At 45.6% G+C, this 288358-nt stretch overlaps 1 protein-coding gene across 1 annotated transcript; it reads right to left on the bottom strand.

Annotated features, from left to right (window-relative positions):
• Nucleotides 1-115247: 115247 nt before the first annotated feature.
• On the bottom strand, nt 115248-217410 carry LOC138246244 (uncharacterized). The gene is made up of 8 exons (XM_069200656.1): nt 217305-217410; nt 215078-215433; nt 191964-192173; nt 190454-190681; nt 188344-188553; nt 167219-168166; nt 164044-164961; nt 115248-117600 (listed from the first exon to the last, which is right to left on the bottom strand). Exons 2-8 carry the CDS (start codon nt 215415-215417, stop codon nt 116789-116791), a joined length of 3666 nt encoding a protein of 1221 aa, XP_069056757.1. The 5' UTR covers nt 215418-215433; nt 217305-217410; the 3' UTR covers nt 115248-116788.
• Between the last annotated feature and the right edge of the window lie 70948 nt (nt 217411-288358).

Here is a 288358-nt window from a genome sequence, read left to right as displayed (position 1 = left end):
TCAGGAACAATAAACATCTCCTAAATAATTCACTACCACATGAATGTGTTGGTGGAATGTAGGCATTGTCTGTAGCTAATACATTTTACATTGTCACACACATATCACACAAGTGTGTTGTCTTGCAATAGGCCTGCAGCAATCCAGGAAATATATGTGAAGACTGCTGTACAGATGTATGGGCTAGGTAGGAAAATGCTAGCAGGCACCTACAATGGCATGTTTGTGTCTGCTAGGTAACCTAGATAAGTCTGAATGACAATATCACACGTGAGTACTGGGAACATACTTCTCAGTGCCACTCACATGTATTAGCAAGAGCGTGACATACAGGGACCAATACAAACAAATGTCTAGATGTATCACACCCAATCAACTCGGAATGTGCATGTAAGTCAAGCAATGTACTAACATGTCACTGACCCTTTCCAATTTTTTTTTGTGAAGAATGACATCGAAAGCTTGATTGTGTCATTTCCTCTACTCATAGCTGACATGATTAATCACAGTACCAAAATACACTCATTGGGAATGTGACCTAGGTTGTGGAATGCAAATGTGAGCATGTGGCCATGTATGAAAAATGATGTGAAGCCACAATTGAACAGTTGTGATAGAAGTTGGAAGACTTGGAGGGCTGGTCCTGCTTAAATGATGTATGGATACTGGTGGTACCTTTAAATACCAAGGGTTCTTCCATAGACCTGTTTGTGGATGATGTCATCCTTAAGCAGCTGCAAACACGTGGACTCCCACAAATCTTTTAGGTGGGTGGAGCCCACTGCATCCCAGGTGCACCATAAAAAGCCTGGAGCACACCCTTTTCCCATCATAGCAAGATTCATAAATGTACGATACCGGGACGTGAGTCACCAAGCAGCTCACAGTGCTCCTCCATTGCATATAGGTAATGTTGGGGTTACCTTCACCCTCAATTTCTATCTTTGGGTCCAGAAGCTGCGCTACAGTTTCCTCTAGGTGTGGAAGGCTCTGAAGCAATGGGACAACAAGTAAGCAAAGGCTTCACGGCACTACTTTGATTAGTTGCAGCATGCAAAACTCACGTTTTATAAACCCCAGAAGCCATTTGTGATTGGCTGGATTGAGTGTCAGGTGGCAGGAGGATCAAGACTAGGCCTAGGCAGAGTTCACTGAGCCCTACTACATAAAATTCTGCAGAGTTGCCACTTTCCTTGCACCCTTTAGCATTCCCCTACCTCCACCTTGTCTGTGCAGTATCTTAGATACAGTGCACCATGGCACAGGTTAGGGCCATTGCCACCTACCCTGTGCCATGGTGCACCTTATCTTTGATACAGCGCACACATGGTGGCGGTAGGTGGGAGCTAAGGGATGCAAGGAAAGTGGCGCTGTACTGGGTGCAGCAACACATCCCTGTGATCTGCCCTAAGCTTTACACAATTAATAGTGTCCTGTTCCCCAGTAAGTGTGACATATGAGTCAGAGACATGTATGCATGGGTGATTCACATTGCTATATATGTTTTTGGGTGCTACCTATGTCTGTCTGACTCACATGTTGCAGATGGCAGTGGGTCATTCCTAACACTAAGATGACTAAGTCACTCAACTAAACAAATGCAATGTGTAACAGTACATGCTAATCTTTGTTCACAAATCATAAAGCTATGTTTTCCTGTCATGTCTTGTAGGTGGATCTCCACTATAGGTGAGGTTTCCACGTTTGAAGAGCCCGATGCAACTAGTAAGTATCACCTTGTATGTCACATGTGTACATACAGTGTTGTGTCTGTGAGGGTCTGATGTGTATTAAGTCATGTACAAATGGCATGTGTGTCAATGTAGTCACCATCATCTATCCTTGGGTATTGACATCATGACTGATTGTATGCTGAGGATGTGGAATAAACTGAATGTTGCACAGGTACCAACGTGTGCTGCAATTGGATTAGTGGGTCTCAGGAAATGTTTTGTATGGCCACAAACACACTGATGTCAGTCACGATATGTGTCAGAGGTGCTGACTTTCTGCAATGCATGGATGTTGCAAACATAAGCTTTCACAGCACCTGTTCCTGCGCTGTGTGCCACACGTTGCAAAAATTTAGTCAGGACATGGTACAATTTATGTACCTGGTTAGAGCTCTCCAAGGGCCTTTCGCAAGGAGACACTTGCACCATCGGTGCTTCACTGCTCTTTAATAATGAAGTGAGGCACCGGATTTGCAAGGAGCTCCTTTAAGGACAACAGTCAGTTGAGTACACATTGAGATTTGCGCTCTTCTCCAGATGGATGTGGGACAAGTCCATGGATTGTAGCAAGTAAGATATGCACAGATAAAACAACAGGTTTTAGCCATCATGATAGTTGTGAGCAAGCATGATCACGTCATGTGTGTATAAAAGTGCGTAGTGAGTGTGTACCTGGTAGTTAGTCGGTGTATCAAGTTTGTGCACACCCAGTGCTGTGCCACTTGTGGTCCTTAGGTCCCCCCTATCCATCACCATGTGTGTACCGAATATGATAAATGGCACACCATGGCGCTGGTTATGTGTCTATTGTGGTTAACATCTTGGTGGCAATGATGTACTATTCACGGTTAGTGCAAGACAATCTAATTTCTTACCCTGGACTGTACATAGGGGCCCATTGTATCCACTGGTGTGCCCCTTTTTAATGCCAGCTCTGAGCTGGCATTAAAAGTAGGAAACAAAATGAGGCAGAGGAATCTCTTAGATGGCAGTGCGCCATTTTGGCAGTCACCCACTCGGGGTAACGCCACCCTTGCATACATCATGCCTGGAACAGGCCTAATGTGGGACAAGGGGTGACAAAGTGGCACAATACAGGTATTGCACCACTTTGTTGATATTTTGCTGACCATTTGGCCTTGTTGTGCCTTATTAGCATCATATTGCTTTTGATGCTAATGTGATGCAAGGAAGCCCTAGACCCTCTCACATCTTGCCCCTAGTGTGCAACTTTGGAGAGTCATTGTCCCTGTGACATGTACAAAATACTGTAGATGTATGCTAGCCAGATTTGTTTGGACTTGGGTCTTGCCCTTGTTGTTGGCTTACTGGTTGACAACATGCGTCATCAGAAAATGCTCTTTACAATGCATGCTTGTTCTTCCTCTACCCAACGCAGTTATTGATTACATGTTTTAGTTGCCACAATGACTCCAGCCCAGAAACAGAAATTCACAAAATGTGTTGAACGTTTCCAGCACATTTGCAAGGTCCAGGCTTGTTACAGGAAGATGGCAACACGGAAAAGTCATTGGGGTCTTGAAGACCTTCCCTAATGGTGGACCAGCTCAACAGCCTGAAACCACCTCATATAAAGGAGTGTCCACAGCACCCAGAGTCCATGGTGCTCCATCAGGTCGGGCACCCTCAACATCTGCACCACATCTGATAGCACCAGCACCACAACAGCCACTGCCATCTGCCACTGGGTCCAGCTTTGAGGCGGAAATGCGTAAAGACCTGGCCGAGGTCAAGTCTAGGTTGGCCAGACTTGAGGCAGACAACACCAGAAATTATAAACTACTAAAATATATCAAGAGGAAGCTGGAGAAGCTGTAGGTGGGGCCACTCACCACTTTCCTGGGTCTTCCCCAGTCTGCATTTTTTAAGTTTTATTGGGTTTTAGTTGGTTAGACATGGATTAGGTAGGATAGAGTAGGTTGGTTGTAGGTTATAGTTAGTGTAGTTTGGGGGTGGGATTTAGGGATTGTTTTTGTTTGGGGTAGTTGGGTGGGGGTTATGTTTATGGGTATATGTACAAAAAAATAAAGAAAATACCCCCCCAAAATAAAATACAAAAAAAAAATATTTGTTTAGAACATAGAATTAGTTAGTAGATGTGTAGCTTTAGTACATGTTGTCCTACACGTCTATTGTCTCATAAGGGATGTGGGGGGGATAACATTTATTGAGTGGTGTTATGTGTGTAAGTTAAGTTTAGAATAGGATAGCTGTACGGTTAAATTAAGTTAGTATAGGTTAGCTTAGCGTAGGTTAGTGAGTAGGGTAGTTTTTTATTAGGGTGTGTTTTTAGGTACCAATAAATCCTGTTGTTTTTTGACAGTTGGGTGTCCATGATGATTGACTGTCTGGATGTTCTCATGTCTGCACTGGCCAAGTTGGGGAAATGCCTTAGAGTGTGCATTCAGTATTGATTTACATGTATGACTATGTGTATCCCCAATGACCAAGGAGCTGTCTGATTGGCAGCACTATGACATCAGCTACTCAAGACAGTTTTCAGCTCAGTTCCTGACACTCAGATTGTGTATGGAGACAATATCCTTGACAGGTAATGATGCAACATCAATTGTCATTGCTAAGGTCTGTCACAATCATTTTAGAAAAGTTTTACCCATTAAACTCCACCTTATTTGGGGTATGGATACTGGCACACTGACAGAGTCTTGAATATGCTCTTCAGTTCCTCACATATTTGTTGTATTGATACATTTGTCAGGGAAATTTCCTGACACTTGAGTTCTGAACCATTCATGCCATATGCCAACTTGCATGGATATATGTTCAATACTTGCTTGGGAAGCTCAATAAGTTGTTTGAAGTCCACATTACTATTGGTCACCTTTATCATGTTTGAGTCCTAGTGTGTGGCTTTGTGTTTAACAGTAAGCCACACATGTCTCTTGGTTCTGTTCTCATTGACATTGCTTCACACAATGCAGACATTTATATGAGTTGATTAAACACTGAAAAAAGTGCATGATACATGCCATTATGGCGATTTATTTACAAGTGCAAGTTTAGTTTCCAATGCATTACGATGTCCAGTTCTCTGACCCCATGAGAGATCCTGAGCCATTTGAGTCCAAGGGTGAGGGACATGTCATGAGACATGTGTAGGAGAAGTGTGCTTTAGTGAGGAGGTGTCCAAATTGACAATATGTAGGAATAGAGACGATGGCAGCCCATAAGAGATATGTCACCAGGGGTTATGTGAAGAGGGCACATTGCCAGCTGTCAAAACACTGGCATGATCTTAAGCACAGAACTAAGGAGATACTGTCCATTTGGCACAGACTGGTGCTACCAGGTGGTTTTATGTGTGAATGTTGTTCCTTCCACATCTTCATCCTCTGATGTGTGTGGTGCCTCCTGTGCAATGTTGTTGTTGAAGTTGAGGGTCCACACACACATCAAGAGATAGAGCTGTGGAATCAAGGGTCCTGGCAGCTGTCATTTGAGGGAACACATAAATCATCACTTCCGCAAGGAGGAAGTGCTTATTTCTCACGACTGTAGGCAGCCATGTTTTCCATGAAAGAGGCCTCTTCCCACTGTATGGACTCCAGAGCATTTTGTATAGCCCCAGCCTGTTATATACAATGCTGCTGTCACTTTTGTAGGGCAATTGTTCAAGCCTCCGGCTCATGACAGCAGCTATGTCAGCCAGGGACTGCTGGAGTCTACATAGCGGGGCATGAGTGCCTCAGATGGCAGCTGAGTTGTCTTTCTTCAGACTGAGGCACCTCCTAACTCCCTCTAGACTGCCTGACATGGTCTCCATTCCCACCCGGTCCCTCTGTGTCCGCCCCCACTGGACTTCTACCACTGTCCACTGAAAGGTGATGTTGAGGTCCTCAGAGTCCAGGCTGTGGCAGAACTGGTTGGTGCTGTGTGTTGGTAGGTGGGTAGCTCATGTGGATACCCTGCAATTCTGTGTAACCGCCCTGCGACTGGAGGTGGTGACTGGAAGGACCCTAGGACATCCTGGAGAGTCTCTTCATTGATGGTCGGCAGCTGGTCATCCATGTCATCTGTAAAATTCAGGACAGGCAGGTCCGCAGGAGGTATGACATCATCCTCTGCAATGGGATAGTGAAAGGTCAATCTTTGACTGTATTGGCTGTTGACATGGCTCATCATTTACTTGCTAGTGGTGACTCAGTGACATGTAACAGTCCCCAGGTTGCAGTTGTTTATTATATGTTGCATTGTGCATCACACATAGGGCAACCTTCCAAGGTATTTGGTGCATTGATCCCACACCACCATATTCCTAGCAGGCCCCTTGCCCCAGCCACTGACACCATGGTAGCACATCATTTACATCCCTGTTCATCATGGTGGACATTCCCACAGTAGTCGTATGAGTTTTGTCACTATTTTGGTGCTTTACTGCATTGACACCATGAATGATGGAACTAGTACAGAAAACCACAGGGAGGTCAATTGCTTACCATGCTTGTGTCACTTTGTCATCTGCCTTCAGCAGGCCTCACACATGTGGTAATTATATGGCACAGTGCAACCTTTATGGATTGATAGCCCCATTAGTTCTTCCCTACCTGCATAAGGGACATTTCATTGTATACAGCATATCCACCACAGGCACATGTTGGTGCAAGGATGTACAATGTGGATCAATGCATGTATTTTGTGATTTTGTCAATGTGGCATGTGGGAAATGGGCAGCTTGAATCCACACTGGCAACTATTTGTATGATGGTACTGTTGTATTACGGGATAGTGACATTGGGCCCCTAGTGCGACATTGATGCCACTTGTACCACACCAACCATTCCCACAACTCAGTAACCTTGTTACATGGTGAAATGGGTGCTACTTGTACAGCAGCACAAATAATTATCACAGACATGGCCCATATGTTGTATATGTTCACTTTTGTGCCCATTACCAAATGGTGCATAGAGGTCTGAGAGAGTTTTTGTTGGACCACCCTTTGCAAATAGCATAGGACATGTTGCACACTGAGGGTCAGATTTAAAAGGCCGTAGCACCACCGGAGCGTCACTTTCTGTGATGCTCTAGTGGTGCTTTTAACTACTCCATATTTACAAGAAGGAGTTCCGCCACTTTGTGTGATGTTATGCCTCTGACGCAGTTTTCTGAGTCAGAGGGGCTTGCAATGGCTGTTGCAGTGGGCGTTCCATCGCAACACCCATTGTTTTTGATGCTGCCCCAGATTTATGAATAATCGTGAGTCTGTGGCTGCGCCAAAAACTAACGCCACCCCAGAGGTGGCGCTAGCATGGCAAAACAAGGAGGAATGCTTTTATTCCTTCTCATTCTTTTGGTTTTTCTATGTGTGCTGCATTCTGCAGCACACCCAGAAGAAGCAAAATGCCATGGATGATTGTTGATGTGCAGGAAGGTGCCCCTTCCTGCACATCAACAATCATTCAAAAATGACGCTTTGGTACTTCCATGTCTGCTGCCTTCTACAGCACACATATAAATGCCAAATCACCATTGTAGATTGTTTATGTGCAGGAAGGGGTACCTTCCTGCACATTAACAATCACTCCACTCAACACAGAGACCCTTGCACTGTGGTGCAAGGACGCCTGCGCTGGCACAGGCAGCTTAATTTAGCACCCGCGCAAGGCGAAATGCAGAGCTGGGCCGTACTCTTGTGAATATGGCGCAGCCATGTGTTTCAAAACCGGCACAGCGCTGTTGATTTTGGTGCAGCACTGCTCTGCACCAGTTTCTTTTACATCTGACCCAGAGTGTTACACATTGGCAGGTGGATCAGTGGCAACAGTGAAGCAAATGCTGGGATGAGTGTAAACTGTTTGGTACATATGTTGGCCCATTATTGCCCAGGTTTCATGGAAAATGACGGAGTGCAACGTAGCATCACATTTGGCAGTGACACTCTCCCTCACTTTCCATACGGTTGGATGCACCATTTTAAAGCGTATATGGTGCAGCCCTGTGTTGGCCTCTGCATCAGCGCAATTTTTGCAGCCGAGTGCTAATGCACACAACCTTGTGCCATGGTGCACGGATGGCTGTGCTGTACCATTTGTATTTTCTATGTGTGCTGCAAGATGCAGCACACATAAGAAGGGAAATAACACAAGGGGGAATGAAAGCATTTCACCTTGTTGCGCCATCCTAACACCACCCCTGGGGTGGTGTTTGATTTAGTTGCAGCCTCAGGCTTACATGCAGTCTTAAATCTGGGACAACAACAATATTCAATGGGTGTTGTTGTGGCACAGCCAGGTAAAGTGCTGCATGTGTAGGGGCCATATTTACAAGGTGGTGTTAAGCCACAGGAAGTGGCTTAACACCACGATGTGTATATGGCGGAGTGTATAGCGCCACTGGAGCGTCACTAAAAGTGAGGTTCTGTGTTGATGGGGCCTTTTGTTTCTGGCACTATGGGGGTCATTCTGACCCTGGCGGTCTTTGACCGCCAGGGCGGAGGACCGCGGGAGCACCGCCGACAGGCCGGCGGTGCTCCAATGGGGATTCCGACCGCGGCGGTAAAGCCGCGGTCGGACCGGCACCACTGGCGGGGTCCCGCCAGTGTACCGCGGCCCCATTGAATCCTCCGCGGCGGCGCAGCTTGCTGCACCGCCGCGGGGATTCCGACCCCCCCTACCGCCATCCAGATCCCGGCGGTCGGACCGCCGAGATCCGGATGGCGGTAGGGGGGGTCGCGGGGCCCCTGGGGGCCCCTGCAGTGCCCATGCCACTGGCATGGGCATTGCAGGGGCCCCCGTAAGAGGGCCCCTACATGTATTTCACTGTCTGCTGCGCAGACAGTGAAATACGCGACGGGTGCAACTGCACCCGTCGCACAGCTTCCACTCCGCCGGCTCGATTCCGAGCCGGCTTCATCGTGGAAGCCTCTTTCCCGCTGGGCTGGCGGGCGGTCTGAAGGCGACCGCCCGCCAGCCCAGCGGGAAAGTCAGAATTACCGCCGCGGTCTTTCGACCGCGGAACGGTAATCTGACGGCGGGACTTTGGCGGGCGGCCTCCGCCGCCCGCCAAGGTCAGAATGAGGGCCTATGTGTCCCGATGCAACCCTTTTGCATGCATTCAGTGTGTCTTGTGTGCCTACCCCTTCTGCCATTTGTAAAATTCCAGATAGTCGCCCCCTGCAGCCTACTGGGCATTTGTGTTAGGTCTTGGTAGTCTGCACTGCACTGTCCTGTCCTGCAATTCCAGTGACCAGCTCCCCTGGGATGACTGCTGCCATCATCTCCTCTAGCTCATCAAGGTCCACCTGGGGTGCAGGACTTCCACCTACAGTCTGCAGTGCTACCTATCGCTTCCTGGACAGTTTCTGTTTAGTCTGTGCTGGCAATCATGCCAGTGCTTCTTACAATCGGTGACAGTCATCTTCACCTCTGTCACGGTGTTGACTTTATCTACTATTGCCTGCCATCTGGCTTCTCTCCTACTTATTGGCAATTTGGAGGTGACAAAAAAATGGTATTGGTTCTCTGTCACTTCTCTGATCAAGATGTCATTCACTTCTCACTAAAGCGACACCTCTGCTTCCTCTTCTCCTTCTCCTGGGACTTTGAGGGTACCTCCTGGCTCGTACTGGGCTCATTGGGATCTCTGGCCAGCATTCTCCATCTCGTCTCCCAATTTGTTTTCTTTCTTGCGCCTTTTTTTACGCTAATGCTGTTAAATATGGCGCTAAAACGTTTAGCTTTAAAAAACATGCCGCTAAATGTTCTAATACCACTTTATAGCATTAGTGTCTTTTTTTCCTTAGCGCCATGGTGTGTCGTTTTTTAAATGTGGCACACGGATGGTGCTAAGGAATGGTGTTAGCTGGCAGTAATTGTTTTCCCGCACAACTGCGCTAGCGCAGTTGTGTGTTATTTTTCTTTAATCAGGGCCTATATTTAGAGTTCTACATTCCCTCAACTAACTCCCTTACAGCCCAGACGTTGGAACATCCCCTACAGCTAGAAGAGGTCCGTCAGATGACCCGTAACAAGGTTCCAAGCATGGATGGATTCCCATTGGAATTTTAGGCCTAATACAGACCAACTCTGACACCTAGGTTGCTGTAGGTCTATCAGGAGGCCCACGAACCAGAGACAAATATTGCCAGAACCCCTGCGGGGTGCCTTATTGTATTATTACCTAACCTAGGCAGAGACCCACTCGCGGTGAGCTCCTATCGCTCTTAACATTTATTACAAAATCTTGAGCAAGGTCCTCGCTAATCAGCTGTCCCCCCAGGTCCTGACACTAGTCCATGCCGACTAATTTGGATTCATCCATCGTAGAGCAACTTTTTACAGCACCCGACGCTTATGTCACATTATGAGTGCAGTTAAAAAGACTGAAGGCCTAGATGTGGCAGTCTCCTTGGACTTTGAAAAAGCCTTCGACACCTAGGGGTGCCCGTTTCTTTCCAGGATTCTCAAGGCTTTTGGGATGGGACTGACTTTCTTATGGTGGATCAAGCTACTCTATCCCATGCCTAGGGACAGAGTCAGGACAGGACGCCAAATATTTCACCTGATAAGCACCCACCTTTATCTCTTTGGTGAGATGTCTGGTGAATCACATGTTGCATGTGATTTGGAATAAATCCTGCTTCTTACCCCAGCGCAGGCTGCAACAGGTGGAGAGTGAAGTCCTGGGAGGCTGCCGCCTCCTGTGGCATCGTCAGACATTCCGGTATTTGGGCATTAATGTGTACCATAGCGACTAGGATCTCCTTGATTTGAATCATACGAGGTTCCTGATGCCTCAATAGCCAAGATGATTCTACTCCCACACATTTTATACATTTTATACATTTTCACAGCAATACCAGTGGTCCCGCCCAAAGTGTTCTTCCATGACCTCCACAGGTTACTATCTGACCTGGTATGGGATGGGGCTCACAAAAGGGTTTCCATTCAGCTGCTCAGCCTCTGATACTGGAAGGGGGTCTAACTGTCTCTGACCTTGACCTTTGCTTCGTGGCTGCACAACTACAATGACCCATGCAAATGCTGGTGGGTGACCCAATGGGGGAGCATAAGGATATCTGAACCATATCTGGGGATATCTGGGATATCTGGGCATAGCTGAATGGAGTGACTATCATAGACTGGCTGCTCTCCCAAGACAAGCCATATGAGGGCTTGGGCACCTGGGCACGAACTGCCAAGATATTTTGGAAAAGGTATATACAGCCAAGACAGGGAACATCCCCTTACGCGCAACAGCTACCAATATGGAATATGCCCGGGACGAAAGCTCTGGAGAGAACACATAACCCAACTTCTTGGCACGATGTGGCTATATTTACAATAGGTTTCTTCTACGAGGTTGGAGCCCTACGTTCCTTTCCAAATTTCCCAGATACTTATGGGTTAAGGTTCATTTATGGCTTATAATGCACTTCTCTTAGCTCTTAGACACACCTGGAAGGTGGCACAAGAGGAGCCACCCATGCAACATGGTTTGAGGTGTATCTTGACACACGGCCTGGGACGCAAGGCAATTACTCTGCTATATGTGGCCCTTCAGGGGGCTGATCCTGGGCATGCTGTGCCTCACAGACACAGATGGGAAGACTGCCTAGGGATAGTACTCACATCTAAACAATGGGAAATGGCTGTGGAACAGATACAACGGATATCCTGCAATGCTCGCCTTAAGTTTACACAGTTCAATTATTTACACCATACATACCTCACAGCCCATACACTGCACAAGATGGTGACTTCGGTTTGTCCATGTGTGGCCATCCCAAAGCTACCTTCTTACATATGGTGTGGGACTGCACAGCACTATCGCCAGAGTGAGAGTGAGTTATGGGGCACATTTCAGATGTGATTGATGTGCAGATGCAACCAGACCCCTGCTGTGCTTACTGGGAGTTACTAAGAGATCAAAACGATCCAAAGGCTATCTCAAATTTGCTGACCTTGCTATGGATCTCTATAAGTGTCTCATTGCAATGTCTTGGAAGGCTGCACAACCCCACTCGATTGCCTGCTGGTTACAAGTGACACGTAAATGGGCCATTGAAGAAGTGGATGCGATGGCCCATGATGCCCAATACACAGTGAAAACAGGGATGGCCACACTATGGGATGTATATATTCTCAGGTTACAGGAGAAATGGGAAGTCCATCCTTAATACATAAAGACTTGGTCCTCCTGTCCTCGTCACTAAGCACTTTCCAAGCATTATGTCCTGTCTCACTGTGCCGATATAGCCAGGACCGTGGTCCCCTCCCAGACGACCCCTGAGGTTTGGATAATAAAGGGATGTGTCTCCTGGTGTGCCTCCCATTGCGACCTCACACTCCCACACCCATATACACTTTTCACTGTCCATGAGTAACATGCATATTCTCCTGTGTTTGGTTTCGCTTCAGCCCTAAAGTTTATGTTTTAGTTCCTATAATGGTGATCTTTCTATCCCGTAATGATTGAGCAAAAGATGCAGGCAATGATCCTTACCTTCAGACTTGTTTATATACCTGCTTATTATCTGGCTATTGTCACGTGTGATTGGACGCAGACATGGGACATGTATTTGCGTGCCACTTGCATTATGGATACCTCCTGTTACTCTGTGCTGTGAAACAATATTGATGTAATTTCTAAGGGAGATGTACCAAAACGCATATATATGTACATGCCTTACTGTTTCTCACCATTTAATGCCAATAAGGAAAGATTTTAAAACAAATAAACGTTAGAGAGCTAAAAAAAAAAAGGATTCCAGATGCACGTCAATAAATACAGACAAACAGGAACTGACACCAACATGCCAGCTAATACTTTGGAAGGGGCATTGTCACCACTTCCTGGCTTGGAGGGGCCGTAGGTAGGGTCACGTTGCACGACTTGGCAGCAGTGCTCGGGAGCTATTGCTGAGGGAAAAGTTTGATGATCCAGTCTGGCATCTGGTGAGTATTCATAAGGTGAGAATTTTGCAGGAATATGCATCCATCAAAAACCAGTGTCTAGGCATGGGCTGCCTAAGTTGAAGAGCATCTGGAGGAAATAACAAGTTGAAATCCTTGAAAATGTTTTCATGAGTTCCTCTTTACAGAATATCTAATGATGAAAAAAAGCAGATTCCATTGCACTCAATTTGGTGGCCAAATAGGAACTTGCAAGGATGTGCACTTGCACTTCCAGTACTTAATCTATATTAGAGTGACCCTTGAGGAACCCTGAAGAGCTGTCTGATACTTTGTATTTCTTCTTCATACAGAGCACAATGGCAGATAAAGAAAATGATGTAATTTGATAGAGGTCCTTTTCTCCATAAGTGATCAAACACCTGCATGGTCTTAAAATACTTAGCAGCTTGTCATGGAAAACTCATAAGAATTAACCTTTCTCCTTTGACTTAGTGAAGGCATCAAATATCTCAGGTGTCTTTTCCATCAGGGTATGAAATGTACCAACATCATCTAGTTTAGAGACCCTTATCTGTAATCAAGAATGATCAACAGTCATTTCCTTCCCTTCTTGCTTCTCTGTTCCCTGATTTTCATTGCTTCTTCTTCCTGTTTGCAGGATCCAGGTCTACAACACCAAGGATGCGGCACTGGAAACGTCTACTGTAACTGGCTGAGATAAGGTCCGCTCAAGTATTAGGAACCGGCTGATGTACTGGGACCAACGGGTCAGTCTCCCAGGACGATGTTAGAGCTGGGGGCAAGAGAGAGGTTCCAAGTAAGTGTTTGGAAGCCTTTTATTAAAATGAACTATAAGTCTTTAAAAACCTTAACTATCAGGCTCTGAAGAGCCTCCTTATGGCAAGCTCTCCTCTGATAGATGATAGATCGCTCCATATCGGGACTTTCCTAGGTCTTTTTTAAATATCCCGTCAGGCAAGATAGGGCTGTCTTGTAAGGGAGGCTCTTGCTTCTGACTAGTCACTGAGCCAGTGCCTGGAGAAAAGGTCCATCAAAAATAAAATCTGCCATGAATGAGGGAGCTCTTAATAGTGACTGCCATGGACAGCCTTCTACCTGGCATTATCAAAACTAATGCTCTGGACAGAGGAACTGGGAAAATAAAGCCAGCACTGATGAGGTCACTGAGCGTATTCCCATTCAGTGATGAGGGAGATGCTAGTATTTATCGGTGAGCAGGGAGTGTCGTTTGTTGACAAAGGAGAAGATTTAGATGGGATGGCAATAGATGCAGCTTTTTAACCTATTTATCTGCTGAAGAGGTGGCAGTTAATGACATTTTTCCATGGCGATGAGAGCATTACAAAACTATCCTTACTGCCCAATAAGCAATTTTTCATAGTAGAGTAAATAAAAAGAGATTATTTTACAAAATAAACACAGGTAAATGAATGCGGTTAATGTACGGAAATACGCACATTTTTTAATTCTAACATTTAAAATGAAATGTTGCACATTCTAAGTAAAAACAAACGGCCTTAAAATTTCAGTTCAATTCCAGTAGTGAAGATCTTTGGGGGTGAAGACATGGATCAGAGAAAAAAGAAAAAATGTTGGATTGATTATGAACCCAGGTCCTTCCAGGAAACATTTTTACAAATTAGCTCTATAAGAGCCAAATTGCATAAGACCATTTAAATATCCAGGCTAATATTAGTGAGGTCAGATGCAAACAATATTGGAGCCATAACATGTGGACAGGATGTGAGTATCAAAAGCAAAAGATTCACAAAATAAAATGTAAATAGTAGCAGAGCGATTTGATGTGCAAACCATAGTTATAGACGATTCCCTGCTTTGATTTGAATATTTTAGATAAGGCTCAGGGATAGGATGCGGCCTAACAGCTAACTCGAGCTGTCGACCCTAGAGGTGGGAAACCAGGCTCGAGTCTCTCACTAAGGGCCACATGTAGGCGATACCAACCCACGCGAACTACAATTTGGTACGTATGTAGGCAGCGACCACCTATTTTGCGATTCAGTACCCAATCGGATCGCAATTTGCATAATCGCTAAATGAGATTACCTCAAATGTGAATGGGCTGGTTACAGGATCGCAAAATGCGACCCTGACTCGCAAATAGCGAGCAGGAGCAAAAAACTACTGGGAAACTACTCTTCCTGGTGCTGGGGAATGAACCCTGAACCAGAAAGTTCCTCCGTGATTGTGGGGGAGTCTAACCAGCACACACAGCAGAGGCTCACCAGGCTGAGAGGAGCAACTGCATCCATGGCCAGCCAAACAAAGGACACAATCCCAGCAGGGAGGAAGACGAAGCTCAAGTTTTTGCAAAAGGAGTCTAAAGTCCTCACAGAGGAGTGCTGTCTGCGCCATGATGTGTTGTTTGAGAGGGCATGAATGACTGTACCTAACTTGCAGATAAAGAAGATATGGCAGGAAATACAGGCAAAAATAAATGCCATCAGAGTCAGCCACTGCTAAATCGACGAAGTATGCAAGAGGTGGTATGACATCAGGTCAAGGACCAAAGAAAAGGCTGAGGAGCAACTGAAGGAGTCATGTGGAACAGGTGGCAGACAATCCACAGTACCACCAATGACAGAAATTGAAAGCTTGGTAGAGACCACACTGGAACCAGAGGCTGTCATGGGAATTGGAGACCTTGACAGTTTAGCATCAGAAACCTCCAAAAGTAAGTGGCATATATTATCTATTCACACATCTCAGGGCACAACACCATGCACACCACCACAGTTTCAAAAAGCATGCATCAGTCAGAAATTCCAAGCCTACAATTCCAGCACAAGTATAGTGCATTATGGGTAATGTAGTCCAGTAGTCAGTTTAGGAATGGCATGTGACTTTATTGAGTAATACATCATATAGGTATTCACAATGTATCTCCTATGTCCCACAGATATCCCTCAGGTACCCATTGAGGACCCCAGTGCGGAGGGAGTGGATGATACCAACTTGGCGGCAGAGGAGCCAGTCCCCATTGATACAGAGGAGTGCAACAGACCACCCCACATTTGCACTGACCCAGAACCCACAGAGTACAGACAAATGGACCACAAGGATGTACCTCTGCCTCCTAGTCCACAAACACAGACAAGTGTGAGTCAACCACAGCAACTTGTAGGGCATGGGTACAGAAGGCATTGTCAGGGACATGATGCTGGTGAAGAGGATGGCAGCACACTACTGTTCATAGGTCTTGAGGCATCCCTTCTGAAGAATCAATGCCTGCAAAACAAACAGTTGCTCATGATGAACAGAAACCTACATCACATGTAGCAGACCCTAGCACAGGGCTTTGACTGTATGGGGAAACATAGGGCCACCATGAATGGCAACTTAGTCAGCCTCACCACTGCCATCTATGACCTATGTAGGGAAATGATGGCGGACCCTGCCCATGTAAGGCACCATGAGCACTGAGCTGCTGCACGGATGGACTGCTTGAGTCAGTCCTTGGGCCGTTAGGCCACAGCAGCAACATGCCTATTGCGATGCATGGTCACACTCCAGGTGGAGTTGGGACATTTTGTGGCCAGGGTACTAGTCTACATTAAACCACCTGTTGGGCTGCTACAGACCTCCCAGGCAGCAGGAGGCAATGTAGACACCCCTCAAGAAAGTGAGGAGGTGCCAAGTGTGAGCAGCATTTCAGCCTCTGATGCCCACGTCCTGTGGCATACCAGTTCCCGCCATACATCTGTAGACCAACCAGGCACAAGCTCTGGTGGTCATAGCTGTAGGAGGGTGTGATGGACTAACATTATGGCTTTTGTTATGCACATGGCTGAAATGTTTTGGGTGATGTACCCCCATATCCTAGATCATTATTTAAACTTGCCACTTGATTCACATTCACAGAAGGATTACCTGAGATTAAAGGATGTTTGATTTGGACAACTTGGCTATGCATGCTTAATATTTGTGAGGGCAGTGTCATTCTTCACTTACCTAGGAAAGTAATGGGTTGCAATGTGATCTTGTCACTGTGTACCCTCCACTGCTATGCTACCATCCCCAGGCTGTCATAGTGTTGCCTTTTTCTCCTCATCCTCTGAAGCAGTGTCATCTCTGTTGTGATGTAGCCCATGCCTGGTTGCTATGTTATGTAAGATGGCACAGATAGCCACAGTTTTGCTTGCAATCTCAGGGACACACTGGAGTGCACATCCACTTTTGAGCATGCCAAAAGTCCTTTTGATGATGGCTGTGGTGTGCCAATGTACTAGGTTGCAGTGCCTCTCATTCTGATCTGTGGGGATAGGAATGGGGTCAGTATCCATGGCCTCACATTGTGTACCAAAAATGTAATTGTGAGCATGGCATTACCTGTTCATGCACTGACACATATATGCAATTTAGGGTTAAAACTACACATCACCTAGTGAATATCTATCATCAAACTCCCCACGTTCCAGGCATTAGTATATTCCACTGTGCCTGAATATTTATGCATCATGTGTGCTCCCTGGGTATTTTGCCACTATATGTGTAATGACATTTTGGGCATCGCATACCACCAGGATGTTCAGTGAATGAGTACTTTTCCAATTGCTGAACACATATTCTAGATGTGCCGGAGGACAGATGGGTTCATGTGTCCTATCCACACACCCTAATAAACAGGGCAAGTTGGTTATAAAAATTTCAGTTTGGTGTTGTGTATTTCCTCAGCATTCCTGGGAAGGTAAATGTAGTTGGTCATATGTGAGAGCATGGCATCTGAGAACTGTGTGATAAAATATGATTAGGCACTTTGGGACAACCCACCAGTGAAAGCAATCATCCCCTAGTAGCTACCCAAAGCCAAAAGGTATATTGAGCACAGCACTTGCACATGTGAGGGGATGGTGCAGGTGCTCACGGTACGACTTTCTAGCTGAGTTTTCAGCATTTCTATCAGCTCTAAGAACACTGTGCTACTCAGCTGGTATTTTTCATATATTCCCCCCCTTGTCTGTTAAAATATGGACTGCCTGGTTCTGAATATCCTCTCCTGTCTCTGCCTTCTCCTCCTCTGCTGGGCAGCCTGGAATCACCTCCTCAATGTAATCACGTAGAGTGCAGCCATTGTGGACAATCCAGAAGCATTCTGAGTCTGCATTTATAGTTTGAATCTGCTTACCACCTGTATGGAATTACTGATAATCTGGATGTGCAAACTGGCCTTTTTGAGTTTAGGCACTAATTGCGACTGCTCTGACTGTATGGTTTGCGAGTGGCAAATTGTGACTTCCTATTTTCAACTCTCAAAACCCAGTTGCAAAAGTTTGCGATTTGGTAATTGGTTGCATTGCTATTTGGGATTAGGGAATGGTGTTTGTACATACCACTGTGCCATTTCCACATTTGCAAATAGATTTGTGACCAAATGCTGAATCGCTAAACGAATGTACATGTGGTTCTATGTCTCCCCATGCCTGCCAAAAAAAAAAAAAAAGAATGTGTAATTGTGTAACATTACTAGTGCTCATGTAAAGCACTCCAGTACCTTTGGGTCAAGTTTGCACAATATAAAACTGCAAAAAAAAAAAAACTTTATACGTTTTGTAACGAACTGTAAACTGTGCAAGAATTGCAGGTTCGTAGGCCATCTCTGAGTGTTTTAGCAGTTGACAGAATGCATTTCTAATTGAGGGGCATATTCACAGGAAAATGGTGCATCACTGCTGATGCACCAGTTTTCTTGCGTCACCCTTGCCCCTCCTAACGACACCATGGGTGCGCTGTAATTACAATGCGGCTAATAGCATTAGCATTTTCATGCTATTATGGCGCTTTGTTGCACCAGCGTCAAAAATGTTGGCGCTAGTGCAGCAAAGTGCAAGGAGGCCCATTGATTTAAATGGGTGCATCACTTTAACGCCTGCTTTGAGGAGGCGATAAAGATGACATTCTTGAGGGCATTCTTGAGGGCATTCTAGTGCCGGAACACCCCCCTTGCATACATTATGCCCGATGCAGGCATAATGTGGCGCAAGGAGTCACACAGTGGTGCAGTGCATGGCACTTTGTAAATATGGCATAGCAAAAATTGCCTCCTTGAGCCACATTAGTGTAAAAACAATTATGCTAATGTGGCACAAGGAGGCACTAAAGCCTTGTAGACCTGGCCTTGAGTGTTTTGTCATGTCCAAGCACTGTCTTAGTCTTTAACCCCTTCGCTGCTAGGCCTTCCCTCCTACCCCCCTGCCCCTGTGCTGAGCCCTTTTTTTGGCTACTTGGGGTAGTTCGCAGTTAGGTCTCCATAAAGTTTTGTCCACATAAGCTATTGTCACCAATTTGTCTTCCTTTGTTTCCACCATCCTGGGAATTCTACCCAGATTTTGTGTATTCTCCTTGAGGGGACCGAGAAATTTGCCAAAATACAGCTAAATTTGGCGTTTTTGGGGGGAAAAGTGTTGCAGAAGAAAGCATCTGATTTTTCCCTGCAAATGGCATCAATCAGAAGTTCACTTTCAGGAACAGGCAGACTTGAATCAGAAAAACACATTTTTCAAATACAGTTATGGCATTTTACTGTGACAGCACATTTTTTCTATTTTTTGTGCTTTCATCCTCCTTCCTGTTAAAGGTAGAAAAAGGTATAAAACCAATGGTGGATCCTAGAAAGCTATACATTTTTGTAAAGTAGATAAAATCCTGAATTCAGCAAGGGGTCATTTGTGTAGATCCTTCAAGGTTTTTCCTTTAGAAATTAACAGTTGAAATGAACAAATATTGAAATTGAGTTGAAAAAACAGCTATTTGTGTCTATGTTTTCATTTGTAACTTCTGCTAACTATGGCAGGCGTTCAAAATCTATACACCGTTGTGTCCACTGGACCCTTCTAGTTGTGGGGATATATAGGGCCTGTAGGTTCACCAAGAACTCTATGTTCTCAGAGCCAATAACTTAGCTGCACCTTGAAATTGTTTTTATTTGTGTAGATGGCATACAGTAATTCACTTGGTAAAATAGCAAGAGTGAAAAATAGGTATCAATGAAACCTATGTATTTCCAAAATGGGTACAAAAGATGGAGTTTATAAGCAATGGTTATTTGCAAATGAATTTGAGGATACCCACACTAGCATGTGGATTACAGGGCATTTCCCAAAATGACTTCTTTCTTCCACACTGTCTTGCATTTGGAAGGCATAAATGTAGACAAAGACAATTGGTAATAACGCTTGTTCTGCTATCCAGTGTTTCCCCGAGTCTCCTAATAAAAATGGTACCTCACTTGTGTGGGTAAGCCTAGTGTCCACAACAGGAAACGCCCCAAAATGCAACATGGGCACATCAAATTTTTCCATTGAAAACTGACTTGTTTTTTGCAAAGTGCCTAGCTGTGGATTTTGGGCTCTAGCTCAGCCAGCACCTAGGGAAATCTAGCAAACCTGTACATTTTTTTTACAAACTAGTTACCTAGGGGAATCTAGGATGGGGTGACTCTTGGCTCTCTCACCAGGTTCTGTCACCCAGAATACGTTGCATACCTCAACATTTGTCTAAAAAACATATTTGCCTCACATTTCTGTGATGTAAAGTTCTGGAATCTTAGGAGAGCCACAAACTTTCTTCCACCCAGCATTCCCGCAAGTATCTCTATAAAATGGTACTTCACTTGTGTGGGTAGGGCTAGTGCCCAGGACAGGAAACACCCCAAAAGTCCACATGGACACATCACATTTATTCACTGAAAGTTGACTCATTTTTTTGCAATGTGCCTAGCTGTGGATTTTGGGCTCCAGCATAGTTGGCACATACTTTAACCTAACCAACCTGTACATTTGTGAAAACTAGACATGTAGGGGGATCCAAGGTGGGTTGACGTTTGTGGCTCTCCCCATGTTTTGTTACTCAGAATCCCTTCCAAATCTCAAACAGTGAGAAAAAAAACAAATTTTCCTCACATTTCTGTAATGGAGAGTTCTGTAGGCTGTGGGGAGTCACAAAATTCCTTCTATCCAGCATTCTCCCAAGTGCCTCACTTGTGTGGGATGACCGAGTGCCTGTGGCAGAAAACGGCCCAAAATGAACATGTAGGCTGCCCATTTTCCCACGGCAAATGGACCCTCTTTTTCCAATGTGGGTGGCTCTGAATTCTGGTCCTTACCTCAGCTGACACCACGAGAAACCTAGCAAACCTGTACATTTTTTAAACCTAGACACCGAGGACAACCCCGGACAGTGTGACTTGTGTGGATCCCATTAGGTTTTCTTCCCACAATGCCCTGCAAACCTCACACTTTTCCTGAAATCACTAATTTGTCTCACATTTCTGTGGTGGAAACTTCCAGAATCTGCAGGAATCTAGAAAATTCCTACCACTCAGCATTGCCCCACCTATGCCAATAAAAAAGCTTCCCCAGCTGTGTGGCAGGTCCTACTTCCGCAACAGGAATGGATCAAACCAAAAACAATGGCAGCGCTTGTGGGGAGACACCTGTTAACCTCTGTTGGATCAGTTTCTTTCTCTGGCTCTAGGCCCAGCCACACAAGTGGGGCAGAGCTTTTTATCGGCACAAGTGGGGAATTGCTGGGTGGTAGGAATTTTGTAGATTCCTTCAGGTTCTGTAAGTTTCCATCACAGAAATGTAAGGAAAGTGCGTGACTTCAGGCAAAGTTGGAGCTTTGCGGGGCATTGTGGGTAAGAAATGGTGTGGGGTGCATTTGAAGCACACCACCCTGTTCTTCCCCAGACGTCTACTTTTCAGAAGTGACTGAGTCTGGTAGGTTTATCCAGGTAGCAGCTTACCCAAGCCCAAAAAGTGCAGTCGCTCATCATTGCAAGTGGGACGATATTGGGAGTTAGACAAGCTCTGCTGGCCCATTTGTGAAATCAAAACCTCAAAAAGTCAAACTCTTTTTCCTTGCCATTGGGATGAGAAGTTTTAGTCAGCAGGGTGGATAGAAAGACTGTATCCCTTTTGGGGGCTGGTGGCATTGCCATGCCCATTCTGGGCAGTCCCCACCCTTAATAGTCCCTGCTGCCTAGTAGGTTTTCTGCTCCCCAGGGGGCAGAACAGGAGCTATTGACCCAATGGGCCTCTTGAGAGGGCAGAAAGACTCTGCCCATCTTTTTCGGGGTGAGGGCATTGACAGGGTCATCATGGTCCACCCCACCCCTACACTAATTAAATTAAAAAAATCCCTGGTGGGCTTTCTATCCCCCCAGGAGGGCAGATCGGGAGCTATTGCCCCCATCTTCCCCCTGGGGGGGAGAAAGACTATGGCCATTTTATTTTGAGGTGGGAGTATTGAAAGGGCCATCGTGGCCAGCCTCCACTCCTACACTAATAATAAAAAAGAATCCCTGGTGTGCTAGTGGGCTATCTGTCCCCCCAGGGGGGGCAGATCAGGGACTGATGCCCCCATCTGCCACCGGGGGACAGAAAGCCTACACTAATAATAAAAAAACACTACCTGGTGTCCTAGTGGGCTTAAGACTGTACTCAGTTTTTTTAGGGTGGGGGCATTGATATGGCCATCACTGGGTCGGGCGGCCGGGGACTCTGCCCCTACCAGGCGAGATCTCCCGCACCTCCATTACACCCATCAATGCCTCATGAACTTAGCCAGTAGGCATACCTGCAGGGGCTGTGTGTCTGCCTGTCCTGATCAGACGGAGGGTTGGAGGTGCGGTGATTGCACCTGGGAGTTTAGACAAACAGTTCCCTACAGGTCAGACTGTACTACCCAGCAGGACCTGCCTCTTTTGCCCAAGGGAGGGGGGACGCTGATTCGAGCCTCCTACAATGCGGCTTAATCAACGCATGCTCATTGGTGAGACATTGTGTTGCAATTGAAGACATTATCAAATCCTTGGACCTAGACTGCCTGTTCATCACAGTCCAGCCCTGATTTTATGGCAGCCTCTCCACCTGGTTATGTGTTCTCCAGGCTCGATAGAACCTGTAAAAGGGGAGGGGGGTTGGCAGTGATCTTCAGGAATAAACTCCATTGTGCATTAGAATCCATCAATGGTAGCCCAGAAATTTGCAAAGGCGCCTTCTTTAAAGTTCACCTGAAGAATATGGTGTTCTTCGAGGGCCTTCTGACTTATTGTCCTCCTGGCCCTAAGATCTCTTTTCTCCTTCACTGGCCATCCATCATTGAACCACTTATTGCTACCTCCAAGTGCATTGTGTTGGGAGACTTGAACATTCACCTTGAGGATAAGCAGGACGGTGCAACATGTGCTTTCCTTGATCTAATGACGAACTTTGATTGGGACCTTAAGGTTACATCTGCTGCGCATCGAGCTGGACACACCCTGGACGGCATATTCTCTCGCCATGATAGTTGCACCTTTCTGGAGAATGCGGTCCTTGACTGGTCCAATCATCATCTGCTTACATTTAGGGCCTCATTACAACCCTGGCGGTCGATGTTAAAGCGGCGGTAAGACTGCCAACAGTCCGGCGGTAAAAAAAATGGAATTACGACCATGGCGGAAACCGCCAACATAGACAGTCACTTTAACACTCCGACCGCCACGGCGGTAGAAACAAACACTGCGGCGGTCACCACCAATAGACAGGCGGAAGACAATGTACCACCCACCCTATCACAACCCAGCAATCCGCCACCTCTTCTGGGCGGAACCAAGCAAACAAAAACACGGCGGAAACAGGACTTGGAAGGGAAAACACTCACCTCTCCACACCCCACAAGGAACCAGGACGCCATGGAGCCAGAACTCCAGGTACTCCCTGCAATGGTCTTCCTGCTCCTCTATCAGGAGCACCAAAGACAGCGGCAACAACCACGGTGAATACTGCACCTACAACACAGGGGAGGGTAAAGAGAGTGACACACACACGCAACACCCCCACCCCCACCCTCACCCACAACGACATACACACAAATACATTGCGCAACATTACAAATACACCCCGCCACCCCCCCGGAAGAACGCAAGGACAAAAGGAAACGAGTTAAATGATTGTAATCATGAAAAATCCAGTAGTCAAAACTCGAAATACAGTATATACAATTATGTATACCAACTACACAAGTCCGGATAGTGCACCAATTATTGTCTGTGGACCACTGGGCTCAAAATTCATGGGGGCCCACACATGATACCAGACATCAAACGGAGAGAACACTGCAGGGGCATCAGATCGAAATGAAACAGGCACCTCAGGGGGAGGGGGGGCACCTCAGGCTGATGAATGCACGACGTCACTGCTCCACGATGGGGCTCCATGCCCACTGCTCTATCCTGGGGAGTGCAAAGCCACAGTCTCTCAAGTCTCTCCAGTGGGTGGGTTGCCCACTGCTTTATCCTGGGGAGTGCAAAGCCACAGTCTCTCAAGTGGATAACAGTCTCCACTGGTTCTGGAGGGGGCTTTGTGCCCAGAGTGCTTCATCCTGCCAAGGCCTGAGGTAGTGGATGCCTTTTGCACTGGTTCTGGAAGGGGCTTTGTGCCCAGAGTGCTTCATCCTGCCAAGGACTCAGGTAGTGGATGTGATACTCCACTGGTTCAAGAGGGGGCTTTGTGCCCAGAGTGTTTCATCCTGCCAAGGACTGAGGTAGTGGATGCCTTTCTCCACTGGTTCTGGAGGGGGCTTTGTGCCCAGAGTGCTTTATCCTGCCAAGGACTGAGGTTGTGAATGTATCTCTCCACTGGTTCTGGAGGGGGCTTTGTGCCCAGAGTGCTTCATCCTGCCAAGGACTGAGGTAGTGAATGTATCTCTCCACTGGTTCTGGAGGGGGCTTTGTGCCCAGAGTGCTTCATCCTGCCAAGGACTGAGGTAGTGAATGTATCTCTCCACTGGTTCTGGAGGGGGCTTTGTGCCCAGAGTGCTTAATCCTGACAAGGACTGAGGTTGAGAATGTATCTCTCCACTGGTTCTGGAGGGGGCTTTGTGCCCAGAGTGCTTCATCCTGCCAAGGACTGAGGTAGTGAATGTATCTCTCCACTGATTCTGGAGGGGGCTTTGTGCCCAGAGTGCTTCATCCTGCTAAGGACTGAAGTAGTGGATGTGATACTCCACTGGTTCTGGAGGGGGCTTTGTGCCCAGAGTGCTTCACCCTGCCAAGGACTGATATAGTGGATGTATCTCTCCACTGGTTATGGAGGGGGCTTTGTGCCCAGAGTGCTTCATCCTGCCAAGGACTGAGGTAGTGGATGCCTTTCCTTTCTCCACTGAAAGTGGTGCATCATGGAAGCTGCCCAGGCTCCTGGAACTGACCACCACCCTCGGACGACTGACCACTGTGGATGGCAGCCATGTCTGCGGTGGTGCCACTGGCTCAGGATGTCACGGGGCCGCTGGCGGTGCTTGCGGTGGGGTCAGTCGTGGCGGTGCTGGTGGCGGCCTCTGTGGCAGCAGTGCTGGCGGCGGCCTCTGTGGCAGTGGTGCTGGCGGCAGCCTCTGTGGCAGCAGTGCTTGCGGCGGGGTCTGTGGCATCGGTGCTGGCGGCGGGCTCTGTTGCGGCGGTGCTGGTGGTGGGCTCTGTGGTGGCGGTGCTGGTGGCGGGCTCTGTGGCGGCGGTGCTGGTGGTGGGCTCAGTGACTGCGGTGCTGGTGGCGGGCTCTGTGGCGGCGGTGCTGGTGGCGGGCTCAGTGACTGCAGTGCTGGTGGCGGGCTCTGTGACGGCAGTGCTTGTGGCGGGCTCAGTGACTGCGGTGCTGGTGGCGGCCTCAATGACAGCGGTGCTGGTGGCAGTGCAGGTGGCAGTGCAGGTGGTGGTCTTCTCCGCCGTACAGATTGGCGTCGACGTGGACAGAAGGTGTGACACTGGTCCCATTGTCGGTGCCACTATGCCCTCTCCTGACCTGCCCTTTATTTTCTGGCCCTTCCCCACCTTAGATGGTGGCGCAGCTGTCTTGCCACTATCCCCTTTCGTTTTCAATGAGCCCTTGGTGGCAGGTGTTTTCTGCTTCTCACTCCGGGATATGGGCAACTTTTTAACTTTTGCAGGTGGCAGAATGTCCTTGCCCTCGCTCCCTGGCACACTGACAGCCCTGATGGTTGACGCACTCCAATAGCCCGCAGTTGCTGGCACCACTGGGCCTGGTGATGTGGTGGCTGAGGTGCTGGGTTGGGACCTGGAAAGCCTGGCCCTAGGGGACGGACGGAGGGGGGGAGGTGTAGGGAAGAGGTCAATATTAGCCAGGAAATGTTTTTTAGACACACTGGGACAGGTAGATGGAGTGGGTTTGGGAGTGGAGGAAGAGGTAGTGGTTGTAGGAGGTGTACGTTTGCTGAATTTGGGTGAAGGTGCATGGGTTGGAGGCTATTGTGAGGTGGATGGCTGTTGGGTGGGTGTGTGCCTGCGTTTGTGTACTTTGGGAGGAGGGCTCACAGACACACTGGGAGAGGACACAGGGGATGTGTGAATGGTAATGGGGTGGTGAGTGCACGTGAGTGGTGTGTGGTGATGGGCGTGCTGGTGATGGAGGTAGTGGCTGAAGATGTAGTGCATGCAGGTGTGAGTGGAGATGAGACAAGAAGGGAGGAGGAGGACGTGGAGGAGGGGACACAGTGGAGGCAGTGGATGTTGGTATGTCTGCATGGGTATGATGCTTGTGTGAGTGCCTGGGGGATGTGTGCATGCTGGTCTGATGGTGTGCTTGGGATAGGCTGAGGTACAGGGGATTGGGTCTGGGTGGAGGAAGTTGGAGAGGGGAGGCTGGACACAGGGACAATGGCTGCCATCAGTGCTGAGGCCAGAGCCTGAAATGCTCTCTGTTGGGCTTCCTGGCCAGAATGAATGCCCTCCAGGTATGCATTTGTTTGTTGCAAATGTCTCTCGACACCCTGGGTGACATTCACAATGGTAGATTGCCCAACAGTGAGGGATCTCAGGAGTTCAATAACCTCCTCACTGAGGGCTGCAAGGCTGACTGTGGCAGGGCCTGAGGTGCCTGGGGCGAAGGAGACGCCCACCCTCCTGGGTGAGCAGCCACGGGACACACTCTGAGGGGCTGCTGGGAGGGCAGTGCTGGTGGGCGCAATGGAGCTCCAATCAGAGGAGGAGTCGCTGTTGCTGCTGTCACCTCCTGTCCCCGCCATGGAGCTCCCCTCGCCCTCCGTCCCACTGGTGGCTTCAGACTCCGGTGTCTCTCCCTCCAGGGCCAAGTGGGATGCAGCTCCCTCCTGCTCCAGTGCCACTGCTCCTCCGCCTGATGATGCTATTGCACACAAGAACAGGGAGACCACAAAAATGGGGAGGTAAATACAGAAGAAATACATGTTCAGTGCAATCAATACCACTACCGTTGGCGGACACTACAGACACAGCAGCCCTCTGCACTATGCCATGCACTTATAGTTCCTAGATTATTCACAGGGCCATAGAGTACAAGGCCTATGTCCGATTGCTGCACACATGGAAGTCACAGGAGCCTGACTAGGTGTAGATGGCTCTTACCACTGGTGGGGTTGGGGTGCCACATAGCCTGCCTCACAAAGGGACCTTGCCTACAAAGCTCGCCCTGGCCTAGGGTAACCCACTGCCCACCTCCCCCACCCCGACACCTCATAATGCCCGCAGAGTCAGATGGATATGACTGTACTCCTCCCCTTGTGGCTGCTGTGATGCCCTCAAGCGCCCACCCAACTCCGGATACGCCACTGCCAGGGTCCGGAACATCAGGGGGGTCATGGTGCGATGGGCACCCCTCCCACGTTGGGAGGCCATCCCCAGCTGGGCCTCCGCCGTCTTCTTGTTTCAGCAGCGAATGTCCTGCCATCTTTTCTGGCTGTGGGTGCTCCGTCTGTGGTGGACCCCCAGGGTCCGGACATCCTTGGCGATGGCACGCCAAAGATCCTTCTTCTGATGGGTGCTGACCTACAGGAATATTGCAGGGGAAAAGGAAAAACTTTAACCGTCTGGACCGTCACAGTCATTGGCCCACGTTCCAACCCTTGCCCTGACGCACATACACTCACCGTCCGCTCACGCAGGGCTCAGTCCCCCCTATGTATCTTCCATCCACACCACTCCAAACAGGCATTGCCCATGCAGCATGCTCACAGTGTACTCACCTGTTTGTCTGGAGGACCATAGAGTAGCGTTTACTGGGGGAGGACCCCATCCACTAACTTCTCCAACTCCTCCGAAGTGAAGGCAGGGGCCCTCTACCCAGACACATGAGCCATTGTCGCTTCCAGACTGAGGTCACAGCAGCACTTGCAGTGTAGGCCCTCTCCTGTTGAAGATCAGGTATCAAGTGAGTGTACAGATAGAAAATGGCGGTCATGTCTGCGGCGGTGCGTACCGTCACCACCGGCTTACATTGTCATTGGCTCCTGGGACTCAGAGGGTCCAATGTTAACCAATGCAGGATTGCGCCGCGGTCTTTGACTGCCTAAAGCGACGGTGTACAACGCCAGTGCAGTTATCTCATATCCCCTTGTCCCACCTTACAGGTCAGGCAGCCACCATTTCAGGGGACCACATGGCATTAGTAATAACTGCGTCACACCTATCTAGGCCTTGCATACCCACAGTACCAGGCACATTGCGGATTAACAAATGAGTGCAAATGACATTTTGTAATACCTCAGTGTTGGCTGCCTCTCTGATTGCTGTTCTTGTCCATAGGGCACGTCCGCTGGGGCAGGTGATGAGATGGCGGCATCCTCCGATGTACAGACCGCTGGTGGACCTGTCGACAATGGAAGAGAGACAAGTAATAGTCACCTACAGACTTGATCGTGCAACAGTCCATGAACTGTGTGCCCAGTTGGAGCCAGATCTGATGTCAGCAATCCGCCATCCCACAGGGATACCCCCTCTAGTGCAGGTCCTGTCAGTACTCCATTTCCTGGCCAGTGGGTCTTTTCAAACAACAGTGGCCATTGCATCAGGAATGTCCCAGCCAATGTTCTCAAACGTGTTGTCCAGAGTGTTGTCTGCCCTGCTGAAACACATGCGCAGCTACATCGTTTTCCCTCAGGTGGAGGATTTGCCTTCAGTGAAAGGTGACTTCTATGCCCTGGGAATTATCCCCAACATCATAGGTGCCATTGATGGGACACATGTGGCCTTGGTACCCCCCCCCGCAGGAGTGAACAGGTGTACAGGAACCGGAAGAGCTACCATTCTATGAATGTGCAGATGGTGTGTTTGGCCGACCAGTACATCTCCCATGTGAATGCCAAGTTTCCTGGCTCAGTGCATGACGCTTACATTCTGAGGAATAACAGCATCCCTTATGTGATGGGGCAACTCCAGAGGCACCGTGTGTGGCTACTAGGTGAGGACAAGGACCCTATACCCTGTGAATAGTTGTCTGGGTCTGGGGTTTTCCCTACAGGTTAGTGTGTGTCTAACAGTTGTCCCTCAACATTTGCAGGTGACTCTGGGTACACCCAACCTGTCATGGCTACTGACCCCAGTGAGAAATCCCAGGACAAGGGCAGAGGAATGCTACAATGAGGCACATGGACGAACTAGGAGGGTGATCGAACGGACCTACTGCCTCCTGAAGGCCAGGTTCTGGTGCCTCCATATGGTAGGTAGTTCTCTCTACTACTCACCAAAGAAGGTGTGCCAGATCATCCTGGCCTGCTGTATGCTTTGCAACAACAAGTGCCTTTTCGGCAGGAGGATGGTCCAGCTGGAGGTCTTGTGGCAGCTGTGGAGCCTGTGGACAGTGAAGAAGAGGAGGCAGAAGAAGAGGATATCGACAACAGAAACAAGGTTATCCAGCAATACTTCCATTGAGACACAGGTAAGAAGATATCACTGCCTCACACATTTCATACAATTGTTTGACCTATCATAAGTCTGTCACTTTCACCCGGTGTATTGAACCCTGACTTGTCACTTTGCCTTTCCATTTAACAGATGTGGGTCCCACTGTGTGACCTCTGCTATATTACCACATGGACTAGAGCTGTCTTAAATTGGTATGTTGACAATAACATTGACATTGCTATATTCCATAGTTATTGCAAATACACATTTGTGAAAGCACTGACTGACTCCAGATTGTTTTGTGATTCAAGGGTGTTTATTTCTGTGCAAATAAGTGGAGGGGGTTGTAAAATGGGCAGGGGTGATGGTGGAGGAATGTCCATGGCAGAGTCCAGTCTATTTGTTTCACATGTGCATTGTCCAAAGGGGCATAGGAAGTGGAGCTAGGGCAGTTTAAGGATGGACAGGGTGACAAAGAGGGACAGAAGGATGACATTCAGGGGGATCTCATTTCCTGGCGGGGATCTTGGCATTGTTTTCTGTCTTGTTCCTGGATCTCAGGGACCGTTTTGCTGGGTGGTTCTCCATCTACAGGGGGTGAGGTGCTGGTGTCGTGGTCCTGTGGCGGTGCCTCCTGTCCACTAGCGCCAGCAGAGGTGGTGGGCTGTTCATCATCCAGGCTAGTGTCAGGGGCCCCTTGTTGTGCAACAGTGTCCCTCCTGGTGTTGACAAGGTCCTTCAGCACCCCTACAATGGTGACCAGGGTGGTGTTGATGGACTTGAGTTCCTCCCTGATCCCCAGATCGTGTTCCTCCTGCAGCAGCTGGGTCTCCTGAAACTTGGCCAGTACCGTTGCCATTGTCTCCTGGGAATGATGGTACGCTCCCATGATGTTGGAGAGTGCCTCATGGAGAGTGGGTTCCCTGGGCCTGTCCTCCCCCTGTCGCACAGCTGTCCTCCCAGTTCATCTGTTTTCCTGTGCCTCTGTCCCCTGAACCGTGCGCCCACTGCCACTGCCCCCAGGTCCCTGATTTTCTTGGGGTGGTGGGTTTGCCTGTGTTGCCTGTAGTGGTGGACACACTGCTGCTTGACGTGTCCTGGGGACAGAGGGATAGGCCAGCTGGGTGGTTGCTGTGCTGGTGTTTTCTGAGGGGGGAGGCTCTGTGGTGGCATGTGCCAGTGTCAGGGGAACCGACTGTCCCGAGGTCCCAGATGGGCCGGGCTGGTCATCTTGATCCAGTTGGATAGAGCTGCTGTCATCACTTATGGGCCTCTTCTGTGAGGGGGGTGGACATGTCTGGAACCTCCTGTCCGGTGACGTTGGGTAGGGGTCCTGCAGGGGTGTAAAGGCATGATTATTGCACCTGTGTGTGCCATCGTGTGCAATGGGTGAGTGACCCTGTACTCCAGTGCTTGCATTCTTGTCTAGGACCTTGTGTGATAATTGGTTTGGGGTCTGTGTGGGTATCTGTGGTGGACATGCTTTGGTGATGGGTGTCCATGCTTTGGTGTTGCATGCTGGGCTTGCTGTTGGGATGGGTGGGTTGTGATAGTGGGACATTTGTGAGGTGTTGGAGTGATGGGGGTGAGGGTGGGGGTATGTGATAGCATGCAGGTAGGGTGGGCGATGTAATAGTCAAGATTTGCCTTACCATTACTCCTGCTACTCTTGCGAGGCCCTCAGGATGCATTATAGCCAAGACTTGCTCCTCCCATGTTGTTAGTTGTGGGGGAGGAGGTGTGGGTCTGCCGCCAGTCCTCTGTACTGCAATCTGGTGTCTGCAGACCACGGAACGCACCTTCGCCCGTAGGTCGTTCCACCTCTTCCTGATGTCATCCCTTGTTCTTGGATGCTGTCCCATAGCGTTGACCCTGTCAACAATTCTGCGCCATAGCTCCCTCTTCCTAGCAATGGAGGTGTGCTGCACCTGTGATCCGAATAGCTGTGGCTCTACCCGGACGATTTCCTCCACCATGACCCTGAGCTCCTCCTCAGAGAACCTGGAGTGTCGTTGAGGTGTCATGATGTGGTGTGGGTGATGTGTGTTGTGGTGTCGGTTGTGATGTGTGAGGGGATGTGTTTGTGTGTGTTGTCTGAGGTGCGTGGATGGTGTGTGAGTGATGGTGTTGTGTGCCTGTGGATGCTAGTGTTGTTTCTGGTGATGTCTCTCTCTGGCCTTCTTTCTCAATTTTGGTAGTAAGGGTTTGTGGGTGATGTGGGTGTTTGTTTTATATTGGATTGTGTGTGTGGGAGTGGTTTGTGTATGTGTATCAGGTGTGTGTATTTTGATTTGTCCAATATGGTTCTGTTTTGTAAATGTGTGTGTATTTTGAGCGCGGCGGTGTGTACCGCCAATGGAATACCGCGGTTGAAAGACTGCTGCGTGGATTCGTGGGTCGTGATAGTGTGGGCGGATTCCTGTTGTCTTGAAGGTGTCGGTTTTGTTATCACCAGTTTATCACTGACCTTTGGTGTGGCAGACTTGTGTGGGTGTCTGGATTTTGGCGGATTCCGAGCTGTGGGTCATAATAGCTGTAGTGGAATTCTGCTGCCGCAGAGGTGTGTTAGCAGTCTTCTGCACGGCGGTACGCGGGATTTACCACCAATGTTGTAACGAGGGCCTTAGTGTGGTGGGCAGGAAGGCCCCCACCCAAATCCCTCCACCCCCAAGTTAATATACAATGGAGCAAAACTGAGGAGCAGAACTTTGCACTGCCCTTGAAGGCAGGCTGGGAGCAGGCCAGGGAATGGTTCAGTTCTGCAGCAGAAAGGTACAATCAGGGGATAAGGACAGCTATCGATTTACTTGCCCCCCCTTAAGAAATCTAGGGCCAGATGTATTATTTTATCCAATAGCGATGACCTAATTGCGATTTTTTGCGAATCACAATTAAGTAATCGCTATTGGAATGTATGAAACTTCAGGAGTTTCATACTCCGATTCGCAAGGGCTCGCAAATGGACCTACCTCACTAATATTCATGAGGTAGGTCGCAATTTGCGAGCTATTGCAAATGGCTACAGTCACAGGGATGGTGGCCTGCTGGGCTCAGCAGACCACCATGTCTATGATTGCTTTTCAATAAAGCAATCTTTTGCTTTTTTAAATGCAGCCTGTTTTCCTTAAACGGGATGCGTTTAAAAAAGAAAAATGAAAAAGTGGGACCACTGCCTGCTCTTAAAAAATGTTGTTGCATGCATTCACAAAGGGACCCCTTCCCCTTTGCAAATGGGTTACCACCAATTTGAAATTGGGGGTAACCGCAATTGTTTTGCGAGCGCATTCACAGTCATAAAACAATCATACATACCTCTGTGATTCGGTATTAGGAAGGGACGCCCTTGACATGCCCCTTCCTAATACCGAATCAGTATGTAGTTGCAATTCCAATTTGCGATTTGGTAACAAGTTACTGAATCGCAAATTGGATTTATTACATACCAAAATGCAGTTTTTGCGATCTCAAACCGCCCTTTGGGCGGTTTGCGATCGCAAAACACTTTCATACACCTGGCCCCTAGACCCTTGGCCTGTAAGAAAGAATCCTCTCCTTGATATACCAAGAAACTCAAGTTTCTGCAAAGACTTTATAGGCGGCAGGAAAGTAGATGGAAACTTAATCAGAACTCAGTGGAAGGAGACAAGCTCAGGTCTCTGCATGAGGACTATAAACTGGCAATTAAAAAAGCCAAAGACTATTTCACTTTTACAATAAAAGAAGGGGATAATGCACCTAGGGAACTCTTTAGAGTGGTCCGCTCCCTTACTTCCCCATCTTCCACCCCGGAATTAGAGAAGTCCCAAGCTTTTTGTAATAAGGTCTCTGACTTCTTTAGAAACAAAGTCCCCGGATCCATTCTTATTATGCTTAACACCATGTGGATCTGGACCCTAACGTCCCTAATGGGACTTGGCAACTAACAATTGTCCGACACTTACCAAATTCCAACCATTGCTGGCGAATAGGATTAAAGAATTGTTGTCTGGAGTTAAGTCCAGGTCCCCTAATGATCCCTGCCCCCCTAACATAATGAAGCTTGCCCCGGATTTGGTGGCCGCTGCATTACAATCAGTCTCCCAGGAGATATTGAACGCCAGGGTCTTTCCCCCCTCCTGGAAAGAGGCAATTGTTATCCCACTTAAAAAGAAACCAGGAGGCGCCCCAAATGATCTTAAGAATCTTCACCCTATGGCCTTCTTACCTGCCCTGGGCAAAATTCTTGAAAAACACCTCAATATTGAATTTGCCCAATTTTTACAGGACAGTGGCTGCTTAGACCCCTCTCAGCACGAATTTCATAAAGCACAAAGCACAGAATCGGTACTCATTGCCACCTCGGATTTGATCCGTTGACTGGTAGATCAAAGGGAGGGTGCTATACTAGTATTGTTATATATCTCTCGGCTGCATTCAACACCCTTTCCCCACAATTGATGGTGCAGTGCCTTTACCAAGCTGGAATAAGGGATAGTGCCCTGGATATCTTGAAGTCCTTAATGTTTGAAAGATCAACCATTGTGAGCTGTAGTGACTTCAGAGTTGCCCAGTTCCAACTCTCTTGCCCAGGGGTCCTCTCTTAGCCCCACCTTCTTCAACCTGTTGGTGGCCCCGCTGGCCAAGCTGGTCTGTTCCTTTGGCTTCCAGGTTGCCTCCTATGCTGACAACACCCAGCTCATTATCCCAGTCAATAGGAACTGGGAGGAGGTAGCCAAGAGGTTTTACAACTGCATGAACGAGATTAATAAATAAATGAGGCAGTATTGGCTCAAAATGATCAGAGCAAAAACTGAAATTCAATTTTTTAGCTCCAACAGCTCCTAATGGAATCTTGTGGTGACCTGCCAGCACCCATTTCTAGGGCAAGAAACCTATTTGACAACGCATTATCTTTTGATCAACAGGTGAACCAGACCATTAAAACATGCTACTTGATGATCAAAACCCTCCAGAAAATTCTCCCCTACCTACAGAAGGATCTCAGAATTTTGGTGATCCTGGCTCTAGTTATCTCCAAACTGGACTATTGTAATGCCTTGATGTTGAACATCAACAAAAGATCTCTTCACAAACTGCAACTGATCCAGAACACCACATCCCGATTGGTACTGGATCTTCCGCACTGGCTTCCGCCAGCGGCAGGCTGAGGCAGCTGCACTGGTTACCGGTAGAGAAGCGCATTATTTTCAAAGCTCCCTGTCTAACACACAAGGCGCTACGTTCCGAAGGGTCCAAATACCTCTGTACCTCTCTGCAATGGCATGTACCTAGCCGCCTGCTTAGATCATCCTGTCGCCACCTGGTTTCAGCCCCCCGTAGCTGGAAGTCCAAATGGGGGACAGAGCCTTTCTCGGAGGCAGCAGCCAAACTTTGGAACAATATGCCCCTTCATATCAGGAAAGAGGACACTTTTATGCCTTTTGGGAAGCTGCTAAACACCTGGCTCTTTTCCATCAATTTATAACTGTCTTCCCTGTATTTCTCTTTTTTTCTCCTGTCTTCTCGCACTCACTTGCACTACTCTCCACTTAGCGCTTCGATGCCACGGCCGGAATTCACTTTACAAATACAAATACAAAAAAACATGGCCTGCCCCCACACCTACACTAACTAAACAAAAGAATTCCTGGCATCCTAGTGGGCTTTCTGTCCCCCTGGGGAGGCAGATCGAGGGCTATTGCCCCATCTTCCCCCCCAGGTAGGGCAGAAAGACTGACTATGCCTAAAATTATCCGGGGGAGCAAAATGGACCTCTCCCTCCTCCCTGGTCCCTAGTGGGTGGACTCCTACTTGGGGCTTGCCCTCATTGGGTGATCCCCAAGTAGGGATCCACTTGGGAAAGGTAACGTCGGAAAGAAGAGATTTTCCCCTTTCCAACGATAACATTCCCACCTACCTCAGTGCTCCGGGGGCTGAAATAGCCAAGTAAAGTACAGAGGCAGGGAAAGTGAAATGATCTGATTGTCTCATTTCACTTTTGTTTCAGGGAAATTACATCAGCGCGCTGTGCGTGCTGATGTCATTTCCCTGAAAACAGAGAAACAGCATCGGAAGGACCACCTACTGAGGCTGCTTCTTTTTTAAGGAAATCTCTCTGGTGCCCACACAAGAGGGATTTCCAGTGCTGTGAACGTTGACAGCCAGGAGCCGTCTGATGCACACGAGCACCGCTGCATCGGACGGCTCCCGGCCATCCAACACATTGAAGGGGTTAAGGCACAGAATTAAAACTGTACAGGATGACAACAGTAAACAAGCATTGACAAAGCTAATAGGTCTTGCCTTTTCAAAAGCTATTGGCTTTGCCAATGTGTTTTAGCCATGCTATACACCAGTGTGCATTTTGTTCAGCATGGCTAAAATTTAGTGGCACAAAGAAGAGTGGAGCAGAGTAAAGGGGGGCGTCATGGAGTGGCGCAGAGTGTTGTAGAGTGGCACAGAGTGGATCGTCATGCAGTTGCCTGTAGAGAAGTGGAGTGTCATGAGGTGGCGAAGAGTGTTGTTGAGAGAATAGAGTGTTGTAGAGTGGAAGGGCATAGAATGGAGTAGAGTGGTGTAGAGTACACTGGGTTTGAGTAACATGGTGCAGAGTGCATTGACAGAGTGCAGTGATGTACAGTGCAGTGGGATGGAGCAGAGTGGTGCAGAGCAGAGTAGAGTGGTTGGAGTGAAGTGGTGCAGCATAGATTGCAGAGGTGTAGCGTGCAGTGGTATAGTGAGGAGTGGCATAGTAGAGCAGAATGGCATACAGTGGCACGCACATGGAGTGGCGTAGATGGAGTTGCATAGAGTAGATGTAAGAAATTGGGTTGTTGGTTGACTGGGTTGTGAGCCCAGGTCAAACAGCAACCATAATCCTTGTCAGAATAAGAAGCAAGCAAACCCTGAATTACCTGTGCAGCCCCCAGGCAGTTTGGCACAGAGCAGTCAGGCTTAATTTAGAGGAAATGTGTAAAGTATTTGTGCAACAGTTCAAAAATAGTAACACAGCGACAACACACCACTAAAGGAGCCCACAACAGAGTTAGAAAAATAGAGTAGATTTTAATAAATAAAATAAGACCAGAATGACAAAAATCCAATTAGTAGAACCAGAGACATTGAATCTTAAAGGTTTGAGTGAGAATAGTGCCAAAAGCATAAAGAGCCAACCAGGGGTATCTGGTCGTGCTGGGCCAAGACAAAGTCTCAAGTACAGGCTGACCACAATAAGGCAGGACCTAGTTAGTCCCACTGAACAAAGTACCTTAAATCCTGATTGCGGAGCATTGCATGGATCTGAGTCGAAGATGCATCATGCAGCCGAGGCAATGCGTCAGTTCCAAGATGCGGTGAAGCTGCAATGTGGGGGTCCTGTTGCATCAATATTGAGGATCCCCTGGAAGAGGACTTTCGATGTGAAGGATGGTGTTGAGGGTGTGTTGGGCAGTCAAGGCGATGTGCTGGTTCCATTGAGATATGAAGCTGTGATGCCGGGCATAGACGTCAAGGCTGCCGTATACAAGAGATGCAAGTAACTACTCTGGGAAAGCATCATGAAGCAGCAGCTGCAAAGGCGATGCGTCAAACCCAAGCTGCGCCAGCGATGCAATTCTTTTGCAGTGGGTCCAATCCATGCATTTTCTTCAGTTCCCCTCTAGGATGCACTGCTCAGCCATGGGGATGCGTCATTTCTGCTCGGGGATGCATTGCTCAGCAGAGAGGCTGCATCAGTTCTGCTGGCAAGCACCTTAGGCCCACTTCCAAAGGTCTAGGACTGGGCTAGCACCACTTGGCGGGTGGACTTACAGATAGCAGAATCCAGTGTTGTAGGACTCCCGTTATTGGAACAAGACTGCTGGATTAGGGGCTGCAGCACCACCTACTGTGGGCGACTAAGTCAATCCTACACTGTCTTGGTAGCTAACCCTTTTAACTAGCTAGCAGCACCTCAGCAAACCCTGAAAAAAACAGTGATTTGAGGCAGCCTGAAACATGACACTCTGTGGCTTCTCAGTGGAAGGCCTGGTATACAAATCTCACCCCTTTCTCTTGTTAGAAAAAGGCCTCATATACACACAAAGGCCAAAGAAAAAGATGCAGGAAGGTTTTCAATGCATTTATTGAAACAACTGAAATCAACAATAAAATATATGAGCTGCAATTATTAGGGCAATGAGACATAACAAGATTAGAATGGTGGTGACGAGCGAGAAGAAAATAAACAGTCCCAACATATTGGAATAACATACATAGATGAATCCGACTTAACCCCTAACTCCTAAGCTCCTAAGTGAGAGCATAGTAGTGATAGCTGAATCTGTCCGTACTTAGTCCATGAGAGGAGCATCCATCCCCATTACCTGGAAGATAGGGGTCTGTCCGCCGTCTCGTGGCTGGTTGTAGAGACAGAGCTGAGGTCAGCAACAAAATGGCATGCACCGTGGAAGGAATCCTGGCCAGAATGACCTCCCTACTGTCACTTGGCCTGTACAATGTATTTATAAAAAACATATTTCTGTTCCATAAAAAGGCCTGACATGGACAGGTGCCTAAGTGTTGGGCTGTTTACATACTCTTGTGGCGAGAATTGCCAGCTGGATTATCAAGTACTATTCCTGTCAGCCTTGGACAGAGGTACATGGTGAAATTTTGTGTGCAGAATAATAATAAGAATTATTTAGCAGAATCACTAATTTACAGCCGATTGAAAAATAGAACATCCACACTGAAAGCAGGCCAACTAAAAATGAATAAAACTGAATAAATGAAATCAGAGTACATGTACAGGTGAAAGGGCAGAAACGCAGGTCTAAACTAAGCTAAAATATGTGTCCCAAAGCAGAGTGGAAAATGAACCCACAACACCCTCCCCATTGTTGGGACAAGAATGCATTTCTAAAACTAAAATGCTCTTAAAACTTAAAACACTAAAAGTGTGTAAAAATCTACATAAAAAAAGATAAAAATGTTGGAGATGACAAGCATGGCCTTCCAATAGGCAGGCCAATTTTAAAGGGCAGTTTAGGAATTTGAACCAAAATGTCAATCAACAAATTCAACAATAATTATGGTCTTGCAGAAAGTCTCTGATGTCTTCAATGGTGATGGAAGGCAAGAAGGATTCCACCACTGCAGTCGAAAGGTTGACCAGCGCGTTAACTGAAGGATCCGCAGAACACACATGTGCAGAAGCCTGAACCAAGGGACCGACTGAAGGGGCCACATGCCTCGCAGCGGAAGATGTTGAAGAAGCCAGAAAATCCACAAGTGGTGGCTCATAGGATGCCTCGCGCATCTACCGCAGTCTAAGTGGATATGTCTGTGAATGAGCCCTCAATGAGAACAATAACAGATCGGTGTCCACAGAAGGTACAGACTGTACTGCAAGACACACCTCTGGTGCACACTTGAAAAATCACTACAAGAAGTGGAAATTCAGCTGCCCAAATGCCAATATTGGTTGGAATGTCAATGACAAGTTCAGCTCAAGCTCCTCCAGCAGTGAAACTACGAAGTACTGCATCATGCGATCACAACACAGGTGGGCTGGTGAGAGCTCCATTACTTCACTTTGCTGGGATGGGACAACCAGTGAATATCAAAATTAGCAACAGCAGAATGCTGCTAATTAATGCCAAAGTCATTGAAAATTCACCAAAGACACTTGAAAAGAGTGAATGGATGGCTGAAGGTATCACTCCATATACAATCTGGAAGGTGCTCAACGTACCCGACAGCCTTAAAAAAGTGCACAATTCCTGCAGTATTGGATGTGTTGAAAAGTCTGCTCACCAACTCTCCAAAAAGATTAGGGTAGTTTGTGTTTAATAAGGACTGTATCTCTACTGAAGACCTTGCTAGTTTGAGGTCATAGGTCTCTCTGGCTATTGTTAGAGCCACAAGCCAATTTTGAAACAATAGTGCGTTTTGTCTACTCAGCTTGTCAAAATGTACATTTGAAGTAGCAATGTGTAGCCACATTTGTGCTATTTTTATCTTTTGTGTGGAGGATATAACACATGGCTGCAGCAAGTTACGATTTGATAAACCGAAATCACATAGGCAATTCCAAGTTTCATTCCACAACAGCCTTCACTATTCAGCATCACATAACTTCCATTTGAAAGTATCTGAAATAGTTGGTGAATCAAAGAGAAGGAGTACCCTTTGGATAACATTCTAAATTTGCTATGGCAGCATTAAAAGTTCCGTGCAAGGACACCTGTTTGTAAATCATAAAATGACTAGCAGTCATCTCACATTCGCTTCTGCTAAGAAAGACCTCTGTTTCGCTATTTAGACATTTGTAAGTGAAAGGCAACTGCCACACCTCTTGGATGTAACTGCCCCCTAACTACTCTAATCTGTCAAATGCGAAATTCTGCTACAGTAAAAGACAACTTTTCAACTCTTTCAATGTTAATCATGATGTAACTTGCTTCTTTTTTTAGTAATTATCTGTTGTTGTCTGGTTAAATTGAAGGCGGCAAATAACTCAGTAGAGTGAACATGCTGCCAGGGCACGCAGCCACTTTTAAGAGCCTGCAATGTTCAACCCACCTGCATAATGGACCTAAGTTGACTTTGTCCATGATGTAAAAATGACATATCATTCTGAATTATGTCTATCACAGATAAATGTTATTTAGCGTGTAAATGTGGTTGGACAATGTGTTCATACTGTTATCGACATTGGCTAGAGCCGTTGCCATGTTTTCTTTATGAATCTATAGTGGGACCCAGCAAGAAATCTTGTAAGTCAACCTCTTCTGAAAGGAGACTAAGGTGTTCTTTGACACCTGCTATTGTGGAATAACGTAACCACTGGCAAAGTTTACCCACACTATGGGGGTCATTATGACCCCAGCGGTTGGTGTAAATGTAGCAGTAGTACCGCCAACAGGCTTGCGGTACAAACCACCACATTATGACATTGGCGGGTTGGCTGAAGACAACCCAGTGGCCGCTACTGTCTCGCTGGTGGCAGTATGACCCTGCCTACCGCCACGAAAACCATGGCGGGAGGCCCTACTAGTGACAGGGAATTCTTTCCCTGTCACTGGCAGGAGTCCCAGTCACCCCTTAACACTCCCCAGACAGCCCCCCCTTCCATCCACACTCTACCCCTTCACAACGTCACCAATACATGCACACTCGCAGGCAGACACCACACACTCACTCACACTAGCATACACACATTCAGACATGCATGCATCCATTAGTTCACGCATACATCTGTACACACATTCAAACCGACACGCAGACACGCATTCACATTTCCATTCATTCACTCATTCTCGCATATGCACACACACACACGCAAACAACACTACACACTCATTTGCATTCACGCACACACTCACACATTCATGCACACACCCCAACACACACACACAACACCCCCTTGCCCTGTCGGAAACCCGACTTACCTGCATCCAGGGGGTCTTCCGGCAGGGGACCGGATGGGGCGCTGCTACTGCTAGCAGCCTCGACAGCAGAACACAGCCAGGCTGTATTATTTTTCATAATATGGCTGGCGTCGGTCTACTAGCGTGGCGCTGCTGGTGGTAGCAGCGCCACCTTAATAGCATCAAGGTCTCATACACACACAGAGGCCAAGGAAAAAAAAAGCAGGATGGGTTTCAATACATTTATTGAAAAGACTTCACTCTATGATGAAATATATCAGCTGCAATTATTAGGTAAATGAGACATAACAAGATTAGAATGGTAGTGACCAGCGAGAAGAAAATAAACTGTCCCAATATACTGAAATAACATGCTTAGATTAATTCTACCTAACCCCTAAGTCCTAAGTGAGAGCATAACAGTGATAGCCCACTCTGTCCGTACTTATACTTAACATAACATACTAAAATATCTGACAGTTCATTAAAAGGCATTTAAATGTTGTTGTGTACTAGAAAAACTAACTTTGTACAGCCTTCCTCCAGCACATCTCCACTACCCAGCATGATTGTCACATACTTGAACTCACTTTGAATTCAGAGAAAGAAAAACTAAACACCATGCTTCCTCAGAGACAGAGCCTGACATTTGACCTTTGCCTCTGAATGCACAGGAAATGAGACAAGAACAAGATTTAAAGGCATGTTTACAGAAAGGAGCACTGGTGGAAGAATACAAGGGGCCGTTGCAAACAGCCTATGCTCCTCAGTAGGGACAAACTCAAGCTTGAAAGCCTAAAGCAAATACAACCAGCAAATAGAAAGCAAGCAAATGTGAGTTATGATCCACAAAGCCAATTGGGCGGAATGTATTCCCAAGGAAGCTTTCCGAATGTCGCCAAGATGTCTTTAACAACCCAGACAGCTGCACTGTCTGGTAGGCTTCAATCTAAAGAGATCACACAAGAGACATGTAAGAGAAAGAATGTATAAGATATGCACTAGACTACCCACAGCAAAATCTCGTGAATGTACACATAGTTCAAAACTAGGCAATAAAATTGACACTATACCAAACAAAATATCCTTTCAATTCCTTATAAGTCTTGAACAAGTAGTCACCAAGCACACAGAACTGACCTCTCCCAGATACTGTTCTCCATCTGCACAAATAGGAAGCTGATGGCCATGGTGTTCAGTTTCTTTGGTTCAACTAATTTTCTGAAGTGGTTAACAATATTATAAACTTTGTTTGTCAGAGAAAAATAAAACAATTCAACAATCACATTATTTACCTGCTATTTCTAGATATGATCAAGCAAGTTTTATAAACATGTGTTTGCATATTGGATGGACATTTCTACTCTCTATTTAAGAAACCTAATTAGGAGGTTGGGCTAAAAGAAATTACAATATTAGAATCTCACTGCAGTTTGTTTTTGATGAAAAGCCTTTTAATTTGATGTATTCAAGAGGACATACTCCGGATTCAATGGCATCCAGATTGGGGACAAAAAAGGAGGTAGTGGGCATCTTAAAGTCACACCTGCACATAAACTAGACACATTATTATTGTGATTCAATTGAAGAAAATCTTCAGAAGAAGAGTCCTCACATGTGGATGCTTCGTAGTCTAATACAGGATCTACAACTGATTTATAAATCAGGTTATCTTTCTGGCAACAACGGGTGTTGGACCCGACCCACTCTGTAAGTCGCCTAAAATATTTTGCCTTCACTTCCTTCCTTTGCTGAACCTATTTTTCTGGCTTTTAGTACAGTATGCACATTACTACTGCTACCAAGTGCTGAAGTGCCTGTGCTCTCTCCTTAAAACTTGATTGGCACATTTAATTTGCATGGAAGTCCGTAATAAAGTACGAATACATGTGCCCATGGCCTGTAAATTAAAGTCTACTAGTGGGCCTGCAGCATTCATTGTGCCACCCACTAAAGTAGCAGTTTAAAACATGGCTTAGGCCTCCCATTGCAGCCTTTAGTTCAGTTTCAAAACTTCAGCCTGGCAAAATTAACCTTTTGCCAGGCCTAACCCTTCCTTTTTTTAAAATATACATCTTCCCCATGCAAGGCCCTGGGCATCCCATATGGCAGGTTGGTTGTATTAAATAGATAGAGCATGTCTGTTTAGGTCTTACATGTCCTGGCAGTGAAAAACAACTAAATTCTCTTTTCATCCATGTAAGACCTACTCCTCCCATAGGATGGCATTGGGTTGCCTTATTACATTTAACAAGTGCTAACGTTTCATTGGGAACAGATAGAAATTTGATTTTAGACTCAAATGAATTGTAATTTAAAACCCTCTTTACTAGTAAAGTTGGATTTCAGTCACAATTCGGAAAATGTCACTTTTTGAAAGTTAAAAATGTCCTACCCTAACCATTTGGTGCCTACTGTGGTACCTACGTCACATCAATGTGAATAGCTTGGAAGTTGGCCTTTGTGTATTCCTCCCAGACAGTCAGCCAAAGGGGATTAGATGTTGGCAGGATTGGCCATCCTGCCATGATGTCTGGGGCAGAGCTGTTCCTTGCCCCATTTACACTTCAAAGAGCTGCCTCCAGCATGCACACAAAGACATGTGACACTATTTGTTTGCCACTCCAGACGTCTTGGAGTTTTGACACAGGAAGGAAGGAACTTTCGAGAACTAGACTTGGGGGGTAGCCTAGAGGATTCCCCTACTTCAAAGGCTGGCACCAGGTATAAATATTTGACCTACTGAGTCTCCTCTTCAGTACTCCCCTGGACCTACAGACATTACAGAGGAAGGACTGCTTTGTTCCCTTCATCCCAGGCTGACCTGAGTGACACCAAGGGTCAGTTGGCTGAACACCTTTTCTGAGCTTCGGGACACAACAAGCTCTAGAGGTCTCCCTGCAACTGCCCAGCTCACCTGCTGCAACTGGACCTGCAACTGGACCTGCCTGAGCCCTGCTGGTCTCTGCTAGAGTGAATGCCTGACCCCAAAGTGGTGCAGCCTCAGGTCCTGGACCCTAGGCTGGCATCAGTGTGACCTCCTCTGTGAAAAAAGGGGAAAACTTGAGGTTTTGGGATCTTCATAACAGGAAACGGGCACATTTTCACTGAGAATCTGCCGGCCGCAACTGCCAATGCGCTGCTCCAGTAAACCCGACTCTTCACGATACAGTGACCACCAACGATGACCGGCAATGCAAAATCGCCTCTCAGCACAACAGTACAACAGCCTACAGTGACCACCAACGTGAAGCTTCAGCAACAACAATCCGTGACGTCCAACTGGATCTTCAAACTACAGGAATGACCATCCACCAAGCATGTTTTTCACACTATGTCCATGGTCATCCACAACATTTTCCCTGCTCCTCCAGGCCTCCTTTACCGCAAACTGAACTCTTTGCACCAGACTTTGAGAAAGTAACTTTTTCAGATAGTCTAATGTCATCCCCATATCCAGCTCTCACTCCATCACCGTCGGCCTGAACTTGTAACTTTCCCCTGGTCTTGCACAACTAGATTACCTCAAGTGGGGCTTTGTGCATTTAGGTGTTATACTTACCACAAACTTTGAAATTGCATATCTTCAGTTCAACTGATTGGATTTTTGTTGTTTTGGTGTCAGGTGTGGGATTTTCTTGTGTTATGTTTTCTTTGAATTATTGTTTATGTGCTACATAAATACCTTCCACATTGCTTCTAAGTTAAGCTTGAGTGCTTTTGTGCCAAGCTACCAGAGGGCTAAGCACAGTTTAACCGATTCTGTGCCGTGGACGTAATGGTTATGTCCGCCGGCAGTGTTCCTGTGCCAAGGACGTAAACATTACGTCCTGGCACATGAGATCGGCGGGAGAGTGGGCTTCCCTCCCACCCCCCCAGGGCAGGGATGGAAGGGAAGCCCTTCCCCTTCCATCCCTGACCCCCCAATCCCCTAGTAATGCCTGATGACGTCAGCCCGCCATGACCTCATCAGAGGCCCCCTGCCATCGCGCTGGAAGATGAGAAATGCTTTTGCATTTCTCTTGCGATCATGTGATGGGGACCTGAGAGGCTTTAAAGGGAAAGAAAGTAATTTCCTTCCCTTTGAAGTCTCTCAGAGCATTTCAGCGCCCAGATCGTGAAGCCAGGGAATATTTCCAATAAGGAAATTGGCATAGGGGGAGCGACCCCTTGGGCAAGGGTCGCTCCTCAAGGGGGCAATTCTTTCCAGGCCTATTCTGCACCCCCTGGGGGCAGAAACCTCAAGGCACCAGGGATCTTTTTTTTTGTTTTTTTTGTTGTTTTTTATAGGTGGGGTGTGACCCCTTAGTCAAGGGTTGCTCCCCTGGGGGGCAAATTGTATTTAGACCATTTCTGCCCTCCTTGGGGGCAGATCAGCCAATTTTTGTTAGGCCAACCTGCCCCCAAGGGGGGCAGAAATCACTAGACATCAGGGATCTTTATTTTTTTGCATCAATTTCATGCAAGGGGAGCGACCCCTTAGGTAAGGGTCGTCTCCCGGGGGGGGACATTTATTTTATGCCATATCTGCCCCCCCCCCCCTTGGGGGCAGATCGGCCTATTTTGATTAGGCTGATCTGCCCCGGGGGTGCAGAAACCACTTAGGCACCAGAGATTGCTGTGTGTGTATGTGTGTGTTTTGTTTGGGGGGGCAGCCCCTTGGGCAAGGGTCGCTCTCCATGGGGGCACATTACTGCTGGCCATATCTGCCCCCCCCCCTCTGGGGCAGATTGGCCTATTTGTGGAAGGCCCATCTTCCCCAAGGGGGGCAGAAAGCCCACCAGAGAGAAAGGAAGATTTCGTTTTCAAAATGAGAGGGTGGAGGTATGGCCATACCCCCACCCCAAATAAATGGGGCCCTAAGTTGTTCTGCCCACCAGTGGGCAGATGGGGCAATTACCACTGATCCCCACAGGGGGCAGAAAGTCTACTAGAAGCCAGGGAATTAAAAAAAATATATATATATAGTGGGGAGGTGGCTACCAACCAGTATGGGCCTGGTTATGCCCCCACCCCAACCGAAGGGGGTAACAGTCTTTCAGCTCTCCCCCGCACACTAAAACATCTTATCCCACGGCAAGCAAGAGGACATTTGATTATTTGGGGGTTTTGTTTTACATTTGGACCATGAGAGCTTGGCTAACTCTCAAAATCGTCCCACTTGGAATGGTGAGGGCTGCACTTTATGGACTTTGGGACGCTGCCATGTAGATAAATCCACAAGACCTAGGCACATCTGTAAACTAACATCTGGGTGATTCCAGGGTGGTGTACTTCACATGCACCTGCACCATTTTCTTACCCACAATGCCCTGCAAACCTCCAACTTTGCTGGAAATCACACATTTTCCCACATTTTTGTGATGGAACCTTCTGGAATCTGCAGGAATCCACAAAATTCCTATCACCCAGCATTGTCTCATCTATACCGATAAAACTTCTGCTGCACTTGCCACCCTAAAAATGTTTTTTTTTTCAAACTGTCCTTTTGAACCCTCTTTGGTTCCCCCTCAATTTTGACATGTTTTTGGCTCTTCCGTGTCACAAGCACCTGGCTCACTTACACAAGTGAGGTATAATTTTTACCAGGAGACTCAGGGGAACTTTGGGTGGTAGGAAATTTGTCCTGGTGCGGTGATCCCAAACAGAAATGTGGGAAAAATTTCATTTTTTAACTAAATTTGAGGTTTGCTGTGGATTCTGGGTAAGAAAACATTGGGGATCCACGCAAGTCATACGTCCCTGGACTCCCTCGGGTGTCTAGTTTTCAGAAATGTCTGGGTTTGGTAGGTTTCCCGAGATGGATGCTGAGCCCAGGACGAAAAACGCAGGTGCCCCGGCAAAAACAGGTAGTTTTGTATTTGATAATTTTGATGAGTCCAGATAGTGTTTTGGGGCATTTTCTTTTGCGGGCAATAGGCCTACCCACACAAGTGAGGTACCATTTTTATTGAGAGCCTTGGGGGAACGCTGGGTGGAAGGAAATTTGTGGCTCCTCTCAGATTCCAGAACTTTCTGTCAGCGAAATGTGAGGAAAAAGTGTTTCTTTACTCAAATTTGAGGTTTGCAAAGGATTCTGGGTAACAGAACCTGGTGAGAGCCCCACAAGTCACCCCATCTTGGATTCGCCTAGGTGTATAGTTTTTAAAAATAGACAGGTTTGGTAGGTTCCCCTAGGTGCCGGCTGAGCTAGAGGCCGAAATCTACAGCTAGGCACTTTGCAAGAAACACGTCAGATTTCAATGTAAAAATGTGATGTGTCCATGTTTCCTGTCGCAAGCATTAGGCCTACCCACACAAGTTAGGTACCATTTTTATCAGGAGACTTGGGGGAACACAGAATAGTAAAAAAGACATCTATTTGAGAAATGCCCTGTAATTCACATGCTAGTATTGGCACCCCGGAATTCAGAGATGTGCAAATAACCACTGCTTCTCAATACTTTATCGTGTGCCCATTTTGGAAATACAAAGGTTTTCTTGATACCTATTTCTCACTTTTTATATTTCACCAAATTAATTGCTGTGTGCCCGGAATACAATGAAAACCAGTTGCAAGGTGCAGCTCATTTATTGGCTCTGGGTACCTGGAGTTCTTAATGAACCTACAAGCCCTATATATCCCCACAACCAGAAGAGTCTAGTAGACGTAATGGTATATTGCTTTTGAAAATATGACATTCCAGGAAAAAGTTACAGAGTAAAACGTGGAGAAAAATGGCTGTTTTTTTCACCTCAATTTCAATATTTTTTATTTCAGCTGTTATTTTCTGTTGGAAACCTTTGTAGGATCTACACAAATTACCCCTTGCTGAATTCAGAATTTTGTCTACGTTTCAGAACCGTTTAGCTTTCTGGGATCCAGCATTGGTTTCACACCCATTTCTGTCACTAACTGGAAGGAGGCTGAAAGCACAAAAAATAGTAAAAATGGGGTATGTCCCAGTAAAATGCCAAAATTGTGTTAAAAAATGTGGTTTTCTGATTCAAGTCTGCCTGTCCCCAAAAGTTGGGAAGATGGCGATTTTAGCACAGCAAACCCTTTGTTGATGCAATTTTCAGGGAAAAAAACACAAGCCTTCATCTGCAGCCCTTTTTCCCCATTGTTTTGAAAAAAACGATTTTTTTGCTGTATTTTGGCTCATTTCTTGGTCTCCTTCAGATGAACCCACAAACTCTGGGTACCCATAAAAGCCCTAGGATGTTGGAAAAAAAGGACGTAAATATGGTGTGGATAGCTTATGTGGACAAAAAGTTATGAGGGCCTAAGCACAAACTGCCCCAAATAGCCAAAAAAGGCTTGGCACAGGAGGGAAAAAGGCCTGGCAGCAAAGGGGTTAATTTTATGACTTCTGTGGTTCACCATGACAAGAATTGTGGCTTGTTGCTTGACAGAGGATCGTACCCTGCTCAACCAACACCCAACTTTTCACGGGGAACTCTTACAGCCCTACACAGATAAAATAAAGGATAGCATAATGGAGCACATAGGGAGTATGGAGGTAAAGCAAAGTGAAAGTTATCTTCTGCACATAAATGTCCATCCTGATTATGAGTAGGCAGAGAAGAAAGGACGGGAGATCTGTATGTTGATGGTAAACATTGAGTTGGAAATGCAGTGGTGCCAAATGCACTTGTATTCTTGAATTAAAAAGGAATGCTTTACATTATGTGAGTGGACAGAAATCCATTGGGAATGAAACAACCCAACAAGCACAATTTAAGTGAGATGTGTGTCAGGTAACAACCGCACTAGACGTTACATGGATAATTAGTGGACCCCAAAACCCTCTTTCATTCAGGAGCAACATACTCAAGAACATTCTAAAAAGTAGGCTACATTTTAAAGATTTATTTTCAAAATCAGAACAGCATCCTACTGCATACTATATGAAATGCAACCACGATAGAATGACAGCAGCAAAGCATGTTACAAGCCTAAATAAACCTCCAAACTATTTTAACATATTTGCTGTGCACTTTTTATAGCGATCATTACCTTATTACCTAATTGCGCTTAGCACAAAGTAATCTCATCTGCTACTATACTGAAAACTTGTGTACAGTATACCAGCAAAGCCTGGTATTCTTTTTGTGCGAGGTAAGCGGTGCTGATAACCTCAGAAAGCGAAGGCTGAATACCTCCATCCACAGTAGACTTCAGCTAGAATGGGTGCATGGGCTGTCTCGCTGTCGCATGGCATAGACGCTCCTCTGTAGCCCTTCACATCCTGTGATCAGCTTTTCTAACCTTATTTCATCATCGTTGAAATTCTCAGAATAAACAATTAACAGAGAATTGGCCTGATGCCCTTTTACTCACTTCAATTTTGTAACCATATGTTCTTTTGAATAATAAAAATAAACAAGATAAGTAGTAATCAATCTTTTAGAAACTCTTCGAAAAAGTGAGCTTTTTCGTAACATACTACAAATAAAAAAACGAAATGTGCATTGGATTCATTAGAAAGAAAAAGTCTAAATAATAACGAAAGGCTCACCCCTGCCCTGAAGGTTTTCAGCACATCCGTAGCCAGTACACCATCATACTAGAGCCAAAAAAGTGAAAATAAGGGAACAGTCCATATCTATTTATGCACCCAGGATCTGGTGTGAATTCAATCAGGACTAATCCAATCGACCCTTTAATACTCTCTGTATTACAACAAAGTAACATTCCACCTCTTCTCTCAGAACCTGACTTCCACTCCAAGCACTGACTGACCGTATCTTTGTCTTTCACCCTGTTTTGTACTCCACAGCACAGCACTACAGTTGAGCGGTGAGTCCCTGCATTCTAACCCTTCATCCTTCTCAACAACCTCATTTTTCACTTCCAGGACATCAACAACCCCAACACTACCAACCTCCTGGGAGAGATGAGCATAACGAAAATCATCAGACAAGTAAGCAAACTCACTGACATGGCCGGTCACCTCCTCTACCCTGTTTCGACTAACTTCACAGACATCATGGTACACAAACCAATCACCCTCACCTAGACTGACACATGCTTGTTCACTTCAGTTTTCACCTACCCTATCAACACAGGACCATGCTCGCCAAAACCTCCTAACGCAAATGAAACAAGGCTCTTGAGAAAGACTAGACCACAGAACTCCTATCTCGACTCCAATAACAACACGACAAACTTGCCCACTCCATCCCAAATTTAAATACCTGGATCACATACTGTTCAGATACTCTGGCACCGCTTAGGCCTGCTCCTGCAGCATGGATCAAACCAGAGAAATGCTGGTACAAGGAAGACCTCAGATTCTCCAAATGCCACTGCAAAAGTTGTAATGTTGGAAACACATCCATGACGAAGCCAACAAAGACACATACAAAGAAACCCTCCAGATCCACCACCATCGACTTAGGTCCACCAAGTATTCCACAATCACTGAACAAATTGAAAACAACTCTAACATTGCAAAAGGAATATTCACCATCAGCTCAGCCGCCAGCTCTATGAGCAGAACGTCATCACAGGAACTCTGCACACAGCTCTCCCACTATTTCAGCAGCAAAATCACCAGCACATATAACTTCACCCAAAGTTCACCAACTGCATGGCAGAAATCGCAAAAAACGGATGAGGACCAACTGCTTGAATCTCAAATCTGACAAGATGGGAGAGGTCCTTATTTGCAAAATACACCTCCTGCTGGTCCTCAGCATGGTGGCCCTAAGAACGTGCACCAATTCCCTCCCCATAGAACTCAGCAAAAAACACAGAGATTGTGATCAACAAGCAAACCTGGATGGTCACCTGCTTGTACATCCTCAAACTCCTGAAAAACTCTTTCAGATACCGCCCACTGAAGACCAAACGATCTGCCACTAAAGCAATCCAATCCAATCCAGCCAATGCAACTATAGAAATGCCCTCTATGTCAGAATCCCCATGCAACTCACTAAAATACTTCAGAGCATTCAAAACACAGTATTGAAACTCACTCTCAACCCCCCACTCAGCACTCCCATATCCAAACACCTAAAAGACCTCCACTGAGTCCCCCTAATGAAATGAACCCTATTTAAAATCCTCACCTTCATTTACACGACTAGACATTCAAGGACCTACATATTTGAACACCTGCATCAACTTCCACAGCCCAAACAGACACCTCTGCTTTGACAACAGCCTGCTTGCCCCCTTCCTCATATACAAAGAGCCAAAGCTGAAGGACATGCCTTTTCGTATCTGGTTCCTAAAGCCTGGAACAACCTCTCATTACAAATTAGATCATTGCATTTTGGCTAGGTTCATGCTATATATGCTCTGAAATACCAAGTAAACACATACATGCATGAAACTCAGATAGTTCTTTAGAACTGCCCTTCCCCTCTGCCTCAAAACATTCCATACAGAACAATTTTGGTATCAGATACCTCAGCCCCACTTACATTGCGAAGGTGCATTCATTGAGGTGGAGTTAGATTTACTATTTGAACTCATATTAAATGTGACAGAAAGTGCATACATTTGTTTAGGGGGTGAGATTAACTATTATACCTCCAGAACCACATAAAACTGAGAAAATCACATAAATGCGGGGAAGGTCAGATTTAATTTTCTAATTCCAGCACAACTTGCAACAGGGAAAGTGCTTATATTGGGGTTTTCGGATTTACTATTCTTACAAACATTACAAACACTGGGGAAGTGCATATACTGAAGATAACTAGATTTAGGCCCTCATTCTGACCTTGGCGGGCGGCGGAGGCCGCCCGCCAAAGTCCCGCCGTCAGGTTACCGTTCCGCGGTCGAAAGACCGCGGCGGTAATTCTGACTTTCCCGCTGGGCTGGCGGGCGGTCTCCTTCAGACCGCCAGCCAGCCCAGCGGGAAAGAGGCTTCCACGATGAAGCCGGCTCGGAATCGAGCCGGCGGAGTGGAAGCTGTGCGACGGGTGCAGTTGCACCCGTCGCGTATTTCACTGTCTGCGCAGCAGACAGTGAAATACATTTAGGGGCCCTCTTACGGGGGCCCCTGCAATGCCCATGCCAGTGGCATGGGCACTGCAGGGGCCCCCAGGGGCCCCGCGACCCCCCCTACCGCCATCCGGATCTCGGCGGTCCGACCGCCGGGATCTGGATGGCGGTAGGGGGGGTCAGAATCCCCGCGGCGGTGCAGCAAGCTGCGCCGCCGCGGAGGATTCAATGGGGCCGCGGTACACTGGCGGGACCCCGCCAGTGGTGCCGGTCCGACCGCGGCTTTACCGCCGCGGTCGGAATCCCCATTGAAGCACCGCCGGCATGTCGGCGGTGCTCCCGCGGTCCTCCGCCCTGGCGGTCAAAGACCGCCAGGGTCAGAATGAGGGCCTTACTATTCTAACTCTCATCTCACTTACGTTGAGGAAAGTAGATTGGAATGTATCAAGTTTACCAAAGGCCCCAAAACATTGGGAAGGTGCACAGATTAGTAGTGGTTATATTAACTGTTCTAGTTGTGAATCACCGTTATCCAGGAGGAAAAAAACTTATAGTGGGAGAATTATGACCTACTATTTTAATTCTAGTCCCATACACATTGGGGGTGGGAGGGCAGAGGAGGGTGTACATTTACTATTACAACTCCATGGTAACTTACCTTGATTGAAGTGAATATATTTGGGACAAGAGTTAATTATTATTTAATCATAAGCATTCAAGAAAGAATGTTTTTGTTTAGGGGCGGGTGTACGTAAGGTAACTTTTAACATCCTACTTGAAAATAATTTTAAAAAAGTTTCAAGTTAAAGAGATGTTAAATACATATGAATAGATATAATTCCTTCAAGCATATTCATCATAAATTAATACTTTAACATCGATTACATAACTATACATACACGATTTTCATTTTTTTCTGAATATTAAATAGATTTTTATAAAATCCAATAGTTGTTAAACTATCTTAAATAATTAAATTAATATTTTAAAGAAAACACCTAAAACTAATAAAACATGAATGTAAATCCCTATATAATTTAACAAATCAAAAACTCATTGTTAAACATTAATTTAAATACTGTGTCCTGATATATTAATAAATGCAGATCTTTACATTTTGAAAGCTAAACTACAAAAATTATATCAATAACAGTCACCAAAAGTAATCAACATTTTTGTAACTAATAAAATAAAGTGCACAACCAATACTGCACAAAAAGTAAGAACCCAATTTTTTCAAATGACTGAATTTACTAACAAACCCAAATTCTTATTCTTTTTTTAAAACTTTATATTAATAAATAAACTAATAAATGTTTAAACAAAATACCTTAAAGGTAAACTCATTAAATTACCATGTCATAAAAATTAAAAAGCTACCCTCTCTATCACCCTAAAAAAAATACATGAAAAAATGAATACAAAATGTTTTACATTTTTAGTACATAATTCATTATAAAGACAAATATGTAGTGAAATAACATATATTTTTTGAATATTAAACACTACACACCCAATCCCTCAATAAACCCCGCAACCTAAAATAAAATGTAAGCTAATTAAAAACTTAAATAACAATAATTGTACACATATTTAAAAATAAATGGTATATAATATAAGCATTTAAGATAATAACACAAAACATCAATATTATTAACAAAGATACAAAAAACAATATACTTCTGTACTGCAATATTTTGGCACTGACAATATTTTGCCCACAACATTATGGTTAAACAATATTTTGGAGTCAATTTCAGGTACAGCACTGACATCCACAGGAAGCTATGCAACACTTCCAATTGTTGAAGAAAGCCCTGAGAAGAGGAGCACTTTAAGACTTGGGCCTTCCCATAATATGGGCCATAGGCCATGCCTAGTAGTGGACATGGCTCTCCGTGTGACTGCTAACAATTTTCAAGCCTGCCTACTTGCTATAAATGCACTGTTGTGCATAAATCATCTCAGATTTTAAGCCAAACTGAAATTCCACTTCTATGTCTTCTATCATTTAACAGCTACTAGTCAGACTTACTGTGTTTCTTGCTTAAGCCTATTTCTGTTGTGAAGAATGTAGTGTAAGAGATTGATATGGTCTCGAGCTAGGTGTGTTCAAATTAAGGCAGCTTCCAAAACTTTGCATATTACAGCGTCATTTTCACTTTAATTACTGTACCGAACTGAGTTACTGTGTAATGTGTATTTTAAGGCATTTGTATAGCACACCTTGCAAGGAACTAATAGAGTGCTGCAGAAGGAAACATGTCTGTTTCTAGATCACTGTAATATAACTATACAGGTTTCCAAAAGACCCTTGTTGGTCGAATTCAGATGAATAAAAATGCCTTCACGAGTGCCTTTTCGGTCACTGCTTGTCTAGGAGTACAACAAACACAAAAACGTATGTTCTTCTCTTCTTTCCCTGAAACTTGGTATTCTTACATTTTCCTTCTGTTGACGCCTAGAAACCTCCTTATGCCATGTGCACCTGCATGTCATATGCTTTTCCATTTAGTCTTCTAACCTTTTGCATGTGCTGTTATGACATAAGCTGAAGAATCCAGATCTCTGTAATGTTCAGAAAAGTGTTAAGCCCCCCTATACAAAGAAAATCGCATTACACATGCAATAAAGGATGGCGTGTCAATTCCAGTTCATTCTTGCCCTCTTCCATGCAAAATTCACTTTTACTAGATATACATGCATGGTGGATCCTTTGGCACCTACAAACATTCTTGAATGGTAGTCCTACTATTTGGTGTTTGCACGAAGTTGTGTTACAATGCTCCATGTACATCAAACATGTTTCCATGCCTATGATTCCCTTTTACAAATCATTGCCATGAGATGTTTGTTTCCAAGTAAAGAAAAACTACAACTCTGAAAACATAGTGATTTGCTAAGCGATAGGCAAGGGTTAGAAAAACAAACGCTGTTTATCCAAACTAGTAAGAAAACAGTCAGTATGCATAAACATTAACAGGTTGAAGTTTCTACAACCGTGACGTATTTTTGTGTTCCTATTTTTTAAGGACGTGTCTGCTTTGCTAGGCTTTTGCAGAACAATGGATGAAAAAAGAAAGCTTGCTACATTATTAATTTTTTAACTCTGCTTGGCTCTCATTATTATTATCATGTATTTGAATTTCCTCGCAACCATGAAGGATCTTACAAAATAAACAGTTTTGAATTGGATTTGAAGAATCTGAACCACTTTGAAAATGCAACAAAATGCACAGAGATACTTACTGAAGAGGCGTGGCACACAAAAGGATTATTTGAAGACTAGTTTGCTATTCTTACAAAGTAGACATAAAATTACTAAGTGCAGCAGCTAAACCAAATTCATTATTTATAACACTTACATTCCTTGCTTGTTGCTTCTTTGAAAATGCTATAATGGCTTGCAGGGATGTTTGAGGAGCTCCAGGTGGCAAAAGGCTCTGAGGCACCAAATACAAAAATTGAGATGCAAAATACTTGGTGGGAACACAAGGCCAGCACCTCTGCTATATTGTATGTTAAGATGCTAGACTAAGTAGGCACACGTGATGTGAGGTTATTATTTAACGAGTGACGCAGAGGCAAGCTATAGTAGTTACAGTTCCGCTCTGATCCATAGGGTTCGTAGAATGTCTCATAACAGCACCTTTTACAACACAGTTCTAACAGAGCTGGGCTTTGATCAGATTCAGACTACGAAAAAAACAAAATCCACTACAGTTTGCAAACAAATGCCCCAGATAAAGTGGTCAACTGCCTCTACACCAAGTAGGCGGCAGACATCCTGAAATGGGGACCCTACCCTGTACCTCAGGATTAAATGAGCTTGTGCTGTTATACTTTGTAAGAGTAGCTACTGAACCTATAGACTTTCCCTGGTGACTGGGGTCCCAGTAGTCTCAATATGTATAATAGGAATACAGAAGCATGATTAAAACCTGGTTAATCCCAACCTGAACCAACTAATAATACATATGACTCAAATTTCTGGGTACTGACAGAATCCCTCTAGAACCCTCTAGAATCAAGGAAGAGCTAACCCGACAGAGTCCCTTACAAACTACCCGTATTAATATCAGGGAGAAACACATCATACTAGAAACATACCACCCATGCACCTATCGCTAACCCATATATAACAGAATGATCAATGCAAATATCAGAGACTGTCCATCCCAGGCAAATCTAAAGGACCCTTATTGAGACATACCATATAACTCAGTACCATATATTAAAAAACATAAGTAGAAAGTCAAACAATTTAGGTAATGTTCAATATCTATGTAAAAACAGACAGAGTGTATCAACATCATCAACAGCCAAATAGAGCAGCCAAGGACATAACATGTATTACCTGTCCACAAGTAATCAACTTTCAAACTTTCCTTCTACTCTTACTATCCCAGAATACATCCTATCTCAATATCCCACCCCTACCATATTCCAAAAAACCCTGCATGAAAATTGACCTTGATTTTTACTTAGGGATTATTCTATCTCCTACCTTTCTATTAGACCTTCCTACCTTTTTATTAGAATTAATCTCTTCTTATGTGCAAAGTTACCCTCTGATTATAGCCTACTCTGTGACATGTATGTCTCTCTCACTGTTTATTTACTTCAGTAAACTTTACATATTCCTCCTTACAAATTATAAACGTTCCTTCTGAGCAGTCAGCGTGTTTATTTTTTGTTTAAACACAGGTTTGCTTGCCGTAACCTTTTCATTTGCAGTGAACGCAGGTAATGCTAGTAAATTTTTTATATTCCTCTATTTGCCTGTTTTTTTTTATATGCGCGCTCACGATATTGCGGCATTTTACAAGTTGTCTACTCCTTTATTATTAGTTTTTAAGGGTTATGTCATGCCACATGGTTACCTTCTTGATGACTTTCGTCTTTTCGTTAATCATAGTTAACCATCATTTTTACAACCACTACAGTTACTGCGTCCCGCTTTTTAGACTCCAATTTGTCTCATTAGCATCTCTAATGTCTTTTCTTACTAGTAAAACAATTTTTCCAGACTCATTTTTGTCACTTAAGTAACGTATTTCTGTAATGATATGTTTTGTTTCAGTTCATCTTGGGGGTATCATGGCCCTGTTTTCTATTTGATATCACATCCATGATATCAGAGACTCCTATGTTCGGAAACTAATTGCCACGACTACCTCAGTACATGGTACATATTCTCCCAGACTGACCATGTGAACTATTTTGGCTACTCAGAAACAATCCAGATTTCTTCATAAGAACTACCCACATTAAAAATCCTGGTATGTTCCATTTTCAGCACAATGGCATGATTCACACAACTTCTTCACTGAGTTTTCAATGCCTGGCCCACAGTTCAGCCTGCTTAAAACACAAACAAGCAGACCAGCCACAATCAATACATCAGTGTCTCATCTTTTACATTTGGGATCCCACTCACCTTTATTTTCTTTCTCTTTTCATGATTTACAAAGTTGTACTGTTCTCCCCTCTAGTATCTACGACTCATGGCAATTGGCTCATCTCTTACCCTTGCTCGCTCATTCATCTCTCTCTTCTCTTTGAGGCACTTGATTTCTCGGATAACATCTTTACCTTTTCATAATATTTCCTCTACGTGTTTCCTCTGGTTCACCTATCTTTCCCTATTTCTACATCCATATTTCTTTCTTAAACTCTCATTTGAGGTTGTTAATCTCCTGCTATCATTTATTACCATATTCTGATTGTTTTGTTCTGTGTCCATGATTCTTGACCTACAGCCTTGAAAAAGTCCATGTGACGAAACACGTGCCGGCTGTTTGCAGACTATACTCTGTCTGGACTCATCTTTCCACTTTAGAATTAATTCTCAGACTCCTTATGGTGTGCCCTGGTATTCTTTGATTTTGCTTCTGAGCAGTCATTCCTGCAATATCTAACTTTTTCTAGCCTATCTACTGAACCCACTCTCATAAATCACAAATCCTCCTGTGTAACTAACTTCCTCTACTCTGTTTACTTATCCAGTTTTCACCTGCCTACACTCACTCAAATAGTCACACATAATTCCTATTAACTTAACCTACTAATTGAAACTGAAGGAAATGTTTCAGTTTCCCCAGGGCATGAATACAGCCTAGTAATTAAAAATGCACAACCAAAGTATATAACCGCTTTTATGCCACTAACTTTGGATTACAGAGTAGCATGCTACCAGCCATAAAGTTTTGCAACACCTCGTCAGGGGTAGTATGTGCTACATAAATGCAATTAGAATACAATACATACTTATGAAAAGATCTGACAACAGTATCCCATAAGGATTAATTAACAAAATTAAATATGTACAGCATTAGTGGTCACACTTGCACCAAGAGAAAACAGACCACAGCTATCAAATTCAATTTGTGTTAATTCAAACTGTATATACAAAAGACAGCTTCAAATATTAATACAAATGGGGGAGTTTAAAAGAGTGCAATTTGAACACCTAGTGCTCGTAAGAAACAGGATCTACGGCTTAAAATGAAACACAAAGAAAACAGGCTTTGCAGAGAAAAAGGAAAAATGTATCCAGTAAATATTGTGCTTAGGTGAAATCAGTCCATTACTAAATCATTATAACACAATCAAAGACCGTTTTTCTGCCAGCCGATGGCGTTTTGACCACTCTTAGTTTAAGGTCATCATAAGGACAAAGAATACACTGCACATAGGATTACTGTCTGTAATGAATCCATGGAATCCACAGAGCAGGATTTGGAAAGGTGGTCCTCAAGTAACCAATTACTGAAATGGTTTTCACAATGGCCCAGCACCACCCCGTGATACAGTGATTAATAAAAAGGTGGCTTCACTCACAATTGGTCTCCATCTCACATAATCACCTGAGAAGGGTAAAAACCAACAACGACAAAAAGGTATTAATGCATAAATGCCTAGTGGGGAAGCCTAAACAAGGAGGAGTGAAGAGGGAAAATAAAACTCACAACTGAAGTGTAGGAGCTGGTGTGGCAAGGAAGACCAGGAGACTCTGTAGGTTATAAACTGGTGCCTTCCAATGACAGAATAAATCAACCCAAGGCACAACCAAGAGTAAACTGTAAAACATAAATCAATAAAAGTGGGATCACAAAGTAGCTTTCAGGGTTGTCCAAGAAAAAGAACCCAATCTTACCTGTTAGGGAAAAATTATTCTTATAGGAGAAACAGCCAGCCATGCAGCATCTCTCTAGACAATGAGAACGATGTGCTCAATTAAAGTCGGTCAAGGCAGCAAGTCATGCCTGATGGTAGCCACTGAAGACTCAGAGACCATCTTTTGAGCTGAGTGATTGACTGCTTCATTCATAGCTCTAAAGCGATGGGCTGTTTGGCCAACTGACAGGTATGACCTGTGACCCAAATATTGTCATCCCAGGAGCCTCCTTTGGATTTTTAAGAGTGACATGAAAAACAAGCTCTGATGCACCCACACATTGATGTTTTACAACTCCTGCAGCCAACTGCTTGAACTTCATCATGGATCCGCAGAAGTGGTCAACTACTCTTCGAATAAATAAATATCTGCTCAGACTCCCATGACTCACATGTCTGTGTTTGGACCTCTTCACAAGTAGACTCATGGACAAGGCACAGCTGACTCCACCCAGTGTGAGCCCTATCACCCTTGGAGAGAGTCACATCCCTTTGTGATGATGGACACTGCCGTAGAAAATCAATTCACCAACTCCTGGCCCTCCCCTAAGATGTGTCTGAGATTGACAAAACATTTTCTCAACTTGCTGATGTCGGACATGTGCACATTACCCATGCATCCAGAAAGTAGATTATGTATATCAAAGTATGTGTCTCCAACATTTCCTTATGAACTTATAAGGCAAAAGGGCATCAATTCAGACTACGCTATTTTATTTATATGTGCAAAAGGACATCAATTCAGACTACGCTATTTTATTTGTATGCCTGTATTTTTCATTATTTGACCTGGTGAAGAGTAGACATTTGATCCAGCCAAATTTTGCATTGGAGGTTTTATCTATGTCATTAATCAAGGAACTTGATGCTATCACAGTTCCTAGAAAGATGCAGTCTGCTGATACCTGCGTTTAAAGGCAGACATGACAATGACTCTGCATAAATCAGGGAATATTGTGGCTTCCACTGACTTAGTTAAGAAAGGTGGCGGTCTCCATGAAAAAATAAGGAAGAATTTGGGGGTCTACATAGGATGGAGTAGGACCTTAGGGACTTTACGTCGCCATAGTACCCCGCTGGGAAGAATATGCAGTTGACTTACTTGTCCTTCTTGATGAGGAGCTATGCACGCCATTTACCCCCTTCAGTGGCTTACAGTGCGTTAAACATTAATGCTGCCAGGCAGGCCAGTGGGCAAAAAGGGAGCTCTCCAGGCCCACAGAGTTCTTAAGACCCTTCTCTCCTAGCGCTTCTAGGTTACCTTACAACCCCCTGTGAGAGGCCCCCGGAGAACCCAGTGTAAGCTTCTGTCTGAGGAATGTTTATCTGTAGGGTGCACCACCTCATTTTTGAATCAGCCGATGGCCCTTATCTTGCAATTCACCAGTTGTGCTACTACTAACAACAGGATTTCTTCAAATTAAAAAAAGAAAATTAATTTAGAGTGAAAAGAAAAACACTGAATACATTATGAGCTTCCGAGTAGAATAGGGTGCATCTTATTGGTAAAAAAAATACTAATTACCAGGAAACTAAAGTCTCTGGGCTTTATTGTCAAACCTAAAGCGTATGGTTACATTCTGGGAGTGAAAAAGCAAAACTCCCCAAGGGGAACAAACCAATCACCACACAATCTCAAATATTCAATCACTCAAATGGTCAATCTCAAAAAAAGGAATCTAATAATAATAATTTAATAATGCAATCCCAGACAATTAAAAACCCCAATATAATAACAGTCCCAATACAAACCTAAATGTTTTTTAAAATAAAAAATCACATATAAAAGAAACAATCCAACATGGGGAAGACAAAAGAAGACATCTACTATGGTCTATTGTAGGTACACTGTCCCAATTCTGGTTTCCCTGTCTGGGTCAGTTTGACAGTTGGGCTGGTTCAGAAAGTTCTAAAAGAGAGTATGGCTTTGGAGAATTTTTGGAGGAGGTAAATCAGGATGTAGATGGGTATAGGGATTACCTCATGAACAAAAAGTCTGTAAAATTGAGAAGGGACATCAATAGATTTAACTATGAATTAATATATCTGTATTTTCAGAAAGATTTCTACCAGGGTAAAAAAGATCAGGGAGGAGATGTGGTCCTAGGATGGAGATGGACAGCCTCAAGAGTAGGAGGAAAGAAATACGTGGCATATTCTGAGTCATCTGGCTCAGGGAGCGAGGAGGAGGAATATACACACAATAATGTAGAGATGGGAGAACAGAGTAATAATGGTTTTTTAGAGTCCCGTCCCTGCCCGAATCGGAGAGGAAGGGGGGTGGGAGAAAGGGGTGTATTGCAGCGGAATCAATCGCAACAGGAATACATGAGAACAAGGAATCAAAGATACTGGAGGTAGATAAAGCCCCAATAGTTAATTTATCAGGAAGAAGTTTGACAAATAATGAAATACAAGTGTTAGAAAGGGGTCTTAGCTTTGACCCTACAGTTAGTGTTAATAGGTTAGATTTACAGAAAGATTTGAGGGCATTTTTTAGGAAACTTAGGGTTCAGAAGTATTTTCTGGGACGTCAATCATCCAGGGAGTCTCATAATGTTTCTGGGTTAAGACCGAAAGCAACCTTTACTCCCTCCCTTTCACAAGTGGGTAAAGAAGTAGAACTATTTGAGACTCTCGTTGATAAGGAGATTCATAGAATTCTACGTGACCCTTTTAAACCAAAGAATAATTTATCGAGGGAGCACTATGATGCTCTTCGCTTCCTTCAGGAAGAAGTGAGGATTACTATAAAACCTGCTGATAAAGGGGGTTGTGTGGTAATCTTTGACACTTGTGATTATGAAAAGAGAGCGGAGGATCTCCTATCAGTGTGAGATCATTATCAATGAGTAGATTGGAAACACTGAAGAAGGAAATTGGAAAAGTCATAGATAAGGGATTGATAGAGGGATGGATATATGTAGAGGTGGGACGATTCCTTTTGAATGAGATTCCTATCACCCCGGCATTTTATGGGTTGCCAAAAATCCATAAGGATATACTAAGTCCACCATTGAGACCAATAATTTTTTGTATTGGGTCTCTTCTTGAACCACTCAGCAAATATGTAGACAGATTTTTAAAGCCTTTAGTTTTACAACAGAGGTCGTATATAAGAGATTCGGCTCATATGATATCTGAGGTGGAGGGTAGGCAATTTAATAGTGATAGACAGTTTCTAGTTACCTTAGATATAGAAGCTTTGTACACGGACATCCCACAAGGTAACACCATTGAAGTGATACGGAACTAACTTGAGGTAATGGATCTAAGAGGGGCAAGTAGTGAGCTCATTATTAATTGTGTCTCTTTGGTTCTTAAAAACAATATTTTCTTAGTTAAGAATGACCTTTATCTTCAATTTAAAGGGACCAGAATGGGAGCAACTTGTGCCCCAAGTTTGGCATGCCTCTATGTGGGCGAATTTGAGAATAAACACATATATAATGAGGCAGCCCCTTTTTATGAAGATGTTTTTACTTGGTACCGGTTTATTGATTACATTTTTTTTTATATATGGGAAGGACCCCGACAGATACTGGATGGATTACTTTTATGGTTAAATTTAGGTGATATTAAGTTAGAATTTACAGCCCATGTAAGTGATACGGTGGCTGACTTTCTTGATATTTCAATAAAGGATAATAACTGTACCTTGGAGGTTGAGCTCTTTACGAAACCAACTGATAAGAATACCCTCCTTCATTATTCAAGTTTTCATCCAAAAGCCCAGAGGGATTGCATTCCCTTTGGGCAATTTTTGAGGCTTAGGAGGAATTGCACTACTTTGGATGACTTTTATAAACATTCAAGGAATTTGAAACAAAAATTGAAGAATAGAGGGTATCCTAACAAACTGATCAGTCATTCTTTTAAGAGAGCTCGATTTTACAATAGAGACAGTATGTTTGAACAGGATCGTAGGAGGAAAGAACATGATCGGATTGTTTTTGTCCTCCAATTTAGTGGAATTAGCAACAAGATAAAGAATGCCATAAATAGGAGCTGGCATGTGTTAAGTTCTGAAGGAGACACCTCCTTAAATAAACCCCTTTATGCATTTAAACGTAACAAAAATTTGCGAAATAGGTTAGTTCATACGTATAGGGAAGAACACCCAGCTAGACAGCTTGGTCTGACTGGCAACATAATTAAAGGAAACTACAGATGCGGGAACTGTAGTTGTTGTGATTTATTTATAGAGGATAAGTCTATTGAATATCAGGGCTTTAAAATCACACCAACAAGCATGAATAACTGTTGCAGTAAATATTGTTGTTTATATTATTTTATGCCCTTGTGGTTTGGGCTATGTGGGTGAGACAGGAAGGGAGATGAGGACTCACTTATGCGAGCATAGATCTGCTATCCAAACAGGGAAAATTAATACACTACTAGTAGAACATTTTCAGAGTAAAAAACATTCAGAAAGGGTCCTACATTGGTTTATTCTTGAGAGAATTTGGTGGTAACTGTGATATATTTAGAAAGAAGCGTGAACTATGGTATATCATTAGGCTTGGGACGATTGAGAAAGGTCTTAACTATAGAGAGGAGTGGTAGCAGGTGGCTCATCTATTTATATGAAATTTTTTTCAGGGGTCTCACATGGGTTTGGAGAGTGACAGTACCGAGATGAGTGATTCAGTGGGGTTTAGGCAGTGCTGTTGGTTGGTAGTTGCGACACATAGAATGTTCATAAAAGGATCTGTTTATATAAAAAGGGAATATTGGGATAGATTAAGAGAGAGTATGTACCTCCCTTATTCACGTGCAAACTATAGATTACATGATTATTTGAATAGTTTCCTTCGGGTCAATAGCGGATTGCCTAGATAAGAGATGGTAGGACGCGTCTATTTGTTATTAGTATTGCCCACAATGGTTTAATTATTGATGTATTATGAACAGTATGTTCGTGTTGAATAAGTGAATACATGGCCAAACTGATTCATTTAATTGACGCAGAATTTAAAGATGGCGCTAGGATTCGGCCAGAATATTTTTTCAGCGGTCTAGTGTTCGTAAAACAGAAAGTAATCACCAGGGTACAGGAAATAGAGTAAGAAGAAATTTAACGAGGATTAGTGGTCATCTACCCGAGTTTACACCCATCTTAGGTAAATATAGGGAGAGAATGCATGCCGGGTGATTTTGAAAATAACGGAAAAGGACGAGAGTTAAGCTCCATTACGCAGGTAAGTTAATAGGGGTTGTAACTCAGCAACAGGGGGTATCCGTGTTTGGGATAGGGTTTCACAACATTGTGAACATTTCGAAATATAAATCTTTATGTTCCTTTGGGTGTAGCATATTTGCATGGGTAGTTTTTAACAATTATGTAATTGAGCAGTTTAGGACAGTTTTATATTGGGTTAGCTTGCATTATTTTTTAATGATGACAATGTACGGGCAATTGGGTCACAGGTTATGCAGTATTTAGGATGGTTATATAGGGAGTCTGGGCATGATTAGCCCAGTGTACTTCTTTTTGGTGAATTCATGTAACAGGATGATACGTAACAGAAAGAAGAGGATATAGTTTTTAATTTTGGAATATTTTATTGCTGTTTTTCACTTATAGATTTTTTATTGGGAATCGTATTGATAATAAATGGTCCTGTTGGATTATTTAAATGAAATTGTGGACTCCATGGTAAGTTCCATGGACAATATTGGTCTTATTCTTATCACTGATATCATTAAATTGATTATATACCCTATTGGGATACGCACTATATATGACAAATAATTGAGTTCTGCATGGGGTTGAGAAGTTAAATAATCTTATCATCAGAAGGTTTTATGGATGTGATTGTGGTATTTTTTAATTTATTTTATTGGTTTATATAGGGAGTTTATTTTTATGATAAACCCCATGATATGTTTTTATATTAATTAACTTTTTATTATTCACATAGCTGTGGTTATATGCACGGAACATGGTGAAAACTAATGGGTTGTGCATGTTGTGGATTACTAACATTTGACACAATTTAGACACCCACAGATGTTTCAGTTACTATAAGATTCAAATAAGGAGATTTTGGTGATCTATTAATTGATTTTATTCTGTCCATGTAGAATTTATTCTTTAAAAGATTATTGTGAAGCAAAGGACTCTATACTATCAATATATGGATCGGTATGAGGGTTTGCTTTGCCTTTGATGGAGGTGCGTGGTTGGGGAATAGGATAAATATATATTTTTTTTACATCTATATATTCCTTAAAGAGTGTATGTGGAAAGCTGACAAAAAGGAAAAACAATTTTGTTAGTGATGGTCGCTATAAAGGAATCTAGTTTTTTTTTATATACATTGAGTATTTTAATAACATTTGGGGTGAGTGAGGGTAACGGGGGGTTCTTTTGAAGGGCATATAAACGTTTTGGTGAAAAAATGTTTTTGGTCTTTTGTTTGCTTGTTCATTTAGATGTGGTTAAAAATTGTGGGGAGTACATTCTTTAGTCCTGAAGAAGGTGGTGAAAGGATCTGAAAGATCACCGAAACGCGTCAACGCTAATTGACATTACTGGACCCAGAGGAGTAGGCCCAATTCGAACAAGGATTGGTGACAGAAATCGATTGGCCTATATTTACCAGAATTGGGACTGTGTACCTACAATAGACCATAGTAGATGTCTTCTTTTGTCTTCCCCATATTGGATTTTTTCTTTTACATGTGATTTTTTATTTAACAAAAAATAAAAATTGGTTTGTATTGGGGCTTTTGTTATATTGGATTTTTTAATTGTCTGGGATTGCATTATTAAATTATTATTATTAGATTCCTTTATTTGAGATTGATCATTTGAGTAATTGAATATTTGAGATTGTGTGGTGATTGGTTTGTTCCCCTTGGGGAGTTTTGCTTTTTCACTGTATCACAATGCCCTGCCCCCTTGGAGTGATAGAGACAGGAGGGCCCTCTCTCTTTCTTTCACATTCTGGGAGTGCCTGCTGTTCGTTTTATTGTTTAGTTCCAAAACCAACTTTAATGATCCTTATGTTTCGATCACAAATAATCACACCAATGATGAACAAAACACCATATTTTAAAGAGCTCAAGCAGAAATAAACCATCAACATACAATCAATCAATCAATCAGAGTATTTGTAGAGTGTGCTACTCACCTGTAAGGGTCTCAAGGTGCTTTTGGGGGGGGGGGGCTGCTACTGCTCGAACAGCAAGGTCTTGAGGAGTCTCCTGAAGGTCAGTAGGTTCTTGTTCTGCCATAGGTGGATGGGTAGGGTATTCCAGGTCTTGGCCGCGGGGTAGGAGAAGGATCTGCCGCTGGATGTTGTCCTATGGATGCGTGGGACGGTGGCGAGGGTGTGATCGGCAGAGCAGAGCTGATGGTTCGGGTGTAGAAGGTGAGTCGATTGTTGAGGTATGCTGGTCCGACGTTGTGGAGTGCTTTGTGGGTGTGGGTTAGGAGTTTGAATGTGATCCTTTTGTTGATGGGAAGCCAGTCTAGGTTTCTCAGGTGGGCTGTGATGTGGATGTGACGGGGGATGTTGAGGATGAGGCGTGCAAAGGTGTTCTGTATCTGTTGCAGTCTTTTCTGGAAAGCTGCCATGGTTCCTGCATAGAGGGTGTTGCCGTAGTCCAGTCTGCTGCTGACGAGGGCCTGGGTAACCGTCCTTCTGGTTTCGATGGGGATCCACCTGAAGATTTTGCAGAGCATGAGAAGGGTGTTGAAGCAGGAGGACGAGATGGCATTGACTTGCTAGGTCATGGAGAGCGATGAGTCAAGGATGAAACCCAGGCTGCGGGCATGGTTGGTGGGTGTTGGTGCGGCTCCCAGTGAGGGCGGCCACCAGGATGCTTCCCAAGCAGAAGGGGTGGGGCTGAGAATGAGGACCTTCATCCTATCTGAGTTAAGTTTTAGTTGACTGTTCTTCATTCAATTGGCTACGGCCTTCATTCCCTCGTGGAAGTTGGTTTTGGCCCTGGTGGAGTCCTTGGTGTGGGAGAGGATCAGCTGGGTGTCGTCAGCGTAAGAGATGATGTTGAGGTTGTGAGATCGGCCGATTTTGGTGAGTGGTGCCATGTAGACGTTGAAAAGTGTCAGGCTGAGGGAGGATCCCTGTGGTATGCCACAGATGGTCTTGGTGGCTTCAGATAGGAATGGAGGGAGGCGGACTCTGTGTTCTGTCGTTGAGGAAGGAGGTGATCAAATCCAGGGCCTTGTCGCGGATCCCTGCGTCGTGGAGGCGAGTATGCAGGGTATGGTGGCAGACCGTTTCAAAGGCGGCCGAGAGGTCCAGGAGAATGAGGGCTGCTGTTTCGCCTTTGTCCAGGAGGGTCCGGATGTCGTAGGTGGCACCGATGAGAGCGGTCTTGGTGCGGTGATTGTTGCGAAAGCCAGATTGAGACGGGTCCAGAGTGTTGCTTTCCTTCAGGTGGTGGGACAGTTGCCTGTTGACGATCTTCTCAAGTACCTTTGCCAGGAACGGAAGCAGGGAGATGGGCCGGTAGTTTTTTAGGTCCTTGGGGTCTGTCTGGGGTTTCTTGAGTAAGGCGCTGATCTTGGCGTGCTTCCAGTTTTCTGGGAAGGTGGCGGACTCAAAGGAGCTATTGATAATCGAACGGAGTTGGGAGGCGATGATGGAGCTTGCTCTGTTGTAGATGTAGTGCGGGCAGGGGTCAAATGGAGAGCCGGATTGAATGGTGTTCATTACAGCGATGGTCGGTCCAGTGGAGTTCGGTGGTGTGGCTGAAGGTGATGTGTCTGCTGGCGGAGAAGATGGGGTCGAGCATGTGTCCGGTGGAATGGGTGGGAGATGTGATGAGTTGATTGAGTCTGAGGTTGGCGAGGTTGGCGAGGTTGGCGAGCAGGGGTATCGAGTTGCTGTCATTGGTGTTTTCGAGGTTCAAGTTCAGGTCCCCGAGGAGAATGTAATTTGTAGAAGCTAGACTTACACTGTATTTCCTTTCTAAAGTAATACAATGTGGTAGAAACACATTCTTCCCTTCATTGCCTGTATCTGCATTCTCACTTTATCATTGGATTTGTCACAAGAAACAATGGACAAGCTGGCATTTCCAATTAATGGGGAGCAGCCAGCGAGCAAAGCAGGTATTCATCGCTACTGCATTTCTGTGTCACTCAGTTTAGACAGCATCATGTTGTTAGAGTGGGTGGTTATGTATTCAAATAGTTTAAATACTTAATAAGCCAAGATAAATATAATAAAAAATGAGAAAAACATGCATTAGTTGGTATACTCTAGGGGATGGGAGGGGAAACGGTAGTGAATATCGCCACACCAGTGAATGGGGAAAGATAAAAAACACACCCACACACACACACCAATGGCAAATGCCTACAGAGAACAAATGGTCCAAGAACCAATAAACACCCTACAATATGATAGGGAACAACGTTACCTATTAACACGTGCTGGTCTATCCTGAAAGAAATGAGTGGTTCTGAGAAAGACCACGCAACAACTTAAGATGGATGAAATAGCCAGGCATTTTGACCTTGAGGTTAACTTGTACTTCGCTGCCTGGTTGTCAACACCACCAACTTACTAAGGACGTGGCTACTGTGATCATCCAACCAACAACACAACCTTGACACAGGATGTCAGACATTAATATCCTGATTGGAATTCTGCTCCCAGGCCAGATCCTGAGTTGACAAAGACTCCACTGGTATTGCTTGTCACACACACAGTTGTAGCAATGAAAAACAAGAAAGAATATCTGCATCTCTCTAGCAAGGAAGGATGCTTGTCTTTTCATTGGTCCTTGAGAAACCAAACCAAAGAGTTATCTCAGACAGGGACAGGGTCGGCTTTAGCTCTGGTGGCGCCTAGCATGACAAACTTTTTTCCTCCACCCCTAATGATCTCCATCTTGGATTCCCTCACTACCACCCACAAAAGTGCCGCTCATCTCTCCCTAGCCTCTCTATTACATACATTTTATTTGTGTTAAAGTGCATTTAAAGGCTGGCTTAACTAATACGCTCAGCTATCCACATAAAATGCAGATCTGTTCTTTGCAGCACACATATAATCCCTTTGCGCTACTTTATGCTGTGTCAAAACTCCCACTACAGAATACTCTGATCTCTTTCTTTAACAAGAACATAAATCACAAGAGTTATCTTCACACATGTTTTGCTGCCTGAAAGCTAGATATACAAAGGACTTTATCACTCAACTCACCGCCATCCCCTGAGGCCAGTGCTCCTCCTTTACTGTCATCGCTCAGTGCAATCACATCCCCTGCAACGTGCCTTGATCTCAGAGTCTATACTCCTTGATAAATAATGTGCTATCCTTTCTAAATCTGCCCCGCTACGAATCTGAAAATATGATTTATTTCAAGGTTAATTTGCACAAATTTGCTGGTCATTTTTCTTAAATTGCTGATGCTTGTCTCTCGTACTGTAAACATTGAATCTCATTTAGCGTTTGTCACCAATCTTATCTGTTACCTTGTTCAACCCTTACTGTGAACCCCCTTTTGTTGGTTACACATATCCTCCCCTATGGCCCGTTTTCCTAGTTTGTTACACATACTCTCTCCTTGGCTCCTGTTTCCCTAACTTGTGACTTAGGGGGTCATTCTGACCCTGGCGGCCGGTGGCCGCCAGGGCCACCGACCACGGGAGCACCGCCAACAGGCTGGCGGTGCTCCCACGAGCATTCTGACCGCGGCGGTTCAGCCGCGGTCAGAAGCGGCAAGTCGGCGGGCTCCCGCCGACTTACCGCTGCTCGGGGGAATCCTTCATGGCGGCGGAGCGCGCTCCGCCGCCATGAGGATTCTGACAGCCCCTACCGCCATCCTGTTCATGGCGGGAAACCCGCCATGAACAGGATGGCGGTAGGGGGTGCCGCGGGGCCCCTGGGGGCCCCTGCCGTGCCCATGCCAATGGCATGGGCACGGCAGGGGCCCCCGTAAGAGGGCCCCTACAAGTATTTCACTGTCTGCTTGGCAGACAGTGAAATACGCGACGGGTGCAAATGCACCCGTCGCACCTTCCCACTCCGCCGGCTCGATTACGAGCCGGCATCCTCGTGGGAAGGTCGTTTTCCCCTGGGCTGGCGGGCGGCCTTTTGGCGGCCGCCCGCCAGCCCAGGGGAAAACTTGAAATACCCGCTGCGGTCTTTTGACCGCGGCGCGGTATTTTGGAGGGCGGAATTCTGCCGGGCGGCCTCCGCCGCCCGCCAGAATCAGAATCAGGCCCTTAGTGTACTTTTGTATATCTGTAAAAAACATCTGTACCCTAATATGTGTGCATGTTAGTAATTACCCTCAGAATGATGAAAGAATGTAGATGGATAGAGAAAGAAGTGTGGGGTCATCGCTTAGTTTCCAGCGACTCTCTCTCACTTGCCCGCTATCACGAGAAAGGAATGACACTTTCATGAAAAATGTATAAGAGACTAAAAAGGTTAATGCCACATTAAAGTGTGAAAACAAGGCAGCCGTCTTGGAATAGCTTTCTTATTTTGAATTATAAGTTGGTTCACTCGAAATGAAAGATTTAAAACCTCATAATGAGTTTGGCGGCCTGATGGTAAGACCACTGCAGTGGCAACAGCTAAAAGACCGCCATGGTGGCGGTCATACCACCGCTGTATTATGAGTTACACTGCGAAGCCTGCCAAAATCCAGCCGATATTCAGAAACCTCCAAACCGACAAAATACACCCCTTCACACATCACAATCCTTTGCAATCAGAACATCACACACAGCAAAAAAGAGGCAGCACACAGAAACCAGAAACCATAGATTAAGCACTCCTATACACTTCACATAGCACACATCATGCACCTGCACAGCACACCTAGCACAAAAATTAATACCCCACACATTTGACACCAAAGTCACCCACTCACTCACATCACAGCACCCACACCTCATTACCCTTTTTTTTAATCTTTACGTATTGTCCAACACTACCATGTCCCACAAAAACATCCCTGTTTCACAGATGATGAATTGTGGGTCATGGTGGACCAAATCATGAGAGTTGAGCCACACCTATTTGGAGCACAGGTCCAGCAAAGATCAATCACCAGGAAAATGGAGATGTGGCAAAGAATAGTCAACAGGGTGAATTCTGTAGGCAGCTATCCACGTACAAGGGAGGACATCAGGAGGAGGTGGAACGACCTCAGGGGGAAGGTCCATTCCATGGCTGCCTGGCACCAGCTGGCAGTTCACAATACAGGCGGTGGACCCACACCTCTTCCCTCTACCTTAACATCATGGTAGGAAAAGGTCTTGACAGGTATCCCTGTCAGTCCGCAGGATACAAGCCTGAGGGACTGACAGGGATACCTGAGGGAGTGGAGTCAGACAAGTCACTACACCAATGATGTCACCCTAATGTTCTGTCTTGCATGCTCACAGATCTCCCCATGGCATCTTAACAGGCAAACTAGTCACCACCCCTGTGTCCAACTGTCCAAATACCCCTCTCTTGCATCCCACATGTCAAATAAACCCACCTGGGGCCACAGTGTATTTTTATGGCATGTGCAGTACAGGGACTGACAGCACTGCAACTCCCAGCAGGCACTGGTCCACCTGTTAGAAAACCAGGACAGTTTACTACAACTGAACTTGCCTTGTTTGTTAAATTAACAATCAATTCAACCCACCTGAATGCTCCAGAATTGTACAGACCATGGCAATGACAGCAATGCAACGGGCATCTGCCAGTACAATACAATGCAACACACAGCTACAGCTGTGTACTCTGCTACAGTGCCCTCTAAACCTCCAAACAACCACTGAAATGAACTCACTAGGGAGGCAAACACATATAGGAAGTTGCATGTACTTGGAGTAAACTCATACAGAGGCCCAGGTATGATAATCCTAATCTGATGGCCAGCTCTGTAACCATAGTACATTGTGCAGCTGCTAGTTGACTCAATGATGCTAAACTCCTAACTTGGGGGTAACATGAAAATTGTAAAGCCACACAGCAGACAAGATATGAGTCTATGAACAGACTTCTAACCACCAAGATTCACAAACATCCTGTAGCAAGGTGTATGATATAGAACATCACGGTAACCCATATAGTGGTGCCCCGATTTGAAAGCAGATGTCACTGTCATATCATGGGATCAAGTTTAGGCATATTGTTTATGGCACGTAGCATGTCTACCTGTCAAGGTTTGATACCACTTGTTGCAATACTATCAGTAACTGTGTGTTCCACTTCCCCTACAGGTAGCCTAGCCATTGTGACCATGGAAAGGACATCAGAGAGAGCCACTTCCCCTCTGGATGAAGCCCTCAGTGAGATGTGTGGACATTGAGGAAGACTCTGGCCCATCTGGGACACCAGGTAAGTCAAAAACTGTCAGCCTCACCCACCCTATATCGACTCCTCCCAGTCCTTTTGTCTCTACATCTCAGCCAACCATTTACACCCAATCCTGTGTTCCAAGGACAGTATCAACCATCATGTGCCCCCCGTACAGGTACCTGAGTCACCACTACAAATCCCAGACAATGATGGACCTGGCACCAGTGGGTGTGCGCAAACTGTGCCAAGGGCACAGGTACATGGGCATAGGGTGCATGGGAGAGATGATGTAGGCCAGACGATGGAGGCTCCTATGGATGCAACCGGCCAGGACAAGATCTCCAAAGTCTCTGGAGCTTACCAACATTCCCAATGCATGATGGGCCAGGTACTTGCCATGATGGGGGAGATAAAGCAGCTGCAGAGGGACAATGACAAGGAAGTCATGCAACAGTGGAAGGCACAAAATGTCCAGCTGGCTGCCATTGCAGGGGTGCTGATAGACATGAATATGACCCTGAGTAGGTTATGTCCACAACAGCTGGCCCATTCCACTTGCAATGTGAAATCTACCCCTTCTACTTATGTGGCTTCCAGTGGAAGGGAGGTCCTGCCAGGGGATGGACATGCCTCAGACACTCTTTCCTCTGTAGCTGAAGAACCCTCCACAAACGTGGATGTCCACCTAAACATCCAGGAGGAGCAGATGCCAAGACTCAAAACACTGCCAGGAAGTGAACCTCTACTGAGTGGTTCTCCTTGGGTGCCACTGATACACCTTGTTGACTTTTCCATAACCAACCTCCATTTACCAATGGTACAAGAACACTGGACCCGAGTCTCCAAATGTTGTAGCAGCTACCCTGATAATTACATCCACCATGACTGAGCCCTTCACTGTTTATATTCATTTGATTTGATCCAATTCCCACATATGAATGTGTACTCCTTAATAAACACTACTATACCACAGGTCATGTGTGAGAGTCCTTTGTCAGCAATATGTAACTGCTATTCAATCAATCAATCAAAGGCATTTGTATAGCGCACTGCTCACCCGGAGGGTCTCAAGGCGCTGGGGGGGAGGGGAACGCTACTGCTCGAACAGCCAGGTCTTGTATTGCTTCGTGAAGGCAAGATGGTGTTGCTTGGCCGGAGGTGGATGGGGAGGGAGTTCCATGTCTTGGCTGCCAGGTAGGAGAAGGATCTTCCTCCGGCAGTGGCTCTGCGGATGCGGGGGACGGTGGCGAGAGCGAGGCTGGCAGGGCGGAGCTGGCGGTTGGGCTTGTGGAAGGTCAGGCGGCTGTTGAGGAACTTGGGGCCCAGGTCGTGGAGGGCCTTGTGTGCGTGGGTGAGGAGTCGGAACGTGATTCTTTTGTTGATGGGGAGCCAGTGCAGGTCTCTCAGGTGTCCGGAGATGTGGCTGTGTCGGGGCATGTCCAGGATGAGTCGTGCTGAGGCGTTCTGGATCCGTTGGAGTTTCTTCTGGAGTTTGGCGGCGGTGCCGGCGTAGAGGGCGTTCCCGTAGTCCAGCCGACTGGTGACGAGGGCCTGGGTGACCGTCTTCCTGGTCTCGGTGGGGATCCACCGGAAGATCTTTCGAAGCATGCGCAGGGTGTTGAAGCATGAAGACGAGACGGCGTTGACTTGTCTGGTCATCGAGAGAGAGGAGTCCAGGATGAAGCCTAGGTTGCGAGCGTGGTCCGTTGGCTTGGGGGTGGCTCCCAGGGCGGGGGGCCACCAGGAGTCGTCCCAGACAGAGGGTGATGATCCCAGGATGAGGACCTCCGTCTTGTCTGAGTTCAGTTTCAGGCGGCTGTTCTTCATCCATTCGGCGACGTCTTTCATCCCTTCTATTTTAATACCTCTTGCACATACCAGATATGCACAAATGTACCAATTTAGCAAAGTCCCATCTCACATGTACCGTGTAAGCAGGGTACAGTTTACAATTGATGATACTGATGGAAAATTTAGATTCACATTTATTGCACATTCCTACACATAGGTTTGGAAGGTGCCAATGATTATATAGTGATGTGCTACTGCTCACTTTAACAACTCAGCATAGGTGTGATTAACTAGCACCCCTCAGACCAAACAAGTTAGGGACATGTCAGTCTTTCCCTATCCGAATAGGCAAGAAGGTTGGTTCAATGTATCACCAGCTAAACCCTTATCACATACCCATACCATTGCTCCCAAATGACCTTATCCTATAATACAGAAGTCAGTGCAAGTGCCCCCAGTCATGGAACCTTCCACTTACAATGGTCAAGTATCAGTAGTCATGCTACTTACCTATGTTAGATACATACACAGTGGTCTAAAAGGAGGAAATACACTGACAGCTACATACAAATAAGGTATAACCCATATCAAGCAATTCAGAAGGTTGAAGTTATGGATTGGATTGCCCAGGATGACGTGTCAAAGACAGGAGACCACACACATGGCACCATTTTTCCCACCTCCCATGGCAAACAGGCCTATAATGGGGAATAGGACACTACCATCCCACTGTCCTGACAGTCTGGGCATAGACCTCACATACAACAAATCTCATCCCTGACAGTACCTGAGTCAATCCATGTTCACTTTACATGTCAGCCTGCAAATCACACCTGCTTGTGACACAGTCAGATATTGCCAAATGAAGATGGCCTTGTGAAGTGGTCTGCACAACAAAAATGTCATACATTAGGTGTAGGCAGGAATCTATGTAAAACATTATACAGCTATGTCCTATAAACAATAGTAACTCTGATTGTGCATTGTGACTTAGACTATGGTGATCAAACAGCTGCACATTACTCCATGTAGTGTTACCCATGCACATCTGCGTTATGTATTTTGAAGCAACATATGGCCTGTCTGATGGTCATACTAACACCCTTATCAAGCATCTCTACCCCCCAATTCTCCACTGAGTCAGTGAAATCACAGGACATCACATAGGTACAGTCAGGTGAAGTAGTGAATGATAAGATCTGCCTGGATGTCTCCAGGTTCATCCTCATCACAGTCATCCTCACTTGCCAATTCTGCATTCTCACCCACTGGAACTGCTGGCTCCCCCTCATCTGGTATATATGGAATTTGACACCTAGGGCGTGGTTGTGGAGCATTCAGCAGGCCACAATAATCTGATATACTTTGGCGGGTGAGTAGAGGAGGGCTTCACCAGACTTATCGATGCTGCGGAATATTGCCTTCAGGAACCCAAAAGTCTGCTCCATGAAACGCCTTGTCATTCCGTGGCTCTCATTGCAGTGGACCTCCCCTAGTGTGGTTGGGTATCTCACAGGTGTCAACAACCAGTGGCGGTTTGGGTAGCTACAGTCCCCTGTAAGGAATAGTCCCAGGAATGCAAACATAAATCTTAGGCATCCAAACATTTGGCAGCAGAACTAAGTTACAGACAGACATGAAAGATTTGACTTACCAACCAGACAGGCCCGCTCTGTGTACAGTCATGTCATCAGCAGTGGGATATTGTTGTTCCGCATGATGAAAGCATGAAGGACTGATCCTGGGTACCTTGCACAAACTTGTGAAATGTGTAGGGCTGCCAAACAGACTACTTGGACATTAATGGAGTGGAAGTATTTCCTGTCCCTATAAACCTGTTCATTGGTATTTGGGGGAACTAATGCTACGTTGGTGCCTTTAAGGGCTCCCACCATATGTGGGATGTGTGCCAAAGCATAAAAATCAGCCTTCACATGGGCCAAATCTTCACCTTGTAGAAATCAGATGCAGACAGAACAGCCTTCAAGAGCAAACTGAACATAGGTTGAGACATCCCTGCAGTTAGGGCCACGGTATGTTGAAAGGAGCCTATGCCCAGAAGTGGGGCACTGACATAACTTGTACAATAGGTAGTATGCTATAGGGAGTATGAATAGTAGGCATCAGATCCGGCTCCAACTGACAACAGAGAGCCATGATTGTCTGCCTATCCAGGAGGTAGATTTGGATGATATGTTGACTCTCCATGGTCTGCAGGTCTGCTAGTGGATGGTACACAGGAGGTTCTCTCACTCTTCTCATACCTGGGTAATTATGTGGAATAAAAAAAGAATGCATGTGTATCACTCATTCTGTCCACTGTAATTCTTAAATTACATGTCACACATAATGCACAGACATGCCATATTTTATTCTAGTTACATTGTGCACAGCATATACCTAGGTAACTAATGACTTATTGCTGCAATCACATCCTCTTTCCTCAATAAAGAGTTTGTAATGGATAAGCATTGTAGGAAGAGGTGGGAGGACCTAAGACGCTGGGCCCGGAAGACCGCAGAGGCCCAGCTGGGGATGTCCTCCCAAGGAGGACAGGGTGCCCATCGGAACTTGACCCCCCTAATGGCCGGCATATTTTCAGTGGCTTACCCTGAGTTGAATGGGCTTTGAGGGCAGCTCAGCAGACACAAGGGGGTAAGTACAGTCCTAACTCAATATCAACCCTTTACCAGGTCAGTGTCTGATGTGACAGATAGTTATCTCTGACAATGTGGTAAGTCCAAAGTGTCACTGATCTCCTGTCAACACTTTGATGTACAGTACCCAACAATGACACACAAGTATGCACATGTTAATGTGTTTAGGGATATGTAACTCACCTATGTTGTCCCCTACGTACCAAAGCATATAATGATGTATGTATGAGTGTGTCATATGTGTACCACTATACAGCTTTTCATCCCCTGGTGGTTGTTCATTCCCACCAACAGGTCAATACTCCCAATATAATGAAGGTAAGGTAACATAAAAAACTGGTAGCTTATGCTATAAGGCTTGCGCATCCAAAATATCTGTAAAGTTTCCGAGGGAGGTTTGTATCCTGTGAAAATGAAGTTATACAGTGGGTGCCATACTGGTTTTACACCTAACCACCAAGGGTGTAAGTTGCGCTGTCTGTCAAGCCAATCAGAAACAAGAGGAAGTCTAGATGACGAAACACATGTTGGCTGCCTTTCGGGCTGTACTGTGCTTTGGGAAGAATAAATCCTAACCAACTACAAAATGTGTATTGGACTCTGTTTCACACCTTATAACTTATATGGACTTTATGGACTATGCTGGTGCCCTGGCAGTCTATAATAACGAAATGAAGGTAAGGTGCCCAGGTCCTTCCTCTCTACCCATTGTAATGCCCCTTGATCCATGTCTATGTGCAACATTGAGTCAGAGAATTCAAAGTCATTCCTACTTTTCAAAAGGTTTCTGATGAGTAACAGCATCATGTGATGCAGTGATGTCAATCACATTCACATGACAAACTAGCTTGACTTCTTATGACCTGTTATGAGGTGATCCCCCTTGGTAAGTGACTGATGTAAATAGATATTTGTGATGTCTCATCTGAGTTGACAACATACATGTTGGAAACAATGGAGGTTTTGCAACAGGTATATTGGATCACATAAAATGATGTCAGGGCTATGAATGTTATTAACATGTTTATGTTCTGGAGTTGAGAAGTGGCTACACAGCTTTGTCCATAGGCACATAGGCAAAGGTATCGTGTTCACGGTTACAATCTGAACAATTCTTTGCCAGCATCATGTGTCAATTGAAAGATTCTGTCATGGTTCCACATTGTAACTAGTTATATAGATACTTTCTGCTGTTACGAAGGATATGTTTACTGAGGCTTCGCTGCTGGGATCCTGTTTACACCGACACCAATGTGGTGCAGGTGTGGTAGTTCACATACAACTGTGGGTTGTATAGTATGGTGGGTGTGCCTGTCATGGTAGCATCACATGTGCTTGGTCTCTGAGATTTCATCACAGATAGACGTGCAGCTAGTCATGTCTGATGTGTGGGTAGTGATGTTGTGACCCAGTCAGTGGGGTATTGATGGAATATTTGGATGATTCATTAAGGCTAATTGTCACCTTCCTGCACATGACAGTGGTCCATTAGCTATACACAAATGTGGTATTGTGTGTGAAACACTGCTCTGAGCTTATTTGGCCTTACATGACTGATAAAGTTTGTTTTCTCGAGGACAATGTCTTAAATGCCTTGGTCCACAATGTGTTTGCAATCCTTTATACCTCACTATTTGTACATGTGTCTTTGACATGTGTTCTGACTCACCTCAAAAATGTAAGCCAATTAGAAGATTTGCAAGTTTGTACATATCCACTGTACATGTTCTTAGTTATGTGACATGAAGTGGGTATGGCTTGTATGAAATAGGCTGCCTTGACTTCACTATATAATATGTTTCATTGCCTGTACATGACATCAGGGTTAAATGTTTGCATGTGTTGAGTTTGTGTAATTGAATAGTGGAAATCTAAGTCACATTACTAGATTGATGCTTACTATGTTGTTGTGGATTGGGTACCTGTATCTAGTGGCAAAGTCACCTTGTCACGGGATGTTTAGTGTGATTGGTTTACTGATGTAATGCATTGTAGGTGAGACTTAGGTAACTTAGCTGGTGTGTAGCAATGTTTTTGAAGAAAGGGATACATTGTATTTTGTTGTGACATGATCTTGGCAATTAACTGGTACTACTGGGGGTTGTTAGTCAATGGGATGTAATGATACTAATATGTAAATTGTTACAGAAGTGTTATCTAGTGAATGTGATGACCATATCTCTCTTTCTGTTTTTCCGCATCAGCATCGGCAGGCGAAGGAGATGGGGCACAGCCGATAGGGGAAGCTTCTGTCCACGAACCTCCAGCCATGATACCACTGTCAGCGAGGGACCCAGTGGCCCTGAGGGCGAGGGGAGTGCCACGGGGGAGACCAAAACCAGTATATCTTCATTGAAATCCTCCTCCAGTGGTCACTCCCTAGTGGCAGCAGACCCATTTAGGACCACCCGAGCACCATCTCTGTTCGCCACCCTCTTTCTATTCCCTGCAGCTTCCTACCCATTTGGCAGTGCCCACCCATCCAAGAGGGTGGATGTCTCCTTTGTTGCAGGCCCTGGTTAGCCCTGCTGCAGTCAGAGAGGAGGCTATTGACCTCCTGAGGTCGATTTCTGTGGGTCAGCTGACCACTGTGAATGCAGTCCAGGGTCTGGGAACTCAAATCCAACAGAGTAATGTGTTCCTGGAGGGTATTAATGGTGCACTGGCTGGCCTACAGAGATCTTTTCAGGCTCTGGCCTCCAAACTGATGACAGCCAGCCATCCTTTGTCTACTGTCCCCCCTCTACCTTCCTCTTCCCAATCTGAATCCCCCTTCCTTAACCCAGCCAAAGCACACAAATAGACAGGCATGCATCCACCTCAACATCTAAGGGTAGCACAGACAAACCAGAGCCCCACAAGACACACCACTGGTATACACACAAACAACATATATCTGCACACACAGCAACAGTCATGCTCTGCCCTGACACCCCACACTCCCAGCATCACACACAACACCCGACATACCTGCAGACACCACATCAACATTCACTGATCCAGCCACCACAACCATCCTACCCGCAGAGGCCACCCCAGCAGACCCTCAGATATCCACCCCAGTCAACACACCTGCAGGCACCACAACCACTGACACACCTACTTGCAGCACATCCACCATGTCTGCAGTCACCACCCCAACAAGCAGTCACCCACCCACCCACTACAACATCCCCCATCACCTCCATCCCCAGCCCAAAACACATAAATGTCCTCTATCACCCTACAGACACCCACCACTCCCATAAACATGCATTCAAGATATCCACATCAACACTTCTTACAACCATTCCCTCTCCCTCCATACCCAAACCCTTTTGTCATGACTGTCCGTGTGTGCAAAACATTACTCCTCCCCCTGACACCTCTAATAGATCAATTTCCCCAAGGACATCCATTCTACCTCCAAAGCCTCCACAACCACCCCTTTCAGTACCCATGCCCCTCCCCTATCCAAGAAGTCAACCCCTCCCAAGAAGAGCCAACCGTCCACCAAGCCAAAACCAAACCCCCCTCCCAAGCCTAACCCCAAACCCCCTCCCCCACTACTCACCAGACTCACTGATGTGCCTGCCCCCTTGATTCCCCTACAGGTGGAGATCACATGGCACTCAGGAGTCGAGTTGGGGCACCATATAGTGCCTTTGGAGCACCACCATCTTATTATCCTGGACTGGCAAATGGCTTTGGACTTTTATCTTTGTTGAAATAATAATATATTCTGACCAACCAGTTGTTGGGTGTCTGGTTACATCTTTGTCCTGCTTTTCCTTTCCTAGGTTTGAGTTGTTCCTAGCTGACATTGGTTGTGTGCCAGTGATTGTGTGTGTGTGCTGCTTGTGCTTCCTGTATTGTTTGAGCAGTATGTGAGGGTGTGTGCAGTGATTTTGTCCCCCAGAGATAGGGTGTGAGTTGTGTGATGGACATGTGTATGTGGCAGATATGTTGTTGTCATGGTATTGTGTCATGTTTGTGTTGACATGTATTTGCTGTTGTGGTATGTGGCTGTGTGTGCTTTGACTGTGTAAGTCTGCCTGTATTGTGCATGGTATAACAGGTATGATGTGATGTGTATGGGGGATGTGTATGTCAATTGCTCAGTTGCATGACTGTGTAATTGTGTGTGTTTGTTTACAGATGGTTGTACATTGTGTTGTATGTGTGAGGGGTACCTGGCCATTGTTGGTTGTGAGTGCTTGACACGTGTTTCTATTTGTGCGGTTGTGGTGTTATTGTGACGTGGTGGTATGTTGCATGGGAATGTGTGGGGCTCGGCCTGTGCTATAATGCCATGCAAAACTGTGTGTTACTCCTATTTGGTGTGTGTGTGTGCCAGCTGCAGTGTTCTTGCTGTGTGTGTGTGGGTGTCTTTGTTGTATGTGGATGTGCGTGTAACTGTACTGTTAAGTGTTTATGTGTAACCCTCGCACTCTCTTCCCTATGGTATGTTTTGTGACTGTACAATATTTAACAATATACAAATTTGAAAGCTGAGTGTCTGTACTCAAGGTTGTTTTTATCCTCGTCGGCGATGGTTCTGTTGTCTTTCGGCGAGCAGGATCAGCGGGATGACGTCTAGTTGTAGTTCCATGGTGTCCCTGAACAGGTATGGCTTCCTGGAGATGAGTGTCTCCTTTTATCCTGCTTGTTTCCACCTGGGTGTCTGGTGTGGTCCGACTGCAACAGAAATGTTGGCTGTGTGCAACCTTGTAATGAGTCCAGCGGAAACATGGTCTCTGCTGGACTGTTGGTGGCTCCAATCGACTGTGGAAGTCTGACCGCACTGGTGGTGTTACCGGTGGCTTGGTTGTGTTTCGTTTGCATCACCGCCAAAGTCATAATTTGGCGGTCCTCTTCCCCGGCCTGTTGGCAGTCTCACTGCCAACATGGAGGTCAAAGGACTGCCAAACTCGTAATGAGGTCCTAAGTCTATGACTAGGCTGTTAAAAGTTTTGCATTTTTAATTTATAGCATAAGGCATTGCTAACTAAATAAACTTGAAGTATTAAACGTCAAAAGAGTTAATTATGTACAACGAACGGGAAGTGGCCTTAACAACGACTCCCTAACAACGAAGTCGTGGACAACGAAAGCCGAACCACGACTTCCTTGTTTGGTGCCTTAAACACGCATGTGCTGAACCACGCAAATGCGTGGTTAAGGCACAAATGAAGGGTCAGGTAAGTGATAAGTGGGGCTGTTTTAGGGGTGGGGGTTGGGGTATTTTTAGTTTTAAGGTGTGGGGGGTTGGGGTGGTTTAATTTTAGGGGCGAGGTGGGGGGCAGGATATTTTTTGTTTTAGGGGTGGGGGGTCGGGGTGGTTTACATTCAGGGACGGGGGAGGGTGAGTCGGGCATTTTTAGTTTTAGGGGCAGGGGTGGGGTATTTTTTTGTTTTTGAGGGTTAGGGGTCGGGGTGGTTAAGGTTTTAGGGGCAGGGGTGGGGGTTGGGGTGGTTTTAGGTTTTAGGGGTGGGGTAGGGGAGTTGCGGTAATTTTAGGGGTGGGGATGGGGGTTGGGGTGATTTTAGGTTTTAGGGGTGGGGTGGGGGTTAGGGTAATTTTGGGGGCGGGGTGGGGGTTTGGGTGATTTTAGGTTTTAGGGGTGGGGTGGGGGGTCGGGGTAATTTTAGGGGTGGGTGTGGGGGCTTGGGGTGGTTTTAGGTTTATGGGGTGGGGGTTGGGGTAGTTTAGGTTTTTAGGGATGGGGTGGGGGGTTGGGGTTGTTTTAGGGGCTGGGTGGGGGATTGGGGTGGTTTTAGGTTTTAGGGGTGGAGTGGGGTCATGGTAATCTTAGGGGTGGGGTCGGGGGTTGGGGTGGTTTTAGGTTTTAGGGGTGGGGGTGGGGGGTTAGGGTAATTTTAGGGGCGGGGTGGGGGTTGGGTGGTTTTAGGTTTTAGGGGTGGGGGTAGGGGTAGTTTAGGTTTTAGGGATGGGGTGGGGGTTGAGGTTGGGGTTTTTTTAGGGAATGGGGGGATTGAGGTGGTTTTAGGGGTGGGGTGGGTGTTGGGGCGGTTTTAGGGTTCCAGGCTTCCATATGATGGAGTCACCATTGAATCTCTGATCTTACCTCGACAGTCAATGGAATCCATTCTGAGTAGCTCAGACCCTGTTGAAGATGTCTGATTTTGAGTCTCTGTAGAGCGCGGTAATGTAAAGGGGCTGGGAAGATCGCCTGAATAGACAAGGCTAACTATCCCACTACCCGGGCTATGTCCTTAAAGAAATGGTCGGGCTGGCCAGAACAGACCTCAATTCCCTCTTAATGTTGCGAATTTTCTGAGAGGGAAGAATCAGCTGACATAGGACTGAGTCTATCCGAAAACCCAGGAATTCTATCACCTGAGTCGGTTTCAAAAATGACTTCTGCACATTGATAAGGAAACCTAAATCTTGCAGAAGACTGATGGTCCAGTTCAAATGAGACAGAAGGAGTTGGGGAGACTGAGCCATCAGTAAAATATCATCCAGGTATATGATCAATCGGACTCCCTTGGCTCCTAGCCATTCCATCACAGGCCTCAGTAGCTTCATGAAGCACCAAGGGGCTGATGACAGTCCAAACGGGAGAGCAAGAAACTCCAGGCATTGGCCTTTCCACAGAAATTGAAGAAATCTCCTGTGAGGAGGGAAAATTGGAATTGACAGATAAGCATCTTTTAGGTACTGGCGGACCATCCAATCTCCTTTGAATAGAATATCTCTCAACATGTGAATGCCCTCCATCTTGAAATGCCTGTACAGAATCCAATGATTGAAATCCTTTAGGCTCAAGACTAGGCGGTGTCCTCCCCCTTTTTTGTCTACTACAAAAATAGGGCTGAGAAAACCATAAGGGTGAGGAGAGGAAAACTATACGGCACCTTTGTATAATAAGGCCTGAACCTCTTTGTCTATAAAAACTTGATTTGCTAGGGAAAAATACATCTGGAGAGGCGGGTTGTGTTGCTTGGGAGTACTGATAAACTCTAGGTGAAGACCCATGACCGTTTGGAGAATCCAAGGGTCTCCAGTGATCCCTCTCCAATTTTCCAAAAACAATACCACTCTGCCCCCAAGTATCACCTGAGAGAAATAAATAATGCTCACCTGCGTAACTTGTGTCCTGTATGGCTCCTTGTTGTCCTCTGCGAGAACCTCTGCGGAAGTGAGGACGCCCTCCTCTGGGGCGAGTGGGGTAGAAGGTGGAATCCTGTTCACAATACCAACCTCCTCTGCCTCTGGGGTAATAGTTCTGAGGACTATTGATTGTTCCTCGGCCGGGCATGCGTCCTCCGTAATGACCGGCCCTGACAAAAAGGCCCCGTCTAAAAACTTTTTTGAGAGACATCTGGGCTTTGTCTAATGATGAAAAGGTGGAACAGAACTTGGCCAGATCCTTCATAAAGGAGGACCCAAAGAGAAGTCCATTGGCAGAAGGACCCGCTTCCAAAGTAGCTAACTCCGACAGCTTAGAGTCGATACGCATCAGAATAGATTTCCTGCGCTCGGAAGATATGGCGCAGTTAGTGTTTCCGAGATGACAAATGGCTCTTTGGGCCCAACCGATAAGGACATCCGTGTCTACGAGAGATCCTGATTCTTTCGCCAGATAAGCCATGTCAAGAATCTTAGTCAAAGGACCGGAAAGGTCCAAAAGTTTGTCCTGACAATTACGCCATGATCTATCTAAATCTTTTTTAGGATCCTTTGCAAACTTCCTCATAAACATAACCATAGTGGGGTCAATTTCTGGGGTATCAGAAACTTTACCTTCTAAATCTGTTCTGGGACACTCAGCTCTTAATCGAGATCGGACCTCCTTATGGAAGCTTTTTCTAATGTTAGACTGAACATATTGGGCCACCTCAGGAGGAGGAACCCAATTGGAAGCTCTGGGATGCATAATTTCCGTGGGATCAAAGTCCAAAACATGACAAGGCGGAACAGCCTTTTTTGTTTTCTTACTGGGAACCGGAGTATCCGAGTCGTCCGAATCCTCGGAAGACGAATCTTTATCAGAGGAGGAAGGGGAAAAGGAGACATCCTTTTTTTAACTATAGTTATGCTCTCCACTACGCTTCTTGCGAAGTTTATCGAAGGCGTCGGCGTGAAGCCCACTAACATCTGTGTGAGTCTCTTCTAAATTCTTAGCTTTAGCTTTTGCCTTTTTACCTTCGGGTTGAGGTTGTTGGCCTTGTACCCAACCTTGGTAACGCACGTAGTCAAAAAGTTGACCTGAAAAAGGTCCCAGGGCTCTTACTAGGGCATCATTCACGGATAGCTGGACCCTAGTATCAAGGGCTTCCACTAAATTAACTTCCAGTTGATTACCCAACTCCTCTGTGTAATAGTCTGCTTCTTGATCATCCCACTGAGCCATGTTATAAAGTATCAAAGGGAAAAATATATATTCAATAATATATAGATAATGCATCTGAACAAATATATTTTTTAATGTCTTTTAATATCTTTTTTAAATTGACAGGGGGAGTGCAAAAACCCCAAATCAGGCAAAACAATCAATGCCCACTATAAAATGTAGAGGGAGCTGCCTGGTAGCCCTCTAGGCAGAAGCCTAATAATTATTTTACAACCCACGCTATTATTTTTTATAACGGGGCGTCTGGGAGCACGACGATCTCAAAGACACTGTGCTCTGGCACATGCGCACATCAAAACCACGAGCCTATCACTCAGAAAGTGAAACTGATGATCGGCTTGTTTCCGATGTGTGCGCGCGCACGAGAGCAGAGGCAATCGAAAAAAGACTGCGTGGAGCACACGCAGTTAAGCTCCCGCTCCCACTCCACTAGAAAGGGCAAAAAAGGATAAAAAATCTGTAACAAAATGATAAAAATAACAGTGCAAGACGCGCTTAAACAATCACTGAAAGTGCACTAAATCGCAACGCTGATAAGTGAAAATAAAGCATTGAAACACACTGAAAACCATCTACATGTAAGGATAAGATAAATTTGAGGTACTTATCTGCTGCGAAGCAGCAAAGAAAGAGGAAGTGACGTCGAGGGTGAAGATATTTATGGACTAAGGTCATGGTTGGTGATTGGACCATGTGACTATGTGTGAAGCATCATGGGATGTATAGTTTTTAGTTTATCTGTATTTTGATTGGCTGCTGTTTTAAGTCAGTAAAGAAAGAGATAGCATAATCGGAGCCTCCGGTCCTGACATAGAATTCAAGAAAGTTGCCTTTTCATGTTTGGTTACCTCCCATGGAGCCTGCTCCTGTTACATGTCATCTTATGCGTTTGTTTATTTATGGTTTCTGTGAAGCACTCTTTTTATTTTATTTTGGCTTGGTTTGCAAACAAAACACATTCATTTGATGGCATTCTTTTTTTGTGTTGCATTGCATTTGCTTGTCTGTTTTGTTCATTATTTCACTGTCGTGTTTTCAGTGGCTAGTATAATGGCTAGTATAATGTGCTTTACTGATGGCATTTTTGGTTTCTAATGTGTTTTCATTTTTTTAAAAATCTTTTGTTTTAAACTATTTGCTTTCGTTATGGCAATTTGTAACAGTTTTGTAAACTTATCTTTATGCGTTTAACAGAAGTTACTTTCTGTAAATAATCTTTTTTTCTGTGAGTTTGTATTTTTGAAATCTATTGTTTCAAATTATCTGCTTTTGTAATGTAAACAGTTTTCTAAATGTAACTTTGTGCTCATTTAAAGCAGAGCGTTCTGCTTTGCAGTGGATTGCGTCAGTTACTTATGAACTTGGTAAGTGCGTTGTAATAAGAATGCAAATAGTTATTTTTTGTAAAATACATATTTTACGGAAGAAGTGAATTTGCTGGTATTTTTTCTTTTGCTGAAAAATGTAAGTGTTTATTTTCCTTTCAAATGTCTTCGCTCTTTATTGTTGGCATTTTTCCATGGTTTTATCTCTGAGTACCATAAGCCATTGCTCATTTTAGGTTGATAGTGCGCATTTGCAGTGCAAATATAAGGAATCGCTAAAATAGCGATTCCTTGCAACTGCGACATGAATTTGTGTGTCACAATCTGCATATCGCAAATAGCGACATCACTTAGTGAATGGCAATCTGCGCAATACAAATTGCGACCTAGATTTGCAAATCGCAGATAGCGATCTGCAAAATCATGTCGCTATTTGCGATATACAGGTCGCAACACGCAAATTCCATCTTGCCATGTTATGCATCACAAATTCGCACATAGCGATTATTTGCAAAATGGCCTTATGCACATGCAATTTACCACAAAGTGAAATCAGGTGGTAACCAGTTGCAACCTATATAAGGAGGCCCAGAATGACTCAGCCCCTTTTCCACAATGGCAGCACTCTACGTGATGGCGAGGAGGATGAGGATCCTGGCAGGTTTGAGGAGAGGGAGGAGGAGAAGGGAGTGCATTTTCAGAGTGCGCGTAAGCCTGTTTGCCCAGACAGAGGAGGAAATATATATGAGAAGTACAGGTTAAGCTCAGCCATGATACTTGACCTGATAGCTGATCTACAATCCATATTGCAGCACACCACACACAGGACCAATCGTATACCCTCCCATGTGAAGGTATTATGGGCCAGATGTATGAATCTGGCCCATTGCGAGTCGGTAATTGCGATTTTTAAGAAATCGCAATTACCGACTCGCAAAGGGCCATGTCTCACATTTGCGATTCGGTAATTGCGATTTCTTAAAAATCGCAAATGCAATTACTGAATCGCAAATTGCGATACTGGCCCCATTCGCAGCTATGGGCCTGTTGGCCTGTTGGCCCATAGCTGCAAATTTTTTGCATTTCCTAAATTGCGATTTCTGAAACAGAAATCGCAATTTGGGAAATGCAAAAGGCCAGGGTGCTGGGGGCCTAAGGCCCCCTCTCCTGCACCCCAAAATATATTTTTTTACCATGTAAAGTACTCACATGCCAAAAGGGCATTTGTGCTTTACATGTGAAATTTAAAAATGCAGTTTTACTGCATTTTTAAATTTTGCACCAGGTTACCACCTGGTTGCAGATAATGGTATTTTGCATGTGCAAAATACCATTTTGCGAAAAATCGCAATTTGCGATTTTTTGCAGAATTGCCTTGCGACCTGGATTTTGCTAATCGCAAATTGCGATTCGCAAAATCCAGGTTGCAACGCAGAAAATCGCAATTTTTGCGATTTTCATTTTGTGGTCTGCGAATGCCTTTGATGCATTGCAGACCACGATTTTGCACTCGCAAACGGCCGATTTCGCAGTTTGCGAGTGCAAAATCATTTGATACATCTGGCCCTTTGCTCCCTGCACCTGTTAGCCTCAGGGAGCTATAAAGGGGTTATAGCAGCAGCTGGAGGGGTCTCACAGAGTGCCCTCTCACGATTTTCCAATGCATTTCTCAATGCCATACTGAGCAAAATTCAACAGCACATAAGATTCCCCAACACCCTACAGGAATTACTACAGACAAAATTCGATTTCTACCAGATTGCCCAATTCCCACATGTAATAGGCGCCATCGATGGGAGACGTGTAGCTATCTGTACACCATCGGCCACAGAGTATATTTATCGGAACTGTAAAAATTCACATTCCATGAACATACAGTACTCAGATGAGGATGGTGATCCCTTGCCACCCCTTCAGGCAGAAGCAGTGCAGCAGAGGGCAGACAAAGATGTGCTGACATCACACGTAACCATTTCTGATGTAAGCAGGTAATATATGTGTGATTAGGACATAGCTATGCACTATACACAAACAGGTGCAAGTAACAGTGTCACACTATTAGCATGATAGTATAACTGTGTTGCTACATGTTAAGCTAGTCCCCTACACCCATCATCATCACTTCCTCCGTCCACCCACTTCACTTGAGTGCTCTGTGGCCTCGGTGGCATCTCTTGTAGTGGGTTCAAAGACAGTACTGTGTCTGGTACTACGCCTAGGATCCATCACAGGGGCTGTGAGACTGCTGAGGCTAGAGAGCTCCTCACTATCCCCACCACCCAGTTAGCTGCTTGTATCACTCTGTGCTGTCTGCATTGTCTCCAAAAATTGGTTATTTGCACCAACCCTTGCGCAACGTCCCGACTGCAATGTGCCATCTCCACTTGTATGCCCACAGCACATTGTGATATCAGAGCAGTTGAGGTAGCGGGCTGATTGACAGATCTGCAGAACCCATCCAACCTGCTCATCAATTGGTGATGGCGCCTACAGTGGCTAACACGTTCGTGCTGAATCACAGTACAGAGTTCCCTAATGGCGTTTGTCATCTCCTTTGTGTTTTCCAATGCTGTTTGCTGCCCCTCATGCAGCTTGAACATGTTTTCATTAAGAGACTCCAACTATGTGTGCGTTACTTCCATGTTGTCATTGTGAGACACCAACTGTTTGTGCATTGACCTCATGTGTTTACATTGCAGGCACTGCACTTTCAGCATGGAAGACTCAAGGCCGCCAAAGAGTGATGGGCCCTCTCCTTCATCAGTGCACTGTCTGCCAGGATTGTGACACCTCCTGAGGGGAGTTGACTGACACTGGGGCAGGGGCTGCTGTCTTACTGTGAATCTAGCCTCTGTGGGTGGTGTGGGTACTTCATCCGGCATTTCATCAGGAAACACATCATTATTGCCCTTACCTTTGCTGGTGCTGGGTGTCCCTGAGGTGTCAATGTCAGTGACACCACTGACAGCTTCAGTAAGCAGTGTGGACTCCACCATATCTTCCATTGGTGTGGACGATGTCTGGGTGGGTGGTCCTCCTCCGGTGCCCCTTGCCTCCTTTAGCCTGCTGGCTTCCCTCTCTTTGGCACGGGAACGGAAGTCGTACCATCGCTTTCGTATCTAAGCAACAGAGTGATGCCCACTGTGCATATTTTGGTCTGGATGTCTGACCACAGTTTCCTCTTCTCCCCTTCAGGTACCCGGAGTGAGTTCTTCCCAAAAAGATTGTTGTGGTTCCTGACCACCTCCTCAGTGAGCACCTCCAATTCCTGCTCATTGAATTTGAGCTTGCACTTCCTGTCACCTTTCTCCTTCACATTCCCATCAGTGGCCATGTTGCTGTTTCGTCCTGGCTGGCTCACAAGACTGCCTCCCTGGTGCTGGGCTGTGTCTCTCTGCCTGCTCCTGTGGGTGTGGCTCCTGGAAACAGCATGGGCTGACTCACTTCCTGGTTGTGATGTCATCAGGCTGTTCGGGTTTGACGTTTTCACAATCTGCGATTTTCAAATACCAATTTGCTATCTTTTTGCAATTCGGTATTTGCAACTCACAAATTGCATTTGCGAATTTTAAGAAATCGCTATTACCAACTCGCAATTTTGATACATCCCATTTTGCATTTCTTAAATAGCAATTTCTTAAAATTCGTTATTGAAGAAATGCAAACCAGGAGCTTGATACATCTGGACCAAAGAGTGTAAGAGCAGGAAAACAGCACATGTTTGAGATGATCTGCAAGCTGGGACATGGTCAACATGGAGAGACATTGAGGTAAAGTGAAGTCTATTACAAATAAAATATAATGTTTGAGTAAGAGTTGCAGTTCTAGATGCAGTCATTAAAGATTTATAAATAAGAGATACTTTTTGTAATTTAGAAGGTAAGTGAGGTAATGGAGAATCCACTGTTGTGGGAGGGGTACAGTCTGGTTAGGTAAGGAGAATATCGAATAGGATATTGATGAGAAGGAAGATTGTGAGTTGACAGAAGACCAATGGAATTTATTTTGAAATTAAGGAAAGGAGATTGGGTTATTATTGAGGAATAGATCCCTCACCCAAAAATGTTTCTATCCCTCCATGATTTCCAAAGGAGAAGTTGGTTGTGAAATTTAATAAGATTACTATACTAGATGTACATCTGTAGGAAACAATTGCATGTAATTGTAGGTGAAGGAGTAGAGGAAGGCAGCATAAGGGAGATTGGAGTGGGGAGATATGCAGGAATAGAGGAATGAGAAACACATTCTTGGAAAGAAACAGGAAAAATGAAAGATTTGTCTTTTTTTAACCAAAGTGGTGAAGAGGAGGGTGGAGTTTTTAACAACCAAAAGGCCTCCTGTCTGAGACAAAAAGCCTTATGATATTGTTCAAAGTTAGGAAATTTGAGAGTCAATTGCTTTAAAATAAAGCTGTGGTATATGAATGGGAATCATGGATAAGGCATGAGGAATTATGGGAGAGATCATCACTGTAATCAAATTTAGTCGACCCCACCAGGAAAAAAAGAGGGGTGACCAAGAAGAAAGTAAAGATTTGATTGAGAGTAGAAGATCTCTAAGATTCAGGGAGATAGAAGATGGAATGGAAGTTGAGAACCAAATGCCTAGATATTTAATTTTAGTAGGATTCCAGGTGAAACCAGAGGAATAGAATAACTGTTTGATACAAAATGTGCTTCAAGGAAAGACTTCAGTTTTATAAAAATTATTCTATACACAGAAACCTGGGAAAAGGTGGAACGTTTGTGGGACAAGGCTGGGAATGAGGTTTCAGGATCAGAGATAAAAAAGAAGAATATCATCAGTATAAGCTGTTGTTTTAATTGATGAGTGTAGTAATGAAAACCAGAACTTGGTGGGTTTAGGTTTATCTTAGAAAGAAATGGTTCATGGTCAAGAATGAAAAATAATGTGGATAAGGGGCAGTCTTGTCTTAAATCTCTATGAAGAGGAACGTATTGTGAAGATCTACTGATAAACAATACTGAAGTCATCGGAGGTTTGTAGAGAATAATGTAGGTTTTTATTATCTCTGCAAGTTAGGTGCAGTGATGTAATACCCATAATAAAGATGTTGTGTACATACGAGCAGTCAGGTTTTCATTGAAGGCATTTTTCTCATAAAGAAAACTCATTATAATACACAGTTTTTCTACAAAAAAATGGAACTCTGGGTCAGATTGGACACCAAAATCAGCCCTGCCAAATATGTTCAAACAGTACCACAATGCAGAAGTCAAGATCAGGATGAGGCCATGGGGCATGTTTGGGTCACGGTAGCCCATCTACTGTGAAAGCAGATGCCTTTCTTTCTGCCCACTGGGAAAGTAGCAAATCGGCCAGTGAGGCCCAAGTAAAAATTAATTAATGAGATCGAACAACAACAGGAGCACAGACCTCACTAAATGACACATACATTTCTATTTGTTGGAGCTAAGATCAATGCTAGTTCACTGTCCTCCTCATGCCACCCTGACTCATCCTTCCCATCTGAACATGGGGAGTACTTGTATCAAGCCTGGGAAGGATACTGGGATTGGCATGGAAGACATCCTATCTTGGATTGAAATCCTTTATTGGAAAGGTTGGAGGAGCTTTGAATTAGTGGCATCATTCATTATGAAAGAAATGGGGGTCATTCCATACTGGAGGCAACTGAGGAGTGTGGGTGTGCAGGTCCAGAGTATGGGCATCAGTGACTGAGGCGTTTGTGCAGACACAGAGTGCAGTGATGTTTAGATTGTTGTCTCTTTCTCAAACACAATTCATGCAAGTTGAATTATTCCAATCAGATACTACTATCTTCTCTCCAGGAAGCCCATACTCCAAGCTTGAAATGTTTTGTTTACATTAAGTGGATTATTACTTTGGACCTGTCAAGCTGGAACAAGCATAGATTCCTCATGGGATTGACCCATCATCCCTGAAACACCATTATCTTCATGAAAGACTTAACTGTGCAATGTCCCACCACAATCAGATGGATACAGGAGTAACAATTATCAGGAGTATTAGCAACTTTGACTGCCACTGGTGAGTGGTACTTCACCTGCAATACTTGAATTTAACCTGACAATGCACCATCCAGTGTTTCAGGCAGGCTGGGCGTGTCAAAGCAGTGGACAAATAATCATGGAAAGTTAAATGGGTACTCCACCTGTATATCGCAAGCAATAATTAGCAAGACAATAGTGCTGTACAGTACATTTAATTAGCAGGTCTTATGATGACAACCATTCAACAAAAGCACAGCATTTTTTCAGCTGATAAATTGGCCTCACAATAAAACTGAACACATTCCACATTAGGAAGAAGGTTTGCAAGTATAAATACAGCGAAACAATTGTTATTATCACCCGATTGCTCGGGAAGTTTAACAATATTCTTGCTGAAATGTCATTGTTTGCATGCCAGTAATGCCCAGAAAGGCTTTAAGGCTAGGTACTCACTGCCATCAATTCTGGGTCAGTCTATATGCAATATGCAGGGCAGCCCAAGTAGGTGAACCACCCCATGAAAGTTAACAATACATTAATTTGTTGGTGGTACAGGTTGAAGTAAAATTAACACAGTAACTGGTGTCTACCTGGGACCCCTTTGAGCATTGACCGAATGTTTGTATGACTAATTCAGCCTAGACCAGGGAGAACAACATCAATAGTCAATTCTAATCCTACTAATGCAAAAAGGAAAGGAGGGGAAAGTACGACAAGATCTAAAAAGCAGAAAGTGGCTGCCCATAATATCGATTTAAGCGCTAACAGGGAGGAAGCAGTGGGGGCTTCCCAGTTGACAGACGCTAACAAAGAGGGTTTGCTGTCTTTACCGGAGGCCCTCCAATTGAATTTTAGAAAGATGTGTAAAATATGCCAATTGATGCGTGCACCAAAATGTAATCCTTGGCCCGAATTTTTGGGTCAGCCCCTCCCAAATTTAACTGCTGATAATCAGAGGGCCCAGGCTAATGCAGACCCTCCTTTAATTGTAGATTCCATTGTTACTGATGTTCCTGTCAGCATTATACCTTCTACGAACAATCTTGGTGAGGGTTCTGGGCCCTGCTCTAATAGGCGGAGAGAACAAGTAGATCACAAGTAGATCACTTATCTAAAGCGCAACCTTCTCAGTATAATTCACAGCCTCTTCCCCAGACGAAGGGGTTTTCTGCACGTTTGCTCTTACCCCCTGAGTGCACTCCATATACAATGGTGCAATGGTGTTAGTCGGTGTCCCACCCTTGGCAGCTGATTTATATGAGGACACCCAAAGCTTGATGAATAAAGCAGGGAATTGGTGTAAGAAAAACGCTAAATGTCACCATACAATAAGCAACAACATAATTATGGCCCGTAGAGTAAGCTGGAAGGGCCCCATACTAAAATTCATGGAAGGGGATTGTATTTTGGTAAATTTTAAGAATCCCAATTGGGTCCACTTCTTGTTATCTTGGTTGAGACATGTAGATAGAATACAAAGCAGGATTATGGCCCGACCACTGGGTTTCTTCTATCCACCTCAATCAGCTCTAGCCTGGAATGTAGAGTTTAATTGGTCACACTAGTATATTAGGTCGACTAGCCGACTGGACTATGTAGATCTGTGTGTTAATTCTAACCGTTATGAAGTTCTTTCAGACCTATTGGATATCGAATGACGCTTGAACTCACCAAAATCTAGTGATTCTAGGGATGTGATTAAACCATCAGAGTCTGCCCTTAATTGCAGTGCTGTCAATCCTAGACCTGGTGAGCCACCCTCAGGGCTGCCTTTTGAGATGAATAGTCCAGGGAATAGGCGGGCCTGCAGCTTTTATCCTGAAATTTGGCTGGAATAAGAGCTAAACTTCATAATGAGGATTGGCTGAAATGTGTTGCTAACTATGATATTTTATGCTGTCAGGAAACATGGGCTTTTGATCCTGAGTCGTTGAATGGGTATATGTCCTATTGCTCCCTTGCCATTCCCTCACTGTCAGGCAGGGGAAAAGGGCATTTAGCAATGTTTCTCTCATGTGCCTTAGATATTCCTAAAGTTACTGTTTTGGTGTCTACCCACAACTTTCAAATTGTGTACCTGCAAAAAGCCAAATCCTCAAACCTGATTTTAGTAAATTATTATTATAACCAATTCTCATCTCAGACAGCAGTGATTGTGGAGGATCTAGTGAAGAAGCTTGCAGCCTTCTGTGGCATACAAAATGCTGCTGTCATTTTGATGATTTGGGCAGATGATTTTAACATTGCTAAATGTCAATTTAGCGGGGAACATGTATGTGGATTTTCCGATCCACACGACAATTTTAGTGGTCACTTCTCACACTCGGTATATGGGGAAGCTGTAAATAGATGAATTTTGTCTTATAGCTTGGCCGATACCGCAGATGCATGGATGAAGATGACAGTAGACCCCCTACTTTTACAGAGAGAGGTAGAGGCATTAAAATTGACTTTATCTTCATATCATCTAACTTGGTGTTCAATTTGTGTTACTTTAGAGTCCACCCGCTGCCTTTTAGTGATTATAACCCTGATCACATTGTCCTGACAGGTAATTACTCTGTAACACCAGCAAAATTTACTTGTCCCCCCATCAACCACAGAAAAAATAAAACGGTTAATTTAAAATGGAAGAGCGTTAACCCAGACATACTCTTTACTAATTTAATTACAAACCTGGAGCCTGATTTTCTTTGTTGCCTATTATTAGATAGACCTCCGGAATAAATCCCTAAGAGCTTCTGTAAATTTAGTGACGAGATAGTAGGTCAACTAACCTCTGACAAACAGACAAAAGAGCGCCTAACAAATTCTTGGTTCAAAAACGAATGTACCAAGGCCCTCAAAAAGCTAAAAAAGGTTACAACGCATGTCCCATGTGATCAAGAGGTCATAACTAGCTCAAGAAGGGCCTATAGACAGGCCCTATTCAAAAGGAAGCGCAAATTGAGGAGCAAGGCGTGGGACAGTCTGGACAGAGCTGCCAAGCTAAAAGGCCGTAAACTCTTTTGGGAGACTGTTAATCATCCACTTTTTATGGGCGATTCCTCTGCAGGAATCGAGTGCTATACTAGCAGCCAGGATTGGACAGATCACTTCTCTGATATTTTCAAATCTGGGGAAGTCACTATTACCCCAAGGGAAGTTGCAACATTTCAGTCAACTTTAGCTGGGGATGAACGGCTAGCCGATTTTATTAATCTGTCATTTGTAGTTAGCGCAATCCAGAGTGCGGCCAGAGGCAAGGCTCCAGACCCAGATGGGATCCCGATTGATTTATTTAAACATAATATTGAGGTATGGGCCCCGTTATTGACTGATGTCCTGAGGGCAGCCATTAAGCGTAACCTAAGGGATTCATGGAAAGAGGCCATTATTGTCCCAATGTTTAAAAAGGGAGATTGAAGTTTACCTATTTGTTCTCCCTTGATCTCCCTTTTGGATTCCACCGTAAAGATTCTCTGTCGAGTAATTCTTGACAAATTAGAAATCTGAGCAGAGGAAACTGCCTTATTTTCCTAGTTTCAATACGGATTTAGACCCAAGTTAGGGACAGTGGAGAAGTCATTAAATTTAAATCTTATCTGGGGTAAATACGTGAAAGCTAGGAGAGGTGTCCTTCACACAGCATTTATGGACCTCTGCTGTGCTTTTGATTTAGTGGACCATGTGATATTATGGGACTTAATGGACCAGGCCAGTATTGATTCTGCTTTGGTGGATCTGGTGCAAAGCTTGCATACAGATACAAATACCAAGGTGCCCCACACACTTTCTGGGGAATGCACAAGTCCAATCAGGGTATCTAATGGGGTACGTCAAGGCTGTATTCTCACTCCATTCTTATTTTTATTATACATCAATTCACTAAGTACTTATCTAGATTCATATAGCCTGGACATTCCACGTCTTGGCTGAAAAGCAGTCCCAGTTCTCCTTTATGCAGATGACGCTGTTCCTTTAGCATTAACTGCCAATGGTCTACAAAATCTGTTGAATAAATGTTATGATTTTATGACTAAATTAAAGCTGAAAGTCAATTTTCCAAAATCTTTTTATACTGACTAGCGGTCCTAAGCGTACTAAAACAAAGGCCTTCATGATAGGTGCAATTCAGCTGGCGAAAGTACCTTTTTTAACTATTTGGGTATCTTGTTTGATGCCTCTTGGTCCTGGGAGAGGCTGACTAGCCAAAGAGCCCTTAAAATGGGGCCTTGGGGGTTGGGGGGGTGGCTAAGATGGCCGCTGCAAAGGAGCCTTTCTCCAGAGCTCTGCTGCCGGCCCTGTGGAACAACAGCTTGTACGCCTCGTCGTGCCCTCACTGGGCCCGGGCGGTGCCCACTGGTACCATGAGGGTCCCTGAGTCGAACCGCAGCACCGAACCATACCCCGGTGGCCTGCGGGGGCGTGCTTGAGGCAGGTCGTGCGTGGTGTGGAGGCTTCCCAGTTATCGGCTGGCAGAAGAGGAGTGAAGGGCCTGGTCAGTGGGGGTGCATCGTGTTGGGCGCCCCTGACGCGTGCCTCCATGGCTCGGTGGAGGTCCCCCGGAACCCGGAGCCCTTGAGTAGGTTGTAGACCCGGCGCGCTGGATCCGTTGGAGCGGACTGCGGAGGACTGTAGGTGACACTGGGGCTATTGGGGGCCTTCACGGCCTAGCCGGATGATGCGCGGTTGTCTGGTCAATCCCCTGATCGTTGTTCGCAGTGCGGGTGAGGGAAAGACACCGGAGCAGCACTTGTCTGAGGGAGGCCATGGATGGGTCTAGCGAAGTGGTGGCCCGTGAGCGCTCGTGAGGCTGTTGAAAAGGTAGGAGGCAGCATTGGCAAGGGAAGAGAGAGAGATCGGGTCGGGCCGGTGAAGACAGGCGTAACTGGGTTGCGGCCTTAATACAATACTTCTAACCTACAAAGATATACTAGCGGAAATTGAGGACACGATAAAGCATTACCGAGATGTAAATGATACTCCTGAGGTTAGTGTTGCCACTTCATGGGAAACCTTAAAAGCAGTTATTAGGGGGCAGTTCATAGCGATAGCAGCAAGACTAAATAAGGCCCAACGGGTAAAACCCCAGCAACTAGAGGATGACATAAGGAATCTGAAGTCACCCACGGCCGGACTGGGTCATTGGCGGTATGGAGACAAATTACCACTCTCCGTAAGCAGCTACGAGCCTTGGACGGTGATAGGGCGGAATACACCCTGTTGCGAACCAAGCAGAAATATTACACAGGGGTAATCAGGCGGGCTGCCTACTGGCTCACCGACTCCGAGTGCAGGCTGCAGGACGACGTGTGGCAGAGCTCCAATTGCCTGATGGCACGCACACCTGCCAGGAGGAGCAAATCATAAACCAGTTTGAGCGGCTCTACTGCGACCTGTATACAGCAGAGGAACCTGACGAAGAGGGTGTGGAGCGATATCTGAACTCCGTCCCCCTAACCCGAATCTCTCCAGCTGCTAGTGAACTGATGGAGGTTCTAGTGGCTATGCACCGGCTGCCACCAGGTAAAGCACCTGGTGCAGACAGCTTTGGAGCGGAGTACTATAAGTCTTTTAGCCCTCTGCTGCCGCCAGTGCTGGGTCGATTATATAACACATTAAGTGCGGCTTGCCCTCTTTCCCCCATGATGCAACTAGGAGTGATGACTGTTATTCCCAAGCCAAGAAAAGACCTGCGCCTGTGCTCCTCACACCGACCCATCAAATTACTGAACGTGGAAGCTAAGATCTTTAGGGGAATCCTGGCCCACAGACTGAAACCACACATGCAGGGCCTGATTGACCCGGAACAAACCGGGTTCATCCCTGAACGCTCCTGTAGTGATAACACTAAAAGACTATGCCATCTACTGAGCAAAGTACAGTGAGCTCAAATCCCAGCCCTTCTTCTTTCTATTGATGTGGAAAAGGCCTTTGACCTGGTCCACTGGCGATACCTCCATGAGGTTTTGATGCATACCGGACTTGGTTCTAGATTCCGCGAATGGATACGGTGCACTTATGATAAACCTAGAGGTATAGTGTCTGTGAAAGGCAGATTGTTCCAGCAGTTCCCTATTTCTAGGGGCACGCGGCAGGGCTACCCCCTCTCGCCCCTACTATTTGCCCTATACATGGAGCCCTTTGCTGAACGTATACGTAATATCCCAGACATAACTTGCCTGCCGATGGGTGGTAGAACACATAACTTGGCTCTCTACGCAGATGACGTGCTTTTCCAGCTCTCTCAGCCTCAAACCTCCCTGGCAGGGCTCATGACAGAACTGACGACATTTGGTGGAGTATCAGGCTTTAAAACTAATATCACCAAATCATCGATCCTGAACTTAACTATCCCAGAGGCAGATAGGTGCTCCCTGGAGGCGGGGCTCCCCTTCTCTTAGGCCGCACAAGAAATCACGTATCTGGGCCTGAAAATACATACCACACCCAAAGCAACGGCAGCATGTAACTACATGAGGATATTAGACTCTGCCTGGACTGAACTAACGAAATCGAGGGCTTACGTCCTCTCATGGGTGGGTCGTATATCTGCAATTAAGATGACTCTACTGCCTAGAATACTTTACCTCATGCAGACACTGCCACTGCAGCCGCTTCCCATCTGCTAAACAAATTGCAGGCGCTTATATGGGAGTATATTTGGAACGGTAAGAGGGATAGAATGTTGAAGGGCCAAGCATACCTACCTCAGGTGGAGGGAGGCCTGGGTATCCCGCATCTGCTTAGCTAATTCTATGCCGCTCAGCTGCGCTACATGATTGAATGGGCCCGTCCGGAGATGGAAAAATACTGGTGCTTTATCGACCAGGCAGTAGTGGGAATGTACATATGGAAAGTGCTATGGTTCCCTAGAAGGCACCGTCCGCCCGGAGTGTATGTTTCCCCAGCCCTGCAGGCTACGATGGGAGCATGGGACAGGGTGCAGACGGCAAAGGGACTGTCCACCCCCATCTCTCCCTAGACACCATTTATCAGCAACCCCGATTTCCCTCCCGCAGTCAGGGAACCAGCTTATCTAAAGTGGCAGGAATCATAATGTAAAAGAATCAGAGACCTTTTTGATGAGAAAGGTATTATGACCTTTAGCAGATTACAGGCAGTGTATTGTCTCCCTGACAGTGCATACTGGCAGTAACTGGCTGTCAGCCACTGGGTAACCTCCCCTGCAATACTTCCACATGCAAGCAGAATCCTAACTCACTTCGAAGAGTGGCTCCTAACTAGGGACACGAACAAGTGACTCCTGTCCGATATTTATGCTTTCTTGGTTACGCCATCTAAACTTCTCGACACATCAGCCAAAAGCAGAAGGGAGTTCGAGTGCGAGTGCACCTTTACAGACAGCGAGTGGCGAGATATCCTCCACGGGGCACGAGTGACAGCCCGCGCCACAATCACCAAAGAAATGTTCCTAAAAATAGCCCACTATATGTACTATACACCCACTCGGATGGCTACATGAGGGGTGCGAGGTGATGGTAGATGTTGGCGTGGATGTGGAATGGAGGGCACATTCACTCACTTGTTGTGGCACTGTCCCCAGGTCATCTCCTTTTGGGGTCCGATCCTCCAGGCAATAGATGATATTTACGACACCAACATACCACAGTTTCCTAGTTATATCCTGCTGGCCCTCCTTAACCCCCTGACATACCCATTCCGCACCCCTAGGGGCTGGGCTGTTACTCTGGTCTTGGGAGCCACTAGGCAGCTACTGCTGGCACGATGGGGCTCAGAGTCCATCCCCACTCACACTGACTGGTTACATAAATTGTGGGCACTCATGGGCATGGGAAAACTGATGGCAGCAGTGACTGGTACACTGCCCCACTTCGACAAAACATGGGGACCGGCTCTTAGATACATGTCGGCAGTATAGCACTGTACAGGGTCACAACCAAAGATACAGTCAATTGGTGATTGAAGGGGAACCTAGATGTTTGTGGACTGTTCATTCGTATTGAGGTAGGTTTCTTCAAGAGGACGTGTCTTGTAAGGCTAGCACGTTCTTATTAGCCTCATCATACTCCTCAGGGATATTGTCTCCAAAGTGCGAAATTAACACTTCGAAAAAATGACACTTCCCAAAAATTAGTTCTTTAAAAAAAATACTTCGAAAAAGAAACATTCCTCAAACCCTGACCACCTTTGTGAGTGTGTCCCCCAGATACCTTTTTGGAAACTCTGGTGCTAACCAAGAGGTCCGCCTCCTCAGCAAGCTTCCTAGAATCAGTCAGCTTACTGTCAATCAAGTGCTGACGCAACTCTGTAAAGCAAACACTGAGCATATGCTCTATCAGGATCAAATTATACAACCCCACATAATCATTTACTTTACTGCCCTGCATCCATCTATTCAGTGCCTTACTGGAAAAATCAAAAAAGTCTACCCAGGTTTGTGTGGGGAGTTTGGTGCTGTCCCTGAACCTCTGACGGTACTTCTCAGGGGTCAGCCCAAACTTGGCAATTTAAATGGCTTTCATGAGAAGCTATTATCCTTTGGGTCTAATGTGAGGAGTGTGACCGTCCCAATAGCTGGAACATGTTTCCACAGATCTGTCCCCAATTGATCTTCAGAAACCCCATGGGCCCTTAGTGCAACTTCATATGCAGCAAACCATTTGTCAATGTCATCTCCCACCACATAACCTGGCACCACCTCTTTGGGCATGCAAACCTTCTTTTCCCCAGCTGGTCCTGCATGTGTGCTGCCACCATCACTGCTGGACTGACTGCCTAGACTTGAGGTCCAGCTCCTTTAGACTCGGTTCATGAGCCAGAAGTAGTTTCTTTTCAGCCAAGGCTCCTCAGCTGCAGCCTCAGCTTGTTTGCCTTCTCTCTCAGCTTTCCTGTCCTCTGCCTCCATGTTTAACCTTGCCAATTGCAGTTGAAACTCTCTTCTCTCTCCTTTCCACTGTGGTCAGGCCCTGACTAGAGACACTGCTGCCTGGTTTAGCAGGGGGCACAATTCCAGGGGTGACATCCCCAACTGCTGGTGGCAAATCCTCTGAAGATCACTACTCCTGCTCTCCCAATTCAACATTCTCTTGTGAACGGGCTTCTGCCCAGGCCCTCAGCACCTTTTGGTACTCCTCCTTCCTGGAGGTACCCCGGGTATGTACTCCCATCCCCTTGCAGAAGCCTTTCTGCTGACTAACAGTGTATGTATCCAGCTTAGCTAGGTCAAACTCTCCAGCTCCTCCTTGAGGCCCAGCCAGACACATGTTGTTTGAGGATTAGGTTAAAATGCCAATCAGGAAAAAGAAATTGCAGCAAATAGGGAAAACTCAAGTTGACCTTTAACTGTGGGTAGGTAGTGCGCACATAGCAATTGTATGTTATTGCACAAACACAAGTCCTATCCCACTGCTTCCACCAGTGTTAAAAATGAGGTCTCTATTTGGCAGAGGTATACACCCTTGTCCAAGTGTGTGGGAAAGTAGCCTCTTTCTAGCATGGTTACCCTCACTTATGGCCTGTTTGTCAGTGTGTTTGACTGTGCCTACTGGAATCCTGCTAATCAGAACCCCAGTAGTTATGCTCTCTCCTTAAATTATGGCTGTAGGTTACGGGCAATCCAGCATTTCACCCACAATTGGCATACTGATGCCCCGTTATAAACACCTAGTGTATGGTACCTATGTACCCAGGGTATTGGGGCTCCAGGGGATCCCTATGGGCTGCAGCATTTCATTTGCCACCCATAGGGAGCCCATGCAAAGGCATATACAGGACTGCCATTGCAGCCTGTGTGAAATGGTACATGCACCCTTTCTCTGCCATTTACAGTATAGCAGGTCACCTAAAAGTCACCTATATTGCAGGCCTTCCAACCCTGAAGGCTGGGTGCAGAGTACCTGTGTGTGAGGGCACCCCTGCACTAGCAGAGGTGCCCCCACGACCTCAAGGTCCATTTTCCTGGACTTTGTGAGTGCGGGACACTATTTTACGCGAGCACTGAACATAGGTCACCATCTGTGTACAGCTTCACAATGGTAACTCCAAATATGGCTATGTTTGGCATCAAACATGTTGGAATCATACCCCAAAGCTTTTGCAGGCATTGGTTGTATGATTCCATGCACTCTGGGAGCTCCTTAGAGGACCCCCAGTACGTACTGCCATTACAGCCTTCTGAGGTTTTCCAGGCAGCCCCAGCTGCTACCACCTCACAGACAGGTTTCTGCCCTACTGTTGCTTGAGCACCTTAAGCCCACGAAGGCAGAATGAAGGATTTCTTTTGGGAGAGGGATGTTACACCCTCTCCCCTTGGAAATAGGTGTTACGGGCAGGGGAGAGGTAGCCCCCCAGAGCCTCTGGAAATGCTTTGAAGGGCACAGATGGTGCCCTCCCTGCATAATCCAGTCTACACGAGTTCAGGGACCGCAATCCCTGCTCTGGCGCAAAACTGGACAAAGGAAAGGGGAGTGACCACTCCCCTGTCCATCACCACCCCAGAGGTGGTGCTCAGAGCCCCTCTAAAGGGTACCTGGGTTTTGCCATCTTGGATTCCATGGTGAAAGCGAACTCTGGGAGCATCTGGGTGGCCACTGCCAGCAGGTGACGTCAGAGCCTTCCCCTGATAAGTGCTTACATGTGTAGCTGACCAATTCCCCTTTCAGGGCTATTTAGGGTATCTCTCTTGGGTGGTTCTTCAGATTTGGATTGCAAGACTCCAGCAGGAATAGTCAGCATCCTTTTCTTCACCTTCTTACCAAAGAAACTGCATTTGGACACTCCAGGAACTCTACAACTGCAAAAAAAAGACGACTTCTGCAAAATTGTATCTTCAGCTCCTGCCAGCAACTGCAATTGTTTCTCGGTCATGCATCCTAAGAGGACAGCCAGTCTTCAGCCTGCACTAGAAAAACAAAAGAATCTCCCTTGAAGTTCAGCAGGCACCCCTCTGCAGCAACGACAGGTGGCTTGGATCCCCTCTCCTGACAAAGTGCATGGATCCAGCATCATGGGTGGCGGACTGAAGTGGTCACAATGGTCCTGACGTCCAACTGTCCAACTTTGGTGGAGGTAAGAGCTTGCTTCCCCACTCAAGACAGTACCTCCGTGCATCGCGTGTTTTGCAGTTGCCAAAGCTTGTTGGCATCTTTCCACGAACTTCATGCACTGTGCAACTCCAGGCCCCAGCACTCCTTACTGTGACACACAGTCTCCTGCGTGGTTCTCCAGCGGTGTGGGATCCCTTTGAATAGTACTGCATGGGCCTCCTGTTGCACCTTCTCTGTCCCACTGCTGTGGGAGTCCTGTGCTCGCTGCCTGGTCTTCTGAGGGCTCTCTGAGTTGCTGAGAGCCCCCTCTGACTCACCCTCCTGGGTAGAGTCCACCAGGTCCCAGGCAGCGCCATTTTCCGCAGAACCGCAAGCTTTTTGTGTGCCAAGACTTGTTGGTGGAATCCAGTGACGCAAACCAGACTGCAATCATTCATACGGCATGCAGCACACATAGAATTTGCAAATTGTCATTATTTAATGATTTTTTATGTGCAAAAACGAGGAGAAATAAAAGTATTTCCCTATGTTGTGCCATGCTAACGCCACCTCTGGGGTGGCGTTAGTTTTTGGCATTGCCTCAGATTTACGTTTCCTTGTAAATCTGGGGCTATCTCAAAAAGCAATGGGTGTTGTGTGGGTATGCCCACAGCAACACCCATTGCATGCCCCTCTGCCATTGAAACTGTATTGGGCGGCCATGTTTACAAGGCAGTGATAAGCCACAAAAAGTGGCTTACCACTGACTTGTAAATATGGCGCAGGGCACAGTGCCACTGCAGCGTCACAAAAAGTGATGCTCTGGTAGCACTAGGGGCTTGTAAATATGCCTCTAATGGCCAGATGTAGTAATTTCAGAATTTGTGATTTGGAAATTGCGAGTCGGTGCGACTTGCAATTTCCGAATCGCAAATTCTCATGCAGAACAATGTCTCAGACACCGTCTGCGAATCGCTGAAGACAGCAGACCTCCATGTCTGTGACTGCTTTTTAAATAAAGCAGTTTGTTTTTTTTGTAATGCAGACCGTTTTCCTTAAAGAAAAGCGAGATGCATTACAAAAAGAAATAACAAAACCATTTGGTTTCGTTTTTTCAGAGTAGGCAGTGGTCTGAAAAACACATTTTTGGCAACATTCACAAAGGGGACCCCTTCCCTTTTGCAAATGGGTTACCACCAGTGAGGGCACAAAGCAATTTAGCACTGCGATGCGAGTCGCAAATAGGAAGGGGACACCCCTTCCTATTTGCAAGTCTCATTCACATTTTGCAAGTCGGTACCGACTCGCAAAATGTGAATGAGCATCACAATGAGCATTTTGCATGGCGAAAACTGCGATTTTTGCAGTTTGCACCATGCAAAATGCTTACTACATCTGGCCCTCAGGGGCATATTTATACTCCGTTTGCGCCGGAATTGCGTCGTCTTTTTTGACGCAATTCCGACGCAAAACTAACTCCATATTTATACTTTGGCGTTAGACGCGTCTAGCGCCAAAGTCCATGGAGTTTGCGTCATTTTTTAGCGTGGACACCTACTTTGTTTTAATGAGATGCAAGGTAGGCGTTCCCGCCTAAAAAATTGACTCCGAGGCATGTGCGCCGTATTTACACTCCCGGGCAAAATTCACGCCCGGGAGTGGGCGGGTCAAAAAAAATGACGTCCAGCCGCTTTTGCGCCGTTTTTTAGCGCCTGGAAAAGGCAGGCGTTAAGGGACCTGTGGGCTCTGAAGGAGCCCAGAGGTGCCCTCCCATGCCCCCAGGGACACCCCCTGTCACCCTTGCCCACCCCAGGAGGACACCCAAGGCTGGAGGGACCCATCCCAGGGACATTAAGGTAAGTTTAGGTAAGTCATTTTTTTTTTTTTTTTTTGTGGCATGATTTGTGCCCCCCTACATGCCACTATGCCCAATGACCATGCCCAGGGGACAGAAGTCCCCTGGGCATGGCCATTGGGCAAGGGGGCATGACTCCTGTCTTTGCTAAGACAGGAGTCATTTCTATGGGGGTTGGGAGTCGTAAAAAATGGCGCAAATCGGGTTTAGGCGAAAAATTTGCCTCAGCCTGACTTGCCCCATTTTTTGGCGCCCAAGCTCCATATCCCCCTACGCCGGCGCTGCCTGGTGTACGTCGTATTTTTCCACGCACACCAGGCAGCGCCGGCGGCTAACGGCGGCTAACGTCATTGATTAAATACGGCGCCCGCATGGCGCTTCAGAATGGTGTTAGCCGGCGCTAATTTTTTTGACGCAAAACTGCGTTAGCGCAGTTTTGCGTCAAAAAGTATAAATATGGCCCTTAGTCTCTTACAAATTAGGTACTGCTGATAGTCCAAGATAGGGTAAAATGATAACATTCTTGCTCGTTCTTTTCTGTTTTTATTTAGCATTTTCTTAGGTCCACCACCCTCCTTCACACCTTTAAAGTTTGGAACCCTGAGTCTGGCTACAAACAACTTTTCAAATGTAAGCAACATTCCCGTCTGTCTCATTTGGGTGCCACTTTGGGATAACCTTTTAGTGTCACAGCTTTCAGAAAGTGAGCCATATGTTTTTCTCAGCTTGTACCACAAATTTATCATAATTTATTTCGAGTAATTCCAGAACATACCCGATTTTACATAATTAGCATTTAAACGTCTGTAGATACAAGATTCCTTTGTGAACTCACTGTTTGAACATTGCATTTTGAGGTTCACTACTTAATTAGTTTGTGTCTCAGTCCCTACTGGAATTCGTTATAAAATCGCATAGAAAGTCCAGAACAGATGGGCTGTTAAATGGTCCAGCGCGCTACATCCTCTTGTCTTCTGGCATGTTTTTTTTTTTTTTTAAGATTCTCTGGAGAAATAACCCACTTTTCCACTTCTTCTAAGCATAAAATACGACATCAAAGAACCATATCTAACTTCTACATTATGACTGATTAGCTGGTTCCTTAATGACGTGGGACTGTAGTGGCCCTAAGCCAGCACAATGTGAGTGGTGGTTAACTCTCGATAGGATACACATTTGTGGAATAGCCACAGTTAGATGTAGTGAGCCTGGAAGAAGGGTTAACTGGGGCTGAGTATCTTGGTGCTCCTGAGTCATGCTCCCATTTCCTAGCCAGTCCTGCCTTTCACGTTCCACAGAGCCTGTTCGGAATGATGGGATACTGCTGTGTACTCATGTAACTGATGAGGTGTCCCGACAGGCTCCAGCGCTTTACTTGCTTGTGATTACCCTATGCCTCTTGTGGTGTTGAAGATACATGCTGAGACTTTCTGTACTAATGATAGCCGCCCAGTTTGGACATTCCCCTGAATTACAGGTGGCTTGCTTCATCGCATCTTTCATGGGCCCTGGGTAAATAGTGAGGGAAGAACGACCAGCATTGATCACTGAGGTGTAGCTGGTGCTGTAGCGAGGCAATGTGTGGCTTAGAAGGGCACCAAAGAGGAGAAGTCAATAAAAGAAGATCCTCACTTTGCTTGTGGACATGAGTCTGCGTTATCAAGGCCTGCTAAAACAGGCAGGAGCTGCTATCAGAAAGAGTTTTGCCCTAAACGCAAATGTGGATGTATTTTTGGCTGTATGGGAGGCATGCACTTCGTTTAGGGTTCGCAGCTGTGACCCCCAGCTTGCCCCTTGCGACCGATGACACTGCTTCTGCAACCCCTGACACCTTAGAGGTGTCAAAACCAGTGCCAGCAACACAGGGGTAGGTCGTCTTCATGGACGTTGCTTGGTGCTCCACTTCTTGTTTTTTATCAGTTTTTTAGTGTCGAGCTCGCAAGGGCTCTTGCCCCTGTCGTAATCTCTCTGTGGGCTTTTAACCACGCCCATGTCATGCCCATCAGTTTGGTTGGTTTGTGGGCTTGCCTTTTCAAATTCTCTTGATTTCATTAGTGAAAGGCATGCATACGTCATGCCTTTGCCGGTGTTTAGCCCTCCTCGAGAGTGTCAGAGGCTGGCCCTCTATGTAGTGTGCAAAATTAGGCACACTATGCAAGAGGTCCAGGCAACCCCAAATGTGTTTCCAGAGCTAAAAATTAGACCACCTAATGTTCCAACTTTTAAGGTAGCTGGTCGAGCAGTTAGGCTAATCCAGGAGATGTGCTAAGTATTTGCTGTACTCACAAATCCAATCATGCACCACACATACTCAGGCCCTCCTTACAAGGCTGGTGGTTATGGGACCAGCAGCCTCGCTGTGACGGTCCTACCGCAGCAGAGCTGGCGGTAAGGACCGCTACATTAAGAGTTGTGAGGTTTGGCAGATGTCAAGCCTCCACAACTTCGCCAGGTCCGCCAGTGGGGTTGCACAGCCGTGGCCGGCGGTGAACACCTCCAACACAGTGGCAGGCCTCACCCTGCTGTCCAGATTACGAGGCTGCAAACCGCCAGGCTTTCTGTGGCGTTCATCCCGCCACGAAAAGCCTGGCAGTCACGCACCCGGTGACAGGAATCTTCATTCCTGTCGCTGGCACACATACACACGTCTGCACACATGCACACATCCCCCCACCTGTCCACACACTCACACACACCCATGCCCTTTTGTGCACACATGCATACACATACACACCCATTCAGCATACATGCACTCAGACACATTCACTTACTCACATTCATCAACATAGACACCCCCATTCACGAGCATATACACGAACGCATTCAGCAAGATGCACACACGCACCCAAACACACAGACCCCCTAGGCCCCCTTTGAACACAAACTTAATTCCTCAGTCAAGGGGGATATCGGGGAGGGGATAGGTCCTGGTGGTCTTCCCTTCGCCACCACCACCATGCTAGCAGGAGTCTGCCAAGTCGTATTACGGCTTGTAATATAGTGGGCAGAGTCCTGCTGGCGTGGCGGTGCCAGCGAGGGACCCACCTCTGCAGCGCGACTACCAGCACAACTGCTGGCTGCTTTCTGCCTCAATATGGGTAAAGCAGCCAGCACTCGTAGTATGGCAGTCGTCTGGCTGGTTGGGCTTTGGCGGTCAGTGACCGCCAAAGTCCAAATGAGGGCCTCAAAGAATATACTCGAGACCGGATTTAATAAAAATACTACAGACTTTTATATAAATTTTAAGACCAAGATCTTTAAAATACGTAAAGTATGTTTTGAGAAATGACTTTTTAATGTTTTTATAAAGTTAGTCTTTCTGTGAGTAATTAAGCACCAATGAGCAGTCACTTTTAAAAATGCATTAAAAATTGTACAGTTGAGTTACCAGTCTCTTCTGTTGCAGGACGGACGCAGCATTCTGTGGGACCTTGTTCCAGCTGGAGAGACTCTGGCAGCTCCTGGGTCCGTCGGGAGCAGCACTGGAAAATCTCTTGGCACAGGCACAGGGCCACATGGAGGCTCCACTTGGAAAAGAAGCTTGTTTGCAGATTTAAATTTGGTGCCTGTGGTCACAAGGGGTTGGGGACACAGGGAACACAGCAGATCCTGCACTGCAAGGCTCACGGCAGCCAGGTGCACGGCGAGTTGGAGATCCAGGAGGTATGCACAATGGAGTCCTTTGGAGCTGGAGGTAAGTCTCTTTGAGGGCTGCTTACAGGACAACGGGGCACTCTAGTCGGAGGTCAGGGGTGTTCCTGAAGTCCCCCGACTGGGGCTTCCTCCTGATCCTTTTTCAGCTCTCGGTGAGATGGTTTTCTGGTTGTCCGATGTCAGCTGACCAGTACCCAGTGTATTGGCGTAACTCAGCCACTGGAGGCTTGTAGGTCACATTTGTAGGTCACGTCCGAGCAGTCGTCAGGTCCGGCTGAGACATCCGGTTGCAGCAATATCGGCCAATCGGTGAAGTGACCCTAACCAGTTTGCTGGTTCTTGCTTGGTTTTTGAGTGGTGCCTCCACTCATAAGGGAGATCTGGGGTGATTCTGGAAGCCTGGAGGTCCCCTGAGTTTCTTGGGGTCTGTCCAGTGTCCAGCTCCTCCTCAGCAGTGATTTTCTGGTCCTGGGTGCAGCAGGCAGGGTTTGGTGCCTATTATTGTGCAGCAGGTCCACAGTTCTCTTGTTTTGGATCTTCTTTGGTGCTAGTCTTCTTTGTTTTTTCAAATCCAATTTCTTGGCCTATGGGAGCCCACTAAATACTGAATTTAGTGGGCATTTTAGGGGAAACCTGGTAGTGTCCAATGGGACACTTACCCTTGTGGGAAGGGTCACTTCCCTAAACCTAATTAGCTAGTTTCCTGCCATCTAACATGGAGAAAATTTAAATGACGGGTCCGCTTCACCTGCACGCTCCTAGGGGTGGTGCGTGCTCAGTAAAGCCACTCCTCCTACCCTCTGTGTGGTTTCCCACTCACTATGTCCCAGGTTTGGCAAGGACACAGTGGGGGCATATTGCTCATGCAATTATGCCCTCACATATAGTACGGTGCACCCTGCCTTAGCACTGGAAGGCCTGCTAGAGTGGTGACTTACCCATAACATATGCAGTGTATGGTGAACAGGGCACACAGGGAGTGTGCCATGTTGAGTTTGTATTTTTGGTTTGAACCAGGACACTAAGCCTGCTATGGCAGTGCTGGGTGTATCTGAATGTATGGCCCTTGAGGATGGCACAATCAGTGATGCTGACGCTCTCAGGGGCTTACCCATAGTACCCCATGCCCTGGGTAACTAACTACCTTTTATTAGAGAGTTATAGTGGTAGCTAAAGGTGTATCCAATTACTTTTACAATGTTTTAGGGAAAGAACACTGACACTGGGAACCTGGTTAGCAGGATTCCAGTGCACTTCAGTCCAAGTTGCATTCAGGAACCAGGCAAACAGTGGGGGGGTACTGCAACAAGGTGCCAGTCTCTCATAGAGAGCACCGGTAAACTACTGAAAACATACGAGGCTCTGTGTTTTCCGAATGACTTCTGGATTACTTTTTACTTTTATTTCCCATGCAGCACAATTTCACTGGGCAGCAGTTGAGCGCTTTGCATGACATCGACCCTGTTACATGAATAATTGCACGTTTGCTGGTTACATGGATAATTGCACTTTTGCTGACATGTTTCACTGCGAGCGAACTTCTGTTTCATTTTGTGTCTCCTTCACTTCACCTAACTCGAGCAAATGCAGGACCCATTGCATTGCAAATGCTTGTTTAAATATACTAATAGTGAATAGTACATTATTTAATATTAGTGTAACACAAATTGGAGTATAGTTAGCTGGAATATGACCCTCCTTTGTAGCCGAGGTAAGTAAAATACACTTTTAAATGTACGATGTGTGCATACTTGTACATGAGAGTCTGCATATGTAAAAGTGTGTGTTTGAGTGAATGTGTGTTTGTGTAAGCATGTGTGTGAGTGAAAGTAAAGATGAAATGGCATGTGATGTCACTAGCATTTTGATGAATTGACATCTATGATTGGAGGATCTAGTGCATTGCCCTGTCTGAATGCCACTGAAGCAGAGAGCTGCAATGTTACTGCAGTTACTCGCCACATCTGGGTGTAACAGAGGGAAAGAGGATTTGCCTTGTAGTACAATGGCTCAACATGCTCATAGGTGCCCTGTGTCTTCCCAGATCAAGTGGAGATGAAATGTGTGCAGGAGGTTAAGTCCGCTCACTCAATTTCCATCTAAGATGTGGGTATGAAGGAAAAAAACAACAGTACTGATGCAGGGCTAAAGGGAAATGAAATTAAATAGGAAAGTTTAACCAACAGGATGCTGGGAGTAAAACACAAGCTTGACAGACTGGAAGTGTAGTGCCAGCCACTGAAAGTGTTGATGTAATGAAAGACGACCTCTTTTAAAAAATATTTGATTGCCTTACCGAGAAATCTGAAAGAAAATCAGTTAATCAATCAGTCATTTGTAGAGCACGTAGCTGTCAGCCCTAGGGGTATCTGGGCACTGGTGTGCAAAGTTTCTGTTGAAAAGCTAAGTCTTGAGTCTCTTCCTGAAGTCTGCCAGTGAGGGTGCATTTAGGAGGGGGAGGTTGTTCCATGCCTTGGCGGCAATGTAGGAAAAAATGCGGTGACTGCTGCACCAGATTATGGGTGTGTGTGTGCGAGGGCCAGAGAGGAACAGCGCAGGTGTTTGGTAGGTTAGTGGAAGTGTAGATGGAGGTTTATGTAGTCCAGTCCTTGATCCTGTAGGGCTTTGTAGGCATGCGTGAGGCACTTGAAATGACATCTCTTCTGGATGTGAAGACATTATGGGTTTCTGAGGTAGAGGGTGATGTGGGTGCACCTCGGAAGGTCCATGGTTAGCCTGGCAGCGGTGCTCTCTATTGTCTGGAGTATCTTTAAGACCTGGGGGAACATGCCGGAATAGAGAGTGCTACTACAGTCGAGTCGGATGGTGATGAGGGCCTGGGTGACAGTTTTCCTGGAGTTGGCTGGGACCCATCTGAAGATTCTGAGGAGTCTGTGGAGGGTGTGGAAGTAAGAGGAGAAAACTGCGTTGATCTGCTACTTCATGGTCACCTCACTGTCAATGATGATGCCAAGGATGCAAGAATGGTCTGTAGGCATAGGAGTAGGTCCTATTTTGGATAGCCACCAGCTATGGTCCAATATGGAGGTGTTTTTCCCAAAGATGAGGACGTCTGTCTTGTCAAAGTTGAGCTTCAGGCAGTTAGTTTTCATCTAGTCGGCTACGGGGTCATGGCGTTGCAGAAGTTGGTTCTGGTGGTGGAGGGGACTTCAGTAAACAAGAGGATCAGTTGAACAGTGTCTGCGTAGGAGATGATGTTGAGTCTGTGGGATCTAACAGTGTCAGCCAGGGGTTCATGTAGGTATTGAACAAAGTGGGGCCGAGAGATGAATCTTAGGGTATGCCCCAAAGAATGCTGTTGGGTGCGGAGGAGAAAGGGGGTAGTCTGATGCTCTGAGTGCATCCTGTCAGGAAGGAGGTGATCCATTTGAGGACATTGTTTTGTATTCCGATGCTTGGGTGTCGGTTGATGATGGTGTGGTGGGAGATGCTGTTGAATGCGGCTGATAGGTCGAGGAGGAACAGGGCATCGGTTTCCCCGCAGTAGAGGAGTGCTTGGATGTTGTCAGTGGCAGCAATGAGTGCAGTCTTGGTCCTGTGGTTGGAGCAAAAACCTGACTGGGAGGTGTTCAGTCAGTTGTTTTCTTCCAGGTAGCTCGTGAGCTGCTGATTGATGGCCTTCTTGAGTACTTTGGCCGGGTAGGGGAGTGGAGAGAAGGGTCTGTGATTGTTGAGTTTGTTGGGGTGGATGGAGGGTTTTCTGAGGAGGAGTTTTTTTTTTGCATGTTTCTATTATTCCTGAAAAACTTTTTAGGTGATGGAGGTGTTGAGGATGCTGGTGAGTTCCGTGCTGATGAGGTTGGATCTGAGATTGAACAGATGGCGAGGCATGGGTCGGTGGGTGCCCCAGAGAGAATGGATGACATGATGACTGAGGTGGATTGAGTGGTGAGAGGTGCCCACGTGGAGATAGTGCTGTTTATGTGCGTTGAGGGAGCTGAGGTTGTAGATTGTGGGTTGGGGGTCAAAGTTGTACATGGTGGCGATATTGCTGTGGAAGTAGTCTGAGAGGATGTTGCAGAGTTCTTGGGAGGGGTTGGTGTTCTCTGTGGCGGGTGGGTTGGAATATTCTTTGACTATTTTGAAAAGTTCTATTGTGCGGTTGGATGCTGAGCCGATGCGGGTCATGATGGCCACTCTTTTGGCCCCCTTGATTTGGCGGTGGTAGTTGCTGAGGGCTGCATTGTGGGCTGTTCTATCAGAGGGATTCTTGGTGGATTGCCATTGTTTCTTGAGTTTGTAGGAGCTTCGCTTGGTGGTTTTGAGCTGCAGAGTACGCCAGCAGGTGTTTGTAGAGGTTTTGTTGGTTCTGTGTGGTTTCAGAGGGACAAATGAGTAGGCTCAATCGGTGATCCAGGAGGAGAAGGTCAAGGTTGGATGAGACCTTGGGTTTGGATGAGCTGAGGGCCTGCTCCACTGATTCAGTTACTCTACTCCAGTTGTGGTAGTCAGCTCTGTGGTTCTTGATGGTGGTGTGTTGAGCATCGGTGATGGTGACGTGGACAATGCTGTAGTCAGACCAGGAGAGTTCTGTGACGTGGCTGAATCTGACTGTGTCGCTGGAGGTGAAGAGGGGATCAAGAGCATGTCCAGTCTTGTGTGTGGGTACGTTGACCAGTTGGGTGAGGCCTATGTTGCTCGGGTTTTTGAGCAGGGTGGTAGAGTTGACATTGTTGGGGTCATCTATGTGGAAATTGAGGTCGCCGAGTAGCATGTACTGGTTGGAATCCATGGCTAGTGCTGCAATGATGTTGGGGGTGGTGACACAGAAGGCCTGTCAGGGTCCAGGGGGCCTGTATACAAGGGTGCCCCTTAAGGTAGTTTGAGCTTTGGTTTGTAGTTGAAAATTAAGGTGTTGCATGAGGAGTGAGGTGTCGCCGTTGGTGGTGATGCTTCAAATTGTGTTCTTGAATATGATGGATATGTCTCCGCCTTGTTTGTTGGTGCAGTCTTAGTGTATGATTTTGTAGCCATCAGGTGTTGTAGTGGCGATGTCAGGGTTCAAGAAGGCGTTTAGCCAGGGTTTGGAACTGAAAGCAACGTGTGGTGAGAAGGACGTGATGGTGCCCCAGATTTCTGTGGTGTTTCTGCAGAGGGTTCGGGGTTGAGCAAGACACATTGAAGAGGTTGACCGTGGCCTTCCGGGTGGGTGTGGCCGGGGTCCTGTGTGGGCTGGCGGCTCAGTGCTACAGGAGAAGTAGCAGTTTAGGCAGGTTAAGGGCCCTTTGGTACCAGAAGGGGATGTGGTGCAGTAGTTGTTGTTGTGGCACCCAGGATTCATGGCTCTGAGCTCCTCAGTAGGTTAGCAGTGAGTGGCTGGATGGCCAGGGTTCCTGGTGCTGTGCACGCCCAGGCACGGGCAGGTGCAGAAGGGCTTGCCTTTGGCGAGTCTGCTGTGAGCCTGTGCTGCGGCCTCATTAAGTAGATCTGGGGGGGAGGGGTGCACTGGGTGGAGGGAGGTGGGAAATGGTGAGAAATGGGGAAGAGAGAAGGAGCAGAAAAGGCAAGCAGGGCAAAAATGATCAGGAAGAAGTGAAAACAGAGCAGAAATATTAGCAGAAAAGAGGGGGGAAAAAAGCAGAAAAAAGGGAAAAGGTGCAATAATGAACAGGACAGAGGAAAAAAGGAGCAGAAGAGCAGAAACTAGGCAGCAGAAGGTGGCAGTGGGCAAGCTAGACAGGAGACTGTTACTTGGGAGCTGGCAGGAGGACCTGCACAATGGGGTCACCGTTCGGCCTCCATTAAGTAGGTTGCTGGGTGGCAGATGAGAAACGGTGGGAGGAGGGAACTGGGGATGAGAGGAAAAGGAGCACAAAAGGCAAGGAGGGCAAAAACAAGCAGAAAGGAGTGAAAACAGAGCAGAAAAATGAGCAGAACTGAGGGGAAAAAGAGGCAGAAAAGAGGGGAAGGGAGCAGAAAACAAGCTGAAAAGAGGGGGAAAAGGTGCAGAGACGAGCAAAACAGTGGCAAAAAGGAGCAGCCAAACTAGCTAAATCCAGGCAGCAGAGGGTGGCACTGGGCAAGCTAGACAGGAGACTGTCACGGGGGAGCTGGAACGAGGACCTGCTCAATGTGGAAGAAAAGGTGGAGATGCTTGACAATCTGCTAATGGGAACACATCCTAGTGTCTTGTAACCCTGAGAGAGATTACACCACAGACTTCTATACTAAGCTTGTTGAATCCACAATTGGGTGAGAAAGCACTGGCTCTGAAGTCAGTAAACTCCTTTAGAGAATGTAGTGACGAAGTTGTACCTTTAAAGTGACAGTGAAGGTGGTGGTGATGGTGATGTCCATGTACTGGACAGACTGAATTCCAGGCAAAGCGACAAAAGAAAATAGAGGATGCTTAAGAAGATGACATTTTTGTTTTGTCCTGAGGATTGTGGAAGTTGGATGTACTATTTTATTTTAAAAACATGAGAAATTCACTAAAAAGCCATCATCATGGGCATGTTATATATTATTTTGGTCAAAAGTCATTAATTTGTATTTAATTAAAAAAACAATTCACTACAAAACACAGTTAAATATATGGTTATGAAACACATTCTAAAAACACATTAAAACTAGCCATTTATGGGTAGCTGAGCACATTCTATTCCACTAAAATACACTGCTCATAACGTTACATTTGAGGTCACAGAAAAAATCACAAATGACATACTCAGACACTGGTGGCATCATCGATCATCACTTGCTATCCACCACGGAAGGTAATCCAAGGATACCAGATGAGTGCTATTCCACCACCTGCAATATTATGATGGCTATAGATACGTGGGTTAGCTGACATCCATCCCTGTGCACTGTTTACAAATGGGAGCAGGGTTCATGGGGAAGTACTAGTTGGCCCATTTGTTCAGTGTGTGTTGAGGGTAGCTACCCGCAGAGAGCTGGACTCAGACCCTATCAGTAGACCAGGCCATAAAGCTACCCCCTCTGCCTATGGTGCAGCGCAGCCAGAGGATGCATTTTGTACTAGATGAATGGATTATATTATCAAAAGCCTCAGAAATGATCTAGTAGAGGAATATTATAGTTTCTTCTGCTTGTAACTACGTAATGTATATTTGAAAAACCCTAAACAGTTAAGGTGAATTTCCACTTACTAAATAAAATCTAACAGCTCCTGAAATAGGCCATTTGTATTTAGTCACACAAATCTCACACACCCACAATGGAAGATGAAATGATTTATCTGCTCTTGTAAGAGAAATAATACATACATATTTTTATTAAAATATCTACAAATATACATATTAGTCTTCTTGGTTGCTGACAATAGTTGTATAATCCGTTGCCTTATGAAGGTATTATGCAAGATGGTTCTTAACATAAGAGATTTCATACCCATAGTATAGATGCCAATCAACTGACACGATAAAATATTAGATAACAGCAAACTTTCATCTAAAAAGGCGATAGGTCATGTTAATGGGCAACATATCAGAGCTTCCGTACTCTTCTCACATATACAGAGTCAGTCTAGCTGCAATAAGATAAATGTCTTCCTTTGGAATGAGCTGAGTTGTGGCGATCCACGACGTAGTAGGCTAATCAAAGTTCCCATGTCCTTTTGTAGTTTATGTTCCTTTGCAAGCTAAGCATAAAGTGCTAGAGGTGCAGCAGCTTGGTTCGAGGAATGTTTCACTCAATAATTAGTTTCCTTGCAAAATATCGGGATAGTGAATTCTCTGCATTAGATTAGAGTTTACTAAGTATGGCAACATCTGTCACACGTGTTTCAAATGTTCAGTGTCTGATCATGTATTTCAATATAATAATATATTTCCTTTAATGTCTCTACTGGGAGAACATTAATTTGTCAAATGTAGCATAGAAAAGTAATCCTTTTTGTTGGATAGTGTCATCCACCTGGAGTTTCTCGTATCCGGAGATCGCTGTGTACAGTCACATTATATCCTATTTCATGACAGTGTTTCTGCACAATAAGCAACTTTTTTAGAAGTGCACTCAAGCTGCTTCCTGGACACGGAGGTGTAGAGAAGGCTTAGGTTTGAGAAGTTGGCTTCTCACTTTTAGAACCAAAAAAGATCATGTCTGAATTATTATAGTTTGTACTGTGTAAGTCAGTGAACAAACCCACAAACTGGACAGGTTGCTTGGTCTTTGATTTCTGGGGTCTTGTTGTCTTTGGACAAAGAAATGTACCTTTCTTTTGGATTGTGTCTGAAACAAAACATGCATCTGTGAGTAGGTCACTGTCCTCACATTTTACGACCTGACTCCAGGTTCTTGCTTGCTGATTCTTGTAGTCGTTACTGAGGACCTTTCCTGAGCTCACCCATTCATTGTGACATTCGGAAGAAATTGCACTTTGCTCTACCACATTTGAAGGATTCGCACCTGAGTTTGTGAAAAAAGGTTTAAAGGGTGACAAAGGAGGTGTAAGCAGCGACGTGCTAGGATCATTGAAAGGCTGTGCAATTTTTGGAGCGCAGTCTGAAATCAGTGTGTGACACTGTGCATGGAAATTGGGTACAGAAGTGGTGTGACAATTGTCTCCTGAAATGTCTATTGAGACAGGAGTGCTCACTCCATTGAGGTCAACTGATGGAAATTGAGGAAAACACATGGTAGAAGATGGTGAAAAGACAGTAGCTTCTGGATTCAGTGCATAACTCCCTGGGTGGAATGATGCAGAAGTTTCCGAGGAGGTGGAGAGGACATGTGCAGCCACTCCCTTAGCAGAGGGGGTTGAATTCAGAGAAAGTGGCATTTTAGCAGAAGAGGTGGTATTCCTAAGTGCCGACTCCTGCTCGGTGGGGTAGGGCACTGTCTCCATTTCTGAAAGTGAAAGCCCTGAAACAAAGAAAAAAAATAAGATATTCTTTTGAAACTGACACTAAAATATATCTGTGATTACATGGAGTCAACATTTTTCACAATAGCCACATTCCTCTGCTTTTTTTTCTCCAAAACTCTCACTTTCATGTTTCTGTGCTGAAATCCGTTAACAAGAAATTGTGTGTACACTTGCGAATGTAAAATGTGCCAGCATAAACGTGTTCCAATTCCTCAAGCCGAATTTCCATTCAACTTAAATTTTGTATCTGCTAAGGTGCTCATTTACAACTGCTCACCCTTATAATTTCTCCCTCACCTCCAAATGATAACTTGGTTGAGCAGGTACATACATTATGAATGAATTGATGGCTTTTGCTTCTGATACCCCAAGTATCATCAACAGGTGTTAAAAAGTGAGTTTATATATGATGCTGAGAACATTGTTTGCAGTGAAAATGGAATGGGGCTGTCTACCTCTGTTCACAAAGAAATGCACATTAGATCCCATTGTAGCACTGAACACCTAAGTAGATATCTGCATTTTTATTCCCAAATTAATGTCACATCTGTACTTTTGAACTTTAAAGGGTGGTCCACCCGTTTTCCTCTGTCAATATTAATGAAAGGATATGGCTTTGAATTCTAATTTAACAAGGATTAAAGTACTTTTAAATAACAAATTAATAAAGGGGTTCTGTTCTCTGGCTGCCTATTTGATGCGTCCAAGAGTATGCCCTTTAGATTTTCATTAAAGCATATAAAACACTGAATCACTGCATTTATTCATTTGTCATTCGTAGTCTTTAAATAATTGTATATGAAAAATTACAGCGTGCCAATGTTGGAATTTAAGCTATTTTTCAATTGAATTTCTTCTCTTTCTTCAACGAGTAACATACATACATAACAAAAGCAGCAGAAGTAATTTGACAAAAAAGTGCATTGAACTTAATTATGCATTTATTCTTCCTTTTCATTCCCTCATATTCATTCTTTTTATCAATTTGCATGCTACAAAATTAAGGGGGTCATTATGACCCCGGCAGTCAGTTGAAATGTGGTGGTAGTACCGCCAACAGGCTGGCGGTACATCCATTCATTCACGCATTCTCACACATGCACACACATACGCAAGCAACACTGCACAATCATTCACATTCACGCACACACACACATTCATGCACCCACACACACCCCCACACACAACAACCCCTCGCCCCCCTGTCAGAAACCCGACTTACCTGAATTCAGGGGGTCTTCTGGCAGGGGACGGGACGGGGCGCTGCTACCGCCATCAGCGCCTGCCAGCAGAACACCGCCAGGCCGTAATATTTTTCATAATACGGCTGGCGACGGTCTACTGGCGTGGCGCTGCTGGTGGTAGCAGCTCCACATTAACACCATCTGCCACAGCCGGATTTCCGCCCTTCTTGTGACGGAAATCCGGCTGTGGTCATAATTTGGCGGATGGATGTTTACCACGGCGACAGTCTTTTGTCAGCCATCGCCGCGGCGGTAGGCGGCACTTACCACCATTCTTATAAGAAGCACCTCTCTAATCTTTTAAGAATTACCCTCTAGGGACAATTTTCAAATGGCTTAAAAAGATCAATTAGATGATACAAAAATAGGTTCTCTGCTAATGTGTTTTACCCACTGTAACCTGTAAAATGAGCAGACATTAGCAGGTCCCATTCTCATTATTCCAGAATTCAGCATGATGTTTGTGTACTATTTTAAAGTCTCCATATGAAAAATGTACTACAAAATGTGCTGCGTATGCAACACTTCTTTCATAGGAACTCACCACCGGTGTTGTCCAGTGCTGGAGTGTGCAGATACCAAATTGCCTTTTCTTGATTCCACCCATTCCCCACCCCTCTTTCTTCTATACTGTATGTTTGTTAGAAATAAGGTTTCTAGTTGGCAGTTGTTTGCACCATGTCCAAAAGGGGGCCCTCACTCTAGTGAGGGTAAGGGAGCCACACAGCTAAGACAACTCCTGCATACCCCCTTGGTAGCTTGGCATGAGCAGTCAGGCTTATCACAGAGGCAATGTGTAAAGTATGTGTACGCACACAGTAATACAGTGAAACACTGTAAAAGTACTCCACACCAGTTTTGAAAAATAGTCAATATATAGATGAGTAAAACAAGACCAAAACGACAAACATCCAACATACATAGGCAAAGACACAAATTATTAACGAGTCAATCTCAGTAAAGAGCTTAAAAACACAATAGCCACAACTAAGGCTATCATAACATCTTTGACAGAGTCATTCCCAATAGTCCGACGCTACTCGCAAGGGAGTGTGGGCCAATCACAGAGTCACACGGACCCCAGACACAGTACATTGGAAAACGAGGAAACAAATATGTTGCACAGAATCAGGGTGGTGACATGTCGCTGGAGCCGATGCGGCATTGGTTCCTTACTGCTACCAGGGAAGTGAAGTGCCATTTCTTTACTGCAAGTCAGGGGAGGTGAGGCATCGGTTCCTTAGGTTGCAGGGGAGGTGATGTGACATCGGTGGAGAGGTCCTTACGATTTGACACAGTGGATGAATCTAACAGGTCTAGACATGAGGAGTCGACTTTGTGGTGTCGCAACCACACCACAGGACTGGAGGTGCTACGGCGGAGTCAGGTGTCACGGATGTCGGTGACATGGCACTTGGGACTTACGCTGTGGCGGATCTTTGAAGGAGTTGCAGCACTGCCGGGCCTGCGGCATCAGTCACGGTTGCTGCACTCAGACAGCAGCACCAGTTCTGAAGTCGCTCCGGAGTCGATGTGCCTCTTCCTGTTTACAGCAAGGGCCCAGGAACTGGATTTAGCACCAATTGGTGCATCAGGACTCTCAGCAAGATAGCCCAGATGCTGGCATATGAAGTCTTTGATGTCCCTGAGACTTCTAACATTAGGCAAGCTCAGTCCAAGCCCTTGGATGTATAAAGCAAAGTCCAGTCCTTTCACTCCCAGGGCAGAAGTAGCAAGCAGCAGGCGAGCACAGCAAAGCAACAGGAAGAGTGGAAGTCCCCACTACAGCATCTATCTCTTCTTCCTGGTAGAATGTCCTCAGTCCAGAAGTGTTCTAAAGTTGTGGTCTCAAAAGTCCAGTACTTCTACTCATTTCTGCCTTTGAAGTAGGGAAACTTCAAAGGAAAGTCTTTATAGTGCACAAGACTCTGCTTTTCCTTCCAGGCCCCAGACACACTCCAGGGGATTGGAGACTGCTTTGCGTAAGGACAGACACAGCCATATTTAGGTGCATGTGTCAGCTCCTCCCACCACTCTACCCCAGGAAGACCCATCAGGATAAGCAGGGCACACCTCAGCTCCCTTTGTGTGACTGTTTAGAGTGAATTCACAACTGTCATCCTGGCCCAGATGTGTATTCCAGACAGGCAGAGGCACATAATGGTTAGGCAAGCCAATTACCACTTTCTGAAAGTGTCATTTTCAAACTTACAATTTAAAAACAAACTTCACCAAACTATGGGGGTTATTCTAACTTTGGAGGAGTGTTAATCCGTCCCAAAAGTGACGGTAAAGTGACGGATATACCACCAGCCGTATTACGAGTTCCATAGGATATAATGGACTCGTAATACGGCTGGTGGTAAATCCGTCACTTTTCCGTCACTTTTGGGACGGATTAACACCTCCTCCAAAGTTAGAATAACCCCCTATGTATTTTTAAATTGTGAATTCAGAGACCCCAAACTCCACATCTGTATCTGCTCCCAATGGGAAATTACATGTAAAAGATATTTTAAGGCAATCTCCATGTTACCGTTTGGGAGGGATAGGCCTTGGAATAGTGAAAAACAAATTTAGCAGTACTTCACTATCAGGACATGTAAAACACACCAGTACATGTCCGGGCTTTTAAATACACTGCACCCTGCCCTTGGGGTTGCTTTGGGCCTACCTTAGGGGTGACTTAAATGTAGTAAAAGGGAAGAAGTTTGGGCCTGGCAAGTAGGTGCACTTGCCAGGTTTAACTGGCAGTTACAACTGCACACACAGACACTGCAGTGGCAGGTCTGAGACATATTTGCAGGGCTACTCATGTGGGTTGCACAATCAGTGCTGCCGGCTTATTAGTAGCATTTGATTTACAGGCCCTAAGCACATACTCTGCACTGTACTAGGGATTTACCAGTAAATCAAATATGCCAATCATGGATAAACCATTCACCAATACCATTTAGACAGGGAGCAATTGCACTTTAGCACTGGTCAGCGGTGGTAAAGTGCCAAGAGTCCTAAAGTCATCAAAAACGAAATTCAGCACAGGATAAAAAACAGAAGCCAAAAGGACAGGGGAAACTCTGCAGAAAGGGCCATATCCAACAGTTAAATTGCAATGCTGTGTCATAAATAATAGAAATGTATTTCCTAATGACCTTTGGATACATTTAAACCTCGATTTTACATTTTAATTTATATATTCTTCCTGAATAAAGGACCTGAATATGGGTTTGCTTTTGAATGAATAAAAGAATATATAAGTCCTAAAATGTGTTATTTTAAACTTTGATTTCCTCATTGAGTTTCTAAGGTTTTTATTTTTTTAAACAAAAGCACATCTTTTTATCACACCTAACTATAATGTTACATTAACCTTTCCATATATATATATATATATATATATATATATATATATATATATATATATGGAAAATGTCACTTACCTAGTGTACATCTATTTGTGGCATGTTCCACTGCATATTCACATGCTATGCATAGTCTGCCATCTAGTGTTGGGCTGGGAGTGTTACAAGTTGTTTTTCTTCGAAGAAGTGTTTTCGAGTCACGGGATCGAGTGACTCCTCATCTTTGGCTCCATTGCACATGGGCATCGACTCCATGTTAGACTGTTTTCCCACAGAGGGTAAGGTAGGAGTGATAGAGTATAAATGAAAGAGATGTCCATGCAAATGGAATATATATATATATATATATATATATATATATATATATATATATATATATATATATATATATATATGGAAAATGTCACTTACCCAGTGTACATCTGTTTGTGGCATGAGACGCTGCAGATTCACATGCTGTGCATTATCCTGCTATCTAGTGTTGGGCTCGGAGTGTTACAAGTTGTTTTTCTTCGAAGAAGTCTTTTCGAGTCACAAGACTGAGGGACTCCTCCCTTTCGGCTCCATTGCGCATGGGCGTCGACTCCATCTTAGATTGTTTTCCCCGCAGAGGGTGAGGTAGGAGTTGTGTATATAGTAAAGGTGCCCATGCAATGGAGTAAGTATATATGTACATAATGTGTCTAAAAAATAGTATATATTTACAAATTTACAAGTTTCATCCAACATATAATGGCTACAGGCTCCCGGGGAGGGCGCATGTGTATCTGCAGCGTCTCATGCCACGAACAGATGTACACTGGGTAAGTGACATTTTCCGTTCGATGGCATGTGTAGCTGCAGATACGCATGCTGTGCATAGACTAGTAAACAGTAATCTCCCAAAAAGCAGTGGCTTAGCCTGTAGGAGTTGAAGTTGTTTGAAATAATGTTCGTAATACAGCCTGTCCTACTGTGGCTTGTTGTGTTGTTAACACATCTACACAGTAATGTTTTGTGAATGTATGAGGCGTAGACCATGTGGCTGCTTTACAGATTTCTGTCATAGGTATATTTCCTAGAAAAGCCATTGTGGCACCTTTTTTCCTACTGGAGTGCGCCTTTGGTGTAATAGGTAGATCTCTTTTTGCTTTGATATAGCAGGTCTGAATACATTTTACTATCCATCTGGCAATGCCTTGTTTGGATATTGGATTTCCTGCATGAGGTTTTTGGAAGGCTACAAACAATTTTTTTTTCTTTTGCAAAACTGTTTTGTTCCATCAATGTAATACATTAGTGCTCTTTTAATGTCTAACGTATGTAATGCTCTTTCGGCTACTGAGTCTGTTTGTGGAAAAAAAACTGGAAGTTCCAATGTTTGGTTTAGATGGAACGGTGATATAACTTTTGTTAAGAATTTGGGATTTGTACGGAGAACCACTTTATGTTTATGTATTTGTATAAAGGGTTCTTGTATAGTAAATGCTTGTATTTCAATTACTCTTCTAAGAGATGTGATAGCTATCAGGAAGGCTACTTTCCAAGTTAAGTATTGCATCTCACAAGAGTGCATGGGTTCAAATGGTGGTCCCATGAGTCGTGTTAATACAATATTGATGTTCCACGAGGGGACTGGTGGTGTTCTCGGGGGTATGATTCTTTTTAATCCCTCCATAAATGCTTTGATAACTGGGATTCTAAAAGGTGATGTTGAATGTGTAATGTGCAGATAGGCAGATATTGCTGTGAGTTGTATTTTAATAGAAGAAAAAGCTAGTTTAGATTTTTGTAAGTGTAATAAGTAGCTTACAATGTTTTTGCGGAAGCATGAAGTGGTTGAATTTGATTATTATGGCAGTAATAAACAAATATTTTCCATTTGTTTGTGTAACAATGTCTTGTAGTAGGTTTTCTAGCTTGTTTAATAACCTCCATACATTCTTGTGTAAGGTCTAAATGTCCAAATTCTAAGACTTCAGGAGCCAGATTGCTAGATTGAGCGATGCTGGCTTCGGGTGTATGATCTGTTGTTTGTGTTGAGTTAACAGATCTGGTCTGTTTGGTAATTTGATATGAGGTACTACTGACAGGTCTAGTAGTGTTGTGTACCATGGTTGGCGAGCCCAGGTTGGTGCTACTAGTATTAGTTTGAGTTTGTTTTGACTCAATTTGTTTACCAAATAAGGAAGGAGTGGGAGAGGGGGAAAAGCTTAAGCAAATATCCCTGACCAACTCATCCATAACGCATTGCCCTTGGACTGAGGGTGTGGATACCTGGACGCGAAGTTTTGGCATTTTGCGTTTTCTTTTGTTGCGAATAGGTCTATTTCTGGTGTTCCCCAGCGTAGAAAGTAATTTTTTAGTATCTGGGGATGAATTTCCCATTCTTGTGTTTGTTGGTGATCTCGACTGAGATTGTCGGCCAACTGGTTTTGAATCCCTGGGATGTACTGTGCTATTAGGCGAATGTGATTGCGAATCGCCCAATGCCAAACCTTTTGTGCCAAGAGACACAATTGTGATGAGTGTGTCCCTCCTTGTTTGTTTAGGTAATACATGTTGTCATGTTGTCTGTTTTGACAAGAATGTGTTTGTGGGTTATTAGTGGTTGAAATGCTTTCAATGCTAGAAGCACTGCTAATAGTTCTAAATGATTTATATGCAGTTGTTTTTGGTAAACGTCCCATTGTCCCTGTATACTGTGCTGGTTGAGGTGGGCTCCCCACCCCATCATGGAAGCATCTGTTGTGATCACGTATTGAGGCACTGGGTCTTGGAATGGACGCTCTTGGTTTAAATTTATAGGGTTCCACCATTGAAGCGAGAAGTGTGTCTGACGGTCTATCAACACTAGATCTTAGAGTTGACCCTGTGCTTGTGTCCATTGCTTTGCTAGGCACTGTTGTAGGGGCCGCATGTGTAGTCTTGCGTTTGGGACAATGGCTATGCATGAAGACATCATGCCTAGAAGTTTCATTGCAAAGCTCACTTGATAGTGCTGGTTTGGGTACATGTTTAACATTATATTTTGGAAGGCTTGTACTCTTTGTGGACTTGGAGTGGCAATCGCCTTTTGTGTGTCGATTGTTGCTCCTTAATATTGTTGTATTTGGCACGGTTGTAGATGTGATTTTTGGTAGTTTAGAGAGAACCCTAGTTTGTGTAGGGTTTCTATGACGTATTGTGTGTGTAGAAGACACTGTTGCTGAGTGCTGGTTTTTATTAACCAATCGTCTAAGTAAAGGAATACGTGCATGTGCTGTCTCCTGATGTGAGCGGCTACTACTGCAAGGCATTTTGTGAATACCCTTGGGGCTGTTGTTATCCCGAATGGTAACACTTTGAATTGGTAATGCACGCCTTGGATTACAAACCTTAAGTATTTCCTGTGGGAAGGATGTATGGGTATGTGGAAATAAGCATCCTTGATATCTAATGTTGACATGTAGTCTTGTTTTTTGAGCAAGGGAATCACGTCTTGAAGTGTCACCATGTGAAAGTGATCTGATTTGATGTAAAGATTCAGTGTTCTGAGGTCTAATATGGGTCTCAGAGTTTTGTCTTTCTTTGGAATTAGGAAATACAGGGAGTAGACACCTGTTCCTTTTTGATGGTTGGGCACTAGTTCTATCGCTTGTCTTTGTAACAATGCTTGGACTTCTAGTTGTAACATGTGTAAGTGTAGTTTGGACATATTGTGTGCTCTTGGAGGCACATCTGGTGGCAATTGTAGGAATTCTATGCAATAACCATGTTGGATAATGGCTAGGACCCATGCGTCCATAGTTATGTGTTCCCAGTTGTTGTAATATGCGGTAAGTCTCCCCCCTACTGGTGTTGAGTCGTGGAGGTTTGTGACATTGAAGTCACTGTTTGGTTTGTGGGCTTTTTGGGCTCTGGAATTTCCCTCTTGTTTTAGGGAATTGTCCACCCCTATATTGTCCTCGAAAACCTCCTCTCTGATACTGGCCCTGATATGTGGGTCTGACTTGTGAGGTGGAAGGCTCTGGTTTGGGAACGAAACCCCCCCCTTAAGTGCGGCTTTCTAAAAGTGCCTCTGCTCTGTGGAGAGTACAGCGCGCCCATGGCTTTGGCCGTGTCCGTGTCCTTTTTAAGGTTTTATATTGCCATATCCACCTCCGGCCCAAACAATTGTTCTTGGTTGAACGGCATATTCAGCACAGCCTGCTGGATTTCTGGCTTAAATCTGGAGCTCCGTAACCATGCATGCCTATGAATGGTTACTGCAGTGTTCACTGTCCTTGCCGCCGTGTCTGCTGAGTCCATAGCCGACCTTATTTGGTTGTTAGAAATAGTTTGACCTTCCTCAACAACATGTTGGGCACGTTTTTGGTACTCTTTGGGAAGGTGCTGAATGAGATGTTGCATTTCATCCCAATGTGCCCTGTCGTATCGAGCCAGTAGAGCCTGAGAATTGGCAATCCGCCATTGATTGGCTGCCTGTGCTACCACCATCTTGCCTGTTGCATCGAATTTCCGACTTTCCATGTCGGGCGGTGGTGCGTCTCCTGAGGATTGGGAGTTTGCCCTCTTTCGGGCTGCTCCCACTACCACCGAATCAGGAGTTAATTGTTGTGTGATAAACACAGGGTCCGTTGGGGGAAGTTTATATTTCTTCTCCACCCTAGGCGTGATGGTCTCTGCCTTTTACTGGGTCCTGGAACACTTGTTTGGCATGTTTTAACATGCCTGGCAGCATTGGCAAACTTTGGTATGAGGTGTGAGTAGATGACAAGGTGTTAAACAAAAAGTCGTCCTCTATGGGCTCTGCATGCATTGCTACATTATGGAATGTAGCTGCCCTTGAAACCACCTGCATATATGCAGTGCTGTCCTCAGGTGGTGACGGCCGTGCCGGGTAGCAATCGGGACTATAGTCTGAGACCGGTGCATCATACAAATCCCATGCATCCGGGTCATCTTGGGTCATCCCCGTGGGTGTCGGCGACTGCATCATTGGGGGTGTTGCTACCGGGGACAGGTGTGGCGAATGTAATGGAGACTGCTGTGGCGAGAACCTTGGTGGTGTTTTCTCTTTAGCCACTTTCGCTTTTGGCTGCATTTCCGTCTCCTGTAATGCTAGCTTTCGCTTGATTTTTATTGGAGGAAGAGTTTGGATTTTCCCTGTGTCCTTATGTATGTGCAACCTCCTCTGCGTATGGTCTGGCTCTCCCATGCTCAGTTCTTGTTCAAATCTGTGCCCTTGCAACTGAGTTGAAAGGCCTTGCTCTTCTGTATAGGAGCCTGGTTTCGGCTCCGAGGCTGCATGTTTCGGCACCGAAGCTTTTTGTACAGTCTTTTTCGGCTCCGAGGAAACCTTCTTGACTTTAGGGGTGCCGAACTCTCGGTGCCGAGGTGGTTCGGAGCCGGTATCTCGACCGGAGTCGGATGTCTTCGGCTGCTGGGAGGCCTTTTTCGGTGCCGATGTTTGGTCACCGTGTTGACGGGTTAAGCCATGGCCTGTTGGCGATGGCATCCCCTTGGCCTTTATTATCTTTGGGTGAGTCTTTGCCGGGGCTGGTTTACTCACAGTTTGTTGCTGTTTCGGCTGCTCACTTTCGGACTCGTCCGAGTCTGAATCTCGAATGGAGAATCTCTCCTCTTCCTCGACGTCGATCTGCTCGGCCGGTGTTGACGCCATCTGGAGTCTTCGAGCTCTTTGATCTGGTAGTGTTTTCTTGGATCGAAATGCCCGACAGGCCTCGCAAGTATCCTCCCTGTGTTCTGGAGATAAACACAGATTACAGACCAAGTGTTGGTCTGTATAAGGATACTTTGCGTGGCAATTGGGTCAGAAGCGGAAGGGAGTCCGGTCCATGAGGTTTGAAGATGGACGCGGTCGGGCCGACCAGGCCCCGCTGGAGAGTGAAAGCCCCGAAGGGCCGCCGGAGCGCTTCTTTCTTCGGTGTCGATGTGCTAACACTAAACCGGTACGAGCGCGAACAATACCGTCAAATTTTCCGATAACTAACTAACTTTCCCGAATTAAAATACGGAGCGAAGAGGAACACGTCCGAACCCGATGGCGGAAAGAAAACAATCTAAGATGGAGTCGACGCCCATGCGCAATGGAGCCGAAAGGGAGGAGTCCCTCGGTCTTGTGACTCGAAAAGACTTTTTCGAAGAAAAACAACTTGTAACACTCCGAGCCCAACACTAGGTGGCAGGATAATGCACAGCATGTGTATCTTCAGCTACACATGCCATCGAACATATATATATATATATATATATATGTATATATATATATATATATATATATACACAGATGTACAAGTGAATGTTGAACTTAAACAGCTACAGGGATCCTGGGGAGGTGGGAGGAAGCATGTGAATCTGCAGTGGAACATGCCACGAACAGATGTACACTGGTTAAGTGACATTTTCTGTTCGATGGCATGTGTAGCTGCATATACACATGCTATGCATAGACTACAAAGCAGTTTTACCTCCCATAAAAGTGGTGGTTAGCCTGTAGGAGTTGAAGTTGTTTGAAATAGTGTTCTTAGAACAGCCTGTCCTACTGTGGCTTGCTGTGTTGCTAATACATCTACAAAGTAATGCTTGGTAAATGTATGCGGTGTTGACCAAGTGGTTGCTTAACAAATTTCTGCCATTGGTATGTTTCCTAATAAAGCCATTGTAGCACCTTTTTCCATGTGGAATGTGCCTTAGGTGTAACTAAGAGCTGCCTTTTAGCTTTAAGGTAGCATGTTTGGATGCATTTTTACTATCCATCTAGCTAACCCTTGTTTTGAAATAGGGTTACCAGTATGTGGTTTTTGGAATGCCACAAATAACTGTTTGGTTTTCCTAAATGATTTTGTCCTATCTATGTAATACATTAAGGCTCTTTTAATATTCAATGTATGCAGGGCTCTTTCTGCTACAGAGTCTGGCTGTGGGAAGAAGACTGGTAGTCCCACTGTTTGACTGGTATGAAACGGTGATATAACTTTTGGTAGAAATTTGGGGTTTGTTCGAAGCACAACTTTATGTTTGTGTACTTGTATGAACGGTTCATGAATTATGAAAGCTTGGATTTCACTTCGTAATGAAGTAATTGCAACTAGGAAGGCAACTTTCCATGTTAAGTATTGAATCTGCCATGAGTGCATAGGTTCAAATGGTGGACCCATAAGTCGTGTGAGCACTATGTTTAGATTCCACAACGGTAATGGAAGTGTTCTGGGTGGAATTATGCTTTTTAATCCTTCCACAAAGGCTTTGATAACAGGATCTCTAAATAAAGAGCTGTGTTGTATATTTTGCAAGTACGCAGAGATTGCAGTGAGATGTATTTTTATGGATGAAAAAGCTAAATGTGCTTTTTGCAAATGAAGCAAATAACATACAATATCTTGTATTGATGCTGAAAGAGGGGTAATTTGTTCAGATTGACAGTAATACACAAATGTTTTCCATTTTGTTTGCATAGCACTGCCTGGTAGTGGGTTTTCTTGCTTGTTTAATTACTTCCATACATTCAGTTGGTAGTTGTAGATAGCCAAACTCTATGACTTCAGGAGCTAAATCGCTAGATTGAGTATGTTGGGATTTGGATGCCTGATCAGTTGTTTGTTTCGTGTTAACAGATCTGGTCTGTTTGGGAGTTTGATATGTGGTACTACTGACAGGTCTAATAGCGTTGTGTACCAGGGTTGACGTGCCCACATTGGCCATATGAGTATGAGTTTGAGTTTGTTTTGACGTAGTTTGTTGACTAGAAATGGAATGAGCGGGAGAGGGGGGAAAAGCACAAATATCCCTGACCAATTCATCCATAGAGCATTGCCCTTAGATAGGGGATGTGGGTACCTGGATGCAAAGTTTTGGCATTTTGCGTTTTAGCTGGTTGCGCATAGATCTATGTCTGGTGAAAGTATAGCTGAAGCACTTAAGGATGAATCTCCCACTCGTGTGTTGATGATCTCGGCTGAGAACATCTGCCAATTGGTTGTGTATCCCTGGAATGTACTGTGCTACCAGGTGAATGTTGTTGTGGATTGCCCATTGCCAAATCTTTTGGGCTAGGAGGGAGAGTTGGGATGAATGGGTCCCTCCTTGTTTGTTTAGGTAATACATTGTTGTCATGTTGTCTGTTTTGATAAGGATGTTCTTGTTAGTGCGAAGAGGCTGAAAAGCTTTGAGTGCTAGGAATACAGCTAACAATTCTAGGTGATTTATGTGTAACTGTGTTTGGCGTCCCATTGTCCTTGAATGTTGTGATTGTTGAGGTGCGCCCCCCAGCCAATCATTTATGCATCTGTTGTAAGTATGGTCTGAGGCACGGGGTCTTGAAATGGCCGACCTTTGTTTAGGTTTGTGGAATTCCACCACTGAAGTGATATGCATGTTTGGCAGTCTCTCAACACTAGATTGTGAAGTTGACCCTGTGCCTGTGACCATTGCTGTGCAAGGCACTGTTGTAAAGGCCGCACGTTTAGTCATGCATGTGGGACAATGGCGATACATGATGCCATCATGCCCAACAGTTTCATGACGAATTTGACAGTGTGCTGTTGGGTTGGCTGTATTTGTGTCAATATATTGCGAAATGCTTGGTTCTTTGTGGACTTGGGCTTGCAAGAGATGTTTGTGTATTTAGTGTGGCTCCTAAATACTGTTGAATTTGCGCAGGTTGTAGGTGCGATTTTTGGTAGTTTATAGAGAACCCTAGGGTGTGTAGGGTTTGTATTACATAATGTGTATGTTTTTGACACTGTGTATGACTGTAGATTTTATTAGCCAATCGTCGAGATATGGGAAGACATGAATGTGTTTTTCTTCTAAGGTAGGCTGCCACTACCGCCAGGCATTTTGTGAATACTCTGTGAGCTGTTGTTATTCCGAAGGGAACTGATAGTGTTTTCCCTGAATTACAAACCTGAGATATTTTCTGTGTGCTTGGTGGATGGGTTTGTGAAAATACGCATCTTTGAGGTCTAATGTTGCCATGAAATCATGTTGCTGGAGCAGTGGGACCACATCCTGTAGTGTTACCATGTGAAAGTGTTCTGACAGAATGTAAAGATTGAGGGTTCTGAGATCTAATATTGGCCTTAAGGTTCTGCCCTTTTTGGGGATGAGGAAATACAGTGAGTAAACTCCTGTTCCTATTTGATCTTGTGGCACTGGCTCTATTGCTTGTTTGAGTAGTAGAGATTTTACTGCCTCTTGCAACATGGCGATATGTTGTGTGGAGAGGTTGTGTGGTTTTGGTGGAATATTTGGGGGAATTTGTGCCAATTCTTTGCAATAGCCATTGTGGATAATAGATAATACCCAGTTGTCTGTTGTAATGGGTAGCCAATTGGTGTGGAACCTTTGCAGTCTCCCCCCCACAGGTGAAGTGTGAGTTGGGAAGGAATGGATTAAGTCACTACTTTGGCTGTTGTGAGGCTTGTTTGGTTGATTGATATTTTCCCCTGCCTCTGGGGTACTGGCCTCAGTAAGTGCTTTTGAACCCACCTCTTTGATATTGAGGTTGGTAGGCCGACTTTGTTTGTGAGGTGGATGCCTCATGTGTTTGGGTTCTAAATCCACCTCTGTAATGGGGCTCACGAAAGGGCCCCCTGTATTGCATTGTATACAAGCCAAAAACCTGTTTTTGGTTAAACCGCACATTAAGGACCGCCTGTTGAATTTCAGGCTTAAATCCTGAAGACATAAGCCATGCGTGTCTTCGTATAGAGACAGCAGTGTTGATTGTTCTAGCTGCTGTGTCTGCAGAGTCTAAGGCTGACCTGATTTGGTTGTTTGTAATAGCCTGCCCTTCCTCAACTATTTGTTGCACCCTTTTTTGTTGGTCTTTGGGGAGATGTTGTATTATATCCGTCATCTCATCCCAGTGGACCCTATCATATCTAGCCAACAGTGCTTGGAAGTAGGATATCCTCCACTGGTTGGCTGCCTGCGATGCCACCCTTTTGCCCGCAGCATCAGACTTTCTGCTCTCTTTGTCTGTTGGGGGTGCATCCCCTGAAGACTGCGAGTTTGCTCTTTTCCTGGCCACGCTTACGACTACAGAGTCGGGAGGCAATTGTTGTGTAATAAAGGCAGGATCAGAGGGAGGTGGTTTATATATTTTTTCCACTCTAGGAATAATTATCCTAGCCTTCACTGGCTCTTGGAATATTTGGTGTGCATGCTTTAACATGCCTGGAAGCATGGGAAGTGACTGATAAGTGGTGTGTGTAGAGGATAGAGTGTTAAAAAGGAAGTCATCCTCTAAGGGCTCAGTGTGCATGGCAACATTGCGATAGGATGCCGCCCTAGCTATGACCTGAGTATAGCCTGTACTATCCTCTGGTGGTGATGGTTTAGAGGGATAGCAGTCTGGGTTGTTATCCGGAATGGGATCTGGATCATACAGATCCCATGGATCCACATTGTCTTGCTGTGATTCAAATGAATGACCAGGAGATTGTACAGGTGTGGGAGTAGTAGGGGGAGAGATAACCAAGTGAGGAGAGTGAGGAGGAGACTGAGGAGGAGAAAATTGAGGAGGTGGAGATTTCTGTTTAGATTTTGGCACTTTAGCCGGTGGCTGAGCAGTGTCCAATTGTTCTTGAAAGGCCAATTTCCTCTTAGGCTTCAGAGGAGGTGCTGTTATTATTTTGCCAGTGTCCTTGTGGATGTGGATTCTGGCTTGCCTTCCATCTATATCCTCCATTTGTGAATGTTCCTCAGTGATTCTATGGCTTTCCTTGAGTGTCTGCGAAAGTCCATGTTCCTCTGTATAAATTGGTCCTTTCGGCTCCGAAGATGGTTTTATCGGTATCCAAAGTCTGGGAGTGGATGACGGCCTCGGATCCGAAAACGATTTTCGAGGTTTCAACTCAAAGGATCGATGCTTGATAGTCTCGGAGACAGAGCTTCGGCTGGAGTCCGAAGGCTTAGGTTGCGTGGCCTTTTTCGGTGCCGAAGTTGTTGGTTGGACACCGAAGGTCTTTTTACGGGTTGAGCCATGGCCTTCCGGCAGTGGCTTTCCCAAGGCCTTATGTTTGGGCTTGGCTGGGGCTGGGGCAGGCGTACTCACGCGCTGTCCTGCCATGACCGGTCTGTCCTCCTCGGACTCCTGTTCGGAGTCAGACCCTCGGATGGAGACTGCTGTGTGCATGATCTCCTCCTCCTCGACGTCGAGACGTTCGGTGTACTTGAACGCCATCTTGAGTCTCCGTGCTCTTCTGTCTCAGAGAGTTTTCTTCGAACGGAAGGATCTACAGGCCTCGCAATTTTCTTCCAGATGGTCTGGGGAGAGACAAAGGTTGCAGACGAGATGTTGGTCTGTGTAGGGAAATTTTGCATGGCACTGAGGACAAAAGCCGAATGGGGTCCAGTCCATGAGGCTTCAACGCGGCCGGCCTGACTAGGCCCGAGTTGGCCGCGGACGCCCCGAAGTGCGAGTAAAGATGTTTGACCCAACGGTATCGAAGTGTTGATAGAAGATGGTACGCAATCGAAACAATACCGACGAGAACTAGAGAGTTTTTAGAACTTTTCCAACTCGAACAATCGGAGTGAAAAAAAACACGTCCGAACCTGATGGCGGAAAGAAAACAATCTAACATGGAGTCAATGCCCATGCGCAATAAGAGGAGCCGAAGAGGAGGAGTCACTCGATCCCATTGTAGTGTGGTCAGTTTTACGTATATTTTGCGCATTAGCTTCAGGCCTTAGGCCTCTGTGCACTTTGCCCTAAATATATTTTATTAATTTGCTAACAGCTTAGAGCCTCTGTGCACTTTGCTCTAAATGTTTTCTATTAGGCTTCGTACTGTTATTTTACAGAATAGCCAGTTCTACGGTGTTGTTTTTTATTCATATCACACTGTTTTGCCTACTTCAGCACTGGAGTTCTTCATAACATATTCACTCTGTGCTTTAGTCAAGGATACAGTCTGGTACATTGCCGATAGACGTGGTAGGAGTCTAGACTTGCCATTCCTGCGTAGGAACATTTTGTGATCACAATGACATGTTAGTTATAAAATCACTTCCTTGTCCCAATACATGCAAGAGGGAGATTCCGACCAGGGAACCACAACTAGATGCTGACTGCCTCGTTGCAGATGCTGAACCAGATCACAGGCCTTTGCTCAGGTATGAGTGTGTCCGTCTCCCTAGTGATACAGAAAGGCAAGCTGAGAGCTTAACATGCTGTGCTCTAAATAGAACAAGCAGAGGGAGAGTAGAAATGGTTAGGAATTATGATAGCTTTATTTCTATGTTTTACTCTCCTGGTTACTATATCAATCCTACTATGTTGTATTGTTCTGGTTATTGCGGCTCACGCCTTAATATCTAAAATACAGTCGTTTTATTAAAACATTATATAAAACTTATACTGTCTTTGTCATTTGTATATGAGACCATATTGTGAATGAGAGAGTTGGTTTGGATCTGAGTGACCACGACTTCCCTGAGAAGTTCCTAAGATGTCATGCGCTCGGCTGCCCAATCATTTCTTCCCCGTGGGAGAAATGAGGTACTGCTAGTTAGCCGGAGCAACAACCGGATTTAGGGTGACAGAGTTCCTTACACGTGGGTCAGACTCAGTCCCCCACACCGTTATCGATCCTGCTGCCTAGAAATCCAGTAGTCTCATTTAGAATAATGAGAGCCCACGCGACATGGCGCCGCCAACGTTTGGTCTGGCTCTAATGTTTGGGTCCGACTGACTCTCTTGGTCTCGTATATATTTTGACTCCTCGGTTCCGTATGCGGAGACGTCCGTGGGGCTGAGGGTTTCCGCCACCACGGGTTGGGTACATCCTCATACTTTGTGGTTGGTTGTTCAAGCTTGAACTTTGAAAGGAAATACCCCGATATTGGTGTGCCTTCTCTGTCCTAGAGCTATTATTGTTATACTAATGGCGAATCCAGTTGTAGTAGATATACCGCTTAATATGCGATTTCCGCTCACGGGTCATCTGATAGCACATGGACTGACGGTCCAGGGGGGTCCGGTCACTTTTGTGGTGGACGCCCATGCAGCCTATAGATCAGAACTTTTTTATTCTTGGGTCGTATTTCCAGCAGCTGATGGGGGTACAAATACTTTTCACGAATATACTGTTGCGAATGTCCCTGGACAATACAGGGCTTATGCATACTTAGAAATACCTTTATCTTATCAAGAACACCATAATTGGCTTGATGGCGCCCTCCCACATTCAGTAACACCAGTACGGTTAGGTCCGTTGAGTAATGATGGTCCGACCTGGCCTTTATTGGCTACATATACACCATATCCTGGAGTGGCAAATGTGGCAGTGGCTGAGGTGCGTCGTTTATATGTGGAATTAACTGCAACGTACAGACGATTAGTTCAGTTTGTGATGCAGACATTAAATACTAATGCAGCGCGTGCTGCTCCAGCTCATCCACATGCGGTGGTGCCGGGAATAAATCCGGCCACTGTACACTCTGTAATGGGCAAAGTACCGGCTAAACGTGAGGAGACTCCATTTTGGCTGGCGCAAAAAATTAATACGCTGGAAGCAGTATTTCCCCATACGGGACCTCAGGATAAGCATAGAATTTTGACGATGTGTTTGCCGTATGGGATGGTTCCTACGGTGGATCTTTGTAATACTTGGGGCACGGTGTTTGCCGCTCTCTATACTACAGCACACAGTACACCGACTTTGGCTAATTTGCCGGAGGTGCTTAAACAAATTCAGGATGAATATGGGGCTGCCCCTGCCTTGGATTTAGGCATGCAATTGATGGGTAATTTTGACGCGGTTTCTTCTATTATTTTGAGTAATCTCAAGGGGGAGGCTGTAGCACTAGCAGTGCGAATGCGTCTTCGGGACGTTCCGCAGATTAATCAGGAGCGGGAACTTCCGAGAATAATAGCTGAAACATATTCTAGTATTGGTCGTGAAAGCCTAGGGGCTCGACCGCAGAAACCACAATTGCAGGGTTAAAATAATAAGGATAATTCTAAGCAACAGCAACCTGAGGGTGCGAAAAAGCGCTGGGATAAGAAACAGCAAACACCTAAGAAAGATGGTGGGCAGTCTCCGCAACCGGAGACCCCACAAAATAAGTATAATCTCAGGAATAGGGATACTTTGAAGACGCCTGATAGATATCAATATACTGATACGCGCCAATCTCGTTCCTTTCAGGACTCCTCGGAGAAAAGAAGTGAGAGAGGTGGGCGGTCAGAGCGGAGGACGGAGTACGTGAAACCGAGACAGGATTCACAACGCTCAGCGGAGGTTTCTATTAAACAAGAAGAGAAACCGCTGCAACAAAAACAGCAGTTTAAATAGAAGAAAGTGGCAGCAGTCTCAGTTAGACATGCCGCTCAAGAAGAGAGTTCTCTTGACGAACAAGACATGGGCGTTAGCGCTGTTAGACAGCGCGGCAGAGGTCACAATAGTTCGCCGGAGTCTTCTAGAGCATCTGGAGGCGAAAGCAACTGATGACTTCATACAAGTCGAGACGGCGGATATGCGAGTCTCTGATCCTGATCAAGTATATCTTGTGACTCTACGATTAGAAGGGGACATTGACCGCGTTGTACACGCCATCTTTTGGGACCATATGGTGAAATCATATGATGTCCTGTTGGCCGAACAAGATTGGCCACCTGACTTTGTTCGCGACTGTCCAGTTGGGGAGGAGGTTATTGCGCCTTCCTTTTCACCACTTGTTCCGAGAGAACTAGCGGAGTCATATGGTAAATCATGGGCTCTAGCACAAGCCCCCGCCCTATGTAGAAATAATGTGGGGTGGGATAAACAATCACCTTATCATGTCATTCCCATTAAAGGAGAACCTCAGCCACAGCCGCAATATCCTATTAAATTTGAAGCAAGGGCATCGGTTCGGAAAATTCTTACACAATTGGAGTACCAAGGTGTGATTGAGCCTTGTGTCTCGCCGATGAATAATCCCTTATTTCCGGTTGCTAAACCGGACCATTCCTATAGGATAGTGGTGGATTACAGACATTTGAATAGTCATACACGCACATATGCTATACAGAATTCACATAGCGCTGCGCTTATGAATAATATAGTGCGTAAAAAATACAAAACAACATTGGATATCTCGAATGGATTTTTCTGCCAGAATATAGCACCCGAAAGTCGGGACTATACCGGTTTCAGTGCGTTTGGCTCTCAGAAAAAGTTTTGTCGTTTACCTCAGGGGTATAAGAATAGCCCAGGACTGTTCTCGGCTCGTGTGACTGAACTTCTGCACGAGTTGGACCCTGAGGCGTTATCATATGTTGATGACATTTATTTGACGGACTATGAGATTCTACAACATCTCAGTCGCGTATCGCGCATTGTTGTGGGTTTTGCTGATATTGGTTATAAGTTTAATTTAAAGAAATCGAAGATTGCCTTCCTCAGTGTTATTTTCCTGGGATATGAGTTATCGAGTGAGGGCAAGAGCCTGGCGACACATTTTTTGGAGAAATGTGCTTTACTGCAGCCTCCTAATACGGTTCGGAAGCTCCAGTCTTTGTTGGGGTTTCTGAATTTTGGCAGAACTTACATTCCTGATTATGCTACAGGTATAAAACCCTTATATGAACTGATTCGCCCGAATTTTTCAAGTAGATTTTGGACGATTGAGCATACACACATACTGCGAGAGCTGCAGAATGATCTCTTAGCGGTTAAACATTTACACACGCGGGACAATAAAACTCATTTGGTCATCAGGGTGATTCCTGGGGCTCTTGGATTTACGTATGTCACCTTTAATGAAGGGGAGACAGTCCCAATAGCATACAAGTCCCACTTGTATTCTGCTGCAGAACAACGTTTCGCACAGACTGAGAAAATTCTCACTGCAGTACAGATGGCTGTGATCAAAGAAAGACCGCTAGCCCAGGGCCAACGCATTATTGTCGTTTCCCCAATTCCGGCCTTGGAGGCTGTTACAAAAGCGAGTGTTCCTAATTCGAAAGCTTTACACCCGCGGTGGATACAATGGGCTACGTCTTTGACGGCCACTGATGTGGATTACATATTTGACCCTAAGCTGCAGACTCAAGAATTTCTTCAATATGAAATAGAGTACCCGGTTCCTGCTGGCACATTACCTATTGACCAATATGAAGTGGTCATGTATACCGATGGCTCTGCGCAACCGGCGGTTGGGACAAAACAACAGTATTCAGCTGCATGTGCGGTGGTGAGCGGGACTATGGAGGGGGGAGTCTTCTGCCCCCGACATACTTATACTAAAACATTGGGAGATTGCATGGCGCAGCTGGCTGAGCTCAAAGCTCTTTTGTTAGCGTTGGAGCATGCAGAGCCGGCGATATTGACCTTGCTGGTCTGTGACTCCTACTACTGTGTGCAATCCTTCAATGAATATCTGCATTATTGGAAAATGAATGGGTTCAGAGATTCTAAAGGCAACACCATTAAACATAAATTGTTGTGGGGTAAGGTTGCGGGTCTGAAAGAAACGCTTCCTAAAGTCCATGTTGTACATACACTTGGACACCAGCGCGTTGGAATACACGTTGCTGGGAATACTTTGGCTGATGAGGCTGCAAAGTCGGCAGTGGCTATCGCCACTGTAGCCGCGGTAACTCGTTCGAGTTCAAAACCAGACATAGAGATTTCGGCTGCCATAAAAGCTACGGCTGATGGCACGCCATTTCCTCAAGGATTCCCTTCTAAATATAGTTACTGCTTGAGTGGTGCACTAAATGCTGTTGTTAATATTCCAGGTGTTGGTGTACGTGAGTTACCGAATAAGATTGAGAGACCTCGATTAATTTCTGCAGCGCATGAAGGGGTGGCATCTGCGCATGCTGGTGTGGCTGCCACGATTTCGCTTTTACAGGCCCGTTATTGGTGGCCTGGTCTCTATAAGGAGACAAAGCAGTATGTCCTTTGTTGTGACGTCTGTCAGCAAATTAAAGCATCGTCGGCTAGACGCCCACAGCAGACTCCTCTTCTGATATCAAATAGACCATTACAGTGTGTGTACTTGGACCATTGTGGTCGACTGACACCAGATAGTGCATACAAATACATATTGGTTGCTGTAGATTCGTGCTCCAGATTTGTGTGGGTCTGGCCACAGCGCTCGGCTGACGCTCGGACTGTTATTAAAGATTTGCGTATCTTTGTCGATACATTTGCAGTTGCGGCTTTTCATTCGGACCAGGGCCCTGCTTTTGCCTCTAAGGCATTCAGGGACACCATGGCTTCGTTGGGGGTCCAACTCCAATTCTCGTCTCCATTTCATCCCGAGGGAAATTCTGTCGTGGAGCGTTTAAATCGTGATTTAAAGCAATCCTTAACAGCCAGGGTTATAGGTACGGGTCGTAGTTGGCTAGCCCACCTGTATGGAGTACAGAGAGCACTTAATAACTTGCCTAGAAGGTCACTGGGGGGTCGTACTTCATATGAGTGCCTGTTCGGAACACAAATGTATGTTCCTGATCTAGATGGTCCTGGTGTGGAGGCGGCAGATACGCCCTTTGACATAAATGATCGTGTCACTGTTTTGCAGGATTTACAACAATTTCGTGAAGATAACTCTTCTGCGAGTGCTGCCTCCTCTGGAATTAAGGATGAGCCAGTAACACCTACTGGTTGGATACCCAGGATTGGGGATCTAGTGCGTGAAAAGGTCGCAGTAAAGAAAGAATTTGGTCCTTCTTATCGAGCACCTGTCCCGGTGTTAGGGGTGAGCGGCACGAGAACTGTGATTTTGCCGCCGCTGCAAGGGGCCAAAGGAAATCGTTTTGTTTCCATTGATAATGTCAAGTTACAACATGTGGCCGATTCTGCACAGCAGACCAAGAGGGACACCCAGTAGTTCCGGCATCCCTCTCACTACTGGGGAAGAAGTCCCGCTGCAGGTGATTAGCACCGACTATGTTTCCTCTCCGAGCTTGGGGAGGGTGGAAGATGATCTTGCGATTGTTCCACAGTCAACGATTGATATTGATTCTTTTTCTCAAGTTGCTGTACGTTCTACTGATGTTTCTGAACATGTGATTTATAGCATGCCTAGGAGAGAACCTCCATCAGCTTCCTTGTTCACTGTTGCACCTTTTGCAAGAACTGCATCTGGCTGCTTCAACGACGCGGATGCGGCTGTATCCAGCTCTTCGTCTTCGCTGTCTTCAATCCGAGGTCCACGTAAGCTACTAAGTTGGCTTAAACGTACATATTTTGTTGTTCCTTGGAACTATTTGTGGCTTTTTATGGCTGTACTGACTATTTTTTTATGGTTGGGATTTGTGGTTACCTTTTTTCTGGTAATACATGGTCATTTTCTTCCGGATCGATTAGACATTGAGCACGTGGAGACTGTGTTGAGACCACATTTTTCGTCTCATATGGTTCGAAGAGACTTATCTCATGTGAACATTTCTGCAATACCAATTCCGGATGGAATTGTGTGGGATAAAGTAATGTTTGAAATATATGGTCCCACTGAATTGATTCAAATACCGTATGTTCTTAAGTTATCAATGAATGATATTATTATTCCAGGCATTGTTTCTGATGATTGGGATGTGAAGACAGTAGATGCTATGCTAAAAGATTTGCAATATTATACTGTCTATGACGATGAAGATGCTTACCAATTTAAAGATAATCATGGTGATATGTTTTGCTACACCTATTATGGACACCACTTTATTCACAAAGCGAGTAGCCCTAAGTCCATCTTTAATTATGTACAATGGGAACATTGCTCGACTCCTCCACAAGGGAGTTCGAAAACGTATAATGATAAATTTGCATATTTTTCTGGGCATGATCAGCGAAGCGCTAAGTCTTACTATTTTAAAGTGACACCGTATTCTAATAAGCAGATTTTGTTGACCGATACTAAATTACTGTATTCTAATTCGTTTGTATCTAAACTTTCGGTCGAAGGATATGAATACTGGTTGAAGACTGTTGACTTGAAAAGTGTTTGGGGTACGAAAAATTGGCAGATGCAAGGCACAGATACATTATTTCGAGCATGCATTATCCCTGTGCAAATGATTTTCCTCAATGACACAGTACAACAGACTAGTTGTATGGGCTTGGCGTCGATTAGAGAATTGACTTTGCCTAGCATACCTGTCCCTTCTAAATTAAATAACTGGCAGCACTATGTGAATGCTACTTTTAGTGAATTTACGCATTGGGTCCAGAATGGTACGCTTAACGCTTCATCGTTACATCCGGGCGGGTGGTTATTGTGGCCTGTAGACACTAATCAGTGTCATCAACGTTTTGTTACCTCTTCTGGGGGGTTCAGGACTAGTAGGGCAGACCCTCGTTACATTTCACCAGAACATGCAGATATAATAACTACATACAGTGTGGGGAAACTTTGTCAACAATGGTTGAAGTACTCCACGCTGGGTGCAGTTAAGTCACACCTCAAGTTACTGTCTAATGGTACTGATTTACAAGATTTCTTGTCAGGTCCCAAGGTGCCCCGGAGAAAAAGGTTCTTATACAAAGTGTATAATGAGTTTTGGAAACTTTCCCAGCAGGAGGCTGCAGCCAGGTTAAGACAGATTGATCGAGAAAATCTGCTGCAGACTTTGTCTGTTGTTGATAATGGCATGCATACTCTTTCTGACCGTGTTTACACGATTGACAGCATTGTCTCTTCTGCTATTGACATTATAAAATCAGACATGTCTTCTTTATATCATGGGCAGAGTCAGACACGATCTATCATGCAGCTGGGTTGGACTCTTCAGACCTTGAAGGCGGGTCGCGTTCCATGGCAGCACATTCGTGCCAGAGAGATCTTTATCTCCTTTAATTTAACTCGTCAACAACAATTGATGGCTAAGAAGGAAGCGACGTATGTTATGTTAAATATTGAAAAATTGGAGAAACTGCCTTTTACGGTGGCTGAGATTCCGTCAGCTGAGTGGTTGATTCATGGGGTTATTAATTTGCCTATCTCCACTCTGCAATTTACTTCTTGTTTGAAGCACATTCCGGTGGGAAGATATGAACTATTGGGTGACAGTTACATACACGAGGTGTGGGAGCTTCCTTTTCAGTACAGATGTGTTAATGGTTTGCGGGAAGTTTTTCTTAGCGGTAACGACTGCAAAACTTCTGTTAGCCATTCCATGGTTTGTAAACAGCTGTCCTTGCACGGAGCGTGTAATGCTTCGATTGCTAACTTAGCTTGTTATCTGAAGGGAGTTCCGGTAATTAAAAACACTTTCCAGGTGCTTTCTAACGGCAGTTACATTGTTCTTAACAGCGAACGCTGCTGTGGCATGCGTGCCGGAATAGTTTACATCGTCGTTGTCAACAAGGCCGTTACGTGCTGCGGGAATGTGTTGTTTCCCCCTACTGAATTTAGGGAGGTAGCGGACATCTGGCCTCATATTGCTACTTCCAAGGTTGATTTCGACAAGTTGAGTCGGCTGAAAGCTTTATTGTTTCAAAAGCATGTGGCCCTTACATCTGCTAGCGAGACCTACGCACTTCAAGTGGCAAGGTCATCGGCGGAGATACAGTCCCTTTTGAATACTAACTTTCCTAGTCACTTCGGTGAACTTGTGGGACGTATATTTAATGCTTCCAGCACTGCTGGTATTGCGCATTTTTTCAAAGCCGTTGGTGTTGGTTTCGTTCACACCTTCTCTTCCATATTCGGTTTGATACCTTCGGCTATACACTCTATTTTCGGAAGCATTTTTTGGGGTTTCCCAATTACTTTGGCTTTATTGGCTGGAGTTTCCTATTGTTGCTGTTTTTTCGCAATGGCTGTCCCGCCGCAACGAGATCCTGTATTGCTGCTCCCGTCAGCGCAGCTGTGTCGTGAACGCATGATGCAGTGTTTTGGAGCAACACTCCTGGCTCATTTGAGTGTGACTGGTCTTTGTCGTTCCGACCGGTTTTGGATTGTGTGCAACCCGTGTTTCGATGCCTTTGGTGCTCGTTTGAACATGCACTGGCTTTCTGTCTCTCACTGCAGCGCTCTCCAGTGGTTGATCTTGATCTGTTGATGTTCCCGATTAGGGCTCATTCCCAGACTTGTGCACTACGGTTGCGTTTGCTTCGTGACGCAGAGTATGAGATTCCCTTCCTGGAGGAAGATGGTTTTGTCTCTTTCCTTGGCACTACACGGGGTGCCGCCCTGAATGGTTTTGGGGCTTTGGAACACACCTGCTCCATGGTACTTTGTGGCGTGGATCTTCCGATATTGACATATCTCGAAGTGGAGGAGCTTCTACGTTCTATTGCTTCTGTCTGACAATTGGATTTTTTTTCTCTCTCTCCCGACTAAATTGACACTATATTGCAATTCGCTCTCTCGTCACATGTTTCCTAAATTTATGACTTTGTTGTCTTCTCATCTTGTCGAAATGTTGGGTTTAAATTTAGGTCATGTTTTTTTTATTTTTTTTATGTTGTTGGAACCACTTGCTACCGACAAGGGGAGGGTGTAGTGTGGTCAGTTTTACGTATATTTTGCGCATTAGCTTCAGGCCTTAGGCCTCTGTGCACTTTGCCCTAAATATATTTTATTCATTTGCTAACAGCTTAGAGCCTCTGTGCACTTTGCTCTAAATGCTTTCTATTAGGATTCGTACTGTTATTTTACAGAATAGCCAGTTCTACGGTGTTGTTTTTTATTCATATCACACTGTTTTGCCTACTTCAGCACTGGAGTTCTTCATAACATATTCACTCTGTGCTTTAGTCAAGGATACAGTCTGGTACATTGCCGATAGACGTGGTAGGAATCTAGACTTGCCATTCCTGCGTAGGAACATTTTGTGATCACGATGACATGTTAGTTATAAAATCACTTCCTTGTCCCAATACATGCAAGAGGGAGATTCCGACCAGGGAACCACAACTAGATGCTGACTGCCTCGTTGCAGATGCTGAACCAGATCACAGGCCTTTGCTCAGGTATGAGTGTGTCCGTCTCCCTAGTGATACAGAAAGGCAAGCTGAGAGCTTAACATGCTGTGCTCTAAATAGAACAAGCAGAGGGAGAGTAGAAACGGTTAGGAATTATGATAGCTTTATTTCTATGTTTTACTCTCCTGGTTACTATATCAATCCTACTATGTTGTATTGTTCTGGTTATTGCGGCTCACGCCTTAATATCTAAAATACAGTCGTTTTATTAAAACATTATATAAAACTTATACTGTCTTTGTCATTTGTATATGAGACCATATTGTGAATGAGAGAGTTGGTTTGGATCTGAGTGACCACGACTTCCCTGAGAAGTTCCTAAGATGTCATGCGCTCGGCTGCCCAATCATTTCTTCCCCGTGGGAGAAATGAGGCACTGCTAGTTAGCCGGAGCAACAACCGGATTTAGGGTGACAGAGTTCCTTACACGTGGGTCAGACTCAGTCCCCCACACCGTTATCGATCCTGCTGCCTAGAAATCCAGTAGTCTCATTTAGAATAATGAGAGCCCACGCGACACCATGACTCTAAAACACTTCTTTGAAGAAAAACAACTTGTAACACTCTGAGCCCAACACTAGATGGCAGACTATGCATAGCATGTATATCTGCAGCTACACAGACTATGCATAGCATGTATATCTGCAGCTACACATGCCATCGAACATATATATACATATATATATATGTGTGTGTTTGTGTATATATGTGTATGCATATATACATATATATATATATATATATATATGTATGTGTGTGTGGGTATATATATCTACAGTTTTTTCTTCAATAATGTAATTTTCTTATATTTCATTGATATGTTTATTGACGTTAGAAAAGTTGTCATGGGTGTTGTAATATCTGAGGTAATTAGCAGTGCATGGCGAGGGTGCAAGTTATAGTTACCTTAGGTAGCAAGGTTAGTTAGTTAGTAAGTGCCACCTCATTTGGTAAATGTCCTGTGTGGGGGAGGGTGCTGTGTGGTCCCCTTCCCCTGGCTGATTTCGGTCCCGGGGACCCCATCACCAAGGGCCCGACCATTCGTCCTTAGTGCACCCAGTGTGCAAAGAGACCGAAGGGGAGCCTGAAGGCCCCCTCAGTCCCAGCCGGCATTGCTGTCACAGACAGGATCTCCCTGTCTGCGAGAGCAATAGTTTCTTCTGTTTCCCTACCCTCATGTCTGCGGGCAGGGAAGCAGAGAAGACGTTCGCTCCCAGCAAGCGAGAGCTGTTTGACAGCTCTAGCCTGCTGGGCATGGAGTGTTTGCTCTGATTTGGCAGGAGCTGTCAAAGCTCCTGCAACGTCACAGAAAACAGCTATGTCCTGGGGGCTGGCAGCCCGGGAGATAGCAGGAGCCAACCCTGGGCGGGGGGAGCAAGTCCCCAGGGCCCTTATTGGCTCCTAAAGGGGGGTTGTGCACAACCCTCCGACATTTGAAATTTGCACCAGGGAGGTGGTGGTCCCCGGGGCAAGGGGTCAGCAACAGACCCCCTTGTCTTTTTTCAGCCCTGGGGAGCTGGGTCCCCCCCTTAATGTGAAATGAATTGCCCTGGGGGAAGTGGTGATCCCCAGAGCTGTAAGGGGAGAGGCATTCAGGCACCTGTGTTAATTTTAACTTTTGCCCTGGAGAGGTCAGATTATTGTTTTGCCTCGGGAGGTGGTGGTGGGCATATGTGTCTCTGATTGCCTCGGGGAGTTGGAGGTCCCTGGGGCTAATACAAGCCCTGGGGGGAAGGGGTGAGAATCCTCCTATTTAAAGCCTCCAAGTCCTCTGGGACCTAGCCTACCCGTGGGCAAATTAAAAGAAAAGGGCAGGGAACTGCCCTTTTTTAAAAAAAAAATCAACAAAAAAATCAGTGGATCCATCTGCAGATTTTTCAGAGATTTATTTAATAACAAAATGCTTTTTAGCAATGGGGGGGTCTGTGGGAGACCCCTAGACTAAGGCTAGGGGCTCAGGGTGAACCTAACCTGGCACCTTTTCTTTTTATTTTTTAATGTTATTTTGGACATACGACTTGGCTCAAGCTAAGTCCCAAGATGGTTGCCAACACTTTCTTGTTGAAGTATTGGCAGCCAATCAACAGCACATGGACAGCTGAATCCGCGGTTTATCCATGCACCTAGATATCTATATTTTTAAACTCTAATTAAACCAAAACTACTGAATGGATTTACACCAAATAACAAAAAGCTTGCTTTCTGGACCAAAAGCTACCGTTCTGCTAAATTTGGTATAATTCTGTTAGGCGGTTCGGGATTCAGTTGTGTTCAAACTTTTGAAAAATCCCATTGACGTAGAATTGGGGAAAAGTGTTTTGGGGCGGTTACCCCTTTTTCTCTGCCCACGCTTGACGGTTCACACTGAAGCTTTCAACACAGCAGCTGAACCGACTGAAGTATAAGTTTTAAACATTTCATGAAGATTTGTCAAACAGCGCCAAAGTTATTGACAAAACAAAAAATGCTTTGTCTATGGAAAAAAATTGTCCTAAATATAAATAACTACTAGCGACTGCCAGAAGGTAATATATATATATATAAAAATTGATTCTTAGCCTGTAAGCATCTGCTCATGGCATGTAGTTTTGTAGATTCACATGCTGTGCATAATCCTGCTATTTAGTGTTGAAGCAGTGTGACTCCTCCTCTTGCTTGCAATGCGCATGGTCATTTGCTCCGTTGATATATTGTATTCCATAAGGCAGGTGAGGATGAAACCGTGCACTGACTAGAAAGCAGTCCTCCACTAAGTGGTGCCTAGCCTATTGCAGACTACAGAAAGAGAGTACGTAGTACAGCCTGATCAACATTCTCTTGTTGAAGGGCTAATACGTCAACACAATAGTGTTTGGTGGAAGTGTGTGGTGTTGAACAAGTAGCTGCTTTCCAAATGTCCGCTATTGGGATGTTCCCAAGTAATGCCATAGAGGCCCCTCTTTTTCTGGTAATATGGGCCCTAGGAAGAGCAGGCAAAATACTTTTAGCTTTTGCGCTACAGGTTAGGATGCATTTAACTATTCATCTGGCTATGTCTTATTTCAATAAGGTCTTCCCTTTTGTGTGGTTCAGAAAAAACAGCAAACAGTTTTGTGTTTTTTTCGAAAGAGCTTTGTTTTGTCTAGAAAGTACATTAAGGCTCATTTGGCTTCTAAGGTTTGAAGAGATCTCTCTGTAACTGAGTGAGGTTGTGGAAAGAAAACTGGGAGTTTTAGAGGTGGAAAGGAGAGATCAAATTTAGGGTTGGCGCCAAGGACCACCCTATCTCTATGAACGTGAAAGAAAGGTTCTTTGAAAGTGAAGGCCTGGAGCTCACTAACACGCCTCAGTAATGTGATAGCTTCGAGAATAGCTACTTTCCAAGAAATAAATGGTAATGGACATGACTGAAGGGGCGGCATTGGGGGACCTATAAGTCTTGTGTGAACAATATTAAGAGTACACCCTGGGGCTGGAGGCACTCGGGGAGGAATGACTCCCATAAATTATTTAATGACTGGAGTTCTGAAAAGCATCAGGTGTTGCCTATTTTGAAGATAAGCTGCCAGAGTCACCAAGTGTAGCCAAATGGAGGTGAAAGCTAGACCACATGTTTGGAGGTGCAGAAGGTAACAAAGAATGTCTGAACTGGGCTTCCAGGGGGTTATTGTGATTGGAGAGACAGCAGCAGACTAAACTTGTTCACTTAACAGCATAGAAGGCCCAAGCAGTGGGCTTGCGGGCTTTCTTAAAAATGTTCATGCATTCTGGTGGTAGATTGACAAGCCAAATTCTAAGACTTCAGGAGCCAAATTGCAAGGTTGAGACTCTTGGAGTCAGTGCCTGATGTCTCCTTGATTTCTCCATTGTTCTGCATGAGTTCTGATCTGCTGAAGAGCCTCTTGAGAGGATTCTCTAGGAGAGTGGTGAACCATGGTTGTCTGGCCCATGTGGGGGCCACAATGATGAGGGCAAGGGAAGTCTGCCGTAGCTTCCAAAATACGAATAGAGCAAGTGAGAGAGGTACAATAGTGTAAGCAAATATTCCTGACCAATTCATCCTAGTACATTGCCCATGGACTGTGGGTGTGGGTATCTGGAGTAGAAGATTGGGCATCTTGCATTTTCTGCTGTGGCAAAGTGATCCAGGCCTAGAAACCTCAAGTACTGGTAGTAGCGGAGGAGGACTTCCGGGTGGAGTTCCCACACATGAAATTGTTGCCTCATCCTGCTGAGAAGGTGGGAAAGACTTTGTCCACTCCTGGGAAGTATTCCACCAACAGGTGGATCCTGTGGTGGAGAGCCCATCCAGATGGACTGAGCAAACAGAGAAAGCTGAGTGGAATGAGTCCCCCCATGATTCTGAATGTAATACATAGCTGTTGTGGTTTCTGTCCATCCGTCCAGACAAGGACTACCTTGCCCTCTACATGGGGATGGAAGGCTTTGAGGGCTAGGTGGACAGCTAGCAGCTCCAGACAGCTGATGTAGAGACACCTGTGAATGGGAACCCACTGGTCCTGGACAGTCAGGTTTTGTAGGTGCACCCCATGCCCAATGACAGATGCATCTGTTGTCACTGTGAAGTGGGTCGAGAAAGGGCCGTTGCTGCAAAACGTTGTTGGTGTTCCACCATTGCAGAGATCGATGAGTGTAGCGGCTGATCAACACTAGATCTTCCCAGTGACCCTCCATTTGAGACCATTGATCCGATAAGCATTCCTGTAGCTGACACATGCGCAATCTAGCATGAGGTACTATGGCGCTGCAGGAGACCATAATGCCTAGAAGTCACGTGACTGTCCTTACTGTAACCTGTAGATTTGCCAGGAAGTAATTGCCACTAGGAAGGCAACTTTCCATGTTAGAAATTGAATTTGGCACGGGTGCATGGGTTCAAAGGGTGGACCCATAAGTCTTGTAAGCACTATATTTAGATTCCAAGATGGACCTGGTGGTGTTCTTGGTGGAATGATGCATTTTTAAGCCTTCCATGAACACTTTAATGACAGGAACTCTAAATAAAGAGCTATGTTGAATATTTTGTCAATATATGCAGAAATTGCAGTATTTTTATTGAAGAAAATGCTACATTTGATTTTTGTAAATGAAGTAAATAACATACAATATCTTGTATTGATGCTGCAAGAGGATCTATATTTTTAGATTGCCAGAAATAGACAAATCTTTTCCATTTGTTTGCATAGCACTGTCTAGTAGTGGGTTTTCTTGCTTGTTTAATAACTTCCATTGAGAGCATTGGGGTTTGGATGTCTGATTTGACCTCTGTTTTGTGTTAACAGATCCGGTCTGCATGGGAGTTTTGAGTGTGGTACTACAGACAGATCTAGTAATGTTGTGTACCATGGCTGACATGCCCATGTTGGTGCTATGAGTATCAGGTTGAGTGAAGTTTGACGCAACTTGTTGACTAGAAATGGAAGGAGTAGAAGAGGGGGTAAAGCCTAAGCAAATATCCCTGACCAATTAATCCATAGAGCATTGCCCTTGGATAGTGGATGTGGGTGTCTGGATGCGAAGTTTTGGCATTTTGTGTTTTCGCTTGTTGCGAATAGGTCTATGTTTGGTGTTCCCCACTTTTGAAAGTATTTTTGAAGTACTTGAGGATGAATCTCCCATTTGTGAGTTTGTTGGTGATTTCTGCTGAGGATATCTGCCAACTGATTGTCTATCCCTGGGATGTACTGCGCTAATAGATGAATTTGGTTGTGGATTGCCCATTTCCAAATTTTTGGGGCTAGAAGGGACAGTTGGGATGAATGTGTCCCTTCCTGTTTGTTGAGATAATACATGGTTGTCATGTTGTCTGTTCTGATAAGAACATTCTTCTGTGTGAGAAGAGGTTGAAAGGCTTTGAGGGCCAGAAACACAGCTAATAACTCCAAGTGGTTTATGTGTAACTGTTTCTGTTTGACATCCCATTGTCCTTGAATGTTGTGATAGTTTAGGTGAGCTCCCCAACCAATCATTGATGCATCTGTTGTAGTTATGGTCTGAGGCACAGGGTCCTGCAATGACCGCCCTTTGATTAAATTGGTGCAATTCCACAGCTGAAGGGACATAAATGTTTGGTGGTCTATCAACACGAGATCTTGAAGTTGACGTGTACCTGTGACCATTGTTGTGCAAAGCACTGTTTTAAGGGCCGCATGTTTAGTCTTGCGTGTGGAACAATTGCAATACATGATTCCTAAAATTTTCATGACAAATCTGACAGTGTATTGTTTATTTGTTTGTATTTGTGTGATTATATTTTGGAAAGCTTGTATCCTTTGTGTATTTGGATATGCTAAAGCTTGCTGAGTATTTAGTATTGTCCCTAAATACTGTTGTTTTGTGCTGGTTGAAGGTGTGATTTTTGGTACTTTATTGAGAAGCTTAGTGTGTGTAAGGTTTGTATTACATCAGGTGTATGATTTTGGCATTGTGTATGACTGTTTGATTTTATTAGCCAATCGTCTAGATATGGAAAGACATGCATATGTTGACTTCTTAGATAGGCTGCCACTACTGCCAAGCACTTTGTGAATACCCTTGGCGCTGTTGTTATTCCAAAGGGTAACACTTTGAATTGGTAGTGTTTTCCCTGAATGACAAACCTGAGATATTTTCTGTGTACAGGATGGATGGGTATGTAAAAATACGCATCTTTGAGGTCTAAGGCTGTCATGAAATCTTGTTTTTGTAGTAGTGGGATGAGATCCTGTAAAGTTACCATGTGAAAATGTTCTGACAGGATATAAAGACTGAGGGGCCTGAGGTCTAATAATGGCCTGAGGGTGCCATCTTTTTTGGGAATTAGAAAGTATAGTGAATAAACTTCTGTTCCTATTTGAGACCATGGAACCAATTCTGTTGCTTGTTTGAGTAGTAGAGATTGGACCGCTTTTGTAACAGAATTGTGTGTTCTGTGGATAGTTTGTGTAACCTTGGTGGAATATTTAGAGGAGTGTTTATCAATTCTAGGCAATAGCGATTGCGGATAATTGACAGCACCCAGTTGTCTGTGCTAATATTTTGCAAATTTGTGTGGAACTGTTATAGTCTTCCCCCCCACAGGAGAGGTGTGGAGTGGAAAGGAATGAGGGAAGTCACTGTTTTGGTTGCTGTGGGGGCTGCTTAGAGGCCTGAAATTTCCCTCTATTTTTGGGGTACTGTCCTCTATATGTGCCCCTAAAACTACCACGTGGGTATTGCGGTTGGTAGGTTGGCTTTGTCTGCGAGGTTGATGCCTCTGAGGACTGTGTTCTGAAACCACCTCGAAACTGAGGTTTACAAAATTATGTGTAAGGAAATGCCTCCTTGGCATGGTTACCCCCTGACTTTTTGCCTTTGCTGATGCCAAGTTATGATTTGAAAGTGTGCTGACGCCTGCTAACCAGGCCCCAGCACCAGTGTTCTTTCCCTAACCTGCACTTTTGTTTCCACAATTGGCACACCCTGTCATCCAGGTAAGTCCCTTGTAGCTGGTACCCCTGGTACCAAGGGCCCTGATGCCAGGGAATGCCACCCTGGGGACCCCTCACTCAGCACAGACACACTGCTTGCCAGCTTGTGTGTGCTAGTGGGAATAAAAAGACTAAGTCGACATGGCACTCCCCTCAGGGTGCCATGCCAACCTCACACAGCCTATAGGTATAGATAAGTCACCCCTCTAGCAGGCCTTACAGCCTTAAGGCAGGGTGCACTATACCATAGGTGAGGGCATAAGTGCATGAGCACTATGCCCCTACAGTGTCTAAGCAAAGCCTTAGACATTGTAAGTGCAGGGTAGCCATAAGAGTATATGGTCTGGGAGTCTGTCATGCACGAACTCCACAGTACCATAATGGCTACACTGAAAACTGTGAAGTTTGATATCAAACTTCTCAGCACAATAAATGCACACTGATGCCAGTGTAGATTTTATTGTAACATACACCCCAGAGGGCACCTTAGAGGTGCCGCCTGAAACCTTAACTCACTACCAGTGTAGGCTGACTAGTTTTAGCAGCCTGCCACACACCAGACAGGTTGCTGGCCACATGGGGAGAGTGACTTTGTCACTCTGTGGCTAGTAACAAAGCCTGTACTGGGTGGAGGTGCTTCTCACCTCCCCCTGCAGGAACTGTTACACCTGGCGGACTCAAAGGCTCACCCCCTTTGTTACAGCACCCCAGGGCACTCCAGCTAGTGGAGTTGCCCGCCCCCTCCGGCCACGGCCCCACTTTTGGCGGCAAGGCCGGAGGAGATAATGAGAAAAACAAGGAGTCGTCACTGGCCAGTCAGGACAGCCCCTAAGGTGTCCTGAGCTGAGGTGACTCTAACTTTTAGAAATCCTCCATCTTGCACATGGAGGATTCCCCCAATAGGATTAGGGATGTGCCCCCCTCCCCTTAGGGAGGAGGCACAAAGAGGGTGTAGCCACCCTCAGGGCTAGTAGCCATTGGCTACTAACCCCCCAAACATAAACACACCCCTAAATTGAGTATTTAGGGGCTCCCTGAACACAGCAAGATAGATTCCTGCAACCTAAGACGAAGAAGGACTGATGAGCTGAAAACCTGCAGAGAAGACGGAGACACCAACTGCTTTGGCCCCAGCTCTACCGGCCTGTCTCCCCACTTCTAAAGACACTGCTCCAGCGACGTGTTCCACATGGTCCAGCGACCTCTGAAGCCTCAGAGGACTACCCTGCATCTAGAAGGACCAAGAACTCCCGAGGACAGCGGCTCTGCTCCCAAGGACTGCAACTTTGCAACAAAGAAGCAACTTTGAAAAAACCCATGTTTCCCGCCAGAAGCGTGAAACTTTGCACTGTGCACCCGACGCCCCCGGCTCGACTTGTGGAGAACAAACACCACAGGGAGGACTCCCCAGCGACTATGAGACCGTGAGTGGCCAGAGTTGACCCCCCTGAGCACCCACATCCACGCCTGCAGAGGGAATCCCGAGGCTCCCCCTGACCGCGACTGCCTGCTTCAAAGACCCCATGTCTGGTAAAGACACTGCACCCGCAGCCCCCAGGACCTGAAGGATCTGACCTCCGGTGCAGGAGCGACCCCCAGGTGGCCCTCTCCCTTGCCCAGGTGGTGGCTACCCCGAGGGGCCCCCCCCTTGCCTGCCTGCATCGCTGAAGAGACCCCTTGGTCTCCCATTGAAACCTATTGTGAACCCGACGCCTGTTTGTACACTGCACCCGGACCCCCCGTGCCGCTGAGGGTGTACTTTTTGTGCTGACTTGTGTCCCCCCCCCGGCGCCCTACAAAACCCCCCTGGTCTGCCCTTCGAAGACACGGGTACTTACCTGCTGGCAGACTGGAACCGGGGGAACCCTTTCTCCATTGAAGCCTATGCATTTTGGACACCACTTTGACCTCTGCACCTGACTGGCCCTGAGCTGCTGGTGTGGTAACTTTGGGGTTGCTCTGTACCCCCAACGGTGGGCTACCTTGGACCCAACTTTGAACCCCGTAGGTGGTTTACTTACCTGCAAAACTAACAAACACTTACCTCCCCCAGGAACTGTTGAAAATTGCACAGTCTAGTTTTAAAATAGCTATATGCCATCTGTGTGAAAACTGTATATGCTATTTTGCTAATTCAAAGTTCCTAAAGTTCCTAAGTGAAATACCTTTCATTAAAAGTATTGTTTGTAAATCTTGAACCTGTGGTTCTTAAAATAAACTAAGAAAATATATTTTTCTATACAAAAACCTATTGGCCTGGAATTGTCTCTGAGTGTGTGTTCCTCAATTATTGCCTGTGTGTGTACAACAAATGCTTAACACTACCCTCTGATAAGCCTACTGCTCGACCACACTACCACAAAATAGAGCATTAGAATTATCTCTTTTTGCCACTATCTTACCTCTAAGGGGAACCCTTGAACTCTGTGCATGCTATTTCTTACTTTGAAATAGTACATACAGAGCCAACTTCCTACATACCCCCTATATGGTGCAGAGTAGAGTGCACCCATTGCCTTTGCTGTGTCAGAGACTTTTCGCAATTTTTCAATGGCTGTGTCTACTTTTGGCCCAAAAAGATGTTTTTTTGTTGAACGGCATGTTCAACACAGCCTGCTGTATTTCTGGCTTGAATCCAGAAGATCGGAGCCATGCATGTGTGCGTATAGTGACTGCAGTGTTGACACTCCTAGCAGTGCTATCTGCTGCATCTAGGGCAGATCTTATCTGGTTGTTTGTAATGGCATGCCCTTCCTCCACTACCTATTGTGCCCTTTTCTGGTGTTCTTTGTGGAGATGCTGTATTATGTGCTGCATCTAGTCCCAATGGGCTCTGTCATAGCGAGCTAATAGTGCTTGCGAGTTGGCTATCCTCCACTGATTTGCTGCCTGGGGCGCAACTCTTTTCCTGCAGCATCGAATTTCCTGCTTTCTTTATCAGGAGGGGGTGCATCTCCTGATGACTGACTATTTGCCCTCTTCCTGGCAGAGCTAACTACAACAGAATCAGGAGGTACCTGTTGGGTGATATAATCAGGGTCAGAGGGTTCAGGTTTATATTTCTTCTCTATCCTAGGTGTTATGATGCATGCCTTTACCGGTTCATTAAAGATCTTATCTGCATGTTTTACCATACCTGGGAGCATCAGGAGGCATCGGTACCTAGAATGTGTTGAGGATAGAGTTTTAAATAAAAAGTCCTCTTCTAGTGGCTCTGTATGCATGGTAACACCATGATATGCTGCAGCCCTAGCTATGACTTGATTATAGACAGTACTATCCTCAGGTGGTGATGGTTTAGAGGGATAGCTGTTTGGATCATTACTTGGAATGGGATCAGGAAGATCCCATGGATCAACATTGTCCTGTTGTGAATCGTATGAATGAGTGGGTAACTGCATTGGTGTAGGACGGGTAGGAGGAGAGGTAGGTAGGTGGGGAGAATGAGAAGAGTGAGGAGGAGAAGACTGAGGAGGTGGTGGTTTCTCCTTCTGCTTTGGCACTTTAGCTGGAGGCTGCATAGTGTCCAATTCCTCCTGAAAAGCTAGCTTCCTCTTTGTTTTTAAAGGAGGAGCTGTAAGAATTCTTCCTGTTTTCTTATGGATGTGGATCCTGGATTGCCTTTCATCCATAATTTCTAAAATTGGTTCTACCTCTAAGTCCTCTTCAGAGGTTTTGTGGCTTTCTTTAAGTCTCTTTGAAAGTCCATGCTCCTCTGTGTATGTTAGCCTTTTTGGCTCCGAAGCATGCTTTTTCGGGATCGAAAAAATGAAGAGGACGAAGGTTTTGGCTCAGAAACTGGCTTTCTGATTTTTGACTCCGAAAATTAGTGTTTACTGGAGTCGGAAACTGAGGTTTTTGTTGTCTCCGATGTTTTCGGACGAGTGGCCTTTTATCGGTGCTGAACTGGGAGGTCGGTCACCGACAGTCTTTTTTCGGGCCGAGCCATGGCCTTCCGGCAGTGGCGTACCCAAGGCCTTGTGTTTTTTCTTTTGTGAGGGGGCAGACATAATCACATGTTATCCTGCTGTGACTGGTCTGTCTTCATCTGATTCCTGCTCGGACTCAGAATCTCGAACTGAGACTGCAGTCTGCATCATTCTTCCTCTTCTACGTCGAGATGTTCCCTGCTCTTCGACACCATTTCGGGCCTTCTTGCTCTTGAGTCTCTAAGAGTCTTTTTACCTTGCAGTTTTCTTCCCGATGGTCTGGGGAAAGGCAGAGGTTGCAAACCAGATGCTGGTCTGTGTACGGGTGCTTCGCGTGGCACCGAGGGCAGAATCGGCATGGAGTCCGATTCATGAGACTTCCACACAGTGGTCCCGAATAGACCCGAGTTGGGCGCATGCGCCCCGAATGGCGAACAAAGTTGTTTTCCCGACGTTAGTGCTGTGTCGATGGAAGAATATGAACCCGATCAATACAATACTGACGAAAAGCGAGTTTTACAAAGTTTTCTGAATCAAAATCTCTAAGCGAGAGGAAACACGTCTGAACCCGATGGCGGAAAGAAAACAATCTAACAGTGGAGTCTTGTAACACTCAGAGCCAATCACTAGATGGTGGACTAATGCACAGCATGTAAATCTACAGCTACACATGCCATCAACACACACATATATATAAATATATATATATATATATATATATATATATATATATATATATATATATATATATATGTGGAAAATGTCACTTACCCAGTGTACATCTGTTCGTGGCATGAGACGCTGCAGATTCACATGCTGTGCATTATCCTGCCATCTAGTGTTGGGCTCGGAGTGTTACAAGTTGTTTTTCTTCGAAGAAGTCTTTTCGAGTCACGAGACCGAGGGATTCCTCCCTTTCGGCTCCATTGCGCATGGGCGTCGACTCCATCTTAGATTGTTTTCCCCGCAGAGGGTGAGGTAGGAGTTGTGAATATACTAAAAGTGCCCATGCAATGGAGTAAGTATGTATGTACATAATGTGTATTAAAATAGTATTTATTTACAAATTTACAATTTTCATTCAACTTATAACGGCTACAGGCTCCCGGGGAGGTGGGAGGGCGCATGTGAATCTGCAGCGTCTCATGCCACAAACAGATGTACACTGGGTAAGTGACATTTTCCGTTCAATGGCATGTGTAGCTGCAGATACACATGCTGTACATAGACTAATAAGCAGTAATCTCCCCAAAAGCGGTGGCTTAGCCTGTAGGAGTTTAAGTTGTTTGTAATAATGTTCGTAATACAGCCTGTCCTACTGTGGCTTGTTGTGTTGTTAACACATCTACACAGTAATGTTTTGTGAATGTATGAGGCGTAGACCATGTGGCTGCCTTACAAATTTCTGTCATAGGTATATTTCCTAGGAAAGTCATTGTGGCGCCTTTTTTCCTAGTAGAATGCGCTCTTGGTGTAAAAGGTAGATCTCTTTTTGCTTTAATATAGCAAGTTTGAATACATTTCACTATCCATCTGGCAATGCCTTGCTTGGATATAGGATTTCCTGCATGAGGTTTTTGGAAGGCTACAAACAATTGTTTTGTTTTGCGAAACTGTTTCGTTCTATCAGTGTAATATAATAGTGCTCTTTTTATGTCTAATGTATGTAAGGCTCTTTCGGCTACTGAGTCTGGTTGTGGAAAGAAGACTGGGAGTTCCACTGTTTGGTTTAGGTGGAATGATGATATAACCTTTGGTAAGAATTTGGGATTTGTACGGAGAACCACTTTATGTTTATGTATTTGTATAAAGGGTTCTTGTATAGTGAATGCTTGTATCTCACTTACTCTTCTAAGACATGTGATAGCTATTAGGAAGGCTACCTTCCAAGTTAAGTATTGCATTTCACAAGAGTGCATGGGTTCAAATGGTGGTCCCATGAGCCGTGTTAATACAATATTAAGGTTCCACAAAGGTACTGGTGGTATTCTCGGGGGTATGATTCTCTTTAATCCCTCCATAAATGCTTTGATAACTGGGATTCTAAAAAGTGATGTTGACTGTGTAATCTGCAGATAGGCAGATATTGCTGTGAGATGTATTTTAATAGAAGAGAATGCTAGTTTAAACTTTTGTAAGTGTAATAAGTAACTTACAATGTTCTTTGCGGAAGCATGTAGTGCAACGGTACTCAAAGTACGGCCCGCGGGCCGCCAGCGGCCCCACGGACCTAGCTTGGCGGCCCGCGAGACGCACACCAAACGCCACATCATAATGGCAGCCGTATGTAAACATAGAAGAGGGCCGCAGGAGCATGCTCCCGCGGCCCTCCTCTATGTTTACATACGGCGGCCATTGTTTATGGCGTTGCCCTGACGATCCTGGAAGCCAAAGCCCCATAAAAGTCAGCGCTTGCAGCTAACTTTTATGGGGCTTTGGTCGTCTGCTTCCTGTCACCGGCTCCACGTCTGCTGCCCGCCTGCCTGCCTGCTGTTCCACATTTGTGGCATCTTTACAGTGCTTTGAGTCAGGTAAGGCTCTTTGGTTATTTATTTATTTGTTTTTAATGTAGTGTGTGTTACTGGGGTAGGCGTGAGAGCAGATTGCGCTGTGTGTGTGCGCTGTGTGTGTGTGTTACTGGGGTAGGGGTGAGAGCAGATGGCGCTGTGTGTGTGCGCGCTGTGTGTGTTACTGGGGTAGGGGTGAGAGCAGATGGCGCTGTGTGCAGATGGCGCAGTGTGTGTTACTGGGGTAGGGGTGAGAGCAGATGGCGCTGTGTGCAGATGGCGCTGTGTGTGTTACTGGGGTAGGGGTGGGAGCAGATGGCGCTGTGTGCAGATGGCGCAGTGTGTGTTACTGGGGTAGGGGTGAGAGCAGATGGCGCTGTGTGTGTTACTGGGGTAGGGGTGGGAGCAGATGGCGCTGTGTGCAGATGGCGCAGTGTGTGTTACTGGGGTAGGGGTGAGAGCAGATGGCGCTGTGTGCAGATGGCGCTGTGTGTGTTACTGGGGTAGGGGTGGGAGCAGATGGCGCTGTGTGCAGATGGCGCAGTGTGTGTTACTGGGGTAGGGGTGAGAGCAGATGGCGCTGTGTGTGTTACTGGGGTAGGGGTGGGAGCAGATGGCGCTGTGTGCAGATGGCATAGTGTGTGTTACTGGGGTAGGGGTGAGAGCAGATGGCGCTGTGTGTGTTACTGGGGTAGGGGTGAGAGCAGATGGCGCCGTATGTGTGCGCGCTGTGTGTGTTACTGGGGTAGGGGCATTGTTTTGAAAAAGGGGGTGGGGTGGTTGTTCCCCCTCTAAGCCCCGCCCCCTCTAAGCCCCGCCCCCGCTGTCACTTCAGTGCGGCCCTCGGCCGCAAACCATACTGCAATTTTGGCCCCCGAGAAAAAGTTTGTGAGTACCCATGATGTAGTGGTTGAATTTGATTATTGTGGCAGTAGTAAACAAATCTTTTCCATTTGTTTGCATAACAATGTCTTGTAGTAGGTTTCCTAGCTTATTTAATGACCTCCATACATTCTTGTGTAAGGTCTAAGGGGGTCATTCTGACCCCGGCTGGCGGCGGAAGCCGGCGGCCTGGCTGGAACCGCCAGAATACCGCTGCGCGGTCAAAAGACCGCCGCGGGTATTCTGGGTTTCCCGCTGGGCTGGCGGGCGACCGCCAGAAGGCCGCCCGCCAGCCCAGCGGGAAACACCCTTCCATGAGGATGCCGGCTCCGAATGGAGCCGGCGGAGTGGAAGGGGTGCGACGGGTGAAGTTGCACCCGTCGCGATTTTCAGTGTCTGCATGGCAGACACTGAAAATCTTTGTGGGGCCCTGTTACGGGGGCCCCTGCAGTGCCCATGCTATTGGCATGGGCACTGCAGGGGCCCCCAGGGGCCCCACGACACCCCTTACCGCCATCCTGTGATGGCGGTATGGGGGTCGGAATCCCCATGGCGGTGCAGCAAGCTGCGCCGCCATGGAGGATTCCCCAGGGCAGCGGGAAACCGGCGGTACACCGCCGGTTTTCCGTTTCTGACCGCGGCTGTACCGCCGCGGTCAGAATGCCCATGGGAGCATCGCCAGCCTGTTGGCGGTGCTCCCGCGGTCGTTGGCCCTGGCGGATTTTACCGCCAGGGTCAGAATGACCCCCTAAGTGTCCAAATTCTAAGACTTCAGGAGCCAGATTGCTAGATTGAGCAATGCTGGATTCGGGTGTCTGATCTGTTGTTTGTGTTGAGTTAACAGATCTGGCCTGTTTGGTAATTTGACATGAGTTTGAGTCTGTTTTGACTCAGTTTGTTTACCAGATAAGGCATGAGTGGGAGAGGGGGAAAAGCCTAACCAAATATCCCTGACCAACTGATCCATAACGCATTGCCCTTGGACTGAGGGTGTGGGAACCTGGATGCAAAGTTTTGGCATTTTGCGTTTTCTTTTGTTGCGAATAGGTCTATTTTTGGTGTTCCCCAGCGTAGAAAGTAATCTTGTAGTATCTGGAGATGAATTTCCCATTCGTGTGTTTGTTGGTGATCTCGACTGAGATTGTCGGCTAACTGGTTTTGAATGCCTGGGATGTATTGTGCTATTAGGCGAATGTGATTGTGAATTGCCCAATGCCAAATTTTCTGTGCTAAGAGACACAGTTGTGACGAGTGTGTCCCTCCTTGTTTGTTGAGGTAATACATTGTCGTCATGTTGTCGGTTTTGACAAGAATGTGTTTGTGGGCTATCAGTGGTTGAAATGCTTTCAATGCTAGAAACACTGCCAACAACTCTAAATGATTTATGTGCAGTTGTTTTTGTTGATTGTCCCATTGTCCCTATATACTGTGCTGGTTGAGGTGTGCTCACCACCCCAGCATCTGTTGTGATCACGTATTGAGGAACTGGGTCTTGAAATGGCTGCCCTTGGTTTACGTTCATAGGGTTCCACCATTGAAGCGAGAAGTGTGTCTGGTGGTCTACCAACACTAGATCTTGTAGTTGACCCTGTGCTTGTGTCCATTGATTTGCTAGGCAGTGTTGTAAGGGCGCATGTGTAATCTTGCGTTTGGGACAATGGCTATGCATGAAGACATCATGCCTAGAAGCTTCATTACAAACCTCACTTGGTAGTGTTGGTTTGGCTGCATGTTTAATGCTATATTTTGGAACGCTTGTACCCTTTGCGGACTTGGAGTGTCAATCGCTTTTTGTGTGTTGAGTGTTGCTCCCAAGTATTGTTGTATCTGGGATGGTTGTAGATGTGATTTTTGGTAACTTATAGAAAACCCTAGTTTGTGTAGAGTTTCTATAACGTATTGCGTGTGAAGAAGACACTGTTGCTGAGTGCTGGTTTTTATTAACCAATCGTCTAAGTATGGGAATACGTGCATATGCTGTCTCCTTATATGAGTGGCTACTACTGCAAGGCATTTTGTGAATACCCTTGGGGCTGTTGTTATCCCGAACGGTAACACCTTGAATTGATAATGCACGCCGTGGATTACAAACCTTAAGTATTTCCTGTGCGAAGGATGTATGGGTATGTGGAAATATGCATCCTTGAGATCTAACGTTGACATGTAGTCCTGTTTTTTGAGCAAGGGAATCACGTCTTGAAGTGTTACCATGTGGAAGTGATCTGATTTGATGTAGAGATTCAGCGTTCTGAGGTCTAATATGGGTCTCAACGTTTTGTCTTTCTTTGGAATTAGGAAATATAGTGAGTAGACACCTGTTCCTTTTTGATGGTTGGGTACTAATTCTATTGCTGGTTTTTGTAACAATGCTTGGACTTCTAGTTGTAACAGGTCTAAGTGTTGTTTGGACATATTGTGTTCTCTCGAGGGCACATCTGGTGCGAATTGTATGAATTCTATGCAATAACCATGTTGGATAATGGCTAGGACCCATGCGTCCGTAGTTATGTTTGTCCAGTTTTTGTAGTATGCAGTAAGTCTCCCCCCCACTGGTGTTAAGTGTTGGGGGTTTGTGACGTTGAAGTCACTGTTTGGTTTGACTTGTTTTAGGGCCTTGGAATTTTCCCCTTGCTCTTGGGAATTGTCCACCCCTGTATGAGCCTCAAAACCCTCCTCTCTGGTACTGCCCCTGATAGGTGGGTCTGGTTTGTGAGTTGTAAGGCTCTGGTGTTTGTGTACGAAACCGAAACCCCCCTATAAATTGTGGCTTTTGTAAATGTGCCTCTGCTTTGTGGGGAGTAGAGCGAGCCCACGGCTTTGGCCGTGTCTGTGTCCTTCTTTAATTTCTCAATTGCCGTGTCCACCTACAGCCCAAACAATTGTTCCTGGTTAAAAGGCATGTTTAACACAGCTTGCTGGATTTCCGGTTTAAATCCTCAGCTCCGTAACCATGCATGCCTGCGAATGGTTACCGCAGTATTGACTGTCCGTGCTGCTGTGTCTGCCGAGTCCAATGCGGACCTTATTTGGTTGTTGGAAATTGCTTGTCCTTCTTCAACAACCTTATGGGCACATTTCTGGTGATCCTTGGGCAAGTGCTGTATAATATGTTGCATCTCGTCCCCGTGTGCCCTGTCGTAGCGAGCCAGTAGAGCTTGCGAGTTGGCGATCCACCATTGATTGGCTGCCTGTGCTGCCACTCGTTTGCCCGCAGCATCAAACTTCCTACTCTCTTTGTCAGGCGGTGGTGCGTCTCTTGATGATTGAGAGTTTGCCCTCTTCCTTGCTGCTCCCACAACCACCGAATCTGGTGTCAGTTGCTGTGTTATAAACACAGGGTCCGTAGGGGGAGGTTTGTATTTTTTCTCCACCCTAGGCGTGATAGCCCTTCCTTTCACTGGCTCTTGGAAGACCTGCTTTGCGTGCTTGAGCATGCCTGGGAGAATTGGCAGACTTTGGTAGGAGCTGTGGGTGGATGCCAAGGTGTTAAATAGGAAATCGTCCTCTATTGGCTCCGAATGCATTGCTACATTGTGGAATGTAGCTGCCCTTGATAGTACCTGCGTGTATGCAGTACTGTTCTCTGGAGGTGACAGCTTTGCTGGGTAACAATCTGGACTGTTGTCGGAGACCGGTGCATCATATAAGTCCCATGCATCCGGGTCATCCTGTGTCATCCCCGTATGTGTAGGTGACTGCATTGGGGGTGTTGTTACCAGGGACAGCTGTGGTGAATGTAGTGGAGAAGGCTGCGGTGAAAACCTTGGTGGTGGTGTTTTGTCTCTTGCCACTTTAGCCTTTGGCTGCATTTCTGTCTCCTGAAATGCCAGCTTTCTTTTGAGTTTAAGTGGAGGAAGAGTTTGAATTTTTCCAGTCTCTTTCTGGATATGCAGCCTCCTTTGGCTATGGTCTGGTTCCCCCATACTTATGTCCTGCTCAAATCTATGTTCATGCATTTGGCTGGAAAGTCCTTGCTCTTCCGTGTAAGAGCCTAATTTCGGCTCTGAGGCTGCTTTTTTCAGTACCGAAGGTTTCGAAAGAGTCTTTTTCGGTTCCGAGGTAACTTTTTTCACCTTTGGTGTGTCGAACTCTCGGTGCCGAGATCGTTCGGAGCCTGAATCTCAACCGGAGTCGGATGTCTTCGGCAGTTGTGTGGCCTTTTTCGGTGCCGATGGTTGGTCACCGTGTTTTCGATGGGTTAAGCCATGGCCTGCTGGCGGTGGCATCCCCTTGGCCTTTATGATCTTGGAGTGAGTCTTGGACGGGGCAGTTTTACTCACAGTTTTCTGTATTGTCCCCGGTCGCTCACTTTTGGAGTCGTCTGAGTCCGTTCCCTGGATGGAGATTCTTTCCTCCTCTTCGACGTCGATCTGTTCTCTTGGTGTCAACGCCATTTGCAGTCTTCTGGCTCTTCGATTGCGTAGGGTCTTTTTCGATCGAAATGCCCGACAGGCCTCGCAAGTATCCTCCCTGTGTTCCGGTGATAGACACAGATTACAGACCAAGTGTTGGTCTGTATAAGGATACTTCGCGTGGCACTCCGTACAGAAGCGGAAGAGGGTCCGGTCCATTAGTTTCGACAATGGAGGTGGTCGGGCCGACCAGGCCCTGCTGAAGAGTGGAAGCCCCGAAGGGCCGCCGGAGCGCATCTATTATCGGTGTCGATATACTAACACTAAACCGGTACCGAGCGCGAACAATACCGTCGAATTTTCGATATTTAGCAAACTTTCCCGATTCGAAATACGGAGCGAAGAGGAACACGTCCGAACCCGATGGTGGAAAGAAAACAATCTAAGATGGAGTCAACGCCCATGCGCAATGGAGCCGAAAGGGAGGAGTCCCTTGGTCTTGTTACTCGAAAAGACTTCTTTGAAGAAAAACAACTTGTACCACTCCGAGCCCAACACTAGATGGCAGGATAATGCACAGCATGTGTATCGGCAGCTACACATGCCATTGAACATATATATATAAATGTCATCTATAGATAGTTGCTAAAGTCAGATGTCCTCATCCTAATTATCGTTATCTAGGACCGAAAACAAAGGAAGAGAACACAAACTCAGAATAAAACTATAAAAAATGGACACGATAATCATTTACCCAAAAACAAAACAAATTGAAATGCATGCTTTATATGTACATACCATTCTCTTCCAATATCACCTGGCAACAAGGAACATCTGAGTAAAAGGGGAACACCACCATCTGGACACCGAGCCCACGGGTTTTCACCACATCTGGTATTGTCAGCAGTAGTTGTTTCACAGAAGAATAGCCCTCAAGAGGGATGATGTGATTGAACATAAACCTGTAAGTTTTTTGAAATTGAAAGATAGACATCCCATCTGGATATTGAGTTAAGACTTGAAAAATGTTACTCTTCAATTCTTCAGCACAAGTTGGTACTTTCGGTGGTGCATCTGAGACTAGACCAGCAGTTTCTCTGTAGCTAAGGTCATCTTGCCTTCCCACTGGCAAGTGGTGCGGGTCAGCAGTTGGCACTGAAAGTTGTGGGTGTGAATGTTTTTCACTTCTGGCACATAAGGATGTTATAATCTGCTCGTCGGAGAATGAAGTTGTTGCTGGGAGGTTGGCTGAGATAGAATTACTGGATAGATCCACCTCGTTATTGCCTTTAACTATATTTGAATACGGTGTAATTGACGCATCTTGCATGCCTGTGCATTTATTTGTGGATAACTGTGAAGCATCATTATTTTGTGTGTGCAAATGTTGCAGTGGTGGAAATTCGTTTGATAATAGCTGAGAGAAAGGTATGTGCTTCAAAGTTTCATTGTCTAAAGGTTGGTTTAAGTGGCTGCTTGGGTGCTCGGTCCACACTGTAGTGGTTCCTATTGGATGCCCTGGTCCACAGGTGTTTTTAAGGTCATCCTGGTGTCCAGGCTTGCTGAGGTTCCTTGCCGGGTTATCCAGAAGTGCCTTTGAGGTAACAAGTTTATGCTGGGATTCGTTTTGCAGTTTGTTTTTGAGCTGATTTACAGTGCTCATGGTTGCATGAATGCTATGGCCTAGTTGTTCACTTACAGGCTGGTTTTGCAAACCTTGTGTTAAAGGAAATAAAAAAAGAAGATAAATCAATGACAGGAGAATAAATACGAGTTATATAGTAAGTTCTAACTATTCATTAACTTTAGATAGAAGTTTCTTCTGGAAGCTCACGTTGTAGCAGTAGTTATGACAGATGTTCAAAATTTCTATGTGTCTGAAATGAGTACCACTATTCTTTGATATACGATGTAATAAACGGCCATGAACATTCTGCTTTCACTCCTGATTGGTCAAGTGCTACCTTCACAGCAAACCATCACCCACACCAAAATGCAGTGGCAGCAACGTTTATCTATAATTTTAATGTTGCATTGAGGGATGTAATGTTTGAATAGAACAACGGTAGCCTCTTAGCGCTGTTTTGATTCCCCTGCTCTCAGTATAAGGGTTGTCCAGCCTTCGCCATTTCAGGAAGGACCTCAAGATCTGGCTCTTCGACTGAACCCTGAGGACATACCCCACAGTGCCTTGAGATCCTACAGGTGAGCAGTGTGCTCTACAAAAGACTCATTGATTGACTGATTGATTGACCAATTCTGGTAGGTTGATTCTGGGCTCTGTGATGCTTTCACTCTATCTCTCTGTTCATGTCTCCCTTGTATTCCGGGAGTGTGATCCTGTCTGAGTGTCACACTTTCTTGAACTCAGAGTGAATGTGCTCCCAAACCCATTGAAGGGCTGTCTGATGGGTAAGCACATTAGTAATGAACAGCTGTTTCTGGTGGGGTAGCCAGGTCTTGCAAATTTACACCATCTCGCTGCTTCCCTGTTCCTGTAATCATGTCTATATTTCCATGTCCAACTATCTTGTTCCCCTAACCGAGTGTCCTTGTGCGTGTCCACCTGGTCCCGTGTAGGTGTTTCTTGGTGCTGATGTGCATGTGTGTTCCCTGTCCCTGATGTGCGCATCCTCTTTTCTCCGTTTGTCTGTTAACGTCTCAAGACCCACATAGAAGTGACTTCTTCTAGTGTACGATTTTAATTTTTCTCGGTAATTGTTTTCCTGCCTAAGTCATCAGTGATAGAACAGATAACGATAAACAAGGATTACTTCAACCAGAGCTCGATGCTCTTTTTCAAGAAACAAAAACAACATGCATGAATGCATTTTTGCAGCCTATTGATTATGGACTAACGTGACTGGACAAAAGTAGGCGGTAGGAAGGTAAAAAGGTTCCATTAGCCCAAAACAGCGCTACAAATGTTTTGTGTAAAGGACCCTCCTCCGCCAGTGCTAGGGCTGTTCATTATTTCTCACAGCCATGCTAGACCTTAAAAGAAATTTAGCACAGCTTAGGACGCAGGTGTACACCTGGCCATGGTTTTCAATGGGGCACTTCTCACCACTGGCCATAGCATAAACAAAGAGGTCTGACAAAATCATGAGTAGGAATTTATTTTTTAATCAGTCTAGTAGTTCTGTTGTGCCATATAGTAATTTACCAGCCTTTATGGCGTAAGACATTTTTTCACATGGGTCTGTCACTCTGCTCACAGCAGCTCACACTCTTCCAATCTCTGCCTACTCTGACAAAATACACTATTAATATGGGACATCCTGTAAATGACTTCACCACTTCTTGGCATTCATTTGAACGTTTAACCACCGTGCTTCTAGTCTCTACAGATGGGCACTTCCCCGTCTACTAAATAAACCTCTCCCTTACGTTCTCCCCACGTGCCAGTCTCACTCTCGGGGTATCTTTCTGCATTACTTCTCTATGTCCTTGTGACACCTTCCTCCTCGCTGGTTGTGCACACACACTTTAAAAGAGCAGGCATTCAGACCACCATTTTCTTGTAAAGTGGGCTAACACCCTCTGGGGTACAGTATTTTTTATATTAAAAATATTAAATACATATCATATCAAATGGTCACTGGCACCCCACGGCATTCACCACATCAGTGTGTTGCCAGTAACTTTACCAGTTATTAACCAGTCTTTCACAGGACAAAAATTAGAAGTCATGTTTTGATAGTGATGGTGTAGGGTGTCAAATACACTTTTTCTTTTTAAGTAAGACAACACAACACCTTTAAGTCTGTGGTGATATCCCTTAATAAAGGCTGCATGTTGTATTAACAATTAACAGCATTTCTTTCTATGGAACGTTACAAAAAATGTTGTTCCATTTAGCTTTTCCTTTCAATAAAATTAACGGATAATAATGCAAGACGCCAGTTAAACAGTATGCAATCTGTGTGATATTTTAAGCAGAGGTTATCATTTTTGTTGCAGAGAAACATACCAAACTCTAGATCCATCCTTTGGCTAGAAACTGCATGTGAAGAGACTGGAAACAGCCAGCACTGAACCCCAAGGTCTTCCATTCTGACCACCTCCTTCATCTCTTCCAGCATCTGCTTAACAGTCGTGTAGCCGTTTAAGGGAAGCATACGATGGAACATGGTCCTGTAAGTGTGCTGAAACTGAAAAAGTGACATTCCTTTTGGATGAGCCTCAAGCACACAGGAAATGTTGTTCTTCAACTCCTCACCATTCTTCTGTGATGCCAACAAGTGTTCAGATTCCATTGCCCTGGAACAGTAAGATCCATTTTTGGTTTTCTCTGAAAGGTGGGGAAAGTCAGAAATAGGTGGGGAAAAGTTGGGTGCAGAATGTTCGGTTTTGCTGGCATCTATATAGTGGATGCTGGTGGGATAAGGTGCAGGAGGATTATTTAATGGAGACTCATTGGCAGGAGCCTCTGCTATGTTTTGTGAGACCACACTTGAATATGAGAGTGCTGCTGTTCGCAGTCTAGATACTTGTGGGGTGTAGGATTTCTCTTGATGTTGATGGTTATGGTGTGTAACAACAAGTGGTTTGCTTAACTGATCTGCAGCTGTTTGCTTCAAAGGGGGCTTTTGAATTTTAAATGGGTATTTGACCAAACTTTCTTTCGTGGCTTGAGGTTTTGTAGGGGTTGCGTTTCTTCTGGCTGGTTTACTTTTGGCTTTACTTTTCGTTTGATTAGTTAAAGGAGAAGGCTTCCTGAAGGATTGTCTTGGCGTGTTCTGAATATGAATGCTGTTTTGAGGATGAATTGAGCCAGGAGTTGCTGATGAGTTGCAGGGCAAGGGTCTTGACGTAAGGGCCGTGTTTTTAGATGTTTTGGATGCTGACTGACTTCTGGGTGGAGCAGTCCCCCTTTTCTCGTAGTTTGATTTCTTGCACCCATCAGAAGGTTTGGAATCTAATGGAAGGAAGAAAGGAAATCTCACTTAGTATTTTCATTAGCAAAAAAAAAAAAACGTAAAGTTGCTAAAAGTGATAGAAGGAAAAAGTTAAACTATTTGGCTAGAGAATAAGAGATGTGGACCAAAGATGGAGTGTTAAGGAATGAAAATCACCATTAAAATAGGCTATCCAGTTCTGAGAAGAAGTATGCCATAATAAGTGTTAGGTTTTGAGATCATGAAAGAATTATGATATGTGAACCTTCTGATTTTTTAGTACAGTCAGTTAAGTGAGTTGATAGTAGGACAAGTCTAGTAATGAGGATTTCACGCATTTGAAACCAAAAACATAATATTGAAATGTTTTTAAGTCCAATATACCAGTTTCTTACACTGAGTTTATTAAAGCCACACTTCACAGTCACAGCAAATTATGATGCAGGCCTATTTTGACAATGATCCCCTTAAGTTACCATTAAGACAGTTCTAAAATTGCATGTTATGTAAATCACCCCTGAATGCTCTACTGTATTTAGTTTCTTCTTTAACAAAATACTGTGTTAATATAGGCTTACACTGTTTTGTGTGGCAGGAATACTTATGAGGGCAACTCCCCAAGATTATCCCTTTGTGCTCCACAAGCCTTCCCTATGGCTACCAATTAAATCTGTGTATATGTTTATTGACACAGACGCAAAAGCATATCAGAATGATTGTCACCGTTGTGCAATATTTAAGAAGGCTCTTGTTATATTATGTTATGATATGTTATGTTAGAAGAAACTATAAAGAGCATGTTCACCAGTCAGTCTCATGGCACTGGAGGGGAGCAAAACGGAATACGAAAGGGTGTAGACTTGTCTGAATAACTAATATGTTATTGCTTTCCTGAAATCTAAGCAACAGGAAGCTGATCTTATTTCAGAAGGGAAGGACTTTCATAGGATGGGTGCAATAACCGAAAATCCGGTGCCCTCCAGCCTCCTCCTCTTAATCTTGGGTATTAACATGTAGATCATATGGGCCGATCGTAATGGATGCTTGGGAGTATACTTATGTAGCCAGGAACTGATAAAGGAAGGCCTTTTGTTGTGAAGTGATTTGAAAATAATACACCTGGCTTTGAACATCGTTATTTGTTCCACTGGCAACCAAAGAAGATTTTTCATCAGAGGGGTGATACGGCATCGCTTCGGGTGGTTACAGATTAGATGGGGTGAATGGTTCTGAACAATTTGGAGCCTTTAAGTCAGGCATTTAGGTAAGGGAACATATAAAGAGTTGGCATAGTCAATCCTAGAAAGGACAAGGGCGATAACAAATTAGATAAGGGCCTCCAAGGTGAGATATTTAGTGAATTTCTTGATTTTATGGAGCATTAGAAAAGGTGAGGAGATTACTGAGCCAATCTGAGGCTTCATGGAAAGGCCAGCAGGAATTCCCAGCTCAGAGGGCAAAAGTGAGTTGGTCCAGTATTCAAGCTTGTTTTTGGTAATGATGAGCTCTTTTGTTACACATTTCATTTCAAGGGATTGCTGTTCATCCATTCACGGATATACAGCATAGTGGACTGAAAGTGTGCCTTAAATTCAGGGGTATTACAAGCCTGAAGAGCAATTGAATGTCGTATGCAAGGTTGTAAACAATGCAATTAATTTTTTTAAGCGTATGGACAAGGGGCGGAAGTAGATTTTAAATAAATGGGGGATTGGGATGATCCCTGAGGTACTCCACAGGCCAGGTGAGTGTAGGAGGAAGTTAATGGGGTTAAAGGAACCAACTGGGCGTAGTCTTCCAAGAAGGAGATGATAGACAGTCCAGCAGCCTCTGCACAGTCCATTAAGATGTCGAAGGCCACCTAAAGATCAAGGAGCACGAGTCTGGATGCCACCTCTATCCCTTTCCACACGCAAATAGTCCAACACGGAGAGCACAACTGCTTCTGTGGAATGGAACAGACGGAAGCCAGCCTGACATGGATCCAAAAATTCAGACTGCTCCAAAAAGATGCAGAGGTTGTGTGGTATGTGTGCCTCTAATACTTTAGCTACTTAAGGCAGGAGAGATATTGGATGGTAGTATTTCATGAAGAGAGGGTCTTCTCCTTGTTTTTTTTCTGAAGGGGAACTACAATTGCTTGCTTGTATGTACTAGGAACTTTCCCAGAGTTAAGGGAGTGGCTTCGAAGGGTAAGACAGGTTCCAGAATTATGGAGAGGACAGATTTAAATATTTTTGGAGGACAAACATCATTGGGAGAGCCTGATTTTACTTTCATCAGTAGGTCCATAAACCCATCCTTACTGATTTCAGGAAATGAGCATAGGGTGACAGGGTGCATATCCTCTGGGGTGTTCATAGTTGATAAGGAGCTGGTGGGGATGCTCATTTTTATAGTCTTGATTTTGTCCACAAAGTAGGCACTAATTGCATTGCATAAGGATGGAGAAGGGGAAACGGGTAGGATGACTGTCTGGGTTAGAGAGTTCTGAAATTATGCCAAATATCTCCTTTGATTTATTAGTAGACAAGAATATTTTATTTGTTACAAAAAGGCTGATTTGGCTTGCTGAATGAGACATCTGCATTGTATGAGATGTTGTAAGAAAAGTGCCTTAGCCTCTGTGGTGTAGTTCTTCTGCCATTTGTGCCTGTGGTGGCATAGATCTGGCTTAGCAAGCTTTAGGTCATCAGAAAAACATTTAGAGGCTCTGTGATGTCTGGTCTGTTTTATTTTATATAGAGGTGAATGGGTACTGCTGGCTTTAATGAGCGAGTTGGATATTGCCTTACCCTGTTTGACAATCCCAAAAACGGTACAGTTGATGCAAGTGAGTCACAAAAGGAATTTAAATCTGAACCTGAGACCAGCTCCTAGAGTTTTGATGTGGGGTGGGGGGTTTTGAAGAGAAAGTCCTGTTAGTACAAATTTAATGAGATGGTGGTCTGACCAGGCACATGGAGATACTATAAAGTTGGATAGTGTCAAATGAATAGACCAGACTTGACCTAGTGTATGGCCTTTTGTGTGTTTGGTGACACACACATGTTGCTCAAGACTTAGGTTTCTAAAGTAATCAGAGAAGTCAGAGGAGAGATTTCCTCCTTTATCATTATCTGCCCAGTACTTAAAGTCTCCTAGCAGTAGGATTTTGGCATGATCGACGAAGAAAGGAGAAATAGATTCATAAAACAACCGCGGAAATTGCTGCATATAGTCTGGGGGTCGATAGGTCAAAAAGCAGCTAAGAGGGGAGAGGTGATATTCCAGTGTGATTGTGAGATTATCTCGTACAGGAATTTTTATCAAAGTAATTTTGGAAAACTTAAGGTGAACTTTGATCATTGCAGCTACAACACCACTGGCTTTCCAAGGGAGGCAGTTGGTTTGGAGTATATAATAGTTGTCTCTCAGTGCGGCAAGTATGTCTGGAGATGATTTCTCTGTGAGCATGTTTTGGTCAGCAGAAAAATATCTGGGGATTCAGTGTCTAAGAGGTGGAAAATCTCAGTTTGGTGTTTTACCATGAAGCATGTGCTTAAGTAGTAAGTTTGGGCCATATGTACCAACAAATTTTCCCATAGACACAGAATGGGTAAAACCCTTTGCTACATCTGGCCCTTATTATTTCATCAGAGTTAGTGCTTTGAGTACTATTTGTAAAACAGGATTGCATGTTAGGTGAAGGAAAATATCTGTGCCTGCACGAATTATGGAGGAGTTGACCAGCTTAAGAATGCCCACTTTGTGTAGAGTCAATAGGACATTAGAATCTAACTCATAGTTAGTTGAATGGAGATATTTGATAACCTGCGGAGAATAACAATAAGGTGGTGCAGAGGTACTGGCCCGTGGCCCAGTTCGGACACGTGCAGATGGGCTTGGCTTAGGCATGTCTGCGTTAGAATAGGCATTTATATGTCATGGAGCTCGTAGCTCTACACCAATTGAGCAAAGCTTGAAAGTGATTGGTTCCCCACAAGTTCAATTCTATTTGGGCCCCATCAGCGGCAATGCATGAAGCAGTGCAAAATTGGCAATTTAAAATCTTCTCGACTTTCAGTTTAAAAAAAACAGTAGGTGAGCAACAAATTCAAACATAGTCATTTACACAGTAATTCAGAGAACTCAGAGCTATGCCAGTATTACCCTAGTTTGTTCTTCTGCGAATCTGCATTGAAATAGGCATTTATAAGTCATGGAGCTTGTAGCTCAACACCAATTGAGCAAACCTTGCCAGTGATTGGTTCCCACCAAGCTCTATTTAAATTGGGCCCCTCGGCTGTAATGCGTCAAGCAGCGCAAAATTGGCAGTTTAAAATCTTTTCAACTTTCTGTTTTAAAAAACAGCAGGTGAGCAACAGATTCAAATTCAAACACAGTAATTCACACATTAATTCTGAGAATTCAGCGCTATGCTGATATTACCCTTCTAGACAAAAGTGTCCAGCTGGCAGAGTGGGAAGAAAGGGAGGGTTGGTAAAGATTCTATGGTTAGAATATCTTCCAGAAAAGGTGTTGCCAAAGGTAGATAACTTTTTATTCTGGAAAATACTTTTAAATTCGGATTTCTTACCTTAGAATAGACACCAAAGCAATAACCCACCCGAAGGAAGGAGTATACACTGATACAAACCGAAAAGCCCAGCAGGATCAAGAGGGCAAAATGCCTATCTCGACGGACTTGACTGTCGAGACAAGAATGTTTCATAAAAGTATGAAGGACACCCACATAGCTGCCTAGCATTTTTCCAGGGCAGTCCCTCAGATGCCAGTGGAGCAGTAGTAGCCTTGGCTCTGTAGAGTGTGCCCTCAAGTCTTTTGGAAGCTGCTTTTCCTGAAATGGATAGCAGATTTTTTAAACATGTTTATATTCAGTTTTAATATACAACAATCATGGTGCAAATACAAATGGAGTGGACAAACATTTCCAGCAGATACGATGCCACAGCGTGGAGTTTACATACATAGCTATCAGGAGAAGGTACAGGGTTGGAGGCCAGAAGTCCCCTCATACCCGCATGGGCCCCCTAGCACCATGTTTTCTCAGATGCCTCCCCGATATATAGAGAGTCCTGGCAATTGTTAGCTGCAGGTGTTGGCGTGAGTGCAACTGGATAGCAGAATTTATTGCAGAGTACAATCCATCGGGAGATGGTCCTTTTCCATACCACCTTGCACTTCTTTGCTACACTGAATCCAATGAAAGCTGATTGTCCAGCCAGTGTTCTTTGATACTATCAATATAAATTTAAGAGCTCTCTTTGAATCCAAGTGATGGAGCCTTTCCACCTTTTTAAAGGTGTGAGGGAAGCAAAGACCATCAGGATGGTATTGAACTGATTGACATGAAAGGGGGGCACTACCTTTGGAAGATAGGAGGCACAAGTCGGATAGAAGTTGTTATATGGCAGGTGAACATAAGAACTTGAACCTCGCTCACACTCTGTTCTGATGTAATGGCTAAACAAGAAGAGGACAGGTGTTCATGGATTCAAAGGGAGAACGCATCAGTTAAGACCAAATTCAAAGCCCACTGGGGCATAATGAAAGGGGAAGGAGAAAACGTGCTGCAGACCTTTCAAGACACAAGTCACAACAGGTGATTTAAACAGGAAGGGTTAATCTGGTAAATGCAGAAAAGACTAGAAAGACGACCAGTATCTCTTGACAGTGCCCAGACCTTGCTGGGCCAATGACAACAAAAACAGTAACACCTCAGACAGTTTAGCATTAAATGGGTCAACATGCTTGACTGAACCCCAAGCCATAAACTTGTCCCAATGGCAAGCATATATATATTTCACTGAGGGACTCCTGGCTGCCAGGCTGATCTCAACAATATGAGAAGGGAGATCGAAACCGCTCCGCTCAATATCCATGCATAAAGGTGCAACATGCGCAGGTTCAGATGCATGACTTTGCCCTGCTTCGGCGACAGGATATCCTCCTGAAGAGGCCAAATCATGATTCAGCAACCACCACTGCAGATGTTTTGCAATCTCCTCCAAAATCTGGATCAGATTAGAGAAATCCCCCAGTGTTGAACCCAATAGATTATCCTGGATTCTCAGCACCAGGTGGTAGGTGGGGAACCGCACCATATCAAGAATGGCTACAATGAAATGGAACATTTGAGAAGGAGTCGGTGGGGCTTAGGCATGATCACAGTGAACCCTAATGAATGTAGAAGGTTTGCTGTAATCTGAACGTTTGTGACAACTGCTTGTGGTGAGCCTGTCAATAGCAGCCTATTGTGGAGGCTGGGACCCCTGACCTCAGAAGATGAGTAGCAACCGCCACCATCACTTTCATGAACACCTAAGGGGCACTTGTGGGGCCAAAGGGGAGCACAGTCAACTGGAAACGCCTGTGGCCCACCGTGAAACACAGTTAATGTCTGTGGGTCTCCAAGAGGGAGGATTGGAAATTAAGTGTTTGGCAGGTCTAATGCTACCGTCAAGTCTCCAGGGTCTAGGGCTGAGAGAACCTGTTCAAGGGTGAGCATCATGAATCTGTCCTTCCTCTGGATGGTGCTGAGAGGGTGAAGGCCAAGAATGGTGTGTCCTTTATTAACATCAGAAAGTAGCAGAATTAGCAACCATTACTTACATCTGTCCTCAGCACCCTCTCAATGGCTAAAAGAGACTGCACCTCCTGACTTAACAAGGACGGGTGGTCCTCTGATCGCCTTTGTATGAATGGGGGTATGGGAGGTGGGATTTCTGGGAATGGAAAAGTGTATCCCTGCCAAACAATCTGTAACACCTATTCATCTAAGGTGACAGCCTATCACTCTGGTAAAAAGTGGCTGATCCTACCTTCTACCGGATGGCAATGTGTCACTGAGGGCACAATTAAGAGGTTTAGGGGCTGCAGCAGCTGGTGGGGTGGATGATTGGGCTGCAAGATGACCTTGTGTTCACAAGATTTGTGGGAACTGACCACAGCCACAGAAAGGCTGGGAGGCCAGCTGGGCCTATTGATATGGCTGGTATTGTGTATAAGACTAAACCCTACTACTGTGGCCACATAAGGAGTGAAAGGAAGAGTATGGTTGGCGGTGGACAGGCCCAAACATGGAGCTGTGATTCTGCCATCCTTAAAGCATCCCAGAACTGAATCATGAGAACAGGTGAGAGCCATCAAAGGGCTTGTCCATGAGGTTCGCTTGGACATCCTCTGAACAGTCCGATGGCCGCAACCAAACCCGTTCTTAAGAGCCACCGAGGAGTCTACTGCTCTGCCTAGCAAGTTTGTGGAGTCCAGCCCACTCCTGGGGGTGAAATTTGTTGAGTCTTGGTCATCAAGTTTGGCTTATGTAAGGATTGCACTAGCTGACTGCGGAACTAGGGCAGCACCTGCACCACTGAATTTTACAAGGCATGAGAATAGCGGACCAAAACTAATGCTGCATTCACCGACCGGAAGCCCAGACTGGTGGAGGAGGAGATCCTCTTCTCAAACGTCTCCATCCTCTTTGGCTTCCTGTTCGGGGGGATCTAGAGAATGTATTTGAGCTAACCTTGGATGCCGAATCTTAAACTCAGACTCTCTGGAGTGGGCTCCAGGGTGAGGAACACCTGGTTGCATGGTGCAGGGTGTTTGCAACACGCAATCTGGCAGTTGACTGGTACCCCTGAATAGTGTTTAGACTAGGCCCCCAGTAGAACATTTGTGAGGGCTTTGTTAAATGGGAGCAGGGGCTCAACACTGGTGTGCACCAGCTGAAGCACCTGAGTTAAAACTTTAGTTTTAACTTTCACTCATGGAAGCTGGAGATCAAAATCTTCATCCGCCCACCTCAACATCATCACAAACAGTGCACTCTCCTCAGTGGCTGAGCCAGGTGAGGAGACTGCCCTGGGGTCTGGGAGGTGTCCAGCGCACTGGCATCGCTCAACTCCTTATACCAGTTCTTTTCAGGGAGAGATAGGGCAATATCATCAACATGGTCAAAAGCTCTGTAATCAGCATTGTCACCAGAAAGGGCCATTTCAAATTAAGGCCCGGCAAAAGATAAGGGCATCATGTCTAAACCAGAAGTCTGTTGTGGCCCAGCCTTGTCTTCAAGCGGGGTTACTGAGGTGCCGTCTTGGAGCTGAACAAGATACTAGTGCTGCCCATGATGTGCTGCGTCGGTGATGTCAGTAGCTGCGCTGATGGACTGACTCCAGCGAGGGTTGAAGAGTCGGAATGGGGCTTGGGACCAGAGTCAGTCTGGATCTGGGAACTGATAGAGAAGGCCTGCTGGCATCAGGAAGAACCCATCGATGGTAACCTGGTTGGGACAATGCTCAGCTCTTTGGGGCCAGGAGGCAAACCAGAGGGATTGGTTGCCCACAGATAAGAGACATAGCCTTACATTAGGCAGCAGTTGCTCCATCTCCCAGAAATTTAGGGAGATGTGGAGTAGAGTTTGGCACCTGCTCTGCAGAAAGAGTGTGATAGCGGGGTCTATAGCAATGGTCTGGTGTAAAATCTCATCTGAGACCACCATCATAGTAGCTCTGTCCAAGGTTAAACATCGAAGCCAGACTGATGTTTGTCTGAAAAAGCTTAACTTCAACTTACATTGCTTCCTCTTTACCTCTCCCTTCCCAAGCCTCACCCATGTCACCAAAAGTTGGAGCAGTTTTTCTTATGTTGTGGGTGACCTGATTTTCAACTATCCTGCCTTGGTTGCCTATCCTTGTACCTTTGCTCCCATCTTGGATCCGCAGTATCACCTTACCCTAGTTAACAAATGACTACTTCACTTGCAGCCAATGGAAAGGCATAAGTAGCCATCAAAATGAGATGACTTCTCCCATCTCCATCTTAGGTGAATGTGTGCTCTAGTTCTGTCTATCTTCCCCTTGTTTTTTCACAAATCCTTACTGTCCTGTGCACCTGGGTGATTTTTTTTGCCACATGTGTGGGTGTACAGACTTTCTTTTTATTTTTGTTTCCTAATGCCATTATCATCCAACCCCTTTCCATTCCTATAAGAGCTGCCGCCAGTCCATGATTCTCATTGTGTAGGTAATGTTAGATGTCCATTCATACCTTCTTGCTATTCTTCTTCTAATCCAGTTGATCCTTGATGGCATGTTCACAACAGAAATGTATTACACCTTGATATGAAAGTGACATTTGTGATACTGTGCAAGACAAATCTGCAATAACCCCTCATGTGCTGGGAGAAAGCTCCCTTTGTGTAAGGCCCACTGTTTTGTCTTCCAGAAACAACTTCTGTCATGTATGCCATCATGACTTTGTGGCCCGTGTAGCATTGCACTTTTGCTAAAGTTCACCTCCTCTCCTGGTAGGTGTGCTTTTGGTAGACTTTTAACAGTCAAGCTTTGGAAAACTTTTAATGTGTTGCCAAGGTACTCAACTTCACAAGCACCTTGGTGTTGGCATATAGGGTATAAGTGACACCCCTTGTCTTTTCTCTAGGGCCTGTGGACTTCAGGAATGGCATGGCTTTCCTAAGAAGTCTCTGTACCTCCAGACGTCTTCTTAAAAGATTCATCAGACAGTTTTGCATTCTGCAGATCTTCTAAGTTGTCAGAGGTACACTCCTCTCTCTGGTTAACCCAACTCCATTTCTGTCCGTCTGGTCACAGCAACAAGATAAAAAAATCCAGACTTAAGAGAAAGGAGGGTAAAAAACTAATATTCTGCACCTGCTAAATGATTGCTCTTCAATGATTTGTACAGTATCCTTAATGTCCAAGGTGCAACATCCTTGGCCTAAACTACCAGTAAATATTTGACTTATGAGGCAGTGGTAGGAAGTGACCCACAGAGTGGCTTTGCTAGAAAAATTAGGTTTTCTCCCAATTAGTCACAAATGCATTGTGTTGCTTTGTCCTTGGTTTTCTCATTCTCGTGGTGTAGGTATTCCCAATTCATATCCCTTTGTGGAAGGTCATGATGCATGCTTGACTATGTCTGTTGCAGCTAGAGAGCCACCTTAGTTATTATACAGGCAACCACACAAGTGTTTGTAATTATTAATAATTAGATTATTTTGTGCCCACATCCTTCACATTTAGGAAGGTAAAATAACTGCAGAAAGAGCATCAGAAAGCATGTTTAGTACATAAAGAATATAAATTGAATCACGCTTCACCAATTAAAGTGGTGCAGTATAACAATGGCCCTGAAACTACACATCGCGATACATCTACAGCTTAACAAAGTGACTATGTGATGATACACACTTACCAAACTTCACTTCGAGTGAAAATTGGACAATATAACTATCCGCTTGGATAATTGGAGCAAATGTTGGGGCTCCTTTGGCTAAGATGTAGATTTATAAGTGCAAATATCGATTTAGCTGCTTCAGTGCTCAATGTGGAGGTGTGTTATCTGATATATGCCTTTGGGAAATAATACTATATTCGTTTATGATGGATAGCTAAGGACACTCGGCTAGAAAGAAACACAGCAGCATCAGTGCAATGATTTACAAGCCCCAGGCAAAATAGCAATTTGCCGTTTTCGTGTTCTGCCTCCGCACACAAAAGCGCTGCACCTAAATGTTAACTTGCACTCTTGAGCACTCTTGTGTTGGCACCATACAACAGTGGCTCATTGTCGCCTTAAATGAGTGTTAACCCTGCTTCCATCAGTGTTTGAATCAGGAAGAGAGGGAAACATGCTTTCTGGGTGAAAGGTCAATTTTTATGTCTTCATAGCCTGATGTAAAACAAAGAAATGTTAAATGAGACTAGAACAGTTGTCTGTTTCTCAAACATGAGACACCTTCCTACCATAATGCTATTAAAAGAAACTATGAGACAACAGTAACAAGCAAAACACTACTTGGGGTTTTGGAAAGTATAAAACCCCTTTTTCAGAGGCATTTACATGACAATGTGTGTACGTTCCTGTTCGCTAGTTGCAGTTAGCATTCTGGGCAGGAAGGGGTTTAAAAGTGCTCACCTTCAAATAATTTTCATTCCTAATAAATTCTCTGTATATGTGCAAAAACTGATGTGATTTTCGTGCATGTTTTTAAACAGTTCTCGTGTGCTCTGTCAAGTAGACCAGTCCTCAGAGATGCTTTCAGTGCAGAAAGTGCTGTGTTCGCGCCTTGTCTTAGTTATTTACAAACATTTCTTGTTGCCTAGTTCTGTCAGGAATCCTGCTGCACACCCCAGTTTGAAATCACTGTCCCCCAAATGGACTGCCTGCTTCGGCACATTTACTTTACCCTCTCCTCAGCGCCTTTTGTCACAAGTATTTGAAGGTTTTCGCATTAATATGCATGACTGTGCACGCTCATCAACAAACCTATCGCTGAGAGCTGTCCTGCTATAAATCCGAGATGCACAGGCCATGAGACAGCTATCTGTCCAGCCAAGGTATCTGGTGATTGGTACCATTTTCATGCATATCAGGAGCTCTGACTGCTTGCCTCAGCCGGTTAAACGACTGGAACCGGAGAGGAGCGCCTGTCGTGCACCTGCGTGCAGGGCCATCCATGGACGTGCATGAGGGTGACACTAACGTGTACTTGCACTGCTCTCAAATGTAAGAACTAAACTTTTTATTTACTTTGATAGTCATTTTCTGAGAGCTCAGCTTGCGGCAGGTAAGGAAGAAAACAGTGGCTGACCTTAGAAGATGAATATCTGAGAACACCTGCTTGCACCGAGGGACTGGAACAGCTTTACCGGTCAAGTGGTTGAACTCTTAATACCTCTTGCCCTGAGCACCGGGATTAGGTGCAACAGGACTTTAAATTAAATGTATCCAGCCTTGTGAATTCCTGCGCACCTACAGCTTTCAAGCCTTATAACACTGGTGTATTCTGTGAAACGAAAAGAGGCTAAGGCCCTCATTACAACCTTGGCAGTCGGACAAGGCCGACCGCCAAGGTTGTACCACCAGTCGGCCGACCATGCGTCCGGAAACCCGCCGGCCGCATTGGGACATCCCTGCTGAGCCGACGGGCAGAAACAGAGTTTCCGGCCGCCGGCCCAGCAGGGATGTCGGCCGTAAAATTGCAGCCGGTTCCTAATGGAGCTGGCGGCAATGTGGCGGTTCGGCGGGTGCAGCAGCACCCGTCGCGCTTTTCACTGTCTGCCAGGCAGATAGTGAAAATCACGAAGGGGCTGTGCCTGGGGGCCCCAGCACTGTCCATGCTAAGTGCAGGGGCCCCCAGGGGCCCCGTGACTCCCCTTCCCGCCAGCCTTTCCATGGCAGTCTCTAACTTCATGGACAGGCTGGCGGGAAGGGGAGTCAAAATCCCTAAGGCAGCGCTGCAAACAGCGCTGCCCTGGGGGATTCAAACCGCCAGGACATCCATGGCGGAAAACCGCCAGGACATCCATGGCGGAAAACCGCCAGGACATCCATGGTGGAAAACCGCCAGGACATCCATGGCGGAAAACCGCTGGTCCCGGTCAAAATATGGCGATCTGTACCGCCATCCTGTTGGCGGTACGTTGCCCATGAGGGCCTAAGTCTGAAAGTAAAATAGTAACATGTATGGACCCGGGTGAAATGGGAAATCTAATTTAGCAATGAAGTGACCTTGGTAGCTACAAATTCCAGCTTTGTCCCACTCAGCTATTATGCCAAAACCAATGGCTACAGCGGGAGCTTGACAAAAATGTATCTGACTTTGTAGGACCCTAGTTGGCTTCAGGCATGGACTGTGCTTATCTAGAAGACTTTGAGCTACAAAAAGTAAACTAAGCTTCAGGGTACAAACTTTGACCACCACGACTGGTATAGAGTAGCTGTCCTTCGCCACCCTATAGTAACTGGCCTGAAATAGTGCCTAGACCCGGGTCAACCATTAACTGATACTCTAGATTTGTGCTTTCCATTTTACCTTTTGCCTCACAACTTCAAACATTCTCATCACAGGTTTCCTTTATCCAACTTTGATTGTTTTGGTGACTTTTTGCTCATAAATATTTTCTCTTTTAAAAAAAAAATGTGTTTGACAATTTTATTGGGATGTGGCATCGCCTTTAACATTGTTGATACTACTTCATCTTAATGCAGATTACTTTGGGAAATTACCACAGCAACCAGGGGTTGAGCAGAGATTCTCTAAGAACTGTGTATTAGCCTAACGAAGGTGTGGTCATTAACGTGTGAGGGGGGCATTATTTTCAAATGAATAACCTGCTTTCCGACTTATGCAATGGGAGAGGGAAGTGAAAGCTGGCGCTAATATTTAACTAAGGTATGGGACAATGAGCTACATAGGCAAAATATTTTTCACATGGAGAATTAAATTTAATATATTTACCAATACTATTACTCATGCAGAATTGTATACTTAGCAGCAAGACTGCATGGTAAATATTTCAAATTGGAGTATTCTTGGAAGTAACTGCCTTTGTAGCAGAAAGAAAGGAATGGAAGTTCCACATATTTAATAATTGCATAAGGTAAAGTCTTTCTCCATATTTGAAAACTATTTCCTTTCTGGATAAAAATGGGTATGCAAATACACATTTCAGCACTACATACTAATTCAGGTTTTTCTCACAAAAACCTTTGCATAATTATTATTGTTTAAATTGGAGTACTTCAAATCAAAGAATGCCATAGATATGCAGGAGCACTCTTAGAATTATTTGTAAAACCCACATAAGTTGGAAATCTCCCACAAAACCACAAGTCAAATATAATGGGAGTACATTTCTCAGTTCTACATCCTGGAATTTGTGAATTGGACACGCAGATATTATGTGCTCATCAGGACTTGATGCTACTAAAACAGGACAAAACAATTGGGCCCTTATGACTTCTAGAAACAGGAATTGACACTCAAGGACTCTGAGGCTTTCTTACTGTAGGATCGTAAGTAGACTGCAATCTCTGATTATTTGACTAAATAAGTCAGGCTTGGATGTTCGTCTGAAAGCTAAGGGTCTGATTTACATCACAAATCCACATCAGCCGAAGACCCAAGAGGACCATCAAGTTGATGGTCTTACGCCTGCGGTATTTCGATGTTACAGCTCTGCAAGTGGATTGACTGGTGGCGGATTGCTGACACAGGGAGACGGCAGCAGGACCCAATGGAATTTGTACAATGGCAGGGAAGAGAGGTAAGTGACACACACACTCTACCTTAGCCATATGTGTACCCCGCGCTACACAACACACCACATTCACACAATATCCCATTGCCATTCTGACACAATACAACTTGTACATGCCGAAAACTCACATTCACATACATCCATGACACAACAGTCACACATCATTGATACTACACCCACACATGACACAACCACAACAATCAACACAACTACACACTCGGCTACACAAACACACTCACACACATACCCAACTACACACATCACAACAATGTCTGCCCGACAACAACAACACTCACCTGAATGTAGCACATGGCAACACAACATACAGAACATCGATCACATATGCAAGTGACACATATAGCTACAACCACATCACCCACTCCAGCTCCCTCTACCTCACCCAGCCAGTTACATCACATACACACATGCACGTACTGACTCACACACAACTCGCAGCACGACATGACATGTACAGGTCCTCTCGTAATGTGCACACATGGACACAGTTGACAGGTGTAAATGTACAATCATTGTGGTTCCAGCATTCATTTACCAGTGAATAATGGCCCCATAATGACAGTTGTATATGTGTGCAAAAGGTGTTGTGTACCAGAGTGTCCCCATCCATGTCTGACCCACTCGTGTCCCTGACATTTGTACGTCACAGTGATTTAAAAAAATTACTGTGATGAATATGCCTTCACTGGTTCCAACCTCCTGTGCAGTGCCCACCCAATGTACCTTGGCAATGCGGCATCCCAACCTTCGAGTCCGGTGACGGGGGTCGTGTTTTCTCCATGGGTGGACGCAGCAGTGATGGCAGGTGTTGTACATTTGTGTCCAGTCGAAGACCGACTGGAATGGGGAAAAAAGGTGAGTTTTTGACCCCTCCCCACCAATCCTCCAACTCAGACATGACGGCCAGATCGCCACTTTTTTATTGGCGGTAAGGCACATCCAAATCTGCATGAAAGGGTGTCTGGGTTCCCACCGGCATCTCCTTTTCCCTTTCCCACCGTTGACACAGGTGGTATTTCTTGGCAGATACAGCGGTTCGAATGCGGACTTTCGCCTACGGGACCGCCAACATCTAAATATGAGAGGCGGACGGGTTTCCAGTCAAAAGGTTGATGGTGGGACCGTTACTGCCAAGATCTAAATCAGGCCCTTAGTCTTAATCTAATCAACACTTCCACGGACTTTCAGCGTTTTTTGACAAAGAAGCTTCTTGGTCACACTAACTAAGTCTTGTTAAATGGATAAAGTAGCACTGAGATATGTTCTAACGATTATTTAAAAAAAGGCATTCTATAGTTGCTCCTTACAGGCTTGCACAGTTCTCATGTTCCATTCTTCATTTGTCCTTACACATAGGCCAGAATCTTTCATTTGTACCTTAGGCTTAGTAAATGCTTCCTCACTTTGTGAACCATGGGAAGGTGTGGTATACCCCCGATGCCACTGCTTAAATTGAGTTAGCACTACACTGCTTTCCCTTCTTCTGTCACCCACTATTTTGTGAAATAGTGTCCTATATTAATTTGTTTGATTCACTAGCCCATTGACCCCTGACTAGCTTTTACACACCAGTATATTAGCAATATGCCTCCACCCTCTTCTCACAGCCAACATGCATGCAGGACTATCTAATGACAAATTAGTTTCCTCCCAGCACTATACTCAGGTTTTCAGCACTTTTTCACAAATGCACTGCTTGGACACATTAACTATGTCTTCCGAAATGGATACATTAGCATTGAGCTAGGCCTCGAGGATCATTTGAAATATGAGATACTATAGTTGCTCCTCATGCCTGTTTGTATAACAGAAGTTGCTTGAAAGTATCCTTACAGTATTATACACTACTCATGTTCCATTCTTTTGATGTCCTTCTGCATAGGCCATGAGCTTTCATGTACACCTTAGGCTCAGTAAATGCTTCCTCACTCTATTAACCATAGGAAGGTGTCATTAATGCCCCAAGCCACCGCTTAAATTGAGTTAGCACTGTTCCCCTGTCCCTTCTTCTGTGACCCGCCATATGGTGAAATAGTGTCCTATATTCATTTGAGCGTTTCACTAGCCCATTGAGCCCCTGACTTTGTTTTATACACCAGTATATTATCAATATGCCTCCACCCTCTTTTCACAGCCAACATGCAGACTGAAGTTGTATGACAAATTAGTTTCTTCCCAGTACTAGCCTCTCTCCTCACATATTGTGTGCAATAACATACTTCCTTGAAGTTGGACCACACAGTTGGTAGGATATGAAGGATCGAGGAGTCTGATGCACTGTAGATAAATCACTTCAGGTGGCACAGGATTAGTAACTTGAGGGATGGTGGTGGCATAATGAGCTAGTGACCTGAAGACAATAAGGCTGATTTATTTTTACATAGTTTAAAGGTGAAGAAAAGAAGCACCAGATCTGTAGGACATCTGTTCTACTGAATAATAAACAGCACATATTAGCAAATAATAGCCTTTATTTCAAAGAGAAATTAATTCCCTGAGTAAGTAAGTACTATAAAATATATGTTACTATTATCAAACTCAGTGATTCTTATTCAGACAACATTGGATCAAATAAAACCTGGCCGAAATTTAAATCTGTTTCATGTAGGATACAAGTGGAGGACTGTGGTGGGTACATTAACACAGTGAACTATCTTACTAGCTAGCATTAGAACATTATTGCTGCTCAAGGGCAAAAATGTTTTGAAAGTGCAATGAACTAATCTATTATGATTAATAATATTCTTAGATATTTCAAGTAATGTGGCAACGAAAAAGAACATGAGTGTATCCAGTCCATGGATGTGAGTTGAAATCAATCTTTAAACATTACATTTTCATTCACTTGGTCATCGGCTGAATAGACCTACTCCAGTAGACTTCCTGAATTCTTGGAAGTTATATTAAGTGCACACTCCACTGCAGATAATAGAGTTCCCTATATAGGTATCTACTTTCTTCAATATATAGAATACACATTATGGAGCCCCTGGGCCACACAGAAATCCCTTTATATCTTGGTGATTGGTTCACTATTTTCTTTTATTTATTTACAGCATGACACAGCAATCATGAATTCACAACTGGAATAATGCAATTTCCTCTACTGCAGTCAAACAAGTGTTGGGATGTAATGTCCTCTGCATGGTGAGAGGCGTGTACCCCTGCCCTGAATGCCCAATGTATTGTTGTTTGGCTCCCTAATGCTGATTTTTTTCATAAGCAAACACGGATCATGAACGTGGGCCATAATATAGGCCTGTCTCACAGGTTGCAGTCTTTCTGGACCAGGAAGGGTGTCCAAAGCACTAGCCTTATAGTATTGGAAGGCTACTGCCTTCACAAGGAGTTAACCAGCACAAGCGTGGTGGTGGCAGAATACTGTGTAGTGATCCGTAGTAGTGAACAGCCCTTTTACACAGGCTCACCAACTTTTTTTAAAATTCTGCTGCTGTGTGTTTAACTCATCCCTTACCCACATTTAGTTGATGTGGAAGTGCATGCGTGATGAAAATGTGCTGAGTGCATGTGCGTTTGCAAGAAATACACAACACAAAGGGTGTAATGTGGTACAGTGCGCACATGATAAATGTGTGTGTGCTGGTATAATGTGCTTCTCAAATGACACACTGGTGCAGTACAGAGTGATTGAAGTACTGAACAGTGTGCGCAGACTGAGTGTGTGTGCTCCATGTGGGAATGCTGGTGGTAACGTAATACATGAGGATAACAGTAGTAGGCAGTGGAGTGTGCTGTGAATGTACACTTAGTACAGACGTGCCCGCAATAGTATATAACATGGAGGGCCATGGGTTAAATTTTGGGAAGCCCAGGCCTGCCTGGTGAAACCATGAGGAGTATAGGAATCCCCCATACAGATTTGTGTATTGCTGCATTGCTGTAAGGTGGGTGGGACAGGCGCTGGATCAGGCTCTCCCTGTGCATTTCAAACAGCTCTTTGATTTAGTGACAGATCACAAGGAAGGAGTCTGGACACATCTTAAGAAGAGGAAGATGGGGATGATAAGGGAATCATAAAGAATAGGGCTGAAGGCCCAGCATTAACCTTTTGATGCACATATCACTTTGGCTGACATCCAGATGTGAACTCTGGTCACTTCCATGAATCTTGTGGTGGGTTTATCAATTTCGGAGTCCTGCCTGCTGTGACAAACATTCTAAAGAAGGAAGAATACAGGGAAGAGATGTCCATTTCAAAGAAGCAGAACCCCAGCATAAAACATCATAGGTCCAGACACTAATTCACATCTTGTGTCTGGAAAAGGACTGTAAGTAGGGGAGTCTCAGAGCCCAACACTTTGTAATCTACCATGCAGCCATCAGAGCTCTGTGAGGAGGGGAAGCTCTGCAAGACTTCTGCCTGTGACCAGGACTAGGGGGACAGCCTGCTGGCCTCTCTGCTAGGTGAGGGGACATTACCCAGGGAAGCCAAGATCAGCTACCATAGAGCCTTGAGCATCAGGGCCTGCCTGCTCCACAAGACTGGTGTGCCCGTTAGGAAGAGGAGAGCATTGTAGAGAGCAAGGTCCAGAAGGAGGCCCTTGCGTGAGGACTCCCTGCACGAGGTGTGAGGTATCAGACGCTGCACTGATCGGGCTGTAGCACATGTACCAGACTGCAACGGTGACCCCATATGCCAGGAGGGGGCCGCCATGAACTGAAAAAGAGTGCTGTGTGAGACACCTGCTCCCTGCAGTGATTGCGCTGTAGCCTGTGTGCCAGAGCGGGCCTCCATGAACTGAACTTAGAGAGTGCGGTATGACATACCCGCTCCCCGCACCGATTGGGCTGTTGTCGTGTCCTGAAGTGACTTGGAGACTTCATATGGCAGGAGGGACCACCATAGAGTGAATGAGAATTGTGGTTGGGAGCTGTGACCCGTTGGGATCCAACTGCATTGTGTGGACTTCAGCAACAGAGCCCTGTAGAAGGAAGCACTCCACCCCCCAGGTAGCGTGGCTCAAGGAATAAAGCTAGCCCCTGCCAGGTACTGCCACTAGTGAGCGAATGTGGCCCAACACAGCCAATCTAGAACAGGACCACACTGCACAGCCACTGGGTTCTCTTCTGCTGGTGCGGGTAAGCAGAAAATAAGGGCTTTGGATTCCAGACATACCACCATTGGTGCTGCTAACTCCTAGATTCTAATGACTAAACTGACTAGCAGAGTCCGAGGGGAGAGCTCTTGAATATGGCCTATTAGTTTACATTTCCTTGACGCGACCATCATTGAAGGGGGAATAACAGCAAACCTGTTGCACTAGAGGTGGGAGGACAAGGAGTGGCCTGACAACAACTAAAGCCCCGACCTCAACAGGATTGTATTATTACTTTTTTAATGAAATTTACCTTTGAATGTTTAGAGTTAGAATTAAAATACTTCTTTTTACACAAAGACAAGTATTTGACTGGCATTGAATTATTGATGCATTGCTTACATGTTGATTTCTAAGTCATTTTCACTTTTCTGTATTTGAGTTTCCCTTGAAGGGGCCTTAACTGCTCAAGCTATGCTACTCAAATGAGAGTCAAGAGCTGAAAAGGGGTGCTTGACCCAGTTCTGCAGGATCCATAGGAGGGTGGACCCTGCAACTTTGGGGGTAAAAGGCATCAACCACCTCGTTGGTCCCAGTAGTCCCGACGTGCCCAGTGGACCTCTCAACAGGGTTATGCCACTAACAAAAATCCATTCTCTCTGTTTTGATATAGGATGGGGTAGTTACACATGTAAAGCCTTTGAAACAAAGAAATTGAGTCAAATAGTTTTGCCAAAAGGTTTTCAACCATGCTGAGTATAGCACAAGGCAGTTAACAATTCATAGAAAAAAAAGATTTACCAGTCTTGCCCACTGAGTGGCTTAAGATAAGGATATGCATAACTTCTCTTTAACATCTCAATATTTTGTCACCGGATTATCATTAAGACAGAAAAACAGTGCATATGTTGAGTCTAAATAATATAATGGTGGTAATAGCTTACCAGTGATGTTCCTTTTTCCTCGTATCATGTTGTTACACTTGTTAAGAAATAAACATATATTGAAGAAAATGTACCAGAGGACATGTGCATACACAGAAAACCTTCATACCTTTGTGTTGAGGGACAACGTAATGGCTGGCTTCCTCATTCTCCATACACTGGATGTTTAGCTGCTGCAGATCATCTAATGTAGCCTGGTCAATACAATCTTCTTTCAAGAGAGTGTCCTTTTCCTCTGCTAAAAATGCATCTGATGACGGCGTCAGAACCCCTGATGCAAAGCTGCACTGAGAGCTGGAAAGTGGTGTTTTCCAGAGACCTACAAACCAGAACAGAAATCTTATATATATGTTGATCACAGTCAGAGTATGTATGCTACGACATTAGACAAATTGAAATAATTGCATAAGGAGGGAACAAGCTGTTTTGTTCCCCAGGTCACACTCTTGATCACACTCTGTAAAGATTCCATCCTCTTTCAGTGAGTAGGTTCCCATGAATATATATAGCTGATTAGTCTTTTTGGGCCTCACGCAGAGTTTGGTAGAGCAGGAGCAGCCATTTAAATTGGCAGATCTCTCACCCCAGCACACCTGCATTTTGCAGCAGGTCTCCTGCTGGTGAGCCTCTGCTGCGTACATAATCAAAAGCCTTTAACAGACAGACTATTTGTCACAATGCCATCAGTCAAAATACAAAAGAAGGTCTCCTCTATTCAGGGAAGATCTTCTGACATACTGCCAATGACTGGACACTGTGAAGGGCTTTACCATTTCCTTCTGGATTGCCTTACCCCATGTTCACCCCAAAACAACTCCTCTCTCCTTAAGCAGTGTGTTGGAATCCAAAGAAATATGGGCAAATCCATGCTAGCTCCACAATGACAGAGATAGACGTCATTCTGGAATCCGTTACCATGGAACTCTCCTCTATCAAATCCTCTATTACTGAGGTACAAGGCAGTACAGCAAAACCACATTCTAAAATAAAGACCATACAGGTGGAGATCACCTCTTTCCAGTTCAAACTTCACTGCACTCAATGCTGACTTGCATAGGACAAGCTGGACTAGATTGCTAAAATACCAGACCTGGGCCTGAAACTTTGGGTTTTACACAAAAAATCAGTGAGCTGGGAAGACCAAAGCCAGCAGTACAATGTTTGGATTTTAAGGTGCAGGAATCTGAGGAAAGGAATTAAAAGATGGCCTTCTTTAGCTCCTTTCTCCCAGGAAACTTGTAGCTGACTTTCTCCCGGCCTCTGGAATTCCAAAGAACCCAGAAAGTATGCTCAGATTCACATGCCAAGAAGGCCAGCCTAGGCCAATATAGGCAGGTCTATTACATCATCAGCAAACAAGACATATTACCAGAGTCTACAAGAACATAGGCCCCGCTCGTCTATGAGAAACATAAGATATTTTGCACAGCTGATTTGTCCCAGGAAACAAACATAAAATAATGGACGTTTCCCGCTCTCTGCCTGCAGCTCCTTAAACAGGACAGTTGTTAGCAGGGATCCACACTCCAGGACTCTGAGGCCTTTTTAATGTAAGATCACAAGTCGACTGCAACCTCTGATTACCTGACTAAATGAGTCAGGCTTGGACTTTCCAGTAAAAGTTAAGTCTGACGCTAGTGAACACTACCACAGGTTTTCAGCATGCTCGGACAAAGACAGTTCTTGATAACATTAGCTAGGTTTTGCAAAATGGATAAATTAGCATTGAGCTATGCCTTCAGGATCATTTGAAATGCAGGATTTCATAGTTGTTCCTTCTGCCTGTTTGTATGACAGAAGGGTTGCTAGTGCTTGAAAGTATTCTTATAGTGCTATACACTTCTCATATTCCATTCTACTGCTGTCCTTCCACACAGGCCACCAGCTTTCATGCGCACCTTAGGCTTAGTAAATACTTCCTCACTCTGTGAATCATGGGAAGGAGTGGTGAGCCCCACCCCCACTGCCACTGCTCAGATTGAGTTAGCCCTACTCTCCTTTCCCTTCTTCTTTGACCTGACACATGGCGAAATAGTGTTCTATACTCATTTAGTTGACTCTCTAGCCCACTGACCCCTGACTATGTTTTACAGACCAGTATATTATCAATGTACCTCCACCCTCTTCTTGCAGTCAGCATGCAGCCTGGACTACTGGTGACAAATTAGTTTCCTCCAAGCACTATCTTCTGTCCTCATATATTGCGTACAATAACATACCTCCTTGAAGTTGGACAACACAGTTGGCAGGTTTTAAAGGATGAAGGATTCTGATGTTTGGAAGATGTTGCAGCAAATGAAGCACATCTACGCAACCCAAACTTCTGCTCAGCTCCTCCAGATCAGTTCCATGTTTGTTCTTCACAACCTCCTTTAACTTTCGAAGCTTTAGCCCAGTTGGAAAGGTACTTAGAGAGTTGGTAAGTAACTCTGATGCCTCTTGGAGCCCTGCAAAAGAAGAATGAGGTTTTGAGAGAGGCTGAGTGAGGCTTTAAATCCCAATGCAAGCCCTTGCTCCTTTAGTACGACACTGTGTACAGACTGTATTTTGGATAAACCACTTCAGGTGGCAAAAGATGAGTAACTTGAAGAAAGGTGATGGCATAATGAGCTAGTGTCCAGAAGGCACTACTTTTACATAATTCAAAGGTACATCAGTACTACTGCATGACATATAGCACATATGAACAAAAAACAGCCTTCATTTTAAAGAGCAATCTATTCCCTGGGTAAGTGCGCACTATAAAATATCTGTTACTATTATCAGACTCAGTGATTCTCATTCAGGCAACACTGGATCAAATAAAGCCCATCTTGTTGGCATTAAGATTTAAACCAGTACCATGTAGGATACAAGAGGAGGACTGTGGTTGGCACTTTAACATAGTGAAAAGTCTTGCTAGATAGTATTAGGACCTTAGATCTTCTCAAGAGCAATCATTTTTAAAAAGTGCAATTCTGTTATTATCATTATTACCCTTAGATATTTCAAATAACGTAGCTAAGAAAAAGCACAGGAGTATATCCTGTTCATGGGTGTGAATTGAAATCAAGCTTTAAACAGTATCCTTTAATCCACTTGGCCATCAGTTGATACGGACCTACTCCAGCAGACTTCCTGCATTCTTGGAAGCTGTATTAAGTGCACACTCCGCTGTGGATCACAGACTTCCTGACATAGGTATCTACTTTCTTCAATACATAGCATTATGGAAGCTCTGGCCTACACAAAAAGTCCTTCAGGTCTTGGTGATTGGTTCATTATGTGCTTTTATTTATTTACAGCATAACACAGCAATCATAAGTTCACATTTGGAATACTACAATTTCTCTACTGCAGTCAAGCTAAGAGAATTCCATACTCTCAGTTTTGATCTAGGAGGGGATCATTATATGTGTAAAGCCCTTGGTGAAACCAAGATATTGATTTGAACGTTTTTTCCAAAAGGTTTTTAACCAGGCTGGATATGGCACGAAGTAATTGAAAGTGCATAGAAAGAAAGGTTTACCAGACTTTCCCACTCAGTGGCTTGAGACAAAGATATGTATATCTTCTCTTTAACATCACAATATTGTGTCACTGGCTTATCATTAACAAATAAAAAGAATGCATATGTGGAGTTCTCCTTTTTCCACATATCATGTTGTTACACTTGTTAGAAAATAAACATATACTGAAGAACATGTATGTACACAAGTGGACATGTACACACACAGAAAATCTTCATACCTTCTTGATGATGAAGAACGTAATGGCTGACTTCTGCACTCTCCATACACTGGATGTTTAGCTGATGCAGATCATCTAATGAAGCCTGGTCACAACAATCTTCTTCCAAGTGAGTGTTCTTTTTTTCTGTTAAAAATATATCTGATGATGGAGTCTGAACCCCTGAAGAAAGGCTGCACTGAGAGCTGGAAAGTGATATTTCCCCGAGGCCTACAAACCAGAACAGAGATCTTATACACATTGATCACTGTGATAAGCATAGTCACAGTATGTTTGTTACAAATGTAGGACAAATTGATATTATTGCACAAGAATGGAAAATATTATTTTGTTCCCCAGTTCACACTTTTGATCAGTCTGTAAAGATTCCATCCTGTTACAGAGATTAGGTTTCCATGGATATTGTAGGAAGCTGGCTCTTTATATAGTGCACTAAAGTGAAGTACACCATGCAGAGAGACCAGTGGATCCCCAAAGGTTTGCAGAGGCAAAATAGGTAGGTCTAATGCTCTATATATGGTAGTGGGGGCAAGCAGTTAGACTTATCAATAAGTTGTGTTAAACATTTGTTGTACTCACAAACACTAACAGAATAAATCCAAGACAAAATTAGAAAAATAATATTTGCTTTTACATATGCTTTGAACCAAAGAACTTCATTATAAGGTAAGCAGTTTTTAAATTAAGAATACTTTTCGGTTTCAAAAATCGACACAGTGGAATTTTCACTCTTCAATGTTAACCTATGGGAGGAAAACAAGAATGCAGTTTGGCAGGTAAGTACTCAACTTACAAATCCAGTCTTTAGGGTTTCAGATCAACACCAACTAATGTTCAAATCAGCACCAAGAGTGCTCCTGCAGCGGGCACAGTGGCAGCCGGGTGCAGAGATCAAATTCAGGATCGGGTGCCTAATGTTAACCAATGCAGACTGGGCGTGAACGAAGATTCGTTGCTCACTGGTGAGTAAAGCAGTGACATGGGTCGATCTCTTGGGGTTGAGGTAAGTATAAGGGGGGACCACAAGACAGTTTAATCTTACACCTTCAGTGGCACAGGGGCAGCTGGGTGCAGAGCAGTGCTTTAAATGGAAAAATAGAAGTGCAGGTACTCTGTAATAGAGTACCTGCTTGTTTCTGAGAAGTGCCGGTACTCTCCAATTAAAAGTATTACGTTTTTCCTGAGATATGCCGGTACTCTCCCTCTCAAAATAAAAAAGTGCCGGTACTCAGTCCCGGAGAGTACCGGCCCATTTAAAGCACTGGTGCAGAGTGCCAATACAGCATCGGGTCCCCAACGGAACTCAATGGAGGATGTTGGCTTTCGAAAAAGCCTGCAGGCTCGGCCCATGAGCCTGAATGAAAAAAAAACACAACTGCCCAGGTAAGTTTGGATGATGAAGGACTCAGTGATACCATCAGTCCAAGGTCCAGGTGCTCTGGATAGAGGGTTGTCCTTTGATGTTGGGAACCGCTTACTGGGCAGGTCACAGTCAGGGGGAGTCTTCGGATTGAGGCTGCAGGCCTCGAGGCAGAACCCGGCAGGGGTCAAACCACGGTGGACTCTGGCTCAGAATTGCTGGGGAACCTTCACAGGACTGGTGGGCAACTCAGACTAGGGACATGGATGTCAGGTGCAGAAGTTCCTCAGGGCAGAGTTCTTTTTCTTTAAAGCTGGAATCAGTGAGGGTTCATTATTCTGAGATGTTTGATACCAAACATCTCAGGGTTCAAAAAAGCCATCATTTAGCTGGGGAACTCATAGTCACCAGTGCCCAGCACATGCACTTCAGTGCCTTCCCTGTACACCTATTATGTCTAGGAATCGACAATGACATAGTAGGGGCATATTTGCGCATGCATATATGCCTTCATGTGTAATATAATGCACCATGCCTTAGGGCTGTAATGCTAGAGGGGTGACTTACACATATTGCGTGCAGTGTTAGGGGACATGGCATATAGGCTATGTGCCATGTCATGTTTTTAATTTTGGGAGCACCTTGTGAGGCAGCCTGCAATGGCAGTCTGCAAGAGGTTGGTGCTGGGTCCCTCAGAGTGGGCACCAGTTGTGCTGCAGCTCTGAGGAGATATCTTAAGTACCCATGTCCTAAGTACCAGGGGTACCATTTACTAGGAACTTACAGGGTACGGAAGTGCCTGGTCACTTGGGGATCAAGTGACCAGGTGTCTTGTTTTAGGGAAGGAACACTGGCACTGGGGCCCTAGTTAGCAGGAACCCAGTGCATTTCAGTCGAAGTTGCATGTAAAAACCAGGCACAAAGGTTGTGTGGTGGGGTACTGCAACCAGAACCCAGCTTACTACAGATATATTATATATATATATATATATATATATATATATATATATATATATATAGGTAATTAGTTTTCAGAGATTGGTAGAGCAGAAGCACCCCTTTAAATCAGAGGATCTCTCACCCCAACACACTTGTGATTTGCAGCAGGCTTTCTGTGGTTGAGCCTCTGCTGGGTATGTCATCAGGAGCCTTTGATTGGCAGCCCATCCGTCACAGTGCCGTAAGTGAATGTACATAAATAGGTCTACCATATTTAGGGCAGTCCTTCTGACATACTGTCAAGGACTGGACACTTTGAAGGGCTTTACAGTTTCCTTCTGATTGCCTTGCCTCATGTTTGCCCCAAAAACCTAAAACAACTCCTCTATGCTTAAGGACAGTGTGGGAATTCAAAGAAATATGGGCAACCCAGCCTAGCTCCACGATGAAAGAGACAGATGTCAGGCTGAAGTCCATTTTGAGGGAACTTAATCAAATCCTCTATTACTGAGGTATAAGGAAGCACAGCAAAATTCAAATTCAGATATAAATACCATACAAGTGGAGATCACCTTCCAGTTCAGACTTGACTCCACTGAATGCTGACTTGCAGCAGCACAGCACAAGCTGGACCAGACTGCCCGAATACCAGAGCTGGACCAGGAAATTTGGGCTTTACACAAAAATTCAGTGAGCCTGGAAGACCAAAGCAAGTTGGACAATGTTTGGATTTTTAGATTCCGGAATTTGAGGAACAGAATGGCAAGATGACATTCTTTAACTCTTTTTTCCCAGAAATGTTGTAGCTGACTTTCTCCCTGCCACTGGAATTCCAAAGAACCCAGAGAGCTTGCTCAAGATACACGTGCAAAAAAGGCCAGCCTAGATCAATATAAGCATGTCTGTTACACCATCAGCAAACTAGATGTATTATCAATCAATCAATCAATCACAGGTATTTCTGGAGCGCAAACTAGTCACCCTGGGGGTCTCCAGGCACTAGGGAGAATCTGCGAGCCTTGGCCAGCTGGTGATCGAGGCCGAAGAGCCATGTCTTGTGCTGTCTTCTTGCCTGGCTGGTGGGAAAAGGGAAAGAGGCATGTCTTGAGCCATCGTCTGAAGTCTTCCAGGGTAGGGGAGGTATGCAGGTGGAACGGGAAGTTGTTCCAGGACTTGGTGGCGATGTGGGAGAAGGAACAGCCTTCTAGGTGTTCCCAATGGATGCAGGGTATGTAGGCCAGGGTAGTTGAGCGTAGCTCTCTGGGGGCAGGGGGTCAGTGGAATGTGATGCATTTGTTGCTATAGGCAGGTCCAGCGTCATGGAAGGCCTTGTAGATGTGCGTGAGGAGCTTGAAGTGGCACCTTTTCTAGATGGGAAGCCAGGGGAGGACCCTATGGTGGAGAGAGATGCTGGTTCTTCTGGGGAGGTTGAGCTCGGGTCTTGCTGACGCGTTCTGGATGGTCTGAAGATGGTTCAAGAGCTGCTTCATGGTTCCATAGTAGAGTGCATTGCCGTAGTCAATATGGCTGAAGTTAAGGGCCTGGGTGACTGTCTTCCTGGTCACAATGGGGATCCATTGCAGGATCTTGCGGAGCATGCGTAGGATGTGGAAACAGGCAGAGGAAACTGTGTTGATCTGTTGTTTCATGGTCAGTTGGGTGTCCAGGATGATGCCGAGGTTGCGTGCGTGGTTGGTAGGGGTTGGAGAGGGTCCCAGGTAAGCGGGCCAACATGTGTCGTCCCAAGGGGAGGGCTTGTTCCCGAAGATGAGGATCTCTGCCTTGTCCGAATTTAGCTTGAGGCAGTTGGTCCTCATCAAAATCAGGACTTCAGTCATGGTGTTTTGGAAGCTCATTCGTGTGGTGGCGGTATGGTCAGTGAGGGATATGATGGGCTGGGTATCATCGGCATAGGAGATAATCTTAAAGCTGTGGGTGCGTGCAATGTCAACCAGTGAAGGCGTGTAGGTGTTGAAGAGGGTGGGGTTGAGGGAGGAACCATGGGGAACGCCACGGATGTTGTCTTTGGGTAAGGAGACGCAGGGTGGGAGGAAGATCCTCTGTGCTCAGCTGGGGAGGAAAGAGGCAATCCAATTGAGTGCATTATCTTGGATGCCAATGCTGTGGAGTCTGGTGATGAGGGTGCGGTGGGGGACTGTGTTGAAGGCCGCTGTTCGTCCTAGGGCGAGAAGGTGTCTAATATCATAATTTGCTGTAACCAGGGCAGTATTGGTACTGTGGTTGGGCCAGAAGCCAGATTGGGATGGGTTGAGCAAGCTGTTGTTTTTGAGGAAGACCGTGAGCTGGCGGTGGATGGCCTGTTCCAAGACTCTGGCATAGAAAAGGAGGAGCACGATAGGGTTCTAGTTCTTGAGCGTGTTAGGGTCAGCTGAGGGCTTTTTCAGAAAGGGTTTAACCTCGGCATGCTTCCAGGTGTCGGGACAGTGGCGTCTGTGATTTCTGTGAGGGTGGCTCTGATTACTTCTCCTCCTAGGTTGTAAAAGCAGTGTGGGCAAGGGTCAGAAGGGGATCCAGAGTGGCTGGAGGTCATGATGGCGACTGTGTCTTCGGTGGAGAGCTGTTTCTATTCAGAGATCCAGTGGGGATGGGAGGTGTGAGTTGGGGAGCGGGGTGGTCGAGATTGGTGTGCTGGGTGTGGAAGTTGCTGTAGATCTTGTGGTGAAAGTAGTCCAAGAGCGTGTTGCAGAGGGTTTGGGAGGGGTGGATTTTGTTCTCTGTGGCACATGGGCAGCAGAATTATATGACAATGCTGAACAGTTCTTTGGCGTGGTTGGTGTTAGCCTCGATGCGAGTGCTGAGAGCTTCTTTCTTGGTCTCCCTGACACGGTGGTGGTAACTGTTGAGGTCGGACCTGAAAGAGTTGTGGTAGGTGGGGGTCTTTTTGATGTGCCAGTGTTGCCCTAGTTTCTTGCAGTGGTGTTTGAGGCTTAGGAGTTTAGGGGTGAACGACTTAGCTTGCTTGGAGGGTTTCTTGTTGCTGGTGCACTTCAGGGGGGCTAGGGTGTCAGCGGCAGAGGAGATCCAGTTGGAGACATTTTTAAAGCAGTGTTCAAGGGTGTCTGCAGGGATGGATCTCGCTTCTTTGATGGTGGAGGTCCAGGAAGCTTCTGTGATTTTGCTCCAGTTGTGGCAGGGAAGAATAGGGGTGCCTCATTGGGGCTTCAGGCTGTCCCTCAATGGTGAAATGGATGATGTGATGGTCAGTCCATTTCACTTTGATGTTGTGGGAGAACTTGGTTCTGTCGCTGTTGAAGAAGGTGGGGTCCAGAGTGTGTCCTGCGCTGTGCGTGGGAGCACTGACGAGTTGAGAGAGGCCAATAATGCTCATGTTCTCGAGGAGTCAGGCAGGGTTGGACTCATCCGGGTCCTCTAGGTGGAAGTTGAGGTCCCCCAGGAAGATGTAGTGGTTGGAGTTGATAGCCAGAGGGAAAATGAAGTCCAGGAAGGAGTTGCAAAAGCTGTGGCGGACGTCCTTATGTGAGGGTTCCTCTGATGGTGGCTTTGACACCAGCTTTGATCTGGAAGTTGAGGTGTCCCATGATCGGGGTTGTGTCATCATCCGAAGCAGAGCAGTGGAGGGAGTCCTTGTGGATGATGGCGATGACTCCACCATGCCTGTTGGGGCAGTAGTGGTGGATCATCTTGTATCTGGGGGGCATTGCAATGGCGATGTCTAGTGCCGATGTGGGGGTGAGATATGTTTCGTTGATGAACATTATATAGGGTGCGTGGTCAGAGATGGTGGCCCAGATTTCTATGGAATGTTTGCAGATGGATTGGGTGTACAGAAGTGCACAGTGAAGTCAAGGTCTGTGGGTGGGCATCTGCTGGGTGGAGCTTGCGGTGGCTCCTGCATCGCAGGAGATGTGGCAGAGGTGGCAGGTGAATGGACCTTTGGCGTATCGAATGAGGCAATGCCGCATTTGGGGTTGAGGGCTGTGGGTCTGAGGTTTTTGAGCTCGTCGGAAGAGTACTGGTGCAGGGTGACAATTCCAGAGGTCCTGGAGCTGGGCACATTGCAGACGCGGACAGGCACAGCCGGGCTTGCCTTTGGTGCACCCTCTGTCCAGTAATGCAGCAATGGCCATTAAATGGGTCCTGAGGTGGAAGGGGTGGGAGAGAGAAGGGAAGCAGGAGAGCAGAGGGCGGGAGGAAAATAGCGGGAATGTAGGGGCCTGAGACACGGGAGAGGCGGGAAGGGCAGGGGGAATCTGAATATCAGCAGGAGGCCAGCAAGGCCTAAAGAAGTAGGCAGCACTGCAAAGGGCAAGGCAGGCAGAAGGTGCTGAACTGCAGACACTGAAAAGTGATTTGTAGTGCTAGTGCACGAGGGGTGGACACAAAGGATCTTCTCAATGGCATTGTGCAGCGACTGCCATTAAATAGGTACTGAGGAAAGAGTGGCAGGAGGAGGGCAGGAGAAAAAAGGGTGGGAAATGCAAGTAGCCTAAGATGCAGGAGAGGCAGGAAGGGCGGGGGGAAGCCTGAACATCAGCAAAAGGCCAACAAGGCCTAAAGAAGCAAGCAACACAGCAAAAGGCAAGACAGGCAGAAGGTGCTGCACTGCAGGCGCTGTAAAGCGATTCACTGTGCTAGTGCACAACGGGGGAGTGGACAGAGGATCTGCTTATCACATTGTCTATAAGAGCCATAAGATATTTAGCACTACTGATTTGTCTCAGGAAACAAACTTAAAAAGATGTTTCCCCCTCTCTGCTAGCAGTCCCTTAAACAGGACACCCTTGATGGACAGGTACTGGGCAGCGCTGCTGAACTCCCTTGATGGACAGGTACTGGGGATGACCCACCTAGTGAGAGGGAACATCTGGAACCAATCATAAGGCACTGCATATATGGAGAATACGGCCTTGAAGATGAAACCAGCAAAGGAAGATACATAGACAAATCTTGGTTACTACTTAAATGGTAGTTTCCCTTTTCTTGTATCCTATTTTTGCTGGCTTGACTGTTTCCATAGGATATGTAAACTTTGGACAGTTGCTGCACACTAAGGTGACACTCTGCAAAGGAGTGGCTGCCTAATATGAGTATAGATGTATCCCTTAATGCACTGCAACAGCATTGGGAGGAACTAAAATGGATGCTGTAAGCTGATGGGTTCCTGTTCACATGTGGCAGGTCACTGGTCAGCCTTGTCAGTCTGGCTGACCTTTCTTTATATCCATGTCCACCCTTCCTTTTACTCCTGTCCTTTCTCTCCCAACACCTAGCAACAGGGCTGAAGTCCCCACCATAAGCTACACGTTCTCATAATGGGTGGGGCCTGAGTGCGTAGCTCACCTGTTTAAAGTTCATATTTACAGTGTGTTAACTGTATTCATTTATGTTAATTGGTTCTATATGTTTTATACCTGTCAGTGTCTTTAGTTGCACAGTTGTTTGACTTATTTTACTGGAACTACACCCTTTCCTTTTTTCCTCTCACACCGCCTCTTCCAGTGTCCTGCCCCTCTGTATTTTTGTGTACATTAAAGCATAAGGCATGAGGACAATATATAGATATATGATCACCGCTGTGTAGTTACAGTTAGGTCAGAGTTTCCATACAAATGGACATTTTTCTTTCTTTTATTACTTTGGGACGACCCTTTTGACAAAACTGCACAAAGCTTTCCAAAAAAGGCTATCCACTTTGGCTCCTTATTAGAAGGTTTTGCACTGATTTGTCAAGTGGGAACCAAGAAAAAGGGGGATTATCTCAAAAGTCTGGTTCACCATGTTAAGTCCCATAGAACATTTTGCTCTTTGATACATAAAAAATTGCTAAATGGAATTGTACCCCAGGACTAGATTTATCCAAATGTCACACAACTCAATGCAGCGTGACAAATTGCTGTGCTGGGTCAAATGGAGAGAGGAGGAATGTGCCATATTTATGCACTCTCTCTCTCTGTGCTGCCACACTGAGTGCTGCCTAACACTAACGCAGGTGCAAGGGTGACAGTCTTACAGAAAGAATTGTTTATGTGAAGGAATTTGACTCCTACTGTACAAAAACAATCCTGAGAGGCATTTTCCTCTTTCTACGTATGTTGTAAAATGCAGCATACACAGAAAGAGGAAACAACAAGGAGAAATAAAGATAGTCTCTTCGTTACGCCTCTTTTTGGAAGGTGTACCATTTTGATACATTCCCATGTTTACAAGTCTTTACAAGTCTGGGTGGAATCATGGGAATCCCCACACTCCACCCATGGAATGCCTTCCAAAAGTAGAATAACTCAAGGCGGGGATTTGTGCTAACTTGTGTTACTCTAAATTTACTAAGTTATGCAGAGGCATGCAAGGTGGCTTTGTGTCGCTCACTAAATATCACAGAGGCCCTTACCTTGTCTTGGGTTGCAAGGGCAATGCAAGGGCTTAGTAAATCTGGCCCTAAGTTTGGTAAAACGTTAGAACAGGGGACTTAAACTTTTCTGTAGTGAGAGCTAATTTTCTTTAATGGAAATCTATTACTTTTGTGTCAGTGACCACATCAGACAGGACTGATTTAGAGGGCACCAGCAGTGATCACCTCCATGCTTCACGAGGGTTACCAGCAGTAGTGTAAAAAAAAGACTTTGTCAATTTGGAATGCCTTTACATGGCTAATACATAACAGACATAGCTGCAATACCAGAGCATCAAGGGAAAACTGTTAGTATTAACTTCTACAGTGCAGGCGTCGGCCACCGGCCGACGCCCACACTACCTCTCTGGTGCAGGTCACGACCAGTGGCCGACACCAGGGAGGGGTTTTTATTAAAAAACCCTCTGGAGAAACGGAAGATCTTCCGTGTCTCCACCAACCACCCACTTGCCCCTTTGTGATGTCAGCACGCCTCAAGACGCACTGATGTCACTATCTGTTTTCCCCATCGGAGCAGGAAGCGTCCACAGCCCAAACGGGCCTTCCCAACGTTTGGGAAGGCCTAATTTGAAAGGGGAGACTCTCCCCTTTCAAACAAAGGCTCCCTGAACAGGTTTCCTGTCCCTCGATCGCAGCGCACTAGAAACCATGGATTTCACTTGGGTGTAAAAATGTTTTTAAAAATAAAAAAAATTAAAAACAAAATTAAATTGAAAGGGGGTTGCCCGTGAGCATAGCCCCCAAGGAAACCATACAGCTGTTAAAAAAAGATATAGATGTATATATATATATGATTATTATTATATATATATATATATATATATATATATATATATATATATATATATATATATATAGATCTATATATATCTATGTAGATAAATCTATCTATATATAGATATATCTATCTATATACATAGATATATCTATATATAGATATGTATATATATAGATATATCTACATATCTACATATATATATATATATACAGGGAGTGCAGAATTATTAGGCAAATGAGTATTTTGACCACATCATCCTCTTTATGCATGTTGTCTTACTCCAAGCTGTATAGGCTCGAAAGCCTACTACCAATTAAGCATATTAGGTGATGTGCATCTCTGTAATGAGAAGGGGTGTGGTCTAATGACATCAACACCCTATATCAGGTGTGCATAATTATTAGGCAACTTCCTTTCCTTTGGCAAAATGGGTCAAAAGAAAGACTTGACAGGCTCCGAAAAGTCAAAAATAGTGAGATATCTTGCAGAGGGATGCAGCACTCTTAAAATTGCAAAGCTTCTGAAGCGTGATCATCGAACAATCAAGCGTTTCATTCAAAATAGTCAACAGGGTCGCAAGAAGCGTGTGGAAAAACCAAGGCGCAAAATAACTGCCCATGAACTGAGAAAAGTCAAGCGTGCAGCTGCCACGATGCCACTTGCCACCAGTTTGGCCATATTTCAGAGCTGCAACATCACTGGAGTGCCCAAAAGCACAAGGTGTGCAATACTCAGAGACATGGCCAAGGTAAGAAAGGCTGAAAGACGACCACCACTGAACAAGACACACATGCTGAAACGTCAAGACTGGGCCAATAAATATCTCAAGACTGATTTTTCTAAGGTTTTATGGACTGATGAAATGAGAGTGAGTCTTGATGGGCCAGATGGATGGGCCCGTGGCTGGATTGGTAAAGGGCAGAGAGCTCCAGTCTGACTCAGACGCCAGCAAGGTGGAGGTGGAGTACTGGTTTGGGCTGATATCATCAAAGATGAGCTTGTGGGGCCTTTTCGGGTTGAGGATGGAGTCAAGCTCAACTCCCAGTCCTACTGCCAGTTCCTGGAAGACACCTTCTTCAAGCAGTGGTACAGGAAGAAGTCTGCATCCTTCGAGAAAAACATGATTTTCATGCAGGACAATGCTCCATCACACGCGTCCAAGTACTCCACAGCGTGGCTGGCAAGAAAGGGTATAAAAGAAGGAAATCTAATGACATGGCCTCCTTGTTCACCTGATCTGAACCCCATTGACAACCTGTGACCCATCATCAAATGTGAGATTTACAAGGAGGGAAAACAGTACACCTCTCTGAACAGTGTCTGGGAGGCTGTGGTTGCTGCTGCACGCAATGTTGATGGTGAACAGATCAAAACACTGACAGAATCCATGGATGGCAGGCTTTTGAGTGTCCTTACAAAGAAAGGTGGCTATATTGGTCACTGATTTGTTTTTGTTTTGTTTTTGAATGTCAGAAATGTATATTTGTGAATGTTGAGATGTTATATTGGTTTCACTGGTAATAATAAATAATTGAAATGGGTATATATTTTTTTTTTGTTAAGTTGCCTAATAATTATGCACAGTAATAGTCACCTGCACACACAGATATCCCCCTAACATAGCTAAAACTAAAAACAAACTAAAAACTACTTCCAAAAATATTCAGCTTTGATATTAATGAGTTTTTTGGGTTCATTGAGAACATGGTTGTTGTTCAATAATAAAATTAATCCTCAAAAATACAACTTGCCTAATAATTCTGCACTCCCTGTATATATATATATATATACATATATATATATATAGATAGCAATCACCTTTGTCAATGTGTGTGGTTTCCCTAGGAGCTGCGATCAGCCCCCAGGAAAACCACACGCACATATAAAAGTGATCTCTTCATATATCTCCAACTGACGCGTTTCAACTGTAGCTTTCAGGCAGCAATGAAAAAGTAACTCTTGTGATTGTGGTTCTGCTAGAAAAGGATCTGACTTTTGTCAAGTGGCAGTTTTGATGCCATAAAGTAGCGCAGAAGGTTTATATGCCTATTGCAAGGATCAAAACTGTATTATATGTGAATAGCTGAGTGGATTAGTAAAGCCAGCATTTACCTGCACTATGATACAAATGAAATGTAAGTGTGAGGGGGGCTATGGAGAGATGAAATGCACTTTTGCTGGTGGTAGTGAGGGAACTGGAGGAGGAGACATTGGGAGTGGGAGAACCAATAATGATTGTTGGACTGGTCGCTAGAGGCACTAAAGACTGTGACGATTGATATGTGACAAGGTGAAGTAATAGTGTGACTTTTTTGTTTTTTTGAGTGTCTTGAGAGAACATGCTGATTGAGGGAAGAAGCGAAGGTAAGGTGACCTCTACTGTTGCACGTATCACACACACACCCACCAGTAATTTTGTGAATGTCTACATAGACTAGTGTTTTAGAGGGACAGTTTAGCCAGTAGCAGAGATGGCATCTCGTTGGATGACTGCTGCTTAAGCCTTAACTCGGGTTATAGAGGACAGCTCCGACGTAGGATCAGAGACTGAGACAGCAGATACTGAGCCAGCATCTGAGGGATAGGGCAATGGCGCAGACTCTGGGGGTGATTTTTCAGTCAGAGGAGTTCCATTTGATAACTCCTCTTCCAGTGATTATGAGGGAGGTGATGAGGACAGTCCTGCTGTCCTTTCGCAAGCAAAGTCTGTGCAGCGTGTCAGTAGTGGGTTAGCCCAACCCAGACAGCAGGTGAATGCAGTGGCAAGAACAGAGAGAGTGCTCTCTTCGGAGCACCCCAAGTTAGTTCAGCCCCAAATTCCACCGCCCAAATCGTATTGTGGAGACATCAAAATTATCTATCACAAAACAACTTGGTTTTGTAAGCAGGCACCTGCGTTTTTGGTCCTGAGCTCAGCGGCAAATATAGGGAAACCTACCAAACCCAGACATTTCTGGAAACTAGACATCCGGGGAAGTCCACAGAGTTGTGACTTGTGTGGATTCCCCAAAGTTTTCTTACCCAGAATACCCTGCAAAGCGGAAATGTTGAAAAAAATCTATTTTTGTTTCTTGCATTTCTGTCACTCAAACTACAGGAATATGCTGGGATCCACAAAATTCCTACCACCCAGTGTTTCCCCACCTGTCCTGATAAAAACGCTACCCCACTTGTGTGCCTGTACCTAGTGCCTGCGTCAGGAATGGACCACCCCAGGACCAACAGTTGCCCTCATGTTGGGACCAATATTGACCGTTGTGAGATCTATTCCTGACACGGGCACTAGGCCAAACGCACAAGTGAGATAACATTTTTATCAGGAGACTTGGGGGAATGCTGGTTGGAAGGAAATTTGTGGCTCCTCTCAGATTCCAGAACTTTCAATCACTAAAATGTGAGGAAAAAGTGTTTTTTTGCCAAATATTGAGGTTTGCAAAGGATTCTGGGTAACAAAACCTGGTGAGAGCGCCACAAGTTACCCCATCCTGGGTTCCCGTAGGTGTCTAGTTTTACAAAATGCACAGGTGTGGTAGGTTTTCCTACGTAGCAGCTGAGCTAGAGACCAAAATCCACAGCTAGGCACTTTCCAAAAAACAAGTCAGTTTTCAATGTAAAAATTGAATGTGTCCATGTTGCGTTTTGGGGCGTTTCCTGTCGCGGGCACTAAGCCGACCAACACAAATGAGGTACCATTTTTATGGGGAGACTTAGGGGAATGCTCCATGGAAGGAAATTTGTGGCTCCTCTCAAATTCCAGAACTTTCCATCACCGAAATGCGAGGAAAAAGTGTTTTTTTGCTAAACTTTGAGGTTTGCAAAGGATTTTGGGTAACAGAACCTGGTGAGACCCCCACAAGTCACCCCATTCTGAATTCCCCTAGATGTATAGTTTTAAAAAAATTTATAGGTTTGCTGGGTACCACTAGGTGCCGGCTGAGTTAGAGTCCAAAATCTAGAGCTGCCCACATCGGAAAAATAGGGTCAGTTTTCATTGGAAAAATGTGCTGCGTCCATGTTGCATATTTGGCCATTTCCTGTTGTGGGCATTATGAACCGACACAAGTGAGGTACCATTTTTATCGGGAGACTTGGGGGAACACAGAATAGCACAACAAGTGTTATTGCCCCTTGTCTTTTTCCTTTCAAATGTAAGCCAGTGTGCAAAAAACACGTCTATTTGAGAAATGCTCTGTAGTTCACATGGTAGCATGGGGACCCCAGAATTCAGAGATGTGCAACTAACCACTGCTTCTCAACACCTTATCTCGTGCCCATTTGGAAAATACAAAGGTTTTATTGATACCTGTTAGACTTTTCATCCTTGGCGTGGTCTCCCTTAACTTTTTGCCTCTGTTCCCCAGGTTATGATTTTGCTGTTTTTATTACTCTGGGCACTTTACCACTGCTAACCAGTGCTAAAGTGCCTAGGGCCTGTAAATCAAATGTTACTAGTGGGCCTGCAGCACTGGTTGTGCCACCCACACAAGTAACCCTGTAATCATGTCTCAGACCTGCCACTGCAGTGTCTGTGTGTGTAAATGTGCACTGTAATTTCGACTTGGCAAGTGTACCCACTTGCCAGGCCTAAACCTTCCCTTTTCTTACATGTAAGGCACCCCTAAGGTAGGCCCTAGGTAGCCCCAAGGGCAGGGTGCAGTGTATGGTTAAGGTAGGACATATAGTAATGTGTTTTATATGTCCTGACAGTGAAATATTGCTAAAATCGTTTTTCACTGTTGCAAGGCCTGTCCCTCTCATAGGTTAACATGGGGGCTACCTTTAAATCTGATTAAAGTCTATATTCCCTTTGGGAGCGGATGGACATGTGGAATTTGGGGTCTCTGAGCTCACAATTTAAAAATACATCTTTTAGTAAAGTTGATTTTAAGATTGTGCGTTTGAAAATGCCACTTTTAGAAAGTGAGCATTTTCTTGCTTATACCATTTCTGTGACTCTGCCTGTTTGTGGATTCCCTGTCTGGGTCAGTTTGACAGTTGGGCTGGTTGCAACTCACACTAGACAGTGACACAAAAGGAGCTGGGGTGTATTCTGCATTTCCTGACGAGCCATCTGTGCTAGGAGGGAGGGGAGGAGTGGTCACTTACACCTGAAAGGGCTGTGCCTGTCCTCACACAATGGAGTCTCCGGCCCCCTGGTGAGTGTTTGGGGCCTGGCCTGGGCAAGGCAGGATTTCACATTCAAAAGAGACTTTACTTTGAAGTAGGCCTACTTCAAAGGAGAAATTGGGTATAAGAATGGCATCCAAAACCACAGACTTTAGAAACACTTCTGGAACCAAGAGGAACCTCTGCCTGGAGAAGAGCTGAATAGCTGAGGAAGAAGTGCTGCCCTGCCTGTGACTGTACTTTGTGGAGCTTTCCTGCAGTGCTGCTTCTGCCAGAGTAAGAGGGCAAAGGCTGGACTTTGTGTGCATTCCATCTTGTGAAGAAATCTCCAAGGGCTTGATTTAGAGCTTGCCTCCTGTTGTTTGAAGTCTTAGGGACAGCAAAGACTTCTCTCTGCCAGCACCTGGAGTCTCTGGAGAGACTCCTGCTCTGACAAGTGGTGCCCTATCCAGTCCCTGGGCCCTTGAAAGGAAAGCTGGTGGAAATCCAAGGAAATAGACTTTGGACGACTCTGGACCGACGCCGCTGCTGAATCCGGAGACACCGCTTGCACCCGACGGGGTGACCTTCGGTGGAACGCGACGCTCTTCGCAGGCCCGATGCCGCTGCAGCCCCGCTGAAGTCCACGACTCCGTGGAAGTCACCGCACTACGTCGTGACCGACGCCGCTCGAAGTGCGGGGATTCAACGCTTCGCACAGACGCCGTGATCCCCGACTTCGTGCATCGACTTGTTTTCACTCTTCACCAAAGGTACTGTTCTTGGGGGTCTACGTGACTCCGTGTCCGGCGCCGCTGGTGTCGGCTTGTTGGGAACGACTCCGTCACGACGCCGTGATAACACCTCATCGAAGCATTTTTGTTTCTAAGCGCTATTTTTTAGTTTAATCTTTAAAAATTCATAACTTGACTTGTGTATGTCGGATTTTTGTCGTTTTGCTCTTGCTTTGTTTAGATAAATATTTCCTATTTTTCTAAACTGGTGTTGTGTCATTTTGTAGTGTTTTCATTAAGTTACTGTGTGTGTTGGTACAAATACTTTACACCTAGCACTCTGAAGTTAAGCCTACTGCTCTGCCAAGCTACCAAGGGGGTAAGCAGGGGTTAGCTGAGGGTGATTCTCTTTTACCCTGACTAGAGTGAGGGTCCTTTCTTGAACAGGGGGTAACATGACTGTCAACCAAAGACCCCATTTCTAACAATACCTATTTTTCAGTCTTTATATTTCACCAAATGAATTGCTGTATACCCGGTATAGAATGAAAACCCATTGCAGGGTGCATCTCATTTATTGGCTATGGGTACCTAGGGTTCTTGATGAACATACAAGCCCTATATATACCCGCAACCAGAAGAGTCCAGTAGACATAACGGCATATTGCTTATGAAAATTTGACATCGCAGAAAAAAGTCAGAGAGTAAAACGTGGAGAGAATAGGCAGTTTTTTTCAGCTCAATTTCAATATATTTTTATTTTAGCAGTTACTTTCTGTAGGAAAACTTTGAAGGATCTACACAAATGACCCCTTGCTGAATTCAGCATTTTGTCTACATTTCAGAAATGTCTAGCTGTCCGGGTTCCAGCATTGGTTTCACACCCATCTCTGTCACTTAACTGGAAGGAGGCTGAAAGCACAAAAATAGTAAAAATGGGGTATGTCCCAGTAAAATGGCACAATTGTGTTGAAAAATGTGGTTTTCTGAATTAAGTCTGTCTGTTCATGAAAGCTAGGAAGATGGTGATTTTAGCACCACAAATCCTTTGTTGATGCCATTTCCTGGTAAAAAACTACATGCTTTCTTCTGTAGCCCTTTTTTCCCATTTTTCAGAAAAAAAACTAAAATGTAGCTGTATTTTGGCTAATTTCTTGGTCTCCTCCAGGTGAACCCACAAACTCGGGGTACCTTTAGAATCCCTAGTATGTTGGAAAAAAGGACGCAAATTTGGCATGGACAGCTTATGTGAACAAAACGTTATGAAGGCCTAAGCGTGAGTTACCCCAAATAGCCAAAAAAGAGCATAGCGGGGAGGGGAAAAAGCCAGCAGCAAAGGGGTTAAGTCTCTCAATAGTCAGATGATTTATCACCCAAATATCAGCTTTAAATACATTTAGGAAACTCAACAATTTATCTCCAAATATCAGCTTATGAGTTCTGAAAATACACATATGTTCACCTCAAATAAACACTTTTTAATATTGGTGTCCATATATTCATCCAAGTAAAAGCTTCAAATTTAGTAGGCTGGGCAGCAGAGAGGAGCGCTACCAGTAGATCATGAGCTACTCATTGGAGAAGCGTGCATTAGAACTTTCCTCAGAGAGGGTGCTGTCTATGACCTTTTAGAAGGACAATATTCTTGTTTCCGCACATCATGAACTATTGCTCCACTGCCTATTTACTGTCTGTATGGGCATCACAGTCCCTACATGATTATCGACATTTGTCTTTATTTAAATTGAGTCTGTGTGAGCTTAATGCCCTGTGTCAATTGTGCATGGTAGAAAAGGAAGATCCTTGCTTTAACCCTTTCACTGCTAGGCCTTTCCCTCTTCCCACGTGCTGAGCCCTTTTTTGGCTCTTTGGAGTAGTTCCCGCTGTGGTCTCCCTAACCTTTTGTGCACATATGTTTTTCATGCCAAATGTGCGTCCTTTTTTCCAACATCCTGGGTATTCTGAAGGTGCCCAGTGTTTATGGATTCACCTGGAGGGTCCTGAGAAAATAGGCAAAATATAGCAACATTTTGGGGTTTTGTGAAAAGTAGGGAAAAAGTGCTCCAGATACAATTGTCTGTTTTTTTTCTCTAAAAATGTCATCCCTGAACAATTTGCTGTACCAAAGTCACCATCTTCCCAGCTTTCAGAAACATGCAGAGCTGAATCAAAAAAAACAAATTTTGTACCACAGTTCTAAGAGGTATCCTATTTTCCCACCTTTTTTTGCACTCAACCTACTTGCAGTTTGTGGTGGAAACCAGTGTGAAACCCATGGGTGACCCAGAAAAGCTATGGATTTCTGAAAGGTAAACAGAATTCCGAATTCAGTAAGGGGTCATATGTGTAGATCCCTCAAGGATTTCCCAAGGAATATAACTGTTGAATGAAGGAAATATTGAAAATGAGTAGGAAAAAATGGTATTTATGACATTTTCATCTGTAACGTTTTATCCCTATGGCAGATTGACAAAAGCAATACACCATTACGTCTACTAGACCGTTCTGGGTGTGGGGATATATAGGGTTTTTAGGGTCTCTAAATACTAAGGTACCCAGAGCAAACAACTACAACTAAACTGCATCATGCAATGGTTTTTCATTGAGTACAAACTATAGACCACTTATAGCGAAATAGGCAGAGTGAAAAATGGGCATTAAGGAAACTTATTTATTTCTAAAACAAGCACAAGATATAGAGTTTAGGAGCAGTGGTTATTTCTACATCTCTGAATTTGTGGGTACCCATACTAGGGTATGATATGGAGGTTGTTTTTCAAAATGTCATCTTTCTTATACACTGGCTTGCATTTGAAAGGCACAAATGCAGGGAAAAACAATTGGTAATAACAAATGTTCTACTAGTGTATGCTCCCACAAGTCTCTCAATAAAAATGGCACCTCGCTTGTGTGGGTAGACCTAGTGCCCACGACAGGAAACGTTTCAAAACTCAACATGGACGCAGCACATTTTTCCACTGAAAACTGACCCTCTTTTTCTGATGTGGGCAGTTCTAGATTTTGGATACTAGTTTAGCTGGCACCTAGGGAAACCTATCCAATCCGTACATTTCTGAAAACTAGACACCTAGGGGTATACAGGATGGGCTGACTTGTGTGGTTCTCACTAAATTTGTTTACCCAGAATCCCTTGTAAACCTCAAGCTTTGACTAAAAGAGCACATCTTCCTCATAGGTCTATGATGGAAAGTTCTGTAATATACGGGGAGCCACAAACTTCCTTTCATCCGGCATTAGAAGAAGTGACTTCTCCCTAGTAGGCAGGGTGATATCACTCACAGTAGTAGCAAGCCTTTAGGAGGGCAATAAGCTGTGCGCAGACTTCAGCCGCCACTCCACACCTACTGGATCGACATTGGGGGGGGGTCGTATCCTACCAGGGTGGAGCCGTGGGCTCCTTGAATGGTGGTGGACAATGCTGCCTCCTCAAATGCTGTTTCCGCCGACAATTCTTGAATGTCCCAGTCTCTTTCTGGCTCTACGGTGACTGGGATGGGGTGGGGGGTGGGATTCTGCACTCTCAGAGAACATTGGATTCATTAATTTCCCCACTCCCTCCTCTTGCCTCTGCAGCTCCAAGTGGTATAACGAGCGCAGAGAGCAAAACAACTAAGGAGGCAGGCACACTTGGTAACAGCACTAGTGGCTCTTGCTGCCTCTTGTCAAGAGCGGCTCATGGAAGCTACAAGCTTCATACATCAAGCCTTTTATTCAATCTCTTAAATTGGCTGAGGACATCTGGCCCCTGAGAATTCATCAGTTTAAGGTCTTAGCCTATGCAGATAATGTTGCAGTGTTAACTGCATCCCTGGTTAAAGCCTTAGATGCAATTGAGGAGGCTGGTCATTCATTCAGGAATGTTTCAGGGCTATAAGCTGAATTCAGGTTAAACTTAGGTTTTGTCTGTTTCTCCCCCCTTTCTGGATAAGAAATGGGTACAATTGACTTACTATTTGAGGGTACAGCTATGGTGCAAATGGCAGAGACTGCAGACAATAACTATGGGAAGTTATATCAACAAACAGTCAGTGTTTCTGCAAAGTGGAATCATCTTCATTTGGGCTTGATTGGCCAGAGCAACCTTATTAAAATAATTATCCATCCAAGATACCTACATTTCTTTCGTTGCATCACACTTTTTGTTCCTATGGTGTTTTTCAACAAGATTGAGTCCTCATGGCAGAAGCGTATCTGGTGTTATAGGAAGCCCCATTGTAAAATACAGTTTCTTCAGCAGTCGAAGGAGTATGGGGAAGGTCTCCCTCCAGGTACTACGGTTCTACTATCTCACCACCTTCTTTTCAAGGTTAAGTTTGGTCTTGGGCTGGGGGGCGTGGGAGCAGGGGTATATATTTGGTGACTTCTTGCCTTTAGGGGAGTCTATCTCTAAATGGGTTGGAATAGTTGACACAGTGTACTTTAAAACAACCCAGTTTAAGACCTTAAAGGTTTTTCAACTTATCTATGGCTTTCACAAGCAGATATTTAAAAAACACTACAAGCTCTTGGGTCTCAAATGGGTCTCGAGTGGGGCCCTGATCCTTGGAATTGGTGGAGGGAATTTCTGAACATCTGTCAGTTGGAGATTACTTTGATTTGGGATCCAGTCAGGCTTTGGGTGGGCGATATGCATGCTGGCCATTATACAGGGGTCTAGCTCTTATTTATTACCTAACACAATGCTCCCCCATTTTTTGGTGAATCTGGTGAATTTGTATATTTATTGTATTGTTGCCTTCGGTCAAACCATTTTTTCTCCTTTTTTTGCTCTCATGAAAAATGTTTTGCGTACACGTTTTTTTGTGTATTATTTTGTTTGTTTCCCGGCTAGGAGCTTTTTTCTTCAAGAAAATAAAAAAAATATTTAAAAAAGAAAATTACTATTTTATAGTGAAATATGGATTTTAAGGTTTTAAACAATTGGATGCCTACTCTCATTCGGATTACTTACTTACTGGGTTATTAGTGTCTGGGGCAAAATGAAAAAAGGCATGTTAAGGGGAAACACTCGATACAGAATATCACTTCAAAAGTCCCAGAATAAAGTATGTGAAACACACAGCTCCTGTCCTTGTGTTTGTTTGACCGTGCCCAAGTACAATTTAGTTTTCTAAATAAGCGAATAGGATGTCACAATGATAACTTCTTCTTAGAGTTAGAAGTTTTTAAATCTCACACTACAGTTTGCTGAGGTACTTTCCCTCTGAAAGTAACTGCACTGTTTTGCAAATTTATCACCGGCCCTAAATTGAGAGAGGCTAAGTTGTTAAAGAACTATACTTACTTAATACCCAGTTGTAATGTAGTATAGCGTTGTTTAGTATTGAATCTGATGGAGGTAAGAGCCCTTAAACCTAGTCAGTAATAATAATCATAATATGGGGGATGAATCTGGCACACGCTTACTTATCATTCATTATGTGCTAAAAGCATAATCCATTGCAACATATATACGATTCTATAAATAAGGGAAATGCCTGAGTTTAATTACTGATAGCTGTTTTTTAATCACAATGAAAGAAACATCCAGCCCCCTCACATGACCCGGAATCTCTTCCTAGGAGCGGCACCACCACAATAACTCTCGTCAGCCCTCATTATGACCGCATGAGCCCTTTTTTTATTCCACCTTTCTAGCAATGGAACTGATTTCTGTAATTCTCTCAGCCACAGAGGTAAAGTCCTTCAAGTCGGAGTTTTATACCCAAATTCCTCAACGCTAATTACCTCTAAGTCTACAGTTCACTACCTCAGCTAGCCCACCTTTATTACTTTTTCTTTACGACTGTGCCACAGCTTGTTACATCTATAATATGAACTGCATATATGTAGGCACTATTTTATCATACTGATTTTTAATAGGGAGGGATCAGACATCTACCCTCACCTGCGCCAACTAAACAAGTGTGCTACACATCGGATAATATATGATGTTTGATCACGTGTGCTGTGCCGTACTTATTGCTCTCATATTATATAGACACAACAAGATGATTTGTTCACTAAAAATAATTAGAATTGTATCCCTCTCCAGCCTTCATTTCTTTCGTTTTTCTTTTTTAATTTCTAACTGCTTTCTGCTCTATGGTGCCTTTTTCTCTTATATAACATGCTGTTCCAAATTATCTTGTATTTATCATTTTTGGCTTATTTTTGCTATGGTGTCATTTTACCTCATAATGAATTAATTACATCCTTGACAAAGATCAAGGCATGAGAGCCATTCTCCCGCAACATCCCATTGTTTTTTACACAAAGCCCTATCTACTGACATTTGTAGACAGGGCAGGGTATTGTGCCAAAAACAATGCCTCCTTGAGGCTGGTATTTACTTGAGAATGGCTATTTTTTCATACTTTGCATGAGTGTTTTAAACTATGCTTTAGTACATGGGTACTCACAAACATTTTTGGCCTATGATGTGACGAGGGCCGCATTGATGCCAGCAATGTGGCACTCAGAAGGACAAAGTTCCAGGGAATGGTGCCAGTAAAGTGGGTGTACTGGAAGCGAAACACATCACAGCTGCAACCTAGAATTAATCCCAGCTTCCCCACTTTATCAAATTGTGTGATCCTAGGCAATTGTTTTGTTCCACTTTCCCTTTTTTTCTTCAATATCACATACAAAAGAATGTCGGAATATATGACTTCACGATGTGGAATGTGCAAAACCTTCCCCTGTGTTTGATTTAATAAACTATAATGTTGTTTGTGTATAACAAGAACCCAACCCACAGGGTGCACTTAACAGCTGACATGCATTTTAGCTCACTATTGACACTGTTGTCAGGGTGGGGGGAAAACGAATGTATATTCATTTTTTAAAAACTATTGATTTAAAAAAAATAGTCTCAATGCACTGATAAAATGTGATGTACAAAGGTGGAACGGTTTTATATGTTAATGAAATACGCTTTCTGAATTTTGAGTGGATTTAATCATATTTTTACCATATTGCTTTAAAAATAAAGGTGTTTCTAAAGATAAACCGTGCAGGATAACCTAGTCACTTCCTTTCTTTAATTTCATGTTAATCTTTATATGAATGCTTGCTTGTATATTTAATTTCTTTCTCAGTGTTAGCGCTGATTCAGCCCACTGCTGCTTTTTGATTTTGGGGCCGCATGTAAAGGTCAGGGGGGACGCATGAGGGCCCCGGGCCGTACTTTGAGTATCAATGCCTTAGCATATCATTTTGTATTGAAGGATAGCCTTTCAGTAAAAATCTATTTTAGTATCATGTAGTTACCTTTGCACCATGGTGCAATGGTTCGTGTGTGGTGCAAGGCATCATATTTATTGCCAGCACTAGAAATGACAGCATCAGCTGCATATCTTAATGGATATGGTGCCGCCCTGCTCTCTCCTCCCAATGCAGTTTAACAACTTTGGTTACGTACTGTGTTGTGTTAAAATGTAGCAAATCTGCCCACCAGTATTCACCAATATGGTGCCTTGCTGTTGTCCATGATACCTTTGCAGCAGTTCTCCAACCTGAAGTTTCTTCCCAACTCCTAAGAGAGAAAGATACTATTTTCCTATCACAGGAGACTACAGCCCAGCTACAAGCCAGCTCTCCATTTCTTTCAGTGAGGTAGGCATGCCTTCTGCTTTGCTCTGAGTGCTGAGATTGAGCCAGGAAGTTCTGAATAAAGGTGAGTATGTCCAATGCTGTTTTTTTCTTTTATTATGTTATCATGAAATGCTCTGTGGGGTAATACGCCTGGTGCAGATGTCTGTGCCTACCCTCAAGGTCACCTGACACCTCTTTTCGAGATCTTACCTGGCACATCTCTTGGCCGGTTGCTAGCTGATGGCTTTTCCATGGCCTGTGCTGAGCAGAGTCCAACTTCTGGGGAGATCTCATTCTCTCCGAGGAAGATATAAGTATGCTGATGAATCGATCTGCATGCGATTTGTGGCTCCTGATCTGCTGCTTCCACCACCACCACCAGGTCCTTCATGTCATCAAGCAGATGTTGTAAGGACCTGTACCCATAGCGGGCGAGATCCAGTGGGTAGCCATGAGTGCTGTGAAAAAGTCTGCGGAATTCGCTAAAAGTGAGTCCTTCTGGAGCCTGAAGCACAACCACGAGAACCTCAGATGCCAGGATATGGTCCATGGTCCATGTGTAAAAGCTGAAAGGACATAAGCATATCTTCTATAAAATTGGTAAAGCTGAGAGAATTTTGTTAGAACAATTGAGTCCTGGTCAACAAATCTAACACTTGAATGGCTATTTTCATTATGTATTACGTTGACTAAAATAACAGGAAAGGTAGGATGACCAGACATCCCGGATTTCCCTGGACAGTCCCGGTTTTAAGATGACTGTCCCGGTGTCCTGACGCTTCTCCTAATTTTAAATAAATGTCCCGTTTGTGGGACAAAGGTCATATTATTAAATAAATGTCCCGGTTTTTGGGATAAAGGTCAGATCATCTAAGGAAGCATAAGTTAGAGAGGCCTACAAAATATGAAAGAATTAAAGTATTTTATCTGTTACTGTCAGGCAACACAGTCTCCTGTCAGCTCCGAGCAGAGAGACGGAGTGGGGAGCAGAGAGGGGTGGGTGGGGGCCGGTTGGGGGTGCAGGGGGGGAGGTCAAGCCACAGCTAATTTTATAAATGTAGACTTGTACATGTATGTGTGTGTGTATACACACACACGTGTAGGCACACATTCACAAAGCTACGCAAAAAAACGGTACAGGCCAGATATTAAAGTGAGTAATGTATTTAGTCCTTCTTTCATGTCTGACCTGTCCCGGTTTTTGCTCCTCAGAATCTGGTCACCCAATGGAAAGGTTTCATTTTTTCTTGGGAAGTTTAACAGGCAGTCGTCTGCAGTACGGCTGCCAGTACTTCCCATCGCCTGTATCTGTTCACAAGGCATCGCTCTCTTGTACTGTCGGCCCTTAACCTCCCCTTCTGGTGAGCAGGGTTTCAGTGTCCTTACAGTGAGTCCCTGACCTCCCACCATCCCTATCACTGCGTGAATTCATTCATAAACAGAAAGCTTCAGGCCCCAGAGCGGCTAGTACTCAGCCTTTACTGTCCCCGCTCCAACCCTGTCCCTGTTCTGTGGTAATGCCACTATTATGAACAAATATATTCTACACTGTGTGTTTCGATCAGGGATTCTACGATATTAACCTAATACGAGATCTAGTTCTTTCGAAGTATATCAACTACAAGACCCAAGTGATGACCCTGAGAAGGGGTGAAACTCATTTGCATTTTTGACCATCATCTGGAGATGGCTGCCTTAGGCGGACGATGTTTTTAGAAACCCACACTGCTCACTGGCTTACACGTACCTTATTTTTACCTTAAGTGTTGAAAGCGACACGCTGAGGAGAGGAACAGTAGTAAAAAGCCCAAGACAAGACAAAGTCTGCTGCCAGTCTTGTTGTCCAGGGCGAAGTCAATGAAGGTGCTTTCTAACACCCCCACCCCACTCCCATCCCCCGTCAATGTGTGTCTCAGTGACTTGTACACTCGCATCGGGCATCTCCTATGTCCGTCTGCCACTCACGAGTTACCTACGACAAGTGCTAACCTAATGTCCCATCCTTTCTACGTCGCTCTACTAAGACCAAATTACGTTTCGCAATAGTCACATTTGTTATTTAAATAGCTCCCATTCAACCAGTCATTTTATTCTGTGATCTTGGACGATGTGCTTCAGTGCAAAGTGACAAAACCCCCTGTCTGCCAAAACTGATGTGAAGCGGAGCGATTCTCAGTATTAAATCCTGCATAAATACCTGGACGCGGCAGTGAAAGATTACCCGTACCTATTTAGGAGCGCCCGCTGTTCCCACATTGCCTGTACCAGCCCGTTTAAAGCCCACCATGCCTGTCTCCCAGAGACCCAGCGTTCTAACGGCTCCGCCGCGCCTGCCTCTTTTGGAAGGACTGCCCGCAGCATCCCTGTTTGAAACGATGCTGGGTAGCAAAGGGAATCTAAAAAGGGCAACAACGCAATAATACATTTTGGGACCGACCTGCGCAGCTTCCTCCCTTCGGATCAGTTGGTTCTTCTGTCTACCTCCATAGTCACAACAACAGATTAAATGGTAACCCTTCGGAATTTCAGTTTCGATTCTTCCGTGTTTAGGTTTAAGCATGACACCGCGCCCGCGCCTGCTGATAGGCTGGAGAGCAGCCAAAGAGGGTGGGGTTTGTGACACCGACCCCTGTCACAAGAGCTGATTCGAAACCTGGTTGTTGGGTGTTTACTTCCCTAATGAAACCGAAGTGATACTACGCGCCTCGGTTTCGATGAGATTGTTATGAAGGAGCACACGTTAAAGGCAGCTGGGAGAATCGCGTAGTACGTGACAACATCACAAAACAATATATAACAAACCTAACCGAGCATAACCAAGTATGTCATAAAGTAACAATGAAGAGAACATTCCAGGAGAGCATAACACAGCAGAATGTAATGCGATATAAGAACACCATGGTGTAACATAATATATAGAATTATATTAAAAAGGTGTCTTCCTCTCTTAGGACTTGGGAAGAATCTTCTGGTTGGAGAACCGCGGCAAATGTCTTATGGGCAACAGCAAGGCACCAGACTAGTGCCTCTTTCCGAGGAGGTACCACATTAGGAATTGGTTTGTGAGTGAATGTACAGTCAGGGTGACTCTGACCATCCGACCACTGATGTGCCTCCTTTTTGCAGAGATACAGCACTGAGCACTTTTCATGTGGAATCGCGGCATCCTGTGGTAGAGGAGGTGCAGGCCTAGTAACGTGTCATGTGCAACTGGCAGTGTCCAAGGTGACTTATCAATAAGCCTCAGCAGCCCTTCTCCATTCCGGAGGTGCTGAAATTGGCAACTATTTGGTAATGTTGGACTGGCTGGCTGGGCGCCTCACTGTCAAACGGTGGCCCCAGTGACTCTCCACCTGTGTTATACAGACCTTTGAGTTACCATTGCTGAGAACACCACTACACTGAAGAACTCCAGTGCAAAGATGCATTACAGCTGGGCTAGGGAGCAGTGAGTTTATGTTAAGGGATATTTTTAGGGATAGGGTAAGGTTTAGGCATAGCTTTAAGTTTATGGTTAGGTCTAAGATTAGGGTAGCAGTATGTTTTAGGATTCAGAGTTAGGATTACAGTTAAATACAGTGCCAGGTAATAAATGAGGCTCAGGATTACAGTTACAGTTACGCTAAGGCCTGGGAAAGGCCTCTCCAATGAGTAGCTTCTGAGCTGCCGGCAGCTGTCCAGCTGCCAGTAAGTTGTTAGCTTGTTTGCACCACAGCTTTTGCCTGGTCGAATTATTACATGTGTACCAACATCGAAAAGTGTGAGTTGGAGATGAAAATGTGTGTATTTTCAGAACTCATAGTTGCTTTTTCAAGCAAAATTGTTGAATTTCCAAAACATATTTAAAGCAGATTGGTAAACATGAGGTGTTCAGAAGAATTATTACTAATATAATTACTTTGGTACCAGGGACATTGCAGTTGTGACATTTATGTACTGCCCATGTAGAGGCACTTTAAATTGGAAAATCTTTTTTACATTACTTCTAGCAACCATTCCTGATGCATTGAACGGCAGTCTTACATGGAATAGCGTAGAATGTATGATGTGGTCAATATTACAACACTACTATTAGCAGCTCGGGTGGTTTTTAATGAACATTAGTAGTTATTATTACAGAAAAGTTTGGAGACCCCTGGCCTAGGATGTCACTGAACTTTAAGGTTGAGGTTAGTCTTAAGTTTAGTGCAAGGCATAGAGTTATTGTGGGAGGAAGTATTTGGGCTAAGGTTAAACTTATGTTTAGGTTGATGTGTAGTGTTAGGGATAAGGATAAGGTTAAGGTAAGCAGTAGCATTATGGTTCAATTTAGGGTCAATGTAGAAGTATTTGCAATGTGTTGGAAATATTTATGTAGGTAATAACATTATCCACATAGAGATGCATGGGCCAACAATTAACAGGGCGAGTCGAGGCAGGGCCGAGCCAAGGATCTGGCTCAGCTGGTAGAGCCTGTGCATGAGCAGAGCTCGGAAAATATTTGGTTTGTACGTCATACAACAAACATCATGTAAACTATAGTAAGGTCTCTTCAAATGTAACATATGGAAGCTTTGACATTATTATAACTGTGCTGAGAAGTACTTGTTAAAAGTGATAGCATTTAAAAATGAACCACTAGTGAACAAGAAAATTGTCATTTAAACCCTGTACCTGACCTATATAATTATAAAGTAGCAATGTAGTTTGATTAAATCAAACACAATAGGTTTATGTACAACTGGTAGTCTGAACTGACTTATTTGCAAGTGCGTTCACCACAGTTCTAAATCCCCCCAAACTTCCCGTTTTCTCTTCCCTGTACCTCACATCTCTACATCTTGCCACCTCTCTTTCTTTACCTCTACTTTTTTTTCTAATATTGCCTCCTCTTCTCTCGCTCTCCTTTCCTCTATTCAATTCACCCTTTCTAATAATGAAGAAATAGTGTTTTGGTGAAATTAAATATTTGCTTAAGAACGCCCAATTCAAGCATGGAAGCCTCAATTTATCCAGGTTTTCTCATTTCACTTTGTACAAGTCTGCCAGGAAATGGGTATGAATTTATCTTTCATTAGATTAAGACTTTGTTTTTAGGGTCGAGCGTGCAAAGCGCTGCTCTGTCCCTGTTGATATCTCTCTACGAGCTTGTAACCACACCCATCAGTTTGGTTGGTTCGTGGGCTTGCCTTTTAAAATTCGCTTGACTTGATTAGTGAGAGGCATGCATACATCATGCCTTTTACGGTGTTAAGCCCTCCTCGAGCACTCCGGCCAACTACTGAAAACATACAAGGCTCCATGTTTTCTGTATGATTTCTGGACTACTTTTTCCATTTATTTCGTAGGAAGTGCAATCTCACTGGGTAGTAGTCGATCGCTTTGAATAACATCTACCATGTGACAGAGATAATTGCACTTTTGCCAGTTTCATAGGTGATTGCAGTTTTGCCGGTTACATGGATAATTGCACTTTTGCTGAGACGTTTGACTGCGAGCGCACTTCTGTTTCCTTTTCTGTTTTTCTTTCATTCTAAAGGCGACCGTTGGCTTGCTTATGTGAAACTGCTTTACTTTTCATTTTCAGTTTATGTGGAAAGAAAACTCCAGTTAGGAGTTTACAAGGTTAATAGCTCTAACTCGAGCAAATGCCAGATCCATTGCAATGCAAATGCATTTTACTTCTGGGCATTTTTTGCAGTATTTATTAATTTAACGTGAACTTGGAACGCTTTACATGCGTGCCAGTTCCATTAGATCACACTTGTTGTTGCAGCTATAGGATCGTTAGGTGCTTTGTCCAGACTCACAGGATGTTGAGCCGATGCCGAGACTCCAACCTGCGTTCCCAGTTTCACAGTCGACAGTTCTGTCCGTAACGTCACATCCTGGGTACCAACAAGGAGGCAAGCAGAAGCCACCAGAAGCTCGGCTTGGTATGGGATCGAGAGCACAAAAGGACCTCGAGCTGAGCCTGGATTCAGGCACGAGCCTGGCTCAAGCTCTCAGTGGCTCGCCCACCTCTGTATCCACATACCCCATGCATGTGGTGGTGATTCAAGGCAGAGGCTTAGAGACAGAGTTGTATTCTATGAAGTGTCATTGATGGCAAAAAAGACTAAAGAGGGTCTCCATTCCATGTGCAGTGTCCTTGGAGACAGAGGCTGCAAGTATGGTATATTTTTTACATATGTCTTGCCTCGGTGAGGGTTTATCGCTTTATGAGCTTTGATGATAGGTGACGGATGTGCCAGGACAAAAGAAAGCTCCCTTTTCTTTCTCAGCGATTACTTAGTAATGTTCAGCTCTGGAAGTAGCACCACCTCAGTAATGATACTTAAGTTCAGTTGGTTACTCCTAATATTATCCATTGCCTGGAATGTTAAATCTAATGTTGTGTTAAATGTGGAGCTTGTTGTGTAATTGGTGAGGAGCTTTATTTGTGTAAAACTCTGTAGTATGGTTTCCAAATAAATCTTCAGCTAATGTCATAAGGCTGATCTTCCACATTTTCCTTTCCACGTGGTACATAACATGAAGATGACGGTATAGTGAGGGGAGTGGTGTGGTCCATAATACTCATCTGCCTCGTTCTCCGTTTCGTTTTCATTTCCCCGGGTTGTCTTTTCTGAAGCCTGTCTCGAACAGCAACGAAAACGAAAGTTACCTCTGCTGGAAATTAAATAGATGACTTATTAAAAAGCTTGAGGCTACTGATAACCTGCAGACGTCAAATAATCTGCAATGAAAATAAACGGCAAAAGTAATGAATCGACAAAACTTGAGTTCAAAGTACTTACAAGAGCAACTGAAAATCCGAGACAAACTAAACATATGCGTGGCACAAGAACCCCCCAGTTCTAGTGTGGAACGTCAAAACCACGTAAGAATCCACAACACAGCAACAAAAATTCAGTTTCCCACCACACTCTGAGAATGCATTTTCACTCTCACCGCAAGTGGCATTCTGTTTGATCCGGGCCGACTCTGGCGCCGGTGTGACAGTGTTGTGTTTGGCGCCCCTCCCATGACCGCCTTCTTAACGGCCCTCCCAGTAACACTCTCCAACAGAGTACCTAGTCGCTCCATAGGTCATCTCTGACATATATTACATTTTTTAAGCGTTATTCGTTGCTTACTCACACCTAAGTTTATGATCTGCATGGTACACGTTCTTTGCAGCAGGCACATTATCCCTCTGCACTACTTTAGGATGAATCAAAACCCCACTAGACAAAATTGCGATCTCTCGCCAGCAGTAACCACCAGAGTTGTCTTGGCATTATTATTGGTGCCAGAAACTGCTGCACAAGGAAGTTCACGTGTTTTTAACCCATAGGCTATTTTTAAACACCTCGCCCACCTCCAAAGTCAGCGCCAGGTGAAGCTGCACCGGTCGCCTTAAGCCGGCCCTGAGTTGTTTATACTTGATTCCATCCTGCCTATTTACCATTAGTCGTATTACTCCGAATCTCCCTTCCTCAGAGGTGGTTTAAGGGAAGGAAAAAAGAGGTTGAAGGGATCTCATTCTCTGGATCTTTCTTTACGTCAACCTCTTGCCCTCTCTCTGCCTATGTCTGTCCCTCTCTACTTATCCCTATTACATCACCATCTACCTTTCTTTCTTCGTGGCTTTCTATCTCTCGGTCCATCATTTTGCTCCCTAGCTGAAAACACCCCTCAGTGGCGCTCTCAGTACTTCTCCTTCTACCTTCCAACCTACGCTTTTCCTTAGATCTCTGCCTACCTTCCTCTTTCTCTCTCCGTCTGCCGTACCTTTCCCTTTACCTACATCTTTGCTCCTGTGTCTTGCCGTACCCCATCTCTCTTTACAATGAAAGTCAATTCACCAAAATGCCAGGGGTAACAAAGTGATATCACGCGCCCATAGAAGTCCACTTTCGTTCACAGACACGTACTTACACATACACAGAAATTCACACGTACACACACACTCTCTCTCACGTAAACACATTCTCATCCGCAAGCACGCACACAACATAGATTTGAAAGCATTTTTACTTACCTCAGCTGCCTTGGAAGGGCGTATTCACGCTTTTATTACACTAATGGTGAATAATGTGTCATTATTCACTATTAGTGTAACAAACAATTGAGAAAAGACAAAGAGAACTGAACCTCAACTGACGTCCATGAGGAGGAGTTATCACTGTTTTCCTGGCACTGAATTTGCCACCTCCGGCGCGAGGGGTCCCAAAGGCAGTGCCAGGGGTTGCAAACGGCAAGCCAGGGGTCGCAGTTGTGACCACAGGTGACCCTAAATGTTGTTCATGCTCTTTATATCATATTATTTTTTCCCCACTCTTCTCTTTACCCCATTTCTCTATCTACTGCATTCTCCATCTCAATGTTATATTTCTCTCCCACTCTCTATGTCTCTTTCTCTGCCTTACCTATCTCAGACTCAGGCTTCTCTTCACTTCATGCACTCTACCTCACCCCCCTCTCTTTATCCCACCTTCCACCTATCGCTACATCTCTGTGTACCTCAGTGGCCAAACACAACTAAGGAGACACCTTGCAAAGTACATGGAGGGCCCCCCTCCAAATTCATTTTGGAGCTCTCAGGCCAGGGTAGTCTGCTGAGGGGACCCCTTAGAGCTGGGGGGCCCCACAACGAGGGGGGGACTTACCAGCTCTCTCTATCTGAACTTTCTGTAACTCACCCCGTCTATCTCACCTCTCTCTCAAAGACACCTCTACCCCCACTCTCTCATGACCCAATCTCTCTTTACTACTCTACCTTCTGTACCACTCTATACCTACCACTACATTTATCAATCAATCAATCAATCAATCAATCAATCAAAGCATTTGTAAAGAGCAGCACTATCACCCCAAGGGTGTCTGGGTGCTGAGCATGCCATGTCCCCATCGAAAAGTCACATCTTGAGTCCCCTTCTGAAGTCTGCCAGGGAAGGGACAGTTCGGAGGTGGAAGGGCAGACTGTTCCAGGACTTGGCTGCTGTGTAGGAGAAGGCGTGGCCTCTCTACTACTCTACATGACTCAAAACCTATCTCTCTACCTCTTTCTCAACCTACACCTTTTCCTTTCTATCTCTCTGTATCCTTCTTTACAGCGACCTCACTTTTCTCTTTTCATGCTATGGGACCTGCTCACAAATGCTATTTGAGAGTACTACTTTATGTACTACTTAATGTAATTGCAAAAATACCAGTTGGAATTCTCCGTCTCCCCCTCTTCTGTCTTTTCTGTACCGAGATCTACGCACTGGCAGCAGAGATCTCCACACACTTCAGTATAAGAGTTAATAGTAAATGAGGGGGGGGGCGGTGAAAAGTTATTGAAAAACAGAATAATTACTAGAAAATGGGTGGGTTTAAGGGTAATTGAAGGAGGGGACACACCTATACAGAAAAAAAACACTAGGGCAATTGCAATTGATAACATTTAAATATACTACAATAGACAAAATAGGCTCAAATCTGAATAAGCATGAGGTAAGTCAAACAATAATGACACATGTAAATTAAATTAAATTAAATTAAATAAAATAACATTTGAACGTAAACTACATTTACATAATTTTTCAGTTTATTAATGAGACATAGCATTTTATTAGCATATATTCTAAATGACAATTTGAATTATTTAAAAAAAATAAATTACAAACATAATAATACACAACTTCTATCCAGGGTTGTCAAACTTTCAACACAAAAAGAATACTGTAAGGAGTGGGAGGGTAAAAATTAACATTACATTTTTTAAATTAGTTCTAAGTAAACAGGAGTTAGAGAAATGCGTAAACTTTTAATTAATTACATAAAAATACATATGCCCTCATTATGACATTGGTGGCAAATCCAACTTAGCGCCATGCTGACTGCCGCCAACATACCTCTGCGGCGGCGGTTTACCGCTTCCCATATTATGACACACACAGAGCAAGCCGTTACTATACAGCCACACACATAAGTCTACCAGCCCAAAGGTCAGTGATAAAATGGCGGTACCAAAAACCACACCATTACGCCAATAGAACTACACCCACAGCAATATGACCCACGATTCACCACAGCGGACATTCAACGACGGTAAACCATTGGCGGTACATACCGCGCGCTCAAAATACACACACTCAAACAAAACTACACTACATTGGACAATTCAAACTACACACACCTGACACACATACACAAACCACACCCACCCCACTATAAAACACCCCCCCACAATAACCACAACCCTTTACGACTAACAAAAATTGCCATTAGAGATACAGCAAGAGAATCCACACAACCAGAGCAACAGAACACCATCACCCATACATCATCCACACACCTCACAGCACACACCCCAACACAGCAAGGTTATGCAACATGCAACATGCCACGATGATCTTGCACACCTTCTTGGATGAATAGCACAGGGAACCACCTGTTAGGCACCGAAACCTGGCCTTCAGGAGGCCGAAGGTTCTCTCTATAATTCTTTTTGTTCGCCCATGTACCTCATTATAACGGTCCTCTGCCCTTGTCCTGGGATTCCTCACTGGGGTCAGTAGCCATGAGAGGTTGGGGTAACCAGAGTCACCTGCAAATACCGAGGGATTCCAGTTAGCCAAACACTAACCCTTATGGCCAACCCCATACTCATACTCCAACATATACTGGGTGAGGGACCATGGACTCACCTATTAGCCACACCCTGTGCCTCTGGAGTTGAGCCATCACATATGGGATGCTGCTATTCCTCAAGATAAAGGCATCATGCACAGAACCAGGATACTTTGCATTGACATGGGAGATGTACTGGTCTGCCAGGCACACTATCTGCACATTCATAGAGTGAAAGCTCTTTTGATCTCTGAACACCTGTTCATTTCTTGGGGGGGGGTTACAAATGCAATATGTGTTCCATCTATTGCCCCAATGATGTTTTGGTATATGGCTCATTTCATAAAAGTCAGCTTTCACTGTGGCTGAATCCTCCGCCTGGGGGAAAACACTGTAGCTGTGCATGTGTTTCATCAGGGCAGACAACACTCTGGTCAGCACTATTGAGAACATTGGCTAAGACATTCCTGCTGCCAAGCTCACTGTCACTTGGAAGGAGCCAGTTGCCAGGAAACAAGAGGGGGAATCCCAGTGGGGTGACGGACAGCAGAGATCAGGTCTGGCTCCAATTGGGCACACAGCTCTTGGATTGTGGCCCAGTCAAGTCTGTAGGTGAGGATAATGTGCCTGTTCTCCATTGTTGACAAGTCCACCAGGGGCCTGTACACGGGGGATGTCTCCATCTCCTATTCATCCGCCGCAGTTGTAATCTAGGGGGCAAATGATGAGCATCTGGTCAGTAGTCAACATTTCCTAACTGTACAGTTCAATGCAAGTTGTGACAGAAACAGTATGTTGTTCTATAGTGCAAAATGGTGCCTATGTGTGTTGTGACGCAGTTAGGTGCCATGGCCTGCCCTCCCCCTGAAATGGCTCTCCCCTGTCCTGTTGGGAGGGACATGTGGAAAAGAGGTAATGCCGCTGACGTTGTGCTCCGTTGTCGGGAGGTGGTCAAGTACTGTCTTGGAACTCCTCATTGGTTGTCATTGGGCCCTATGGGTTACAGTAGCGAATGGTGATGTATGCTGGCGGTGACGGTACACTCCCCTGCGGCCGTGACGCCATTTCCTATCTGTTCTCTCAATTGCTACCTGACCTTCAACAGGAGAGGACCTACACTGTAAGTGCTGCTGTGACCTGTGTCTGGAAGCGACGATCGCTCAAGTCACTGGGGAAAGGGCCCCTGCCTTCACCGCTGCGGAGTTGGAGAGACTGGTGGATGGGGTCCTACCCCAGTACCGAATGCTGTATGGGCCTCCAGAACAACAGGAGAGTACACTGTGAACACGATGCATGGGGCATGAATGCATGGAGTGCTGTATGTGAGGGCCTCATGTAAGGGGGGGTGGTTGAGGGGTACTGGCCATCGTGCTGCATTTATGGTGGGTAATGTATGTGCATAAAGGGATGGGAGGGATATGGTGGGCCATTAGTGTAACACGCCGGACGGTATGACTGATACCCTTTTTCTATATGTATTTCCTCTGCAGGTCAGCTCCCATCAGAAAAAGGGTATATGGCGTGCCTTAGCCAAGGATGTGCGGACCCTGAGGGTCTACAGCAGGCGGAGCACCCACAGTCGGAAACGGTGGGAGGACCTGAGGCGCTGGGCACGGAAGACGGCAGAGGGCCAGCTGGGTATGGCCTCCCAATGAGGAAGGGGTGCCCGTTGAACTCTGACCCCCCTGATGTTCCGCATACTGGCGGTGACCTATCTGGAGCTGGATGGGCGCGTGAGGGCATCACAGCAGCCACAAGGGGGTGAATACAATTTCCCAATATACTATTTGCGCATGGCTGGGTGGTATCCAGGTGGGGGATGTGGGCCTGTTGGTGCCCGTAGGCCAGGCCGGACATTGCAGGTTAAGTTCCATGTGGAGCAGGGGCTGATGAACTCCACCTCCAACCAAGCAAGTGGGCATCCACTACTGGGCAGGGCTCTGTGGGTCTCAGGTATTCCTGTCCAAGGGCTGGTGACTAGCATTGTGACTGGTAGTGCTTTGCCTAGTGCGTAGGGCTGTTCCCTGTGCGTGAGTGTGTTATGTACGCCAACAGTGGTGTTGTTGCAGCCATTGACCAAGTGTTTCCTTTGTCCCTTCCCCCCCTTTTTGTTGTGTCATCCTGTCCTTATGTGCATTAGCATCATCTGGCAGAGGAGCAGAGATACCGGCAACGGAGGGAGCTGCATCCCACAGGGCCCAGGAGGCCGAATCCACCGACGGTGAGGGCACCAGTGGGACGGAGGTTGAGGGGAGCACCATGGCGGAGAGAGGAGAGGACAGTTCTGAAAGTGATACCTTCTCCGATGGAAGCTCCCTAGTGGTGGCGGACAGCTCTGTGCCCACCCCAACTAAAGGTACAGCTGCCACCCCCCATACGAGCACTGCCCTCCCAGCAGCCCCTCAGTGAGTTGCCCATGCCCGCTCACCCAGTAGGGTGGGCATCTCCTTTGCCCCAGGCACCTCAGGCCCTGCCCCAGTGAGCCCTGCTGCCCTGAGTGAGGAGGCTATTGACCTCCTGCGATCCATCTCTGTTAGGCACTCAACCATTGTGAATGCCATCCAGGGGCTGGCAGGGCATTTGCAACAAACAAATACATTCCTGGAAGGCATTCACTCTGGCATGGCGGCCCAACAGAGATCATTCCAGGCTCTGGCCTCCTCCCTGATGGCAGCCATTGTCTCTGTCTCTAGCCTCCACCCTTCAACTTCCTCTGCCCAGTCCCATTCCCCTGAACCCCAACCTATCCCAAGAACACAGTCAGACCAGCATGAACCCAAGACAACACACAGGAGTGGCTCAGGCAAACACATGCACCACACATCATCCCACAGGCACTCACACAAACACCATCCAGATGCAGACACACCAACATCCACTGCCTCTACTGTGTCCCCCTCCTCCTCATCGTCCACCTCCCTCCCAGTAGCGTCTACACTCACACTTGCATGCACTACATCCTAATCCACTACCACCATCACGCCTTTCACTACACACCCATCACTGGCAGTCACCATCCCCACATCCATGCACATGTCCCCTGTGTCCTCTCCCACTGTGTCTGTGCCCCCTCCTCCCAAAGTACACAAACCCAAGTACTCAGACACCCAACAGCCATCCACCTCACAACAGCATCCAGCCCATGCACCTCCACCCAAACACAGCAGACAGACACCTCCAACCACCCCTCCCTCTTCCTCCACTCCCAAACTTTCACCCTCTTCCCGCCCCAGTGTCCCTAAGAAGCTTTTCCTCTCCGCCATTGACCTCTTCCCTATCCCCACCTGTCCTTACCGTCGGGCCAGGGCGGGTAGAACCCAGGCTATCACCTCAGCCACACAGTCCAAGGCCGCAGTTGTTACGGCACGTACTGCAGGTGCGAGTGGCTCCAAGGAAACACCCATCAGCACTGCCAGTGTGTCTGCACCAGCTGCCAAGGGGAAGGGCAAGGATGTACCACCAGCTGCCAAGGGGAAAGAGGCACCACCACATGGCAAGGAGGCAACACCACATGGCAAGGGCAAGGGCACAGGGCCTGCCACTGCAGGCAGGAAGGATAGGAGGCCTGGTGCTGGGACTGAATCTGAGCCCGCAACACCAACCATGGTGCTTCAGCCGTCCAATGCTGCAGGGGAAGGGCTGGAGCCTACCCCCACCACTGACAGCACTACCACCAGCACCACCACCAGCACCGCCACCAGCACCACTGCCAGCAACTACAGCCCCGATGGGCAGCCATGGGAGGCTGCAGGGGAAGGGCTGGAGCCTCCCCCCCCACGGGCAGCGCCACCACCAGCACCACTGCCAGCAGCAGCAGCCCCGGCGGCCAGCCATCCGAGGCTGCAGGGGAAGGGCTGGAACCTCCCCCCACCACTGGCAGCACCGTCACCAGCACTGCCACCAGCACCACTGCCAGCAGCAGCAGCCCCGGTGTGCAGCTGTCCGAGGCTGCAGGGGAAGGGCTGGAGCCTCCCCCACCACTGGCAGCACTGCCACCAGCACCGCCACCAGTACCACTGCCAGCAGCAGCCCCGGTGGACAGCCGTCCAAGGCTGTAGGGGAAGGGCAGGAGCCTCCCCGCACCACTGGCAGCACCGCCACCAGCACCACTGCCAGCAGCCCCAGTGGGCAGCCTCCCTAGGCTGCAGGGGATGGGCTGGAGCCTCCCTCCACCACTGGTAGCCCCGACACCAGCACCTGCACTGCCACAACTGAGCAGCCGTCGCTGCCAGTGGGCAGTGTGTAGTCCTGCCTCTATGGACTGTAATGCATCCTGACCACTGCAAATTGTGTGGGTGTAACACCCAGGTGGGTGACTGTGACCTTGCACTCCCCAAGAACAGGCACAAGGCCCCCTCCAGAACCAGTGGAAGAAGACATCCACTCACCCGCTCCTTGCCAGGATGAAGCACACTGGGCACAAGGCCCCCTCCAGAACCAGTGGAAGAAGACATCCACTCACCCCCTCTTGGCCAGGATGAAGTACACTGGGCACAAGGCTCCCTCCAGAACCAGTGAAAGAAGACATCCACTCACCCCCTCCTTGCCAGGATGAAGCACACTGGGCACAAAGCCCCCTCCAGAACCAGTGTAAGAAGACATCCACTGGAGAGACTGTGGCTTTGCACTCCCCAGGAGCAAGCAGTGGGCAAACCATCCACTAGAGAGACTGGCTTTGCACTCCCCAGGACCAAGCAGCGGGCAAACCACCCACTAGAGAGACTGTGGCTTTGCACTCCCCAGGAGCAAGCAGTGGGTAAACCACTCACTTGAGAGACTGTTGCTTTGCACTCCCCAAGAGCAAGCAGTGGGCAAACCACCCACTAGAAAGACTGTGGCAATACACTCCCCAGGACATTGCACAAGGCATGTAGCCCCCTCCAGGACCAGTGGTGTTGTACCATCTTCCGGCTGAGATGTCCCCCATTCCCTGTCCCCTTGAGGTGCCTGTGTATTTTCGACCTGATGCCTCAGCAGTGTTCTCTCCGTGTTGATGCAGGAGTAAGGTGGGGATTTGGCATATGTGATGTGGCCCCGTGGCCCAAGGACATTCTGGACTGGGCAGTGCCCCTCCATTTGTATGTATGTAAGGCCTGTTTTGATTTTTGAGGATGTATTTCTAGTTTTTTATCTTATTACACTCACTTTAATCAATTCCTTTTGTCTTTGCATTATTCCTGAGGGGTATGGGGTAGCTGTGTAATGTTACTGCATCTGCTTGTGTGTATGGTGTTGGGGGTGGGGGTGGAGGGGTGTTGCGTGTTGTGTGTGTGTGTTGCCCTCTTTTCCTCCCCCCTACTCTGTGTGCCAGGCGGCAGTACTCACCGTGGTCGTCATCGCCGGCGTTGGTATTCCTGGTGTAGGAGGAGGTAGACCAGCATGGGGAACACTTGCAGTTCAGGCTCCATGGCGTTGTGGTTGTTCCCTGAGTGTCCAGTAGTGAATCCTTTGCCTTCGGTGTACTGTTTCCGCCGTGCTTTTTGATGTCGTTAGTACTGCCCCGGAAAAGGTGGCGGATAAGCCAGTTGTATTACCGTGGGTGGTACATTGTTTTCCGTCTGGCTGTTAGCGGTTACCGCCGCGGCTCTTGCTGCTACTGCCTTGGCGGTCGATGTGTTAAAGTGGTTGTCTGTTTGGGCGGTTTCTGCCTTGGTCATAATTCCATTTTTTTTACCGCTGGCCTGTTGACGGTATTACCGCCGCTTTATCAATGACCGCCAGTGTTGTAATGAGGGCCATAATCTTTTTATTTAAAATAAATATGATTACATTTCACTATTACTTACTACTCCGGTGGCAGAGAGTTCTACAAATAGATGGAACGTTACTAAGAGTAAATATTTTGTCTTAAGTTAAGTAGCAACAGTCTCCATTTTCTCATTTGAAGGAGTGGCGACTCATAAGTCTGCATTTAAGTGTAAATCTGCTCATGAAAATGGTAAATTCCATCCTAGATTAAATTTACACCTAGATCAGTAGCAGCTGGTGAACTTCGAAGCAAGTGAGCTGTAAGACTAAATACTAAATTTGCCTGCACAAGGGAGCACAGCTGCCCCACAAATTATTGTTCCAGACCAGATATTTACTTAGCATTCTGAGACTTGTAGCCCTAATTTTATAATGGGCTAACTTATAAAACTACAAGTTCAAGAATGGAAGTTAAAACCCTGAACTGGGTGAGCTGCTCAAGGTTGAGCCTTGGAAACTTCAGAGTTCTGCATTCGATCATGTCCTAGTGGCTGCTTGCAGATGTAATTGGGGACAGTGAATCACGTTAAACACCATAAAAACATAAGGTCCTGTCCTTGGCTGAAACTACATTACCTTTTTAATACCCACATTGCTCCTGTCTTCTCCCCAACCCTACCTTGAGAGTCACATTCCTCAGCCTCAGAGGTGCCATAGTGATACACAGTCAGGGGGTCGGTGCACTGTGCATACCTCTAAACTGCATCAGGAATTAAAAGTTAGAAGGGCAATGTCAACCTTTACCAGCTCTTCCAACTGAGTAACACACTGCAAATTACAAGGGTGTGTGATGAAATGAACATCGGCTCACAATGCCATGTTCCCTCACCATAAAGTTAAATAGTTTGAAAAAATGGCATACAGACATGAACATTTATCAGAATGTATAGACACCTGTTGAAGATGCAGCACATTTGGCCAGTGTAATAATTTTTATGTAACATTAGTTTAAATAATTTAACTTTGTGGTGAGTAAAAATGGCACAGCAATGCATCCGAGGGGAGATGAAATCATGGTACTCTAGAATGCTCCGAACTCCACAAGTTTTCCACTGCTTTTTGTTTTTTAAAGACGAGTGTCGTGAAGGACAATAACTCAGGGTCCATTTGGGATTTATTTACAGTTTGTTTGTAGTGTGAACTTGACCAGAAAGTATTGGAGAGCTTTACATGAGTCTCACATTACACAAGGACACATTCATCTGATCTGACACACCAGGAAACTCATCAAGACTGCTAGGCAAGACAATAGCAACCAAGAAAAAGATCCTAAGAAACAAGAATTTCAAATGAACCTCTATCAGAGTTTCAAAAGGTGCTGAGTGAAGTATGGCCAAAACCAAAGGTAAGTCCCCATTGGGAGCCCTTCCTCTAACTGCAGGAAAAGACAAAGGAAAACTCATGAAGATGCGAAATTCAAAAGCCTGCAAACTCCTCCTCCTTAAAGGGTTCTTGATAGGCTTTGATCATAGCTTTCTGGACCTTCAGCGTGGCAAGACACAACCCCCAGGCAAACCCGTCCTGTAGAAACAGGAGCACTAGTGTTGGATCACATCCGATGGAACAAAACACATATTAGTACAGGACGCTGGAAAAAGGGGACGTGGTTACTTTAAAGCCTAGACTAAATTTAACCTACGTAAATGACTTTCACATTCATTCCAGATGTTCCAACCATGGACTTTTACCCACCACACCAAAAGGCACAATCTCTAATGGTTGAGAGCTAGGAAAGAGGCAGTCTACACAGGAGGTAGCCTCCGATGAAGGATGTACTCTGAAGCAAATGCAATCTCAGAGAGTGTGGCTAACTATATTTTCCAAGGCTAAATGGGAACCACTAGCACCACCCACAAGAGGCGAGCAAAAGCCTGGAATGATTAGGACAGAATGGAATGTAAACAACAGGGCCCCACCTAAGGGCTGGTCTAGAGCCAGAACTGGAAACTTACGGCCTGATTTAGAGTTTGGTGGATGGGTTACCTCATCACATACGTGACTGATATCCTGTCTGATGTATTATGATCTCCATTGGCTATTTTGGGATAGTAAAACGGCAGCCAGGATATGCGTCACGTTGTGATGGTGTAACCCCCTCCTCCAAACTCTAAATTAGGCCCTTTGTCTTCTAATGAGCAGGCATGATCCACAACTGGAGCTACCTGACACCCCAACACTAGACTCTTACTGTTGTAACAATCTGACATTATATTCTAAAGAAGAATATGTCTCAACAAATGACCAAAGTTTAGTTGGGCCCATTAAACCACAAATATCGCTGAAACCAGATTTCCTTGCTCCTGGATTTATTTTTGAGCTGATACTGACTTTGAGAGCTGTCAACTTTGAACTAATGTGTCTAGTATGAATCCAAGGTAAATAAATTATCCCAATGACTGTCTGAAAACTGTCTCCAATGAATTATAGATGCGTAGTCAGCACTAAGCAGAACCGCAGTACTGTTCAGAAGTCACAGGAAATCCAGTAGGGTACATATGCTCCCCATTGATCACTGGTCTGGATCTGGAAAGAGAATTGATCAGCCAGTTTTGCAGGTACAGTTAAATTCTAATTCTGCTGTCAATCAACACCCTCACAAATGGGCAAGCAGTTTGAGAAACATCATCAGAGTGGACATCAGGCTGAATGGGGAGCTTTGAAGTGAAAGTATGATGAAAGAATCAAAAACTTCAGGAATAATGGTCACAACAGGAATATCAAGATTGGCATTCTCAAGTTGAGAGCCACCATACAGTCTTCGAAAAGTGGCATGATTCGCTCTAGAGTTTACCTTTTAAAATGAGTGACCAGTACACATACAGAAAAATATGCCTGGAAACACGTTTGCTGGTGTAATATGGTCTCAACCCGTACTGTCCAAGGATGACCACTAAAGAGTCACCATAATAATGAATCCGGTGGGAGTTCAATCTTGTACCCCTGCTTACATTGTCCAGGGACCAACTGTCAGAGATGTAGTCCCTTCAGCGATCGAAGAAGGACTGAATCTTGCTTCCAGTAGGACTGACCACAAAGAAACTTAGATGACATGATGAAAGGGCTTGAGAGAGGATGACTAGAATACTTGAAGCAACTAGCACAGTTTCTTGACAGGAATAAAGATAGACAATGCTAATGCCTGTTGTGAGCCCTCCTAGCATTGGACCTTAATGTGCAGCGCATGTTTATTATTCTTGAAGACCTATGAAGCAGTTCATCCAGTTGAGGACCAAACAAATTGCATCCCAAAAAAGAAAGATGAAGATCAGTAGTTTTCTGAAAGCCCTCCAACTCCCAGTCATGAGTCAAAACCGGTTGATGACCTCTCACAAAAGCACCAGAAGCAATAGCAGTAGGATAGTACAACAAGTCCTGGCTCCCTGCATGCATCTTTGCCAACAAGTCACCTAATGTGTCAGCCCAAGAACACAAATGTTTATTTGCAAGAACTCCAGAGTCTCTGGGATCCCAGCAACATTAGAGGACTCCCAATCGAGACAACCCTCACAAACCTGGATGCTGGAGTGTTTACCCTTCAGCCTTGTCCATATGAGGAAGAAGCCCACATAAAGAGACTAACAACATCTAAGAAATAAGCTATTACCTGTGAGTTGCTATCATTAGACGGGCACAGGTATTTCCTTCAGTGGTGCAATGTATGACAGGACAAAAAAGTTAGATGCTGAATCTAAACTGTTGTGAGCAGCCCAATCCAAAATGGTGCATACCTGGGAGCAGAGCTATCCAGAAACACTGTAACGATAGTTGCAGCCACCACCAGCACAAATCAGCACTAATCCCTCTGAAAGCATCACCATCAAATCTTGGTAACTAGGCCACTAAAGGTAAGGCACCAAGGTGGACCGCCGATGGACGCCAAGTGCAACCACCCATCTAACAATGCCTAATTTGTGTCAGTGTATTTCTTATCTCTGTTTTTGAGCTGAGCACATCATCATCCTATTTAACAAACAAACAAACACTAAAAAGGACACCAGCGCGTTTAGACCTTTTTTACAGTTTTGGGTGACTTGGAGTAGTCCAAATTGTTGCATTTGTAGGAGTGCAATGATTAGTGGGTAACATTAATACTGTCACTTGGGATTATAGAGACAACAGGACAACTTGCATCCCAAGGGCGAGAACAGGAACAAAGAAGGACTGAAAGTAGTTTGCCACCTTTGCAGAAGGAGAAGGAGGGTGTAGTAGTCTCACCAGAGAGTGTGCAGGACTGGCTATCATGCAGTGAGGACAGGAGAGAGACAAGTGGAGTAAGAAGAAAAGGGCCTGACGATGACTGTGCAGAGCAAACTCAGAGGAGCCTGGGGAAATTAGTGGACAGGATCAAATCCATGCACCAGCATGTGGAGAGCATGGGTGAACTCCTCTAAACCCAAGAAGTAAGCCTCCAAGAAAGGCCACTCCTTGACTTATGTTGCACAAGGGGCACATGGAGAATACCTAACCCAATTCATGCAACGGGAAGAGAATGAGATGCGCTCCCTTGAAGCAGGAAGCCTGAGCTACAGAGCTTCACAAGCTACAATTCCATCCACCAGAGGCCTCACCCCCAGTGAGACCGTCACTGAAGGAGAGGATAGCTGGCATTTTTTTGTACCATTTGTAGAAAACTAAGCACACTAGGCTGAGCGGTTAGCTCCACAAATTAGCCCCTGGGCAGAAGAGGGGTCCTTTGACCCACACAATATGTCAAATGCTGAGGATTGCATTCTGTGTGTGAGGGTGATCCAGATTGGGGCTACCCTTACATGAGGAACTGTCTGCATATATGGTAGAAGTACGCCAGACAGAATTATTCCCAGCTCACCACCACCCCTTTACATCAGATGCCCCTGATACACATGACCCTGAGGCACCACGTTAAGTTTCTTTGCCATAAATGGACAAGGAAAACCTCAGAAAACTGTTGCCACTGCTTATAGAGGGAGCAGGGAAATGGATCAGAGCATTTGAGAAGCAAACTACAGGCATCACCCTGGCAGAGGATGTAAAAAGTCTGCTTAGTTCCCTCATAGGGGACAAAACAGATGCAGTATTTCAAGGCTAGAATTAGAAATGTGACTCTCAGTGAGACCAGGTGTGATGGATCGCCATTTAACCTGGTCAGATCTGTGGTGTGGCGTCAGCTGAGGAAAATGTATCCTGATAGACCAGACATCGGCTGACTCATGTAGGAGGCTGGCCTGGCTTATAGTGGGTACCTGATGGTACTTACACCTTGTGCCGGGTCCAGTTATCCCTTATTAGTAGATTGGTAGTGTTCTAGCAGCTTAGGCTGATAGAGGTAGCTAAAGCAGAGCAGCTTAGGCTGAACTAGGAGACATGCAAAGCTCCTACCATACCACTGACATTATATAGCACTATATCATAAGAATCACAATACTCAGAGTTACTAAAAATAAAGGTACTTTATTTTAGTGACAATGTGTCAGAAATATCTTAGAGGACATACTCCCGTAGGAGGTAAGTAAAATACACACAATATACACACAAACCAAAAAAAGGTAAGTAAACAGTTAGAAAAGTAGAATACAATAGGATGCAATAGGCCTAGGGGCAACACATACCATATACTAAGAAAGTTGAATGCGGACCACTTAGGGACCCCAGTGTGTAGAGGGTTGCTGGGAGTGTAAGAAAACACTAAAGGTGTCCAAGATACCCCACCCCCAGACCCTGAAAAGTAGCAGTAAAGTGACCCTACTTCCCCAGAAACACTAACCATTAAAGGAGGGTGATAGTATAGAGTGAAAGGCGCCCCAATTCTCCCAATCCAGAAAACTCAAGTAAACTATGTTACGGTGCTCTGCACTAGGGTCTCACCCCCTAACCACCCCTAAAGGTTAAATTGTTAACCAATGTTATGTAAATTGTGAAGGCACATGTAAAACTAACAAGCAAGATTCACAATCACAGTATAGAGTATCCCATTAATATATTTTCAAAACCAAAATAGTAACATATGAATATAGTAATAAAATGTTTACAATAAAGTCCAAATCCAATCCCAAGACGAAATCAGCTGTCCAAATTATATATTCCTTAGATGTTTGTTTCAGCTATCTAGTTCATAGTTCCAAGCGTTTTTTGATCCTTCATAGTTCAAAACGTTTAATTTTTTAATGTTCCAGGAATTAACTCATGTATCTTTAAATCGAAGTTTCCAAAAGTTCCTTGTTTATCCGTTCACAATACTCTCTTTACACATCCGTCATATTTAACCATCTCTCTTACTTGTCCATCTGTCCGTCAACACATGTTTCATCCGGGGAGTACCCCTGGACTTCTTCAGGACCTCCCAAAATGATATACTCAAGAGTAATATATCCTCACTTCTTGTAACGATTCCATATATATTATAGTGTTTACCTCTCACCACATTTACAATAGTATCTGTGTGTACACTTCGTAAGAATTCAATAAATCGCGAGTACGCCGTCTCTTTTGTGTCCCCAGAAACACACTAAAGTTGTGATAGGAGATTCTGCAAAGACCACAACTGACTGCAAAGCACAGAAGATGGGTTCCTGGACCTGAGGACCTTTAAAGGAAGGGGACCAAGTCCAAGAGTCACGAAAGTGTCTGGGGGGGCAGGAGCTCACTAAACCCCAGATGAAGGTGCAAAATGGCTGCCTCTGGCTGGAAGAAGTTGAAGATTCTGCAACAACGGAAGGTGACAGGAACTTCTCCTTTGCACAGAAGATGGCCCATGGAATGCCAGAGGATGCAGAGTTGTTTCCTTGCAGACAGAACATAAACAAGCCTTGCTAGCTGCAAAGGTCACGATTAAAGAAAAAGGGTGCTGCCTGGGCCCAGGAAGAACCAGGAGGTCGCCTCTTGAAGGAAGAGACAGAGGGGGGGGGGGGGTTCAGCAACACAGAGAGCCCATTCAGAAGCAGGCAGCACCTGCAGAAGTACTTGAACACAGGTTCAAAAAAACTGAGCACGGCGGTTGTCTCAACACTACAAAGGAGGGTCCCACGAAGCCGGTGGTCAACTCAACGAGTTGAGCAATGCAGGATGGAGTGCTGGTGCCCTGGGCTCTGCTTTGCATGAAGGATTCCTTGCAAAAGAGCACAGAAGCCCTAGAAGCTGCAGTTCAAGCAGTTCAAAGGATTACTGTCTGGCGTGGGGAGGTAAGGACTTACCTCCACCAAATTTGGACAGATGGACCACTGGGTTACTTGGATCCAGCTCCTGTGTTCAAGGGTCCACGCTCGTCACGATGAGTGGGGACCCAGAGGACTGGTGAAGCAGAAGTTTGGCCCCTGCGTGAGCAGGGGGAAGATTCTGTTGACCCACAGGAGATTTCTTCTTGGCTTCCAGTGCAGGGTGAAGGCAGACAGCCCCCAGAGCATACACCACCAGGAAACAGTCGAGAAAGCCAGCAGGATTAGGCGCTACAATGTCGCTGGTAATGTTCTTGCTACTTTGTTGTAGTTTTGCAGGCGTCCTGGAGCAGTCAGCGGTCAATCCTTGGCAGAAGTCGAAGAGGGAGATGCAGAGGAACTCTGGTGAGCTCTTGCATTCGTTATCTGAAGAGAAGCCCACAGGAAAGACCCTAAATAGCCCTCAGAGGAGGATTGGCCACCTAGACAGGTAAACACCTATCAGGAGGGGTCTCTGATGTCACCTGCTGGTACTGGCCACTCAGAGGCCTCCATTGTGCCCTCACACCTCTGTATTAAAGATGGCAGAGGTCTGGGACACACTGGAGGAGCTCTGGGCACCACCCCTGGGGTGGTGATGGACAAGGGACCGGTCACTCGCCTTTCCTTTGTCCAGTTTCGCACCAGAGCAGGGTCTGGGGGATCCCTGAACCGGTGTAGACTGGTTTATGCAAGGAGGGCACCATCTGTGCCCTTCCAAGCATTCCTAGAGGCTAGGAGAGGCTACTCCTCTGAGGCCCTTAACACCTATTTCCAAAGGGAGAGGGTGTAACACCCTCTCTCAGAGGAAATCCTTTGTTCTGCCTTCCTGGGACAGGGCTACCCAGACCCCAGTAGGGCAGAAGCCTGTCTGTGGGTTGGCAGCAGCGGTAGCTGCAGTGAAAACCCCAGAGAGCAGGTTTGGCAGTACCTGGGGTCCATGCTGGAGCCCCGTGGATGCATGGGATTGGCACCCCACTACCAGATTTGGCATGGGGGGACAATTCCATGATCTTAGACATGTTACATGGCCAAATTTGGAGTTACCATTGTGAAGCTACATATAGGTATTGACCTATGTGTAGTGCATGCGTGTAACGGTGTCCCGCACTCACAAAGTCTGGGGAAATTGCCCTTAACTATGTGGGGGCACCTTGGCTAGTGCAAGGGTACCCTCACACTTAGTAACTTTGAACCTAACCTTCGCCAAGTAAGGGTTGGACATATAGGTGACTTATAAGTTACTTAAGTGGAGTGAAAAATGGCTGTGAAATAATGTGGACGTTAGTTCACTCAGGCTGCAGTGGCAGTCCTGTGTAAGAATTGTCTGAGCTCCCTATGGGTGGCAAAATAAATGCTGCAGCCCATAGGGAGCTCCTGAAACCCCAATACCCTGGGTACCTAGGTACCATATACAGTACTAGGGAATTCTAAGGGTGTTCCAGTGTGCCAATCAGAATTGGTAAACATGGTCACTAGCCTGCAGTGACAATTTTAAAGGCAGAGAGAGGCATAAGCACTGAGGTTCTGATTAACAGAGCCTCAGTGACACAGTTAGGCACTACACAGGGAACACACATTCAGGCCACAACTATGAGCACTAGGGTCCTGGCTAGCAGGATCCAAGTGAGACAGGCAAAAACAAACTGACACACAGGTAAAAATGGGAGTAATATGCCAGGCAAGATGGTACTTTCCTACAACTCATGACTCAGTCTATGCAACCGGATGAGGATTCCGCACAGTACATCAATAAAATGAAAGAAAAGTGTACCCAGGAAGTGTGTCAGGGCTGGGAAGTGACAGGAGGTAATGCCATGTTATCTATCATGTAATTACGAAAGGATTGCCTTCTGATGTACAGGATAGCTTAGATAATATAGTGGCACTGGAAGCCAAGCACAGGACCGAAATAAAAGCACACAGCATCATTTTTGTGCAGGAAGAAGCAGGAAAAGGAGAAAAACAAACACGAAGTACCAGAGAAAGCAGCAGCCAAGTTGGCACAGCAGAAGTTAGCGGAGGAGAGAGCAACAGAGGGTGCTGTATTGGTGCGGCCACACAGATGACTGCAATATCTGTGGTCACAGGGGTCACCCAACAGCAGTACCCGCAGCAGCAGGACAATAAATGGACACAAGGAAATATTAGAGGGGGGCGAGCAGGAGTAGGAAGAGGTTGAATGGGACTTCCAAGAAGGGATCAAGCATGATATTATTGTCAGAGGTTTGGGCATCTTATTAGAGACTGTAACATGAAGAGTTGGGATGAGCAAAATGGAAGAATGAGAATTTATGGTCCATCTGGAAATTTGACGGTGCAGCCACAACAGAATCCACATATCACATATGTACCCCATACACCCTTGACAAATGTGCAGTTACCAGGAATGCTCCAAGCAGAGTAAAGACTGCCTCAGCAGAACTATCAAGTACTCTCCACGAAAATTCCACCCCAAAATGGACAAGGAAGGGTGGCTGTGAGGGGGCGAAATCCCTTCCAAATGAAACCTATAAGAGGATACGCACAATGAGGGTGCCCATAGACTATTTCTTTGTGTCCAGTCTTGTCAGTGACACACGGGCCATATGAGGATCCCACTGTGACAGCGTCCATTAATGACAAGAGATGTGCATTCCTCATAGATACAGGAGCAACAAACTACTGTAATTAAAGAGGGGGGGACTCCCGATTTCCAACAGATCCATGGGCACACAAGGATTCTCTGGGGAAATTACAAGGTTTTCTTTTACCAAACCAGTAGAGATGGAAGAAAAGGGTAGACAAATTGACAGCTGCTTACTGTTCTCACCAGCTGCCCCAGCAAATTTGTTAGACAGAGACCATTCAATTCAAGCCAGACAGTAGCATGGTTTGCTCTACACCTGAAGTTCCTCCTTCTAGAGTCATGGTACTAATGGTAGACTACTCTAGCAGAGATCAGACTAGGGCATGACCCGCTGACGTGGAGGCATTTACTACAGCAGTGTACACCATCATAGCAGAGATACCATAGCTATTGGGGAGGGAGGTTCAATTGGACAAAAAAATCCATTTTAGGCAGCAAGGACAGGACCCCGGACTATCAGAAACAGAGATAATATTGTAGATAGAGGTTCTGGAACTAACACCTACCTATGGTGCCTTGACATCCAGTGACAATAATTGTGCTTTGTGGGCATGTGTCATCTTCCTTGAGCCAGGAAAGACGAATAGGGACATGATACTGGACAACAAGCTATTTGACGTTAGCCTCAAGAAAAGGATTATACTGTTCCATGACGACATACTACTAAGGACAATGCTAGAAGTCCAAACTCCCACACCGAGCACAGCTTCAGACACATTAGAAGAAGCTGATCTGTCACAGTTGGCAGACGTCTTGTGGACTAAGGGTCTTCACAATGCCGTCCTCATCCACACTGCAGCACCATTCCGGATTGCTTGGTCCTGGGGAGTGCAAAGCCACATTCTCTCAAGTGGGTGGTTTGTCCATTGCTTGGTCCTGGGGAGTGCAAAGCCACAGTCTCTCTAGTGTGTGCCTTTCTCCAGTGGTTCTGGAAGGGGCTTTGTGCCCAGTGTGCTTCATCCTGCCAAGGATTGGGTGAGTGGATGTACAACTCCACTGGTTCTGGAGGGGGCTTTGTGCCCAGTGTGCTTCATCCTGCCAAGGATTGGGTGAGTGGATGCACATCTCCACTGGTTCTGGAGGGGGCTTTGTGCCCAGTGTGCTTCATCCTGCCAAGGATTGGGTGAGTGGAAGCCTTTCTCCACTGGTTCTGGAGGGGGCTTGGTGCCCAGTGTGCTTCATCCTGCCAAGGATTGGGTGAGTGAATGCCTTTCTTCACTGGTTCTGGAAGGGGCTTGGCGCCCAGTGTACTTCATCCTGCCAAGGATTGGGTGAGCGGATGCATGTCTCCACTGGTTCTGGAGTGGGCCTTGTGCCCAGTGATGCAACACTTGGGTTGTGGGAGTTCACAGTCCCTCACCTGGGTATCTGAGGCAAGAGATTTGCAGGGACCAGGTTGCATGATAGTCCATGGAGGCAGGGCTAGAGTTCATCCTGTGGCGGCTAAGGCTGCATACTGGTTGTACTGGCGGTGCTGGTGCTGCCAGTGGTTGGAGGAGGCTCCAGACCTTCTTCTGCAGCCTCGGACGGCTGCCCACTGGGGCTGCTGCTGCTAGTTGAGGTGCTACTGTCAGCGGTGCAGGTGGTGGTGCTTGCGGCGGTGCCTACGGTGGTGCTAGCGGTGGTGCAGGTGGCAGTGCTGGCCGTGATGCGAGTGCTGCCAGTGGTGGGTGGAGGCCCCAGGCCTTCTCCTGCAGCCTCGGACTGCTGCCCACTGGGGCTGCTGCTGCTGACAGTAGTGGTGCTTGCGGCGGTTCAGGTGGCGGTGCTTGCGGCGGTGCTAGCGGCGGGGCAGCTGGCAGTGCTGGCCGTGGTGCAGGTGGAAGTGCTGGTGGTTGTGCTCGTAGCCTGGTGTTTTCTGCCCCTTCCTCACCTTGGCAGATGGTGGTGTCACCTTAGGTCTGGCAGCTGGAGTCCTTGAGGTGGTCTTGCTGGGTGGTTGGTGCTCCTTCCCCTTGCTGCATGCTGTCCCCCTCATCACCTTGGCATGTGGCAGAATGGTTTTGTCCTTGACATGTGTTGGTGGCACACTGGCTGGTCTGACGTGTGCCCCCTTTGAGCCTCTGTTAGCTGCAGGAACCACAGCGGAGGTCCACCTGGTGGCTGAGGTGCTGGGGTGGGTTCTGGACACCCTGGCCCGAGGGGAAGGACGGGAGAAGGGTAGGGAAGAGGTTAATGTTTGCCAGGAAAAGCTTCTTAGAGACACTGGGGTGGGAAAAGGGAGAGTGTTTGGGAGTGGAGGATGAAGGAGTGGTTGTAGGAGGTGTCTGCTGTGTTTGGGTGCAGGTGCATGGGCTGGATGCTGTTGTGAGGTGGGTGGCTGTTGGGTGGGTGGGTGCTTGAGTTTGTGTACTTTGGAAGGAGGGGTCACAGACACACTGTTAGAGGACACAGGGGACGTGTGCATGGATGTGGGGGTGGTGACTGCCAGTGAGGGGTGTGCTGTGATGGGCGTGCTGGTAATGGAGGTAGTGGATGAGGATGTAGTGCATGCAGGTGTGAGTGGAGATGTTACTGGGAGGGAGGTGAATGACAAGGAGGAGGGGGACACAGTGAAGGCAGTGGATGTTGGTGTGTCTGCACGGAGATGGTGTTTGTGTGAGTGCCTGTGAGATGAAGTGTGGTGCTTGTGTTTGCCTGAGCCACTTTTGTGTGGTGATTTGGGTGAATGCTGGTCTGAAGGTTTGCTTGGGATAGGCTGGGGTTGAGGGGATTGGGACTTGGTAGAGGAAGTTGGAGGGGGGAGGCTAGAGATAGGGACAAGGTCTGCCATCAGGGAGGACAGAGCCTGAAATGCTCCCTGGGCCGCCACGCCAGAGTGAATGCCCTCCAGGTATGCATTTGTTTGTTGCAAATGCCTCTCAACACTGGAAGGCATTCAGAATGGTTGACGGCCTAACAATGAGGGATCTCAGGTGGTCAATAGCCTCCTCACTGAGGGCAGCAGGGCTGACTAGGGCAGGGCATGAGGTGCCTGGGGCGTAGGAGATGCCCACCCTCCTGGGTGAGCGGGCAATGGAAACGCGCTGAGGGGCTGCTGGGAGGGCGGTGCTTGTAGGGGGGATGGCGGCCGCACCTGTTGGTGTGGTGGGCACAGAGGTGTCTGCCACTGCCAGGGAGCATCCATCGAAGGAGGAGTCGCTGTCTGTGGTGTCCCCTCCTGTTCCCGTCGTGGTGCTTCCCTCGCCCTCTGTACCACTGGTGCCCTCACGGTCGGTGGATTCGGCCTCCAGGCCCATGTGGGATGCAGCTCCCTCCGTTGCCAGTGCCTCTGCTCCTCCGCCAGCACAAGGACAGGGTGACAAAACAAAAAGGGAGGGAGAGACAGAGGATGCATTTGGTCAATGGCAGCAACACCACCACCGTTGGCGTACACAACAAACAGGGAGCAGCCCTATGCACTAGGCCATGCACTACCAGTAACTAATATAGTCACCAGCCCATGGGGTACAATGCCTACCGCCAATCAGCTGCACACCTGAAACCCACAGGACCCTGCCGTTAGTAGATGCCTACTAACACTATTGGGGTATGAGTGCTCCAAAGCCTGCTCAACAAGAGAACTCCCCTGCCTTCTTCACCCTGTACGAAGGGCACCCACAGCCCACATCCCCCACCCAGGTAACCCTTAACGCGTGCAAAGTCAGGATTCAGAATCTGTACTCACCCCATTGTGGCTGCTGTGATGCCTGCAAGTGCCCATCCAACTCCAGATAGGCCACCGCCAGGATGCGGAACATCAGGGGGGTCATGGTGCGATGGGCACCCCTTCCTCGTTGGGAGGCCAGCACCAGCTTAGCCTCCGCCGTGTTCTTTGCCCAGCGGCGCAGGTCCTCCCACCTCTTGCGGCAGTGGGTGCTCTGCCTGTCAAAGACCCCCAGGGTCCGCACCTCCTTGGCGATGGCACGCCAAATTTTTCTCGTGGGCGCTGACCTGCAGGGAAAAGACAGCAGAAAAGGGAATTAGTCACCCGTCCAGACCATCAGACTCATTGCCCACCAGATCCCACCCATCCCCTGACACACATACATTGCCCACCTTACATGCTGCACTCTGGTCAGGACGCCTCTGCCCCTCCCCTACATGTGTCTTACATACGCAGCACTCAATAGATTCATGGTCAACGCATCATGCTCACAGTGTATTCACCTGTTTGTCTGGAGGACCGTAGAGTAACGTGTACTGGGGTAGGACCCCACCTACCAGTTTCTCCAACTCCTCCACAGTGAAGGCAGGGGTCCTTTCCCCAGACACATGAGCCATTGTCGCTTCCAGGCACAGGTCACAGCAGCACTTGCAGTGTAGGTCCTCTCCTGTTGAATGTCAGGGAGCAAGTGAGTGAACAGATAGAAAATGGCGGTCACTGGCACGGCAGTGCGTACCGTCACCGCTGGTGTACATCGCCATTGGCTCCTGGAATCCATAGGGCCCAATGATAACGAATGCAAAGTTGTGCGGCGGTCTTTGACACAATGCCAGCAGAATTTCCCCATTTCCACTTGTCCCTCCTCACAGGTCAGGCATCCGCCATTTCAGGGGGGCACAAGGCATGGCACCTAACAGATGGAGACATCCTCCAGTGCACAGAACCCTGGTGGACCTTGCGACAATGGAGGACAGACACATTATCATAAAATACAGACTTGATAGGGCCACAATCCAAGAACTGTGTACCCAATTGAGCCAGACCTGATGTCAGCTATCCCAGCCCACAGGTATTCCCCCTCTAGTGCAGGTCCTGTCAGTGCTCCATTTCCTGGCAAGTGGTTCCTTCCAAACTACAGTGGCCATGGCATCAGGGATGTCTGAGCCAATGTTCTCCAACGTGTTGACCAGAGTGTTGTCAGCCCTGCTGAGATACATGCGCAGCTACATTGTATTCCCCCAGGTGGAGGATTTGGCCACAGTGAAAGCTGACTTTTATGCCCTGGAACATATCCCCAACATCATTGGTGTCATCAATGGTACATATGTGGCATTTGTCCCCCTCCCCCGGAGAAATGAACAAGTTTTCAGGAATAGAAAAAGCTATCACTCTATGAATGTGCAGATGGTATGGTGTGTTTGGCTGACCAGTACATCTCCCATGTGAATGCCAAGTGTCCTGGCTCTGTGCATGACGCCTTTATCTTGAGGAATAGCAGCATCCCATATGTGATGGACCAACTCCAGAGGCACCAGGTGTGGCTAATAGGTGAGCCCGAGGTCCCCACCCAATATAGGTAGGTGTCTGGATATGGGGTTGTCCCTAAGGGTTTGTGTGTGTCTAACAGTTGTCCCTCGATATTTGCAGGTGACTCTGGTTACCCCAACCTCTCAAGGCTGCTGACCCCAGTGAGGAATGCCAGGACCAGGGCAGAGGAACATTACAATGAGGCACATGGGCAACCAAGGCGGATAATTGAAAGAACCTTTGGCCTCCTGAAGGCCAGGTTCAGGTGCCCCCATCTGACAGGTGGATGCCTGTACTACTCACCTAAGAAGGTGTGCCAGATTATCATTGCATGTTGCATGTTGCACAACCTGGCCTTGAGACGCCAGGTGCGTTTTCTGCAGGGGGATGAGCCTGGAGATGATCTTGTGGCAGTGGTGAAGCCTGTGGACAGTGAGGAAGAGGAGGCAGAGGAAGAAGATGTGGACAACAGAAGTAATATAATACAGCAGTACTTCCAGTGACACACAGGTAAGACACTAACTTCACTTCACATTTCAGGCTCACAATTTGTATTTGCTACAAAGGGGTTTATTTAAGTGCTCATAAGTACAGGGGGATGTGCAATGGGCTGGGGTGATGGTGGAGGAAAGTCCAGGGTAGAGTCCAGTCTATTTGTATCACAGGTGCATTGTCCAAGAGGGCATAGGAAGGGGAGCAATGGCAGTTGAAGGTGGACAGGTTGACAGGATGGGACAGAAGGGTGACAATCAGGAGAGTCTTATTTCCTGGCGGGGGTCTTGGCAATGTACTCTGGCTTCTGCCTGGATCGCAGGGACCGTTTGCGGGGTGGTTCTCCTTCTGCAGGGGGGTGCTGGTGGCCTGTTGGTCGTGTAGCAGGGCCTCCTGTCCACTAGCGCCGGTGGAGGGCTGTTCTTTGGTGTGGCTAGTGTCAGGCGCCCGTTGTTGTGCCGCTGCCTCCCTCATGGTCTTGTCCATGTCAGCCAGCACCCCTGCAATGGTGACCAGGATGGTGTAGATGTTTTTTAGGTCATCCCTGATCCCCTGCTACTGTTCCTCCTGCAGCCGCTGGGTCTCCTGCAACTTGTACAGTATATGGCCCATGGTCTCCTGGGAATGGTGGTATGCTCCCAGGATGTTGGAGAGTCGGTTCCCTGGGCCTGTCCTCCCCCTGTCGCACAGCAGTCCTTCCAGCTTCCCTGTTGTCCTGTGCCTCTGTCCCCTGAACCGTGACACTGCTGATTGACGTGTCCTGGGGACAGTGGTATGGGCCTGCTGAGTGGGTGCTATGCTGGTGTTTCCTGAGGGAGGAGGCTCTATGATGGGTTGGGACTGTGGCAGGGTAACCGACTGTCCGGAAGTCCCTGATGGGCCAGGTTGGTCATCCTGATCCAAGCATGCAGAGCTGCTGTCATCACTGTGGGCCTCTTCTGGGGGGCGACTGGATGTTGCTGGCAACTCCTCTCTGGTGATGTTGAGTAGGAGTCCTGTGGAGATGCAAATGCAATGTTAATTTTTCTGCGTGTGCCATCTTGTGCATGGGTATGTTCCCCACTATGGTTGTTATTCACAAGGCAGCATTGGCTTGTGTGAGTTGTGCATGGTTTGGCTAGGTGGTTGTCATTAGTGTGGATGTTGTGGTGATGGGTCGCCATGCAGGTCTGTGATGGGGGTCCATGGATTAGTGTTACATGCAGGGCTTGGTTTTGGGATGGGTGGGTTATGATAGTGTGGTATATGTGAGGTGGTGGAGTGATGGGTGTGAGGGTAGGGGTAGGAGTTTGTGATGGCATGCAGGTAGGGTGGGGGATATAGTAGTAGAGATTTGACTTACCAGAGTCCAGTCCTCCTGCTACTCCTGCGAGGCTGTCAGGATGCATTATTGCCAAGACTTGCTCTTCCCATGTTGTTAGTTGTGGGGGTCCACAGCCAGTCCTCTGTACTGCTACCTGGTGTCTTGCAACCATGGAACGCACCTTCCCCGTAGGTCATTCCACCTCTTCCTGATGTCATCCCTTGTTCTTGGATGCTGTCCCACGGTGTTGACCCTGTCCACGATTCTCCGTCATAGCTCCATCTTCCTAGCAGTGGACGTCTGCTGCACCTGTGATCCGAATAGCTGTGGCTCTACCCGGATGATTTCCTCCACCATGACCCTTAGCTCCTCCTCTGAAAACCTGGGGTATCTTTGGGGTGCGATGGATGTGGTGTGAGTGATATGTGTGCAGGTGTGTGGGGTGCTGTGTTGGGGTGTGTGGTGTGAGGTGCATGGATGGTGAATGGGTGAGATTGTTTTGTGGCTCTGATTGAGTGGTTGCTCATGGCTTCTCTCTCTCTCTCACTTGCCAAAATACTGGGGTCGTAAAGGGTTGTGGGTAATATGGGTGTGTGTTTTATAGTGGTGTGAGTGTGTGGGTGTGGTGTGTGTATGTGTGTCAGGTGTGTGTAGTTTGAATTGTCCAATGTGGTAGAGTTTTGTTTGTGTGTGTGTATTTTAGGCGCAGCAGTGTGTACCGCCAATGGTTTATCGCAGTTGACTGACCGCTGCGGTGATTCGTGGGTCATGATACTGTGGGCGTTTCCTGTTGGCGTTACGGTGTGGGTGTTGGTACTGCCAGTTTATCACTGACCTTTGGTTTGACAGACTTGTTTGGGTGTCTGTATAGTGGGTGATTTGTCTGTGTGGGTCATAATGCCCGTAGCGGAATACCGCTGCGGTCATGGTATGTTGGGGGCCGCCAGCACGGTGGTAGGCGGCATTTACCACCAAGGCTGTAATGAGGGCCATAGTCATAGAGGACCCTATACTAAACAGCATTAACTATTTTGTGGATGCTTCCTCTGCGATTGACTAAGAAACAGAAATTACACACACACAGGGGAAGCAGTAATCAGGGCTCAGTGACACAGCTCCTTGGATACACTACAGGTCATAGAATAATTGCCCCTGCCTGCACACTATTCGGTGCAGGCAGAATTAATAGCGGCCCTTAAGTCAGGAGCAGGAGAAATGGTTACAATATACTCAGATTCAGCATATGTAACAACCACTGTGCACCCCAGTATCATGAGATGGAGTAGGCAAGGGTTCCTTAAATCAGGTGGTAGGCCTGTGATGCATAGAGAACTCTTTGAGGCCCCATTAGAGGTATTGACGCTACCAAAGACAACAGAAGTTATGAAGTGGACACCACACACAAATGGACAGGATTTTGTGTCCCGGGTTAACGCTCTGGCAGATCAAGCAGCCAAGGATGCAGCTAGACGTACACCTCCAAAGGTACCATCAGACCCACAACCTGCCCCTGTCCTGGTGGCACAGACTGCCCCACCATTGGAGGCTGAAGCAAAGAGTACCACAGTCAAGGACACACAAAACGACACTAAGTCAGCAAGATTACACATGAGGGAACTCCAGAAAGCTGTGTCATCACACGAAAGGCAGTTCTGGGAAATTAAAGGGTGTATCCAGTCCGGGAGTGACCCAGTATATAGACAGCTATCTACAGGAAAGCCAATTAGTCCACAAGCTCTGCTTGCATTCGCCCTGGATCAGATTAATTTACCAGCTCACACTTCAAGAGACCATTTGGCAACCCAAATACAGCAAGGCCTGTTTGTCCCCAATTTGCATGACACAGTAACTATGTATCTAAATAGCTGTATGATTTTACAACAATATTGCCCACTCTAAAATTGATAAGCTCCACCATTCCACAACTACTAGGTTCCTTTAAGTTCCTTCATTTGGATTTTGTGGATATGATTGACAGGTGCAACAACTACATGTACCTCATAGTGGTGGTCTGCCCATCCCTCTGGTGGATTGAGGCAGGACCCTATGTCCATTGTGATATCAAATCAGCAGTCACATTCATAGTTTGGGTAGTGATTCCCTGATGGGGGATCCCAGAAGCCGTAAGATGCAACAATGACACTCATTTTTCTAATACAATATTTGAACACCTGACAGCACTATTAGGGATAAAGTACAAATTGTCCTCCACATACCACCCACAAAGTAATGGATTTGTAGAATGGCCTCTTGAATTGTGAGATCAGCAAGTTCTACACCACTCTGAATAAACAGTGGCTACACTACTTGCCAATAGCAATATTTTCCCTGATGAATACCCCAAGCTCAGACCATCACTTCATTCCTCACCAAATGGTGACAGGGAGATCCATCAATGTCCAAGCCCTGCCGCTAGAAATAAAATTCAGGGAGAGAGTTTGTCCCAAACACTGAGTGATGAAATGCATATGTATTTCTGCGAATTGACAAAATGTGCAAAGTTAATTTCCAAAGGAAAAGAGAAGCTCACCAATGCCGAGGTTAATCTCCCAGAAGTAAAAGTAGGAGATCAAGTCTTCATACAGAACTTTGTTCACCAATGGAATGAGAAACGCTTGGAGGGTCCCTACACCTTCACCATTGATACACCAACAGCTCTCGAACTGTATATGGCAGGAAACCTTAGATCCATCACAGCCATGTGTGCTCGCCAAAACAAATGGACAGTTCAAATGAAACATGAGGGGAGACGAAGATTGTCACCATAAAAGGGCCCCCCTCCATTTATAATTTTGGGGTATGTTTTAAATGGAAATGTAGAATAAAGCCCAAATGCAATTGACACATGTCATAGTGGTACGGTTCCTAGTCAACGCCCAAAATACAACACATTACCAGAAGTATTATACATCCTCACAGACAGACAAAAGATAAGAGAGAAATTAAAACTCATGAGAAAAACAGGATGCCCCACCACTATAGATTGAACACAGGTGGCCCTAGATCTAGGTTTCCTAGGGGTAACACGCCCACCAACCAAATGTAACAGCTATTTTGCAAACCCCTTGCCCCCAGATTGTGTCCGCAGGCCAGGGCTTAGAATCAGATGGTCAGTCTTTGCTCATAATTAGTGTTATCCCAACATCGAATTTTCCTGTAGGGCCATGTCTTTACGGAATGGCACTAATGTTAGCCAGGATGCCATAAGGAAATGAACACCTATCTGTCCATGCTATACATGGGAAGACAGCATTGAAAGTCCTCAGACTGCCATGAAACTAGCCTCTGTCCCCTTATGTTTAAGGGGAAATGAGACCATCGATGTAGCTCAGAATATTGGTTGCAAGATCACAATCTTCCACGTTGACATGCAGGAAGGCACCTCCAGTCTTATGGATTTCTGTTGGCAGTGTGGCAAATGACTGTGTGCCCAGTTATCACCTAACTGGGGAGAAATGTTTTCCATAGTAACTTTGCACACTCCAGTTTTAGTAGTATCCAGAATAAACATATCTGCTTTGCACGATCACCCCATGAGCCATCCAACGACCTACATCACAGCCGGATGGTAGTGAACTGCAGAATACTATGGCACAAGCACCTGGAACGAAATCCCTCAAGAAAACCGCTTGTGCAAAAACACTGATCTTTCGTTGGCTCCAGATCATAAGGTGGGAACTCCTCAAGGTCATTAACACCATGAATGAGGGCTTCAATGCAGTAAAGGAAAAACTGCATTCCCTGAGGATAATTGTGCTACAACAGTGTTATGTACTGGACCTTATAAATGTCATGCAAAGGGGTATCTGTAAAAAGACAGGTATAGCGTGCTGCACGTGTATTCCAGCGCAAATGATGCAGAGAATGGAACTTTGTCAGAAGCAATACAGACACTGCATAATTTACAAACTAAAATGATAGATGAAGGAGGTGTCCCAGATAGTTTTTTTAGTGGTTGTTTTTCAGTACTGCAATCCTGGATGTCGAGACTGTTGGGGGCTTTGTTACCAATGAATGTGATTTTGCTACTAATATATTGTGTAATACAGGCAATATTAGCATATGTTAGGAGAATAGGCAGGAGGGATATTTTCAATTAGAACACCAACACAAGTAGTGGATTCCCAATGCAATATGTTTCACCTGGTACCAAAGGCAGACCACGATTTAGATAAGGTAGTTGAAATATCAACTAGAGGGGGGAATGTTTTAGGAAATATAAAAAATGAGCCCATTACTGTGAACATAAAATGTGAAAACATCATGCAACATGCAGCACCAATAGAGGTCACATTACTGTTCACAATCAAAAATCAGTTTAGGCCAAACCCTCAAACTGACACGAGTAAGGTGAAATGTTCATGGAAGGATGTAGCGGAATAAGGAACAAGAAAGAGTCATCTGTTAAAAGCCAAATTATGTCTGACCAACATGCAGGTATTTATGACATAAGCACACGAGTCCCTGGCACACCTTCCATGCCTACAAACAAGATCGCAGACAGATTAGACACTGGGCACATAACCGAATTAGCACAAAGGTGCACAATTTACAATTGGTGCAGGGGAAAAACAAATTCTGAGCACCCAGGAGTCTTGGACACACAATGCTGTCAGCACACAGTTTAAACAAATTAGACTTACAAAAGAGCACGTATGCATTCATAGGAGTGTCTTAACTAGGAATTCGGGGTTATGGGGTCACATGTTTTCGAGTGTTTTCCATTTTAATATGTAACTTGCAAGTTAACTATTGTGAATCATGTGCAATAAAGTATTGTACAGATTTATATAAAAGGGCCTGTATGTAAACTGGAGAACGAGAAAAACTGCAGAGGCAGGTCGTGCAGGGCTGAGGTGCAGTCCACAATGTTTTTCTCCCTATTGTGATAGTTAGTAAATATTGTCTTTGGAACTGCCAAGAGAAATCTGCATCATCATTTCTGAGTCATGAGAGCGTATTCGTTCACCCCGTAACAGTCCTGATAAAATGCCTTGGGTCCATTCAGGGACCAACAATGGCATGAACCATGCCAACCTTCCCTTGATATAGCATCAATGCCTCCTGATTTTTGAGGCCATAAATTGCTTTAATTTTGCTGTCTCCTGCCTAAAATTGCCTCTGCAACAATATAATTAAATGGAGGAAATACATTCTGCTGATTGTTTTATTTACAAATCTCTCACTTTCCAGTTGAAAAATACTGGCATGTACGATATAGCAAACCTCTGACACATTGGCTCTCATTACGATCCTGGTGGTCCGAAGACCGCCAGGGCCGTGGTGGCAGTCTCACCGCCGACAGGCCGGCGTTGAAGATCATCACATTTTGAGTGTGGTGGTTTGGCCTGTGCCAAACAGCCACTTCCCGCTGGTACCACCAGGGCGGTTGGACAGCCAGGCCGGAGATCAGCATCTCCAACCCGGCAGTCACCTAACACCGCTGGCAGTATCACAAGTCCCCTTTCCACCAGGAATTTTGTGGTGGTAGAACCGCCGTGAAATCCCCGGTGGATAGGCTACCAGCAACAGGAATTTGCATTCCTGTCACCAGTAGATTACTCCTCCACCCCCCCATACCCATACTTACCCCCATACATGCACGCACCCACAGACACCCACTCCCTGACACTCACTAACTCATACTCACAACACCCTTACACTCATGCGCACACACACATGTAACACCCCCAAATCCATACACACATACACGCAGACACAACACCCCCACTCACACATGCACTCACTACATTCACCCCCATTGACACGCCTACACAGTCCATCCCCCACCCCCTCCTTTCCTCAACATACATACACACAACCCCCACACACAGACCCCGGCCCAGCATTCACATTCACCCTCACACGCATCACCACATTTACACACAGACACACATGCTTGCACAAACACTTCCCCTTCTTGCCTACCCACTCATTGGAATACATACACACACTCACACACATCCCACTCACCTCCCCTTGTGGAGGATACTTACCTCGTACGAAGAGGTGCTTCTCCCTCTGAGGGTACGGGACCCGGCGCTCCCACCACTGGCAGCGCCTGCCATCAGGACACCGCCAGGTCATATTACAGGTTGTAATACAGCTGGCGTTATCCTTTTGGCTGGGGGGGCTGGCGGTAGGACCGCTTCTGTGGCTCCGACTGCCAGCACAACTACTGGAGGATTCCACTCAAATTGTGGAGGGAATCCTTCAGTACTTGTAATATGGTGGTTGCAAGACCACCATCACTGGTGGTATTCTGGCAACCATGGCTTCGGCGGTCTTAGGAAAAGACCGCCAAAGTCATAATGAGGACCTTTATGTCTGATTTAGTTTGAAATCTGTTTCTAATCAGGCCTTACTTCCGGGATCTGATTAAACGTGTCTAGGGAGTTACAGCCTGTCAAATCATATTTATTTCAGTTAATTAAAACCGTAAATCACACAACATCAAAGGTTCACAAAGATTTCAATCAATGTACTTCTTCAGAAGGTAGAATTAGCCAGCATCACCTAATTCAATACCTGCCTATCTTGCAGTGCTTCTGCCTAGGGGACCCATTATAAAGTGCGCTCGTGTCAGCACAGAGAATGATAGCAGTGCATAAGTAACATAAATGAGGAAAAAGCAAAAGGGAGGAGTATTTACAGGCATCAGTGGCACCCCATGCTCTCTTGTTCCACATGATTGCCTATTATCTTGCTTCCTCTTAATACCAAATGTAAAGTGCAATAATAACAAGATTAAATGTATAGTAACATTTCAGGAGGAGTGGGGAAGGTATCCAAGCATCATTTACTTCTCCTCGCTGTCTGGTAAAATTTGATATCCATTTTATCTCACATTGGCGTGCTGAGAAGACCCGATAAATAATTGAAAAGTGAAAATGCTAGGAGTGCTAATAAGGCCATAATACCAAAGTTACTCGACCCCCTCACTCTGGAACATCTATGGTTTGACATTTATCTGAACAATAACATGCCCTCTCTTGCAATAGAAGAAAAATTCGCAATAAAGTGCATAAGTTAGCAAAAAGAAACGGTAGACAGGGTAATCCTGAATAATGTCACCTTGTATTGCTTTGGACTTGATGTTCTTCATCGTGAGTAATGGAGCCGCTACCATACTTTGTGGATAAATTGCTGAAGTAACAATGAGGCTAAAACAGTGGGGCTATGGTTCATACTTTCTTCTCACTGCAGCTTCTGGGTATTTATCTAATGCAGCTTGTCAGCTTTAATGGTGAATTTTGTTGAAGCTGCATTAACTCAGGAACATTCGCCTCAAAGACAAAAGAGTAAGGCATGATGGCAGGTTATAATACCATTCTGGTTAAAAATGTTGCTCAGCAAAGCCTTACAATCAGTTAGCAACTAAGGAGAATTTGAGACAATGTGAGTCAGACTTTCCGTTTGACAAAGGCAAAGCCTGCATTTAAAACTTGAAGATTTTCTTGTCCATTTTGTAGAGTAATCATTAGCTTGGCCAAGTCAAAGCATTCTTGAAGAAACTTGATCATGATTAAAAAAACACAATAAAATAGTTAAGTATGGTTGCGGGAGCAGTACTTTGTTAGAATCAATCACTGTCTATGCATGGCTTCTTTTACTAAAATCTCTTTTGTCCCTCAACCCTGAGATCTTCATTTGCTTGTTTAAGCATGTTTTAAAGGGAGCATGCAGCAGTGTTGTTTCCCATAGATCATTGGCCTTGAGGGCATTCATAGCCAGAACAACAGCCTGTGCCCAACTGTTTGTTTTTGGAGTTGCCATTTTGATTTCCTCCCATATATCAGCATGAAAAATCGGTCAGCTAGCCTTAGTGATGACATGTACTTAATTAAATAACCATGTTGTACTAGCAGCCCAAACTCCAGCCGCACTTGTGCTGGAGCAGTGCTTTGTGGTAGGCAAAAAAGAATGTAAAGTGCTTTGCTTTGGGCAGAAATGAGAAATGCCACAAGCTTACCAGGAAAGACCCTTGAACCAAAGCTAATTGTTGGGATACCTTTGGCTTTTATCACAGCAAGAACAGGAACCATGGCAGGATTTGCAGATTGTGATGTAAGGAATGAAAGGTGGCAATTAATGAGGCAGTCTTTGGCTTTATTGAATTTAGATGTAAGTGAAAAGATGGGTCCTCCTGCAGCCAAACACCGAGTGCCTCTTGAGACCGGCAGTTCACCCAGGAGCCAATTACCTTTCTACTGAACCTTCCTTCTGAATGCTACAATCTGAGTTTTTGTGAGGTTCACCACTGTTTCTTTTTTGGCACAAAAGGCGTGGAGATTGTTTAAGAGCCTCTGGAGCCTGATGCCTGTGAGGTTTAACAGGAGAAGGACACACAACATCATATATACATCATCCGCATCATATATTATCATATATATATACATCATCCGCATATTGTAATGAGGTCACTCAACAATGTCCCCGTCTTGGTGGATGAGATTTGGCATCTTCGAGGTGGGCACTTGTGTCCAGTATAAACAGTTTGAAGAGCAATGGGGCCAGGACACACCTTTGTTCCAGGCCCCTTTAAACTCCTATTTTGGCTGACAAGCCATTGTTTGCACCAGGTTTGACCACTGCCCAGTTGTTTGAATACAATAGTTGGATGGCACTTAGTAATTCTGCTGGAATTTCCCAGTCGACCAGCTTTCTCCGTAGGAAATCACGGTTGATGTGGTTGAATGCTTTTGAAAAAATCCAGGAAGCAGGAATATAAAAGTTGTTTCCTGTTAATGGTATAATTCTCAGCAATCCCTGAGAGCACAACTAAATTATCTGTGGTACTAGAACCGGCTCTGAGTCCAGTCTGATTGAAGGCAATTAATTTTTCTCTTTCTGCCCAAGCTTCCAAATCTGTTAATAACAAGTTAGCAAAGATTTTTGTGTCTATGTCCAAAAGGGCCATCATGCGGTAGCTGTCAGGACTACCTTTTCCTTTGTCCAGAAATTGAACAAGGAGTAAAAGTGTGCACACCAGAAATCTCAGTCTTGTTTATAGATAGCTGCAGGAAGCCCATTTGGGTCAGGTGTCCCATCCCTTCTGCATTTCTCATTTTTTTTTTTCCTCTTGTTTTCATTCATGGAGAAGAATAAGGTGGTTATACAATTACCAATGAGCAATAGAAAAGGGCTTTTGTCCTCACTTTTGTATAGGGATTCAAAATGCCCCACCCATGTTGTTTCAGTGACATTGTTGCCTAAAGTGGCAACCGGGTCTCTGTCCAGTTGGCTGATTAGCGACCAAAAAGATTTGGCATTATTGCTTTTACAAGTCTGCACGATGTCAATCCACCCCTGTTCAGTTTGGGATCTTTTTGACAACCAAACTGCCTTTTTATTTTCTTTGCGTAGCTCACAGAATTTTTCGCTCTGGAATGTGGGATCTGGATAAGTGTTGATAGCCTTCTTTTCAGTTGCCATTGTTCAGTGTTGGAGCCTTAACGGGTTCAAGTACCACTTCCACTTTTTCCTCAGTGGAAATCTCAGCGGGTCCTTTTAATAGATTTTGAAAGATAGATTTTGAGTTCATCTAAAGTACTTTGTCATGTCCTGATTGGGTCTTCACGGTCCCATTTTAATGTTGTACTGGTCTGCTTCCACTTCCAGATTGACTGTGACATGATGTTAGCTCCGAAGTAAAGGCAGCCACCACCTGCAGAACTCCAGTGCAGACAGGATACATTATCCCCAAAGGGACTGGGATTCCTGAACAAAATGATTACCTTCATACTGACAGAGATAGGGAAGCAGTTCTTACAACTCACTTCAGTCTGGACATGATACATCCTCACTAGAGAAATTAGTGCTACGTACAAAAATACCTTGTCCTGATGATGACCCATTGTTGATTGAATCTTTAGGTTGGGTCGAAACATCGACATAATTTTGATGTAGACTGCTTTTACAAATGGAAAAGTGGTTTCTAGACACAAGGATTGAAGGGTTAGTTTTGAAGACCACTTTGATTGTTTGTAGCCACATTCTTGTAAATGTAGTATATAACAGTGGTGTACTTTATCATTTCACCATAATCATTCTCACTGTGCCGCTAAAAGCTGTCTGATAGGTGATACCTAAAAAGTAATTGATTAACTAAAAGAAACAAAACAGAACCAGAGAGAAGCAACAAAAAAACATTATTTTAAACATCAGCAGGAAGTAGCGTTACACTGAGATCATTAATAGTAGGGGAGTTAACCTATCACTGGGATGCTTCTTTTTTAGTATAAATTGCTATCAAATAGTAAGTTTCCTTATTTTAATGCACACTTCTACTCTTATTGCAAAGCTGTAGATGTAAAAGATCTAACATTTTTGCAATCTTCAGACACTGCATGGCAAGTTCAAAAGTCCTCAGCCCTCTAGTCAAAATAGGCGGAAGTACTAGTCTTCTCTTTTCTTACTAGCATATTACAAGTCAGTATGAAATTGTTTCAGCACAAAGGATTTTTTCAAAGTGAATTATTATACCATTGGTGAGTCCTTGGGTCGTCGAGTTGCTTTTGTGATTGTTTGAGGAGAGGAGCACGCCTCCCTGCAGCCATGGATTCACCTTACACACAGGATAACACACATGAAAGGTGTCAGATGGTCCCAGTTAGGAATTTTAAGCCATTAATATATATAAAAAACTCATTGGCAATGAGAATGTTAAAATAGAGATGGAGGTTTGAGATTTATGTTGCAGAAGGTAAACCATGTACCAAATCCTCCCTGACATTAGTAAGAGAAAAGTGCTAGCCACAATGTCAAGCAGAAATATCAAATTGCAATTGAGCTTCAATAGAAAAAACAGGGACAAAACAGAGAACAAGTAGGTGACGAATGTGATGATGTGATGAAAAATAGGGAGCCAATATGTTGTGGCTCATCTTACTCTCATGATTGCCTCCTTTATATATGAGTTAAGGTGGTACTGGCTCACACTTTCTTTTAGATTGACAACTTCCAGTAGTGCCCACTGGATAATCCATCATATTGGAAAGGTTAATTAATAAACTTGTCCATTTCAATTTGCTCACAATCTTCTTTCAACATTATGGCATGATGGGTGCAGCAAAACAAGAGAAGATGATCACGTTTTATGTCCTTTTCCTATTGCTTCATTCCATAGCTCCACCAGCGCTACACATTCAGGCTAATGTTTACAACGGATCATAGAATACCCCTCAAAGTGTCCACTATTACAGAACCTTCAGCACAGGCACAGGCTACAAGGATGCTCATTAACACTCTGGCATGACAACCAGCAAAATACCTTCTCAGTGCACCCACAATCTTCCTCCACCATGGACAGCCTCCTGTGAGTTCTGGGCAAGGTTGTGACAGTATGCTCTCCTCCAGTAGCTCTAGGTTTAACAGAATGCCTTTGAGGAAAGCCGCATACCAGCAAATAAGCGTGACCAGAAGCATCTTCCCGCAGTCTTTTGCTAAATGGAGATAGTCTTTCCAGTGCATCAGGTATTGAAGATGACTTCTGAAAGTCCAAGAGTCACGGTCCATCAGAAGAGCTGCAGAGTAAGCTGTTTGAGTGTTTTCCTTGTTAAAGCAACCTAATCCAAAAAGTACCTAACAATACACTACTCTTATTACCTGTCTCCACAAATTATATCTGGTCCACTTTTGAACTAGCTTCAGAAGTGCAGGTCTTCGACACCAGGGGCTCTATTACTTCCTTCTCACCACTTGATATCTGCTCAGTTCAGCAGCTAAAGAAAGTTGCTAAGTCCAACTTATCTCTCCTGACTGTTCTTTGTAGCTTTCACTAACATTTGGCATTATACCCACACATGGAATTTGTCTATTGCCTCACCGTTTCTGAAACAAAACTCACTAAATCGTAATGAAATATCTAATTAACAGCCTATTTCTCTTCTCCCCTTCAATGCCTATTTAATTGTAAACCTAGTCAACAAACAACAGACCCACCTTTTGGCTTCCCATCAACTGTTTCATAGGGCCCAATCAGGTTTGTGTAAGGGCCTTTGCACTGAAACAGTGCAGGGCTGAGCAAAGGATTACCTTCGATTTATGTTGGATGAAGGTGGAATAGAGACCCTGATTTTGATAGGTTGCCGGTGGCCCTTGATACCATCTCACACTCCAGCTTACAGCCACTGATAACCCCAGCTGGCACCTGGGGTAAAGTCCATGAATCTGTTTCCTCCTTTTGACAAGATCGAAATCAAACCTTATCATTGGCTAACTGTAGATTTCCACTGGTGCACCTCATGGCTCCCTATTGCCCTACCCTTTTCAATCTTTATGCAGCCCCCCTTTCCTATAATATTGACTTCTTTGCCATTTTGTTCCACACATATATTAGTGATACCCAACTGATTGTTAGGCTAGCGGGAAACTCAAACGAGGCAGTTCAAAAATGTCAGATATTGTCCAGTGGAAATTTCCAGCTGAATGAACTCTAATACCTTGTCCCTAAACAGTGACCAAACTGAAATTCTCGTGTTTGAGGCCGCTGCAGCTTAGACAAAAATTACTGGTAGCTACAGATGTTAGGAAAGTTGTCTTTCCCATCTCATCAGGCAAGAAATTTGGGAATCATTACTGATGCCAACCTGTCCTTTTCAGAATACATTTGATATCCCTGCACTGCCAGTTTCCATCTATTGCATATTTCTTTTTTTAAATACTCCCTTTTCTACTTCCTACATCAAGAAAAGAAGAAACCATCTAATGCAAATTCTCATTTTGTCCAGAGTTGATTACTACAATTTGTTGTTGGTGGATTTAAGAAAATATCTTCTACAAAGATTGCAGATACTTCAAAATACAGCAACCCAGATGGTTCTCGGGCTAAGGAGACATTCTGCTCTTCCAAAGCACTTGTATAAGCTACAATGACTACCTGTTGTGAAAAGATGCTATTTTAAGACCCTGTGTCTTGGTCACAAGACAACTCAAAGGCCAAGTAAGGAAACTGCATGCCATTCTTGTTTGCTTGGTATCAACTATTGCATGCTTTAAAACCTAAACATTTATTTTTGGTTAAGATTCCTAAATTTAAACATTCGGCGGACAGGATATCCATCACCGTTGTGACGGAGTAACTGTCTGACAATATCTAAATAAGGCCCTTAGTTTCTAAATATTCAGAAAAAACGGAATGCTCATGTATTTACAAACATCTCCTGACTTTTTGTTTGCATTGTTGATATATTGCTACATTTTAATTTTTTTCCCAATGATAAGTGGGCAGTCTCACCTGTCAGTGGGACACCTCTTTCTGGAATAGCTATTTAACTCTTAAAAATAGTCCATTCATTCATTTACAAACTTCTTGGACTTCATATTCTGGATGTCCTTGCACTATAATTGAGCAAAAGTTCATATAGAAGTTGGTGATAAGGACCTGAAACATATGTCTTCAGTTGAGATGAATGAAAGCCAGAATAAATCATCCAAGGTAATAATGTCAAACTGGAAGTCACAGGATCAATTTGATGAGTACTAACAAATGGACCGAAATTTGCCTAGCAGTACATTAACTAAAGAAAATGAACTGGCAGTCAACCTTACCTCCAAAATCAAAAACAGAGGATCTTGACTTAACAGTATTTTTCTTCATCTTGATAACTGAACAGCATAGAATTCAGAAAAAAGTTGTTTTAGCTTCTGTAATATTGTGTCTGTGACAAAGGCTGAACTGAGTGACAGCTTACCCTAGGGGCGGGGTGGAAAGAACGGGAGGTGGGTTCTGAGATGCCACTCTTAGTGCATGGCTGAACACTAAAGCTGCCTAAGTGTTCCTGGTGCCTCTGCACTCAGGGCCACGTCAAGTGATGCTCCTCAAGATACCTGATGTAACGGATGTTAATGGAGATATGGGATCATGTGATACATCGCTGGGCTAAAGATGTCATCGTTGAGCTTCTTCTTCATTAACCGAGTGAATACTAAAGCTATGATTTTCAGAAAAGGGGCGTGGATAAGCCCTGTAACCTGCACTTTCTAATAAGGAGTATTGCCCATAGAAGGTTAAATGAGGTTCCCACTTGAAGATGAGGTGGAGTCTTTTTCTGTGATGTGAGGTCTTGTTAATGTATAAAGAAACATTTTCAAGTGAAGGGTGCTCTTGCAATGCATTTGTTCCCCTATTTTTCTTCATAATCATTATCCCTTTGTTATTATAATCGCCTCTGATTTATGCTCTCTGCAGTTGGAATTTTCTACTGGATTTCCACATCTGATTAATCATGTCTGGCTGTTTTCTTCTTCTTGGTGCCATGAGGGGTTTAAAGCCTTTGTAATCACATCAGTACAGGTCTGCATTTTAATTAATGTTTTTTGTCCTGTTTATTTTTTCTTCATAACTGGTTATACTTTACAGCTTTCACAGATGCCATTTTGTGCTGGGTGGTACCACGGCTACTGGGAGGAGCCACTCTTTTTCTCAGGCAATCAAGAAGGGGACTCAACAGAGCTACCCAGCATCCAGACCTTAACACATTATGACACACGCCAATTTTTACTTACGTTTTATAGTGCTATGCATCTTTCTCAGGAGCTAGTAAATGAATCCCAACAATTTTGTCTTGATAATTTGAGACTTTGTATCATAATCTACAGGTATCCTTGTAGACCCTTTAAGTGCTTCATATTTTTTGGGGATCCTATTAAGGAAAAGTATTTTTTGTATTCCCTTATGGTGAATATTGCTTGCTACCCTGCACTGTTTAGTCAAGGACAAATCATAGTGGGTTACCTTAAAAAATGCAAACATATCAGTAGCTTGTTTGCAGTCTTGTGTCTTATTTTTATTAGCATTTTAGAAGATGTTTGAATACCCTGAATTGGAATATTTTGTGGAGAAAGTTGTGTGTGAAATTCAACAAGGAGCAATGGATGTTTTCATTTATGTAATTCCTGTCCGCTAATTGAAACTACCTAGATTGAACAAACTCAGATGCATGTATATTGAAGTGGTTTGAAAGAAGAAATTAAGGACACATTTTTTCATTGGACGTGTCCTACTTGATTTTCTGACACTACTGATGTAGTGCTAGTTTTGAACATATATTACAAGATAGGTAGAGGAAAGATGAAAGCCTAGAGAAAATTATTGTAGTTTCTGAAGATTCTTCACATGGTCTGTCAGAGGTTTCAGTGGACTTGTTGTTTCAAGAAGCCCCTTTGCAAGTAGGAACTGTGAGGGGCCATTTAGTTGAAATTGAAAAGGAGCATAGTGGAAAATCGAGCATTGGTTGTATTGTGTTGATCTTGGATACATGATTCAAAACTGTGATGAATGGACTGAGAGAAAAGCTGTCAGATGTCAAACATCTCAAGAGAAGGAATCATGAGAATACTGGCTTATCTATAGTGAATCATCAGTTAATAATATTGCTAATCATTTGTTCATCCTATTGATTGTTATTAAGACAGAAAAATTAAAGTTTGTTGATACCTCTGCATTGTCGAACAGTGTCAACAGAATATATTTTGATCAAAACTGCGCTAGCTAGTTTAAAAACTCATGTAGTGATTCAAATAGTTGGTGATTTACCATTAACTAACTTTTGGTTCAATGTGAGGCGCTTGTTTTTGATTGCAAACCTAATTTGGGGATTATTCAAAAGTGTGATCCTATTACATTATTTCATCTCTAAATTGTGCTGTAGTTTTTTAAATTATTTTTTAAAGAGGCACAATCACTATGTAAATTGGCCAACTCAAACAATGTGTTTATTGTCACAGTTTTGCAATGGTCATCACTTCAGGAAGATATTGATCTCCGAATGAGCAGATAAATGACACAATTTATCATCAGGGCTAATGCAATATCATGCATTTCTACAATGTTTGCTAAGCCTAAAGTTTGTGCACTTCCTCCTGATAGGGAATAGCATTACGCTATACAAATTGAACCTGGTGCAATCCTTCGTTTTGGACATATTTATTCCTTGACAGAGAACAAGAATAAAAGACTGAAGGTTTATTTAAAAGAGGATTTGCAAAATGGTTTAACTGTTTTACATTCTTCAGCTCTGGGGTACCTTTGATGTTGTTGTCAAGATCTTTGACCTTCCATCGATTATAGAGGCGAAAGACATATTACATTCAAGGGCAGATATTAATCACATATATAAAGGATGTTTTGGATCCTCTTCATAGTTTTCAATTCTTTATTCTTTACAAAGATTGATTTATGAGGCACTTTCATCTTCTACTAATAAAAGAAGTTGACAAGTAGAAAATGACTCTTTGTACCCAGGTGTTGCATTCTGAATATTCTGTATTGCCTGTTTGGATGGGAAAGCTACTCAGCCTCCTGAGGATGTGGCACTGGAGGGAATACTCCTGAGGTCCCTCAAGTGGTGGATTGAAGCACCCGTCCACTGGCTAGTTAGTGCGGACAGCATTGTGGCTTCCTCCCTTTCTCTGCTCACCCGCTCAACTGTAGTGTGCCAGGTAGGAATGATTCCCATCCTTGGGGTCCAAGCAACAGGGAAGAGGGATGCCAGGCGGGCCCTGGACAGAGGGTCCAATTTGTCTACACTTCTTAATTCTTGGAGTGGGAGCTCGGTGGCAGTCGTCGAGCCTGACTGGGTACTTCCTACAGCAGCGCAGAAGCTTCCAGTGGCACCTTTAAGGCAGGGCCAGCTGTCACTATGGCAACCCGGGTCAATGCTGCAGGGGCAGCAGCAACCAAGCCCCTTTTACTCATTGTAATGGGAAGCACTACCTACAGGTACATAGCAATCTTAAGGACGCACAGGGTGCCAGACAGGCACAGTAGAGCGCCCCCATGCGCTACAGTCCAAAATGAAGGAAGCTCTCTCCATACGCTCTTTTGAGTCAAGTTCAGCGATCTACATGTGCTGAGTAAGAACACACACTGCAGCCCAGGGGAGCAAAGAGCTGAAGCACACATTGTACCAAAGGGCAACAAAACAACACTAATCCCACGCTGGCCACCGGGAGAACACTGGAAGGAACACAAGGCAGGCAGACCAGACAAGCAGTCTTACGGTGATCTCTCCTTGTAGCACGACAGCACCCTTGCAGAACAGAGTCAGGGAGCAGCAGGGCAACAAGCAGAAAAGCAATCCAGTGAGTCCCTTAGACTACCTAGCAAGTAGCAGGGAGCAGAGCATAAGCAGAAGAGCAGTCCAGATGAGTTCTTTGTGCAGCTCAGCAGTCCTTCTGACAGAGATACAGTCTCAGTTTCAAAAGTACTCTCAAAACATGGGGTTAGAGCCCCTGTACTTATACTCAAAAATGTCTTTGTTCAAGAGGTGACTTCGAAGGAAGCCATTTAAATGTAACACAACCACTTTCAACCCATCCCTGGCGCCAGACATCAGTAGGGGGTTAATCAACCCTTTGCGTGTGGGCAAGACACAACCTATTGGCATGTAAGGTGTGACTTACCTTTCCAGCCCATGAAGACTATCAGTATGCAGATTGATGCAGATGCCTCTCCTGTCACACCCAGCTCCCCCTGTGTTGTGGCTGTCTGGAAAGTATGCACAAAGTGTAGCTGTCACTCTGCCCTAAATGTGGATTGGAGTCAGGGTGCAAAACACTAGACATATAAGCACAGAGAAATGCCCACTTTTTAAAAGTGGTAGTTCTAAAATAGTAATGTAAAATCCAACTACACAAGTAAGCAGTATTTCTCACTACCATTCCAAACATACCAAACATGCTTGCGCTACTCCTTTCAGATCAGACATTACCACTTAAAAGAATATAGGAGAATTCCTAATGCTAACCTATGAGAGGAGCAGCCCTCACAGTAGTGAAAACCAAAATAGACTGTTTGTCACCACTAAGAGCTGTAAAACATAAAGATACAAGTCCTACCTTTTACAAAAACAGCACCCTGCCCATAAGGCTACCTAGGGCCTCCCTGAGGCGTGACTTAGGTGTACAAAAAGGGAAGTTTAGGCTAGTAGTTTGAAATGCTAAGTCAAGGCAGCAGTAAACTGTGCACGCAGGCCCTACATTGACAGGCCTGAGACAGGTTTGAGAGGCTACTTCTGTGGGTGGTGCAATCAGCGCTGCAGGCCCACTAATAGCATTTAATTTACAGGCCGTGGGTATGTGGTATACCACTTTACAAGGGACTTACAGGTAAATTAAATATGCCAAACAGGTGTAAGCCAATCATGCCAAGTTTTATGGAGAGATCACATGCACTTTCGTACTGATTAGCAGTGATAAAGTGCCCAGAGTCCTAAAGCCAACAAAACAAAGGTCAGAAAAAGAACATGTGAATCTACTTTTGTCAGGGATCTGGCAACATCATTTGACTTGCAAGCCTTAGAAGTGTGAGTATGACAAACAAGAAGTTGAGTAGCTCTGATTTAGGCTGTATGCTTTTGTTTCAGGCTGCATTGTAATTATTGGAGATGAGCAAATTTAATTTGCAAATGGCTGAACTCTGCCTAAAGTGGCACAGTTGGTAAAACAAACTGATGGTGTGTGTGTGTGAGAAGTTGGGTTGTTGGTTGACTGGGGTATGAACCCTGGTCATGCAGCAATCACAATCCTCATCACGGTGAGGCACAAGCCAACCCCAAGTTAATCTGTAATAAATCCCCTGGTAGCTTGGCACAGAGTAGTCAGGCTTAACTTAGAGGCAATGAGTAAAGTATTTGTGCAACACCTCACAAAGTAAGTGAAAACACCACACAAAAGAACCAGCTTAGAAACATAAAATAACTTCTAATAAACAGAGCAAGACCAAAATGACAAAAATCCAATCTGTAGAACCAAAGATATGCAATTTTAAAGATTTCAGTGAAAATTGTGCCAAAAAGCACAAATCGTCAACTGTGGATCCGTACAGGGATAGAGTCACAAGTTCAGGCCGACCACGATGGAGTGCGGGCTGGCTACTGGGACCAAGTTAGGCCAGTGGAACAAAGTAACTTAATTCCTAGTTTGTGGATCATAGCCAGGATCTGCATCAAAGGTGTGTCACACAGTGGAAGTGATGTGGTGGTTTGGACATGCAGCAAGGCTGTGGTGCAAGGGCCTGTGTCACTTTCAGGGTTCCTGTCAGCGACAACTTGCGATATGAATTCTGGTGTCAAGTATGCGTTGCACAGTCGGGCAATGCGTCAGTTCCGAAGAGCTTCGAGTCTGCACTTCAGAGACCAGTGTCATTGTCGAGGCTGCAGTTGACAAATGATACGAGGGCCTGCACTGAGGATGCGCCACACAGTGGTGGCTCTGAAGAGACTGTAAAGGTGATGTAGGTCTTTGCACCGGGGAAGATCCATGAAGCAGCAGCGTTATCTTAGTTATGCTCTTTTGTTGTACCACTCAGCAGAGGAGATGTGGCAGCTTTGATGGATCCACGGAAGCTTGCAGAGCACCTTACGCCCACTTCCAAGGGTTCAGGACTGGGGTGGCAGATGTCAGAGTCCAGTTGCTAGGGTCGAGGTTGTTGGAGCCCTCTGTTTCTGAGATTCAAGTCAGGAGACCAGCCACTAGCTCTTGGAGTCACTCTGGTGTCCTGGGTTCAACAGATGCAAGTTCAGTCCTTCTCACCCAGGCAAGAAGGCAGCAGATTAGCACAGCATGGCAGCAGTCCTCCAGGGCAGCAGTTCAGCAGAGTGGGAATCCTTTCAGCAGCACAGCAGTCCTTCTTACTGGCAGAGTATCCACAGGTCCAGATGTGTACTGAATAGTTGGTGTCTGGGATCCAACATTTATACCCAGTTGTGACTTTGAAGTGGGGGACGCTTCTAGTGGTTTCTTTTTGAAGTTCCCAGACATTCTGCCTTCACTGTCCTGGTTCCAGATTAACTACAGAGGTTATGCAGCACTTTGTGTGAAGGCATGACATAGCCTTTTCAAGTGTAAGTTGGGCTGTGTCCAGCTCTGCCCTCTAATGTTCCAGCGATGGGCCATCCAGGCACACCTAAGCACTCTATTGGCTGTCTAGGAGGAATACACAAAGCCCAACTGTCAGATGCACCAAGTCATGTGACCCACAGACAGGCTGTAGGCACCAAAGGCTAAAACACAAATATGTCAACTGTCTAAATGTGGCATTTTCTAAACTGTAATTTAAGATTAAGATTTTTCATTACAATTCCAAAGATACTAAGCATGAACTGGTTACCTGTTCCTATTTAATAACTGTATTAAGGGATCTCCAATGCTATCCTATGGGAAAGGTAGGCCTTGCAGTAGTGAAACAGGAGGGTTGATGGCAAAATGGTAGGGGTTGGCCACACCAAGGAGGCTAGGTTTAACATACTGGATCACTGCCTAGCCAATTACACAGTAGCTGACATTAAAGCCTTCCTTCTATCACTTTGTTATTTGTTGATGTGGTACCTGAAAAGGGACCCTGTTAGGGGTTGGGGAGATACCAAAATTGTAAGGCCAACTCAAAGTCATTTTCAGCAGTTATTAGCTATTGAAGACAAAACAGGGCCAAAAACACCATATAAATATTGAGAAAGTAACTGTTTATAGGTAAATATAGATTCATTATCATCAATATCAACATTCTTTGAAGATTTACATATTGCCAAGGTACATAACTTTGGAGTTAAGTATAGTAAACCTATACGTACCTGTACAAAATTTCCCTTTATGATACTCTGGTAGTGATAATTTGGTCACAACTTATTTGCAAGTCAATAATTACAATTTGATAATCTGGTACCATATCTATTCAATATGAAAAGTGTTTTCATAATAATTTTGTTTTTAAATGACCTATAGAAAACAAGGGATGACTGAAAACAGAAAAAAAATAGATCAATTAAGGATGGTGGTAAAAGGATGATGTGAAGCCTTCAATTGGCATTTACTTTTATGGGGAGTAGCCAATCCCTTAAAGTGTACAGTTGTTCAGAATCTCTTTTCACCACTTTGCCATGTATCACTTTGGTGATGTTAACACAAGGGATTTTATTTCTCTGGGGATTGATTCTTTGTCAGCATGTTTGGCAATAAATTCAGTTTGGTCTTCTTGTTTTCACGAGTGATAAACTATTTCACTGCTAGTGAACAGGCCTTGCTTACAGAACTATCTGGCAAGGAGCACACCATCAGCCCTGCATTCTTGTACACAGACTGGCAGAGTTTTAAGGCCCAACCTTACACTCTTCATCTTATTTTCTGGCCCTCCGGTTAAAGCAGAATGGTTTGCTCTGGGATTACAAAAACGCCCTCCATGGTCATTTATACTTATTTGGCAAATACTGGTCCAAAAAGTCTCTGGCGCTAATTGAATTGGCACTGGCTGTACCTTATGTTTTCACACGATTTACAAATCTAGTCTAACAAGCATTTCCATGGCAATTAGTCTCACATTTGCGAGAGTTAAAGCAATTGGCATTGTACATGACAATGCTTTTTGCCCATGTGTTTTGGTTTGGAGTCGAATTATGTGGGTTGAATTAGAATTGTTAGTTGTGGAACTGTGTGGGGTGGAATTGTGTGATGTGTAGTGTATTTTTATAGTAGAATTATATTTTATGGTGAATGGATAGGGGGTGACAGCTGCACAGAATAGATTGAACGGAAAGACAGAGAGGGGTAAGTAGTTTGTACTCCAGACAGAGGAGCAGAAAGAGTGTGTGAGAAAGAGAGAAAGAAGGGGGGAGCAGGCCACAGACACATAAAGAGGGTGTGTCTGTGTACACAGAGGACACCCCAAGAAGAATAGAAGAGTTGGGTTTGAGGGACAGAAATCTTGAAAAGGCACAGGAAAGAAACTGTGCTCGAAGACCCGAAGTGAACCAATATGAGAGAGATGGGAGGAGTGTGTGAGAGAGCGAGAGAGTTGTGAGAGTATGAGAGAGAGAGAGAAGGGCGACTGGGAGGGGCACCCATGGGGGGAGGAGGTGAGAGGTAGACCATTGCATAGTGCAAGGAGGTACAGAAAGATAGCATGTGTGAGTAGTAGACAGGGATTGTGAGGGAGGGATGAGAGGGGCAGTGGAATTGCTAGATGAGAGGGGGTTGTGGGATTTTGAGGTAGAGATGAGAGGGGCAATGGGTGTGTGGGGAAGAGATGATAGGGTTGGTGGAAGTGCGATGGAGAGATGGGTTGTATTGGGACTGTTTATTGTGGAATGGTGTGGTGTGAATTTGTGTAGTGGAAATGTGTGGCGTAGCGTGTTGTGGAATTATGTGGATAGTAATTAAATGATATGAACTGTAGTGGAATTATGTAGAGTGAGATTGTGTGTTATGGAGTTATTTATGTGGAATGGTACTGTGTGTTGTGGAGTGGCTTGTTGTGGGTATGTGGTGTTACGCGGAATTGTGTTGTGTAGTTGAAATATGTAGTTTGGGGTGGAATTATGTGGCATGTATTGGAAATGTATGGAGATGAATTGTGGCTTTGAGTTAAACTATGCTTATTGGAAAGATGTGTCATGGTGTACAGTGCACTTATGTGTTTTGCTGGTACATGGCAAATAGTATATGTGAGGTGTTTTATGGTGTACTGACTACAGTGTAAATATCTGGTATGTAATTATGTGGCTCTTACTGGTATTATGTGATATATTATATTTGATTTGTGGTATTATGTGGAGTGTAATTATGTTCTGTAGTGCAGAATTGTGTGGCATTGAATCGTGTGTTGTTCTGTGGATTCATGTGGGATGGTTTGGAGTGGTATTATGTGCCATGGTGTGGAGTAGTGTTATAAGGTGTGGACTCATGTGACATGTTGCGAAGTTGAATTTATTTTGTGAAGCGTAATTATGTGTTTTGGGATTTAGTGGAGATATGCAGAGTGATATGCAGAGTGAAAATGTAGGTTGGGATGTAATTATGAGAAGTGGAATTGTCTGGCATGTTATTATGAGATGTTAAAATGTGTTATGTGTAGTGGATTTACGCGTCATGGATTTCTTTGGTGTAGAATTCTGTGACTCCTTCAGCCAGTTCTGATGCTTTGCCGAACTGCGCTTTGCAATTTTATGACAAGACCGGAGGCTCCTATTATGCGTTTCTTTTCTTACTTTAATAAATAGCAGCAGTCAAGAAACATACTACGATTCCCAGAAGGCAAAGAAACAACAGCCAATGGGAATAGAAACGTAGTCAGAAGAGTGTACACCAATCAAATGTATGCAGAGGCATTGTGACATCACTTGACTGCGAACAGCCCTTTTTTCTTGCTGCTCGCAGTCAAGCTAAGTACCTTTTTATCTTGTCTCCGTTGTAAAAAATGTCATTGTTGTTACTTTACCTATTTATATTTGCATTTATACTTTTACTGTGGTCCTGCCTTACAAACGCGCTCTTTCTATGTATATTTTCCCCTTTGTAGTCGGCATGTTGCCGCATTCCTTTTAGCGCCCCTCGCGCTTCCCCAACCGTCCCTGAATTCCTGCTGCGCGCGTCAGCACGCGCTCCCTTCACTCGACCGGGTTTCCTTAACAGCAGTTGTTTTGACACGTTGAGGAAACCCGGCGTCTCTGCTGCAGTGCGTCTACTATACAACATTTACAGCACTCCTCGGGCTGAGCGTTCTTTTTCCTTGGCACATTGGTTTGAAATTTATATCGTAAACCGGACAAACTTTCCTTTTTGCCCTTACCTCCTGCCTTCACACAGGAGCCCCAGTCCTCCTCCTTTTGTGTTCCCTCGTGTCTGGCAGGCTTGGCGACGCCCACAGGCGGAGCTTTACAGTTTCTTCCTGGTTTTCCTTAACCCTTCACGCCCCTGTTTTTCCCTTAGCTCTATTATGGATTCAGATAATTCTCCTTCTATGGAGGTTGAGGATATCAGACACGAGTTGTCTGCTTTTATTAAAACTTCTGTCCAGCAAGCAGTATCATCCTCTATGTAAAAAATTTCCAAGAATTTAGAACTTTCCTTCTCTGACATGATATCTAGGTCCATGTCGGCCCAGGCTGCAGGGGAATGCAGTCAGCGCCTTTCTCCCATTAAAAATCCTAAAAAATCAAAAAAATTGGCACAAAAGAAAAGTGAGTCATCCTCACATGTGGCAGAGGACGCGGTTCCTCAAAAGGCTCCCTCCAAGGAGTATAAACATTTGGACATTGGGAAACCAACTTCAAAATCAAATTTAAAACACAAATCCAAGCAAAAAAATGTTATTGCTCCTTTGACAATTTCGTCTATCCCCGACACGGATGACGACCTTCCTGACCCGGACTCTGACTCCGATGTGCCCTCCACTGGGGATGATGGTTCCTTTTCTCCTCCCCCCCCAAGAAATCTGAACCATCTTCCCTTCAATCTTCCAATATTTTAGACCCTAAAGGTTTCCCGATGTTTGACCCTTCAAATATACTTCACCCCAACTCTACTGAATGGGTTCCTGCAGATCATGTCGCCCAATATGTCTCTGCAAAAATGAATTGTCCTCTGGACAAACAAACTAGGGCAAAGTTAAAATCTGAGTGTCCTCGCCCCTCCCTCTCCGGTAATCTCTCTGTTACTCCCTCTATTGACCAACCCCTCTTGACCTTTTTCACTAAATTAGGCAAGGATCCACACAAAGGAGTGGACAAGGCGTGGGCCTCTTGCCAGGACAAGCTGCTTGACATTATGGGTCCCCTAACTCGAATTTTTGATATTGCTGAAGCAGCTAGAATTGACAGCTCCTTCATCGATCCTGAAGAGCTTACCCTGTGGGTTCAACGTTCCTTTTGCCTGCTAGGAAATGCAAATTCTGCTCTTACACATTTAAGACGTAAGGGTCTACTACTAAAACTCGACCCTAAACTGGTCAACCTGGCAACCATCCAACCTAATGCTCGCACAGACGGTGCTCTATTTGGGGAGTCTTTTATCAAAGACTTGAGTAAGTACGTTTCAACCTTCTCTTCACTGGATAAAGCCCAGCAATCTCTAAAGAAGATGTTTGCCCAGCGGGTTTTTGCAAGGGCTGGCAGAGGCAGGAACCGCTTTGCCGGCCGTTCGTACTACTACCAAGGTTCCAGAGGATACCACAATGCGCCCTATCACGAGTATAGGCCGCAGTTTTACCCTCAGCGATCAAGAGGTTTCCGCTCTAGACGCTTCAGGAACTCGAGATCCTCTCCTCAACCAAGTAAGTCTTATTCCTTCTTCTATACCTGTAGGAGGACGTCTCAGTTTTTTCCTACCAAAGTGGTTGGAAATCACGGCAGATCCTTGGATTCTACACACAGTTCAAGGTTGTTCCATAGAACTTTATGCAACCCCTATTCAGACCCAGTTACCTCCCCCCCTCATTTTTCCGCAGAGATGGCTTCCCTCATTACTTCAGAAGTGCAATCACTATTGCAAAAACAAGCCATCGCTCTTACCCTTCCCGATCCAACAGGCTTTACAAGTTCAATTTTCTTAGTTCTCAAGAAAAACAAAAAAATGCGGCCTGTGATAAACCTGAAGGGTTTCAATCAGTTTGTAGTTTATCACCATTTCAAGATGGAAACCATCCTCCATCTCAGAGATACTCTTCTTCAACAGGATTGGATAGTGCGATTGGATCTCCAAGACGCGTATCTAGTGGTTCCAATCAACCCCCATTTCAGGAAATTTCTTCAATTCCAATGGTCAGATCAGTACTTTCATTTTACCTCTCTACCCTTCGGTCTCTCTTCTGCCCCATGGTGTTTCACCAAACTCATGAAACCGGTGGTAGCCTTTCTCAGAGTCCAAGGTGTCCATCTCATCATCTACCTCGACGATATCCTAATAATGAGCCAGTCTCCTCAATCCCTGCTGTCTCACCTATCCCTCACATGCTCACTCCTTTCAGACTTAGGTTTTATCATAAACAGAGAAAAATCTATTTTGACCCCTTCTCAAATTATGTAATTCTTAGGTTTCCAAATAAACTCAATCTCTGCCACCCTTTTGCTACCCTCTGCAGAGATCAAGACAATAAAATCGGAAATACTTCAAGTCCTGCGCAGCTCTCAGATTTCTCTCAGAACGCTAGAGCGAATTGTGGGTCTCCTTTCCTCCTCAATTCAAGCCATTTTCCCAGGCCCTCTCCACTACAGAGCCCTTCAAAGGTTGAAAATTTGTCACTTAAGAAAAGGCCTCTCTTACGCAGATATCATTCCATTAGACGTCGGCTCGCGCACAGAACTTCAGTGGTGGATAGACCATTTAGAGGCCTGGAACGGAAGGACTATCTTTGCATCAGCCGCAGATCTAGTATTAGAATCAGATGCAAGCCGTTCCGGCTGGGGGGGCCGGTGTGGACCAATCTCGACTGGAGGCACATGGTCGTCAGAGGAGTCCAAAATGCATATCAACTGTTTAGAGATGCTTGCCAGCTCCTTTGCAATCAGAAGCCTTGCAAAAAACCGAGTTCGTTGTGCCATTCTCCTCAGAATGGACAACATATCTGCAGTTCGATATATAAATCATCTCGGGGGCACAAGATCCAAACATCTGGCGGAATTAGCCAAGGGGTTTGGGGAATTTTGCCTTTCAAACCACATTTCGGTTCATGCAGAGTACCTTCCGGGGTCTCAGAATTCAGTGGCAGATTGGCATTCCCGTCATCTTCGGGATTCAAGCAATTGGAGACTGTACTCTTCAATTTTCCACATCATTCACAACAAATGGGGTCCTTTACAAATCAACCTTTTTGCCTCTCGCCTCAATTCCCACCTTCCCCAATTCTACAGTTGGCGTCCAGATCCATTGGCCTTGGCATCAGATGCCTTTTTACAGGACTGGTCCCTCTCCCTCAATTACGCTTTTCCCCCTTTCCTTATGATCAGCAGGGTCCTAGCCCATGTCAGATGTCAACAAGACTCTTTAATTCTCATAGCCCCTTTTTGGCAATCCCAAACCTGGTTCCCAGCTCTTCTAGAGCTTTCAATAGATTTCCCGATTTTGATTCCTTCCTTCCCGGATCTACTTCTAGATCCTCTAGGCCGATCGCATCCTCTCATACTGGACAATTTATTAACCCTGTCAGCATGGAAAATATCGGGCAATCTCAATCTTTCCCGAGCATTTCGACAGAGGCTTCCCAATACATTTCACGGTCCTGGGCCCCAGGCACAAAAAAGGCTTATACATCAGCCTGGTCTATTTGGCACAGCTGGTGTCTGGGAAAACACATCGATCCCTTTTCAGCGGATTTGATTTATATCATCAATTTTCTAGCGGCTGAGGCCTGTAAAGGCAAAGCTTTCCGTACAATCAACCTATATCGATCAGCCATTTCGGCCAACCATGTACCGGTCAATGGAAAACCAGTGGGAGAACATCCACTGATTTGCCGCTTATTAAAGGGAGTAACATTTTCCAATCCTCCTTTACCTAAATACATTCATTTATGGGATGTTAACATTGTTTTGAAATTTATCCTGTCATGGCCTGATAATCCCATGCTTTCGTTAAAAAAGCTATCTGCAAAGTTGACCATGTTATTGTGCCTAGTTTCTAAAAAACGTATCTCAGATGTTAAAGCTTTGGATATTTCTAATCGACAATTTACTCCTACGGGGGTGTTGTTTAAGGTGTTTCGCCGAACCAAGACCAATTTATCTTCTGTTTTTTATCCATATTTTCCTGATCATCCTAAACTATGCGTTGGACAATGTCTAAAAGCGTATGAATTAAAGACTGCAGATTTAAGATCCTCTTCTCATTCCCAATTATTAATTTAATTCAGGAAACCCCACTCTCCTGTTTCGGCGGCTACCCTAGCCAGGTGGGTTAAATGGTTAATGTCGCTGGCGGGCATAGATACTTCTATGTTCGGAGGTCATTCTTCCAGAGGAGCTATGGCTTCTAAAGGGTTCTGGGTGGGCTCCCGATTAGACGATATTCTTAAATCTGCAGATTGGTCTAATGACAATGTATTTAGAGTATTTTACTGCAAACCTATCAATAATGTGTCTCTGGATGTAATTAATATGCTTTAAACTCGCATAATAGGAGCCTCCGGTCTTGTCATAAAATGTAGATTTTCCTAGTCCCATGACGGAAAGTCTTAATTTTATTAAAGACACGGAGGCGAGTATTATCCCTCCACTTCTAGTAACTTTGGTGGTCATTATGATCCTGGCGGTATTATAACCGCAGGGCCAAAACGACGGGAGCACCGCCAACAGGCTGGCGGTGCCTCCCGGCGTATTTTGACCGCGGCGGTAGCGCCGCGGTCGCACCGCCGGGCCCGGCGGTTTACCGCCACAATGGCCCCGGCGGATGTAATCCGCCAGGGCAGCGCTGCTTGCAGTGCTTCTCAGGGGATTCCGAGTCCCCGACCGCCAGCCTTTTCTGGCGGTCTGAACCGCCAGGAAAAGGCTGGCGGTACGGGGAGTTGTGGGGCCCCTGGGGGCCCCATGCGGCTTTTCACTGTCTGCTGTGCAGACAGTGAAAAGCGCGGCCGCAACACCTACGGCTCCATCTGGAGCCTGCTCCTATGTTGCGGCCGTGATCCCCGCTGGGCCAGCGGGCGGAAACCAGGTTTCCGCCCAGCGGGGATCTCCAAATGGCCGCGGCGGGGTGCGGCCGCATGGCGGTCAGATCTTGGCGGGCGGCTGATGCCGCCTGCCAAGGTCGTAATGCCCCTCTTTGTTTTTTATCTTTCCCTCCCTTCTTTCAGCACCGCTGGCCATCACTCAAGCTTCCACTTAAGTCTCGGACTTCAGCTTGGTTGTCTACTCTTCAAGCTGCTCTTTCCGCTGGAACTACCTACAGGAACCCGTCCTGGCTACCTTGGATTTTGAACTTTTTTTCCGATGTGTTGTCTTTTATTATGGCAATTCTTATTCTGTTTTCTATCGTTCCATTGTTTAACTTTCATTGACTCTCTCGCAAGAAAAGAGGGCTGTTCGCAGTCAAGTGATGTCACAATGCCTCTGCATACATATGATTGGTGTACACTGTTCTGACTACGTTTCTATTCCCATTGACTGTTGTTTCTTTGCCTGCTGGGAATCGTAGTATGTTTCTTGACTGCTGCTATTTATTAAAGTAAGAAAAGAAACGCATAATACTCGCCTCTGTGTCTTTAATAAAATTAAGACTTTCCGTCATGGGACTAGGAAAATCTACATTACAGGTGTAGGAGGTTGGCTCTGTATGCACCATTTCAAAGTAAGGAATAGTATGCACAGAGTCCAAGGGTTCCCCTTAGAGGTAAGATAGTGGCAAAAAGAGATAATTCTAATGCTCTATTTTGTGGTAGTGTGGTCGAGCAGTAGGCTTATCAAAGGAGTAGTGTTAAGCATTTGTTGTACATACACAAGCAATAAATGAGGAACACACACTCAGAGACAATTCCAGGCCAATATGTTTTTGTATAGAAAAATATATTTTCTTATTTTATTTTAAGAACCACAGGTTCAAGATTTACATGTAATACTTCAAATGAAAGGTATTGCAGGTAGGTACTTTAGGAACTTTGAATTAGCAAAATAGCATATACAGTTTTCACATAAATCACATATAGCTATTTTAAAACTAGACACTGCAATTTTCAACAGTTCCTGGGGGGAGTAAGAGTTTGTTAGTTTTTGCAGGTAAGTAAACCACCTAGGGGGTTCAAGTTTGGGTCCAAGGTAGCCCACCGTTGGGGGTTCAGAGCAACCCCAAAGTTACCACACCAGCAGCTCAGGGCCGATCAGGTGCAGAGGTCAAAGTGGTGCCCAAAACGCATAGGCTTCAATGGAGAAGGGGGTGCCCCGGTTCCAGTCTGCCAGCAGGTAAGTACCATTGTCTTCGGAGGACAGACCAGGGGGGATTTGTAGGGCACCGTGGGGGACACAAGTCCACACAGAAAGTACACCCTCAGCGGCACGGGGGCGGCCGGGTGCAGTGTGTAAACCAGCGTCGGGTTTGTAATCGAAAGCAATGGGAGACCAAGGGGTCTCTTCAGCGATGCAGGCAGGCAAGGGGGGGGGGGGCTCCTCGGGGTAGCCACCACCTGGGCAAGGGAGAGGGCCTCCTGGGGTTCACTCCTGCACTGGAGTTCGGATCCTTCAGGTCCTGGGGGCTGCGGGTGCAGTGTCCCTACCAGGCGTAGGGTTCTTAGAAGCAGGCAGTCGCGGTCAGGGGGAGCCTCGGGATTCCCTGTGCAGGCGTCGGTGTGAGGGCTCAGGGGGGTCAACTCTGGCTACTCACGGGCTCGCAGTCACCGGGGAGTCCTCCCTGAAGTGTTTGTTCTCCACAAGTCGAGCCGGGGGCGTCGGGTGCAGAGTGCCAAGTCTCACGCTTCCGGCGGGAAACGCAAGTTGTTTCAAAGTTGCTTCTTTGTTGCAAAGTTGCAGTGTTTGGTGAACAGAGCTGCTGTCCTCGGGAGTTCTTGGTCCTTCTAGATGCAGGGCAGTCCTCTGAGGCTTCAGAGGTCGCTGGTCCCCGTGGAAAGCGTAGCTGGAGCAGTGTCTTTAGAAGTGGGGAGACAGGCCGGTAGAGCTGGGGCCAAAGCAGTTGGTGTCTCTGTCTTCTCTGCAGGGTTTTTCAGCTCAGCAGTCCTCTTCTTCTTAGGTTGCAGGAATCTGCGTTCCTAGGTTCTGGGGAGCCCCTAAATACTAAATTTAGGGGTGTGTTTAGGTCTGGGGGGTTAGTAGCCAACGGCTACTAGCCCTGAGGGTGGCTACACCCTCTTTGTGCCTCCTCCCGAGGGGAGGGGGGCACATTCCTATCCCTATTGGGGGAATCCTCCATCTGCAAGATGGAGGATTGCTAAAAGTCAGAGTCACCTCAGCTCAGGATGCCTTAGGGGCCGGCACCTCCACTAGCTGGAATGCCCTGGGGTGCTGTATCAAAGGGGGTGAGCCTTTGAGGCTCACCGCCAGGTGTTACAGTTCCTGCAGGGGGAGGTGATAAGCATCATCACCCAGTACAGGCTTTGTTACTAGCCACAGAGTGACAAAGGCACTCTCCCCATGTGGCCAGCAGCATGTCTGGAGTGTGGCAGGCTGCTAAAACCAGTCAGCCTACACGGGTAGTCGGTTAAGGTTTCAGGGGGCACCTCTAAGGTGCCCTCTGGGGTGTATGTTACAATAAAATGTACACTGGCATCAGTGTGCATTTATTGTGCTGAAAAGTTTGATACCAAACTTCACAGTTTTCAGTGTAGCCATTATGGTGCTGTGGAGTTTGTGCATGACAGACTCCCAGACCATATACTCTTATGGCTACCCTGCACTTACAATGTCTAAGGTTTTGCTCAGACACTGTAGGGGCATAGTGCTCATGCACTTATGCCCTCACCTATGGTATAGTGCACCCCGCCTTAGCGCTGTAAGGCCTGCTAGAGGGGTGACTTATCTATACCTGTAGGCAGTGTGAGGTTGGCATGGCACCCTGAGGGGAGTGCCATGTCGACTTAGTCTTTTTATCCCCACTAGCACACACAAGCTGACAAGCAGTGTGTCTGTGCTGAGTGAGGGGTCCCCAGGGTGGCATAAGATATGCTGCAGCCCTTAGAGACCTTCCCTGGCATCTGGGCCCTTGGTACCAGGGGTACCAGTTACAAGGGACTTACCTGGATGCCAGGGTGTGCCAATTGTGGAAACAAAAGTACAGGTTAGGGAAAGAACACTGGTGCTGGGGCCTGGTTAGCAGGCCTCAGCACACTTTCAAATCAAAACTTAGCATCAGCAAAGGGAAAAAGTCAGGGGGTAACCATGCCAAGGATGCATTTCCTTACACAACCTCCCTCCCCCAAACGAAAGAGGATGAGACTAACCTTTCCCAAGAGAGTCTTCATTTTTTAAGTGGAAGAACCTGGAAAGGCCTTCTGCATTGGCATGGGCTGTCCCAGGTCTGTGTTCCACTATAAAGTCCATTCCCTGTAGGGAGATGGACCACCTCAACAGTTTTGGATTTTCACCTTTCATTTGCATCAGCCATCTGAGAGGTCTGTGGTCAGTTTGAACTACAAAGTGAGTACCAAAGAGGTATGGTCTCAGCTTCTTCAAGGACCAAACCACAGCAAAGGCCTCCCTCTCAATGGCACTCCAACGCTGCTCCCTGGGGAGTAACCTCCTGCTAATGAAAGCAACAGGCTGGTCAAGGCCATCATCATTTGTTTGGGACAAAACTGCCCCTATCCCATGTTCAGAGGCACCTGTATGCACAATGAACTGCTTGGAGTAATCTGGAGCTTTTAGAACTGGTGCTGTGCACATTGCTTGTTTCACGGTGTCAAAGGCCTTACAGGGTGGCCAAACAGAAGTTCAAAGGGTGAAAACCCTACTCCCTTCTGAGGCACCTCCCTATAAGCGAAAAGCAGACATTGCAAGAGGACATCCCATCTCCTTTTGAGTTTTTCAGGGAGCCCCATGATCATGCCTTTTAATGTCTTGTTGAATCTCTCAACAAGGCCATTGGTTTGTGGATGGTGTAGTGAATTTGTAAGTCACCCCACACTCATTCCACATGTGTTTCAGGTATGCTGACATAAAGTTGGTACCTCTGTCAGACACCACCTCCTTAGGAAAACCCACTCTGGTAAAAATACCAATGAGTGCCTTGGCTACTGCAGGGGCAGTAGTCGACCTAAGGGGAATTGCTTCAGGGTATCTAGTAGCATGATCCACTACTACTAGTATGTATAGGTTCCCTGAGGCTGTGGGAGGTTCAAGTGGACCCACTATGTCCACACCCACTCTTTCAAAGGGGACCCCCACCACTGGAAGTGGAATGAGGGGGGCCTTTGGGTGCCCACTTGTCTTACCACTGGCTTGACAGGTGGCACAGGAGACACAAAACTCCTTGACCTTCTGGGACATGTTGGGCCAATAGAAGTGGTTGACTAGTCTCTCCCACGTCTTGGTCTGTCACAAATGCCCAGCAAGAGGAATATCATGGGCTAAGGTCAGAATGAACTCCCTAAACTCCTGAGGCACTACCTCTCTCCTAGTGGCACCAGGTTTGGGATCTCTTGCCTCAGTGTAAAGGAGTCCATCTTCCCAATAGACCCTATGTGTTCCTGTTTTCTTTCCATTGGACTCTTCAGCAGATTGCTGCCTAAGGCCTTCAAGAGAGGGACAGGTGTCTTGCCCCTTACACAACTGTTCCCTTGAGGGTCCCCCTGGGCCTAGGAGCTCAACCTGATAAGGTCCTAACTCCATAGGCTCAGTTCCCTCAGATGGCAGAACTTCTTCCTGAGAAGAATGGTTCTCTTTTTCTTGTTGTGTTGCAACTGGTTCCCCAGTTGTCTTTCCTTTCCTCTTGGAGTGTTGGGCCCTTTTTCCAGGCTCCAACACCACTTTTTCACCCTGAGCCTTGCACTGTGCCCTTGTCTTGACACACACCAGTTCAGGGATACCCAGCATGGCTGCATGGGTTTTCAGTTCTACCTCAGCCCATAATGAGGACTCCAGGTCATTTCCAAGCAAACAGTCTACAGGGATATTTGAGGAGACCACCTGTTTCAGGCCATTGACCCCTCCCCACTCTAAAGTTACCATAGCCATGGGATGTACTTTAGTCTGATTGTCAGCGTTGGTGACTGGATAAGTTTGTCCAGCCAGGTATTGACCAGGGGAAACCAGTTTCTCTGTCACCATGGTGACACTGGCACCTGTATCCCTCAGGCCTTCTACACTTGTCCCATTAATTAAGAACTGCTGCCTGTATTTTTGCATGTTAGGGGGCCAGGCAGCCAGTGTGGCTAAATCCACCCTACCCTCCGAGACTAATGTAGCTTCAGTGTGACACCTGATTTGCTCTGGGCACACTGTTGATCCCACTTGGAGACTGGCCATTCTAGTGTTAGCTGGAGTAGAGTTTGAAGTGGAACCTTTTTTGGGACAGGCCTTGTCTCCAGTTTGGTGTCCAGGCTAATTACAGCTACGACACCAGGCCTTTTTGGGATCAAAGTTTTTAACCTTGTACCCAAAATTGGATTGTGAAGAGGCTCTGGGCCCACCCTCCTGTGCAGGTTTTTGGGGGCCTGTAGAAGACTCCTTACTATTTTTCCCTTTGGATGTCTCAACACTCTTTCCCTGGGGATGCTTTGTGACCCCTTTCTTTTGGTCACCCCCTGTGGAAGTCTTGGTCACCCTAGTCTTGACCCAATGGTCCGCCTTCTTTCCCAATTCTTGGGGAGAAATTGGTCCTAGGTCTACCAGATGCTGATGCAGTTTATCATTTGAACAATTACTCAATAGGTGTTCTTTCACAAATAAATTGTACAGCCCATCATAATCATTTACACCACTGCCTTGAATCCAACCATCCAGTGTTTTCACTGAGTAGTCAACGAAATCAACCCAGGTCTGGCTCGAGGATTTTTGAGCCCCCCTGAACCTAATTCTATACTCCTCAGTGGAGAATTCAAAGCCCTCAATCGGGTAGCCTTCATGAGGTCATAGGATTCTGCATCTTTTCCAGAGAGTGTGAGGAGTCTATCCCTACACTTTCCAGTGAACATTTCCCAAAGGAGAGCACCCCAGTGAGATTTGTTTACTTTTCTGGTTGCACAAGCCCTCTCAAAAGCTGTGAACCATTTGGTGATGTCATCACCATCTTCATATTTAGTTACAATCCCTTTATGGATTTTCAACATGTCAGGAGAATCTCTGACCCTATTTATGTTGCTGCCACCATGGATGGGACCAAAACCCATCTCTTGTCTTTCCCTGTCTATGGCTAGGAGCTGTCTCTCTAAAGCCAATCTTTTGGCCATCCTGGCTAGCAGGAGGTCATCTTCACTGAGGCTATCCTCAGTGACTCCAGAGGTGCTGGACCCTCCTGTGAGAGAAGCAGCATATCTGACTATCACAGTTGGAGACAGGGCTTGAGGGGCCCTGATCTCCCTAATTAGGACTGGAGGTGGGGAATTCCCCTCCACATCACTAACTTCCCCCTCTGGGAGGTCATCCTCAGAGGCGTTGGCTTTGGCAAACTCTGCCAACAGCTCCTGGAGCTGTAGTTTGGTAGGGTTTATGCCAGCTTTTCTATTTTTTAGTTCGCAGAGAGACCTTAACTCTCTCATCCTAAGATGGAGGTAAGGTGTGAGGTCGAGTTCCATCACACTCTCTTCTGCGTTAGACATTATGGGGGTCATTACAACATTGGCGGTATAAGGCGCTTACCGCCGTGCAGAAGACCGCCAATACACCGCCGCGGTAGACCGCCACAGCTATTATGACACACATCACGGAATTCGCCGAAATTCAGACACCCACACAATACCGGCACACCAAAGGTCAGCGATAAACATGCAGAAACAAATCCTCCACCTCCACGCCAACAGAAACATGCCCATGCTATTACGACCCACGAATCCACGCGGCGGTCTTTCAACCGCGGTATACCATTGGCGGCACACACCGCCGCGCTCAAAATACACACACATCTACAAAACACAGCCACATTGGACAATTACAAATTCATACACCTGATACACACACACACACCACTCCCACATACCCAACACAATATAAAACACACACCCACATCACCCACAAACCCCTACAACCAAAAATTCTGAGAGAAGGCCAGAGAGACAGCACAGAATAGACAACCCCATCACACAGAGGCACACAACACCATCACCCACACAACATCCAAGCACAAAACACCACATACCACTACACTCACCACACTCATCAACACATACACCACCCCACACATCACCTACACCACCCCATGGCACGCCAAAGACACCCCCGCTTCTCCGAGGAGGAGCTCAGGGTCATGGTGGAGGAAATCATCCGGGTAGAGCCACAGCTATTTGGCTCATAGGTACAGCACACATCCATAGCCAGGAAGATGGAGCTATGGCAAAGAATAGTGGACAGGGTGAACGCAGTGGGACAGCACCCAAGAAATAGGGAGGACATCAGGAAGAGGTGGAACGACCTACGGGGGAAGGTGCATTCAACGGTATCCAGGCACCACATCGCGGTACAGCGGACTGGCGGCGGACCCCCACCTCCTCCCCCTCAACTAACAACATGGGAGGAGCAAGTCTTGACCATCTTGTATCCTGAGGGCCTCGGAGGAGTCGTTGGAGGAACGGACATTGGTAAGTCAAATCTTAACTATCATATCCCCCACCCTCCCTGCATGCAATCACACACCCCCACCCTCACACCCTCCCCTATCACCCCAAATCCTCACCAATCTACCCATGACACCAACCACCCATCCCAACCCCAATACCTGCATGACACAACTAAGCATGGACACCCATCACTAAAGCATGCCCACTGCACAGACCCAGAACACCCCCCAACCATCAGCACACAAGCCCCCACACAGGAATGCCTGCACTGGGGTTCACGCACACCCACTCATTGCACATCATGAAACACACACATGCAATAATCATGTACTTATACCCCCCACAGGAACCCGAAGGAACGTCACCACACCAGAGGGTCCAGACAACACCACTCCACCCCCAGAAGAGGCCCACAGTGACGAGAGCAGCTCTGCCCTACTGGATCTTGATGACCAGCCCGGACCATCGTGGGCCTCAGGACAGTCGGTTCCCCTTGCCCAGCCACAGCCCAACACCGAGCTGCCACCCTCTGGTAACACCAGCACAGCACCCACCCAGCGGGCCCAAACCTCCCTACCCAGGACAGGTCAATCAGCAGTGTGTCCACCACTACAGGGCACCCAGGGTAACCCACCACCCCAACAACAACAGGGACCTGGGGGCAGTGGTAGTGGGCACACGGTGCAGGGGACGGAGGCACAGGAACACAGGGGAACTGGGAGGGCTGCTGTGCGACAGAGGGAGGACAGGCCAAGGGAATCAACTCTCCACAAGGCCCTCTCCTCCATCATGGGAGCATACCACCACTCCCAGGAGACGATGGCGACGGTCCTGGACAAGTTGCAGGAGACCCTGCGTCTGCAGGAGGAACAATATTTGGGGTTCAGGGAGGAGCTCAGGACCATCGGCTCCGCCCTGGGCACCATCGTAGGGGTGCTGACGGACATTCAAAAGACCTTGAGGGACACCGTGGCACTCCAAGGGGCCCCTGACACTAGCCACGACGATGAACTGCCCACCACCTCTGCAGGCGCTAGTGGACAGGACGCCCCGCCACAGGACCAACACACCAGCACCCCATCCCCTGCAGACGGACACCCCCACGCAAGCGGGCCCTGCGATCCAGGAACAGGACAGAGCAAGATGGCAAGACCCCCGCCAGGAAATAAGACCACCCTGATTGTCCCCCCACTGTGCCACTTTGTTACCCTGTCCAAATCGGAACTGCCCCAGCTCCACTTCCAATGGCCAGATGTGCAATGTACCTGTGAGACTAATAGACTGGACTCTGCCATGGACATTCCTCCACCATCACCCATCACCATTTTACAATCCCCCTTCATTTTTTAGCACTTAAATAAACACCCTTGAAACACTAAAAAAAACTGGAGTCAGTCTATGATTTGTAATTCTGTATTATCAATTACAGTTTCATAATGGGTTACCCATTGGAAGGCTAACATACCTATGTCACACATCACAAGCCCTTCAAGGATGCAAACAGTTGACACATAGGTTACCACATTTGTGAAACTGAAATGGAAGGGGACAACTCAGTTAACAAATAGTGAGTGAAATGTCGGTACAGGATAGAGGTAGATGTGTGAAAGTTAATGTAATGGTAAAAATGAAAATGTTCTCACCTGTGTGTCACTGGAAATATTGCTGTATGACTGACTCCCCGTTGTCGTTTTCTTCTTCCTCAGCTTCCTCCTCATCACTGTCCACAGGCTCCACAGGCTCCACAGCTGCCACAACACCGTCATCTGGATCATCCTCCTGCAGAAAAGGCACCTGGCGTCACAATGCCAAATTATGGAGCATGGAGCAGGCGATGATGATGTCGCACACCTTCTTCGGTGAGTAGAATAGGGACCCACCTGTCATATGTAGGCACCTGAACCTGGCCTTAAGGAGGCCGAAGGTGCGCTCGATAACCCTCCTAGTCCACCCATGGGCCTCATTGTACTGTTCCTCTGCCCTGGTCCTGGGATTCCGCACTGGGGTCAATAGCCAGGAAAGGTTGGGGTAACTAGAGTCCCCCAATAGCCATACACGGTGCCTCTGGAGTTGACCCATCATATCAGGGATGCTGCTATTCCGCGGGATGTAGGCGTCATGCACAGAGCCAGGGAACATAGCATTTACCTGCGAGATGTACTGGTCTGCCAAACATACCATCTGTACATTCATGGAATGATAACTCTTCCTGTTCCTGTACACCTGTTCACTCCTGTGGGGGGGGACCAGAGCTACATGGGTCCCATCAATGGCACCTATGACGTTGGGCATATGTCCAAGGGCATAGAAGTCACCTTTCACTGTAGGCAAATCCTCCACCTCAGGGAAAATGATGTATCTCCTTACGTGTTTCAGCAGGGCAGACAACACTCTGGACAACACGTTGGAAAACATAGGCTGGGACATCCCTGATGCCATGGCCACTGTTGTCTGAATAGACCCACTTGCAAGGAAATGGAGCACTGACAGCACCTGCACGTCAGGGGGGATTCCAGTCAGATGGTGGATTGGTGACATCAGGTCAGGCTCCAACTGGGTACATAGTTCCTGGATTGTGGCACGGTCAAACCTGTAGGTGACGATTAAATGTCTCTCTTCCATTGTCAACAGGTCCACCAGCGGTCGGTACACCGGAGGATTCCGCCATCTTCTCATATGTCCCAGCTGACGGTGCCTAAGAAGGACAACAGCGAAGAAACAGTCACTATTCCCCCAGGTATGTACCCACAGTCACACACAAGACTACACCAGACAATAAACCCTTCCTGTATGTGTGTTGAGTGTAGGCCTCAGCATGTGTGATGCAGTCGAAAATGAATCCATGTGGGCCCCTGAAATGGCGGCTGCTTGTGGATGGAGTCCTCCCCCAGTACATGTTACTCTACGGTCCTCCAGACCAACAGGTTAGTACACAGGGAGCACGTTGTAGGGGCTAGGCCTGGGTGGACAGGGCTGGGTGGAAGAGGGAAGGGGGCAGAAGTCATACTACAGTAAAGCATGGGAATAAATGGGTCACATGGTCAGAGTATGGAGGGGGCCACACACATTGATGGTGCAGTTGGTAATGACTGTTCCTCTTCCCTTGTGCATGTCATGTAGGTCAGCGCCCACCAGAAGAGGGACATTTGGCGTGCCATCACCAAGGAGGTCCGGACCCTGGGGGCCCACCAGAGACGGGGCACCCACTGCCGGAAGAGATGGGAGGACATTCGCTGCTGCAGCAAGAAGACGGCGGAGGCTCAGCTGGGGATGGCCTCCCAACGTGGGAGGGGTGCCCGTCGCACCATGACCCCCCTGATGTTCCGGATCCTGGCGGTGGCCTACCCGGAGTTGGATGGACGCTTAAGGACATCACAGCAGACACAAGGGGGTGAGTACAACCTCATTCTGCTGACTTTGCGTGCAGTGGAGGGGTCTGGGTGGGGGAGGTGGGCTGTGGGTGTCCCTAGGCCAGGGCGAGTTAGGTAGGCAAGGCCCCTCCGTAATGTAGGCCATGTGGCACTCTACACCACCTCAGAAGAGTGGCAAGTTGAGGTATAGTTGCCCCTGTGGCATCCATGTGCGCAGATTTCCACCATTGCCATGTAGGCCATATCCCAGAATTTGCATGTGCAGAGGGCAGGAGCACGGTGTTATGCATGTGGCTGCTGCGTCTGTCTTGTCCGCCAACGGTAGCGGTATGCCATGCACTAAAACTCTCTTTCTTCTGTCTCCCCCTCCCCCTTTGCCTGCTCTCCCTGTCCTTTTGTACATCAGCATCATCAGGCGGAGGTACAGTGGCACCGGAGCACGAGGGAGCTGCATCCCACATGGCCATGGAGGGCCACACCACAGACTCTGAATGCACCAGTGGGACGGAGGGCGAGGGGAGCTTCACGACGGCCACCGGATCACCAACCAGCGACACGGACTCGTCCGCCGATGGGAGCTCCCCTGTGGTGGTGGCACCATCTGTGCGCCCCACTTCTACAGGTACAGCTGCCACCCCCCTACCAGCACCGCCCTCCCAGCAGCCCCTCAGCGTTCGCCCCGTGCCCGCTCACCCAGGAGGGTGGGCATCACCTTCGCCACAGGCACCTCAGGCCCTGCCCCAGTCACCCCTGCTGCCCTCAGTGAGGAGGCCATTTACCTCCTCAGGTCACTCACTGTTGGGCAGTCTACCATTGTGAACGCCATCCAGGGTGTAGACCGAGAGTTGCAACACGGTAATGCATTCCCGGAGGGCATTCATTCTGGTCAGGCTGCCCTTCAGCGAACCCTGCAATCTCTGGCCTCAGCACTGATGGCAGCCATTGTCCCTGTGTCCAGCCTCCCCCCTCCAACTTCCTCCACCCAGACCCAATCCCCTGTACCCCAGCCCATCCCAAGCACACCTACAGACCAGCATGCACACCCAAGTAGCTCAAGCAAACATAGGCACCACACACACCACAGGCACTCACACAAGCATCACACCCATAC

The sequence above is a fragment of the Pleurodeles waltl genome, chromosome 7 (assembly GCF_031143425.1).
Source record: "Pleurodeles waltl isolate 20211129_DDA chromosome 7, aPleWal1.hap1.20221129, whole genome shotgun sequence".
NCBI classification, from domain to species: Eukaryota; Metazoa; Chordata; class Amphibia; order Caudata; family Salamandridae; genus Pleurodeles; species Pleurodeles waltl.
Note: the sequence above shows the minus strand (reverse complement) of the source record. Positions and strands in the feature narration are given on the sequence as shown.

What these genes read in the sequence shown, in the direction of transcription:
- LOC138246244 (XM_069200656.1), bottom strand. Translation starts at nt 215,417, where the DNA reads ATGGACCATATCCTGGCATCTGAGGTTCTCGTGGTTGTGCTTCAGGCT. An exon ending in CGTTCTTCATCATCAAGAAG is followed by an intron (nt 190,682 to 191,963) that starts GTATGAAGATTT and finishes CTTCTTTTGCAG; the next exon opens with GGCTCCAAGAGGCATCAGAG. An exon ending in CGTTGTCCCTCAACACAAAG is followed by an intron (nt 168,167 to 188,343) that starts GTATGAAGGTTT and finishes TCCTTCCATTAG; the next exon opens with ATTCCAAACCTTCTGATGGG.